This window comes from Schistocerca americana, chromosome 8 (genome assembly GCF_021461395.2).
Source record: "Schistocerca americana isolate TAMUIC-IGC-003095 chromosome 8, iqSchAmer2.1, whole genome shotgun sequence".
Classification (NCBI taxonomy): Eukaryota; Metazoa; Arthropoda; class Insecta; order Orthoptera; family Acrididae; genus Schistocerca; species Schistocerca americana.
The window spans coordinates 282,614,823-282,903,180 of NC_060126.1; the positions used below are offsets into that span (position 1 = coordinate 282,614,823).

Sequence of the window (288,358 nt, forward strand, 5' to 3'; positions counted from 1 at the left end):
TATCTAGGTGGTTTCCAAAAGAAAGATTTCGCAATTAGAGGAGAATACTGGTGATTGAGATTTTATGAGAAGACCCCTTGCAACGAAAAAAAACTTTTTTTCTGATGCGGATCCCACACCGCACAGCAGTACTCGAGAATAGGGCGGACACGCGTAGTGTAAGCAGTCTCTTTGGTAGACCTGTTGCACCTTCTAAGTGTTCTGCCAATGAATCGCAGTCTTTGGTTTGCTCTACCCACTGTATTATCTATGTGATCGTTCTTGGTTGAAATGGCTCTGAGCACTATGGGACTTAACGTCTCAGGTCATCAGTCCCCTAGAACTTAGAACTACTTAAACCTAACTAACCTAAAGACACCACACACATCCATGCCCGAGGCAGGATTCGAACCTGCGACCGTAGCGGTCGCGTGGTTCCAGACTGAAGCGCCTAGAACCGCACGGCCACACCGCCCGGTTGTGATCGTTTTAATTTAGGTTATTTGTAATTGTAATCCCTATGAATTTAGTTGAATTTACAGCCCTGAGATTTGTGTGGCTTATCGCGTAATTGACATGTAGCTGCTTTCTTTTAGTACTCATGTGAATAACTTCGAACTTTTCTTTATTCATGGTCAATTGCCACTTCTCGCACCGTACAGATTGAATCATTTTGCAAGTCGTTTTGATCATCTGATGACTTAACAAGACGGTAAATGACAGCATCATCTGCAGACAATCTAAGACGGCTACTCAGATTGTCTCCCATGTCGTTAATATACACTCCTGGAAATTGAAATAAGAACACCGTGAATTCATTGTCCCAGGAAGGGGAAACTTTATTGACACGTTCCTGGGGTCAGATACATCACATGATCACACTGACAGAACCACAGGCACATAGACACAGGCAACAGAGCATGCACAATGTCGGCACTAGTACAGTGTATATCCACCTTTCGCAGCAATGCAGGCTGCTATTCTCCCATGGAGACGATCGTAGAGATGCTGGATGTAGTCCTGTGGAACGGCTTGCCATGCCATTTCCACCTGGCGCCTCAGTTGGACCAGCGTTCGTGCTGGACGTGCAGACCGCGTGAGACGACGCTTCATCCAGTCCCAAACATGCTCAATGGGGGACAGATCCGGAGATCTTGCTGGCCAGGGTAGTTGACTTACACCTTCTAGAGCACGTTGGGTGGCACGGGATACATGCGGACGTGCATTGTCCTGTTGGAACAGCAAGTTCCCTTGCCGGTCTAGGAATGGTAGAACGATGGTTTCGATGACGGTTTGGATGTACCGTGCACTATTCAGTGTCCCCTCGACGATCACCAGTGGTGTACGGCCAGTGTAGGAGATCGCTCCCCACACCATGATGCCGGGTGTTGGCCCTGTGTGCCTCGGTCGTATGCAGTCCTGATTGTGGCGCTCACCTGCGCGGCGCCAAACACGCATACGACCACCATTGGCACCAAGGCAGAAGCGACTCTCATCGCTGAAGACGACACGTCTCCATTCGTCCCTCCATTCACGCCTGTCGCGGCACCACTGGAGGCGGGCTGCACGATGTTGGGGCGTGAGCGGAAGACGGCCTTACGGTGTGCGGGACCGTAGCCCAGCTTCATGGAGACGGTTGCGAATGGTCCTCGCCGATACCCCAGGAGCAACAGTGTCCCTAATTTGCTGGGAAGTGGCGGTGCGGTCCCCTACAGCACTGCGTAGGATCCTACGGTCTTGGCGTGCATCCGTGCGTCGCTGCGGTCCGGTCCCAGGTCGACGGGCACGTGCACCTTCCGCCGACCACTGGCGACAACATCGGTGTACTGTGGAGACCTCACGCCCCACGTGTTGAGCAATTCGGCGGTACGTCCACCCGGCCTCCCGCATGCCCACTATACGCCCTCGCTCAAAGTCCATCAACTGCACATACGGTTCACGTCCACGCTGTCGCGGCATGCTACCAGTGTTAAAGACTGCGATGGAGCTCCGTATGCCACGGCAAACTGGCTGACACTGACGGCGGCGGTGCACAAATGCTGCGCAGCTAGCGCCATTCGACGGCCAACACCGCGGTTCCTGGTGTGTCCACTGTGCCGTGCGTGTGATCATTGCTTTTACAGCCCTCTCGCAGTGTCCGGAGCAAGTATGGTGGGTCTGACACACCGGTGTCAATGTGTTTTTTATTCCATTTCCAGGAGTGTAGATCAGGAACAATACAGGGCCTATAACACTTCCTTGGGGAACGCCGGATATTACTTCGGTTTTGCTCGATGACTTTCCGTCTATTACTATGAACTGTGACCTTTGAAACACGTATGTAACGCAGCAGCGATGGCGAGGCATTGTAGCATCTGTGACCAGAGAGTATGCGCTTGACCGCGCGAGTGTTGCGAGCGGTTCTCAGTCAGTAGTAGTCTTTGCGAGTTAGTTGTCGCTATGCAGAGTAGCAGTCAGTCAGTCGTTGCGAGTCTGTAGCTCTGTCTAGTTGAGAGCAGTACTCAGTCTGTAGTCGTCATGCAGAGCGGTCGGTCAGTAGTAGCAGCCCAGTGCGGTTGTGTGATGTAGGCGGTCGGCAACAATGGTCAAGATGAGGAATAAGGTATACTGTTAATTAATATAATCATTAGATAATGAAAAATTTTATTTATTGTAATTATTCTCCAACAAGTCTCCCAATAATAATTTTTTATTTCAAAAGCATTTTCTCAAAAGTTTAATTTTTTTGAACTAAAGATATCGTTGCACTTCCCATTTCATTCCACTTCTTTTTGAAGAAAAATTTCACTAGAATTACAAAAAAAAAGGAGAATATTATTATTTGCAATGTAGTTCCTCCAAGTGGTGCGCAACAACAAGAGCAGATATGTGACATCCATTTATTCTGAGGTAAGACTTTAATTCTGATTGTTTTTACACAGGGCCCAAAAACCGATATTTCGGTTTAATTGAATTTTCTTGTCACTGAATGGACTTTAATTTTTTGAAGGATTTATAATTGAGTCAGATTGCGAATTTCACATTTGTTGCGATTGTCAGTACATTTGATTGTAGGCAGGTTACGCATAGAGCCATGTCCATCAGCATTTCTAATTAGTATCGTTATTTTCTTTTAAAATTTTTGTGGGGAGGTTACACTTGGCGACACCCAGTCCAGGATCGTATTTCGTTGAGAGTCTTTTGAGCGACAGTCAGATATCTGCTCTTATTTGCTTAGATAATTAGGATTTGGCGCAACGCTTTTAATAATATTGTGACTTTCTTTCTACAGGTCAACGGCAATTTGCTGCTTTGTTGTATTTGTGTGTTGCTTTTGCATTGTGCTTATTTGCTTTGTGAAAAATTTTGACTATTGTAAAAATGCCGCGAAAGACTGTGAATAGTGTATCGCGAAGTATTGTGAATGAAATTACCGACTTAAACAACGTGACCGATAGTAATTGTGATACGCAACGTAATGATGACAATCCTGCGTTCACTAACAATCAGTGCATTCCAACCACTAATGATGACTTTCACCTTAATGATGAACAAACGAACTCAATTGTCTCGTCTGTTAACTTGACGACAATTGATGACGCAGAATGCTCTATGGTAATGTGCGCTGTAAAGCTTAACACACCCGATTTGGAAAACCCAAGTAACGAACAGACAAATTTGTCTAATGAATATGAACAGATCACACAAAGTAGGACGGATTTATTTAATTCCGAAATAGTGAGTGACAGTGTACATCGGACTGATAATCCTTTTTGTAAGTTGCAAAATGACCAAATGGTCACACAAAGTGCGACAACTGCAGGTACATCATTAAACAGTACTGAGAATAGAAATGCTAATTTTGGTTCGGATCAAATTATGACACTATTGCTGCAACGAATTAACCAAATAATGGAAAACCAAGACAACAGTAGTAAAGATATCAAACAACAGAGTGAAAATTTCAAACAACTTAGGAAAGATAACAGACAGCTTAGTGAACAAATTAGAGACGTTGCCGCGCAGTGCCATGACACTAAGGAACAGTTGCGCGTGGAAATTGAGGCTTGTTCACAAAAAAATAGCGAAGAAATAAAGTCGATTGCGCAAGAATTAAGGGAAATGCAAACAGCCGCAACAAATACACTCAGAGACGAAATTAGCGGCGTCGCTAAACAATGCTCTGAAAAAGCTGCACAATTACGGGACGAGTTTAAAGCAATGACGGTAGAACTTTCGCGCACTATGGACGCAAAGATAGACGCGAAATTCGAACAGCAGAACACTCAGATTAACGAGCGCTTTAGTCAGCACATACAGAACAGTGATACGCGTTTCCGCAGATTTATTCAAGATCAAAACAAAGTAAAACGACAAGTCATGGAAACAATCACTGCACAGAGACAAGAGGACAAACGTAAAATATTCGCGAAAGCGAAGACGTATGTAGACAATAATATTACTACAGTGTCCGACAAAATTAATACCATAGAACAATTGAACGCGGAATTACGGGATGAAATTTCTGATCTTAAAGCAAAAACGGATACACACACAGTAAATATTCAAACAGTGACAGATAGATTCGAACAACTAGATCTAACACAGGATTGCGATGTCATCAAAGCTGATGTTAAAAAACTGAGCGAAACTACGCGCAAGTTGCAAAAACAGATTAATGCGTCTGATTCTAAAACCGATGATCAGGTTAAAATACTGACTGAAAAATGTGATGAATTGGCCAGTCGTATTGATGTTATCGAAAATACTAATGACAATAAATCAGATGATACTACACCGGTTTCTTTTATCCAAACACCTGAATTTCAAAATTTACAGCTGACAATTAATGAAATCGATTCATCTAACAACACGTTACGTCGGAAGTTATCAAATTTACAACAAGAAGTAACAGAGATGAAAAACATGTCAGTTAATAACATACCACAACAGACGCCACTTTATGAACATGTGTCAGACTCACGCAGCGTGTATAATGTGAGCAATTTACAGCAACTACGCGACTTAAAATCCGAAAAGCCACGCGAATTAAAATCTGAAAAGCTACGCAACTTGAAAACCGAAATGACAGAGACGAACAGATTCACACACAAACCCGAACGTGTTCTCAAATTCAGTGACGAGAACGTTGATAATAAGCAGTTTGCATTTGTAAGAAAATGTAAGGAATTTAATAATGGCAGAACACAGATACACGATTTGCACTGTATACGACAATTTATTTTTGTACTTTCACCGCTATTATCTGTAATGGAGAAACTAGCTTTGAACCTGAAGCGACAAATTGCTATTGTATTTTCATCAGCATTGCCTGTAATGAGGAAACTAGAATTAACATGGATACAACTATTTGCTTTTGAATTTTTACCGCTATTGCGTGCAACGCAAAAGCTAAAATTTATTTGCAGTGCGTAATGGACCTCAGGGGATTCATTACGCTTTAATGAATATGTGCCGTAGCGAGCATAGGGCCCCGAGCTGTAGTAGTGCTGTTTCATCTTTAGTTTTCTGCACTGCTGCCTTTTCTTCTACTATCCTTTATATCTATCCAAACTGCTCTTTAACTATTGCTCTACCTAGTATTAAGAAACGTATGTAATGAAAACCGGATACGACAAATCTTTTACCGAATGTGACAATTTTCAGTAGGCACTCCAGTACCGCCGTAATTTTAATTACAGATAAAATCGTAATCATCAGTATGTATAAAATTTTGAGCAGTCGGAACCATATTTTTGTAACAATAGATGTTTTTCATCACAATAGCATGAAAGTCAGCCGCTTAGCATACCTAACCAACAATGCAGTCTACAAGGTGAACCAAACTTTAATGTTTCGCCGCGTGCACGTATAGTCCCAGCCCCAACAAATAGTAACGCATGGCAGCAAAGAAATAACTACGTACAGACAACACACTATTTCAACTCGCATCGCTATGCGCCGTATAGAAATTACTATCATGACAGACGTAAAAATGATGAGCACAATTTTCAGCGTACATTTAATAACAGTCGATCTTTTCAGCAGCAAGAACATTAGCAACAACACATTATCATGAATGATCCAGACAATAGGTGTCATCCATAGCGTAACACGTCAGTATGAAATAACAGAACAGTTCATACAGTGGATATGCCACAACATTCTCCCGTAAATAATAACACGTACGATAGAATTTAACCAGATACAGCACAGATTGCATACTACAGTAACGCAAACATTACTTTTGACAAGCAGAATTTTGCTCACGAGAATGTTATTTGAAGCATGCTTTGTTGAATGCTCCACTATTATCGCACCCAGATCTTACTAGAAATTTTTCCATTGCCACCGACAGTTCTAACACCGCTTTAGGCGTACACATTTTCCAGGAAATTGAAGAAGATGGTTCAATAGTAATCAAAAACATCGCATTTGCAAGCCGCATTCTGTCACCTGCTGAGCGAAATTACTCTGTTACAGAATTGGAAACATTATGCGTTGTCTGGGCTTTTACGAGATTTCGGCACTTTCTTTATGGCAGACATACCACCGTTTACACAGACCATAGAGCTATACAATTTTTGCTTTCAGCTAAATTTACTCACGACAGATTAAGTAGATGGAAACTATATTTACAAGAATTTAATTTTACGATTGTTCATATTCCCGGCACACAAAATGTTATAGCAGACGCACTATCGCGTTCTCTCGGCAACAATCAGCAAGACATCGCAACCAACTTCTGCAAAGCAAATTTCAGCGTCATGTACATTCAACAAGTTGCATTTGAAAATTTTATTTCATCGTCATTACAGGACATAGCACAAGAACAAAATAAGGACAATGTGTGGAAAGAAATTAAACACCTTTGGCAAGATAGGAAAAATGTTACGATTAGGAACCACTACACTGTACGCAATGACATTCTGTTTCGCCGCTCTCATCCTGACAGCAACATTTGGTTATTATGCATTCCTGACGAACTGGTTAACAAACTAATTTGGTACACTCATTTAAGTTACGCACATTACGGAGCACGAAAATGTTTTCTTATACTGAGACAGAACTGTTATTTTACCAACATGGAAAAACGTATACGACGAGTTTTAGCGTCTTGTAAAATTTGCCAGAAAGCTAAATCAGACACCACTTCACATATTCCTCCTTTATATCCCATTATACCTGTGAAATTAAGACACATGGCCGCAGTAGATATTTTTGGTCCGATTCCGAGAACTAACAGAGGTTTTTGCTACATTTTTGTCGCTGTTGAGCTCACTTCAAAATTTGTTACTTTCACTCCGTTACGCAAAGCTACTGCTAAAACTGTTTCGAAAGCATTTGTAAAACATTTTCTATTTCATGTAGGGCATGTAATGAAAGTAATTTCTGATAATGGATCTCAATTTCGTAGTAGTGTATGGACACGCATGTTACGAGCTAGAAACATTTCTCCGATCTATATATCCAAGTACCACGCTTCTTCGAACCCTTGTGAAAGATTAATGAAGGAAATTGGTAAGCTGTGCAGAATATACTGCCACAAAAGACATATTGATTGGGATACACACATACTTTCATTCCAAGATGTAATTAATTCCATTCCAAATGAATCCACTATGCTATCTCCGACTGTTATACTGAAAAACGTTGAACCACCGAACAAAATTAAAGAATTAATAGAATTCCCCAAAAATCGTCGCCTACGACACCACGAAATAATTGACATTGCGCTGAACAACATCAAACGTGCCGCAGAGCGCCGGAGAAGACAGCAAAAACAGGTTTGTACACGCCGCGACTTTCACGTTGGACAGAAGATATTAGTACGTACACACTATTTATCCAGCAAATTAAAAGGTAAGTGCAGTAAATTTGAACTTCTATACGCAGGTCCGTATCGGATTCACAGTATCCCTCACCCCAATGTTGTACACGTCGAAACTTTGAGAACCAGAAAATCGAAAGGCAATCACCATATCTCAAACATTAAACCGTTTATTGAGTGAAACCACTGTATGATTCAACACACTATGATGCCATTTACTAATGCAATTAATTCACCTGACTACTTATTGATGATTATCGTATTTTTTTCTTGGCAAGTGCCCGGCAAGGTAAGGTTAGCAGGTCGCTTTTCTTGTCGTTACACATCAGACCGTGCATATTTTTCCAGATGAATTTACACATTTACGACTATTTCTGCAATTATATTTATGTGACTACTTATTGATGATTATCGTATTTTTTTTTCTTGGCAAGTGCCCGGCAAGGTAAGGTTAGCAGGTCGCTTTTCTTGTCGTTACACATCAGACCGTGCACATTTTCCATTTTTTTGTGTATATGACTGTACTCCAGTTTTGTTTGTATGCACTATGAAATAGTTAAGATATAACACACACCAGTCGACTTTGACATTTTTTTTTACATCTCAACATCGTGACTGTTTCACATTTTTTTTGCTACTGCATTGTATTATTCTGTGTACATTTTTTCGCATCCGCACACTGTCAATGTCTTGGACATATTACGTTTTCTGTCATGTTATGCTGTATGGTTAATTGTGTCACCATAAACCAGTCATTATTTAGTGGGTATAGGATTTAAATGCAAGACATTAATCTTTGTTCATCAATTTCAGAAAGGAATGATGATTCTAAGAAATAAATTTAACATAAATGGGAATTTCACCTACGGAATAAACGAAAGGAGATGCAATAACTTTATGAGGAAGAGTAAAGGGATCAGGATTAACAAGCATTAACAAGACTATACTATACTCATCACAGAATAGCAGTCTTAACTAATTTTTTCTTTCAGAATACAAGGTGATTGATGCAGGCTGTCAGAGAGAACTACACATCTTATTTTTAGTGATGAAATATGCTAGAGATAAGGAATAGTTAGGTAATGAGTAATGAAGTGATTTTTTTGCAGATGATAGTGAATACTGATGAATAATGATGAAGGATATGCTGTTATGAATAATGAAGTTTTTCTTTACAGGTGGTGATAATAATGAAGTTATGATAATATGGATAATGAAGTGATGGATAATGAAGTTTTTTCTTTACAGATGAGGATAATGTTGAAGTTATGTATTTATGCTACGTAGTTATTTAAGTATTTGTTGCAGTTTGCTTTGACAGCAGGTGTTACATTGCATAGTAGGATGACGGAAAGTTTTGGAAAGGACAGCTATGGAACACATTTTATACACATTTCACTACTTGTTAATTCGAAGTTCACTACTTTTCAGCATAGTGTGCGTTTCTTCTTTCAGGTCAATAATCCGTTTTTGTATTTTTTCCAGGAGAAGTTTTTCATGACACTTACTAAACCTGTTACTTATTATACCTGTTCTAGTACTTGCATTTTTATATTTTTTACCCATTTGTGTTTATCATTTATAAATGTGATCACATGTACTGCCTTGTTACATAATCTTGCTACAGCTGACTCATGACGAATGACGTTACCTATCCTCATTTGCAGCAATAGGTCAAAAGCAAAAAGTATTATGCCTCAGCAATTAATTATCGATCCCAACGCAATGCATTGCTACCAAAAAAATGTATTACCAGTCCCACATAATGTCACTAGTTTATGATAATTCTGAATAATACTGATCAACTCTGAATACCATGTCACTCGAGTAATGACCTCTTAATGAGACTATATTCAAAATAATGCTTTGTCACTAGCTAATAACTGCCACTGTTTATTGTAATGCCTGTGATTACTAATGATTTGACTGTAATTAACTGATTTTTAATAATGACTTTGTAATGATCTGAATAATACTGAATGATGAACTATGTTTTATTCTATTCAATACTTGATGGCCACTGAGTGCCAATAATTAATGTCAATCAACGAAATTGTTATTAATTATGCCATTAATTAACTCTTGTTTTCAATGTTCATACTTTGTAATTGGAAATAAATGTGATTGTTTAATAATGCTTTGTAATTAGAAGAAGGCTAATGATTCTTAATAGATTGGAATGACAAATGATTAATTAACTGTAATTAGGAGAAGGTTAATGATTCTTAATTATACTCTGTAACTGAAAAGAATGCGATTATTTCATAATATTTTGTAACCAGGAAAAGAAGGCTACTGATTCTATGTAAAACAATTAATGAACATTTTTCTGTAATACTACATACTTGGTACAGAAATGTTCAATAACTGGGCTATGAATGCCACGAACTATCAATGAAGACTGTAATTGTCAATATTATGTGACTTGATGTCCTTCACCTCATAAGCTGACTACCCTGAATTACTGCAATGTCCATTTGTCCTGTTTATCCCAGTGATCATGGAGCACTATATTTGGTTTTGCACTAATTCTACGTTGGTGTGCCTTGTAAGAGTGTGGTGTTGACACGACATGCTGTCCACCACCATGAGCGATGAAGACATTATTATGGTCCCACTGTTTGGTGTACCTAATGTACTGCCAAAATGAAAACATGGAACATTACTACGACAGTTCAGTGTCTTGGCTACACTGATAAATTCTGATGGGAAAAGAACTTCAAGTTGTGTCACTTGGTGTTGTACTACTGTGGAAAGATATGGACTTTCAGAGCAGCTGTGTGCAATCTAAAGTGCTACAACCATGATGCAATCCTTCCCTTTCCTATCCTGATTCTTGTCACATAAAGAAAATTTTTTTTTTTTGGTAACATCATTTATGTTCATAGGTTATACATTTTTCGATTCGCTAAACTCCAGTGTGAGTACACTTATGTCACTGGTCGACATGATGTTTGCCATTATGTTTATTTGTTGTGAAAATACTAAAGACATTTTTCAGTGCATGTGCACTTTGGACATGAATTTTTTTTTTTGCCATTATGTTTATTTGTTGTGAAAATGCTAAAGACATTTTTCAGTGCATGTACACTTGTCAACATAATATTTTTTGCCAGTCTGTTTATTTGTTCTGAATATGCTAAAGAATTTTTTCAGTGCCTGTGCACTTTGTTATCTGTCAAATAATTTGTATATACTTTTCTGATTTGCTACTATGTTTTGTACTCACATTTTGTCTTTGTCTGATATATTTTGTACTTAGTGCGTGTGCACAACATTTACTTTATGTACTACATCTAATTATTCTTGCCAGTCTGTTTATTTGTTCTGCATATGCTAAAGAATTTTTTCCGTGCCTGTGCACTTTATCTGTCAAATAATTTGTATATACTTTTCTGATTTGCTACTATGTTTTGTACTCACATTTTGTCTTTGTCTGATATATTTTGTACTTAGTGCGTGTGCACAACATTTACTTTATGTACTACATCTAATTATTCTTGCCAGTCTGTTTATTTGTTCTGCATATGTTAAAGAATTTTTTCAGTGCCTGTGCACTTTGTTATCTGTCAAATAATTTGTATATACTTTTCTGATTTGCTACTATGTTTAGTATTCACATTTTGTCCTTGTCTGATATATTTTGTACTTAGTGCGTGTGCACAACATTTAAATATTCTGTAAGTTGTAGGATTTTGTTAATTAAAGAAAAATTTTGCCGCGCTTGGCAAGTCCAAATGACTCACCATCGCTGCCAAATTTTTGCCCCCCGAGTGGAGGGTTATGAAACACGTATGTAACGCAGCAGCGATGGCGAGGCATTGTAGCATCTGTGACCAGAGAGTATGCGCTTGACCGCGCGAGTGTTGCGAGCGGTTCTCAGTCAGTAGTAGTCTTTGCGAGTTAGTTGTCGCTATGCAGAGTAGCAGTCAGTCAGTCGTTGCGAGTCTGTAGCTCTGTCTAGTTGAGAGCAGTACTCAGTCTGTAGTCGTCATGCAGAGCGGTCGGTCAGTAGTAGCAGCCCAGTGCGGTTGTGTGATGTAGGCGGTCGGCAACAATGGTCAAGATGAGGAATAAGGTATACTGTTAATTAATATAATCATTAGATAATGAAAAATTTTATTTATTGTAATTATTCTCCAACAAGTCTCCCAATAATAATTTTTTATTTCAAAAGCATTTTCTCAAAAGTTTAATTTTTTTGAACTAAAGATATCGTTGCACTTCCCATTTCATTCCACTTCTTTTTGAAGAAAAATTTCACTAGAATTACAAAAAAAAAAAGGAGAATATTATTATTTGCAATGTAGTTCCTCCAAGTGGTGCGCAACAACAAGAGCAGATATGTGACATCCATTTATTCTGAGGTAAGACTTTAATTCTGATTGTTTTTACACAGGGCCCAAAAACCGATATTTCGGTTTAATTGAATTTTCTTGTCACTGAATGGACTTTAATTTTTTGAAGGATTTATAATTGAGTCAGATTGCGAATTTCACATTTGTTGCGATTGTCAGTACATTTGATTGTAGGCAGGTTACGCATAGAGCCATGTCCATCAGCATTTCTAATTAGTATCGTTATTTTCTTTTAAAATTTTTGTGGGGAGGTTACACTTGGCCCCCATTTCTATTAAGTATTGCTATATTTTCTTTTAAAAAAATTGCGGTGGGGAGGTTACACCTTTCTGACAGGAAATCACGAATTCAGTCCCACAACTGAGGCGAATCCAGTTGCACAACTGAGGCGATACTCCGTAGGCACGCTGTTTGATTAGATGACGCTTAGAGGAACGGTGTCGAAAGCCTTCTGGAAATCTAAAAATATGGACTCAATTTGACGTCATTCCATTTTATACTCATACAAAGTGTTACAACAGGTATTTGTAGAATTGGCCGATTCCAGCAGTGACTGATTGATATTATAGTCATAAGCTAATTTTTTTTTCAAAATTTTACATTTATGAACATTTAAAGCAAGTTACGAATCTATGCATCGCTCTCAAATCTTATCAAGATCTGACTGAATATTTAGCATTTAATTTCAGATAGTATTTCACTATACATAACTCCATCATCCCCAAAATGCCTTATTTTACTATTAATATTGTCTGCATCGTCATTAATATACCACATTAACAGCAAGGGTCCCAAGACACTTGTCCGGCCGAAGTGGCCGTGCGGTTAAAGACGCTCCAGTCTGGAACCACAAGACCGCTACGGTCGCAGGTTCGAATCCTGCCACGGGCATGGATGTTTGTGATGTCCTTAGGTTAGTTAGGTTTAACTAGTTCTAAGTTCTAGGGTACTAATGACCTCAGCAATTGAGTCCCATAGTGCTCAGAGCCATTTGAACCCAAGACACTTGTACATCTGAAAATGACTCTTAACCCAAGATAACATGCTGCATCCTCCCCACCAAAAAGTCCTCAATCCAGTCTTAAATTTCACGTGATACCCCATGTGTTCGTACTTTGGACAATAAGCTTAGGTGTGGAATTTAGTCAAATGCTTTTTCTAAAAACAAGAAATACGCATCTACCTGATTGCCATGATCCCCATGTGATAAGGGTGGGAGCTAGGCTTCTTTTCTCTCACACGACCACAAACTCACACTGTGCTTCCCAGTTTTGTATTCTTTTGCAGTTCGTTGGAAATGAGTGGGATACTCTCAGTGAGAAGTACGCAACATTCCAGAAGCATTGGAATCTAACAACTGTCTTCATCGTAATGCGAATTAGTTTCATGAGCACTAAAAGCTGTCTTTATAGCTGAACTAAAGAGGCTAGCGATTGTGAAGGCTTTAGATGGTAAAAACTACCGTCACAAATAGCTGTTTACGCATTTGTACAACGACCCTTAAGCTAATTATTACGGAAGCGCCTCTAAACAACATTATTTTTTCAGGAGAGATCCTAAATTGTTCAAATTAATAGTGAAACCTTCAGCTGTCCTTTTTATTTCACAGTTCGCTACTATTTTGGGTCACTGGTCATTATCAAGCTTAAATTGTTCAAACTAAGGTATAACGTTCCCGCCGTTTATGCCAGCTAAGCTTGATAATGGTAATTGATGGAAACTAGTAGCGAACTGTGCAAAATAAAGGACAGCTGAAGGTTTAGCTATGAATTTTATCAATTATTTGGCGGCTGAATATCCCCGTCATCTCGTACACAAAAATACTAAATATTTTAAAAATGCCAAGTATAGACCGCTTTAGAACTGTTCAAATAAAATATTCCATAGAAAATATGTTAAATATTCATTTGTTGCAGAGAGACAGCTGTTAGAACGTAACTCATACCATAAATTCCATCTTTGACTTCGATGCAGATTCCAATTCTCTTGAGAACACCATCTGCTGGTACCTCTTGTTTGGACGATGTCTTGGCGTTCTTTTATAGAGGCTGAACTTTTGGGGGAAAGGTACTGTTTATAATTCGATCACTTAGTCTTCTGACTTAACCTTTTTACTTTTTTTGCACACCTCGCCTTGCAACCATCCCCACAGAGAAAAATTTAAAGTGTTAACGTCTGGGGACCTTGATGGACAAGAAACGTGATCAATTCTGATGAGAAATGTTCGGTTTAGCAGATGTCTCACCTGACGACTCAAACCTGCAGGATCACCGATGTACTGGAGAAACGTACTCATCCTTGCAGTCAAAGGGACGTCTCCGAGTATTGCTGGTCACTGTTTTTCAAGAAAGTCTAGATGACAATGGGGTAACACAACATGCCCAATCAACTGTCTCTCATACGACACCACACATTCACAGACAAGCATTCTTGAACAGTTGTCCCCACAAGGCATTCGAGTTCGCGTCGTGCCATCGACTTGAGTTACGAATGTTGTTGATGCTGCCACGAATGACATGGCCTCATCATTGCACATCATTAGCCAAATCCCATAAAATGACCAGATGTATTCATATTAAGTTGTTATGGCATTTAAATCATTTGATGAAATCAACTCTCAAATGCGCGCTTCGCAATACGAACGCACGGAGATCATTTTGTAGCTAATAGGTGGCACTTTGCGTACCTGTATTCTAGAACGAAGGGCAGGCTGTGTATAGTACGTGGAAGCTGGTCTGACTAAACAACCATCATAGCGAAGAGAGTATTCGTGGTGATTATGAGGAAGATGCACAGTTACCTGAGCCTTCGCAAATGCAAATAGCCCAAACTGAGAAGAAAAAGAATGTTACAAAAATTCGTGTTGTTTGTTACTCAGTAGGAAAAAGAAACGAAAACGCGTAGACTGTTTCGACGTCAACCAAACCAAACAGCCTTATCAGGTGATACGTAAGTCAGCTGTATGGCTGATACATATTTAATATGATTTGACAGCAACCAGTGCGATCTTTACATCTGATGTCATTGGATTAATGGGAGTACCTGGCGATTTTCTACCGCCCAACGACGAAACTCCAGTCGTATGCCTTCAGCTCCTCCGCTAAACTGTTGAATCCGATGTAAATGCTATGAATGAAGGTCGTTCTTAAGTAATCGTGCCATATTTTTGTATGTTGCGAACTGAGACGTGTAGAAATTCTTTGCCATTGTATCACTCCCACGCTCTGTAGTGAAATCAGGAGTAAACATTGCTACCCGAGGGGACCGAGCGGTTCCAGGCGCTTCAGTCTGGAACCGCGTGTCTGCTACGGCCGCAGGTTCGAATCCTGCCTCCGGCATCAATGTGTGTTATGTCCTTAGGTTAGTTAGGTTTAAGTAGTTCTAAAGTTCTAGGGGACTGATGACCTCAGATGTTAAGTCCCATAGTGCTCAGAGCCATTTAGAGTAAACATTCTTGAATTTTCTACGCTGCGGTTAGAAAGTCGTCCACCATACTAAAATGGTCACTGTACCTCCGGAAGCACGCTGCGTAGTTATCCTGCTGGAAAAGGAGGATCAGATTTTTGTGGACGTCCATCTTATTGCACTGACGTGGGACTTCAGCTGCTTGTATATGAGAAAAAGTACCACTACTGCTGCAATTGGAGAATGTCTTTATTCTACCACACGACTAGTTTCGGCGGCACATTACTATCATCTTCAGGCCCAACCACTGCCAAAAGAGCATTTGATTTCTTTGACGCGGTTACTGTGGGTTCCTTACTACTAGCACACGTCGACTATTCTTCACCAGGAATCTATACTCGACGAAAGTCGGTAGACACGTGATGAAAGCTAGCCCGCGATCATTTCCCAAAATTTCGAAACAGTTTTGAGTGACTTCCTTCAAACTTTTACGCGATGCTCTATTAAAAATTCATGGCATAGGCCACAAATATTTTTAAACTACTTCATATTAAATAACATGTAAAGTAGACCGAATACTAGCTAATATCTCTAGTTTTTCATTACTTTCTGTTAATGATCCACATAATTTTACACCACGTAGTACATAGATTTACAACATATAAAGTGGACACGTTATTGCCAAAAATCTCTAATTCTTCATTGATTCCCGTTACTTATATACACAATGCGATTGGTTTCCTGTTAAAATAGACTGCGAGAAAGAAAGTGATTTGGTGTGCTGTGAAAATATGCAGTTTCCTTTTCTTTCTCGCAGTTAAATAAATGGTTCAAATGGCTCTGAGCACTATGGGACTTAACAGCTGTGGTCATCAGTCCCCTAGAACTTAGAGCTACTTAAACCTAATTAACCTAAGGACATCACACACATCCAAGCCCGAGGCAGGATTCGAACCTGCGACCGTAGCGGCCGCGCGGTTCCAGACTGTAGCGCCTAGAACCGCTCGGCCACTCCGGCCGGCCTCTCGCAGTCAGGTTTAACTACTGTAACTATTAAAATCGTTACAGAAACTCAGTCTATACATGTCTGTAAGTACAACATCCCCGTGTATGTCATTTTAAACAAAGCTTGTTCTCAACGTTGTGCTGCTTTACTTTCTTACTCGTAGTTTGTTCTAACAAAAATCATGTTACATGTATCGATTATCGCCGTATGCTTAAAAAGATTACTACTTATAATCGTTCGACACTTCGTAAAGGGCCGTTCGCACAGCAAAATCAATGTGCAATAATGTCACGGCAGCCACTCTCCTCACACATGCTGCAGCCGGAGAGGTCGCTCTCATATCCCGTAGTCCAGTGAACGCAACTGATTTACCCATTCAGTTCAAGCGGGTCAGGGTCTTGTTTTCAGCAACAATAAATAAGATTCAGGATCGTAACTTGAAGACCGACTTACGATCAGAGTACTTTTAGCAGTTCATTATTTCTTTCCACACAGTATCCCAAAACATTATACTGTATACTGTTAGGGCACAAAGGAATTAATGACGTTAGCTGCTGTGGGCATTGATTTTGATTAGAGGGGGAAAGTTGAAAAACTTGTACCAGACCAGGACTAGAAACCGGGTCAGCTACTTACTAGGGCTAGAATTGCGCGCCTCCCAGCCGACCCAAATTCTCAACTTAGCCACACATTACTGATGTAGTACCCCTTGCCCCGTATCCTCATTACTCGCTGCATTTCAACGATTCCTGTAAGAGTTCGAGCGTAGTGCGCATCGACACTGAAGTGATCATCGGCCGTTCTCGCATTAATTATGTGTGTGTTGTTTGCTGTTTCGGACGCGTTGGAATGCACGTTGTTTGAATTTACTGTAAATGAAAGATATCTTCGAGTTTATTTACAACCATAACCTCAAGATAAAATAAAAAATAAATAACAAAAAGAGGAATCGGTAAGTTTTGCACTTTCATAGAAATTTCGGTTTGGATATAAACTGTCTCTGTTCTTAAAGAGAAACAGTAATGATTTTAGGTTGACAGATTCAGAAATGAAAGGAGAATCTGCAAGCTTATATGCAAATAATTTGTTTATAGTTCTGTAAGATACTGCACCAGCCCCAACTCTCGCCCACTGGGAATGTTGTTCTCGAGCACGGGATGAGTTACCAAGCGGCAGGCAGCTACTGCAAATACGAAGGGCCATCGACGTTTGTGTATCAGATTTGCCAGACGCGCCTCAAGTAATGCCTTCTCGTGGCAATCATATCTCCTCTACAGGACTGTAAGTGGCGTGTCAGTGGTAGGTCTAGGCACCCTGTAAAGGGAAGTGAGGGACAAAAAAGCTCGTGATGTTGTCTTCCACTTAAACAGAAACTGAGCGAATAGGACTCACTTGACCTCTTGGGAATCCAACCTGTTGTATCCCCTGTCAAATGAAGCCAGTTCAAACGTACTACAAATAATGAATGATTCTCATAAGAGAAATGACGAGAAGGCTCTCTCAGTAGGGATTCCTGGAAGAGTGATTCAACATGCTGAACAGCTTATTTTGGAGCCGATATGGGAATAATGGTGCAACCAACCGCAGATTCTGGAAAAACTGATGCCTGTTACCTCAGCTTCGAGATCATACTTGAGTCGCTCCAGAAGCTGACAGAAAAGGTTGAGAAGGTCATCCTTGCTCACGATTTCACCAAAGCTTACAATTTACAGCGATGTACACAGATTTTTTCCTGGTGCTCTAGCTGGTTTAGGACATCCTAGAGTTTTGTCAGAGCTGGGAGCTGTAGAGATCCATAAAGGCGTCAGGTACGCACATCAGAGACTGGAGAGCTGGCCAAGTAGCCCTGTGTGCAAGATGCAAGCAAAGGTTTTTGAGATTGGGCGACTCTCCACTCAGTCCAGATGACGGAAATTTAGGAAGATAGTCCAGACTGCGATAGCTGCGGGAAACCTGGAGATACAAGCTGGAGATCCATGGAAATGTAGTATTAGGAAACGTAGTGTTATCGAAATGTAGTAGTAGGATTAAAATACCAGGCATCCGGCCTCTCCGAAAAAAGTGCAAAAAGATGGTTAAAACCTAAAATTGATATGAGATTTTTGTAGACAACTTAAATCTGTATCAAAAGAATAGGCTAATGGGAAATAAGGGTAGTGAATTGGTCTTATTGGTCAAGGAATACAAATTCCTCACGATACAAATTGAAACTACATGCCATATTGTTAGAGCTAGACTTAATATCTAGGGTGACCTTCCAACTCGATCCTTGTTGTAACGACTCCCAGATTTAACTCCAGAAGCAACGGAAAACTCATTCCTCTGGTACGTAAGTTCGCTGACCATACCGTCATCACCGGGAGGGGTTTCAAGGACCAAAAAATTCGATGTGAAAAATTAAAGTTTTGAGAGTGCTGGGTGTGACAAGACGTCCTGCGAACCATAATAAAATGAGTTCTCTGTAAGTACCTAGAACGAATTGTTGGGAACTTTAAACGTTTACCTGTGGTGAGAAACATGTAGAACTATGGTTCAAGTGAGAAAGAATACATGACAATGTACCTGATAGATATGTACCGATAGAACAGTTTGTGACGGAACGGACACACCGCGGTATAGAGTCACTGAAAATAAAACTCCAAAGAAACAGGGACTACAGCATAATACTTCCCAAAGCAAGTCGTCAACCGGGAGTTTGTTTTCGGAGTTGTTATTCTATTTACACTATCTGTTCCCACATCTTATTAATGCCATCTACAGACCCCTCTGAAATCCACGTACACACGGAGTGCATAGGGGATTGAAGACGACTTTAATGAGATCCCGAAACTGGTCATGCAAATAAAATAACAACCCCCGAAAACATAATGCTCTTTGGTCATTTTTCTTTGGTAAATATCCGACCGGCCGCTATCCCCTATCCGCGAGTGAGCATTAGAGTCACTGCATTGTAGGTCTAGCACGAAGCTTACGTTTGCAGATAGAGTTATGCTTAATGAATAGCGTTTAGCTGTCGAAAGAAAAGTATATGAAACCTTCAGCGCCTACCGCTGCGCAATATTATCGAAAAATGTCTCACAAAATCAAATAACTTCTTGTCTGTTTAAAGCTTGATATTAACACTAAAGTTACTGTCCAGATGTGTGTGGATGGGACAACAACTGAAACTGAAGGTAACGAAGAAAAGCAGAGATACTGAACTCCATTTTCAGATGTTCCTCTATAAAGTAAAATACGCGAATACTGCCCTGAATTAATTCTCGCACCACTGTAATGATGACTGATATAGACTAGTGACGTTAAGAAACAACTGAAATCAAACTGAACAAAGCTCCAGGGCCCGATGGAATCCCTGTCACGTCGTATACCGAATTTTCTACCATAATCTAGCGTCGATCACTCAATGAAAAACTGTTTCTAGTAGTTGAAAGAAGTTTTTGAGAAAGCTTATTTGCGCTGTCAGCTGTACAATTGTATATTTATTCTCTACAGGTTTCAATCATAACAACCATCTTGACTTGCTAAAAACAATATACATAAAGTACCACACAATCAAGTGGAAGAAAGATGGTTTCCATACCGTTCACAAGTCGGGATATTTAAGCATGTATCAATCGATCCGAACACATTAGGCAGTCCTGTCTGGAGAAGATAAGCATTTAAGCTCTTAGCAAATGTTTTCTCGAAATAACTTTCTAGAGCTACTTTGGCATTTATTTGGTCATTACCAGTTCCAAAGCCTAAACCTTTATTATAAAGCCGCCATGATGATTAATACCTGATAAGCTGTCAGCGTTCTGCCTGGCATACAACTGAGGCAGATCACACAGCAGATTTATATCCCCACTGGCCAACTGTCGGACAAAGGTATTTAAGCCACATACCCGAAATAAAATTCTCTTGTGTAAACAAAGAAAAAGTTATGTCCGAAGTACAACTCGCGCTATCTCGTCGTCCATAGTAACTAGTAACGATGGTGACCTTACATATTCATTAATAGAAAAAAATTATTATTCTTTATGTGTCTTTATTTGTGACTGAAAGATGTTGAGGCTCTTTGGTTTGAACACTTCAGAGTTGGATATTAAATAGATCGACATACATGATTTGGTTATTGATGGATTTATAACATAACTTACGAGTTCTTAAAATAGGAAAACTACAACTAGGAATTTCGATAGTTCAATTATAACTAATAATAGAGTAAAATATCATAGAATAACTGATCGAAACCGAATCATAAGTCTGGTTCTCAGTTTAATTATTGCTAACGATAAGATAGATAACTGCACTCTCATTGTACAATTTGTCAGCCAAACATAATTTGGATGTGTGTCCTGTAGGAAAAATAGTTCTTTCGCACAAATGACTGCTATTTTGCTATATTAAATAAATCGTTGCCTCAGTGCTGTTGTACATCCAGCCTTCAGGATCAACATGAATTGTGCTAATGTCGTCGTAAGTCATCTTACGATCAAGAACTACAAGTCCAGTATAAAACAATGAAATCCCTGTTTCATTTTATAACGTTTTGTTTTTGGTATTAAAACTGGAACTTTTCATTTCATTTTCTGCATATGAAGACAACGCGAGCTCTTCGCTATTAGGTCCATTGAATAGTCCCGAAACTTTCAAGATGAGCTGCTAGTATAACTCTTTAAGTGACAACAGGTAATATATATACCACTGATCTTAAATTTTCTTTATTGCTTTATGTACTAGAAAAACCGATTTTATTGGTATTAATATAATGACAATAGTTTCTCTGATTGGTATATACCATTTTTAATTCTCTAAGTCTTCAGGCTCGAGATATCAGTGAACAAGTGAGTAATGGTATGAACATTTACCGATGCTCCTTGAAGCACTCTTCATCGGAGCTCGTCTTTTTTAGCTTGCTGTTAGCGCGTTTGGATTTACCCTCATGATATCTTCTGATACGATAGACGAAGTTCAGTTCACAATAGCATTTCCTTCATTGTAAAGTATGAAATATTAACGAGAATCTTTCGTACGCAGGAAAACTATAAATAGTTAAAATTAAGCATATTTACAGCTAAATTCCTTCCACGCCGTACAACAAATATATTGCCGAGAACTCATTTCCGAGATACATCCATTTTTAATGATTATACCCTGCGAAATGCTCCTTCTAATGAAGAAAGAAGATTGCAGGTAATATTGTTTCACAAATTATCTCGAAAATATTGGACAGAAGAGAGCATAACTTATTCCTGTCGGCGCTGCGCATATAGTATGAATACTTCAAATACGCAACAAGACTAAAGCAGATTATTTACGCACTTGAATGTAATGGGCATATTATTTCCTCATTTCTGGTTGATTTTTTTTTATGGCTGCAGCGATAATATTGGCATATTTGAATATTTCTTTTACATCTGTAAGAAAGACTACATAGAGGAGGCATAGTTCCACGGCAGATGATCATGTAACGAACTGCTTGGATGAGGTTAGAGAGGAGCACGCAGAAGATTCAGAATTTGGAGAAAACTCTGATACAGATGATGTTGCTACTATTTCTACAGTTTCAAAATTTACCACAGCAACTGATGGTAGTATGGCGAACACCGTGTCAATTCGACCAGTGGGTGAAGAAACTAGTACAGATTTAGAAGGGAGGGTAGACTGTTTGCCTGTACTTTGAGGAAGCATTTCATTAAAGTCGTGAAACTGTGGCACTGAGATGGTTGTTAACAAGAATTTATTTGCATGATCTAAAACTGTTTGTGAACCTCAAACCAGTAGTAATTATCCAGATTTTAACATTCTACTTCACACTAGCTGTGATCTATTGTTGCCAATTATATCCTCATGGCTGTAACCCAATTTGCGTTCAGTGGTTGGCCTTGGATTTTTCCAAGTAAATTGCGAAGTGTTTCGGTCTTTTCTGTGTCGTTTACTGTGATGTGTTCGTCGATTTGTGCACCAGGTTCGCTGATGATTTGGCCCACTGTTCGCTTCAGTTTTTCCCAAAAAGTGAGTAGGGTTGCATGAGCCAAGACCTGGTTACCCCAGTCCTTGTTCTGCATTTGCAGATTCTAGATCTAGCTTGGTTGCTGAGAGGATTCCAATCCGTTTTAGCCAATTCATTGGGTTGTCGTTTAATTTGTCTGTTTAATTTCTCTTTTCTTTCACTAAGTTGAAAATGTATGTAGCATTCTGCCTCTGTGTTCTACATAGGCCTGGGTAAACGGTTACTCCAGTTCGAACGGGCTCGAGATTTCCGGATACGCCGCAGTGTTCGGTACAGTATCGAGCTAGTTCGAACAATTACTTGACGGGAGTCAACACATAGGGGCTTCCGAAAGAAACTACTAACTATCTCAACAATAAGCTACGGCTCTGGATAAATTTCGTGAAACAGTGGAGGAAATAGTATAAAATCCTACCACTGCACAAACTCCTACTGTGTTTGAACAAATCTAAAATACTAGGTTTCATACAATATGTAGAATATGTAAACATTTACGACGATTTTTAAGTAAAGATAACAAAGACGCCGGCCGGAGTGGCCGAGCGGTTCTAGGCGCTACAGTCTGGAATCGCGAGACCACTACGGTCGCAGGTTGGAATCCTGCCTCGGGCATGGATGTGTGTGATGTTCTTAGGTTAGTTAGGTTTAAGTAGTTCTAAGTTCTAGGGGACTAATGACCTCAGAAGTTAAGTCCCACAGTGATCAAAGCCATTTGAACCATAACAAAGACGAAAATGTTGTCCTCTAAAACATACTGCTTGACTGAGCCTAGTATATTATCCTATTTGATTATCAGAGGCGGTAATGATTGACCACGTAGGCCAGGAAATGAGCTGTTCACATATTTGAACGACAGGTAAAAACTTTAGTAGATTTTAATCAGTTTGAAAACAGCACGGCAACATTCAGATGAAACAATCAAGGCAACTAACAAAAAATTAAATACCGAACAAGCGAAACTGATCGTAATGATGTGAATGTTTAACTCGGGAATAAATTACAACGGACTGACCCGTCTTCCAGATAAGAACCATCAGACCACACCAAATTGTGGGACGACCGAAAGCTCGAGAATTACAAAGGATCATGATTGCAATCTTTTATTTATTTATTAGTTGCCATTGCTAGACACGCCCTATTGTTAAACTCCACAGTGCATTAAACACGTTAAGGTAAGTTCGGATAGTGTCAACAAGAGGCACTATACCGTAGGCGAATCAAACGATCGAGCAGAACCCTAGGTTCCAGAACTGCGACGTAAACTGTTCAAGTCGTGTACAAGCACAGCCTTACTTCCACGTTTGATAACGCTTATTGTTATTGACGGTAGTCTGTTATAGTTAGACAAGTATATAATTAGTCTTCAACATTACCTAGCGTATGCATGTATATATCATATGCCACTTAATCTAGAAATGAACTATAACCGTCAATGACACCCGATACATGCAAGACGTTTCCTGAATTAAATACACTAGTATCTTTGGAGCGCTGTAGAAAGGATAGCACATGGTCGTGTGATCCTCCTGAGCTTGCGTTAGACATGGCATTGACCTGGTCTAAATGTACCAGTCGGCTGTGTGGAATCATAATCGCAGGAAGGGGCTATTGTGTTTAGATAACTTGAACGATGATTCAGGACTTCTTGGTGTGTCAACATGGACTGACCAACGTGTCTGCCAATCGCTGTCATTTGATGTGGTGTAACTAATTATAGATTCAACTTTGAATACTAAAACAATTTTTTATTTATTTGCGTTTTTTAGCTCATTCGAATATATATGAAATAGTCTCTCCTAAATTTTATTCTGTTAACATTATCCACTCTCAAAAAAAGTTTTTCATCACATCGATTACGAGAGTTCCGGAACCTGTACACAAAATTGGAATAGAGATCAGCATAAACATGATTTCCGCCCTTTTTATTTCTCATGAAAACCACACATTACATGTTGTACCACCATACAGCGAGACCTTCAGAGGCGGTGGTGCAGACTGCTGTACACACCGGCTTTTCCAATACCCAGTAACAAGTCCCCTTGTACCGATGTATGCCCGTATTCTTTGCGGATTACTATCCATCAGTTCATCAAGGCACTGTTGGTTAAGATTGTCCCACTCCTCAACGGCGTTTCGGCGTAGATCCCTCAGAGTGTTTGGTGGGTCACGTCGTCCATAAACAGCCCTTTTCAATCTACCCCCGGCATGTTCGATAGGGTTCATATCTGAAGAACATGCTGCCCACTCTAGTCGAGCGATGTCATTATCCTGAAGGAAGTCATTCACAAGACGTGCACGATGGGGGCGCGAACTGTCGTCCATGAAGATGAATGCCTCGCCATTACGCTGCCGGTATGGTTGCACTATCGGTCGGAGGATAGCATTCACGTATCGTATAGCCGTTACGGCGCCTTCCATAACCACCAACGGCGTACGTCGGCCCCACATAATGCCACCTCAAAACATCAGGGAACCTCCACCTTGCTGAACTCGCTGGACAGTGTGTCTAAGGCGTTCAGCCGGACTGGGATGCCTGCAAACACGTCTCCGACGATGGCCTGGTTGAAAGCATATGCGACACTCATTGGTGAAGAGAAGGTGGTGCCAATCCTGAGTGGTCCAAATCTTCAAATGTTTATATGTGTGGGGATTTCTAAGGTACCAAACTGCTTAGGTCATCCGTCCGTAGACTTGCACACTATTTAAGCTAAAGCTAAACCATGCCCGAGGGAGGCTTCGAACCTCCGGCGGGAGGAGCCGCGCAGTGCGTGATATGACGCCTCAAACCGAGCGGCCGCTCCGCGCGGCCCTGAGCGGTCCATTCGGCAAGTGGTTGGGCCCATCTGTACCGCGCTGCATGGTGTCGTGGTTGCAAAGGTTGACCTCGCTTTGGACGTCGGGATTGAAGCTGCGCATCATGCAGCCTATTGTGCACAGTTTGACTCGTAACACGACGTCCTGTGAATGCACGAAAAGCATTATTCAGTAAGTTGGCGTTGCTGTCAGGGCTCCTACGAGCCATAATCCGTAGGTAGCGGTCATCCACTGCGGTATTAGCCCTGAGCGACGCATGTCATAGGCAGTTCCTGCCTCTCTGTATTTCTTCCACGTCAGAACAACATCGCTTTGGCTCAATCCGAGCCTGGATACTTTCCTTTTTGAGAGCACTTACTGGCACAAATTAACAATGCGGACGCGACCGAACCGCGGTATTGACCGTCTAGGCATGGTTGAACTGCAGATAACACGAGCCGTGTACCTGCTTCTTGGTGGAATGACGAACTGGTGGGCTGTCGGACCCTCTCCGTCTAATACGCGCTGTTGAAGCATGGTTGTTTACATCTTTGGGCGGATTTAGTGATATCTGTGAACACTCAAAGGGACTGTGTCTGTGATACAATATCCACAATCAACTTCTGTCTACAAGAGTCCAGGGAACCATGAGAAACTTCTTTTGATGTTTGTGTATTTTCTTTTGGTCGTCAGTCTTCTGACTGGTTTGATGCGGCCCACCACGAATTCCTCTCATGTGTTAACGTCGTCATCTCAGAGTAGCACTTGCAACCTTCAACTCAGTTATTTGCTGGATATGTTCCAATCTCTGTCTTCCTCTACAGTTTTCGCCATCTGTACCTCCCTCTAGTACCATGGAAGTCATTCCATCATGTCTTAAAAGGTCCTATCATCAAGCCTTTTCTACGTATCAGTGTTTTCCACTTACTTATTTCCTCTCCGATTCTCCTAATAACCTCCGCGTTCCTTTCCTTATCAGTCCACCTAATTTTCAACATATGTCTGTATTATCACATCTCAAATGCTTCGATTCTCTTCTGTTCCGGTTTTCTCGTAGTCCAAGTTTCACTACCATACAATGCTGTACGCATGACGTACATTCTCAGAAATTTCTTCCTCAAATTAAGGCCTGTATTTGATATTAGTAGACTTCTTTTGGCCAGGAAAGCCATTTTTGCCATTGCTAGCCTGCTTTTGATGTCCTCCTTGCTCCATCAGTCATTGGTTATTTTACTGCCTAGTTAGCCGAAATCTTTAACTTCATCTACATCGTCACCATCAGTCCTGCTGTTAGCTTTCCCGCTGTTCTCACTTCTACTACTTCTCATTACCTTCGTCTCTCTACGATTTTGTCTCAGTCCATACTGTGTAATCATTAGACTATTCATGCCGATTAGCAGATCAAGTAATTCTTCTTCACTTTCAATCAGGATAGCAATGTCATCAGCCAATTGTATCAGTGATATCCTTTCACCTTGAATTTTAATTCCACTCCTGAACCTTTCTTTTATTTCCACCATTGCTTTTTCGACGTACGGATTTTACAGTAGGGGCGAAAGGATACGTTCCGTCTTACAACCCTTTTAATTCGAACACTTCGTTCTAGGTCGTCCTGTCTTGTTATTCCGCTCTGGACTCTTGTACATACTGTATATTATCCGTCTCCCCTTACAGCGTACTCCTAATTTCCTCAGAATTTCACTCATCTTCCACCATTTTACACGGTCGAACGCTCTGTTCAGATCCTACGAACGTGTCTTGAGTTTTCTTTAGTCTTCCCCTATTATTAACCGCAACGCCAGAATTGCCTCTCTCGTGTCTTTACTTTTCCTAAAGCCAAACTGATCTTCATCTAGCGCATCCTCTGTCTTCTTTTCCTTTCTTCTGTGTATTATTCCTGTAAGCAACTTGGATGCATGAGCTGTTAAGCTGATTTTGCTATAAATCTCGCACTTGTCAGCTCTTGGAGTGTGGATGATGGATGATGCTTTTCTGAAAGTCAGATGGTATGTCGCCAGACTCATACATTCTACACACCAACGTAAATAGTCGTTTTGCTGCCACTTCCCCGCTAAGATTTTAGAAATTCTGATGGAATGTTATCCATCTCATCTGACTTATTTGACCTTAAGTGCTCCAAAGCTCTTTGATTGTAACACTGGATCCCTTGTCTCTTCTAAACTGTTACTTCTTCTATCACATCAGACAAATTTTCCCCCTCATAGAGGCTTTCAGTGTATCCTTTCCATCTATCCACTCTCTCCTCTGCATTTAACAGTGGAATTCGCTTTGGATTCTTAATGTTACCACCCTTCCTTTTTTAATGTCACCGAAGGTTGTTTTGACTTTTCTGTATGCTGTGTCTGTCCTACCAACCATCATTTCTTTTTCGATGTCTTCACATTTTTCCTGCCGCTATTTCGTCTTAGCTTCCCTGCACTTCCTATTTATTTCATTCCTCAGCGATCTGTATTTCTGTACTCCTGGGTTCCCCGAAACATTTTTGTACTTCCTCCTTTTATCAATTAATTGAAGTATTTCTTCTGCTACCCATGGTTTCCTGCAAGTTACCTTCGTTGTACTATATTTTCCTTCCCAACTTGTGATGATCCTTTTTAGAGATATCCATTCCTCTACAACTGTACTGCCTATTGAGCTATTCCGTATTGCTGTATCTATAGTCTTAGAGGACTTCAAGCGTAACTCGTCATTCCCTAGTACTTTCGTGTACCACTTCTTTGCATATTGATGATTTCTGACTAATGTCTTAAACTTCAGCCTGCTCTTCATCACTACGATATTGTGATCTGAGTCTATATCTGCTCCTGGGTACTCCTCACAATCCAGTATCTTATTTCGGAATCTCTGTCTGACCATGATATAATCTAATTGAAATCTTCCGGTATCACCCGGCCTTTTCCAAGTATACCTGCTCCTCTTGTGATTCTTGAACATGGTATTCACTATTACTAGCTGAAACTTGTGTATTACACGTCATTAATACTACTTGGTCGTGGTCCTAGGGCGAAATGTACGTTATCGGTTGCAGAATCGTCCGCAGTCAGCTTCAGAGGCCGGTTCTCTAAATTTTCTGCACAGTATTCCCCGAAAAGAAAGTCGCTTTCCCGCAGGGATTCCTATTTGGATTCGTGAAGCATTTCCGTAATATTTGCGTTTTAGTTAAACTTAGTGGTAACATAGCTAGCACCTCGCCAGTAAACTGTTTCGATGTCTTCCTTTCATCCGAGCTGGTGCGAATCCCAAACATTTGAGAAATATTCAGGAATAGGTCACATTAGTTTACTTTATGCAGTCACCTTTACTGATGAACCATACTGTCCTAAAATTCCCCCAGTTCACCGAAGACGAACATTACCTATTGTAATCCTTACATTGTAGTTCCATTTCATATCGCATTGCAACGTTACGCCTATATACTGATCGATGTGTGTCAAGCAGCACAGTACTAACACTGTATTAGACGTTTGTTTTTCCTGTTAATCTGCCTTAACTTACATTTTCATACGTTTAGAGCTAGCTGCCATTAATCATATCAATTATAAATGTTGTCTGCGTCATCCTGTACCTTCCCACAGTCACTCAACGACGACACTTTCTCATACAGCGCAGCATCGTCAGAAAACAGCTGCAGATTGCTAACAACCCTGTCCGCCTGACCATTTATGTATATAGAAAACAGCAGAAGTCCCATCACAATTCCTTGGGGCACTCCTGACGATACCCTTGTCTCAGGACACTCATCGTTGAGGGCAACGTACTGGGTTTTGTTACTTAAAAAATCTTCGAGCCATTCACGTATCCGGCAAGCTACTCCATATGCTCATACCGTCGTTAACACAGTGCACGACCGTGTCCAAGGTTTCGCCGAAATCTCGAAGTATGGAATCCATCTGTTGCCCTTCAACCATAATTCGCGGAACAGGACTTGAGGAATGGGGAAGTTGAGTTTAGCTGATTTGTGGGCAGCGGCTTTTCCCTCTCAAGGAAAATGTTGGATCTAAAAGAAAGTCCAAAAACTGTGCAGTGAACCCTTTTTAAAGGTAGAGGTCTATTATCTTTGGTGCTCTGTTCTTTTATTCTTCTATAAAGGAGTCACCTGATATTTTTTGAGTCGCTTGGGACGAAGCGCTGGACTAGAGATTCGGGATAAATGCTAGCTAAGTGGGGGCCATTGCCACTGAGTACTCTCTGAAGAACTGAATTTGGAATTCCTCAGGATCATCCTCCAAACTGTCCCAGTTTGGCTCTATCTGATTTTCATCTTTGCCAAAATTTAAAGAACCCCTCCGAAGATTTCACATTGATAATGATCAAGCGGTGCAGGAAGGTCGGGGCTGTGCCTCCGGCAACAAAGTCAAATATTCTACAGTTATCAACAAACTGTTCTCTCAATCTGAGAAATATGTTCGTCGTTATATGTTGAAGAATAATGATGTAGAATGTTAGTAAAGTTTATTTTATTTAAAATGCTTTAATATTATCCACAAAAATATTCAGAGGCATTGCTATTCAGCAAGCTCCATTATTTACAGGGTGATTATAATTAGAGTTAAAATTTCAAAACGCTTTAGAAATAGCACCACTGGTCAGAATGACGTCAAATTGGAACGGAATATTATGGGAGAAGGGGGAAGATATATCGCAAAAGAAAAAAAAAAATACTGTGAAAATTGATCGATAGACGGCGCTCTTTTGGCGTGCAACCTGGAAGCAGTGGCCACAGCAATGCAGGAGGAGACGAGCGGTGGCGTGCAAACGTGTAGTGCACTGAGAATTACCCGAACATTGCACATACCCGTGAGCACGGTACGTAAAATCCTACGAAACATCCTTCTTTACCGGCCATTCAAAATTACCTAGGTCCACGATTTGCTTCCTGTTGACCTGCCAACAAGAGAGCCCTCTGCTTTAGAATTTCTTGTTCTCATGGAAGTGAACGATGATTGGCCTTGGAAGATTTTGTTGATAGACGAAGCCCACTTCCATCTGACAGGATATGTCAGTACACAGAATTGTCGAATATGGGCAACGGAAAATTCACACGCAAATCAACCTGTACCACTTTGTCCTGAAAAGGTCAGTGTGTGGTGCGGTTTAGCGACATCATGTATCAGAAGGCCATATTTTTTCGAAGAGACATGTGCTTCCGGTCCTGTTACCTGTACGTCAGTCGTAAGCGCTCTCCAACAGCGTGGATATGTGGAGGGGATCATTTGTATGAAAGATTGCGTACCTCCTCACATTGCAAATACAGTTAAGCAGCTTCTGAAATGTCATTTCGGAGGTGCTAGAAATATCAGCCGCCATTTCCCTACAGCCTGGAAGTCCCGATCACCTGACCTTAATTCGTGTGTTCAGTGTTCCTATTGCAAACTTAGATCAGTTGTGGAACATTCTGTTTCTCTATTTCAACTTGTTGCAGAAACGCAGAAAGCATATTGAAAATGTTTTGCGCCAGTCACAGGCAAATTAATAATCCGATTTGATTTTTATTGATGCTTTTAATGCGGTTTTTGGCTTCAGGACAGTTAAAACCCGGTGTGATTGACGCTTTTCATGCGGTTTTTGATCTCAGGACAATTAGAAACCGATTTTTCTCATCCGATGTGATATGACCTTGCCGCGGTGAATGGGCTTACGTAACTAACAGTATCACACTTGTGCACCTACGCACACTGAGTAGTACAACTGGTTTACATCAAACGTACACCTTAGACATTGTGGTATGATTCATCTGTCATCTGACACTATTAAATTATGATGCTTACAGCGCCATCTATTGCTACATTTTGTAACTGTTTAGTTTTCTTCTGCCACACGTTTTCTCCCTTCTCCGATAATATTCCGTTGCAATTTGACGTCATTCTGACCAGTGTGTTATTTCTACAGCGGTTTGAAAGTTTAACTTTACTTGCAATCATCCTGTATATTCAATAACTCAAGCAGCACTGAACAAGTATGGTAGTTCACTAGTACTCCAGTACTACTCCTTTTCGGATGATAAGTCGCAGAGTGTGCAGCAACGGCCCATTAATGCCTTTAACCAGCAATACTTGCAGCATGCTTTTAAGACCAGAGATAGTTTTTTATATTACGGTATTTTTTGTAGAGTGACTTGGGCTCATTCATTCAGGTTATCGTGAACTTGATCTGAGCTGTTTATTTCCATATTCTAGGTAATCAAGTGTTTTCTTATTTGTGATGAGTACGCTGTGAACGGTCCTGTCATTCAAACCGAGCACAAAAAAATGGTTCAAATGGCTCTGAGCACTATGGGACTTAACTTCTGTGGTCATCAGTCCCCTAGAACTTAGAACTACTTAAACCTAACTAACCTAAGGACATCACACACAGCCATGCTTGAGGCAGGACTCGAACCTGCGACCGTAGCGGTCGCGCGGTTCCAGACTGTAGCGCCTAGACCCGCTCGGCCACTCTGGCCGGTTAAACCGAGCACAGCCGTGTCGACTGGGCTGGAAGCATACGTGCCTGGTCTGACGAACTCAAAAGGCATTCTGTTGCACCTCAACTGTCCAGCTAAATCACCCCATTATAATCCCATAATACGTTTGGTACCATTTGGAACAGTAAGTGAACGTAGAAATCGACACCCTTGCAATTTCTAACTTCTGCGGGACCTAAACATTACTGAGTCGTGTTTGCTAGGTACGACATACTATACCTATATGCCGAAATGATATCATTATCGAGCGTGGAGGCAGTATTACAAACCAGTAACATATTGCCTGTTGGGAGCGACTATGTCTGGCATGCTTACATGGCAGCATTTTTGACTTTGCTGTGGATGGGTGAAATGTTTTTAGTTTGATACTTTAATTACGCTATAGTATGGAAATCTTTCCTATGATTTGTTGTTAGGCGATTTAAATGTTTCACTTATCTTTTGCATGAAGTTCTGGCGGATACTGGTTAGCTACGTTCGAGCTTAAAAAATGGTTCAAATGGCTCTGAGCACTGTGGGACGTAACTTCTCAGGTCATCAGTCCCCTAGAACCCAGAACTATTTAAACCTGACTAACCTAAGGACATCGCACACATCCATACCTGAGGCAGGATTCGAACCTGCGACTGTAGCAGCAGCGCGGTTCCGGACTGAAGCAGCTAGAACCGCTCGGCCACAACGACTGGCTCGAACTTAAATTCAAATAATTTTATATGTTGGCGCAGGACCGCTTTCAAGTAACTACATGTCATAATCGAGAAAGAAGGTGAATATGAGTCGCCATTAATGTATTTTTAAGGCAATGACTTACAAAATCTGTCTTATTACATCTTTTATTGTTAATACTATAGGCCTACAGCATTCACAGTGTCATGCCAATATTTGTTTCTATATACGTACAATTAAAAATTTACGTATATTACACTGCACGTCCTTTTGTAAATTTCCTCATTGCGTAATTATTTATACTGAAAAACAAACGAAATTATGACAGATTTAATGGACTAACGAACGGTGTAAGTACGTGCTATAATCCGTTTGTAGTAATAAGTATGTCACATAGATATGTGTGCTGTGAATCTGTAAACGGCTAATACCCTGAGATATGTCTGGTGTGGAAAATGCCCATAGCCTACTTTTACTCGAAGAGATGTCAATATGATTGTACATATGTGGAATTGCTTATTGACGATGCTGCAGGCACGGGTAAAAACTTTCCATGTCTGCACACCTACGCCGGCCGTTGTGGCAGTCCGGAACCACGATGCTGCTACGGTCACAGGTTCGAATCCTGCCTCGGCCATGGATGTGTGTGATATCCTTAGATTAGTTAGGTACAAGTAGTTCTAAGTCTAGGGGAGTGATGATCTCAGATGTTAAGTCCAATAGTGCTCAGAGCCATTTGAACCATTTATTTGCCCAGCTACGGTAACATGTGGGAAAACATAGTATACCTCTTATAGTCAACACTCAGTTTTGTCGGATGAACACTGAGTAACGCCGTAAACATCAGAACTGAGAATATACACTACTGGTCATAAAAGTTGCTACACCACGAAGATGGCGTGTTACAGACGCTAAATTTAACCGACAGGAAGAAGATGCTGTGATATACAAATGATCAGCTTTCCAGAGCATTCACACAAGGTTGGCGCCGGTGGCGACACCTACAACGCGCTGACATGAGGAAAGTTTCCAACCGATTTCTCATACACAAACAGCAGTTGACCGGCGTTGCCTGGTGAAACGTTGTTGTGATGCCTCGAGTAAGGAGGAGAAATGCGTACCATCACGTTTCCGACTTTGAGAAAGGTCGGATTGTAGCCTATCGCGATTGCGGTTTATCGTATCGCGGCATTGCTGCTCGCGCTGGTCGAGATCCAGTGACTGTTAGCGGATATGGAATGGGTGGGTTCAGGAGGGTAATACGGAACGCAGTTCTGGATCCCAACGGCATCGAAACACTGGCAGTCGAGATGACAGGCACCTTATCCGCATGGCTGTAACGCATCGCCCAGCCACGTCTTGATCCCTGAGTCAACTGATGGAGACGTTTGCAAGACAACAACCATCTGCACGAACAGTTCGATGTCGTTAGCAGCAGCTTGGACTATCAGCTTGGAGACCATGGCTGCGGTTACCCTTGGCGCTGCATCACCGACAGGAGCGCCTGCGATGGTGTACTCAATGACGAACCTGGGTGCACGAATGGCAAAACGTCATTTTTTCGGATGAATCCAGGTTCTGTTTACAGCATCATGATGGTGGCCTCCCTGTTTGGCGACATCGCAGTGAATGCACATTGGAAGCGTGTATTCATCATCGCCATACTGGCTTATCACCCGGCGTGATGGTATGGGGTGCCATTGGTTACACGTCTCGGTCACCTCTTGTTCGCATTGATGGCACTGTGAACAATGGACGTTACATTTCAGAAGCGTTGCGACCCGTGGCTCTACCCTTCATTCGATCCCTGCGAAACCATACATTTCAGCAGGATAATGCACGACCGCATGTTGCATGCCCTGTACGGGCCTTTCTGGATACAGAAAATGTTCGACTGCTGTCCTGGACAGCACATTCTCTAGGTCTCTCACCAATTGAAAACGTACGGTCAATGGTGGCCGAGCAACTGGCTCGTCACAATACGCCAGTCACTACGCTTGATGAACTGTGGTATCGTGTTGAAGCTGCATGGGCAGCTGTACCTGTACACGCCATCCAAGCTCTGTTTGACTCAGCGCCCAGGCGTATCAAGGCCGTTATTACGGCCAGAGGCGGTTGTTCTGGGTACTCATTTTTCAGGATCTATTCCCCCAAATTGCGTGAAAATGTAATCACATGTCAGTTCTAGTATAAAATATTTGTCCAATGAATACCCGTTTATCATCTGCATTTCTTCGTGGTGTAGCAATTTTAATGGCTAGTAATGTAGTCCTTTAATTGACCATTACGTGTGTTTTTGTCCATATCGAACATTTGATCCAGAACGAGAATCTGTTCCTCTATCCTGAGTAATATTCAGAATCATGATCCTTTCTTGTTTCAGTATTTAAGCCCCTGAAGAATTGGTCAAAAGCCCATTCACAAAATTACTGGCTTAAAATTAAATATAATAGTATACTACATTGAAAATGGCAGCTTGCACGTTATTGAACCAAAACATTACGATCATCTGTTTAATAGCTTGTTGCTCCTTTTTGGAACGAAATACATAAATGATTCTGCGCATCAGGGAGCCGACAGTGTGTTCATAGGTTTGTGTAGGTATGTCGCATTAAATGTCCATACACTGTTCATGAAATTTGCATAAATAGCAAGCTGCTGATCTGTATAAACGTCTATGGTGCCCGACAGCGACGCAGATGGGTTCCATGGTACTTACAACAAGCGAATTTGGTCACCGAGACTTTAATGTGAGTTCACTACAATGCTCCTCAAGCCACTATAGCACGGTTGTGGTTTCGAGACACGGAGAATTATACTGCTGAAAGATGACATCGTCATCGGTCAAGACATCAAGTATGAAGCGGTGCAGATGGTTCGCAGTTGTTAGCGTCTCTTCGATTTCTACCACAGGTCCCGTGCAAGCACAGGAGAATGTCTTCCTCAGCATAACACTGCGCCCACCAGTCTGCGCTCATGGCGCGCTGGTATTACGAGACGCCGTTCACTTCGATGTCTGTGTTTGTAGAGGGCGATGACCATCGCCCTAGTGTAGAAAAAGTTTGATTCACCCGAAGATCCTACACGTTTCCATTGATCGACGGTTGAATCCCGACTTTCCCGTGCCCACTGTAGTCGTAACTGACGGTGTCGTTGCGTCACCATGTGAACACGTGGGGGTGATGTGCTGCGGAGCTCCATGTTCAACAATGTACGATGAATGATGTACTCCGAAACACTTGAGCGTGCACCAGCGTTGTTCTCGTTCGGGAGAGATTTCACAGATCACCATCCATGTTATTTTACAGAGCAAACAAGTCTCAGAAACCCACTCTCTGTCCAGAGTCGTGGACGTCCAACCACTTACACCTAGTAGCAGTTTCGCTGTCCTTCCACCTCTTTCGCTAGATACGACAGTAGCACGTGAACATTCGACCAGCTTCTCCGTTTTCGAGACACTCTTTCACAAGTTCTGCGTAATAATAATCTAACCTTTATGGAAGTCGGTTATCTCAGTGGATTTCCCCATTTGTAGCCCATGTCTTCGCCTGTGTGATCCCCCGCCCGTGACTCCCGCGCTTACACACTTCGCTTGCACACTTTTTTTGTTACCACTTTGTATGCAACGCCACCAGGCGGCATCAGACGTCGCGGTGGACGGTGATGTTTTCATAGTGTTTTGGCTTATCACTGTCTAGCGAAATAAGATACGCGGTGTGGTCGTGGGAATATGAATATAATGTGACATTCCTAACACGAACGTGAAAGGGAACGTGTTTCTGTTCTTTGCTCTTGTATTGTTCACTAGTGAGGAAATTTGCGTTGCAAAGACTTGTGCAGACTTAACTTACATTTTATGAATAGTGTTTCACAAAATTTGTTTGCTTTGTTTTTGTATGTTCTTTGTTCACTAGTTTGGATGGGATAGTTTTATACGATTTTTGTTTCATGTTGTGTGATTATTTGAACATGAGAGCCAGGGCCCTAGCCGGTTCAGATAATAGCTTGACTGCGAACAAAAATTACTTCTCTGCGAGAGAAATAGCGTATAATGTGTGTCTCTTCACTGCAACAACTGAAATTTTCGACACATGTAGTGGAAACAGCTCATGATATTTAACTTTTGAGGCAGTTTAGTGTTAATTTAACGTGATGTTTCTTTTGTTGCTTCAAGTTAATGCATTTTTCGATAGGAATTCCTAAATTAGATTGTCTAATACTTTATACATTGTTTAGAGCTGTTTCGCTGTACGTTCTCAAACATGCACCAATAATTTGAGAAATGCTATGAACATAAGTGACGTAAACGAAATATAACAAGAAATATTACAATAAGCTATCGAATCAGGGCATGAAGGCTGACAGCAGTTAAGACACAAGGCAATCTGTCAATCGAATAGCTAAAAGATCAATTACGAAATACTTCTCGAAGCTCAAAAGAGAAAGCCAAACTAATAAAAGAAGAAGTAATACGAAAAAAAGGCTACTCAGCACTGTGAGACGACATGAATGGAGCTTCAGTCACAGCCTCTGTATTTTGAAAACAGTTCTGTACAAATCGTTTCAAATATTCCACAGATGTACAACGTTCTCTTTGAAAACTCCTCCTCAATTTACCTAAACCGACACAAAGATTCGTGCCACAGAAACCTCAAGAAAAGAACTATATTTCTGTTTAGAAGATATCTTATTAGCCATTGACTGTAAAAATTATTTGTTTTTAGTATTTCATGCAGCTCGTTGAATGTATCTATATCCTTACAGTTCAAATTCTCAGATACCACGACGACATGTGTACATATATGAGGATTTTTAGTGTCTGACATTTGCTAAAGCACAGCCCTTTGGTGTGTACCACTTGATTCACTGGAATAGTGAAAATAAGTAATTTCTTCGGCCATGTCTTCCAAAAACCTTAGCCTGCTTGTGAACCATTAAAAGTGATCAAACTCTAATTCATTACCACCCGTCAAACATGGAACCATCAAACAGTGCAAGAGCGTAAGATACCTACTTGAAGACATTGTTACGGGAATGGTAGTGGAAGTAGATGAGGATGAGATCAGAGTTACGATACTGTTAGAATAATTTGCCACACCACCGAAGGCATATGTCGAAACAAATCAAGTGGATCGACGGCATTAAAGTTTTCACATAGAAAATTTCGTCACTATATATTCTGGCAGAGCACAATATCGACATGAGTCAAAAAATGGGGAAAATTTATTTTTCAGCTCATCGTGGGACCTTATTTCTCACTTTTAATCAGATATTTTCAGAACATGAAACCGTTTCAATTACTAAAAAAGACGACAACAAATATACAGTGAAGCACCAAAGAAAGTGGAATAGGCACGGGTATTGAAACACAGAGATATGTAAAGAGTCAGATTACGGCGCTGCGCGGTTACTGCTGCTACAGTGGCAGGTTATCAAGAATTAAGTGAGTCTGGATTTCGTGTTATAGACGGCGCATGAGCGTTGGGACACAACATCTAGCTATGAAGTGGAGATTTTCCGTGCGGCCATCTCACGAGCATACCATGAATATCAGAAATCCGGTGAAACACCGACACCGATGTGGGCGGAAAAAGATCCTGCAAGAACGGGAAATTGGAAATTTGTGGTATGTTCTATGGGACCAAACTGCTGAGGTCATCGGTCCCTAGGCTTACACACTACTTAAACTAACTGAAACTAATTTACGCTAAGGACAACACACACACACCAATGCCCAAGGGAGTACTCGAACCTTTAACGGGGGGAGCCGCGCGAACCGTGGCAAGGTGCCTAAGACCACACGGCTACACGCGAGGCACCAAGACAGGACCAACGACGACTGAAGAGAATCGTTAACCGCGAAAAAAGTGCAACCCTCCCTTAAATTGCTGCAGATTTCAATGCTGGCCATTAAAAAGTGCCAGTTGCGAACCATTCAACGAAACATTATCTATATGGGCTTTCGGAGCCGAAGGCCCACTCTTACGCCTGGTATGGGCCCGTCAACACCGACACTCGACTGTTGATGAATGGAAACATGTAGCTTTGTCGGACGAGTCTGGTTTCACATTATATCCAGTGGATGAACGTGTACGGGTATGGAGACAACCTCATGAATCCATAGACTCTGCCAGCAGAGGACTGTTCTAGATGGGGGTGGCTCTGTAATGGTATGGGGCGTGTGCAGCTGGAGTAATACGGGACCCCTGATACTTCCAGATACGACTCTCACAGATGACACGTACGCAAGCATCCTGTCTGACCACCTGCCTCCATCCATGTCTACTACTGTGCATTCCGACGGACTTTGGAAATTCCAGCAAGTCTATCCCAACACGTCCAGAATTGCTACGGAGTGGTTCCAGGAACACTCTTCTGAGTTTAAACACTTCAAGAATGGTTCAAATGGCTCTGAGCACTATGGGATTTAACATCTGAGGTCATCAGTCTCCTAGACTTAGTACTACTTTAAACCTAAGTAACCTAGGGACATCACATACATCCATGCCCAAGGCAGAATTCGAACCTACAACCGTAGCAGCAGCGCGGTTCCGGACTGAAGCGCCTAGAAACGCTCGGCCACAACGACCTGCTTAAACAGTTCAGGTAGCCACCATACTCAACAGGCAAGAACATTATTGATTATGTGTGGGATGCCTTGCAACATGGTGTTCAAAAGACATCTCCAACCCCTCGTACTCTCACGAATTCATGGACAGCCCTGCAGGATTGTTGGTGTCAATTTCCTCCAGCACTACTTCAGACATTACTCGAGGTCGTGTTTCGGCACTTCTGCGCACTCATGAGGCTATACGCGATACTAGGCATATGTACCAGTTTCTTTGGCTCTTTATGGTAAGATCCAAAGAAACACACGGGACGAATTTCACACCCTTTGTCTGTCAAATATGGGGTAAAACAGCAAGGTGGGCTTTGTCCATTTCTGTTCAACTGCGTGCGTGTGGAAGTAATTTCCAAATTGTCGCTAGTATGTTTATATCCTTAAAGTTAACTGTATAGTCTGATTAACCTGTTGGAACTTTTAAAAATATAGGTCAAAGCATGTAAATTTGTAGATTTTGTTATAAAGATAGGATATTACTGCAAGAAAACAGCACAAAATACATTCAGAAAATATAATTAATTTAAATAACTAAAGAAAATGTAACTGGAAAGAAAGACAATTAAATTTTATGTAAAACAAATGATAAAAAGACATAATCACTCTCAGAATAGGAGAAATACATCTCCAACTAATTCCTTACAAATTATAAAAGGACTATGTGACTCAAAAACACTAATTTAGAACGGGAAAGCAGATATCGAAAATACTGAAAACAGAAAACACAGATATATTTGAAATATACTCGGACCAATTTGTATAGGCTTTTATTTCAGGCTAGGAAGCAACCAATAAATCAAACAGTAGAGAGACATTCCCAGATTGAAATTTTATGAATGAAAGAGTAAAGCAAAAGCAAAGACCATAAAAATGATCGGGTAAACTTAAAAAAGGAAAACTGGCCAAAATTGGCAGTTATCCGGAAGAGGTAAAATTTTCGGGGTAAGGTTCAACAGTGATTAATTGTTGACCTGCAGAAAAAAGCTAAAGAGTCTGATAAACTTGGTCTGAAGCAAGGAAAGACGCTCACAACAAAATAATGAAAGAAATATGAACACAAACAAAGTCCAACGCGTACAAGAACTTTTATCGATCGCTAATGATCTCACTGGCATAAGAAAATAATAAGAGCAAATTTCATAATTGTTTTTACGTTGCCATTTGAATTCTGGAATTTAGTTGTTAAGCGTAGAACTCCGTGATTCTTTTGTTTATGCAGGTCCATTATTAGATGCAATTTGTCCAACTTCTAGCGATTGGCCCAGCGTTTGCACATTAAAATAAAATGAAATACGCATCTGAATAATAAATCTGTGTTGAAACAGCTAGTACTGTCTTGCTCTCTCTCCTGTATTCTAGTAGCAGGCTTAAGTGTTGCTTCATTCGCCACTTTCAGTGTGTACTGAAGATGCTTCAACCGGTTTCCCTAGCCGGCAATAAACATGTTGCGACGGGTGCAGGCGGCTTGTAGTCCACAGCAGGTGTGCTGAACCACATGTACTGTGGCAACAGCATGTAATTCTGAACACTGAAAGTTCCCCCCCCCCCCCCGTCCCTCTGTCTCTCTCACTCCCTCCCTCTTTCTCTCTCTATCTCTCTTTAATATGCCCCAAATGACTGGCTGCACACCTGAGTACTGTAATCGTTGACAGTACTGCTCCCTTCATTTAGTACTCACTCTATGTAATATTCTCACTTTCTGTGGGAAATAAATTGCTATCTCTGTACCTTCCTTGCTGTGTGTGATTTATGTGACTCTTAGTGACCTGGTATCAACTCCAGTGTGACGTTGAGCCAGCCTATGGCAGATGACTGCTATGTTGGTAAAGTTTCGTCACTATCCATAGGAGATTGCGGAGTTTCAAAGAAGAGCAGTTATGAGTAATTTATTTGGTACTGGGGTTTACGTTTCCACGAACGATCAGTCAGACTAATTCTACACCTAAATCTACATACACACTCCGTGGGCCATCTTACGGTACGTCGAACCACTACTGGTCATTTCCTGTCCTGTTTCACTCGCAAATATACGGAGAGAAAAGCAATTATCCCTACACCTCCTACGAGCTCTAATTCTCTTGTCTCTTCTTCGTGGTCCTTACGCTACATGTACGTAGCCGCACTTCTTCAGTCAGCTACAAATACCGATTCTCTAGAGATTCAGAATAGTTTATTGTTGACACGGTCAATCAGGGGGTATCTGCAATATGTGATAACCGAAGAGACCGTCACAATCCAAGATCACTAAAAAGGCATTTTATTGGCTTACCGGTCTCGACGGAGCTGTGCTTTCATAAGCATAAGATTCGATGATGACAGCATAGCACTGTCGAAACTGGTCATACAATAAAATGACTTTTAAGTGCTCTTGGATTGTGTAGTTTTCTTCTGTTATCATTTCTCAAAGCTGTTCCTCGAGAAGAATCACCTTGCTTCCAGAAATTTCCATTTGAGCTCCCGAAGCATTATCGCAATACTTGGATTTTGTCCGAACCTAAAGGTAACAAATCCGCCTGCCGCTGAATGCCTTCGATATCTTCCATTAATCTGACCTCCTACGGATCCCAAATGCTCCATCATTTCTCAATAACAGATAGCGCTGGTGCCCTATGTGCGGTCTCCTTTACATGTGAACTACACATTCCTAAAATTCTCCCAATGAACGGGGGTCGCCCATTCACGTTCCCTACTACGACCCTTATCCTCGCATGCTCGTTCCATTTCTTATCGCTTTGTAGTGTTACACTTTGATATTTAATTGACGTTATTGTGTGAAGCAGCACACCGCTAATGCTGTACTCGAACATTACGGGTTTATTTTATCTACTCATCCGCAGTAACTTACATTTTTCAACATTTAGAGCTACCAGCAATTCATCACAGCAACTAGCAATTCCTTCTAAGTGATCTTGTATCCTCCTACAGTCACTCAACTACGACGCCTCCCCGTACACCATAGCATCATCACAAATAACCAGATCATTTATGTACAAGAATTGTAGGTGTAGAATTCTAGCCAATAAAGTGTTTAGCCATATTCTTACAGTTGATGTGACTAAATATTAATGTAAAGCTGTAGGGATAATAAGGCTAATTGTAACGAAGACAAATGCGCCAATAAGAATCGCATTTATAGAAAATACAGAGAGATTGACTGATTTTCTGTCCACTAGTCTACAATATTGTGAGATATTTTCTGTATACCATCTGGTGTAAATTTTTCACCAGGATGATAGTTCACAGATAGTAAGCAATACGTTCAACGTCAGCGAAATGGAACGGAAGAGTGATCAGTGTAAATATCTGTCCAAGTCGTCAGTTCTCCGCCACTTCAGTCTGTATCACCAACATTCTCGCATTCTCTAATATTTGTACCAATTGTTGACTCCCACTTCCAAAGGTTCATTTAGGAGTTATTGTTATAGAAATAACTTGAAAATATATCCAGCACTTAGGCTCCGATGTCACTTTTAAGCACGCTTTTTCTTGGTAGCGTAGCTAAGTCTGGAACTTACAAACTCACACGCATTCATAACTGGGAACACCAAAGGGCACCTAAAATATGAAATTAATAAATTTGAATATGCTATTGTACGACGGCATCTAGGGTTAATTAGCATGGTGCTATAAGATGTGGGGGACAATAGTAGAACCAGCAGACTAAGACAAGAATATCAAAACAGATTGCAGAAACTGTAGAATGTTTTGTAGTGATGAAAAGATTAGCAGAAGATCCGGAAAGATGATGGACAAATTTAAATTAAAAAAAACATTATTCCGGTCTTACTTCCTGGTACGGAATGAAACAAGGAACGGGGCCTGGGTGACAGGAACATACATGTCGAAATATGTACTGACACAACACTTTATGGTGACATATTTCTGTCTGAGATAGTGCCGTCGTACGAATATGCAACAATAATTCCAGCCAGCCAATTTCCGGCTAACGATTTTGAAAGGCTTTCCTTGTTCGTAATCCTAAAAGCAGAACTATATGTCCTCTATCAGAAATTCACAGCTTGGACACGTTCCTCTACCAAATCGATGTCTGCAGTTGACCAAGATCTAAAATTTGGCGTCCTCATAACTTTTCCACGCAACAAAAAGTGCACAAAATGGTTTTGAAACACTTGAGATTTAGTCCAGCAAGTTATTATGTACAGAGTAGTTCACGCACACTAAAGACTTGCGGAAAGGAACAGAACTGTCTCAAGCGTCCCATTTTGTTATAATTCTCTCCACTTACAGTCAAAGTTTTCAATAAATGTGAACTGATTTTAAGGCAATGTATGGAATTAGGAATCCTTCTCAAATTGATCCCTTTTGGAACTATTTGTTCCCGCCCTGCTCACTGTGTGCTGTTTGAGTGGCTACGGGCTCTACGATGAGCTGAGATCTGATAAAAATTGGGAATGGAATGAAATAATTAAAATTTAGTATCTTAGTGTCTTTTCTCTACGTATGATTTAATAGCTGCCCTCATACACTCGCATGACAGCATTAATCTTTTTGAGTACAAAGTAAGTATTAATTCTCAAGTAATTTACCAGTCCCTCTTTACACAGGTTACAAAGCAAATGCAAACTTCGTATGTTGGTGATTATATTAAGAGACCTGCATCAAACGTATAAGAAAATTTTGAGCTGGGTTTATAGATAGAGAACCGTTTCCCGAATGTGCTTTACTCCTAATCTTGCATTATTCTTTACATCACAGTTTTGTCATATCCCAATTGTGTCTTCCTTTACGCGTATCTACATTCACGTCGATCGTCGTCACTGGCTTTGATCAGCAACATACCTGACATCATCGTCACAACTTTCATTCAACTTAAAATTGTGTTCTAACGTTAAAAAAAAATAGTCGAAATGTTTCGGTTTGTCAGTTGGATAAGGTAGTCGGGCTAGTTATTTTACTGACTTTAAGTGTTGAATAGGACTTCGTATTGCACATACTATCTTTGAAAGGTCGTACTTAATGGGCAATAGTCTGAAAATTGTTTATGTAACTGAACTCAAGTAATGGCTCAAATGGCTCTGAGCACTATGGGACTTAACGTCTGAGGTCATCAGTCCCCTAGAACTTAGAACTACTTAAACCTAACTAACCGAAGGACATCATGCACATTAATGCCCGAGGTAGGATTCGAATCTGCGACCGTAGCAGTCGCGCGGTTCCAGACTGTAGCGCCTAGAACCGCTCGGCCACCGCGGCCGGCAACTGAACTGAGAGCGAGATCTCAGCAGTATTTCTGCTGCACCGAACGAAGTAACATACGAGAGTAGTACACTGTAGGGTCGGGGCTCAAATCACAGTAAGATCATCTTGTTTACCGGGGTTTCCTTTAATGGATTAACGCGAATGCCGAGATGGTTTCTTCGAAGACGTTTCACTTTGCAAACATTACGGCCAGATGTTGTTTGTCGAGGAGGAGGACGAGTAGATTAAATAACGTCCCGTCTACATAGAGGTCAATAGAGACAGAGCAGCAGCGCGGATTAGGGAAGGATAGGGGAGGAACTCGGCCGCGCCCTTTCACAGGAACTATCCCTGCATTGGCCTGAAGCGATTTAGGGAAATCACGGAACACCTGAATGTGGATGGTCGGACGCAGTGTTGAACCGTCGTCCTCCCGAAAGCACGTCCATTGTGCTAACCACTGCGCCACCTCGGTCGGTAGGTGTTATTCGTGCTGCTGCTGGTGGACGCATAGCACTTGCAATAGCTTTGCTAGAAATTTAAGATTTTGTGAGTAATTTGCGAATCATTCCAGGTTAGTTTGTTTTTATCAATATATAATGAGTTTCAAAATAAGGTCATTCTCTTTGAAACGATCCATATTTCTTTACATGTACCTGGTGAGCAAAAAGTCAGTATGAATTTGAAAACTAAATAAACCACTGAATAATGTAGATAGAGAGGTAAAAATTGACACACATGCTTCGATTGACATGGGGTTTTATTAGGAAAAAGAAAATACCCCATGTTGCTAGACGCGTGAAAGATCTCTTGCGCGCGTCGTTTGATGATGATAGTGTGCTCAGCAGCCACTTTCGTCATGCTTGGCCTCCCAGGTCCCCAGACCTCAGTCCGTGCGATTATTGGCTTTGGGGTTACCTGAAGTCGCAAGTGTATCGTGATCGATCGACAGCTCTAGGGACGCTGAAAGACAACATCCGACGCCAATCCCTCACCATAGCTCCGGACATGCTTTACAGTGCTTTTCACAACATTATTCCTCGACTACAGCTATTGTTGAGGAATCATGGTGGACATGTTGAGCGTTTCCTGTAAAGAACACCATCTTTGCTTTGTCTTACTTTGTTATGCTAATTAACGCTGTTCTGATCAGATGAAGCACCATCTATCGGACATTTTTTGAACGTTTGTATTTTTTTGGTTCTAATAAATGCCCATATCATTCCAAGCATGTGTGTCAATTTGTACCCCTCTATCTACATTATTCCGTAATTTATTCAGTTTTCAAATTTATACTGACTTTTTGATCACCTGGTATATAAAACAGTTCAGAGTGTGCAGACACATCAAGGAGAATGTGAATTTTAGCGTAGAAGCTGCAACAGAGTGATTATCCTTATTGAAGACATATTGTTGTTACGTGCAAGTCTGCTGCGAGATTGTGATCTACTTGCTCTCAAGCCAAGAGGTGCAACGAAAGCAGTGTGAAGTGGGTCAGGTAAGCTATTGCCGTGCTCTTCACGCGGTCTCATTCCGAGCGGGCATTCCTGATACAATCCAGGTTACGCGCACACGTCGAAGACGCAACTAGGCGACAATGACTGCTGATAGGCTGTGCCAACACCGCACCGCCCGAGGTGTGAAAAGTGACATCTGGGAAGAGCCCGCCTGGGGGCGGCACGGCGGGGGCGGCGCTGTCGCAACGGCGCCAACGGCCAGCCGGGAAATGTCAGCCGGGATGGGACGCGGCGGCCTGGCGGGCTGGCCTTTGGCGGCGCTCCCTCACACTTATGCAAATGCTGGCGACCGGCGCGTGTCGTCAGCGTCGCCTCCGCCCGTCTGCTGCACCTCCACTCGTCTCGTCTCGTGTCGCGTCTGCACTCTCACACTCTCCTCTCCACGCTACTCCCCAGCCTACCCTCACTGCCTCGGCAAAAAGTGAGTAATGCGAGACCACATATCTTCGAGCCATCCCACACAAGATGATGCACATTTCATTAAACTACGTTTGTACTCGTTCCCTTGCAACTGCACAACAAAACAGGCACAAGACGTATTCACAAACAGCTTGTTGACAGGTACAATACCTCAATGCTGCCACATAATACAATGTACCCAATCTGTAATAAATCAGATGTCGGAAAAACCCCTAATGAGATAGACAGAGGTGAATCTTTCGGTCCATATTGTGCAACAGCTAGATTCGTTCGAGAGTTGCTGATACAACAGCGCCATACTTATCAGGCGTGTATATAACTGATCACTCGACAAAGCATCCATAAATAAAGACTGGAAAATTGCACAGCTTACACCACTAAGAAGAAAGGAAAAATGAGTAACCTGCTGAATTACAGAACCATATCACTTAGTAACGCCCTTAGATTGTTTGCAGATAATGCTGCCATTTATCAGAAGTCAACAGAATATCGCCGGCCGGGTTGGCCGAGCGGCTCGAGGCGCTACAGTTTGGACTGTGCAACCACAGCGGTTGCAGGTTCTAATCCTGCCTCGGGCATGGATGTGTGTGATGTCGTTAGGTTAGTTAGGTTTAAGTAGCTCTAAGTTCTAGGGAACTGATGACTTAAGAAATTAAGTCCCATGGTGCTCATAGCCATTTGAACCAACATAATATCAAAGCCAAAAGAAAAATTACTTAGACGTCATATCGGTATCTTGCGAAAAGTGGCAATTGACTCTAAATAATGAACGGTGTAATGCATTTCACACCAGTTGTAAAAGAAATTCGTAACATTTCAGTTACATTATTTAATGACTACCAAATCAACTAAATACGTAGAGACTACTATTGCGAAAATCTTAAATTTGAACGATCACATAAATAATGTTGTGGGGAAGGCGAACCAAACACTACGTTATACTGGCAAAACAATCGCAAGTTGCTACAGCTCCACTAAAAAGATTGCCTGCACTACTACCGTTCTCTGTTAGAATACTGGTGTACATTATGGGAATAAAAAAGAATTACAGGAAGTTTTTAATGGAATGAACAGTCTAATGGGTACAGAATATGGATTGAGAGTAAACCAGAGAAAGACAAAACTAATGAGATGTACCAAAAATAAGATTAGCGAGAAACTCAAATCAAATTTGGTTCAAATGGTTCAAATAGCTGTGAGCACTATGGGACTTAACTGCTGTGGTCATCAGTCACCTAGAACTTATAACTACTTAAACCTAACTAACCTAAGGACATCACACACACATCCATGCGCGAGGCAGGATTCGAACATGCGACTGTAGCGGTCGCGTGGTTCCAGACTATAGCGCCTAGAACCGCTCAGCCACTCCGGCCGGCCCAAATTTGGTGATTATGAAGCAGAACAATGTAAAGAATTACGCAAACTATGAACCTTCCTGTCAGATTAAAACTGTGAGCCGGACCGAGACTCGAACTTGGGACCTTTGCCTTTCGCGGGCAGTGCTCTACAATCTTCTTTTATTTATTTTTTATTTTTTATTATGTATTTGTGTTTTTCTTCATGATTCTGCGTCTCATCCTTGCGCAGTGGCCACCATAATCTTCTCTGTATCGTTTTAATTTTAGTATATGTACCGCCGAAGTAAGTACAGACCATTTGAGCTACCCATGCACGACTCGCGTCCCATCCTCACAGCTTTACTTCAGCAAGTACCTCGTCTCCTCCTATCCAAACCCCACAGAAGCTCTCCTGCGAACATTGCAGAACTAGCACTCCTGGAAGAAAGGATATTGCGGAGACATGGCTTTGCCACAGCCTGGGGGATGTTTTGAGTATGAGATTTTCACTCTACAGCGGAGTGTGCGCCGACACGAAACTTCCTGGCAGATTAAAACTGGCGGAAGTAAAGCTGTGAGGAAGGGGCGTGAGTGGGGCTTGGATAGCTCAGATGGTAGAGCACTTGCCCCAAGTTCGAGTCTCGGTCCGGCACACAGTTTTAATCTCCAGGACGTTTTATGTCAGAGCACACTCCGCTGCAGAGTGAAAATCTCATTCTGGAAATATGCAAACTATGATAAGGAATAATGCAACCTCAGAAGCAATATTACTGTTAACGGGCAAAGAGAGTATTCTTGGCCAAGAGAAGTCTGCTAGTATCAAACATAGACCTTATTTCGAAGAATAAATTTCTGAGAATGTACTTTTGGAGCACAGTAGTGTATGGTAGTGAAGCATGGACAATAACAGAATCGGAACACAAGAGAATCGCATTGTTCTCGATGGTGAGTGTTCATCAAAGGTGACGGTATTATCTGGAGTGCCCCAGGGAAGTGTGGTAGGTCCGCTGTTGTTTTCTATCTACATAAATGATCTTTTGGATAGGGTGGATAGCAATGTGCGGCTGTTTGCTGATGACGCTGTGGTGTACGGGAAGGTGTCGTCGTTGAGTGACTGTAGGAGGATACAACATGACTTGGACAGGATTTGTGACCGGTGTAAAGAATGGCAGCTAACTCTAAATATAGATAAATGTAAATTAATGATGATGAATAGGAAAAAGAATCCCATAATGTTTGAATACTGCATTAGTAGTGTAGCGTTTGACACAGTCACGTCGATTAAACATTTGAGCGTAACATTGCAGAGCGATATGAAGTGGTAGCATGTAATGGCAGTTGTGGGGAAGGCGGATAGCCGTCTTCGGTTCATTGGTAGTTTTCTGGGAAGATGTGGTTCATCTGTAAAGGAGACCGCTTATAAAACATTAATATGACCTATTCTTGAGTACTGCTCGAGCGTTTGGAATCCCTATCAGGTCGGATTGAGGGAGGACAGAAGCAATTCAGAGGCGGGCTGCTAGATTTGTTATTGGTAGGTTTGATCATCACGCGAGTGTTACGGAAATGCTTCAGGAACTCGGGTGGGAGTCTCTGGAGGAAAGGAGGCGTTCTTTTCATGAATCTCTACTGAGGAAATTTAGAGAACCAGCATTTGAGGCTGACTGCAGTACAATTTTACTGCCGCCGACTTATATTTCGCCGAAAGACCACAAAGATAAGATAAGAGAGATTAAGGCTCGTACAGTGGCATGTAGGCAGTAATTTTTCCCTCGTTCTGTTTGGCAGTGGAACAGGGAGGGAATATGCTAGTTGTGGTACGAGGTACCCTCCGCCACGCACCGTATGGTGGATTGCGGAGTATGCATGTAGATGTAGATGTAGATGTAGGTGCAGATGTAGATGTAGAAGCATTTGAGATACGTTGCTACAGAAGAACGTTGGAATTAGGTCTACTGATAAAATAAAAAATGAGGAAGTTCTATGTTAGAACGTGTATTAAGCCATCGGGGAATAATGTCCATGGTACTAGAGGGAGCTCAAGAGGGCAAAAACTGGACGGAAGACAGAGAACTGAATACGTTCAACAAATAATTGAGGACGTAGGGTGCAAGTGCGACTCTGAGATGAAGGGGTTAGAGCAGAACATGAATGCCGCGCGGGATTAGACGAGCGGTCTGGGTCGCTGCAGTTATGGACTGTGCGGCAGGTCCCGGCGGAGGTTCGAGTCCTCCCTCGGGCGTGTGTGTGTGTGTGTTTGTCCTTAGGTTAATTTAGGTTAAGTAGTGTGTAAGCTTAGACACTGTTGACTTTAGCAGTTAAGTCCCATAAGAATTTACACGCATTTGAATATTTTAGAACAGGAATGCGTGCCGGGCAACATCAAACCAGTCAGAAGCCTAATGATTAAAGAAAATGGGATTCTTACAAGAGAGGATTAACGGAGGACATCGAGAAAGTCCATATAAGATGATGACGATGTTGGTTTGTGGGGTGCTCAACATCGTGGTCATCAGCGCCCGTACAAGTTCCAAATCCTTCTATTTCCAGTCTCGGTACTACCAGAATGATGATGAGATGATAAGGAGAACACAAACACCCAGTCCCCGGGCGGAGAAAATCCCCGACCCGGTCGGAAGTCGAACTCGGGACCCCGTGACCCAGAGGCATCAACGCTAGCAGCTAGACCACGAGTTGTGGACGGTCCAAATAAGGACAGCTTGTTTGTACTATCGCGAAACAGGGGACTGAGAGCTACGGATGTGATAGGCAAATTGGGTTGGCAATCATTAAAGCACAAAAATTTTTCGTGGCTGCACGATCTTTCCACGAAATTTCAGTCTCCCAGTTTTCTCCTTCACGCGTGACAATATTTTGTTAATGCCCACTGACATAGAAATGTTCATCGCAAAAAAAATAAGACCAGAGTTCGTACTGAAGAATTTAAATGTTCGTTTTTCCCACTCGCTATAGGACAGTTGAACAGTAGAAAAATATTATGAAGGTTGTAGCATGAACATCCCGCCACGCACTTACGTGTGAATTACAGAGTAATCATGTAGATGTGATTGTAGATGAAACATTATGATCATGGCTCACGGTCAGGTTGAATTCGGCCTGCCGGTGTTGCGGGAGCGCGAAGCGGTAAGGGAAATATACTAACTGCTTGATGATTCACTCTATTGACTATAAGAGGCGCAGTATGGGGAAATACACTTTGACAAAACCAGTGTCTCGGAATCGGCAAAGCTGTTCTGCTGTTGACGTGCTACGTCGTGAGCATCTCTTAAAAATGTCTTAGGGACGGTGAAACGACGAAAATGTGACCATGTGATAGATATCTATGGCTAGTCACAGAACGTAGACCAATCTGTCATAACAAAAGAACTGCAAGTAATTTTAAAAAGCATGAAAAACAGGAAATCATCTGAACCCGACGGTATTCGTATGGAACTTTTAAAATACGCTGGTCGATTTCGTGATTTTAGATTATTACATTTATGTAATGAATGCGGGCGCTGCTACAAAATTTCAAAACTCACAGGAAAAGATCAAAGAAAGAACTACGAAAATTGTAGAGGAGTCAGGTTGCTAACCTCGCGGTCTATAACACATCTGCTGAAATAATTAATCACCGTATAAGAATCGTAACAGAGACTTTCCTGTTAGAAGAATAGACAGGATTCCGGAAATGTCGTTCACGGAATGACGATATAAGTTATGCATGCCCAGCTAAGGTGGAGACGTGCACCCTAGCTGCGCAGTGTATAATTCCTGTAGGTGGTTTACCAGGAGATGGTGTGGTGGCACTCCCAGTTGCAATTCGTTCGCCCAGAAGAGGGTTATATTTAACACATTTATCGCAAGATGGAAGAGGTGTACAGAGAGCAGTGTCCTGCACGGTGCACGATGTTCCGGTTGTAAGAGTCACGAAGCGTTATTTGAAGCCAAGAAGGCAGTCGAGCTCCTTCAAAAATTTCGATTGAAGTTATGGAATGTCTTCCTTACAGCCCCGATATCTCCCCATGTGACTCGTATATCTTCGGCCCCTTGAAACAATTTCTGAGAGGTCGACGTTCACCTGCGCGGGGCACTGTGGGAAACTAGGTTCATCAGCAAGGCAGAAGCTTCTATAGCAGGGGTAGCCAACTTTTCGGCATACCTGGGCCACATTAAAGGAAGTCGAATATTTTTGGGCCGCACATAATATACCGAACACCTAGAGCTACCGCTGAAAAACTCGGAGGTATGTAGTTAACATAGCTATGTAATTTAGAATTTATGGTTCTTTAATCTAAAAAATCAAGACTGAATTAATTTAACATTTTGTCTATGAGGTGTCGTCAATAATTCTGTAATTACGTAATCACAAGTCATACAATTAATATGAAATTTTACTCTGAATTTGGGAAACTAATGTATCAGTATCAAGTTCGATCGAAGTGGTTGATATTCTCATGATCTTCCCAAGGTGCTCATCTTAGATTTTATTTCTATTTTTACTCTTTGTGCAATTTACTCTTGAAAATGTTTGTTCACGAACGTACTTGTTACCAAACAAAGATGGCATATACGAGGGTTTGAACGTTAATAGTGACAACTATTTACTTACAGCTCTCACAAAATACATACGCGTTTCAAAGTTTTACTGACCTTCAAAGTAGTCACCAGCATTCTGCATAACCCGTTGCCGGCGATGTGGAAGTTGTAGGATACTCTCAGCAGTGCCAGTTGTGTTGACAGTTAGAGCGGCGCGGTCTATTTCCCGACTAATTGGTAGCAGTTCTGAAGCGAATGCCGTAAAGTGTTTCCTTCAGTTTAGAAATTGAGTTGAACTTACGAGGGCTCAAATCAGGGGTGTGCAGTAGGTGATATAGCACTTACAAGCCCAGTCAGTCAAACAAATCAGTAACAGCTTGCACTGTACTTGCTTGAGCACTGTCCTGCAAAATGATGGTCAGGTCCTACAGAAAGTGTCATCACTTCTGTCACTATGCTTTTCAGTTTTGGGACACGACCTACGACCGTATAAGGCATGACTTTGCAGCAAAGAATATTTATCACAGGGCAGATGTAATTTATAAACGTCAATAAAGATCAGTTCATTTTAATTTTTTAAAATTTTGCTTTTATTGGATGAAAGACTGCAACTGTTTGCATTCCATCTGAAAATTTTCTGGCAACGTATCTACATTGTTTGTAGAAGGTGTCACATAAAGACAAGAATTTTTATTGTTTTTTCGAAAATCGTGAAATCGATTTTCACATTCTTGGGTCATACCGCAAAAAATGCCGGCATGTTTCATCCCATCTTTAGGTTTATGTTTGGCAAATATATTGAAATGAATAGATTTGTTCCCACTTACTTGTGCTTGCCGTAATTTCAGTTCCAGTTCAAACCAGTTCATTGGTTTCTACCTTTAAGACGCTTTCTTAAGTCACCTAAGTGAGCAGTCAAAGCTATCAAAAATGCTCCGTCTGCCTCCCAGATCGCATCCTCATGTTCTGGCACAGAGTTTGGTTTTCATATGGCGAACGATTTGTCTTCGTTAATTAAGCTATAAAATCTTTTTATCATCTGGCCACGACAAAGTCAACTGACTTTTGTAAAATGTTCGAAATCACCACACTCAGCATCCAAACTCCTGGAACTGGCGATGATTCATTCTCAAAATTGTACAGAATTAACACAGAGTTTCCTTGTATTTCCTTAAATTAATTTCTAAATCTCTAGTTTCACAGTTACAGCCGAAGTAGATGTTAGGTAGCAGACCAGCGCGTCTGACGGAATGCTTGGTTGTAAAAACAATATTCTTGAGATACAGCACAGACGGCATTGTTAAGAACGGGACAGACTAACGAGGGAATACTAACGAGAGAATACCATTGTGTGGTGGGAGTTTCAAATTGATAATATTCACTTTATCATAACTTCACATAAAGGGAAGTTTACGATCTTTTTTTACCGATCGTGCAGTAGATGCTCACCTCTTGGGTCGCGCTGATACTGATATTGGTCTGCATGTGGCCCGCGGGTCGCGGGCTGGACACTCCTGTTCTACAATGAAGCCATCCACTGCCGTCCAACGTGCTGGGATCGGTGTTTCAGTGCCAACGGCATTTACGTGTAGTTGCACTGTTCCGCATGAACTATAATTATAATATTGTTATTAAAATTTCTGCAGATGTAACTGTAGTCTCTTTTTCGTTTGGGTGCACCTTCCATATTTACATGAAGAGAACTTTAGTGAAAGGACGAGAAGCCAATTTAAAGACACATATAGGTTTTAGTGGTTTCGAAAAAGCTTTTAGCAGCCTGAAAAAAAAAGAAACTATGTGAAACAATGACTAAAACTGGCATCCAAGACGTCTTATCAAAACGTATTGTAAGAGTGGATGTATGAATGTACGTAAGTGAGTTCCATATTTTCCCCTAACCACCTTGATTGATTTCAGCCAGACCTGGTACACATATCAATTAACGTCTGAAAGATCCACTGTCTCACTATCAAAGACCTCCTTTTCGAACGGGTGGGAATGGTTTTGAAAAATATCGTAGCTCACGATGCGCAGATAGCCATATTATATTTAACCAGTACCTAGCGACTGGAAGAAAGCGCAGGTCGTTCCCATTTTCAAGAAGGGTCATAAATCAGATGCGAATAATTATAGGCCTATTTCGCTTACGTCAATCTGTTGTAGAATAGTGGGACATGTTTTGTGTTCTCGTATTATGACGTTCTTAGATAATACAAATCTCCTTCATCATAACCAACATGGATTCCGCAAACAGAGATCATGTGAAACTCAGCTCGCCCTATTTGCCCAAGAAATTCACAGTGCCGTAGACACTGGCGAGCAGATTGATGCCGTATTCCTGGACTTCAGGAAGGCATTTGATACGGTTCCGCACTTACGTTTAGTGAAACAAATACGAGCTTACGGAATATCGGACCAGGTTTGTGATTGGATTCAGGATTTCCTAGAAGAAAGAACACAACATGTCATTCTTAACGGTTCAAAATCTGCAGATGTAGAGGTAATTTCGGGAGTACCGCAGGGAAGCGTGATAGGACCTTTATTGTTTACAATATACATAAATGACTTAGTTGACAACATCGGTAGCTCCGTGAGGCTATTTGCAGATGACACGGTTGTCTACAAGAAAGTAGCAACATCAGAAGACTCGTACGTACTCCAGGAGGACCTGCAGAGGATTAATGCATGGTGCGACAGCTGGCAGCTTTCCCTAAACGTAGATAAATGTAATATAATGCGCATACATAGGGGCAGAAATCCATTCCAGTACGATTATGCCATAGGTGGTAAATCATTGGAAGCGGTAACGACCGTAAAATACTTAGGAGTTACTATCCGGAGCGATCTGAAGTGGAATGATCACATAAAACAAATAGTGGGAAAAGCAGGCGCCAGGTTGAGATTCATAGGAAGAATTCTAAGAAAATGTGACTCATCGACGAAAGAAGTAGCTTACAAAACGCTTGTTCGTCCGATTCTTGAGTATTGCTCATCAGTATGGGACCCTTACCAGGTTGGATTAATAGAAGAGATAGACATGATCCAGCGAAAAGCAGCGCGATTCGTCATGGGGACATTTAGTCAGCGCGAGAGCGTTACGGAGATGCTGAACAAGCTCCAGTGGCGGACACTTCAAGAAAGGCGTTACGCAATACGGAGAGGTTTATTATCGAAATTACGAGAGAGCACATTCCGGGAAGAGATGGGCAACATATTACTACCGCCCACATATATCTCGCGTAATGATCACAACGAAAAGATCCGAGAAATTAGAGCAAATACGGAGACTTACAAGCAGTCGTTCTTCCCACGCACAATTCGTGAATGGAACAGGGAAGGGGGGATCAGATAGTGGTACAATAAGTACCCTCCGCCACACACCGTAAGGTGGCTCGCGGAGTATAGATGTAGATGTAGATGTAGGTGTAGATGAGAATGAGAGAGAGCACTTAACAAACCTTATAGAAAATTTCCAACTATTAACAGGCTTTTCATCGCTGACACACACCACCAACTGATGAAAGGAAAAAAGTTTATCCCCTACAACATTTTTGCTATCCATGCAGTAAATCTGCCGCATCAGTCATGACGTTTTAATTTATTTCTTGTTTACAACAAAATCTATTCGTAACAAATGTTAAGATAGTATTATGATATATCGCTGAATGTACCTGCAAAAATATATCACTGGACGACACGTACTTCACAAGATATGATGTCATAATCACTGAGATGCATGAGGAATTTCCGCGTTATGCAGGACGCATGAAATTGTTATTTCTTTACCACATGTCTGCTACCAACACATTCCACAGACAGTACACCCACCTATTCCACTGAATGTACCTGCAAAATTATATCATTTTACAACACATAGTTCAGTAGGTATGAAGTCAAAAGCATTGAGCTGCTTCAAAACAATACTGCAAAGCGAAATTTACTAGAGACACAGCTGCAATACGTGTAGAAATATAAGTGAAATATGTAAATATATGTGAAATATACATGACAAGTGCGTACGTGGATAAAGCTGTGGATAAAAGGCTTCTTCTAAGCCAAGCAGGAACCAGTAACATTCAATTGGGTTGGAGGTGGTAAAGTGGTGAGAGAACGGGAGGAAGAGATGCCAGAGAGGGAGAAGGCGGAGATGGACGCGTAGGGGGCCTCCTTCCTCCCACTTAGCCTATGATGGCACAGACAATCCCAACCGCCCTTCCTTCATCCCTTCCCCTGCCGACTCTTACTGTTGTGATCAAGTGAGTGCACTCAATATCGCTGTGGAGGAAGTTGAGTGAGAGTTAAATTTCAAACCTGAGTCCCAAATCCGAAAAGCCCTTCGATTTCACCACAGTTCTGGTCCTACATTTCTCATTTATGTCTTTTCCAAAGATCCCTCAGCCACAGGTCATCTCCTTCTGATTACAGACTTCATGTATCACCGCAAACACGAAGTTGAGCCTTCCCAATCCGAAGCCCAAACCTGCTATTATCACAAAGTCATCATCTACAATTATCACTTGTCTTCTGACTGCAAAATGCCTTCTTTCTGCCTCTGCTGGAAAGCCTACGATTATCGCCAACTATTTGCATCTCTTGCAACCAGTCCCATCCACTTACTCCTATAAGCGTGCAGCCAAACCTCCTCCCACCAAAGCTGAACTGATCGTTCCAATATGTCCTATTGACACACCACTCCACCCAAACAACCGTATGTTCTACTCCCACTGGTGAAGCCATCATCCGCTTCATAAGCACTGTCCTTCAAAGGATCCACCCATTTCATCATTCACATGTCCTGTATCAGGTCACCTTGGCAGCCTGTTCTCTGTTGCTTCCACATATTCCCAAAACTACTCTCACTTCCTCTTTTCCCGATTAGACACCATTGTCTAACACATTCCATCCCAACCTTGAGCAGACCCTTCAGCATTCTACATCCCTTTCATCACCACTTGCCTCACAATCATACCAACACCCTTTCATCCTTCTCCACACCTTTAATGCCTGCTCTCTATCTTCATTTTTTGTTTCACGCTCCACTATGCTGCCACATTCTTTTCCAGTTACCATTCACCCGAAGCTGGTCTTCAAGCGGAAGCCACATCAACATCATCTCTTACAATTTTCGCCTCCGAGCAGATCACCATAAAACACGAACTCCAACACATGAACATCACCGGGACATTTTCAATACTCATAACTTGTTCCCCTTTCTATGTTTTAATACAACTATTACGTTCAAAACTGTGGGCTGAAGAGCAGCTACATTGCTGATGTCAGCCCACCAATACGTAAGGGAATGAAATGACAATAAAGAAACAACAATACGAATGTGACTGGTCAGCCAGTCCTTAAACGAGAGTTTGGATGTCAATAATGCAAACATAAAAAACTCATTCTGGAATGCAAACATAGTTGAAAAATTTTTCGGCACTTCACATACTTCCTCGCATTTGGCTGCAGAGTGGGGGCACTTGATGGATTAGAATTCCTGTAATGGCCTTGGAGGTAAGGAAGTGCTGATGTTGCTTGTCAGCTAAATTAATGACATGCGCAGTTGCATGAAATTTCCGTGAATGACCTCTCGTTGGGTTCAAGGTTATCTCGTTACTACGGTCTTGGCTCTTAAAGTATACTCTACTGTACTAAAACAGATGGACGCAAGTCATGGTGGTCCTAATTTCTATGAATTTGATCTTTCATCCTTTAAGTAATCGAAAGTGAACAGTGCTCTTTTCCGTTCAAGCAGGACTACTAGTTTTGAGAGGGATTCTCCATAAACATGAGCTAGGAATGGGACTGAATTTGCATCGCTAACAATGTAAAACTCCATTAGGTTCTTATACTTTGAACTGTCTTAACTGACATTCAATACCGTTGGTACAAATCTGTCACACTCGTGAATGTCTAGCTATGATACACTGGCCTTATAGCACCCTCGTGTGAGAAAGAATTTTTAAAGTAGTGTTTTCTAAATTCAGTTTCCTGTCTGCTGACGTTTCAAAACGAGACTTACCCACGAGAGATCAAACGGAAAGTTAGGTTCCCCTTATTGTCTCTACATTGCAGTCTAACACAATTACCATTGGCGAGATTCAATGTATTGTTTCCAGTTATGGAAAAAAGGACGTTCAGGATTTAAAGCGCGGTCGTTAACGAGGTCATTAGAGGCGAAGTTTTGCTAAGGATGGGAATGAAGTCTGCAGTGACCTTTTCACGCAAACTACTCTCACATTTCTGTTAATCTATTAGAAGTAACCAAGTAAAACCTATTCTAGGACGGTCGGAGCGGAATTTGAATGGCTATCCCACTGACTGCAAGCCCGAAGTTTTACCGTTACGCCACCTCGTTCGGTAGGTTCCAGCTAGAAGATGGGATAGAGGTGGGGTCATCACATCTGACTACTCTTGGTAGCTACGGCTGCTTGCGTAAGACATGTGAGTAATATTCGGTTGTTTCATCGGGTCAGTACTTTCTACACGCAATTAGGCTTCCTGCACTCAATGCAACAGAACAGACGACGTAATTTTCAAACAAGCTCCGTTCACTTCATCGGTTTGTTACTCTGCATTCAAGAGGACAGTAAAGCTTTGTCTTTTACCATTGGTGTAGCTTCGCTCTCTGAATATACAAAATGTTTTCCTTCTGCCCAAAAGAGGACCAATTTCTTTGTCACACTGTAAACTTTCCACACAATTCTCATCTCTTCCTATTTCTGTGTCTTTCCTTCCATCCATGTACTCCACTAATCTTAGATTAATATTTCTCCCTCTTCCTCCGACCAGTCAACTTCTTCGCCATATTGATTATTTCTGTATAGTTTTCAGACAATTATATTAGATATTATTACTCACATTTGATAACAATAAAAAACCAGTAAGACTGGAATTTTTTGAATTGAATATGTTGATTTGTATACTGGGCGATTATAACTAAACTTTCCCTATTTAACACGTTGTAACACGAAAATTAATCATCGTACGAGTATCAAACTTGGTAGCATTAACGTGGGGAAGAAAAATAATGTAGAATCAATTCAGTTGAAACCATTTTTATGTTCTGGTACGGTACATCACTCCATTACAAAAAAATGGCTCTGAGCACTATGGGACTCAACTGCTGTGGTCATCAGTCCCCTAGAACTTAGAACTACTTAAACCTACCTAACCTAAGGACATCACACACATCCATGCCCGAGGCAGGATTCGAACCTGCGACCGTAGCAGCAGCGCGGCTCCGGACTGGAGCGCTTAGAACCGCACGGCCACAGCGGCCGGCTCACTCCATTACATACCGGTATCATTACTGCTACGAAAAGTTGACAATATGGCGCCCACCAGTGTCCAGAAGAGTCTGAAAGTGCAAGATTGCATTCTGCACAGCAGAACGAAACATGTCCGTGGGTATGCTGGCAACCTCTCTTGATACGCCGCACTTCAGATCAGCCCTTTCGAATGTTCCCCAGGTAATCCCTGTCCTTCAGGTAGCCCCACAACTATAAATCACAGGGAGTGAGATGTGCCTGCCAAGCATTCGGACACGATCAGTTGATAATTCGTTCCTTTCCAAATGTGTTTTCGGAGAAGCAGGTGAAATTCACGAGCGATGTGCGCTGGGGCCTCATCTTGCATGAAAATTGTAGAGTTCAATGCGTCTCTCTCCTGTAGGGCGGGTATGACGTGCCGGCGAAGCATACCGCAGTAACGCTGGTCAGTCACATTGGACATGTTTGGTCCTTGAGCGCCAACCAGTACAAAAAAGAATGGGCCAATATTGAACGTAGCCGTGAAACCACACCATACGGTGACACGTTCACCATACAGAGGAACTTCATGCACAATAAATGGAGGTGAAGTTCCCCACAGTCGGAACTCTGTGTCTTCACCTCACCCATCAGAGAAATATGAGCTTTGTGTGTCCATAGGATGGTTCAAGGCCAGCCCTCGTTAACTCCAGTCCTTGCGAGAACTTGGAGAGCGAAGTCAACACGTCGTTGTGCGTCCTATGGTGTGACCTACTGTACACTGTGCAACTTGTACGGATACCATTTGAGAATGGTTAGAAGTACCTTCCGTACAGTGGACCACAGGATGTTCAACTGTCGTGACACGGCACGCGCACTGCCTGACGATCGGTAATTGCGTGCAGCGTTGTCTGCCATAGCAACAGCGATATCATCAACCAGCTGTGGTGAAATCGGTCGTCGGGCTCTTCTGGCACAGCAGGGGGGGAAAAAGAACCCTTCCGTAATCCTTTTAGCCGGCGATATTCTCGAAGTGCAACTGCGGCATTACTGTTGTTTTGATAATAGAGCTTCAACAATAATGCTCTGTTCCTTTCGTCCAAGCGCATATTGACACGTGAACAAGTGCACTGAGACTGACTAAGTGCCTAAGTGTATGAGACTATGAATCATGATGACTTAATACGGTACCAGGTGGCCATAGTCGCAATTGAAAATCATGAGACTGGAAATCATGCACCCCATACTCTGGACATCAATGCTACCATGTTTGGTACTCGTACAGTAATTAGTTTCTGTGCTATAACGTGTTAAATAGGGAAAGTTTAATAACAACCTCCCGTTATGGCACTGCCTGACGAAAAAGTGAAGCACATTAAGAAAATGACAGAATGCAATTGTAACTTCATTCATGTACACACTATCGGTAGGTATGTAAATATTTAGAGTAGTAATTCCCTGTGACATGTAGAATGGCCACCAGAGTGCACTAGTGTTCTTCGTGTTTAGTGTTATTATCAGGCCTGGTAGGGTATATGCTGAGTGATAACAATGAAGGACACGGAGAGTACGCATACTCGTCTGAGACCGCGTTATCAGTATCTGACAGAGTTTGAAAGAGGCCTCATGGTAGGTTTCCATTTGGACTGCTGTTCGAATCGTGCAATATCCAGATTTATAGGGAATTCAGATGTGACAGTTTTCCGATGTTGAACTGAATGGAAACTTGAGCCAATCATCCTGTCGACCACGTCTTTTCACCACAAGGGATGACTGCTATATTCCGCAGCAGGCACGTCGCAGTACCTTCTCACCTGCACCTGCCACTACATTGCTACTTGAAACATTCCGAGTCATCTCGCACCATTAGTCGGAAAGTAGCAGCAGCCGGAACAGCTCTCTTTGACGCCACGATTGAAACGGCTGCGTTTAGAGTGGCGCTCTGACTGGGAAATACGGACTGCCGGTGAATACCATCATGTTTTGTTCAGCGATAAACTGCGGTTCTGCACTACCACGGATGACTATCGTCGATCAGTATTGCTGTGACCTAGGTAGAAATCTAACTATCACTGCGTTTTGGAGAGGTACAACGGTAGTAATCCTGGCATTGCAGTGTGGGGATTCATCGGCTGTCACTACAGTTCACGGCTGGTAGTGATTCAGAGAACTCTGACGGTGCAACGGTACGTCACGCATGTGTTCATTGCCGGCGAGTATGGCGACGACTTGGGGACTGGTCCTGTCCTTCTAGAGCTTTGGAGAGCTGCACCAGTGTTATTGCTAGCATCGTGGTCTGGGAGCCATTGGGCATGAGCACAGTTCATGGCTGCTAGTGACTGACGGAACTCTGACAGTAAAGGAGTTCGTCACGGACATCCTGAGTCCTCATATGCTCTCACGGGACGGCATCGTGAAACCACTTTTCAGCAGGGAAATTCTCATCCGTACATATAACACATGCCCCCATAACTTTTGATGTACTCTAGTGGGAAGCATGATCGGCAGATATGCCCCGATAGATAATGTGTGGGACCAGCGCCAGTATCGAGGATATGAGGGACCAGTTGACAACATTTGTGGACCAGCTTGCCCCATGAGAAGATACAACTGGCTTGATGACACACTTCCCATTCGAATCACTGCGTTTATCCATTTCATAAACTGCTTGTCATAGCGCCCAGTTATTCATAAATCTGTTCCGATTTTGAGCGTACTGAGGGATACCTCATCAACCAGAAAAGTTTCATTTTCTCCCCCTCTGTTTGCTTTACTTTTTTCGTTCAGAAAATATCATTTTCATTATTACTGTGGTAAATCTTGTTATCATGATTAGTATTTATATTTATTTCCCATGTCATGTACAAATTATAGTGATAACCCAATATGGATGTCGCATTAGATGTCAGAAAAGGCCTGAAGGCTTCAATCTCGCGGGGTTAAATTAATGCATAAATGCATAAACATATTGTTAGGATAATTCGAGAATAGATTTCCATCTGGAACATTTACCTTAAAACCAGTGAAAACCCTGAATTACTTTGTCGGAATCTGATACGCACTCAGCAGTAATACTGTTCCAGTAGAAAAAAAAAACTTCCGTTTGCGCACGTAATGTGTTTCTACCTTCAATACGTGAAGTATGGGGACTTGTTCGACGCATTACGTACTGTACCTGCCTGCCGAAGCAGTATCTTCGAAACTAGATGTACGGGTGTGTATGTGTGTTTAACTGTTTTAATACGATCAGCGTCCTCGTGTTCACCTGCGGGCAGAATTAAAATATCTACACCTCCACTAGAACGAAACTGATCCGGCTGGTATCTGTCAGAACGCTGAAAATCATGATCCATTACCTGGACCAGATGATAAACACTTCTTATCCTCCCTTCATAACCATCCATTGGTCCTAGCTAATGACCTTGGAAGATAAAAATCCCTGGTCGGAAGTGCACTTTCTGTAGGCAGCCGTTGTCAATCTTCATAGAAGATGTTTATTCGTGTAGAGGCGGCCAGTAGTAGCCTCCTATGAATAAATCAAATTCCTTGAAGGTCACTCGACCTGTAAATTATCATTAAAATGAACTGAACTGTAACTGTAGAATTTGATAAGGTAGAATAAGCCGTACAAAAACCAGGGATGTCGATATCCACATATAGAGATGCCGGTAGTATCGCGTATATAACGCATAAAAGCACAGTGTACGGAGGGAGTAATTTACACTCCTTGATTCATATGAAAAGGTTACAGACGTGATTATGACCATACGGAGTGAATTAACAGACTTTTAACGCGGAGTGGTAGTTCCACTTCGGAAATCATTAGGGACTTCAATATCTCAAGATGCACAGTGTCAATATTGTGCCGACAATACCAAATTTCAGGCATTACCCCTCACTATGGACAACACTGTTGCTGACAGCCTTCACTTAACAAACGAGAGCTGCGGCGTTTGTATGGAGTTGCCGGTGCTAACAGACAGGCAACACTGCGTAGGATAACTGCAGAAATCAGTGTGGGTTACACAGCGAACGTATACGTCAGGACAGTTCGACGAAATACGGCGTTAATGTACTATGGCTGCAGACGACCGACGCGAGTGCCTTTGCTAGCAGCACCACATCACCTGTAGCGCCACACCTGGGGTCGTGACGATATCGGTTGAATCCCAGACCACTACAGAACCGTGGCGTGGTCAGATGAGTCCCAGTTTCAGTCGATAAGGGCTGATGGTAGGTTTCGGGTGTTTCACTGAGCACACAAAGCCACGGATCCAGGTTGTCAACAACCTGTGCAAGCTGGTGGTGGGCTTTGTTTACATGGAGTGGATTGGGTCTTCTGGTCCATCAGCTTCTTGGAGACCATTTTCACCCACTCATGGACATCGTGTTCCCAAACAACGACGGAACTTTTATGAATGACGATAAGCCATATCGCCAGGCCACAATTGTATGTGACTGGTATGAAGAACATCCTAGACAATTTGAGTGAGTGATTTGGTCATCCAGATCGTCCGACATGAATCCCATCGAGCATTTATTAGATATAACCGAGATATCAGTTCGTACTCATCGTCATGCACCGGCAACGTTTTCGCAGTTCTGAATGGCTGTAGAGGCAGCATGACTCAGTATTTCTGCAGTGGACTTCCAAAGATTTATTGAGTCTTCTCCACGTCAAGTTGCTACATATTCCGGGCAAAATTAGGTCAGGTATGATATTAGAGTCTAGCCCATGACTTTTGTCACTACGGGGTATATTCGCTATAGCTACGAAATGATTGCCTGCTGTAAACGTAGGCTTCCGCAGCAGTTGCCACAGTCAGTAAAATCATTCTGGGTTTCTAACAATGCGGTCACAAATCCAGAAGAATTTTATTGACTCCGATTAGCTACTGTTCCTCGAGTTAGACGGAGGAAGGAACATAAAAGGTCGTAAAACTACACTTGGTGCAGCATCCTGCAACAAAAGTCTGGTTATTACTCTTAGCATGACAACAAACTTGTGACGAATACGTCCACTGTCTAAAGTTGCGTCTAGGACATTCTCGACAACTCCACCCATAAATTTGTTACATTTATTCTCCTTCTGATTCCTCGAAGCTGTTTTGTATTAGTAAGCAGTCTTATTGATAGCAGCATTTGTGTAACACACTTCCTGTGCTTGTCCCACGCGTTCTAAATGGCGCTCTGATCGAGGAGATACACAGAGGACATCCCTAGTGCAACATAAGTTCCCGCAGTGAGGCTGATTGAGTGATAAAGGCAAGTTTTTCTCGATCTCATCATAACATCGAGTATTCAGCTTTGCTAGACACGACAAACTGACATTCATCGGTAAACATCAACATGGCCCAATGATTCGCTCTGATGTTCAGTAGACGATTAACTACTGAAATGATTCTGTGCTGCCGAAAAGGTTCTGAGGTGCCCGAAAGATCAATAACTTGAAAAATGATTAGTGCCATAGCACCAGTCTACTTATTTTCATAAGAGAAGGAACACTGTATCGTCCATTTGGCATTTCCAGTACTCACACACACAGCTCTTCTCCTGGTAGGGCAACTTTTTAAGTAATGAGTTAAGCTCAAAATCAATTAAGTTAGAGATATCTATCGAACAGAAAAAGACTACAATGCATTTAGGCATATGTTCGACATGCACTGACATCTTTGAGACGCCATCTTGGTCCATGATCATTCACTCACACAGCCGTCCAACTAACGGAGTTGTCCGATCCGTGTTACAGGTGGATACAACTCGCCCAAACAATGAACGAAGAAGAGACTTCAAAGCATAATACAGAATAAACGTGTTAAACCCGTTTCATTTCTTCCTACCGCCCTACCCCCCCCCCCCCTCCCCCGCACTCTCTTTTCTTCCCTCCCTTTCTGTCTCTTTCTCTCTCTCTGCTTCCCTCCCTCCCTCCCAAACACACACGAATACGCTCACACACACACACACAATTCCCTAGAGAGTCTCATTTGTCAGTTCCAAGATTATGAAATTATGACAGCGAAAGCAGTTAGAAGATTCAAATATCTAAAATGCAATGTATCATGTGAAGCAAGCTGAATATTTGTATCAGACTTGGAATCCACTTACCCTAGTGAAAGTGTGTATCGCTTTATGTTGTTGAACGCTTTTATGGTGCCCCGAAGTGTATCGAGGTGATGGAGAATTCTCGAACAACTACTACATTGTACTCATAATTACAGACGTGATGTTTGATACGGTGGACTCCTGTGAGCCGCCTACACTTCTTATTTCGACGAACTGTCCTCCCATGCTATCTTGATACTGATGTCTACCTTTTCTGTTAGGTATGTAATCATAGCCAAGTCTTGTTCACGAATCTAACGTATGTGCTTTCACTTCCCTTTTAAGGTCAACCTGCAGATGATTTAAAGTGGAAACTAGCCTAACTGTGCAATAATGATTAATATAAAAGAGTTTTGGTTTTGAGATGTCTGTTCTGAATAGTTTAAGACCTTTGGAGCATAGTTTGCAGCAAGTTTTTTTAGCATAAAATCCTAATGCAACATTATAACGCATTCCATACATTCTGAGTCGTAATTTATTCATCTGATTGTCAGTATAACTAAATTTCTCTTCGCACTTTTGTACGGAAATTATATTTTCGTGCTGTACAGCACATGTACTTCTTTTCATATAACTTTTGGGAAACATATAAAAAAAAACTGTTTTGTTGTTGTGATCTTCAGTCCAGAGAATGGTTTGATGCAACTCTCCATGCTATTCTATTATGCGCAAGCTTCTTCATCTCAAAGTAACTGCTGCAACCTACACCCTTCTGAATCTGCTTAGTGTATTCAACTCTTCGCCTCCTTCTACGATTTTTACCCTCCACGCTGCCCTACAATACTAAATTGGTGATCCATTGATGCCTCAGAACATGTCCTACCAACCGATCCCTTCTTCTAGTCAGGTTGTGCCACAAATTCCTCTTCTAGCTAATTCTATTCAGCACCTCCTCGTTAGTTACGTGATCTACCCATCTAATCTTCAGCATTCTTCTGTAGCACCACATTTCGAAAGCTCCAATTCTCTTCTTGTGTAAACTTGTTATAGTCCATGTTTCACTTCCATACATGGCTACACTCCATACAAATACTTTCAGAAATGACTTTATGCCATTTAAATCTTTACTCGACATTATTTATCTTCTTCTGAAACGATTTCCTTGCCATTGGCAGTCTACTTTTTATATCATCTCTACATCGACCATCATCAGTTATTTTGCTCCCCAAATAGCAAAACTCCTTGACTACTTTAAGTGTCTCATTTCATAATCTAATTCCTTCAGCATCACCTGACTTAATTCGGCTACATTCCATTATCCTCGTTTTGATTTTGTTGATGTTCATCTTATGTCCTCCTTTCAAGACACTGTCCATTCCGTTCAACTGCTCTTCCAGGTCCTTTGCTGTTTCTGACAGATTTACAATGTCATCGACAAACCGCAAAATTTTATTTCTTCTCCATGGGTTTTAATTTTTACTCCAAATTTCCCTTTTGTTTCCTTGCTCAATATCAGAGTGAATAACATCGGGGATAGGCCACAGGCCTGTCTCACTCCCTTCCCAACCACTGCTTCTCTTTCCTGCCCCTCAACTCTTATCACTGCCATCTGGTTTGTGTATAAGTTGTAAATAGCCTTTCGCTCCCGGAATTTGACTCCTGCCAACTTCAGAATTTGAAAGAGAGTATTCCAGTTAACATTGTCAAAAGCTTTCTGTAAGTCTACAAATGCTAGAAACGTAGGTTTGCCTTTCCATTAATCTACCTTCTAAGATAAGCCGTAGGGTCAGTGTTGCCTCACACGTTTCTGCATTTCTATGGAAACCTAACTGATCCTCCCCAAGGTCGGCTTCTAGCAGTTTTTTCATAAAACAGTATTGTTCATTAATTTTCTCGCCCTTGATTGTACCATTCGTTTCATTTAATTTTCTCCAACTCATGGGATACTTTTTCACTGAATGCAGAGTTCATATTGTGTGTGCGCGCAATATCTCTGTTACTAGTAATGACGATTTTTCATGCTTCACAGGAAAACTTAAATATTTTCACTTCGACCCCTGACCTATCCTGTAGGTGTATTAGTACGCAGCAATGTGAAGTTTTGCGTTGATAGTATTAAAGTACTAGTTACTTTGCGGAACAGCACAAAAGTCTATAGCATGTAAACAATTAATCTCTAATATACACCCTAATTATAGTTATTTCTCACGTTTCTCTGGGTCATTTGTTGTCGCCATTAACGTGCACGAAAACGAACCACGAATACGAACGTAACGACGGATACGTTTATTCTTAGATAAAAATATTTTACTTACTTTAATAAATGTAACTCATATTGACGAATGTTTAGACCGTACCACGTGATACACCAGATATACTGAAAAGTAGGTAGTTCCTATTTTTCGTCGGACTTCTTTTTTAATTCCTACTTTCTTTCGTTGAGTCACATCTTGCGGCCAAGTCTAACGTACTTCAAGATAATATCATCGTGATAATCTAAGGTGGTACCCTTTCCAATTGGATTCACTAAGTATGGAAACAGTTCATTATAAAAATGATGGCTCTCATCAATACTGAAGATATATTCTCGTATCGTTATCTCATTCCTCTCAGTCTTTGCACACAAGAAAGGCATAAATACTTGAAGCTGACAAGTAATTTAGGTACGAATATTCAACGCATCATAGCTAATGAACACATCATTTTAATCTTTTTGGCATGTCTCTGTACTTAAACATGTTATAAGGGAACATGTTCCGGAGTAGCAATACTTAACACAGTCATTATTCTGAAATGAAATCCTACTGCGTATCTCTTCTGATTATTACAATGGAGGCTATATTTGTTACGGCCGTTCCATTAAGGATGATGATCCCTAAAAAGAGTAATAACGCAGCGTTCTCCAAGAAGAATGACGCAGAGTCATAACAGCGAAATTACTACTTGATTGTTTGTACGTGAAGCAGTACGTAATTCCTTAATGCCAAGTAATCATATTTTTCGTGTAGAGAAGGAGAATAAGATAAAATCTTTCTAAGGGACTGACTACTAGAAGTCTTGTTAGAAAGGAAGAACGCTTCCAAATGAAGTCCATAATGTACTTTAATATTTGTGACTTCCGTGAAAAAAAAAAAGAAAAAGACGGTACGGAAACGGGTATTTGTTTTTCACACAGGTAGTACGCCTGAGGATTAGAAGTGTTTTATAATGACATGTATAGAACACATCTGAAAACAAGTCGTAGTAAAACTGTTCTGTGGCTCCTCACATCAAATACTCTTGTCTTAGATTGCCGCGTGGAGTGGCCGCGTGGTTTGAGGCGCCATGTCACGGATTGCGCGGCCCCTTCCACCGTAGGTTCGTGTCCTCCCTCGGGCATGAGTGGGTGTGTTGTTCTTCGCATAAGTTACTGAAGTTAGTTTAAGTAGTGTGTAAGCCTAGGGAGCGATGACCTCAGCAGTTTGGTCCCTTAGGAATCCACACACATTTGAACATTCTTGATTTAGATTACTGAAGGTAAAAAAGATAAACAATAGTAGAAATACCTAGCACCTGAACTGTTTAATGTGGCATTAATTATCACAGGATTTACAGCCTTAGAAAACTTCAAAAGAACATCTCCTTTCCACAGAACTTCATTATGTCGTTTCTTTTCAGAAAGCGTCTTCCTGATAATTCTCTTAAATTACAGGCTACTCATCACCTCAATCATCTGAGTCCGTAACTGCTCTAGGGTATGCTTTACGACTCACATCTAATTTAGAATCATATCTAATTTAGAGCCATGAAGTAACCCAGATGTAATTTTCCCTTGCCTGCACGCCTTTTCCAAACATACGTCTCCTTCTGATTACTGAAGAGTGTAATCGCTTTTACTGGGTGAAATTTGCTTCACAACTGAGCCTTTCTCATCTCTGCTACCTAGCTCACGTCTCCCTATCTGCACCCACTGTTCGATGCCATTATACACCCAGCGTCTTCTCCTTGTGATGCAGACATGTAACCTGAGCTACTGTTTCTGGCGTTGGATTGTTGTCAGTTATGATGAAAATAATCCTATCAGTGAACTGTCCACTATAACTCACTCTTTGCCCAATCTACCTGTTCCCATATTATCATTTTCTGATTCCCCTTGCTTTTGCCAAATATTCATAAGAGGACACTAAATCCTTGTCTTCTTTCCATTTCAGTTCACTGATAAACACTACACCTAGACTTATCTGGATTTGTTTTCTCAGATTTTTCTTGCTTCCCTACCACATTCAGATTTATGGCTCTCCGGAACATAGAATGTTGCGCAAACGTTTTCTCATAGACATCCTTTCATTGGTAGTTCCTTCCCACAGATCCGAATAGAGAGCTATTCGAAAGTCTTCTGCCAATGAAAAGATCGTCATTATACATCATTTAACCATAATTTATTGCTTATGAACTGCAGATGGAAACTGGAGAATTTACAAAGTTGTAGGGAATTAAAGGGATGGGACCTGGATACACTGAAAAAATCTGGGACTGGTGAGAGTATCAAAGAGAATAACAGGAAATAATTCAGAAACAAGAGAGACGAACACAAGAGAAGATAAATGTGTACATTTAACAGATCAAATATTGAGGACACCAGAAGATCAAATATATAAAATGACAAAGTTCAGTATAAATCCATGGGTACTGCAAGGGATGTCTTTAATAAGTGGCACAGATGGTTACTGTGTTTTAAGATCTGGAGATATGTCTGTTTGCCGCTAGGGAGCCACAGTAATCACTGTACTTTACAGAAACAGTGGAAGAAAATAACCATTCAGAAAGCTATCATACACGGCAAAAAATTCATCAACGATCAAGCAATATCTGCAACCAAAGAGTATACACATACTGAGCGAGCTACCAAATACCACAATAAGATTCGCGCTAAACACACACATATACTAACAAACAAACGAAACTCACCAGACGGTATTTCAAACTTCGAGGCCGCCAATCGGAAACAAAACAGTGAAACAAACTTCTTTCAAGAGCGTATCTAAACCAAACGTGCAGTGAAAAGTGTGTTAAAGGTACAGCAACATATTATCGTCCAGAATACGACAACGAACGCTGTTAAATGCAAGTTAACTCTGTGGAAAGTCCACAACATAACAAACCACACCCAATATACTGATCAGCCAGAATATGACCACCTAACTAATAACCGGTATGTCCATCTTTGGCATGGGTGACAGCGGCGACGCGTTGTAACCTGGGAGCAGTGAGGTCTTGGTAAGTTGCTGGAGGGAGTCGGCAATACATCTGCAGACACAAGTCACCTAATTATCATAAATTTAAGGGAGAGGGACGAAGAGCACTGACGCCACCACAATCACATCCTACATGTATTGGATCGGGTTCAGAACTGGCGAACTGAAGGGCTAGCACATCAACTGCAACTCGTCACTGTTTTCTTCGAACCATTCCATCATACTCGTGGCCTCTGAAACGGCACATAATCGTGTTGAATATGGCATTGCCGTCGGGAAAAATTATCGTGATGAAGGACACATGGTCTGGAACCAATTTATGATACTCCTTGGTCGTCATGATGTCTTACACGAGCTCCACTGGACCCGTGGAGGCACATGTGAATGTTCCCCAGAGCGTAATGGAATCTCCGCCAGCCTGTCTCCATCCCGCAGTTCAGGTGTCTAGGAGCTGTGCCCCTGGAAGACGAAGGATTCTCGCTCTCCCGTCTCCATGATGAATGAGGTATCGGGATTCATCAGACGATGCGACGCTCTGCCACTGCCCCAACGCCCAATGCCGATGGTCAATTGCTCGGTTCAGTCGTAGTTGCTGATATCGTGGTGTTAACATTGGCACATGATTGGTCGTCGGTTGCGGAAACCCATTGTTAATAGTGTTCAGTGCATTGCGCGTTCAAACACACTTTGTCCAGCATTGATGTCCGATGTTAGTTCTGCCACCATTCGCCGCCTGTCCTGTTTCACCAATCTGCCCAGCCTACGACGTCCGACATCTGTAACGAGGCGTGGCCCCTCAATCCCACGACGTTTGGACGTTGTTTCACCTGGGTTTCGCTACGTGTTGAAGCACTCACCACAACATCCCACGAACTCCCGACAAGTTATACACTTAGTGAAATGCTTGTGCTGAGCTTCCGGGCTTTCACGTTCTGCCCTCGGTCAAACTCAGATAGATGGCGCGTCTTCTACACCCGAACAGCACACGCACTGATATTACATGCACCGTGAATGTGTCTGACTAGCAGTCATTCCTCGCCGGGTGACGCTGGAGGCGTTTATGTCGATAGTAAGTCGGCGATCATAATGTTCTGACTGAACATTGTAGATTGCAAACCAAAATGTCTCGAAATTTTGCTGCTCGCCACATGACGTTCTAAATATAAAAGAAGTGAGAATACCATATTTTCCAGCGAAATAAAAATCAAGTACAGCTCAGGACAGGTCAACCATAGTAATGGCAAGCGTAAGAAATGGGTATATGTCATTATCTTACCGAGTTATGTAGTTTTAATGTTACAGTACAAATAAAAATCCAGTTAAGATGTTGTCCTAGCATTCCTGCGTAGGAATGCCGTATTAATCTAGACTTGTGGGTGATTTCTGTTGGCAGCCACAGTGCACACAAAGTATAAAAAATGTTAAAGAAGTAAATATGCATATGCAATTTAAACGACAATGATGTCAGTACATTCTAAACCTACATAAAGTTTGAATGTACATACTTCAGAAACCATAAAACAAAACCTGACTGAGGATGACACAATTTCAGCTGAACAAAACAAAAGTAGTTTTCGTTTGACAAGGGGGACCCTCTTCCATTAATTCGTATTGAGCTATCTGGGGGTGCAAATAATACTGATTTCTCAGAGAACGTTTGTTACTCTCGTACTGCCTTGAACTCATTCTGATAAGTGGAGTTCTTTACAATCAAGAATATCATTGGTAATGCCGAAATTTTCATAAATCATAATGCAGTACAAAGAGGTTAAAATTGTGCTGTTCAGAAATCATACATTGGCTTCATGTTAGGAAATGTATGAAACGAAGGAAAACAAAGTTTTTTCGTTGAGGCACCTGGGCGTATAATTATAGAACACTTTTCGGAACTACGCATTCCCGCCGAACGGTCGTGTGGCGTAGGCGACAGAATAAAAATGTGCAAGAAAGTAATAACTATGAAAAAAGGTTATCAGAATATCTCAGATGCTGTGCTACAGGATGCAATTTAAAAAAATACGCTGATAAAGTGGAAAGATAAGTAGACTGAGTAAGTAATGAAAACGGTATGGGGAATTCGGTTACCGGAATGGTATGGTATTGTTACGTCTATGCGAGATTGCTACTCGGACCAGTGTAACACAGCAATAAGAGACACCGTACGCAAGAAGTAATGAGACGTAATAGACTCGAATAAGTGGTGTAGTTTATTGAGAATGTTGAGTATAGTATTGAATGTCGTAACTGAAAAGAGTGAGTAGTTCACGAAGGACAAGAAATAAAGTACGAAATCAATATTAGTGTGAAGAAACGGAATTCTCATTCTACTCTTGAGCTCATATTGTGACGTCCTTAATCAGATGCCAAGAGAAATGGTAATTAGACGAACGAGGATGAAACTGTCATTTCTGATTGGCAGCATCTAATTTTGTCACGAAATTAACAGCGGATACATACAATTTCTATACGAAATACTTTTTTTGTGTGTGATGCTGGTTCTCCACTTCTTAGAACCGACCGTAAATTCTGTATCTGAAATCGAATGGTGTGACTGAACGAGAGTAAGTTTAGCGACACACGTTGTCCAGATAAATCAGCGAAATTCGGTCTTTAGTAACAGTTTATATGTCGTCACAGTTGCGTGCAAATCATAAAGCTTCCGATTTGACCTGTGTGAAAATGTCTAGATGTCTGGTCATGACAAAGTGAGTCATGTATGGAAAATAGTGCGCGTTTGGTTTACTTCTAAGATGCTGAATAATGTGTGATCACTACAGGTAAGAATATTGTTGTACTACCGAAAAGAATTATCTTGTAATTGACGTGCAACCATGATGACATTTAAACTGTTTTCCAGATAATGCTTCTCTTCACCGTTTGGCTGTAAAATGAGAAAGGCGATTCTTAAGGTCCACATCAACATACAGACTTTTGGAGACAGATTAAGTGGATGGTTTCTAGAATGAAATTTTCACTCTACAGCGGAGTGTGCGCTGATATGAAACTTCCTGGCAGATTAAAACTGTGTGCCGGACCAAGACTCAAACTTGCCCGCGATAGGCAATGGTCCCGAGTTCGACTCTCAGTCCGGCACACAGTTTTAATCTGCCAGGGAGTTTCAGATAAAGTGGAAGTTTCACAAGTATAACATATATTTATCTAGAAGGTAAATTTAAAAAATTAAATATCTGGACCCGATTTAGCTAGCAGTCACGTTCAGATCGTAAAATTATCGTTACAGAATGTAACACGTCAGATTTTCTACAATCTTGTACTGCGTTTTGGAGGTCTTGGTAGCTCAGTAGTTGTTTGTACAACATGTGACGTGTTACACTGTGTATCGGTAATTTTATGATCAGAAAACGATTGCTAGTTCAATCTAAACAGGTCATATCAATTTATAAACTTGATAAAAGTAATATTGAAATTTGGGCTAGCTTTTCTACGGTTTTGACCTTATGAAGAATTACGGGCCATCCTCTTAAGAATGACAAGTACGACGAGCTGAAGGATTAACAGTAACATCTGTTCATCAATGAAAGAGAAATGTCACTTTGACATTGAGTCACTGAAAGTGTCAGACGTCCTTGTCCGGTATGTGCGAGTGACGGATTCATTGAACTGGTAATGGTCCCGTCTGGCGGAGAATGTGATGTCCACAAGCGTAGCCGACGGCGCGTCTTCAGCCGTTAATCCAAGGATGTCGAGTAGTGAGCAGGAAGCGCATAGCCAGGACTTGAGCACGCAAAGTGCCCCTAATGACAGCCCAGGACCTCGCTGCCGGCGCTCCGCACCTATCCACACGCTGCTGCGTCACCAGAGATGATGCCTGTTGCCTCACTTAGTAACTGCTGATTCGGGATGTCAGCAGCTAGGCAAAGGAACGACGCAACAGGATCTTGAGTTAACCCGCTCAGTATTTCTCTCTCTACCGCTCAGTGAAAATGCAGTGCTGGCATGACAATTGCAAGAACAGGGGGAACAGGGATGTTGGCAAATAACTAAATTTCATTTATTGTGCTTGTAAGGTATCGTAGAACTACTGTAAGACAAAAATTTTAGGTGAATTCGGGGTATGTAGAATGGGATATTTACAGGTTTGTCACAACTTCGTTGCATGACAACTGCAACGTTATTCCATCCGGTTTCATTCTCATGCCAGAGCTCATCAACGGTAGTGGCAACCCGTGACCCTTGTGGGTGAGAGGTCTGGAGAACGTGAAAGCAAGAGTGACAACACCCTCTGTCTCTATGTCAGGGATATACCGAGGTCATGGCGAGATAGACTTCCCAGGTCAAGGCCAAAAACGGAGGAGGGGCGAAAAACTCTGATAAAAATGGCGAATTTGGAGCAACCGAGAGATGTGCGTAAGTTTTTACACATGCTACTCTTTTGTCACAGTCGTTTCGTCCATGGGGCATCGTAAAGAAACGATTGCTACCGCAGAAGCATGACGTGGTTTGTATGTCAACAGTGCTGCCACAGTGGAGGTTTTACTACTACGCCACTACGGTAGTGATGGCTCTGAGCACTATGGGACTAAACTGCTGTGGTCATCAGTCCCCTAGAACTTAGAACTACTTAAACCTAACTAACCTAAGGACATCACACACATCCATGCCCGAGGCAGGATTCGAACCTGCGACCGTAGCAGTCGCGCGGTTCCGGACTGAGCGCCTTAACCGCGAGACCACCGCGGCCACCACTACGGTAGTGCAGGATCTCAAAGGTAGGCCAACGGGTGCAATAGAAAATATGTTGTATAACCGAAGGCTCCCGATTTTTGCAAATTTCTGACAAATGGGGACTGAAGTGAAACTGTTTAAGCTGCACTGCTATGATCGAATAATAACTGAAATGGAAAACAGGTCTCGCATGTTCCACACCATTTCTTCTCAGTTTAACTTCTTGTCACGAACGCCTTCAACGAGAGCTCTATGTCATATTTTGAAAGATATGCAACAGATTTTGGTGTGAAGCATAGCAAAAACATGCATACAACTAAATTTTTTAAGGAAATAGAGGTTTTCTAACTCCAGTAAAAAGAGCTGATGAAGAACAGAAAGACAGCTTTCCATTTCAATATTTTAATTTTTTAAATTTCTATTTATTTTTTATTTTTATTTATTTTTTGCCAATGTATGCGTTACGATATGCCTGTCCGAACATTTAAATAGCTTTAAGATCCAGTGACTGTAGCATCTTTTCAACGCAGTTTCCTCACATTGAAGATGACAAAAAACTATTTAATGCCGAATACAAGTGAAGAAAACTGCCAAATTCATCTGTCTCGTCGGGAGAAGGCGACACAACTGCTAAATGTGACTACGATTCTCCGCTCAAAGCAATGAAATGGAAAGGAAAATTACAGTAAAAGGCATTTCTAGGAAGGAAATAGTTTATGCATATTAATAATTTATAAGGATAAAATAAAATGTGTTCTTTATTGTACATCTCTCTATTGTACATCGTAGTGAAATCCATGTATAGCGGGTTTCATTCACACTCAGATTTTTAGAAAGTTTATACAGTTAGCAGTATATTTGCTACAATGGTACATTTAACTTGTGGTTTGCAATATCTTTCGTCTATATAGTTCGATTAAATAATAATTTTCACTAAACGTTCATTTTTATTAATCACACGTTCCAAATTACAAAATTTTCAGAATCTGCGAAGATAGTTTTCCAGGGATGGTGGGGGGGGGGGGGGGGGGGGCTCCAGCTTTGAACTTTCTGCCATGAACGCAGTATCTGCTCTCTTCTAGGTAGCAAGGGTAAGAGGCGATTTTGCTTTATCTTATTCAGTTGAAACGCCACAGAACTCACGAAGATAGGACACGGCCACATTCCTCTATCCGTCATAACCTGCTGTACGAATCTGAGGTAATCGTGATGTGTACGCAGTAGCACCCTATACCACCATTCCAGATGCTGTGCTCGTATGACGATCACGAATGCAAACAGGCAACGTCGTTCTCCAAGGAGGCTCCATACACAGATATGTCCATCATGTTGACGGACATCTGAAAAGAAGTCTGTACCCAGTGCCGTCGTTTCGCGCACCAGTGCCTCCTCCCTTGCCGCCTTGTCAACATGTTAAGGCGAGCCTCAACAATAGTCACAGTGATGACATTTGTGGAACTGCAGGTGCCGTCTTACGGTCCGTCTGGAGCAGGCTTCTGCACGGCGGAGGGAACAATACTGTAAAGTTCTTAGACCAACCTCTAAATACTTCTGCTAGCCACTTGTCAGTTTAGCCACTAATAGTACAGTTGTTTTCTAGTTACACACCAAATTTTTCATTAACATCTTTTTTTTATTTCAGATATTGGAGTTTGAAGTTTCCGAGGTGCAAACATTTTGAAAAATGGATTAAGAGAGCAGTCGTGCGGTCATCCAGTACCTGCTGAAAAAGCGCAAGAGTGCAGAGGAAATCCCTAATTAAATTATGGAAACGTTACGGGAGGATTCCCTTCTTGTTCCACTGAGAAATGGTGGGTGGCGGAATTCAAGCGCAGCAACGTCGATGTACAATATACACCTTGCAGTGGACGGCTAGTAACGGCCATCACGGAGGAAAACGTCACTGCAGTCCAGGATATCATCGTGGCAGACCGGCGTATGACACATCGCTACATTGTTGAAAGAGAGTGCATATCTCAGGAACGTGTTGGACACGTCATTAAGAGTTGTACTTGAGATACACAAGGTTTCATGTCGAAAAGCCGCAAGAACGTCGACAGCACGAGAGAAACGCCAGCGACACGTCATGTTCACAGAGATCGTAACCGTTTTGAGACAGATCCTGTGACATTTCTCAAACGTTTGGTGACAATGTATGAATCACGGGTTCTCAACTTTCAATGCGAATCCTAAATTCAATCGATACAGTGGAAATATATCCCTCCGCACCCCCCCCCCCCCCCCCATTACTCCCCCGCTACCTCCCACCGTCCCAGGAAGTTCAAGTTCAAGTCATTCACATCAGCTGGAAAGGTGATGATCTCTGCGATTAATCGGTGCTATCAAGGCTGAATGTCTGAGAAATAATAGAACAGTCAACGGAACACATTTGCTGCTCAAGTAACGCCTTTGAGGGAGACCTTCAAAGTGAAATGGTCGGGATTTTGACGAAAGGAGTACTCTTTGAGCAGGATATTGCGCCCGCACACACACCCATCATCGTAATGGCTGCCATCGAGTCCTGCGGCTTGGAACTGCTTCCACACTCGCCTCAATCACGCGATTTGGCCCCCTATGACTTTCAAGTCTTCCATAAGATCAAGAAACATCAAGATAGTATCCATTTTCGATCAGATCAGATGATGTCATGGCTGCGGTGGAGGCAGTTTTTGCAAATGATGAAGGCACATTTCACAAGGAGGGTGTAATGGGCCTGCAGCACCGGTGGCAAAAGTGTGTGGTCCTAGAAGGGGAAACATTGACAAATTGCCATAAATATTTGGACTACTTAGAACCTTCATTGGGTGGGTCGGGAACTTTCCAGAAACGGTCGCAGGTTCGAATCCTGCCTCGAGTATGGATGTTTGTAAAGTCCTTAGGTTAGTTAGGTTTAAGTAGTTATAAGTTCAAGGGGACTGATGACCAGGTCCCCTAGTATGGCATTAAGCATCGCCTTCCTGAAACCATCGACTCCCAATTAGTACGAACTCTGTGTGCTGGCTCCCCACAAACACAATGTGAATCACCGTGAAGTAATGTGCTAGATATACTGCAGTCTCGATGCACCACGATCCTGCAAATCTTTAGTTCCTACTCTAGATGGTAAACATATCTACTTCTTCCACCAGGCAAAGCTCGCTTTTCTTGCAAACAACCGTCGCTCTACTGTGATTTCCGTATGAAACACTCACCGCGTAATCTTTACTTACATACAGAATTAAGGTGGCATTATTCCTGCCTACTTTATTCCTCTGTGCTGAAATGGTAACAGCTTGCACGTACAAGCATACATTACACCTCTTGCCAATTTGTCTTCCGTTGCATGCCGCTCTCGCTGAAATTTTAATTTTCAGTACTGTAATCATCGTCAGAAAAGATGAGATGACAACAGACGCCTCGCTCTACGACTCACCGTGCTTCTGTTCACTGGAAGGTCTCCGTAGACATTCTGCCAGTGCCTATGAACATATTCGATGCTTGGGATGTCCGCTTCGAACGCACCTCCGTTATAGACGCCCTTTGGAAGACTACGAATAGAGCAGCCACATATCGGAACTTTATGAAACTATAGGGGTTGAGGCGCAAATATTCCACGATGTCCCACAACAGATTCTGTATTTTTTCAACAGAAACTGGAGAGAAAGAAAGTGGTACATTACTGCATATTCATGTTCCACATCTTCTCCGGAACCACTGAACCGATTTCAACCAAACTTGGTACACATAGCACTTACTTGTCTTACCCCTGTGGGGCTTAGTACCACCTACCAGTAAAGGAGTCTGAGTATGGGGTTGAATAAGAAATGCAAGTTACGACGAAAGAATATCGAGATTTTATGCATACAGCATTTGAGAAAGAGAACGCTCAGTGATTTGCTACGGACTTTACACATACTACAAACCCTTACGAAACTTTTCCTCTCTTACAACTCCCATGAAATGATAAACGGAAAGAAAGTTTATCACTTATTGTATCTTCATTGTCCATGCCTTAGAAATGGTTCACCCGGCATGATGTCAAGATGTTTAAATTTATTACTTGCCTACTAGTAACTGCATTCGCAACGTATTTATATATGTCCCTATTCAATTATGTCATTGTACCACTCGGGGAGAGGGAGAGAATGCGACGCAGAGAGTGTAAGTAGCCTGTTTGTATGTTGGCAGCACTATAGACTGTGTTAATATCGCTGACAGTGCTCTGCGCCCTCGGCAAGAGATTCTGTGGTTGGACGGACTAGCAGTTAGCGAGTGGATAGGGAAGTGTAGGGACATGATATTCTTAGTGGTGATTCTGTGTTGGTAGGACATGAATTTGAAAGTGAGATGAATTGATGCGTTTAAAAGAAAATGCGTAGGAAAATGTGTGATGATGGATGTTTGGTTGATAATGTTTGGGCAGTGGAATTATTGAAAAGTATATACTTTTTTCAAATGGATGTCACATGAATAAGGTAAAATTTTCTAAACACATTGAATGCCCTTCAACAAGATCTTCCTTTCAGTAACCGTATGCCTCCTAGTAGTTACAGTCTATATAAGCTAGAATGTTTTAATTTAGCTGGGTGGAGTTGCTACTAGCTGTAACTGCTCTGAGATAAGTGACTTATAAAAAAGAATGGGGTTTGCACTGTTGGGATTCGTGACTGAAATGAATTTAGCCAATTAATAAAGTTGTAGGTGGTTTCATATTTCCTTAATTTCATATTTTTTGGATTTGTATTATTGTTAGGATTTCTAGGAATTCAGGGATATTCTTTTGTGTTGGTTATAGGATGTCTTGTTAAGTAAATAGGTTAAGTTTGGGTTATCTTTGTCATGGAAAATTCTGTAGGTCAGTGTTTAATAAAAAATAATTAAGGAAGTAGTTCCAAGGGATAGGAAAGAGGAGGAGACGGACAGGGAGAGGGGGGGATGGAAAGAGGAGGTGGACATAGGAAGGAGAGAGGGACGGCGATAGCGGAAGAAGGAGCTAGACAAAGAGAGGAGTTAACAAGAGAAAGGAGATGGACCTCCATAGTTAAAGTAAATAAATACCCGGGCAACGCCAGGTGCTCAGCAAGTCACCAAAAAATTTCGTCTCCTGTGAGAATAAGTGAATTCATACCAACACTGAAAATGGTCAGCCCGCATCTCGTGGTCGTGCGGTAGCGTTCTCCCTTCCCACGCCCGGGTTCCCGGGTTCGATTCCCGGCGGGGTCAGGGATTTTCTCTGCCTCGTGATGGCTGGGTGTTGTGTGCTGTCCTTAGGTTAGTTAGGTTTAAGTAATTCTAAGTTCTAGGGGACTTATGACCACAGCAGTTGAGTCCCATAGTGCTCAGAGCCATTTGAAAATGGTCAGATAATGCTGTACACAGCTGTATTATGATTAACTTATGTCAATAATAAATTAAACAAAATAAACCAGACGAAGAAATTATTTGAAAAAAAAGACGTTTATTAATACCAATCATGAAAAAATGAGTCATGATCAGTATCTGGCAAAGTTTTTGCAAGAGTGACTAAGAGATTCAACTGTTGCGATTATGAAAGATATTACGGATTAGTTCTGTAGTAGTACTAATCTTAACTTAATTCAGTGCTAGAAAGATGTCATGGGGTATATGCCAAAGCACGAATTCATAAATTGACGATTCTGTCTATCGCACGGAGAAGATATCTTGGATACTCTATGTATTGTTTGGCAAAGTATTCTACTGTTGAAATACGCGTACAATGAAGGATAGATAGTACTTTTGAACCGACAACTATCCTAACTGAAAAATTTTCTTCAATGGCTATCCACGCCTAAGAGCTATAATAGGTTACCTAAATAAATCAGTCTAGTTGTTATCATCTGTAATTTTTATGGTTATTAGCCGTAGTTTCAATCGAAACGTAAGTGCCTCCAGGACCGGAAATGTTCGGTCTTGGTGACCTTGTTTCGACTTAGGGGTTGGTCGGCCAGTCGTGGAGTGCCAGCATCGCTCCAGCACCTGCAAAGCTCTCACTTCGTCTCTGAGATGCGGATGTGGTCAGCGTCGCGTTTACGACTAGGGCGGTTTTGCTACGTTTTACGACTCTCACTCACGCGTACGTTACCGCAGTAGTTTTGCATACGTTTTGCAGAATGACGGTGAAGCACGGGGAAGAAAGCCGACTGCACCAGCAGTTTTCATACGCCATTCTCGGCATAAGCGTCAACAATGGTCACTCAAGTGACGAAATTCCCGAAAAGTCGCACCTCTTTTTTATCAAAAAGTGATTGACCACATCCACAGGGGAAAGACGTCTAAATTGTGCCACTTTTGTGGTCTCATGTATTATGAAAGAGTAAGCTACAAAATTATTTAAACAGTGCCATACTCAACTGTAAGACCTTGTTCTTAGTATTTGACATTAAAAATTAAAAAAAAAAAAACACACTACACTTAATTTTCTAAATATCTGTAACTGGAACAAATCAGGAATCGGTCTAAGTTTAAGCAAGTGTTCCATATTTTTATTCTTACATCATTATTTTCAGGCACCGGAATATAACTTTTTCAATCATCTTGTTTGTTTGTACACTTTGAATGAAACCACATTTTGCATTTCATGCATCAGATCATTTCTTCCATCTTTCAGGCACAATTCGTTATACCCACACAGAGTAACAAAAACACTTCCTTTTCACGGGTGGAGCTGTAATTATGGGTATCTTTGTTTCGATTCGATTGTTTTGCGTGGGCTCTTCTTCAGCTCACATGATCCTTGGCTAAGTCTTGAAACGGGGCTCGGAGATTTCATCATTTCCCTCAGATTCTGCGACGTTCCTGTGATGGATACCTTCAGACTACTTTTTGCCTGTCATGGCTTCTTCTGCATTGAAACTATGAGACATTCTCTTTCGTTCTGCAATCTAGAACGCAAGTTTCCTTACGTCCGACATGCTTAAACCCAACATCGTCTCTTCAAATGTAAGACCTGTCCATTTTCAGCTTCTTTGGGAAACACTTTATTGCTGCCAAAAACTTTTATATTGCAATTCTATTTTCGTTTTTATTTTATTTTCACTTCGGTACATTGCATACATGTACATATCTATTTAATCAGTGATCCGGATTTTGGTATATTATTAGAGCTTCACTTAACGCCTTTCTGTCCTCAACTGCAATAATAAATAATTATTTAATTAATAACTTAAGATAGAGAAAGCATTAGAAGATTCACCATATAATTTTTAAACTTTATCTTTCTTCAATAATCCTGACTGTGTTTTTAAAACCCACTGGACTAACTAATTTCCTAGATTTTACCAGTGTAATATCGAAAATTTGTAGCGTTACATTACAGGTAACGTCACCATTTAGTATCTGTCAGTTTCCTAAAGACGAACTAGAATGAATAACAACTTCATGACTGCCTCAACAATAAATTTAGTTCGTGTACGTTCATCTAAAAATAAAGCATTATGTTGCCATTTTCCTTAGAAGAGCAGTTCTCTTCGATGCGTACACGAAAAGTTAGACGAAAATTCGTATAATAACAAGAACGCTGCCTTCAGACGATCTGCTGCTCAACATACCAAACCCATAACTAATAATATGGCTCCAACAAGCACGCATAAGTTATTAACAAAAAATGCTTTCGTAAGCTCTCATTTATAGACTGCAAAATCCCGTCAGCATAGACTTTCGTATAATAACAAGAACGCTGCCTTCAGACGATCTGCTGCTCAACATACCAAACCCATAACTAATAATATGGCTCCAACAAGCACGCATAAGTTATTAACAAAAAATGCTTTCGTAAGCTCTCATTTATAGACTGCAAAATCCCGTCAGCATAGACTTGGTACGCAAAAGTGAAAGTTCACGTACAAAAATAAAATGTACGCTTCATTAATAGTAAAGCGTAACAGCATGAAGCACAAGTGAAAAATTTATTAAACTTTGTAGAGATGTTTGTCGCATAACGACTATTAAACGACTAAATTGTCGTGTAGTATGTAACCGATCTCCATCGTCAACAACAATATGAGGTGTCATACCAAGGGAATAAACAAACACTTGGATTAATTCTGGAATCAAAGAAAACTGCCCCCAGATTTCATGTTGAGAAATTTCTTTCTGTGTCCGAAACACACGCTGGTATTAAAGTATATGTTATCCCATCGCATCTCCGACATGCTTTATTAGCGACGAATAAGGAGACTGCGCTGTGCAGGCAAGAATCCATCCATTCCTCAAGTCGTTTGTGCTGTACACCGCTGTGTAGGGTAATGCATTATGTGGCTGGATTATGCCAATTGATGCAAAGCAGCCACTAGTTGACCCTGATGGTGAACTGGTCGAGGTGGGTATCAAACGTACATTGCGACCGTTAAAGGGTAGGATAAAGGGCCAGGAAGGAAAGGTCATCAGAAAATTGGAGGAGGTGATCCGGTGGGGGAGGTTTGGGCATATCTGCAGTATACAGGAGACAGAGGAGAGGGGGAAAAGATGGTGCCTTGGGGCACGCTGGCGCTGGGAAAGGAAGTACAGTAATGTGGACAGTGATATCGGAGGGACTACGGGAGAGAATAAAAGCAACGAGATGGAAGAAATTGACGGGAGAGCGTAGGTCTGGAGTTTAGAGAGGAGCCCAGGATGCCAGACATGGGAGAAGGAGTTCTGCAGGTCTAGGGAAACAAAGATAGTGGAGTGACGGGAGTTAAGTTGGAGGGAAAGAAGATTGGTAAGGTTAAGGAGCAGGTCGTCTGCTGAAAAGTAGGCTGGAAGCCATGTTGGGTAAGGGGAAGGAGGTTTTGCTGGTTAAGATGGTGATGAATGCGGCGGGAGAGGATCGACTCAGAGACGATTCTGAGCACAGAGGTGAGGCAGATGGGACAGTAGGGAGAGGGGTCAGAGGGGGTTTGTCAGGTTTAGGGAACAGTAGGACACAGGAAGTCTTTCATGGGTCAGGGTAAAAGCCAGTGCAGAGGAAGATAAGATAGAGGTTAGCAAAGGTCTAACACTCTGCGTGGTGTCTGTGTTCTATGTCGTGTCTCCCTACCACTTTCGGGCAACGACGCTCTGAGTGCTTTTTTTTTTTTTTTTTTTTTTTTTTTTTTTTAGGGATTTGACTAGTTTGAACCTGGCACCTGTTGCTGGTAAGGAGACGCCAGACCACACATGACATGTAGAGTTCAGAAGAGTTCACTAAGACTAGCGATGATATAACCAAATACTTAATGATTTCAGTGTCAGCTCCACTGCACTCCCTGTAAAAGAATCTTAATACTAACTAAATTTAGTGGAAGAGGTTCAAGGCTTTCCTATTTTTAGTTAGCAGGTAAAATAACGTCGAAAAAGCAGTTAAGTTTACCAGTGGAAATTTTATTCTACTCACAAAACATTGTTTATAAATTGCACTATTGATAAAAGGAAATGTTTTAATACAGGATGATAAAAACCAAATGCGTTCAACAAAAATGTGAGCGAATATTCCCTGAACGGGTTTCCAAGTTCTACAATGGATCGAAGGATGATCTATGCCATATCACATCTATAATCTAGGTTTAAATTAAGTTTCACAAAAGAGAAAACTATCAAAATGGTCTACAGTGGCCCTCAATTATCTTTAATTACTTATCTAACTTGTCGTAAATTACAGTGGCTGATGTGGCTTCTCAATAATTATATAACAGAAAATTCATCGCGTTTCAGATTTTAACTTACGTAGCAAATGTGAATACCATGAGCATTAATTGACGATCGACACTAGTATTACGCAAAACGGTGGTGTAACAGATGAGACTTCTGCAGTTCTGAGTGAAGCTTCATGCGCTGTTACGTGGCATCGCGTGCGTTTATTACCTTGTCATTGGTTAGGCAGTATCAGGGGGCGTCGGTCGGCACAGCTCCACGCACCTCGCCGACTCGGAAGCAACTCTCTCCTAACTTCTCCTTACTACAATTTACCGAAGTTGGTTTAAAAAAAAAACTATCTGGCTGTGTTTTCATCTGACCAGTCAGGGTCTCAATATTAGCATTAAGCTCCGCCTACAAAAATTCTGTCAATCCAATGAGAAACGTTATACTTTTCGTGGTGGGGCAATGTTTTTAACGTTTGCGACATAACAGAGACGCAAAAAAGTCTCACGCTAAAACTTGCGGATGGTGTGGCCCTTTTAGTGTTATCGTAAGATCTATTTTGTTCTTCTGGAGGGCTGTATCTTTTAACATGGGCTGGGGGGTTGTCCTGGTGGTTAGCTGGCGACGTGGGTGTCCGTCCCTTATCGTAGGGCCTTCTAGCTCAACACGGTTCTGCTCTCGGCTTCTGTTCTCGTTTCTCCCCTCTGAACTGCGTCTGTCTCACGGTGGGAAGGTATGATATGCATTTAGGCATTCTTGTGTTAGTCTGTGGTATTCCATTTGCTCACTCGTTACTTGTATTACTTCGGTTAATATAATGTCATGATTTATTCGGAGCTATGTGACATACTACTGGATTTGCTTATCTTGTCAGGGTTTTCGTATGAGGTGTTGGATTTGCCTGACACCTTACATATCACCACCCTTCGAACTTAATTTATGCACTGAAGTTAGGCAATGATTGAATCGTTGTCTAAGTCAGTCAAAAATTATTCTTTTATCTAAATTTTGTTGCCTACTGTTCAGCCACTATATTCTAGTTCTATGCTAGTGTGTATTACTAATTTATATTTTTATATTCTTCCACATTATTCTCAAAAATATGTTTATATTGACAAGAGAAGAATATTTTTATGATATTGTTACTATTATTAATTATAAATTATTTTCTTTCTTTATTTAAGTGTGAAATTTGCTTTTTTAGAAGTTTGTTATCGAAATTGAGGAGTCTTTCACATCGATTTTCTTAGAAATATATTTTTTACAAATGTAGTAATTAAGTAAAATCTATTCCTAACACATTTTCTAAATATCATGTACAAGTAAAATGTTTTTGTTTCTAGACGCTCATTTCAACATTGTTATACTAACAAATAAGAATTATTTCCAAGAATTGCTTTGACAAAGAAATATACATACACAAGTATTGAGATATTATCCTAACAAATGGTACAAATGTTAAAAAAAAGGGAAAACATCCAACAAGATAATGTTTTATCCTTTCTTTTTATAAGGAGAAAATAAGTGAAATATAGTTATTGTTTTATTTTTATGAGAAGAAAATAAGTGGCATGTAGTTTTAGTGTTTATTATGCCTTACTTTTGTTCTTTATGTACTGTCCATTTCAGAACTAATGACTTATTTTCATCGATAGTCTATTTTTTACTTAAGTCCTTAGTCAATGACTGTTACTTTGTAGTTTATTAGCTGTCTGGTGCGGTTAACTTATTTAGTTTTTGCATGTTTCTTTTGCACAATTCCTACATCACATAATTTGATTTCACACATTCACACAATCCTGTGAATGTTTAAGTATGAGGTTGGCGAATGTTTTTGCATGAAGGTGATGGACTTGAGCGAGATGGATGTGGGCAAGTATTTGATGCACAGCTTTGTTCGTCATTCCTTGTTGGCTTTGCAAGAGTGTGTTGCTGTTGTGGAGGTCCCATAATGGAATGGAGCAGTGACTGCAGAATCTCGTGGTTTACTGACTTTGTATGCATGAAAGTCATCGTTATGTGTCGCTGAAAGCGGTCGTTTTTCGTTGTAATACTTTGCAGACGACTAGTTTACAATAGGATTGGGATTTGGGAAGGTATGTCGTCTATTCTTCACCCACCTTCTTTCCTGGTCTCAGTCTTGCGAATCTTCAACTTCTGTTCTTCCTGCTTTTTCTCTGCTTCTTACTTGCTCCTTGGTTCTTCTCTGGGCAGGATATGGATATATTTATTGATAACTAGTCGCTTTGAAGTTCTCCTCTTAGTAACAGTTTGATAAATTGTTTGGGCGTGTCATTTTTACTTTGTGGAAGTTTTCTTCAGCTTCATGCATCAGCGTGCTGTTTAATAGCAGTAGTGTGACTTTTACACGCTTTTTTCTTTTTTTGCCAGTGGTGGCTTGCCCAAGCGGTCTTCTCGTTGGGCCGTTTTTTGCTCGTACCACTGAGTCGGGGCGTTCCAATACCCTCTTGGCCTTCCGCATTCCGCCACTCTGTGGTTCCATGTCCTGTCCCAGCAGGGTTCCACTCTGCGGTTCAGCAGATTTACTGCCCACTTCAGCTACAAGGGCCCTCTGTTGGTCTCGCTGTCCTTTCCCTTGTCTCAATGCTTCTGCCTTGTAGGAATCGTGTCTTGCTAATTACGTCCTTTTCTTTCTTGATACTTCTTGCGTTGCAACTTGTGGGTCGTTGCATCTGGTCTTTGCTGGAGTTTATACAATGGTTCTTACAAAAAGTTTTACTTATAATCATCTAACATATGTCTAGTACCTACATTGTTTTACGCCTTTTTAAAAAGCTTTACAAATTTTGGCGCCCTCTCCATGTTACAATTCTAAGATATTTTGAGTCTTAACTTCTATAAGAATCCTCAAATTCGTTTTTTATTTTTGTGAAGTGTTATATAATCTATGCTTTATCCCTTCACCTTAATGTATGGTACTATTGGTGTTATTTTTGTTTTTGTTTTTATTGAAACTACTTTCTTTTTCCCACCTTCCTCTTTCTTCATTTTTCTTTCTCCTGACGATCTTATCTGTGACATAATCTTCAAATATTGTGCTGATTATTTACCAGTAATAAAATTAATCTTCGAACTTTTTGGTATGGCTCACATGGTGAAGTCCTAAGGTTTTGCCTGCTTTTGGGTTCATTAGTTCCACAGCATTAGCATGAGCTATTTGGCTAATTATGACAGGTCCTTGTATGCAGCGTAAAACTTATTTATTTTGTGTTTCTGTTTGCTGGAGAGATGATGTGTTTTTACAAATACTTTCTGGCCTACTGAGAATGTTCTTTTAATTGCTGTTCTATCTCCTCTTTCTTTTCTTATAATGGCTGCCTTTCTGATGTTGGAGAGTGCTGCTGCTATGACTTGTTTGTGCTGTCTACGTGGTACAATAGGAAATCTAACATTATCTCTGGTTATGTTTGGGGTTCAATATTTTTAAGTACAGTGACTGGAGGTAGTAGTGTAGTGTTATGTGGCATTTCATTTATTACTTCTTGAAAATCTTTAAGGTATATATCCCAAGTGTTGTGTCTTTTGCCTGCATATAATCGGCATAAAGTGCCTATGTCCTTCATGGATCGTTCAGCTGGATTTACACTAGGTTTGTACTTAGATATGTAGATGGGTTTTATTTTGTGTTGTTTTAACGTGTTCTGCCATTGCACTGATTTGTATTGTGGGCCATTATCCGAAATTATTCGTTCCACTCGACCTACTTGTCTGAGAAAATCTTGCCTAAATGCTTTACTTATAGTAAGACCTGTTGCCCGTTTTAATGGTGTCAGGGTAACATATTTAGAAGTAAGTTCCAAAACGACAAATATGAAAATATATCCATTTTTTGTGCGTGGGAGGGACCCCATCAAATCTGTTGCAGCTATTTGTTTTAATTTTTTAGGGATTATTGGAAACATAGGTGGTTTGGTTTGGAAAGTAACGTGTTTAGCCCTCATACATTTTTTGCATTTGAGTAATACTGTTCTAATTCGTCTTTCCATATTAGGAAAATGGCTTGTTTGTTTTATTTTTAAAATGCATTTCTTTGGTCCAAAGTGGCCATTACCTAAATGTGTATACCATATGTGCTAATTAACTAGTTCATATGGGATATAAAGTAACCATTCATTTGTTGCAACATTTTGTCTAAAAAATAAAACATTGTTTTTTACGAGATAGTGCTGTCGAATGTCTGGAAAATCCTTATTTCTCCACTTGTGTTTGATTCCTAGTATTTCGGGATCCTTGTCCTGTTCTTTGCCTATGTTTTTCAATGCTGTCGTAATGTAGTTTTCGAAAGGTACTTGTTTCATATAGTACATTGAAAACTGGTCTTCTGCTGCTTCCAAACCTATGTTATTGGATGCACCCTGTGGACATCGTGATAAAGCATCAGCTGATACATTCGCCAGTCCTGGTATGTGTGTAATAGTGAAGTCAAATTCTTGTAGTATTAACATCCATCTGGCTAACCTCCTATTAGTTAGTTTGGAGGATAACAGAAGTTTTAATGCTTTGTGGTCAGTGCATACTTTTGTTTTTCTTCCGAATAGGAAGCCCCATACAACGGCCAATGCGTCCAGCTCCGTGACTGAATTGTTTCTCTCACTTTTTGTGAGTACACGACTGGCAAATGCAATTGTTCTATTTGATCTTAGCTCTGCCTGTTCGTATTCTTGGAATAAAACAACTCCTAAACCTGTTTTAACGCTATCAGTGCCATTTAAAAATTTTGTGCTAGATCAGGATGTGCTAAAATCGGTGCTGTTGTTAGTGCGTTTTTCACTTTTAAAAATTCTTCATTGGCTTGTTGATCCCATATCCATGGCGTGTTTTTTTCCAGTCAACGCACATAGGCGTGGTGTTGCGAGAGAGTCGATCCGAATAAATTTTTTATAGAATCCGGTGAGACCTAGAAATCCTCTGAGAGTTTTCTTATTACATGGAGTACAGAACTCTTTCATTGCCGTTAGTTTTTCTGGGTCGGGCATGACCATTTCTCTGAAATTATGTGTCCTAGAAATTTGACCTCTCGCCTTCCTAATTTGGATTTTGTTATATTTACTGGGACCCCATGCTCATTCATGACCTGTAAAATCTGATTTAATGTGTCTTTGTGATGTTCCCAAGAGGGTTCTGCTGTAATCACATCATCAACATAACAAGTAATTTTTTGTAAAATTTCAGGACTGAGTATAGTATTAAATTCCCTAATTAACGCTGCTAATGATATGTTTAAACCAAATGGCAATCGTTTAATCTGGTAGCATCTACCGAATACGATAAATGCTGTAAATTTTCTACATTCTGTGGCCAATTCTGTTTGCCAGAAACTACTCCATAAATCAATTGATGAAAATATCTTAGCACCGTGGAAGTTTTGTACCAATTTCTCTAATTTTTCTGGGCGATCTGTCTCAGTGATTATGATTGTGTTGCTCTGTCTGGAATCAAGCACTAACCTGATGCTCCCATCTCGTTTTTGTACAATATGGAGTGGGCTGTTATATGTGGAGGTAGCTGGTTCAATAATATCATCATCTAACATTTTAGATATCTCCTGGAATACTTTATTCCTGTAGCTTAATGGGATTGTATAGGGTGGCACTCTAAATGGTTTGTGCTGTTTTACTTCAAACTTGTACTGAAAGTGTTTAATACTGCCCGTCTTAGGTAAAAATACCTCTGCTTTATCTCGTAAAATACCCTCTAATTCTCTTTTACTGTGTTCCAAAATACCTTGAATTTCTTGCAATTTTTCGTCGATTTCTTTATGGACTTCTAACATGAGTTGAGGCGATTACCCCTTTTGTGCATACCATTCTAATTCTTCATCCTCCTTATCTCGCGTCATTCTTAATTGTTTGTTTATAACTGGTATTTCCTCTAATTTTAGCTTTTGCTCAAAGGGATGTGTGACATTTCCGAATGTTACGCTACCTTTCCCCATATCTATTATCGCTCATCTCTCATTTAAAATATCTGCACCTATAATCTAATCTACAGTTAGTTTAGGTATAATCACGAAGTTGGCTTCGATCTTTTGACCTTAACACGAAAGAGTTAACCTTGTTTGTCTCGTAACTCCCGCAGCATTGTTTCTAATAGGAACTCTTACTTTAATCTTACGTGTTTTCAGAACTGGCAATTCCTCATTGGCATTACACTGCATGAATAAATTTTCTGAGATCGCGGTCAGTTCACTTCCGCTATCAATTAAAATATTGACTGAAATATGCTTTACCATGGCCTTCAAAATTGGTTGAATTTTAAAGGAATGGTCCTGTTCTTCTTTTTCTTGCATCAACGAATCCTCCACTGAATCATACATGAGTCTTTTCAGGACTTTCCCCTGTGAATTCGAACTTTCTGTAGGATAAGCTTCGACTGCTACTTCTCTCTCTTTTATTTCCTCTTCTCTACTTCTTCCTTCATTTACGCTTTCTTCAACATCCTCTACTTTTTCCTCATCCTCGTCTATCTTCTCCTTCTTCGTCGCTACTTCTACATAATCGCATTTAAAGGCTCTAATTACCGCTTCATAACTTACTTCATTATATACGTTGGGTTGTGTGCCCACTAGTAACTTATTTTTAACTTCTGTCGACTGCGCATTATCCTCATTGAATTCGCTTCCCTGGTTTCCATCTCGAATAGCTCTGCAATACTCATTACTTCATCCTTTCCTCCTACATTCGTTGTGCATGCCTCTGGTAATTCATCTTCCTCGTCAGTATTCTCCCAATTAACTTCGTTCCAACACGATATTGTTATTTTCCTGTCTTCGTTTTCATCTGGTCTTTGCGGATTTGTTTCTTCCTTCTTCTCTTCTCGTGATAAGGTATTTACTTCTCTGATCAAGATGCTGCAATTGTCCTGGGTCGGTGCGTCATTCCATTTGGCATGGGCGCTTAGCTGTCAATTCGAAAGTTTTTCGGGGTTTGGTGGTCTTACCTCCACCTCATCTATCTAAATTCTCTTTTCTTGCTCCGCTTGTTGATATTGGTTTCTTTGTTGATAATTTGTCGGTCTATTGGCGCTCCAATACCCGTTCCAGTTGTCGTTATTCCCTCTGTAATAGTTGTTGCCGTTCCTGGGTGAATTATAGTTATTGGCATATTCTCTTCTAAAACCATAACCGGTTCTTTGTTGAAATTTATTGTCGTTTCTTGGTGCGAAGTTATCACGTGGTTCGTAATTATTGTTTCTTCGTACTGTTTTAGTGCATTCCACTGCTTTTTGCTTTCGTTTTCACGTGCTCTTCGTCTTTTTCTAGCGTCATCTTCCGAAAATATGAACTCTAGTTCCCTTAGAATACCTTTAAATGCTTCGACGTCATTGCCTCCGCGACCTACTAATGATTGCTGATATTTCAATGGTAGCTTCATCGCGCATAATTTAATCAACTCTCCATCACTGTATGGTACATCTAAGCATTGATTTTTCTTTGCCATTAATTCGAAAAATTTCACGGGACTCTTCTCTCCTGAATTTTCAAAATATGAGTTCTGTAATAATTCGTACTTCACTCTGTTCTGTGCTTCGCTGGACCAATGTCGTGAGAGAAACTTCTCTCTGAAATCTTCGTACGATCGGCATGTCGCTGCAGCATTTTGCGTGGTTTCTGCGATTGTTCCTGACATGCGTGCACATAAAAAGTCTAATTTGTGTGCTAGCGTCCAGTGTTCTGGTAATCCTACTCGGAATTGATCAATAAAAGTTCGTGGATGTAATGAGTTTCCTTCTCGAAAGTGTTGAAATTTTCTGACTGTGGGGAAATGATCGTTGTCGTACTTCGTCATAGTTCCATATGAAATTCGCGATTCTTCACCACTTTTGTTTCTGATCATTTCTCCCGTCGTTTTTTCCGGTTGTGGTAGATCCATTGGATATTGTCCACTGTAACTTTCGCCTACCGTTGCGTAGTATCGTTGGAGTAGTACGCAATAATTTTCTTCCATCGGTTGTGAACGTGTAGCTGAATGCATTGCACTGTACTCTTCGCGACCTGGCTTTCCATTGTCAGGTATTGGTTCGGTATCTTGTCTGGCTAACTTTGCCGCTTCATTGCACGACCCAAACTGTCTTGAAACACACATTTGTGGTTCTGCATGTGTTTATGGTGCCGTTTGTTCATCAAGAGTTTCGAAACATGTTTGTTGCGGTGCAGGCTGTCTGATTTCACGTATGTTATTTTCCGCCTGTGATTGGAATCGAAAATGCATGATATCTTCGTTAATTGCTTGTTTTCCCGGTGCTGTTACAGATACGGATGTGGTGGCAGACTCAGTGCTTGTTCGATCCTGTTCACTACGCTCTTCAATAGTTTGCAACAATTCTGTTCGCAATTTCTGAAATTGTTGCTTCGTTTGCGCTACTATTTTGACTATGCGGTTATCATATCTTTCCAGCACTGCTTTTGTGATACGTTTGCGTAACACACTGTTTTCAACAATTTCACGCGCTGTACCTGCTGCTTGTCTAGTAATTACGTTTATCCATTTCTTTAGTTTCTTGACTTCTCCCTGGTTGTTGTTACGTAATGTCTTGATCTCGTCCTGAGTGTCATTACGCAATGTGTGTACGTCCGCTTGTACCTTGTCAACGTCTGTTCTCAATTGATTGTGACCTGTTATTAAGTTTCCTACCACTTCTCGAGATTCTTTTGCCTTGTCTTCAATATGACTTAGGTGTAACTGATTTTTTTTTTTGTTTTGTTCTTTAATCTCACGCATTTGTCTCGTGGTTTCTGCAATTTGTTTCGTCGTTTCTACATTCCGAATTTTAATTTGGTTCGCAATTTCTTTTTTTTATCTTGTCATGGTTTTCGTCATTAATTGTAATAATTCTGCCAGATTGGTGGGTCCTATTGCGTTTCCTTCCGACGTCCTACGCTCTGTGTTTTCGCCCAAGAGTTGGTTCGCAGCCGATTGCATTGAACTGTGCGGTGACACGTTTCTGCTCGAATTCCTTTTACTCTGTGCTGAGGGAGCTCTGATTACTTGTTCTATGGGTTCTACGTATTCAAGACGCAAGTTAGAATCTTCATCGGCTGTCTCTCTACTTTCCTGCTCCTCTGTCGTATGCTGACCTAGGTTTTCTGTGCCTTGGCGTACATTATCCTCGTTATGGTGCGTTATCTGTCCTATTTCTCGCGATACTGCATCGTCTGATGTACTGTCCTCTATTCTCTGTCCATCCTCATGTTGGGTCAACATGCGCTCATACGATCTCCCATTCACTTACTTGTTGGGTCAGAACCAACTTGTCAACGATGTTCCGCCACCTGTGCGCCTGCAATGGAGAGAAAACTTAATTCTAACAATATTAAAATTCATAACTTAATTAAGCTATTGTCTGTGCTAGAATGTCTCACGTTCTATTGAATACTTTCTTACTATCTATCGTTGCAGCCACTGTTTTCGACTATTTATAACTGTAGGATTTTTTTTTTTTTACGGAAGTTTTTCAACAGGATATTTTTCTGACCTAGTTAGGCATGTGGTCGACCTTCAATCATGGTATTTTACCATCCTGGCAGGGTCGCCATTCTCTAACTTTCTGCATGGTGTCTGTTGTTCTATGTCGTGTCTTTCGGGCAACGACGCTGAGACTAGTGATGATATAACCAAATACTTAAAGATTTCAACGTCAGCTCCATTGCACTCCCTGTAAAAGAAACTTAATACTAACTAAATTTAATGGAAGGGGTTCAAGGCTTTCCTAGTTTTAGTTAGCAGGTAAAATAACGTCGAAAAAGCAGTTAAGTTTACCATTGGAAATTTTATTCTACTCACAAAACATTGTTTATAAATTGCACTATTGATAAAAGGAAATGTTTTAATACGGGATGATGAAAACCAACTGCGTTCAACAAAAATGTGAGCGAATATTCCCTGAACGGGTTTCCAAGTTCTACAATGGATCGAAGGATGATCTATGCCATATCACATCTATAATCTAGTTTTAAATTAAGTTTTGCAAAAGAGAAAACTATCAAAATGGTCTACAGTTACCCTCAATTATCTTTAATTACTTATCTAACTTGTCGTAAATTACAATGGCTGATGTGGCTTTTCAATAATTATATAACAGAAAAATCATCGCATTTCAGATTTTAACTTATGTAGCCAATGTTAATAAAATGAGCTTTAAATGGCGATCGACACTAGTATTACGCAAAACGGGGGTGTAACAGATGAGACTTCTGCAGTTCTGAGTGAAGCTTTATGCGCTGTTATGCAGCATCGCGTGCGTTCATTACCTTAGTTAGGCAGTGTCAGGGGGCGTCGGTCGGCACAGCTCCACGCACCTCGCCGACTCGGAAGCAACTCTCCCCTAACATCTCCTTACTACAATTTACCGAAGTTGGTTTAAAAAAAAACTATCTGGCTGTGTTTTCATCTGACCAATCAGGGTCTCAATGTTAACCTTAAGTTCCGCCTACAAAAATTCTGTCAATCCAATGAGATACGTTATACTTTCCGTGGTGGGGCAATGTTTTTTAAAGTTTGCAACGTAACAGAGACGTGAAAAAGTCTCACGCTAAAACTTGCAGCTGGTATGGCCCTTTTAGTGTATCGTAAGATCTATACTGTTCTTCTGGAGGGCTCTATCTTTTAACATGGGCTGGGGGGTGGTCCTGGCGGCTACTTTTCGTGGTGGGGCAATGTTTTTAACGTTTGCAACGTAACAGGGACGCGAAAAAGTCTCACGCTAAACTTGCGGCTGGTGTGGCCCTTTTAGTGTGATCATAAGATCTATACTGTCCTTCTGGAGGGCTCTAGCTTTTAACATGGGCTGGGGATGGTCCTGGTGGTTAGCTGGCAACGTAGGTGTCTGTCCCTTATCGTAGGGCCTTCTGGCTTAACACGGTTCTGCTCTCGGCTTCTGTTCTCGTTTCTCCCCTCGGAACTGCGTCTGTCTCACGGTGGGAAGGTATGACATGGATTTAGGCATTCTTGTGTTAGTCTGTGGTATTCCATTTGCTCACTCGTTACTCCTATTACTTTGGTTAATTTAATGTCACGATTTATTCGGATCTATGTGACGTACCACCGGATTTGCTTATCATGTAAGGTTTTCATGGAAGGTGTTGGATTTGCCTGACACCTTACAAAGGTAGACAGCAAATAGCGGCCAGGGGGGAGGGGGGGATTCCATGAGGCAGTTATAAGTGACACCATCATGACCAGGGACGGTGTTGGGGTTTACTGGGGTTGTCAGGAAAGGAGCGGTTGTCGTGGAGAAGAGGGTAATGCGGGACAGGGTGGCTACAAGTAAGGTGGTGGAAAGCAGAACAGTACCTGGAGAAGTTCACAGGGAGCTAGGAGTTGCGGTGTGTAAATATCTGGCACCAGTCTCAGTTTCTTTGCTGTGGGCAGGTTTCCGATATGGCCGTTGTAACTGCCGGTGGTGGAGGGGTGTATCCTGGAAACTGGTGCGTAGGAAGGAATGGTAGAGCCGGTAGGATTCAGTAAATGATTGTAGTTCAACATTTAATGAAAATAATTTGGCTTACTATTCCTTATAACATTAATCGTCTTACAACCTGATCCCACAGAAACACACATTTCAGAAGATCAAGTTTCCATCTTCAGACACAGACCAACACAAGAATCAAAATATGTCAAAGAATAACAGTAGAAATCGGTTCAAAAACATTGTCAAAATTTTCGAAAGATGAGAACTTGCACTGAAAGTTATAATTCATTAAGTAAAGCAATAACCACCATTACCATTACTCGTGATCCTGAACCGTAACAAATATTCTGCTGAAGTTCATTACAGTCACAAGTTTCCTTCTTGGTATTCCTGTATTTACAAATAGTATTCGTAAAATGATCGGCACTTTTGTCGTAAAGACAAGGTATCAATGTCCATATTTTGGTGATGGTGCAGAGATTGTATCAAGTATTTAACACAGAAACTGAGATTATATCTGTCCCAGAGGTTCACGCTACAGCGGTGTCGGGGTTCACTCACTGATTCAGGCAACCATGAGCCAAAGATTCTGTTGACGATGGAAGCAATGAGCTATAGATCTATAAAGCTACGTAAAGTGACTGATTAGCGTCGTAGAAGTAGATGATTAAAAGAAGCCATGTAAATAATGAAACGTCCCCTTAGAAAAATTAATGAATGACTGTGCTGGTAAACCCCTTACGTTATTTGATTTTCAAACAGCTGAGCAGAACTGAACGTCTCTTTACTTATTCTGATAAACACTAAACTGACACACAATATTTTACTAGCGCAACGCAGTCTGAGTTTCAATAATCCGTACATAAGATTGGCCCTGACTAACATTAACCTATACCTTTCATGTATCACTTACCTCACAAAAATCTTCGTTACTCGAACTACTGCAATACAGCGAGCGCCACTACTGCCAGCTAAATAAAAGAATCTAACTACTGAAGGCACTAACTGCTGATAGGCATAGTTAGCAAATGAAAGATTTCGATAGAAACAAACAATGTATTTACCTTAATAGTGTTCAAAAGTCACAATATATATATCAGTTCATGACATCCAGTCTTACAAATTTACTGTCTCTGATGGACATACGTCCAGATCATCCGCTCTCAAAACTTCGCCATCTCTCTCCCCACATCCACCACTGCTGGCGGCTCATCTCCAACTGCGCAACGCTACAATATCCACTATTGCAACAATGCCGACCAGCCTCAGACTGCCCACAGCACAGCCAGTGATTTCATACAGAGTGCTACGTGACGTTACCAACATAAAAACCTAAACAGCCTACTTACAATGAGTATGTTTATGGAAGGACATTTTCTTTGGGCTAGGCAGGTCATGTGTTATCATCATTGTGGGTAGTGGGAAGAAGGACAAATGTGAGCTCACATGTGTGGCAGCTACTGTCATGAGGAACCATTGCGTGTGCGTAATGTTATGATGGTGAATGCCGATGTTTGGACTGTCGAATGGGGAAAATTAATCGCTAGATTTTTCCACGAAATGCTCTGTACCTCAGGAACTATTGTTACTTCGGGACCATTTCACAATAACCTATATGTACGGGAAGTTGATGCCTGAAAGCTGGTGCACTGTTCTCCCTTGACCTCCGACTAGCTCACAGCTCTGGTATTTGGTTATGTAGTTACGTTGATCTTAATAGATATTCCGTCTGAAATAGTAAGTTACATACACCCAGTAAATGATACAGGTGAGGGGATAGTAAAGTTAGTTTTACATAAAGCCATAGCAAAAGAGATATACACTCCTGGAAATGGAAAAAAGAACACATTGACACCGGTGTGTCAGACCCACCATACTTGCTCCGGACACTGCGAGAGGGCTGTACAAGCAATGATCACACGCACGGCACAGCGGACACACCAGGAACCGCGGTGTTCGCCGTCGAATGGCGCTAGCTGCGCAGCATTTGTGCACCGCCGCCGTCAGTGTCAGCCAGTTTGTCGTGGCATACGGAGCTCCATCGCAGTCTTTAACACTGGTAGCATGCCGCGACAGCGTGGACGTGAACCGTATGTGCAGTTGACGGACTTTGAGCGAGGGCGTATAGTGGGCATGCGGGAGGCCGGGTGGACGTACCGCCGAATTGCTCAACACGTGGGGCGTGAGGTCTCCACAGTACATCGATGTTGTCGCCAGTGGTCGGCGGAAGGTGCACGTGCCCGTCGACCTGGGACCGGACCGCAGCGACGCACGGATGCACGCCAAGACCGTAGGATCCTACGCAGTGCCGTATGGGACCGCACCGCCACTTCCCAGTAAATTAGGGACACTGTTGCTCCTGGGGTATCGGCGAGGACCATTCGCCACCGTCTCCATGAAGCTGGGCTACGGTCCCGCACACCGTTAGGCCGTCTTCCGCTCACGCCCCAACATCGTGCAGCCCGCCTCCAGTGGTGTCGCGACAGGCGTGAATGGAGGGACGTATGGAGACGTGTCGTCTTCAGCGATGAGAGTCGCTTCTGCCTTGGTGCCAATGATGGTCGTATGCGTGTTTGGCGCCGTGCAGGTGAGCGCCACAATCAGGACTGCATACGACCGAGGCACAGAGGGCCAACACCCGGCATCATGGTGTGGGGAGCGATCTCCTACACTGGCCGTACACCACTGGTGATCGTCGAGGGGACACTGAATAGTGCACGGTACATCCAAACCGTCATCGAACCCATCGTTCTACCATTCCTAGACCGGCAAGGGAACTTGCTGTTCCAACAGGACAATGCACGTCCGCATGTATCCCGTGCCACCCAACGCGCTCTAGAAGGTGTAAGTCAACTACCCTGGCCAGCAAGATCTCCGGATCTGTCCCCCATTGAGCATGTTTGGGACTGGATGAAGCGTCGTCGCACGCGGTCTGCACGTCCAGCACGAACGCTGGTCCAACTGAGGCGCCAGGTGGAAATGGCATGGCAAGCCGTTCCACAGGACTACATCCAGCATCTCTACGATCGTCTCCATGGGAGAATAGCAGCCTGCATTGCTGCGAAAGGTGGATATACACTGTACTAGTGCCAACATTGTGCATGATCTGTTGCCTGTGTCTATGTGCTTGTGGTTCTGTCAGTGTGATCGTGTGATGTATCTGACCCAAGGAATGTGTCAATAAAGTTTCCCCTTCCTGGGACAATGAATTCACGGTGTTCTTATTTCAATTTCCAGGAGTGTAAAAGGGTCTCACAAACAATCATGGAATATCTTCGACAGTTGAACAGAGAGTAATATACATAGTACACGTAAGTTATCCTATAAAATCACTCAAGCAGAAATGAAAAGGATGTGGGAAGAACTGGAGTAACAGGAAAAGATTCCTGGTTAAAGCATAATATTGATATGAAAGAAGAATTAGATCAAAAACTAGAGTCCAAAACAGCATTTAGAAACAGCTCTAACCTAAACGTAAAATAAAAAAAGAGCTAGCTAAGTGCAACGAAACATTGAAAGACAGGTAAGAGGACAGGACTTTTGTAGACATTCTCAAGATGGTGGGCTGCTGTTATATAGGAGACTATGACATAGTACTAACCTCTGATGGTAAACAGGTAGAATAACAGGTAAACAGAAAACTACAAAGGTAATTTCGCTGCTTAAGAAACACAGCACATTTAAAGAACTGCAGAGAGCACAGTGTTTCTCAATTCAGTAGACAAACTTCATTCTACAAGAAAGTAGTAATTAAAATACTAAAGGCCACAGTGGCTAGTTTGTTTAGTTTTTGAATAAATTCTGGGGCAATACTGTGAGTGTAACAAACAATAAAAAGTCCGTGCGAAACGGTAAAAAAAAGACAAATTTATTAACAAATTTCCAAAGGAATATTGATAAAGAAGGATTGCGAAAAGACTGTTCTGTGTCACCAAACTCTCCTTTAATGTTTAATAATTACATTCACAGCGGGAAATAAAATTTTGACCAGGGTAAAAAATTAACAGAAGATAAAAGTAATAAACATTTACGAAGATAGGGTTATAAGATTTCACAAAAGTGACTCAAATCAGAAAAATATGGTACAATATGTCTGTTACCGGAACGAAGGTAATAGTATTGTGTGGAAAAATTTTTATTACACAACAGCTCCGCGATTGTACCAATGATGCAAAAGAAACTTAGGGACACAAAAGTCCTTAGTGAACAACGGCCATATCAAAAAGTGTATCATACGAAATTAGCATTATAACAACTGATACAACGCTATCTGCATCCCACATCGGCTGTGGTATCACTGATAATAATCAATGACACACAGTTCCACGACACACAGCTCCTCACCAGCAACGGACATCACTGGCCAACCACTAGCCCCCTTCCCAGCTTCCAAGTGCCACTAGAGCCACTACAGCAGCAGACAAAAAGTTCTACGTTAACTTTGTTCAAAACATTTATTTTCAAGAAAAAGTTTTCTATATGCACAAACGAATAAAGAGAGGCAGAACGTGCTAGACAGCCGTAGCATTATGTTAAATTAAACAGAAAACGAATAAAAGTGACATAGACATCGTCTTTCCATTACTCAGCATACTAAATTTGTATAACTCAGCATATGAAATTAGTAATGGCATTAACAGTCGGAATTCTAAACAACATGTACAATCATACATTACTAACACAAGACCGGAGCAAGCTACTACAGAAAACAATGACTACACATCAACAGGCCGTTAAAGGCAAATTAATTATCATTGAATTTTGACAAAACATAATACATACAGTTTAGTAGTTCTCAAAAAACTTTACAAGCTACAAATAATTCTCTCTGAAACAATGAGATACAAGATATAGAAAGTGTTAAGTTTTTGAGCCTAAATATAGAGCACAACTTTAACTGGAAAACAAGATGCTGAAACTTCATGTAGTGCCTCAGTTGAGCTACGTTGGCAGTAAGCAAGATTACTGAAGATTTATGTTGGGATACTCCTTCTACCCCATTCAAGAGTGTCCCATAAATTTAACGCACTTGCTTATTTTGTAATTAGAATTAGCTCTGTAGTATATTAATTTAATGTCATTTCAGCATACCACATTTAGATTATATGTTCATATTTGACTTGTTTCCGCATTCTGGAAGAGGAGAGGGAGTGACCGGGGGGGGGGGGGGGGAGAAATCCATGAAACACCACTAATTTAACGGAATGTTATGTAAAATACGGGTATTTGTTGTTGTGCATTGTGATGACAAACACATTGTTTTCGACTTTTTGGCCCTGTGGCTACGTAAGACGAGGGAATATCCTATCGATGATTGTGTAAAGGCTCAAGTCCGGAGCGGGTAATGAAACGGAATTAAATCAATCGTGCTTTTTTCCAAGGCAACCACCTCTGCATACACGTTTAACAATCTGGGGAAATCGAAGGTCTGGAAGGCACCTGAACTACAGAACAGAATGTTATCTCTTTTTAATCATCATGGAGTAACTGTTTGGCCATTGTCCTCAATTATTTTGTGTTAGTATTCCAACCTGTCAGATTTTACAGTTTTTACTTTCTTAGGTTCCCTGTAGTAGTTTCACTTGTTCTGTTATCCTGTCCCTTGTCAGTACTTTCAACATCTTTCTCTTTTCCGCGACTGAGACGAACCTTCTCAATCCTTAGCTTATTAGTCCATGTAATTTTCAACATACTTCCACAGCCACATACTTCCAGTGAGTCGACACTCTTCATGATTCACTTCCATTTAATGACGTACTCTAGACATACATTGTCACCATTTTCTTCCTCAAATTAAACCGGATATTTGCTGTTAATAATGTCCTTTCTCCAAGACCTTCCTTAACTGCGCTTTTTATGACCGACCTACTTGGTTCGTCCATCGTGTGTTATTTTGGCTCCAAGCTAGCACAATTCCTTTTCATTGTCTACTTTATAGTCCCCAGTGTTAATGTTTTGCTTGTCGGTTATCCCATTTCCTCCACTTCCACAAGAGTATTGAACTCAATTTGCCTTCTGCGCTCCCTGATCCGTCAGTCGAAGAAATTTCGAGATTGGATTAATAAGAAAGTGAAGATTTTCAAGATGATGGTTTTAATACCTCGCACTGGATTACAACGCACAGAATGTCCATACAACCATAAGAAAATTCGCGCTTCACATTGGCTTCAACGTCAGTTACGTCATCAAAACATTGAACTTTCATGTGAATTTCTGTACTTTGTCGCTTTGTTCTAGGTTCGCACTCTTAACACCAAGTTGGTTTTTTCGGGATCAAGGACTGCGGGACATACTTCGTACACACTTTTCTCTTCTTCAAAAGTGTTGAACACTTGATGTAGAATTGTTGCTCCATTGCTATTAGTTACAGAACTACGCTGCCACACCATGGCCGCACGTCCAGATCTTAACACTGCCTGCTCACAACTGACTGGTCGAATGCACATTTGTTGTTCAGAACTATTAGTTCAAGCTGTCACCGGAATTACTGCGCTGATGTCGCTCATGCGCCAGGATATAATCACTCTCGGATTTTTGGCCGAACGGGTTATCACTGAGTGAGTGTTACTGCTGTGAAATACACTCCTGGAAATGGAAAAAAGAACACATTGACACCGGTGTGTCAGACCCACCATACTTGCCCCGGACACTGCGAGAGGGCTGTACAAGCAATGATCACACGCACGGCACAGCGGACACACCAGGAACCGCGGTGTTGGCCGTCGAATGGCGCTAGCTGCGCAGCATTTGTGCACCGCCGCCGTCAGTGTCAGCCAGTTTGCCGTGGCATACGGAGCTCCATCGCAGTCTTTAACACTGGTAGCATGCCGCGACAGCGTGGACGTGAACCGTATGTGCAGTTGACGGACTTTGAGCGAGGGCGTATAGTGGGCATGCGGGAGGCCGGGTGGACGTACCGCCGAATTGCTCAACACGTGGGGCGTGAGGTCTCCACAGTATATCGATGTTGTCGCCAGTGGTCGGCGGAAGGTGCACGTGCCCGTCGACCTGGGACCGGACCGCAGCGACGTACGGATGCACGCCAAGACCGTAGGATCCTACGCAGTGCCGTAAGGGACCGCACCGCCACTTCCCAGCAAATTAGGGACACTGTTGCTCCTGGGGTATCGGCGAAGACCATTCGCAACCGTCTCCATGAAGCTGGGCTACGGTCCCGCACACCGTTAGGCCGTCTTCCGCTCACGCCCCAACATCGTGCAGCCCGCCTCCAGTGGTGTCGCGACAGGCGTGAATGGAGGGACGAATGGAGACGTGTCGTCTTCAGCGATGAGAGTCGCTTCTGCCTTGGTGCCAATGATGGTCATATGCGTGTTTGGCGCCGTGCAGGTGAGCGCCACAATCAGGACTGCATACGACCGAGGCACACAGGGCCAACACCCGGCATCATGGTGTGGGAAGCGATCTCCTACACTGGCCGTACACCACTGGTGATCGTCGAGGGGACACTGAATAGTGCACGGTACATCCAAACCGTCATCGAACCCATCGTTCTACCATTCCTAGACCGGCAAGGGAACTTGCTGTTCCAACAGGACAATGCACGTCCGCATGTATCCCGTGCCACCCAACGTGCTCTAGAAGGCGTAAGTCAACTACCCTGGCCAGCAAGATCTCTGGATCTGTCCCCCATTGAGCATGTTTGGGACTGGATGAAGCGTCGTCTCACGCGGTCTGCACGTCCAGCACGAATGCTGGTCCAACTGAGGCGCCAGGTGGAAATGGCATGGCAAGCCGTTCCACAGGACTACATCCAGCATCTCTACGGTCGTCTCCATGGGAGAATAGCAGCCTGCATTGCTGCGAAAGGTGGATATACACTGTACTAGTGCCGACATTGTGCATGCTCTGTTGCCTGTGTCTAAGTGCCTGTGGTTCTGTCAGTGTGATCATGTGATGTATCTGACCCCAGTAATGTGTCAATAAAGTTTCCCCTTCCTGGCACAATGAATTCACGGTGTTCTTATTTCAATTTCCAGGAGTGTATTTGCCCCATTTTCGGTGAATACTTTCAATGGCGCTGATCGTTGATAGATAGACGCGTTAAGTCCTTGTTTCGTGCACCATTTACCCGCGCCTCGGTGCCCTTCAATTGTAAGCGAAACAGTCACTGATTGAGAAGAACGGTGGAAAATCGGATATTGCGCCGAATTCCACAAAGAAAGCGTGACTTGTGATGGAAAGCAAGGTCAGGCCCTGGCACGGGCTGACGTGAGGTGATGGAGCTGTGCTGTGGTTCACAGTGCGACCCCAGCTCTGCCCCGCTCCGAATGTGGGTCGCGCTGGGGCGGCCACTTCCCAGAAGCACCCACGCATTGTCTGACGCGCCGGTGACGCAACAAGCGGTGCGGCGAGATGCGAGGTCCGGAAGTTGCGCTTAACGGAAACGAGACGTGAGCTTTTAACTAGCGTATTCACCAATTAAATATTGTAAATGCCCTGGCATAAACAATTTTCAATTGTGTCCACAAGTAATTGTAAACATTTATTAGTAATTCGTTTTTATGTTCTCATACATTCATTCAAATATTTGTTCACATGTAAATGCTCATATCAGTAGGCGGCTACTGTTTGTGAAGCGCCGGCGGGGTTTGCCGAACAGCACTAGGGCACTACAGTCTGGAACAGCGCGACCGCTACGGTCGCAAGTTCGAATCCTGCCTCGGGCCTGGATGTGTGTGATGTCTTAGGCTACTTAGGTTTAAGTAGTTCAGAGTTCTAGGGGACTGATGACCTTAGAAATTAAGTCCCATAATGCTCAGAGCCATTTTTTTTTTTTTTTTTTCAGAATGAGATTTTCACTCTGCAGCGGAGTGTGCGCTGATGTGAAACTTCCTGGCAGATTAAAACTGTGTGTCGGACCGAGACTCGAACTTGGGATCTTTGCCTTTCGAGCGCTACCATCTGAGCCCGCGAAAGGCAAAGGTCCCGAGTTCTAGTCTCGATCCGGCACACAGCTTTAATCTACCAGGAAGTTTTTTTTTTTTTTAAGCGTGTTCAGAAAGTTGCTGTGCAGTTACAACATATGTTGGATATGAGGTCCACAGAAGGCTATAAAAGTACGAACCTGCTTAATTTTATTGGAAATCACTTTTTGCAGGTCTGGTAGTAATAGACTTCTCTCATACGCAGTTATTTAGTTCTTAAGTCATAAAGCACTCTTGAGCAATTGCGATAGACTACAGATATTGCTTCTCCTGAAGTGAAAATGTTTAGTGAAGTAAGGTCCGGCAAGCAAACGGTATTTCGAGTAGACAAATTCCCCAAAAAACTGTTGCAGAAGTCGCATTGCGTTGTTATACCTGTGTTCAGTAGCGCCATCTTGTTGAAACATACGTAAATGGAATCGTGGATCACTAAACAGTAACATTCACTGTTCGTGGTTTCTTTAAAATATAAAGATGCAGTAATGCGTCTTCTGGAACTTGCTACCTGCACTCCAGTTTTTTGATCCAGCAATGGGGTTTTAAGCAAAGCACCAGGATTCCCCGTTGACCCAAATGACGCGTTCTGTGTGTCGACTTGACCCAGAGAGGTGAAATCAGATGTCATCTGTATAGTAGGTGACACCAATAATGCCAGTGGTACTAATTTCTATAAGACAGAAACCCTTTACGGTAACCGATTCGCTTTTCATGATCCGCATCTTTCAATTCGAGCACTGCTGTCACTTAATCCTTTCACGGTTAAAACTTATTTTACATCTACTTGCAAAATAAAAGGTCAGGAACTGTCTTTTGCTATGACCAAATAATACCCTTTCAATACAAAAATTATTTTAAGTGGACCGATTTTAAAAATATGCGCTGTGGGCCACCTGTGTCGTGCGAATCTAACAGATTACACGTTTTCATGAGAATTTAAGATATGAAAATATAATTTTTTATTTGTAGAGGTGTTTTATCAGTGCTAAAAAATGGTAAAAGTATGACAAAACAGTACCAATATAAATTTATTCACGTGACTAGAAGAGCGTGAAGCATTGGAATGTCAACAAAAAATTTCAAGATGGCTTTGACGTATCACGTTTCCACGTTTTCTCCGTTCATGCCAGCCGCTGTGGCTTAGCGGTTCTAGGCGCTTCAGTCGGGAACCGCGCTGCTGCTGCTACGGTCGCAGGTTCGAATCCTGCTCGGCATGGATGTGTGTGATGTCCTTAGGTTAGTTAGGTTTAAGTAGTTCTAAGTCTAGGGGACTGATGACATCAGATGTTAAGTCCCATAATACTTAGGAGCCATTTGAACCATTCTAAGCTCTTCAAAGTTCACTGGGGTATATATATATATATATATATATATATATATATATATATATATATATATATATATCACTGAATACAAATTGTGTACAGGCCAACAGACTTAATGAGGAGTGTAGTAATACAGGGTGGGGCAAATAAAAGTGGCCGGTCGAGTGGGTACGATTGGACGTGAATGTATGCATATAACGACACCCCTTGACGTGCACACCACGATTACGCCTGCCACATGATCCACACAAATCCATCGGAGGACATTTATACAGTCTTCATGCCTGCCAGAGTTGTCAGCAGAGGTCAGTGCGGTCGGGGCCCTAGCTCATCAGCCAGGTCTCACCATCTCTCAGTGTGCGATTAATATGTGCTGGAAGCCCTCAAGTGTAAAGCGTATCGCAACCCTAGTATTCCTCAAGAACTGTAGCAGAATATTTTGGATGAGTCTGCAGCAATTCAAGCAGTCTAGATTCGATCTATCTTCGACAACTTGCTGACCAGGGCCCAAAAGTGCCAAGACATAAATAGTGGTCACACCAACTCCTGCTATAGTTAGTACTGTATTTCTTTTCTTCTGCTGTGTTTCTTTGTGTTCCCTAGAACTCTATGATATAAGAAGCAGAGTCCCTCTACGTCCACACCGGCACAACGGGCAACACGAGAGGTCTACTGCCAACTCTGGATAGGGGCCAGTTTTCACTAAAGTGAGGTCTCATATACGTCTGGTTAAGGTTAAGCATTCATACACAATCATCTGAAGACAGATTCGGTCTTAAATTGAACGAAGGGTATGGTTTGAAGGGCAGAGGGAAAAAAGTGCCAAGTCAAGAGCGAAGGGTAAAAACCGCTGCGAGAGTTGGGTCGAGTTGTAAGAGCAGTAGCGGTTTTCTAGCTGCTTGCGACGGGCCACGCAAGGGTAGGCTTTGTTAGTAGTGGGTTTCATGCAGGTCGTTATCTTTGACGTTGTGCGGTGCTGTCATTCGGCGGCTGTTGCTGGGTACCGGTGTTGGCTTCTCGGTCAGCGTCAGCATACCTGTAACAGGTTCATCATCGTTTTGTGTCCGATAGGTCATATATCGGATTCACAGTATAGAGTAGTGTTGGCGGTTAGTTTGTCCATTAGTGTGAGAGTTTGTCGCTTTCCCTGCTGCAGCCAGTTGGTCGGCTTTAACAGCAACTGGCATATTCAACGTTAGAACTCTGTTCGCCGGCCATTTTTATTTGCCCCACCCTATATTTTAAAACAATGTCTATGATTTATCAAAAAACACAATGAAAAGGATGCCCCTAGCTGCATAAATCTACGGGGACAGTAGAGAATGTGTGCCCCGACCGGGACTCGAACCCGGGGTCTCCTGCTTACATGACAGACACTCTATCCATCTGAACCACCGAGGACACAGAGAATAGTGGAACTGCGGGAACTTATCTCTGGCACGCCTCTCGTGAGACCCACATTCCCAACTTATTGTCCCGCACTATTTTCATAGTGCCCCTACCACATACTCATTACTCGCGGCTTTTTGCCGATTCCCGTGAGAGTTCGGGCACTGTTTGTGCATCCGCGCAGAACAAGATGCTCAAATGGCCGGTGAGGTTTCACTATATATATATATATATATATATATATATATATATATATATATATATATATATATATATATATATAAGATTGTATCTGTTCTTTCGGACATATCCGAAAAAACAGATACCTTCTTCATATTTATATACTTCAGACGTTGCTGAAATGGATATTATGTTGATTTTCTCTAATTTTTGTGAACGAGACACACTGTGCCAGCTATAAATACAAGCCGCCCCATTTGATCGACAACAGTCTTCTACACGTCCACCCCAAAGTCCGTAATATTTCTTTTACAAAATTCTAAAGCTTCTCGCTTGATGATAGCACTAGATAGACATGGAATATACATGTCCAAACACTCCAAACTGCGTATTGCTTTAGTGAAACGTAGGTGACCCTATCAACCATGAAAGGGTTAAAAAGGGAACTGGTTTAAGCGAAGTTACAAGACGGATGTCTTTTTCTTATGCCAGCTTGCACAATGATTTAGTAGTGTTCTGCAAGATAGAGTGAGAAATATCCAAAAACGTCTGTTTGTTTAGTTTAGGAGCCACTCCAGTTCATTCGACGTGTAGCACTGAGCTTTTCTTTCGAAATTTTTCAATAAATCAACGAACTGTTTTACGATGTTTGCGGGAATTTTTCGATAAATGCTTCCCAGATATGTATTTATCGCCTTGTCTAAACACATGTTGAACAAGAAAAAGACGTTCTTCACTTAAAAGCACCGTAAATTAAAAATCAACTGAAAACGTAAACACTACAATCTCATTTAACAGCTGTCATCAACGAACCGAACAGTTAAACGTTACGCAACATAGAACGAATTCAAAGCAATCGTATATCTACGAAAAAACAGTTATGCCAAGTTTGTATTTGACTTCCAGCGTAATCTACATCCGTAGCCCAGTACACGCCACTTTCTGAATGCATTGTAGGTCGGAATCTCCATCCCTTACTAGATTATATCGTTTGTGACAGGGTTCAGTTATGCACTGGAGTGAAATTCGAAGATCAATATCTCCAGTTTGTGGACACTGGTCTCTCAATGGAGTGTTTCTGTTGTTCTAATTTATAGTTGGGTTCTAACGTTTCAATTACCGTAGACGCGACGTTGTCGCCACAATTACTGTGTGCATGTAGATACCACAGTGCTCGGCCTTAAAGCCCCTTTCCCACAAATATTGCTTATAACATAATAGGTGAGAACTTTAAACATGATATGGTCGAGGGCAGACTAACGAGATCAGTGGAAGCTTGTTTCGATGACATCACATTAAAACCATAGTTGCAACGTTTTAATAGAAGTTGTGTAGATTGTGGAGTTACAAGGATTTCTTGTGTGTATTACAGCAATGATGGCTCCATTATTTCCGTCGCAAACTGCCACACAGACTTCCAGAGTGCGAATAATTATGGCTCTAAATTAACTTTTCATAACTGGGATTCACAGTCATGTAAAATAATTCGAAAGACCTCATGTTTACGCCATTGACTGTTAAACTTTTTATTCCCACTGTTGCAACTGAAAATGGCGTAAGGCCGAAATTGCCGAAGCGGAAATAAAAACTTTAACAGTCACTGGCGCAAACATTATGTCTTTAAAAAAATTATGGCTCTGCCACAAGGCAGCTGGTGGCTTTGGAAAATTGTACGAGGGAGGATCCAAAAATAATATATCCTTTATCACAAAACGTAACAGCGGAATTAGCACAGGCAGTAGTTGAACCGTCGTCTACGCTACACCACCGTTCGATACAGTCACCGTGCATTTGCATACATCGTTGAACCCAGGCATCAGCACCAGTTTGGAAAATTTCAGGCTTTTGATTCTTGGGTCACGATTGTGAAGCTGGGTATTGAAACGCTGTAACGGATGTGAGGAATGTGTGGCGCTGGGTGAGGAAGTTTGCTAGCAGAGATAAAGACATTGCAGATAGACCGACTATATCTGTCACAGATGCCGATCGAGGACTTAGTGATGAAATGACTCGAGGATACATACGCGTTGGAGTTCACACTCAGCAGCAAAACCTAGGTAATCACGCTTAAGATATTTAAGAAGGTAGTAATGCACATCTCCCACAACTCATTTTGACGACCACATAGATCGCAAAATGGACTTATGAGTGGCGCCTCATGCTTTCTACAGCAGCCTGACATCCACCTATCTGGGTCTACGAAAGACGACCTACGTGGTTAAGGATTTAACTACCTGGATGATGTTAAAACATGTAAATCATCCGTCGAGAAGCAAAATCCTTTTTTCCAAACTGGTTTTGATTCCTGGGTTTAACGACAGCACAAATTTGTACAGCAGCATCGGGACTACGTTGAACGGTAATGTTACGTGGAGAATAGTTCACCGTATAACCTGTAAAGATTCCGCTGCTCTGTGTTCATTATTTAAATCTTTTAGGGCACAGGAGACATTACTTTTGGATATATCTTCGTAAAAAACATTAACTATTGGAAAAGGGGATCTCCACTAGAGAAGGGATGGGAAGAAACTACCGCTGATCTTCATGTGAAAGTCTGACCAGTAAGGCTGCACTTCTGATAGAGTACTGTGATGATGATTGCACCGTGAGAAACAGCAGACATTTATCACTAAACAAAATACTTATTTGTTCCCTTAAAAGCACAGAACACAAAAGAAAGTCCCCTGCTACGGCTATCCTGTTACCTTCACACCCACAAGCTACTACAGTAATTAAGTACGGTATCTGTACTGACCAAATATCCGATAAATAATTCACATTCTAAAGAATAAATATATGCAGGGGGTTCCAGGAGGAATGGTCAATATTCAAGGATGTGACAGGAACTACCGTTCGAAACAAAGCCGTATAGTAAACACGGGATCTCGTTCGAAACGTCCACCACAAGTTTTGTGGTGGGAGGAAGTGCCCATAGTAGTAGAGACAGATTCCCAACAACGTTCCTGTGGCATACTAGACGGACTACGGCCCCGGTCACAGACCAAATCTCTCTGGTCCATGTGCTCGCCACATACGAAGTGAGGATGATAGTACGCTCCCACAGGCCTACTAACTCTGGATATACTGGAGGCAGCTGCAAAATACATTCTCGCGTTCACTCACACACATCTATAGGGTAAAGCGGGAATTAAGATGTGCTATGTAGAGATGTCATTAATTGCTCCTTCCTCTCCCAGAGGCCATGTGCCGCCACAACTGTGTGTAATGTCAAGCGGAATCAACTCTGCCAGTATTCCAAGATGCCAGATGCGCCGAACATTCATGAAGCGGATTCAAAGAAGCGCTTCAACTTCTTATGTGAAGTTGTTATATTGTTATAAACAGGAGATAATGAACAGGTCGAAGCAAAATGATAAGATATGTAGATTTGTACTGCTCCTTGAAGCTAACATTCCCTAATTGGGTGTGGGAAGTCATTCGACTGAACAGAATCCAACTGATAAATAAACCGAGACCAATGCTGCTGTTTTAAACATTTTTGCCTCTGGTCCTCTGAAAAATATAGTTTAAGGGGAGCTGGAGGGCACTATTCCGGCAATAAAATATTTAGTGACTTGGTTTCCCAGTATTTCAGGAACCACTGTAGCCACTGACATGAAACTTTTACAGGACATTAAACTGTATGTTCTGAATATACTGAACTACAATAATTGCATTTCACACACTGATTTCGGAAATGCAAGTTTTTAATTACACAGTTAAAATTTTGTCTACTTTTTGTACGTTATCCTAAATAATTTTAATTGTACATAACACTATGTTCTTCTTTTAGTTTAGTAGACTCAGGATATGTATCTTATTATTCCATGAAAATATGAATACTCTACTCGAAGTGGCTTTTGAGATTTAGGAAGAAATGCAACAGAAAATGTAAATTTTCAGGAACGGCTTCTAAAGATTCAAAAGACTGAAACTCACTTAATATATGCTTAATTTATTTTATATTTGGGCACTCAGAAGCACCCTGCAACATGCTGTATATGATCCTCTTCATCATTTTCCAAGTTTTCTCTTCTTTTCTTCTTTCTGGACTCCCTAGTGGCCAACTCTGTTGTATACTCTGCTGCGAACCTTGTCCATCCTTTCAAGTTCTCTGATGCAGTTTGCTCCAGCAATAATTCCCATAGGCTGCAGCACTCTCAGACTACCAATGCTGCCATCATTAAAAGCAATAACAGCATCACTGAACCCCCACTTTAGTCTCTTCATTCCAATAAAAACATTTTTTGGTAAGCGAGTCCATATAAGACTATTGAATGAGTCATTGGGATTTTGCGTCAGACCATGCAGACACGTCTTCATTCATTCAGGATTTGACAGGATTCTGTATATGGGTTTTATGATATCCATGACTGCTGCTAGGGTGGAATGTTTATAGCTGTATAAACTGTTTGAGTACTGGGCATTGCAGTAATTGCACCATGAATCAGGTCCAGGACGGCAAAGGTGGTGAACTGGTTTTTCATCAGTTGACAGTCTGTGGAAGGAGGTAGCCCATACTGCCTGCTTCATTTTCAACAAGTCCTCAGTATTATTTCTAATGGCTGCCCATAACACTGCTGTAGTTCATCAATCATTTTGTCTGCCAGCCTACTTCTTATGGTTTTATCATCAGAAGGTTTCTCATCTCTCAAACATTGTTTCAACTTCCTCAGCCTGGTGCCCGTCCTCTTCTGGACATGATCAACCTTTAACTTTTATAACACAGCAATCCGTAGCCTTCTGTACAAAAAAATCACAGCTTTTATTAAATCTTGAAGTAATGCACGTAAAAATTTTAACATTTTCAACCGGTGTAGACCATATTTAAAAAAACAAAATAAAGTACTTTCTAAATCCGAAAATGTGAAAGAAAATTTCCGTTCTAACTCCCCTTAAGATAAATAGTTGCTATTTCCACTTCTCCAGATGTGTTCTGCAAACACTGTCTGTAGGTAAATGATGTCACATAATGTAATATTGGTGGAAATTATTATAAAATAAAGGATCTCCAGGTGACCCTTCGTTTAGCGATACTGCCATACGACGCCTTATAGAAAAACTGAAAACCTCCAGAAGAATATTTTTGTCAAGTCTACTTTTTCTGTACTTTTTGATGGCCGACGTTTTATCGCAGCGAGGAAATTTGCTAATAAATAATTACATTAGTGAGAGCTATGTAAGCTACATAATCGTATGTGGGATACATTCAGTGTACACTTTGCACAGTGGTGCGAGAGTGTTCCTAGCCGGCCGAAGTGGCCGTCCGGTTAAAGGCGCTGCAGTCTGGAACCGCAAGACCGCTACGGTCGCAGGTTCGAATCCTGCCTCGGGCATGGATGTTTGTGATGTCCTTAGGTTAGTTAGGTTTAACTACTTCTAAGTTCTAGGGGACTAATGACCTCAGCAGTTGAGTCCCGTAGTGCTCAGAGCCATTTGAACCAGCCAGTTGAGAGTGTTCCTCCTAGTGTGTGACGCTTTTGAGATCTGCATAATGTGAGACTCACAAAGTAATAACAAATAAACTGTAAAGTAACCCTGAGATAATTATTAAAACAATAACCATGTGGAAACTTCCCGGAAGATTAAATCTATGTGTCGGACCGAGACTCGAACTCGGGACCTTTGCCTTTCGCGTGCAAGTGCTCTACCGAGTGTCAGTCGGGTACACGGCTTTAATCTACCAGGAAGTTTCATATCAGCGCCCATTCCGCTGCAGAGTGAAAATTTCATTCTGGTATAACCATGTTCTTGGGTATTTTAGACCTAATGTGCAATAAAAATTTTCTTATCATTTGTTGTGAAAAAAGTATTTGCATTTAATATAGTTGTGGTCCAAAAGAGACAGTTTTGTGAAACTAAAAGTTACTGTAATATATTTAAACGACCGGCCTGCGCCATACGAACATATTTTGTTAGATTTCATTACGAGTACAGGAACCATGTGCCAATTTTTACAGTTTACATTTCTAATCATTTAAATTACCTTACCAAGTCGACTAATTACAACATTAGGAGATCTGGTTCAATAAATAAAGAAAGGAATGGACGCCCCACTAAAATCTGAAGTATGCCTCAGTTTAAAAGCAATTAAGCATTATATCTCCGAGACAAGGGGGAGACGACTGGCTTGCGTTGGGGGATTTGGCGATCAGCTTTTAGCTTAATTCGAAATCGTGCTGCTGAGTATAACATTGATGCTTGGCCACTGAAAAACGCGGCACAGGACTTAACTCTTGACAACATCGTGATAGATGACGGACATGCCCCAGGGACTGTACAACAATTTCTGAATAATATCATATACGCAAGTGTGGTGGTACACTACCTTAGTATCTAGGCTTAACTAAATAGTGTCCCAGAAGGAATGGTTGTTCTTCAGGGATATGACAGGAAATATCATTCGAAGCAAAAAAATTCTGGTAAACATGGGTTCCAAAACGCATACCATATGAGCTATGAGTCCTTTTTCAGTACAAGAGACGTGTTTCAAAGTAGCAAAGATAAACAAGTGCTGAAAGCCTCTAATGGTGGAAGTAAACCAAAAAGAAATAGATTCTGGGGTAGATATTCATGACATTGAATCTTCTACAAATGTTACTGACGGTGTGTGTCTGTAGATGGGACCTGGATGAAAAGGGGTCACACATCTCTGTAAGGTGTTGCGTCTGTTATTAGTGTTGACGCAGGTAAAGTTTTTGCGGATGATGCTGTGGTGTATCGAGAGGTTGTAACAATGGAAAATTGTACTGAAATGCTGGAGGATCTGCAGCGAATTGACGCATGGTGCAGGGAATGGCAATTGAATCTCAATGTAGACAAGTGTAATGTGCTGCGAATACACAGAAAGATAGATCCTTTATCATTTAGCTACAAAATAGCAGGTCAGCAACTGGAAGCAGTTAATACCATAAATTATCTGGGAGTACGCATTAGGAGTGATTTAAAATGGAATGATCATATAATGTTGATCGTCGGTAAAGCAGATGCCAGACTGAGATTCATTGGAAGAATCCTAAGGAAATGCAATCCGAAAACAAAGGAAGTAGGTTACAGTACGCTTGTTCGCCCACTGCTTGAATACTGCTCAGCAGTGTGGGATCCGTACCAGATAGGGCTGATAGAAGATATAGAGAAGATCCAACGGAGAGCAGCGCGCTTTGTTACAGGATCATTTAGTAATCGCGAAAGCGTTACGGAGATGATAGATAAACTCCAGTGGAAGACTCTGCAGGAGAGACGCTCAGTAGCTCGGTACGGGCTTTTGTCAAAGTTTCGAGAACATACCTTCACCGAAGAGTCAAGCAGTATATTGCTCCCTCCTACGTATATCTCGCGAAGAGACCATGAGGATAAAATCAGAGAGATTAGAGCCCACACAGAGGCATACCGACAATTCTTCTTTCCACGAACAATACGAGAATGGAATAGAAGGGAGAACCGATAGAGGTACTCAAGGTACCCTCCGCCACACACCGTCAGGTGGCTTGCGGAGTATGGATGTAGATGTAGATGTAAAGTTTTAGATGTAGAAATTGTGGCTAAATATTGCCACCAGTGTGCGATAAATAAGGCCGACAATGAAGACAAAGAGAAACTGTGGCAAGAAAAGCATGCAATAGCATGATCTAAAAATTATAGTGGCTCAAGTGGGTGCATGGAGGCTGCTGCAGTTGTGAGGAATCCCTTCGTTCAAAGCTGTGGCAAATAAAAATCCGTACAATACAACAATAGAAAAGTTGGAATGTGTTCGCCACATCCAACAGAGGTTTGGTGGTAGGCTTTGTCGCTTGCTGACAGACAAGAAAGTACTTGATGATGGAAAACCACTAGGAGGAAAAGGCAGGTTTACTCTGAAAAGAACTAATTCTCTTCAGTTATTTTATGGGTGAGCAATCAGGAGAAACACATATGATTTAGAGGCCATGAGGCGTGCTGTGTTTGCGGTTTTTTCCACAAACAATCCACTGATAATCCTGACTGCGCTCTCATCACCAGAAGGATAGAAAACGATAGATGTAAAAGCTGTTGAGTACCCGTATGCAAGCGGTGTTCTCCACTCCCCTTGCCATACTGTTCCTCACTGTCTGGAACCAGGCTGGGTTCAATTATTTTTACTAGTACGTTTGCTGACTTTTTTGTCTAATTGTGTATTATTGAGCCGCTTAAGGAACAGTTTGTCGTAAATTTTAAGTCTTGTTGAACTGTGTACCCTCCTTGCTCTTGTAAGTGCATGATGATCAGTAGAGAGGTGTCCTTTGAGAGTATATTGATACAAGTAGTTATTGTTGCTTAATAAATTTTCATTACGATTAATAGCTCTCATTGTACACTCTAAGACAGAAAAACGAGGGATTACGATGAAATTATCTGAATGGGACGAGAAATGGTAGATGTTACGTGCATGTACAGGCAAACAGATGATTACAACTCCAGAAAAATTGGTTGATTTATTCAACAGAAACAGCTTCAGAATTTGAACAAATCAGTAACACGTTGATCCAACTGCGGATGGGCATTACCTTAGTGAAATTTAAGTACAGGATGGCTTGCCATGACGGGCAACAAATTGAGGCGTAGTATATCGTCCACGTACTTATGTGCTGTAAGCTACATATCCTCTCTTAAATGCTGATGTATGCGTGTACTGCTCAAGCAACTGTCTGTGAGGCACTATTACGTTCAAACGGAGTACACGGAACGTAATTCTCAAAAACATTATGCCTAGGTATCGACATCTCAACTGTTAAATGTCCTTGCCAACTGCATGGTCAGATAGCGCTGCAGCGTCAGACATTCACCCTTCAGACCCATAATTCACAGTTTTGCATTTTCCTTCTACACCTGCATGAAAATCAATTTGTGACCAGTTTACATAAATATTTCGTATGAATTGATTTTATTGCGTTCGAGTCTACTTTCTCCCACATATGCGTACCACAGAATAATTAAATTTCATCAGAGTTATCTATTTCGCATAAAAATAAGAAAAGTTACTTTAATTGCCGGACAGTTTCTGTACTATGAGCCTAATTGGTGCGATAGGCCTAATGAGCTATGAATATCACGTGCACGAACGTAAATGCTATTCCAGACGATGATAAAGGACAGAGAAAAGATAAATAACCACCACCGGGAAATTGTAAATGTCCTCTTCTCACGTGGTCGATCAGGCTCAGCATACTTCTTACTGTGAAAGTTTTCTGAGAAGTTTATAGATGACAGTATGTCTGATAAAACATTCCTCAATTTCAAGAGTGACACATTTCCTCGTGTTGTCGATCAACGTTAGTAAATGTCGTTCATTTTTGTCTTTATGAAGAGCATAGTTGAATGTGTAGATTGCACTTTTGGAGGATCCGTTTAGTTGTATATCCATAACGAGATCATTGGTGTGCACGTAAAAATCATATAGGCGTTCTTGTCTAATAAATGAATAGAAAAGTGTTGCAGAGTTACGAGTTGTGCTGTACTGAGTAGCTTTAATTAGATTAGAAAGGGATGAATGTGACTACATGGCGAAAATCGAGGACTGGAACAGTTGTGAGTGATACACGCGATGGTCTGACTTTGAGGTACAGGGAAATGGTGTCATTACGTCCAACCCGGAAGAGATTGAGCTGTCATAAGAAGAAACATAGAATCATCGTAACATAGGGAATGGTGTGAACGATTTGAGAAACAGAGAGATTAAAGCGAACCTTGGTGAAACAGATTCATTTCTGCGTTCTGAACCTATGGCTATGGTCTCAGAATCAGTATCAGATGTTGTGGGAGAAACACCGCCGTCTATGGACATAAGCGATTAAGTGAGGCCAGTCCTCTTTTCCTTGATGTTAATATGCTTTGGCATCTATCACAAGATCAGTTTCAGGAACAGAATGAAAAACGGAAATAGGAGCTTCACGAACAGAGGAAACAGAGTGAAACAGTTCAAGGAATTAAGAAGAAGAGTGATGATTGTGGATCTCGGCTGGATTCCATATTTATGGAAAGCCACAGTGATGTGGAATCACTTCACCAAGAGACTGCCGAGTTCAGATTAGAGGTAGAGATTGCAAGCAGGTGGAGGAAGGAATTTTTAAGTAAGGTTGAGGAAGTGCACGAGAGTCAGAGGGAAAGACAAGGTAATGGTGATCTGACTCACTGCTCTGAAGGGGTGATTGCTGATGGAACAATAACTAAGAAATTTTTGGTGACATGAATGTACAACGGAGAAAGACTTTCGAACACGTGTGTAAATTAATATTGCTGGTATACGTGTCATTTCAGGGGTGAGAGGAAGAGAACCTTATAGTAACTGAGAGACTGGAAGCCCTTATGACGGGTGTCGAGCAACTACACTATTTGATCAAAATTGACCAGACGCCCCCAAAAACTTTCGTTTCTCATATTGTGCTACCACCTACTGCCTGGTATTCCATATCAGCGACCTCAGTAGTCACTAAACATCGAGAGACAGCAGAATGGGGCCCTCCGTGGAACTCAGGGACTTCGAACATGGTCATGTGACTGGGTGTCACTTGTGTGGTACGTCTGTACGCGAGATTTCCACGCTCCTAAACATCCCTAGGACCACTGTTTCCGATGTGGTAGTGAAGTGGAAACGTGAAGGGACACGTACAGCACAAAAGTGTAGAAGCCGACCCCGTCTGTTGACTGACAGAGACCCTGGCTATGTACAGTGATAATTCCAGCACTAAACAATGAAGCACAGAAGATGAAGAATTAAGTGAGCTGAATGACAGGCCACGTAACGTTTGGGGACCCTTGGCACATACAGTGCCTGACGCCAGGAAGAGTTCTCAAGAAATTTGGCACAGACATTGTCTAACGGGAGGAGGGGTTCTCATGAAATGGATGATGATGTCTCTTCCAAAGCTATATTGGTTTTGCAGATCCCATAATAAGCAGCATTCATGTACATGGATCAAACAGTTTGAACATGTTTCATCCATCTCGTGAGGACCCATACTGAAAAAGCAATCTGTATGCAGTAAATTACGCAAAGAGGCTGCAGCACAGATGAGAATAACTGTGCTTCAATTTCGCCACCCATTCTTAGTTGGGTTTGGCCCTAAAGCACACAAAATCAGACTCAGTATATAAATAACGTCGAATTAGAGGAGATTGACTACAGTGATACCATCATGTTCTTCAAGGATATGGTGAAAAGATGCACCCTGTGACCTTCTGCAATTAATGAAACTAAGGAAACTGCCAAACAAGTTGAGCTATGAAATTATGGTTACATAATGGCATAGGCAGAAACAAAATCATTTCCTTTTGATCTCGTTATGACGGAAATATATAAGACAATACCCGTGGAGGGCAGAAAATAGCAGGTGCCCCGCAAAATGATTGTAGTTGCAAACAGGTTTACTTGGGTCTGTAATACCCACGTAATTAATGGAATCGACGATGGGAGTGAAGCCATGGGTGTGGCACATGGAATCTGTGTCCAAGTTACAGTAACTGAAACATGTTGGCTGATAATTTTTGACCTTCCAATGATGATGCGAGACGATAACTGACCACTGACCATTATTAGCCTCCTTTTCATTATGAGTTACTGGCCATCATTAACCAATAAACGACGTTGGCCACTGGCCATCATTAGTCACTGGCAATCTTCTGCCACTGGGCACATTGGCCACTGATCGTTATTGGCCAGTGACCATTTCCTGCCTCCGACCATAAATGGCAACTGACAACCATTACCCTCACCCAGTAATGTGTGTGTGTGTGTAGGTGTGTGTGTGTGTGTGTGTGTGTGTGTGTGTGTGTGTTCAGAGAAAAACATCTCAGGCCAGTTTACACAAAGAGCAATTACAATATTTTGCTGATTAATACAATCATATTTATGTGTAAGCAAATATGTTTAGCACAGAAATTATTCAGTGATGCATATCTTTGACTGTGGCAGAAATAAGTCGCCATATTTTAATACACACATAAATAAGTGTAGGTAAATATTTTTCACTTTAATGAAAATAATGAATATCTTACACATTCAAGTGAAGGGTACATAATGTTTAATTCATATCTTCAAAAATTGCTTCATTTTTGAGTTCGATATTGTGGTGCAATTGGCTTGAGAGGTGGGGGAGGAAGAGGCACAACTGAGCTAGTTGGACTTTTTAAATTTATTTTATTTATTAACTGAAACTAAATTCTGATTGGCTACCACCTTTTAGTACTACCCTACGATTGGCCTGAGGATTGAGGGGGGAGCAGAGGAGTTACAAATCACCGATTGGTAAGACCCATTTCTTGGATTTTTTAATTTTCTTCTAGCACAGTTACACTAGTTCCGTCATCTTGGATTTTTATTGGCTGGAAGTAGGTGAGAGAAGGAGGGGGAGGAGAAGGGGAGGAACCTTGTCACATTATACATAACGATGTGTGACGTGAGATAGCTGATTGGGGACGTGGCTTATCACGTGACAGCTAATGGGATATGGATCCCGCCATCTTGGATTGTGAAGTCATTGACATGGTTCATGTGACTGAAACAAACTGAAAATTTTTGACTTGTAAAAAAACTGCGTCACAATCAGCGTAGCTATACTACTAAACCAGAAAGGCTTCTCAGTACATCTGATAATGAATCGAAGTTCTAGTCAAGTTGAGAATTACATGTTTCCTAAACAATTCTTCCTGTAGGGCATTGATTTAGCCAAAGAGAAAAAGAGGATAATTCATAGGATTGTGTAAGTACAGCCCTGCCCCATAATCATCTGCCAGATTACAAAAAAAGAGTGATCTCTGAGGCTCTGTAATTCTTCATGCCCGGATGCAAAATCACGTTACAATTCATTACAAGTAGACACACATGGAATAGTTGCAATGTAACTGTGCAGACATTCATTTCACAGTACTAAACGAACTAATCATTGCCTGTTAACAACCAAGCGAAAGTCACTGAAGTAGCCTCACCAAAATCTCCAGAATTGCTGCCGTCACGGTGAGAAATTTTATATCTTTCGGCCACACGTCCCAGTCGACAACGGGTGTCCCCATAATTGGCTGAAGTCTGAGTGGGGCAACCACGCTACAGCAATGCCGCAAAGAGAGAACCCAAAAAGTGTGGACGACTAAGCCATAGTGAGTGATGAATGCCTTTTCTAAACATTGTAAAGATTGTTCTGTCATGTAGTCGTTTACACTATGTGGCAGAGCGTAAGAAAAGCTTTGTACAGAGTGTTAAATATGCACTATACTTTTGGTGTGGAAATTTCTTTCAAATAAATGTTAGGAGCCCAGTGGATAGGTATCCAAAATAGTGAAAGCAGAGATCTTCTGTTTAGTTACACTGTGTCATGATATGTTTTTTTCTAGAGAAGGTTGTTAGCCTTTATATGGGACAAGAGTTCTGTTTTCACCCGTATTTACCCCTATTTACAGTATGATACGGATGTTCAGAGCTATTCCACTGGCGAAGCCAAATATTTAGACAATACTAGTTGCTCATGAGACATCATCTGCTACGCATTTTCACGTTTCCCAGTATAACGTAAGTAACACACTAATAATGACATTCATTTAGTATCTAATATGGAAGAGCTTTAAGTCTCTTTACTGACAGTTTGGATTGTGGTGTTCGCAAAATATTGACACTTTTTCGACATACTGACTATCATCTGATCTCGTTTTTCATTGCCCAACGCGTACAGTCACAAATCTTTGTAAGCCGAGTGATAACTCAGTACAGAGCAAGAGAAACTGTTTATTTGGCAAGGACGTAGGTATCCTATAATGAATAAATAACTGTAGTAACATATCTTTGTGCCATAGGAAAGAAGAGAACTATATGTGGCACGTGTTTCCGGACTGGGTTACCCATATATTATTAAAAATATGAAGCTTTCTTTAGTGTCGATAAATGAATGCAAGTGAAAATATCACTGACACTCAGTGCAGCGTTAAGTCTGCACTTGAAAAATTTCGTCGTCGTTTTACATGCACCTGTACGTTTACAGTTGGTAATATTTTAAGATGAGCCTAACATTTTCCATTAGCTTCGCTTGTAATGAACCCAGAGCCTTCAACGTAAATTACGAAAATGATCGAAATTTCACGCAGCGTAATACTGCATAACTGCGCCTTCTGTAGAAAACGAATGAAGAAGGCGCAGTTTATAAGTGGTCTATGAAGTTTAAAGCTATTTCGCAGTCAAAATTAAGCATTTAGTGGGTCAACAGTGAAGGACAGCCACTTAATTGCTTCCGTGGAAGACAGAGTCAAGTTGTTTATTAATTGAAATTATCGGTAAAGCAAGAATTTTCGAGAAATTCGTTGGAAATATCAGGTATCTGGGACCGAAACAAAGTGAAAATTACTTTAGCAACGAAGTAATTCCGAGGAATGGTTGTGCAATGACCTTACCTATTTATTGATGTATAAATAACGGGAAGTGTTGAGAAAGTACGCGAAATGCATAGTTTACTAGTTATAAAAGCGAGTATGATTAATACGTCGCAAATCTGTTAACGATAAAATTAATTGTTTACAATCAGAAACCTATGTGTTGTTGATATTTCATTACGCTCGCTAACTGCGAAATATAGTATTTGTTCCGAAGGGAGAAAAATCGCAGTTGTGCGACATAGTTTCTACACCTGACAGGTGACGCCTATTTAAATTCCGCGTCAATCGCATAAGAGTGGCGCAAGTAATGCCACTACGAGGATGCAAATCAGGGTTGTCCTAAACAGACATCGTAACCATCGTGAGCGTTAATTACGTTTGAATTTGGACGTAGTGAGATGACGTTAAACAGGAATGCCTTTAAGGCGACGAAGACACCATTATCAGCACCTCATTGTGTTAGAACGAATCGCGTAATAAGACTGTGAGAAGCTGGATGTTCCTTGTGCGATACTGCAGAAAGACTTGGCAGGAATGTAGCCACTGTACATGATTGCTGCCAACGGTGATCACGAAACTGTAAAGTTGGAAGAAGATCAGCGTCCGGTCGGCCATGTGGCACTACCGAGAAGGAAGATTGTAGTGCACATGGCTCTGGCGCATCGTACTGCATCTGCAGCAGCAATTTGATAACCACTTGGCACCCCCGGGACACAATGAACCGTTACAAATCGGTTACTTCAGAAAAAACTCAGAGACAGGCATTCCACTGACCCGAAACCACCGCCATTTACAATTTCAGTGGTGTTAAGCAAGAGTTCATTGGAGGGCAGAGTGGAGGTCTGTTGTGTTTTATGATGTAAGCTGCTTCTGCCTCGGTGCCAGTGATGGCGGTGTGTTGGTTAGAAGGCCAGTGAGGGCTTGCAACCAGCCCATTTGCAACCTAGACACAATGGACCTACACTTGGAGTGTCGGTCTGGGGTGCTATTTCATTTGAGAGCGAGAGTATTCTAGTGGTTATCTCAGACACCGTGACAGCAAATTTGTACGTCAATGCGGTAATTCGACCTGTCGTGCTGCCATTCAGAACAGCATTCTGGGAGTGTTTTGAAGCTGGATAATGCTCACCACATACCGTTGATGTAACGAACTTGCTTTGCATTGAGTGTCGACACACCACCTCGGCCTTCTGTATCAACAAATCTGGCTCCAATCGACCACACATGGGGCATCGTCAGACAACAACTCCAGACTCGTCCACAAACACAATTAACTGTCCCTGTACTGACCGACCAAGTGCAATGGGCATGCAGCTCCTTCCAGCAAACTGACATCCAGCACTTGTACAACTCAATGCATGCACATTTCGTGCTTTGTTTCAACAGCCTGGCGGTTGCACCGGTTATTAATGTAGCAGCATATCACATTTGCTGTGGCTTGCATAAACCTGAGATATTGCATTTCAATCACATCAGTAACGTACCTCAACAAATTTCAGTATTTTACATTAATTACTTCTGTTTTGATGTTGCGATTTTTTGCAGTCATTGTGTTATGGACTAATATATATGGCTGGAGGAAATGCCGCATGCCTTGTGAAGTAGTAGCTACGGTCGACGGCTGGATTACCGTGGGTAATGGCCGGCCCGGCTGGCCGCGCGGTCTAACGCGCTGCCTCCCGAGCGACAAGGCGTACCGGTCGCCGGCACCAATCCGCCCGGAGGATTAGTGTCAAGGTCCGGTGTGCCGGCTAGCCTGTGGATGGTTTTTAAGGCGATTTTCCATCTGCCTCGGTGAATGATGGCTGGTTCTCCTCATTCCACCTCAGTCACACTATACCGGCAACTGCTGCGTAAAAACTGTCTTCATGTACGCGTACTACATAATTACTCTACCGCGCAAACACTGGGGTTACACTCGTCTGGTATGAGACGTTCCTAGGAGTAGGGGCTCCACTGGGGGGCCGAACCGCACCATAACCCTGGGTCCAGTGTGGGGCGGCGGTGAGGTTGGTGGACTGCTGTAGCCTGCTGTGGTGCTGTGAACCACTGAGGGCTACGCCGGGACGAAGCCTCTCCGTCGTTTCTGGAGCTCTGATTCAATACACAATACACACACATTGTGGGTAATAAAATTCATACGCGGCCGACCGGTGTGGCCGTGCGGTTCTAGGCGCTTCAGTCTGGAACCGCGTGACCGCTACGGTCGCAGGTTCGAATCCTGCCTCGGGCATAGGTGTGTGTGATGTCCTTAGGTTAGTTAGGTTTAAGTAGTTCTAACCACAGATGTTAAGTCCCATAGCGCTCAGAGCCATTTGAACCATTTTTTTTTAATTCATATGCAGTCACCAACAACTATTTGTTAGGGTTAGTAGTTCCTGAAAAACTCTAGAACTTTTTTATGTTTTTAGGAGCTAAGTTCTGTTCTGCTTCTACGCTGGTGTCAGTAATAAATGTGCAGTATCATGCGATGAACGTCACTGACGACCCCGCTTTCGGATTTGGACTTGATTGCGGCCACGTGTTGTTGTGTGGGGGAGACGCTGGGTAGTTTAGAACACCTAAATCACAGATCAGACGATGTAAAATCCATCGTCTACATGCACAGGAACCGGAATGCAAGCAGTACATCGTTCCGAAGGTCGGTATATTCAGGAAGCCTTTGAATACAACATATATCCATCAGTGTTTTCCAGAGGCGCTGGTCAGGATCGGAGGGACTGGCTTAAAGAATTCGAGCAGGTGGGAAGACATGATGCATCTGGCAAATGTATACATTTACTTGGATGGCAGGGCCCGGCAGTCAACAACGAAGAGAAGTTCGATAGCGGAGGAATCATTTCCAAATCGAACTGAAGAAAACATTGATAACCGTCACCTACAGCTCTGGTTAACAGTGGGATTTAGGAATAGGGCCCAACGTCGTGGGCAAACGACACAGTCCTACATACAGAATGTTTTGGCACTATGTCGCATTGCGAGTCCGAATATGACAGAAGCAGAGAAAATGCTGCAGTTGATGAACAGAGTCGCAGAAAATATGCACCAAGCTCTTCTGGTAGAGGAAGCCACAACAACAGAGGAGTTCATCAATTATTGGTAACCGTGATAGCGTTACGGAGATGTTTAGCAAACTCAAGTGGCAGACTCTGCAAGAGAGGCGCTTTGCATCGCGGTGTAGTTTGCTCGCCAGGTTTCGAGAGGGTGCGTTTCTGGATGAGGTATCGAATATATTGCTTCCCCCTACTCATACCTTCCAAAGAAATCACGAATGTAAAATTAGAGAGATTCGAGCGCGCACGGAGGCTTTCCGGCAGTCGTTCTTCCCGCGAACCATACGCGACTGGAACATAAAATGGAGGTACTGACAGTGGCACGTAAAGTGCCCTCCGCCACATACCGTTGGGTCGCTTTCGGAATACAAATGTAGATGTAGATGCAGATGTGGTGCCAGGACACAAAAAGAAAAGCCGGATGAAAGGCGTATGATCGACGCACGACTCACTACGGCCTTTTTGTACGACCACGACGATCCCGCCTCTTTCATACTCCAGGTTCTAAAAGATGTGATCCTGAAATGTTGAACCACGTAGAGAAGAGACAGGGGAAGTTACGAAGGAAGTTACAGAGAACGTTGAAGCAGAAGCATCTCGATCTTTAACGCCAGTCTCCGCCTCCCTTCGAGCGCGGCATGAATACTGGTCTCCACCAACAGCCCAGCATCCGCCAACTCAGGTACACCCAACTTCTTCGGCAAGCATAACGACAGGGAGATGAATAGACAGTTCCATGAGGGGAGACGCCCTGGAAACTTTGTACGCTATTGCATATATAAAAGAGACGACTGTTCGACGACAAAAATGTCAACAGCCGTCAAACATCACAACAGTCCTGTTCACACCAATCGACGGCACACGATTATTGTGGAACTGTGAGACGTATCCCAACGCGTTACCTAAACGAGATCGCTCCCTTACCGCCGTGGCCGTTCCCCGTCATCTTCGAGAGGCACCAAAGACTCGCCTACCCACCGAATTCAAGAAAACTGTGCGAGGCGGCCATCTATAGTGTGGCAGTCGCAGCTCAAAATCCTCGTATGAGGACAGTTACCAAGAGATGAGGAAATCTCATCGACTTCAAGATCAACGGAAAAACAGGTCGAGATACCTAACTATGGGGCTTTTTTCCTTAACGCCAAATGCTTATCTTCACCAGATAAACAGGACAAATTCCATTGTAGAAAAGTCGTAAATGGGAAATATGTTCAGCTGACATGAACATGTACTGCCGGACTACCAGTGACAGAACATAACCCTTCAAATCTCTCATTGAAACTGAAAACAGTCCTAATGCTATTCTCGGACGGTATTTCTTGCAAATATCGCAACAAATCGTAATTGTGGAAGCTCAGAGCTCCACATTGACGAAGCTATTGAACAAAGATTGTCTAAGCGGTATTTCCGTTTGAAGACGTTGTTATACCGCCGTCGTCAAGAAGACTATATCCAGTCGTCAACGAAGATGCCCGGACTTTGAATCTACTGTTCATTGCAAGAAGCAACTCAGGTTCTCAAAAGAAATCGACAAGCCAGCGGCGATCATAGGTACTACACGATTGACACGACTATTTTTTAATGTAATCCAGAACTACATTAGAAGTTCTTCCACATTTTGAGTTTCGCTGTAGCTGAGAATGCCATTTAAGAGCGTGTGAATCAACAAAGTGTAAAAGAATATAGCTGTATGCCAAGCGAACTGAATAAAGACAAGTCGTGTCAATATTATCTCAATGACAAAATATGCAGTATGAAGATGGTACAAACAATTATTCCATCCCAGGATAAATCACACTAATTCCGTGTACCACCGCTTATAATCTAGAAAATTAGGCTCAATTCGGTGACGACCACGCGTTTATTCAGGTATGTCACATCCTGTAGAAGTCACTTAGTGGTGATTAGATTACATGTACCATACGGAGGGACTGTTCATTGCCCTGTTTTACCCACTTTTCAAAATAGCCACAGATATATTCTGTAGCATTGGATGATTTAGCTGGCCTATCACTGTGCAATAAGGTGATAAATTAAACGTCAAACTAGATGTAGACGAAAGGCAACAGTTAGGTCAACGAGGGTGTTGAAAACCGAGTGACTGGGACCAAGTCATGACACGAATAACATACCCAAAGCATAACATCATTACCCTGTGCCTTGAAAAGAGGGCAAATCACGAGTTGTAGAACCACACTATACTTCACGGTGTGTTACTGCCTAAGTTTTACGTTGTTTTGGCCTGTGTAGACTCGATACTTTATGTGTCGCTGTGACAAATGGCCTTTTGCGACGTACCTGACTCCAAGTGTCCTTGCTTACAGTTTCCTGCACTCGTTATATACACACGACTGTCACATAAACATCCGTGATTTGTTCAGCGTCTGCGGTTCACGTTACCTGCTGTCGTCAGTTATAAACCATCTACAACGTTCCAAAGCGGTTCTCTTTTAAAGACTCCTCTAGCGTTCTGTCCGGTAATCTTACATGCTACAGTGAAATTGGCTATTGAAAATATAACTTTGTGACAGTTCTTGTAACTATATTCACCAACTGTCGTGTCCCGCTACAAGCCCATGCTATCGATACAGAATTTGTGTGGTCAGAGTGGCGCAATCAGGGCGTTGTCAGCAACACCGTTTCGTTGTGATTTCCCCTGATTAAGGTTTCTAACGAAGTCGGAAGTGACTACAGCCGTCTTGGTTGCTTAGGGCTGCGAACGCAGAAGGATCTTTGATAGGCATGGTGATCTGCCAAAGGTAGTAAGACATTATGTATTATTTAAGTAAGTTTACTTACCATTAGACATATTTATATACATATTGTCTGACCAATAAATCCCTTAATAATAATAATGAGCGTATGGCATTGGTGGCCGGGAGACCCCCCTAGGGGCGGTTCGGCCGCCGCTCCACAAGTTCTTTAACGCCACTACGGCGACTTGCGAGTGAATGATTATTAAAGACACACAACACCCAGTCATCTCGAGGCAGAGAAAATCCATGACCCCGCCGGGAATCGAACCCGGGACCCCGTGTGTGGGAAGCGAGAACCTTACGTCAAGACCACGAGCAGCGGACAATAAATGCCTTAAAACATACATATCAGCCACACCTTATATGAAAATTTTACTGTGGAAACACATTTAACTATGATTCCTCCAATTACACATTAGCTTTCCGCTTTCAAGAGACAAGAGCCACCTGCCTTCTAGTTCATATCACTGCTAAATGCACTACCTGTGGCGCGTAGCTCAGACACAAGTGCAACAACTGCCACTTGTTCTGCCGTCTACTGAATCGGTGTACACATGACTGAATTATTACATCACCGGTTCCTTGGCATAATCAACAGGAGACAAGTACCGTTCATCTATTTGTTCCTACTAGCAAATGAAATCCGCTACTCTGATATTAGAGACTGTCAATGAAACATTCGGGAGGCTTTCAGTAAGAAATGCAACTTTTTTTTCCGAAAGCAGGTTTTTTTCATTCAGTATTTCGATACATCATGTTAGTCCCACTCTTTTGGCTGCTAAACCCATTTCTTCAATGTAATCTCCGTTCATTGCGATGACCTTACACGACCTTACTGGATGGGCCTAAATCTCCGCATGGTATCACTCCACTGGCCGACGTCGGGGCCAACGTCTTGCCGCATCAGTAACCTCCCCATCAAGCAATTAGTTTCCTGCTGGAGTGGATCACTCATTGCGCCAAATAGATGGAAGTCGGTAGGGTGGACGAGGAAGTTTTCTACAGACCCCTCGCCCAACGACTCACTCTGCTTTTGTTCACTGCCAGGTTTCCTTAGACATTTTACAAGTGCCTGTAATTATATGCGATGCTCTGGTTTTTCGTCAAAAGAAACTCGATGACCGCTCTCTGCTAAGAACGCACCTCCGATGCAGACGCCATTTTGAAGGCTACGTATAGCGGTTGATGCCTCTGAGCACTATGGGACTTAACTTCTGAGGTCATCAGTCCCCTAGAACTTAAAACTACTTAAACCTAACTAACCTTAGGACATCACATACATCCATGCCCGAGGCAGGATTCGAACCTGCGACCGTAGCGGTCACGCGGAGTATAGCGGTGTCACCTATCTTAACATCATGAAAGTATAGGGGCTGTGGCGGAAATATTCCAGGCTATCCCACAACAAATTCCGCGTTTTTCCACAGAAAATGACTGAGATAAAATTGTGTTGGTTTATCAATTACAGATCATCACCAAACGTTTGAGTCCCCTGCAAATTCCAGATTGCTCATGAAACTATCAGGTGTACCATGAAGTGGCGAGAGAGCGGACGTCTACAGTAATCGCACACACTAATTCTGCTGTATACGCGGCTCAATAGGTAGCAAACTTGTAAGTATCTGAGATACGAGGAGCGTTCGATAAGTAACGCAACACAATTTTATCTCAGTCATTTTCTGTGGAAAAACGCGGAATTTGTTGTGGGATATCCTGGAATATATCCGCCACAGCCCCTATACTCATCCGACCATGGAACATGTTTTCAGTCATTAACAGTCCAACGTCGGTGTTGACGGGTCCAGGCGAGGCGTAAAGCTTTGTGTCGTGCAGTCATCAAGGGTAGACGAGTTGACCTTGGGCTCCGAAAGTCCACATCGGTGGTGTTTCGTTGAATGGTTCGCACGCTGACACTTGTTGGCCCAACATTGAAATCTGCAGCAATTTGCGGAAGTGCTAGACTTCTATCACATTGAAAGATTCTCTTCGCCGGCCGCGGTGGTCCAGCGGTTCTAGGCGCGCAGTCCGGAACCGCGCGACTGCTACGGTCGCAGGTTCGAATCCTGCCTCGGGCATGGATGTGTGTGATGTCCTTAGGTTAGTTAGGTTTAAGCAGTTCTAAGTTCTGGGGGACTGATGACCACAGTAGTTAAGTCCCATAGTGCTCAGAACCATTTGAACCATTTGAAAGATTCTCTTCAGTCGTCGTTGGTCCCGTTCTTGCAGAATCTTTCTCCTGCAGAAGCGAAATCGGAAATTTGATGTTTTACCTGGTTCCTGATATTCGTGGTACACTCGTGAAATGTTCGTACTGGGAAGTTTCCACTTCATCGCTGCCTCGGAGATGTTTCCCATCGCTCGTGCGCTGACTGTAACACCATCCTCAAACTCACTTAAATTTTGATAACCTGCCATTGTTGCAGCAGTAAGCGATCTAACTGCGCCAGACTCTTATTGTCTTATATAGGCGTTGACGAACGCAGTGCCGTATTCTGCCTGTTTACATATGTCTGCATTTCAATACACATGCCTACACCAGTTTCCTTGGCACTTCAGTGTATATGGGTCTATAATTCGACACTGGATCTAACAAGAGTGGGAAGGCAGAGAATGTTGCGGAGTGAAAGAATAGACGCAGTACAACAAGAGACTGCAGGCACAATTCGGACACAAAAGAAGTGGATAATTACTATGCAAACAGAACAAGAAGGTTTTATGCAGCAAGCAAATAATAAAAAACACCAGAGAAGAAATGGATACGTTTTCGAATCCCAGTCGAGCACCGAGACTTCCCGCGTGTAATTAACGCTTAAGAGTGCCATGTCCGCAGCATTACGTTGCTGTCGACGGTGCGAAGAATGCCGCGCCCGTAATATTACAGGCGGCCCTCATAATTCATCTCCTACCTCCTATGCGCAATATTACTGGTCAGGCAGTTCTCAGAAAAGAGACAAACACATGTAGTATATGTTTCTGCCACTTGACGCGCCATAAATCTTTTGGCTTTGCGAAACAAGCGTAGGCGACAGTTGATTGAGACGCCAGTGCGAGTGTATTCTTATTCGAAGCAACATGTCAAGCAGTTGCCCACTTAGTCAAGCTGAGGTTCTCAAATGTTTCAAATGGCTCTGAGCATTATGGGACTTAACTTCTCAGGTCATCAGTCGCCTAGAACTTAGAACTACTTAAACCTAACTAACCTAAGGACATCACACACATCCATGCCCGAAGCAGGATTCGAACCTGCGACCGTAGCGGTCGCGCGGTTCCAGACTGTAGCGCCTAGAACCGCTCGGCCACTCCGGCCGGCTAGCTGAGGTTCTACGCATTCTAGAATATTCAGAAGATAATCTGAATGATATTTGTGACAGCCATGACATGGATGAAGATACATCTTACGCTGAATCGGATCAGGTAAGATAACTGGTGTAGTGCTTTTGATACTTGTCACATACCTTTCCTGCACAAGTTCTCAGATGAAATAATATATTTTCGTATTTCCTACTCTTATTTCTACTCACTTACGCTTAATGACGTTCACATTCGTTCAACATATACACACTATTTCAGAATCGAGCGCGACAGCTAAGGCACGATGCCAGCTGGTGCTGTGGGGCCCTCAGAATCTCTGAAGAGTTTGCAGGTGTCAAGTGGAAGCGGGAGAAAACGTGCGAGACGGTCCTGATCTCTGTATATAAATACATAATGTCTGCCATATATATAAACAAATAGTCTATAATATGCAAAAACAATTTTTCCTACCCGAAAGTAATTCTTTACTTTTCATATTGGTGATGAAAGGTTACAAATCTTGGCACTGTAAGTGACATGTATTTGAAGAGGAAATAATAAGCTTTATTCCTGTCTAAGTAAAACATACTTACGGTTATTACTGGATGTGTGCCAGAGCGAGAATTAATTGCAAAAAATGGCCGGCACTGAGTGAAGGAGACAGTAAATGGGATGGCACTGGCGTACATAAATTTGCATATATGGCTGACACTCAAAGTGTTAATGTAGCATGCATTCAACAAGAATAAGAGAAAGAACAAAATTGGTATCGAGAGGATGGACGTATACGGTATGGACACGACCCCTTCAATCCATTGACCCAGCATGTCAGCAGGGGACTGTTAAAGCTGGTGGAGGCTCTGTAATAGTGTGGAGCGTCTGCAATTGGAGTGATGTGGATCCCCTGATACGCCTAGATGCGACTCTGACAGGTTTGCACGTAAGCATCCTATCTGATCACCTGCATACATTCATGTCCATTGTGCATACCGAACAATTTGGGCAATTCCAGCAGGACAATGCGATACCTCACACGTCCAGAATATCCACAGAGAGGCTCTGTGAGCACTTGTCTGTGTTTAAACACTTCCGCTAGTCATCACGCTCCCCAGATATGAACATTACTGAGCACATCTGGGATGCCTTGCAACGTGCTGTTCAGGAGTTTTCTCCAGCATCTCGAACTCGTATTGATTTATGGGCAGCCCTGCAGGGTTCATGGTGTCAGTTCCCTCCAGTACTACTTCAGACAATAGTCGAGTCCATGCCAGGCCGTGAAGAGGCACTTCTGACTCTAGAGGACCTACACGATATTAGACAGGTGTATAAGTTTGTTTGGCCATTCAGTGTAGATGGCGGAGCGTCTATATGTGGGAGATTTCCGTACAAGTATGCTCTTACATTGTTCTTCAGACTTATTCCAATATGCTTCCCTGTTTACTAAAAATTTACAAACGTTGCATGGTATAAGATTTCATATTCTTTATGTATCTATTATGACGATTTTTCTAGGGTGCTCCTTGGATAATGCCATGTCAGTATTTAACATAAGATCTTTTTTTAAAGAAAATTATTTAAGGAGGTGCGAGCTTACTTTCCGTCTTAATCCATCTACCCATTTTCTGGAAGTGTGCGTCATGTTCTTCTGACTTTTGTTTGTCATTGATACATAATCCGTGTCAAAGCGATTTATAAGTTGCCAGTTGTTTTTGTACTAGTACACACGCATTAAATACATGAAAGTGAGCTGCTTGAAGTACAGATTATACTTCTTTAGATATGTTGAAACATCACCGACGTTACATTGAGCCCTAACCTTTATCTTAGGTGAATCAATGACGCCAGTAATAGGCAATGTGTAACCCTCACGAAAACAAACTACTAAATTATGAAAATCTAAGCCCGAGCGCGCAAATTTAGATCATTTATTTCATCACAGACCTGATTTGTGCGTTACTGACGTAGACATATACTGATGTAAATGACTGAGTGAAGCAACAAAAATATTTTCCGAGAGACTTTCACAGATACAGAATACTCTTCTTATCATCAACTCGCACGAGGCGGCAAAAGAAATGCAATATGTTCATTATTGTTCAAATTGAAGGTCACAAAGTACAGCCTTAGGTGGCTATAATTATTGTCTAAGTATTTGTATAGTGTCTTTTACATTTCGATAAAAATATGCTTCTGGGAATGTACTACGGTAAAATAATATCTTAAACTCGATGAAGCTAGTTGGAAAATAAATGCCATTCAATGATCCGCTAGTCAGCACTCCCCGCCTACCTGGATAGGAGCATCACACCCATGACTGAAGAAGAAAACTTGTGTAGTACACCGACGATGTCCTTCAACTGATTTCGGCATACGTGCAACGAATGGTTAACTGCCATGTTAGCTAGCGCCGGTAACTTTTTCATCTCACGCCTCTTAGACTTTTTCCTCTCCTGACGCTCCGTGCATAGGTAACTGCTCATAACGATAAGCGTTCATTACTTGGTACGCACACTGTCACGCTATTACACTATCTCTTGCGGAATAGCTTCTTCCAACGTCACATTCCTTTGCGTTTTAATTTACCGCTTCACTGTAGGCGCCCTTTCATATCAAGTTGCCCATCGGACGAGATGACGCGCTTTGTACCCAAGGTATACCACTACGATACATCTCCAGTTCCCCGCATGGTTATTCCACAACCAGCGCTACGGCTATCACTTCGTGCAGTAAGTTCCTAGCTTGACAATGTATGCTGTGGTCGAGCAGATGCGCAAAACTATAGACCTATATCTCTGACATAGATCTGTTGTAGAATTTTAGAACATGTTTTTTGCTCGCGTATCATGTCATTTCTGGAAACCCAGAATATACTGTGTGGGAATCAACATGGATTCCGGAAACAGCGATCGTGTGAGACCCAACTCGCTTTATTTGTTCATGAGACCGAGAAAATATTAGATACTGGGTCCCAGGTAGATGCCATTTTCCTTGACTTCCGGAAGGCGTTCGATACATTTCCGCACTGTCGCCTGATAAACAAAGTAAGAGCCTACGGAATATGAGACCAACTATGTGGCTGGATTGAAGAGTTTTTAGCAAACAGAACACAGATGTTGTTCTCAATGCAGAGACGTCTACAGACGTTAAAGTAACCTCTGGCGTGCCACAGGGGAGTGTTATGGGACCATTGCTTTTCACAGTATATATAAATGACCTAGTAGATAGTGTCGGAAGTTCCATGCGGCTTTTCGCGGATGATGCTGTAGTATACAGAGAAGTTGCAGCATTAGAAAATTGCAGCGAAATGCAGGAAGATCTGCAGCGGATAGGCACTTGGTGCTGGGAGTAGCAACTGGCCCGTAACATAGACAAATGTAATGTATTGCGAATACATAGAAAGAAGGATCCCTTACTGTATGATTATATGATAGCGGAACAAACACTGGTAGCAGTTACTTCTGTAAAATATCTGGGAGTATGCGTGCGGAACGATTTGAAGTGGAATGATCATATAAAATTAATTGTTGGTAAGGCGGGTACCAGGTTGAGATTCATTGGGAGAGTCCTTAGAAAATGTGGTCCATTAACAAAGGAGGTGGTTTACAAAACACTCGTTCGATCTATACTTGATTATTGCTCATTAGTGTGGGATCCGTACCAGATCGGGTTGACGGAGGAGATAAGGAAGATCCAAAGAAGAGCGGCGCGTTTCGTCACAGGGTTATTTGGTAAGTGTGATAGCGTTACGGAGATGCTTAGCAAACTCAAGTGGCAGACTGCAAGAGAGGCGCTCTGCATCGCGGTGTAGCTTGCTGTCCAGGTTTCGAGAGGGTGCGTTTCTGGATGAGGAATATATTGCTTCCCCCTACTTATACCTTCCGAGGAGATCACGAACGTAAAATTAGAGAGATTCGAGCGCGCACGGAGGCTTTCCGGCAGTCGATCTTCCCGCGAACCACACGCGACTGGAGCAGGAAAGGGAGGTAATGACAGTGGCAGGGAGTGGCTCATAAGTGCCCTCCGCCATACACCGCTGGGTGGCTTGCGGAGTATAAATGTAGATGTAGATATTGAACGATAACTGATGTCAATTAGACATCGTCCTCACATGAATATGTATGTTTATATGTGTCAGGTACATCTGACGATGAGGCTAAAATCCTCAAAGAAAATTGAGTATATAATAAATGAAGACGATCTATTTGCAGTCAATTAATACACTGCTGGAAAAAATTAGTGCAGCCATTCAGAGGTTTACAGTTCACGTTCACCATAGATTTATTTTTGTAATAGTGCCTATGGAGTACATAAATTGATTACATTTATAGATCATTAGGACAAGCCATTCTGTCGTATCATGTACGCACATATGCTGAAACATCCATATTAGTACGTTGTGTAATCTCGACGGGTGAGAATGCAGGCGCTGACTCTGGCACTCAGTCGATCGTACAGATGGCGAATACTGTCCTGGGATACTTTATACCAGCCGCACTACCTGTCCACTTAAATCTGTAAGAGTTGTTGGTTCGAGTCGCACGAGTCACTTCTCGTCCCATCATGTCCCACACATGCTCAGTAGGAGTTAAGTCCTGAGACAGTGCTGACCTGGGAAGTTGTTGCATGTCTTGCAGAGCACGTGCAGTTTCACGGGCAGTGTGTGGGCGAGCATTGTTCTTTTGGGAAACACATGACCTTCTGAACGGCAAAAGAATGGGTGCAACGAAGTTCTTCACGTACCGACTGATGGTTAGCGTCCCCTTCAGAAACAACAAAGATGAACGAGAGTTGTGACTTATCATACCGCAGGCCTCTGATGGGGCCAGTACGTCTTAGACGAATGCACTTTACGAGACAGCACTCTCCAAGTCGGCGTCGTATTCGTAAACAACCGTCACTTGCGTGCGGGCAGAATCTGCCTTCATAGCTGAAGATCACGACGCGCCATTCCAAGAGATCCGAGCTGAGCACGTCGATGCTGTGCCGTGGGTGGAAGACGGGCAAGAGATGTGCTCGTCCGTAGTCACAATGCTAATAACCGGTTCGTAACAGTTCGTCTTGACATGTCTGGGCTCATAAGCCCTCTTATCTGTGCAGCAGTAGCTGTACGATCTGCCCCAGCTGCCCTTACAATACGACGATCGTGGCGGGCGTCTGTGCTGCGTGGACGTCCAGGATCTCGTCTACGAGTGTGAGAATGTTCACGTGACCACCGATACCAGTATCATTGTATAACAGGCTCAACTCCTCCAATCAGGACGACCACCCCGTCACTAGAAACGTCACAATTTGATCCCTTTCAAACTTACTGAGTTGTGTGCAGCAAGCACGACTGCATCTCCGTGGCATGGCTGTCTGTTTGTTTCACATCTTTGCACCACACTGAGCCTTTTGTTGAACAGTAGATACAGATGGCGCTACGATCACGGGGTCCCGGGTTCGATTCCAGGCCGGGTTGGGGACTTTCTCTGTCTGGGGACTGGGTGTTTGTGTTGTCCTCATTATTTCATCATCATAATCATCATCATCATTTCTGTGTAAAAACTTGGAATGCGTAAATATTGGGAATTTGTACGGGCGCTGATGACCGCGCAATTAAGCGCCCCCCAAACCAAAACATCAACAGGTGGCGCTCTGGTAGATACACCACTAGGCTCTCTGTTGGCGGACGACGTTGAAACCATTATCAGTACCTCTGCTATCATCCAGGTGGCATTTGATGTCGATGGCTCAAAATATCTGCATTTTCAATAGACCTATCGACGATGGAATGTCTTTATATCTGTCAATACGCTTTATCCAATAGCATCCCGCGGACATTACTGCATTTCTGTAGTTTACCTCTGAACAGCTACAATCACTCCTATGTTGGACGAAACATGTAGACCAGTGCGAAGGATTATCTTGAAGCGTGAACGAGACAAAGCTGAGAAATGGGGCGTATGTTCCTACACTTCATATCTTATTGCAGATTTTTCCATTTTTTCAATTGCCAAGGCAAGTTTGGGGGCAGGCACGTTGACTGGATGAAAGATTTCTTTTTCTAATCTGCAAACCTGCTCTCTTTTCACTGCTATTTGCAGCAATATTAGTTCGAATAGCATTCTTTGCTTAATTTCTAACCTTTTTTGAAGGGAGTCAGTTAACAAAATATCTTTTGCCACACCAAACCCTGATGACATCGTCTTCGTCTTCGTTGCATTTGAAGAATCTAAATCTGTCCACTGTTTCGACTGATGAATTTGTTCTGTAGTGTATTAGTGAATCTGTGTTCCACCATTGTCACATACCGGCTCTGTTTTCTCCCGAAACGTCTGAGGCCCTAACGATAAATCATCCATACTACGATTGTTGGCTGAGCTCCGTGGCTGCGGTTTAAATTTACCTGAAGAAACTCATCAAATACCCACACTTTCTTGTATAGCTGTATTTTACAAGAGGACTCGTTCTGGGGTTCCACCCATCATCAATATAACACTTTTCTTGATTGTATTTTGAATAATGCATCTCCCCTACCCAGAATAACATTTTGCTTAGTTGCCAGGCTTTATTTTTGTCGAGTTGTCTATTTACGTTTAGTTAGCAGGAAAAAGCAGTTACTTTTGTTTTGTAGTCAAAATCAAAAATGGCTCTGAGCACTATGGGACTTAACTTCTGAGGTCATCAGTCCCCTAGAACTTAGAACTACTTAAACCTAACTAGCCTAAGGACATCACACACATCCATGCCCGAGGCAAGATTCGAACCTGCGACCGTAGCGGTCGCTCGGCTCCAGACTGTAGCGCCTAGAACCGCACGGCCACTCCAGCTGGCGTTTTGTAGTTAGTGCTTTCTTTTTCAGCCTTCATAGTTGCTGCTTGAACGCTTTTATGTTCACAGATGTAATGATTCAACCCGTCAGGTTAGCCGAGAGCGCTAATGCGCTGCTTCCTGGACGCTGGTAGGTGCACCGGCCCCATATCGACCCGCCTGGCGGATTACCGACTGCGGCCGGTGTGCCGGCCAACCTGGATGTGGTTTTAGGCGGTTTTCCACATCCCGCTGAGTGAATATCGGGCTGGTCCCCACGTTCAGCCTCAGTTACGCGACTCACAGATATCTGCACACGTTCGCACTTTTCGATGGATTACACTAGACGCAGACAGCTGGGGTACACTAATTCCGTCCCCAGCATCTGGCCACCCCTCAAAATTAACCTTGGCAAATCGGATCCTAACCGAGTCGACCCTGCAACACCGCGGAACAAAGGCAGCAGCAAAAGAAGAAGAAGATGTAATGATGCAGAGCAGCAATCACCATACGACCAACCAATTGATTGCAGTACGTTCACTGCGTACTGTGTGGTGTCCCGCTAGTTGTTCTTTTACATTTTAATTCGTTGTAATATAAAAAATTTATAAAGCACACTGGATGTTGAAAAATTTTACCAAGTGCATGACCAGTAATTGTTTTTTCCAATGAATAAGCTGCAGCACCGTTCTTAGTTGATTTTCGTTCCATGTGAGCATAGCTATACAATATTACTCTCATGCAGCAACATAGGTCGTCTGTGTCATTGGACACTGCAAAGAAAAATCTGTTGCAATATACTTAAACAGAAAATCGGTTAGCAACACTAAATTCGAACTAATAAACGATCAATAACACTATTAATTTATCCGGTTTATGTAGAAATATTTTTCGTCGTACAGTGATGCAAATATCAAGCCGAGTCAGCAGCCAATCAATAGAATTGCACGTCCAGACAAGAGAACGTTAGTTGCGAAAATCTGTTGATAAAACAAGGGGTGGGAGGCATATTTGCTCCAGTGATTTAATATCTTCGTGTACGAGGATTGTATTCATTAAAAAAGGGAAGAAGTAAACGAGGATAAATACGTAAATTTACTACTAGTGTGCAAGTTACTTAACCACACACGGGATTATGTAGATTGTAGGACAGTTCCATTTAAATCTATAAAAACAGCAGACTTCAGAAGTAGTTTTAAAATGTAAAAGAAGACTGTAACATGACTTTAGCTTTAAATTCTGGTACAAACAAACGCGTTAAATGGGCATATGTTTAATATTACGCTGAATTAGTGCAATCATGAACGTCAAAGTATTTAACCTATGAATAACGGCGGAAAAGGAAACAGCTATTTGCAGAACAAAACTAAATGTATCTATCTAATAAGGAAATGTAAAGAGGAAACTCGGAAGAAGCAGTAGCTGAACGAACTGTTATTTTACACAGGACAGTAGCAGCATTAAAAATGCAGTAAAAAAAAGTGTTATAATGATTAAGATCTTAATGTGTTACGCAAGTTGAAGATGGACGAAAGCTAGAAACGCTTCCCTGCATAAAATAATGCATTGCTGTATTTCTTCAAGTATGGGCCAAAAGCTGTTCGGGAATCACTGTGCGAATCAGTTCCTTATCTGTCGTAAGCAGGCGAGACACCGATCTCGCATACAGCTGTCTCATGTGCATGCTTCATGCAATATGTAAGCGACACATTCTTTTGAAAAAACTATAACCTTGGCAGTTTAACTCGACTTCGTGCACAATCTTCCAAGACCGTTCCGAGTACTTTTCATACCATATCTGGTGTCGTTGGACTATTCAGACTATGTTCAGAGCCTCCATTACGCTAAGCAGCACATTCTCCTCGGAAGAAGAGTCAGCACACACATTTCTGAGCCTCGGATGAACTTCCTCTGTCGTCACACGTTATTTTACACTAAAATTTCACCACCTTATGATACTGGAATTCCTCCACTTCCAGTAATTCAGACACTGCGCCTTGTTCGCACAGCTACTCTCAGCCAACTGCGGGACTGGTGGTATGGCAGTTTTACACATAGCCTGTTAAACGTGTGCAAGCCTCTGGCTAAAACGCCATACACCAAGTCCACAGATGAATGGGCAAAGCCGGGTATATTTCAGACCACCTTTGTAACTGTTCCTTATCTTCAGTAATCAGCGATCACTGTGTCCAGTGAACGGAAACACAAACACTATCCGCAGACCCAGTTGAAAATGTCAATAAAATCGGTTTGACCGTGACCTAATAAGTCTATAACTTTGTTAGTATCGTAATTAGTAATTTTAATAACAATAATTTCGTGTACCTCTGCCGTCGGGTGCAAGGCTTTCAATTGGACGCCACTTCAACGGCTTGTGAACGTAACCTATCCAGTTATCCAACTGGGGGAAAAGATACCTACTGTTAAGTATGGAACCTAAACAACATGACAATCTGGTGACTCCCCACTTCATTGAGACGCCGAGGTTAGATTAAATGTAAACTGAAAATTTAAGTGGTCAGACTGGGATTCGATCCCATGACCTCTCGGTTTCCAGGCAGGCACTTAGACCACCATTTCCCACAAACCGTTTAACGATATCTGTTAAAATATTTAAATTTGCCAACACGTGTTTCAAATATAATACTGCATATGAAAATATGTTGTAGTGACATGGGAATATTTTAGCTACATGTCACATAATAACGAACAAAGATTCAATGTGAAGTTTTTGGCAGCTATGCCAGAAGGCTCGACTTAACCCTAGGCGGGTGGACCTATATGCGCAGCTAGGCGATATAGCGGTGGGTTGGATATTTGGAAGAGTTAAAGCTTGTGAGCATAGTTAAAACTTGAACGTCAGTCAAGGTCCTACCACTTGTCAGAACGTCAAGTAGGCAAAGGTTCGAGGCCGCACCCATGGCGGGGAAAACACGACTAAAATTCCTGGTTATTAGATGTAAATTAAGACGATCACATGCAGACGGAGTGCTCCAACAGGACTAAAAGATAATAATGAGTGTCTTGTGCAACAAGACCCGAGTGGAAATAAGCCTTAATAAACCTTCAAAAGGACAGCCGTAGCCAGTATCAAATCCGTGGCAGAATATCGCAGTAACAGAAAGAGGCAGAGTGAGTGTGACAGTGTTAGCAGAAGGCCGGCCGAAGTGGCCGTGCGGTTAAAGGCGCTGCAGTCTGGAATCGCAAGACCGCTACGGTCGCAGGTTCGAATCCTGCCTCGCGCATGGATGTTTGTGATGTCCTTAGGTTAGTTAGGTTTAACTAGTTCTAAGTTCTAGGGGACTAATGACCTCAGCAGTTGAGTCCCATAGTGCTCAGAGCCATTTGAACCATTTTTTGTTAGCAGAGGAGCCAGCTCCTTTGATGGCAGCAGGTGAAAATGGAATAGCAGTACTTCATCAACGAGAAACAGTATTACTCTGCAAAAAGTTTCAACCAGTTTTAGGTAAAATGTATACTCGTTTGCTTCAAACTCATCCTTTTTGACGAAGGCGTAGGCTGTTGAAAATGGGGCAGAGCGATAAACTGTTTAGAGTCCTGACGGTAATTTATTTAATATAACAGGTTCAAACCACACTTTCGTTAATTGTGCAACCAACATTTTTTTCTAAAGTTATTCGCAAAAAATTTTCATCAACAGAACATCATCAAATATTTGACTTCTGTGAAAATACCGAATACTTCATAAAACTTTCAAGTCCACCAAGGAATGGGGGTAGAATGGACGTCTACAGTATTTGCACACACTACTTCTATTGTGTACGCGGGTCAATAGCTACACAATTCCGCGGTACGCCTGCACTACGCATGAAAACATCCCGAAGAATTCGCTGACACGAGGATATATTCCAAGTGCATTTTGTGCACTGTGAACGCTTCAGTACGGAGTTACGCCTGGTTCCTGACGTCAACACCCTTCGATGAATATGAGTGTTACTAGAATTTCATTAGAACTTAAGATCACAGGACTCATTAATTATGACACGCTGACTGTTTTCAAGATAAAGTTGGACAGATAGGGACTGTACTCAAGGAGTAAATTATTCATCTTATATTAAGATATTAAGATAGACCTGCGATACTACACATTAGACGGATTTCCGAAAGAAGAAATGGGAAGATTTGTCTTATAGACTATTGCCAGTATATCGAGAACAAGGAAAATATATGAGGTGCTGAAAGTGATAGTTTGCGCTCCGAGCAAGATGCAACTCCTATATGGATTAAAGAGAATGATACCCTCCTGGAAATTGAAATAAGAACACCGTGAATTCATTGTCCCAGGAAGGGGAAACTTTATTGACACAATCCTGAGGTCAGATACATCACATGATCACACTGACAGAACCACAGGCACATAGACACAGGCAACAGAGCATGCACAATGTCGGCACTAGTACAGTGTATATCCACCTTTCGCAGCAATGCAGGCTGCTATTCTCCCATGGAGACGATCGTAGAGATGCTGGATGTAGTCCTGTGGAACGGCTTGCCATGCCATTTCCACCTGGCGCCTCAGTTGGACCAGCGTTCGTGCTGGACGTGCAGACCGCGTGAGACGACGCTTCATCCAGTCCCAAACATGCTCAATGGGGGACAGATCCGGAGATCTTGCTGGCCAGGGTAGTTGACTTACACCTTCTGGAGCACGTTGGGTGGCACGGGATACAAGCGGACGTGCATTGTCCTGTTGGAACAGCAAGTTCCCTTGCCGGTCTAGGAATGGTAGAACGATGGGTTCGATGACGGTTTGGATGTACCGTGCACTATTCAGTGTCCCCTCGACGATCACCAGTGGTGTACGGCCAGTGTAGGAGATCGCTCCCCACACCATGATGCCGGATGTTGGCCCTGTGTGCCTCGGTCGTATGCAGTCCTGATTGTGGCGCCCGCCTGCACGGCGCCAAACACGCATACGACCATCATTGGCACCAAGGCAGAAGCGACTCTCATCGCTGAAGACGACACGTCTCCATTCGTCCCTCCATTCACGCCTGTCGCGACACCACTGGAGGCGGGCTGCACGATGTTGGGGCATGAGCGGAAGACGGCCTAACGTTGTGCGGGACCGTAGCCCAGCTTCATGGAGACGGTTGCGAATGGTCCTCGCCGATACCCCAGGAGCAACAGTGTCCCTAATTTGCTGGGAAGTGGCGGTGCGGTCCCCTACGGCACTGCGTAGGATCCTACGGTCTTCGCGTGCATCCGTGCGTCGCTGCGGTCCGGTCCCAGGTCGACGGGCACGTGCACCTTCCGCCGACCACTGGCGACAACATCGATGTACTGTGGAGACCTCACGCCCCACGTGTTGAGCAATTCGGCGGTACGTCCACCCGGCCTCCCGCATGCCCACTATACGCCCTCGCTCAAAGCCCGTCAACTGCACGTACGGTTCACGTCCACGCTGTCGCGGCGTGCTACCAGTGTTAAAGACTGCGATGGAGCTCCGTATGCCATGGCAAACTGGCTGACACTGACGGCGGCGGTGCACAAATGCTGCGCAGCTAGCGCCATTCGACGGGCAACACCGCGGTTCCTGGTGTGTCCGCTGTGCCGTGCGTGTGATCATTGCTTGTACAGCCCTCTCGCAGTGTCCGGAGCAAGTATGGTGGGTCTGACACACCGGTGTCAATGTGTTCTTTTTTCCATTTCCAGAAGTGTATACGTTTGCGAAAGGTGGAAAGCTATACGATTTAATAATAGTGGTTGTAACATCCCAATTACAGAAATCCTAATAAACAAACCGTTGTTGTAAAAGGAGTAGGAAATTTAGTCACACTGCCAGTGACGGCAGATACTGACGCCAAAATTTACATCTGTGACAATTTGATCAACAGGAATGTCATGTGAATAATAATATTTTTCATGAAGTAGAGACTGAATGAGAGAGTATGATAGGAGACGCAACAAAAACATCGAAGAAAGAATTGTAAACTAATTAATAACGAAGGTTAAAACCCAGACGGTAAACTGGCCAAAGATAACAGTTACCGTAGAAGAGAGTTGTAGCCGTATCGAAAAGGAAGTTCAGTGTGACTACAATGTAACTCGGAAATAGAAATGTTAGCTTCAGTTGCTATCTAGTCGCTGCGATAGTAACATGCACGTAAGCGCTACTAGATTGTTTTTTTGCTTAAAGGAAGTTTGAAAGTTTTGCAGTGTAGACTGAAGTACTATTCAGAAGTCATACTAAAGCAAAGTCATCTTTACCGTTAGCAAGATAACAGTATACGGAGATTCGCGCCGAAATTAGATCGTGTGAAATTTGTGATGGGACTTAGCCTTCGTGATACTGAATAAGCACGAACATTGAAGGACATTGAAAAAGAAAGATCGCCGCCAGAAAAACAATCATTAGTCTCGAGTAGGTAACAGACAGACGCAAACACGAAGAACGTACAATTGCGCCGAGTTGCCGGAAATTGTCGTCAACGACAGGATTACTGATGCAAACGGAAGAAATTCCCTGTGTGAGAAATTGATGTGCGTGCTCAGCGTAGGCACAATTAATTACATGGAACAATAAAATTAGATTCAAACTATAATTCTTCGTGTCACCTACATAACTGAATAGACATTATCATGTGTATTAGTAAGAATCAATTGACTATTAGACTATTATGAAGTGAAAAGTGAATTCATGTTTATCTAACAGTGAACAGTCATCGATTTGTCCCAAGATTACGAAGCATTCTCAACATTGATTAAGTATATGTTATCTCTGGAATTACGTCGTGCAGTTATTGAACACGCGACGTAGCGTCGTCTTGACGACGGAATAACAATTTATCAACTTAACATCCTCGCTATCCCATAATGTGGCCAAGACTTCGGTGATGGGTTGAAGATTAAAGACTTTATATTATTAATATTAAACATCCATTATCTAACCGGGCATAACGAAAAAGAAAAACTACAGTTCGCGAAAGCTGAAAAGTCTGTCGTGGACTCACAACAAAAGAAAACTGGTGGTGATGATTTCAGGTCAAGAGAGTCATCGCGTCATCGAGTGGTGCAACTGCCGCGTTTATCAGTGAAGAAGCAGGAGCGGCTTACACATTCTGACGCGCTGCTCTATGGAAATATTGACACTAATTACGAAAGACGGTATCTGAAATACGACCAAAACCCTCGAGCAGTTTGTGTTTTTCTACTAGTTGCAGGGTGGCGTTGTCGTGAGCGACGGACGCCGTTCCAAGTTATACCCACTGGAACAACCATCACTGCTGAATCGTGTCAACTTCAAGGAGACGTAGACGCCACATGGTGGAAAAATATGTTGGAAACGAATTCCATAAAAGTGTTGTAAGAAATATATCTGTGGAAAATCGTACGCATTTTACAGCCGGCCGGTGTGGCCGTGCGGTTAAAGGCGCTTCAGTCTGGAACCGCGTGACCGCTACGGTCGCAGGTTCGAATCCTGCCTCGGGCATGGATGTGTGTGATGTCTTTAGGTTAGTTAGGTTTAATTAGTTCTAAGTTCTAGGCGACTGATGACCTCAGAAGTTAAGTCGCATAGTGCTCAGAGCCATTTTACAAAGTTGGGTGCTTCTGATACGAATGAGCACCCCACTCCCCCCCCCCCCCTACCCTCCCCCCCCCCCCCCCCCCGTCTCTCCAACCACGCTTCTGCGGCCACACTTTGCATTTTGAGTTTTTTTTCTTTGCAATGGCTATTCTGTGGATATGGCGTCACATCACTTTTTGAATTTGTGATTAAGGAAACAGCGGAAATACGCTTAGAAGGTAACCTGATCAACTTACGCGAAAGATTCAATTTAGACAAAAACTCCCATTGTTTCACATCAGAATATACTTCTACATCTGTAGTCCGCAAGTCACCTAATGTCCGTTACGGAGGGTACTTTCTGAAACCCGATCATTTCCTCTGTTTCTTATTGCAGTTGCGGACCTGCGCGAGAAGAACACGAGGTAGACGTAGTATGAAGCAGTAATTGGTTGACACTTCTAGGAATGTACGCTGTCGGAATTTTGACAGTGACACGTACTTTGATGCAAAACGCCTCTCTTGTACTGCCTGCCACTGGAATTAGAAGAGCATCTCCGCGAAGGTTTCTAGCGTACTAAATGAAGCTGTGACGAAATGTGCTACTCTTCTTGGGACCACCTCTAGTCCTCAGTCAATCCTACTTGGTACGGGTCTCACACTGTTGAGAAATACTAAAGTATCGCTCAAAACGAGGTGTTGTAATCTAATTACTTCGTAGGTGGATTTCACATCCTGAATATTCTTCCAGTGAAAGTCTGACAGCTGCTTCTCCCACGATGAGGCTTACGAGGTCGTTACGCTTTAGACTACAACGTACACGTGGTTCCTCAAATACAATGGATGTGACAGCCTTTATCTGTTGTTCACAGCCGGCCGGAGTGGCTGAGCGGTTCTAGGAACTACAGTCTGGAACCGCGCATCCGCTACCGTCGCAGGTTCGAATCCTGCCTCGGGCATGGATGTGTGTGATGTCCTTAGGTTAGTTAGGTTTAAGTAGTTCTAAGTTCTAGGGGACGGATGACCTGAGAAGTTAAGTCCCATAGTGCTCAGAGCCATTTGAACCATTTACCATTTGTTGTTCATAGAGCGCGGAACCGTACAATAACGCCGATTTCGCTTATTTCTGTGTAATACCCTTCATTTATTTATGATATGCTCGTATTGCAGTTGACAGTCCCTGCATTCAGCGTTGATTCTGTTCATGTCGTCTGCATTTCGCTACAATTATCTATCTAAAGGTGTTGGACAAAAATATGAAAACATCCAGACAAATCCGTGTTTGAACTTAAATAGAGACGGTACCCAAGCCTGCTGATGGCTCTGTTGTATTTGACAGGAACGGCACCTGTGCAGTATGTTGCAACTGTCACTCGCGGTCAGATAAGTGCCCGGTGTACTTGTGAGTTCACTGCATCGGAGCTGAATGGATTCGAACATCGATGCTGCCATAACCAAGACAGCTGTAGTGTTTGTCATTTCAAGACGCACCGTATCGGAGATTTACACAGATAAGCCAAAATATTATGACCACTACCCATCGTGAGGTTCTATGTCGCCTGGTGGCGATGCGCCAACGTGACACGGTCAGGAGAATTGGTGAGTGGGTCAAAGACGGATGTGGTATCTTTCTAGCGACAACACAGGCAGTAAATGGATAAATCTATTGACATAAGCGACATTGACAAAGCCAGTGAACGAGTATCTCGATAACGCCGTAGCTGGTCGAATGTTCATCTGCTGCTGTAGTCCACATCTATGGAAAGTGATAGAACGACAGTGAAATTACTGTCGTTGGACGTCAACGACTCTTCACAGAATGTGGGATTTGGAGGCTTCCCTGCTCCGTAAAGCAGGACAGATGCCTAAACTGCCGAAAGAGCACAACGCTGGTGAACACGTAACTGTTTCGCAGCACACTGTTCATCGTACGTTGTTGAACAATGGGCTCTACAGCAGACGACACCTACGTGTCCACATCTTGGCCCAACGACATTGTCTATTATGATTTCAATAGCCACGGGCTCGTCGAAATTGGGCACTGCTACATATGGTCGAAGGTCGTCTCCCCAATGCCCGTCATAAACGCGAACGGTGGTTCGAAATGTGCATCACGCTAAGGACGCAGGGTGTTGGGAGCAGTATTATGCTAAGGGAGGCATTCTGTAGCGCTCGCGTGGGACTTGTGAAAGTAATCGAAGACACGCTGACAGCTGTGGTCCACCTGCACCCCTTCACGCTTGAAGTCTTCCCCGCTGGCGATGTCATCTTCCAGCAGGATAATTGTTCTCGTCTCAAAGACAGAACTGTGCTGCAGTGGTTTGAGGCGCATGATTGTGTACTCACGTTGATGTCTTGGCCACGACGCTCGCTTGATGTAATCCGATGAAACCATCTGCGTTGCTATCAAGCGCCATCATCGCATACACAAATCAGCAGCCCACTGTTTAAGGAAATTACATGACTTACATGTGGACATCTGGTGCGACATACCTCCATAAACCTACCAGGGAACTGTCGAATCCATGATACACAGAACCGGTGACGTACTGCACTCCAAAGATGCACCAACATGTTATTATTTTGGCTCAACAGTGTATATCGCAGCGGAAAAGCATCACCAGCTAACTCGCAAATCGGAAGGAAGTGTGTGTTGACAGAACGCGACAAACGGTCTGGTTCAGTACATGATGGTTAATAGGGATTTATTTCACAACCGCTCTTGGTGTTTGTGAAATATTGCGTGTTTCTTACGCTGCTGAAAGGCCCCCGAAACTCTGATAATCGCGATTTTTGTCACAGGTTGCAGATGCCTACACAACGCGCGTGCAACATCTATATATTTAACCTCTCTAAGTAGATATTTATACAGGATGTTGCAGGACATCAGCTGTCCATTATAATAGGCCAATTAAAAACTCCTTCAGATGCCTGTATTTCCTGTTTTATTTCATTTTATTTTCGTGACCAGTTTCGGCGTTTCACTACACCGTCTTCTGGACCCTTGACCGGCGTATAGGAAGAATCCAAACTTACGTGCAAACTTTTTTAACAACGTGATCCCTTCACGCAGTCTGTGGATATCAGTGACTGTACCCTGGCCCCTGTTTCGTCTATACATGAGTTTAGATTCTTTCTTCACTTCGGTCAAAGGGCCTCAAGATGGCGTAGTGAAACTCCAAAACTGGTCGTCAAAATAAAATAAAACCGAAAATATATGATATGAGGTTTTATATGCTTAGGAAGTTAAAATCTATTTCTTTGACCTATCAGTACACATATTCTTATTATCAATGATTGCCGTCGACTGTTTGCCATCAGCAGATCACAAAAATCGAAGAAGATCACTAGGACTCTATGGAAAAGTTCCGAGATTTGAACTGTGTATTGCGCTCACGCATACAAGGCATGTAACTAACTTCTATAATTCCAGCAATCTGATACATGCAAGCAACGTATGAATGGGAAGACAGCTGGTCAAGTTTGGATAATGACAGTTGTTAGAAAATTCTAATTTACATTTCCGTAGTAATCAGTTTAAATGATTCTCAATTGTAGTAACCTCAGCAGGACCGTTGTGATTTCTTATCCTTCTTAATTCAACTAAATTGAAGTTCCTTTTCTAATGACAGAAGGGTTGATAGGATGTTAAGTCCTAACAATTCCACAGGAATCGTGCAGTTCTCTTCTTCTCTCTCGTAGGAAGCGCTTTAGTACTACATTTATTCGAAAAACTGGAGATGCTTGAAGCAGCCCAATCTGTCGTCGTCTTGAAGAGTTCTGGTTTCCAGTATTGTGCATTTGGGATGTTTTGTCTAACTGCTAATGCCGTGTTTCTTAGACTGGGAAATGAGAAGGAAAGCCAAAACTCTCTTAACTGTTTTACGCTTGTCGAACGTTCGGAAAGATAGGCAGACTCCCATGGAAACATCAGTCCAAACAAAGGCGAGTGTATACCTCTTTCAGTGCGAATGTGACATGTCGTACGAGGTACAGACTAGGTGAATATTCGAGAAGCTCATTGGACACTTGAGCGTTTCACGGAATCGGGTTGCTGGCTCTGAAGGAACAAGTACCTAACTGATGTAGCGGGCACCGTGAATCGAACTTGGCTGTAAGTAGTTCTCAGTCTGATTGGAGTCCACGCATCGAGCGCGTATAACACCGTTAACAGCGCCTAAGGAGGACGACTGGTTCCTCAGTCGAAATCTCGTGCAGTAAAATAGAATTTTGGAGTCGAAAGAAAGTTCGAAAGCACGTCTTTAATTAACAATACTAAAAAGAAACTTTCCGTATCATAACTCAACGCTAGACGTATTTGAACTCAGGCAACCAGAAAATATCTGAACATTAGCTTTGACAGCAAGTGAATAGGTACAACAGGAACACTATAGACTCGCACGGTCGGCAGGCTTAAATCTGTTAGGCTGTTATTTCTAGTACCGTTGAACAGTAACTTCTTATTGACAACGAAATCTGGCTGTTAGCAACTCCGACAGACATGTGCTACTCCGAAATGTGTTACAGCTCAGATCGGCCCAAGCAATGTCGTATGAAACTACACAAAACTAAATGACGAAAGTAGTTTTTACGTGATATATCACTTGCATAGCTCAGTGAAACATGGACCATACGTGGAAAGAGCCGTTACAGTACAGTACAGTACAGAAGATAAAGAAAAGAAGCTGAAACTTCCTGGCAGATTAAAACTGTGTGCCGGACGGAGACTCTAGCTCGGGACCTTTGTCTTTCGCGGGATAGTGTTCTACCAACTGAGCTACGCAAGCACGGCTCACAACCCGTCCTCATAGCAAAGGTCCCGCGTTCGAGTATAGGTCCGGCACACAGTTTTAATCTGCCAGGAAGTTTCATATCAGCGTACACTCCGCTGCAGAGTGAAAATCTCTTTCAGAAAATAAGTTACTGAAGTCACCGCGATTGATGATGGTGCCCTGGAAATTAGAAACGGCGCGACATAATTCTTAATAGAGTGTGTGTACACCACAGATGGCAATGCACGCTCCATAAAGTGCTGCCATGGTGGACACAGACTGCTAAGGAGATCTTGTGGTAGGGCTCTGCATTTCTCCACCACCGTGGTTTACAACTGCTATATGGCCGTTGGTGTATGTGGATGTTTTGCAATAGGTCTACCCAACTCATCCCACACGTGCTCGGTGGGATTTAAATAACGGGCTGGCCAGTCCATTCAGCGAATATCCTTCCGTTCCAAGAGCTCCTTCACCTGCTTTGCCGATACGGCCGCGAATAGTCATCAATAAAGCTGCGGTCAGGGCCGAATGCATCTCTGAAAAGACGCACGTCACAATAACGTTGACCATTGAGTGTACCGTGTTCAAAGATGAAGAGGTCAGCACGCACATGCAACATTACGTGCGCCGCATCATAACATGTGAGCATCCAAACCGACCATATTCGACTGTTCTTACATATTCCCATTTTTCGCTATATAAGATTATGTTTTTTGCTGTTGTTAACTAGCCTGCCCGTTCCTCCGACTTAAATCCTATCGAGCACGTGTGGGATGAATTGGGTGGACGTACTGCAGCATGTCCACACAGACCAGCGACTATATAGCAGTTGTCTCGAATGAGAAACAGCCCACAGTTCCACTAAATTACGTTTATTTTAAACCTTGACCATGGTTTCTGCTACAATAATGTAACCTTATACTGGGTGCACGGTTGTCAAATGTGCTGCACCCCGCCCACCATAGGTGGCACTCAGCACAGTGAGATATGTCGCACCCTTTATCAGGCAACTAGTGAATATGTACTAAAATAAATTAATAACAAGCCTACATGGACAAATGACGGACCGTATACTTTAATACGAATGTCCAACAGATGAAATATTACAGTAGAAACTATGGTCAAGGCTTAAATTAAACATAATTTAATGCAACTGTGGGCTGTTTTTCATTCGAGACCATTTCGTAACGGTTGCTGTTGTCGCTGACATGATGAAAATAATGATATATAGCAGTTGTCAACGCCGCTGGTGGAGAAGTGGAACGCCCTACCACAAGAACTCCTAACCAACCAATGCCCACCACGGGGGAGTGTTGCAGAGCATGGACTGGCATCTGTGGTGTACACACGCCCTGTTAAGAACTATTTCCTGCAGTTTGTAATTGCCAGTTGCCCGCCATGAATCATGGTGACTTCAGTGTAATCATTGTGTTTGAATATAACTGTCATTCCTGTTCGTCTCACTGAGTATTCCTTTCCGTTACGTTCCGTACAGTACGGAAGCAATTCTTTTTATGTGTGGTCCACTTTTTGTCGAGGTTTATTGCTTGGCAACGCAAGTTACTTGCGCCCATAAGCTTTGTGCATCAGTGCACCACAGTAGCTTAGAACAAACAAGAGACACAGACTTTATCCAGCAAGCTCACATTGCTCTGCAGAATGTTTGGTTTAGCATTAAAAAGAGCTATACTGCGACTAAGCCATTGCTACGGCAATCCAGTGCAACCCACCTAATAAGAGCACTAGTGCAGAAAGGGATGCAGGAGAGCTTCCTGTAATTTGACAGGCAGAAGTGAGATGTTAGCAGAATTGACGCTGTGAAATAGGTCCTGACTTTTTACTGATTAGTTAGCTAACTTACTTAGAGAAATGTAGCAGAAGGGCGCCTTTCGAGATTAGACGCCCGATAACGTTAGTAGCTTTGCGTGATGGGAAAGTTTCGAACGGGTCGTTAGCTGGTCTGATTCCTATTTAAAAATCCTCACTTTACTTTTAATTTTAAGCTTAAATTTGTAGTTATCCAGTACAATGGTATGTTGAAGAGAAATTCTTCCAATTTTTTATTTGAAATTGCTTAAAGTTTTTAATATAAAACAAACGTTATTAACGTTTTACTCCTTTAATTTTTCTTGTGTACATATTTGCATCCTTCTGTCCCTAGAGGGCTCCAAATTGTAACGTGTAACATGACAGTGTGTAAAGTAACTACGTCGGTGCATGAAATACAGCATGCTGTAATTCACGCTCGCTCACACGCCGAGAACCCTCTCCTTCATAATTACAATGCCACACCTCAGACGATCGCTGCGACATCTGCAATAGTCTGACGTCTTGGTTTCGCTGTCATCGATCAACCTCCATACAGTCCCAACTAGGCCCAATCCGGTATTCATTGGCTTCCTAAACATAAAGAACATCTCTGTGCACTTCACTTGGATAGTGATGAAGCGATGCAAGCAGAGGTGAGGTTGAGGCTCCATCAACACAGTCAAACATTCTACAGTGAGTGAATCAACAAATAGGTCTCTAGTTACTTTGAGAATTAAATATGTACACATTAAGAATGGAAACGTAGAAAGTTAATAACATTTCTCTTATTTAAGAAGCTATAAAGCTTTTCAACACGCCCTCGTATGATTCATTGTGGCCATGTCTCATGTAGCAACACCGCTCCAGTAGCGGTAGTTTTCTCCTGTGGAATGTCACGTGTTGTCTGGAGCTTCGGTTCCACGCTAGAGTCTCTCTCTCGCACTGGCTCCCGGCTTTCAATGATCTAAATATTTTCCTACACCTTTTTCGGACTTATTTCCGGCACAAAATTAACTTTATGCTGCCGATTCCAAGACCGGCTAATAACCTCATAGGCCGACTTGTGTGCGCCCGTCTGCATTCCGTACGTCGAAAATACATTGTTTTAATTTTTAATCACTTGTTTCACTTTTAAAAATCACTTCAGACATCCGCGTCTACGAAGACCTGGCAAGGTCCTCCCGATGTAACGTTTTATCCACTTGGAGCAACTTATACGTAACAACCACGGCCACAGTATAACTGTGAAGGTTCATATGATGTGGAACTCGGTACTAATATGCATTTTTCAATACGTTTTATAAATCGTCTTGAGTATAATAAATAATCTGAAAACGAAAAATGTTACGATGGTCTTCAAAAAGCAAGTCACACATTATTTTGGCAGCAAAGTAACATTTATTGAATACTGCAGTACACTTCAGAGTGAGACGTATGGGCCTAAAAAGCACTATTTTCGAACATAGTCACAAGATATCTATAAGCAACAGATGAAACGTTCTTTCAGCTGTTTGATTATTCCTTGAAGATACAAATCCGCTCCTTGGACACGGAGCCATTCTAGAATCACTGTGTGAACATATTCATTATCATAAAATTGCGACTGTGGCGAATCAGTTCCTCTGTTGTACGGAGATTGTCGGTTGTGGTCGATTTCGATGAACTGCCTCCCCGGTCAGCATCAACCAAGTCCGTGCGGCTTTCGCCTGGTTGTTGGCACCATTTCACTACCGATACTGCATTTGGTTCATATACCAACAGAATTTCACCGTGGATCTATGTGACGTTTGGACGTTTAGCAGATAAGAATCGCACCACCCCACGTACTTCAGCTTTGTAATGCGATTGCAGTTGCCGCACTATTTGATTCCCACACTGTCATACACCTGCTGCTCGTACCACAGCAGAAGTTCGTCTGAAGCAAAGACAGAAAAACTACTCTTTTCCCACATTTCGGCACTCTTGCTGCGTGATGGTTTATCGTGGGACAATATACGTAAGATATGTTTTGAAGTCCCGTCGTAGTACAAACATATAGTCTTTTATGGAAGCCCTTGGTTGGCATTTCACACAGGTGTAAAGGATATCGTCTTAGTTCTTTCACAGCCCATCGAAGGAAAATTTTATCCACCACGCAGTTTCCACAAAGCATTAATTCACTTTGCCGCGCGGGATTAGCCGACCGGTCTAGGGCGCTGCAGTCATGGACTGTGCGGCTGGTCCTGGCGGAGGTTCGGGTCCTCCCTCGGACATGGGTATGTGTGATTGTCCTTAGGATATTTTAGGTTAAGTTGTGTGTAAGCTTAGGGACTGATGACCTTAGGAGTTAAGTCCCATAAGATTTCACACACATTTAAATTTACATTACTTTACTTTGAATTCTGAAGTGAGACACACAATAGTGCAACTTACGCGTCACGTTTTGAGCCTGTGTTTTTCCGCAGCCACTCCAAAGCTCCGAAAACGAGTCATGCTGCAGCGTCTAAATGTATGGGGAAATCAAAGCCATTTGCACAAAAATGGGTGACACGTTATAAATTGGCTATAAAACTGGATGACTTTGACAATGCGCTGCTGTCATATCTCTTCTTGTGTGTCTCAGTCAAGAACTCAAAGTAATCTAATTCTTTGTGGACTTTTAACGAAGGAGAAAGGTTGCCTCTATGGGGCTGTGAAAGAACTAAGAGAATATCATTTACCATCAGCGTGCAATGTCGGCCACGCTCTTATGTAACAGACGGTACAAGTATTTGCTTCAAAATGTCCTATCCACTGTCGAAACAGGACCACCACAAAACATTACACTACTGGGCATTAAAATTGCTACACCAAGAAGAAATGCAGATGATAAACAGGTATTCATTGGACAACTATATCATACTAGAACTGACATGTGATTACATTTTCACGCAATTTGGGTGCATAGATCCTGAGAAATCAATACCCAGAAGAAACACCTCTGGCCGTAATAACGGCCTTGAAACGCCTGGGCATTGGGTCAACAGAGCTTGGATGGCTTGTACATGTACAGCTGCCCATACAGCTTCAACACGATACCACAGATCATCAAGAGTAGTGACTGGCGTATTCTGACGAGCCAGTTGCTCGGCCACCATTGACCAGACGTTTTCAACTGGTTAGAAATCTGGAGAATGTGCTGGCCAGGGCAGCAGTCGAACATTTTCCGTATCCAGAAAGGCCCGTACAGGACCTGCAACATGCGGTCGTGCATTATCCTGCTGAAATGTAGGGTTTCGCAGGGATCGAATGAAGGGTAGAGCCACGGGTCGTAACACATCTGAAATGTAACGTCTACTGTTCAAAGTGCCGTCAAAGTGAACAAGAGGTGACCGGGACATGTGAGCAATGGCACCCCATACCATCACGCCGGGTGATACGCCAGTACGGCGATGACGAATACACGTTTCCAATGTGCGTTCACCGCGATGTCGCCAAACACGGATGCGACCATCATGATGCTGTAAACAGAACCTGGATTCATCCGCAAAAATGACGTTTTGCCATTCGTGCACCCAGGTTCGTCGTTTAGTATACCATCACAGGCGCTCCTGTCAGTGACGGAGCGTCAAGGATAACCGCAGCCATGGGCTCAGAGCTGATAGTCCATGCTGCTGCAAACATCGTCGAACTGTTCGTGCAGATGGTTCTTGTCTTGCAAACGTCCCCATCTGTTGACTCAGGGATCGAGACGTGGCTGCACGATCCGTTACAGCCATGCGGATAAGATGCCTGTCATTTCGACTGCTAGTGATACGAGGGCGTTGCGATCCAGCACGGCATTCCGTATTACCCTCCTGAACCCACCGATTCCATATTCGGCTAACATTCATTGGATGTCGACCAACGCAAGCAGCAATGTCGTGATACGATAAATCGCAATCGCGATAGGCTACAATTTGACCTTTACCAAAGTCGGAAACGCGATGGTACGCATTTCTCCTCCTTACACAAGGCATCACAACAACGTTTCACTGGGCAACTCCGGCCAACTGCTATTTGTGTATGAGAAATCGGTTGGAAACTTTCCTCATTTCAGCACGTTTTAGGTGTTGCGACCAGCGCCAACCTTGTGTGAATGCTCTGAAAAGCTAATCATTTGCATATCACAGCATCTTCTTCCTCTCGATTAAATTTCGCGTCTGTAGCACGTCATCTTCGCGGTGTAGAAAATTTAATAGCCAGTAGTGTATTTCATAGTGATTTTACACAGTCCTCAAAACCGAATATCAGCACAATTATAATTCTGTGACGGAGTGAATATTTGTCTCACAACATTTTCAGACAGAACCCAAGTTAGTTAAGTAAGACACTCACCTTCCCTCCGAGGTCCACATGAATAGTGCGCCATAGAAATGCGTGTTTGCGGCACACTCTTCGATAACTTAGTTCATTTGAGGTGTTAGTCACGACAAACATTTACCTGCGCTGTTTATTTCCTGTAGCTATTGCCCTTTCACATCGGTTTGTGTCAATTGGCTGATATGATGAAGGAGTCGCGGAAACACGTCTCGTAACTACTTACGTGAAACCTGTTCGTGTAGTCTGGATATTAATAATGTCACTGGAGAGCTTCTTCAGCTAATACCATCTTCGTGCAGGATACTAATTAAAAAGAAGTGTGTTGGCTATTACATAATGGCAGTGTGACCCCTGTCTGGTATATGCATATGCAAATACGGCAGTTCCTAATACCGTTACAATATTGCCCAACTGGCTTAAAGCTGGCCAGTGGTCACCATGAAAGTATTTTCGTTTGCCGCTGGAGGACAGCTGTCAGCAACACGGCTGCCTGTATTTATGTTCACCTGGAATTTAGATGCCGTGTTTCAGATGGCGGAGCTGTTATTTTCCTCACCAAGATAAGACGACTAAAGTGAGTTCTCGAAGCGCTGGACCGCTCAGTAGAAGTGTAAACCAACCATTGGTGGAACTTAGTTCTGTGTGTAAGGCCTGAGGTCTCACATACATTCCACACAATCTCCAGGGTGTTAATCCACAGTATCCATTACGGATATTTTGGGACCAGTGACTGTTAATGGACTGTAAATGCATAAAACTGCTACTAGTCAGTTTTTAAAATAGTTACTTATTATTCCACGAACCGGTTATCGAACTTTTCCAGGTTTATCTTCAGATGGCTTTACGGAAGTTACTTATCTATTTCTAGCATAATGCTGCGTGCTGGCTTGCGGCTGTATGAGCGGCTTTTTTTCGGTTAGTGTCCATCTGTCTGCTTTCATTGTGATGGCCAGTTGCTACATCACTTCACACACTTTTACGTGAAGTGTCGAAAGTCAGCACCCAGCATTACGCTAGATATAGGTATGTAACTTCCGTAAAATCCTCTGAAGATGAACTTGAAAAGATCCGGAAACCGATTCACAGAATAATAAATAACAATTCAAAAAAGGGACTGGTTTCGTTTTATGTATTTGCAAACAAAACAGTTTCTCATAATTAGAATTCAGTAAAGCATGAGTATCCAAAGGTAAAATTGCTTTCTTTCGCAACGAAACATGAATTTTTACCATCTGATAATGTAATCTCAATCTGCATTTGATTATAGAATAAAGAAGAGAGACATTGATGCAGATTTCACTTTAACCTATAGTAGCCATTCCAATACTGAATAGTCATGAGCTTACATGCATGCGGACGCTAATCTGAAGTTTTCTATTCCTGAAGGAGACCGATTATGATTAAAGCTGGAGGCTAACTCAGTGATTCATGTTACTTGCATTTCTCTTCAGATTTTCAGTAATTGAGCAATGCGTGAGTTTTGTGTCCTTGAGTTCACTAAACATAAATTTTGACGATTCAGCGACGATTTCGTTTCAAATAGCCGGCAAAATCTCCAACAGATGCAACATTCCGTGGTTGGCGCAGCACATTCCGTCAGACTGCAAGCTTATGTAGTGCCAAGAAACATGCCGGCTAGGACGGTGAGCAGAGAAGATTGACCGTGTGCGGAATCATTCATCAGGACTCCTCATAAATCGACTATCTGTGCCCTCAGAGAACTGTAGATACCGTAGTCAACCGTGAGTCTCAGTCTGAGCAAACGCCTGCGCCTTAAACCACACCTGCTGCAGTTGTTGCCGTTCGCAAAAACTTGCAGCGGCTACTGGAAGAAGATGATTTTTCTTAAGAGCTGGTATCCAGTGACGAAGTCACGTTTCATGTGTCTGGGAACGTGAAGCGTCATAGGGTGCGCGTTTGGGACACGGAACATCCACACGAGATTATGAAATGTCCTCTTCCAAAATTTTAAGGGACTATTCTTCTTTGCCGCAAGACCTGTGTTTTCGTGTACCTGGACACGCTGCAGCAATGGATTATCCCATAATTACAGCCAGACAATGGAAATCTCACTTTGCAACAAGACTGTACTCTACCTCACTTTCTTTGAAACGTTCGCAGTTATCTCAACACAGAAATGCCTCAGCGCTGTATGCTTGGCAAGAAGACTTTGTCTTCTTCAGTGCCTCCGACAGTTCCTCGTGATTTCTATATAATTTCTTTTTACGGAGTTAGGCAACGATGCTCTGTTTCTGCATCCATTTCCACTTAATATGAAGAGTTAGCATGAAGGGAAATTAATGCGCTCTCTGCTATCGACCGTGACATGTTGGGACATATATGACTACTGTATTCTCGTTACGTCATTAACGATGTCCACATTGAGCACCTGTAATAGGCTTTCAAAACTTGGAGAAATTCTCTGTCAGTTACGTTTATGTATTGGCTGACGAAAAAAGCACCTAGAGACAAGGTCGAAGGTTGATATGATATCGTACACATACATGTCATTGGGTGTATTTAAATGACCGGATTTTCAGTTCTCTGTGAGAGGTAAACAACCACCACATAGCACTGGTTTTGATTGTGTTTATTGAGGCTGTTATTACGTCTGGTACAGTATATAAGGGGCGTGAACAACGTTAGGTGTTGAGTGATCGCTGTGGAGGACACGGAGACACCGCGTAATCGTGTAAGAGCGTTATCAGCACCTGAAACAGTTTGAAAGGTGCGTCATTATGGATTTCCATTTGGCCAGCAGGTCGAACCACGCAATTCCACATTTTTGCATGTCTGTTTTGAGGAAACTGCTGCTGTGTATACATATGATGTCACATTCGTAGTGATTTGTAAGAGTGGTCTTAATTCTGACACGTTTATTGACAAAAGTTTATTCGCAGAATACTAGGTAGGCTGATGATTCCCGAAAAGTGTGAAAATGGTTTCTAAATAATCATTATTTGTAACCAAGACTGTTTTCACTCTGCCGTAACGGTTGCTGTACCAGCCATCCAATGGCGTGGAAAAGACTTTAGTAAGCAAATATATGTGTGATCCGCACTTTCAAAATACCAATGGAGACAATAGCATCATCGAGTCATCCAACATCTCTCAAGAGGCTGACCAGGGTCTGATGAAACGATGCAATCGCCATCTCCGAATTGCTCTTCAACAGTGGGAAGCAAGAAGGTGCTTAAAATATTAATGTAGGCCTCTGCTGTGATACTGAAACGCAAAACAACTAGGGGGGCAACCCCCCCCCCCCGTCCCCCCCATGAAAAACACGACCACACCATAACACCACCGCCTTCGAATTTTACTGCTGGCGCTACACATACTGGCAGATGACGTTCACTGGGCATTCGTCATACCCGTGCTCTGCCATCGGATCGCCACATTGTGTCACTCCAAACAACGTTTTTCCACTGTTCAATTGTCCAATGTTTACGCTCCTTACACCAAGCGAGGCATCGTTTGGCATTTACAGGCATGATATGTGGCTTGTGAGCAGCCGCTCGATCATGAAAATCCAAGTTTCATCATCTCCCGCCTAACTGCCACAGTACTTACAGTGGATCCTGATGCAGTTTGGAATTCCTATGTGATGGTGTGGATAGATGTCTGCCTATTACACATTACGACCATCTTCAACTGTCGGCGACCTCAGTCAGTCAACAGACGAGTTCGGACTGTACCCTTTTATGCTGTATATGTCCCTTCACGTTTCCATTTCACTATCACATCGTAAACAGTTGACCAACGGATGTTTAGGAGTGTGGAAATCTCGCGTGCAGGACGTATGACACAAGTGATACCCTATCACCTGAACACGTTCAAAGTCCGTGAGTTCCAAGGAGCGCCCCATTCTGCTCTCTCACGATGTCTAATGACTACTGAGGTCGGTGATATAGAGTAACTGGCACTAGGTGACAGACAATGCACCTAATATGAAAAACGTATATTTTTGGGGTTGTTCGGATACGTTTCATCACGTAGTGTAGTAAAACAGCATTCTTGGCTGATTTATTTGCTGTTTCGTTTCCCTGAGTTCCCATGTGCTGGTACCCAGCTGAACATTTTCATGCCCTGTCTCTTTAGGTTGAAAAGGGAGTCATGGATCACATGGATTCGTTTTTCTGATGATTATGTGTGATGGACAGCCTGATCGCCACTTAGGTAGCTGGTGTATATGAGGAATTTGCTAGCATTAAATGAAAACATTGGCGCATCTTGAGGGCATTTTCAGGAAATAACACGGCGTAGCCAATAGAATTCCCCGCCAATTTAAACTATAACACAGTTTCAGTGCTAAGATAATATTCTGTACACATGGATTTAAAAACATAGTCTTTGGTAGAATTATTTATGCGCCCTGATGGATACAAAATTTTTCATATGTTAAAAAGTGTGCGAATTCCTAAGGGACCAAACTGCTTAGGTCATCGGTCCCTAGACATACCCATGACTTAAACTAACTTAAACTATGAACAGCACACACACACCCATGCCCGAGAGAGGACTCGAACCTCCGGTGGGAAGGGCCAAAATTATTATGGGTCTCTTTATTAACCAGGTCGGTTAACGACTAAACATTCGATGAAGCATAGCAATTGGTACGCATCATGTGCCACTGGGTCCTGTTCCGCGCAAATCCCGAACGACGTCGTTGCTCTTGGTGAAATTCTGAATATTCGCTCTATTGGCAGGCGAGCTACCGTGTAGAATGACGGTGACTGCACACATGTCTCATCATGAACATCTATCACTGAATGACAAGCGGTGGCTCTCCAGCCTCAACACGAAGGATGAGACTGGTATTATAAGTCCCTATTGCCAGCCTGGCCCCTCAAGATGAACAGCATCGATAATGGCCCAGGTGAGACGTAAACGAGTTATGTGGCAGAGTAATGTTTCTTTTATAAGAAATGAATACTGTAAAGATTGTTGTAATCGTTAAAAGGCAGTTTCATAATACAGTTTTTTTTACATTCTAGTCTCTTCTACGACTTTCAGTTGGTTCAATTTCTTTCACCGGCCTCTTATTCAAGTTTTATTTTGTAATCAAGTGTCAGCGCTCTGCTCCTAGTGGAGACGTGTTACTGAAAGCTTAAGTTATATTTTGCTTAGCATTGCACTAGGGAAAAGTCTTCTTTAGCTGGTTTTCTGCTGCAATGGTTTCCCACATGCAGCTCTTTCGAGCATTACCAAGTTACCGCTGCCACAAGGTCAGTCGGGAAAACTTGTTAGGGCATTTTAACAGCATTGTTAGGACACAGTAACATTGTTTACGGTCAGGCATTGCATTACAAATTATCATTAGCGTCAGTGCCTTTAACATTTTCTTGATATCTCATTTCTTTTTAATTTTTATTCTTACGGCGCTGTGTCACATGTCCGCATGTGTGTCATTCAGTGATGAGAATTCTAGGAACTGGGTTTAGATAGAGTATTTAAATTTGGAGGACTTTTAACCGAAGCACTTTGGTCGCTTATTCTCTCACAGTTTACTTTGTAATTTTATGCAGGATTTTTACTTTGTTAATTTTGTGTGTTAGAATTGCAACATGTATACTGTGACATTACGCACTGTAACACTGTTCAGTACATTGTCTAGTACACAATTTCTCATGGTGCCTTCTGTAGTACACAGTTTTGGGATATTTCAATTATTTAATTTGAATACAGGTTCACAATTTCAGATGGATTTGGCGACTCCATCCTTCAGATAGCGTTTAGCAAGCATACCACATGCATTGTTCGGTTGGGAGAACGTTCACATTTCAATACATACAGACACGGTAATTAAGAATGGGAAACCTTCATAAAATCAAAACAAATAAAACAGTTACAGGGGCATCAGCGAATCGATTTCTAAGAAACCACTAGAAAACAAAAGATCTTACAATATGGGCTGACGTCCTCGGAACCCCCATTTTTCGAACTAACCAAGGATGTTACGGTTCGAAGTACAGTACTGCGATAGGCTCTTTCAAGATTGAAGAACGTACCTGTTACGTGTTGTCCGTGTAAGGGAGCGTGTGGTTGTCGAGGGTTTAGAAACACCTCCTACATCCACGATTAGTACTTACTATGGCACGAGGTCCCTGTTCAGAGATCTCTATGATTTTAGAAGATGACTACGTTAAAACTACAAGACATAAATTATACAGAGTGCCCTCCGACTCATGTTGCATGTGTTCTGTATGGGCGCCGTTCGTGAAGCAGTAAACGTCAAAGCGTCCGTACGTGATTGCAATTCACTGAAGTCAGAGCCCGCTTTGGTAATCTGTTCAGTGAGTTGGCTACCTTCCGGCGCGAACTAATACGTGCGGCGATACAGAGCGGATGGTTTCTCTACAACCGCTGATACACCTGGCCCCTAGAAGTGTGGTGAGCAGCTACGCCAAGGCGTGTATTAGGAACTGAAACCTGCAGAGATGCTCTGTCTACTGATATATGTCACTTTTCTGTATGTCTTGTAGTTTCCACTTCATCGTGTTCTGAAACCTCAGATGCATAACCCTGTATATTTCATAATGTAATTTTGTAAGCAATGCGCACTTTTATAGCAACTGCCTGAATAAATGTTCTGAGAGACATTGGACGGTAAGTGTCACTGCCAGAAATGATCACGTTTAGCCGTGGCCATATTGAGCACAAGGGGTCAGTACTTGTAGAGTTTCCCGAAGAAACGTACACAGCGGTCTTTACTGTGTGAACAAACTCCATCTAAAACCAATTACGTTCTTCTGTAATACAGGAGCCAGTTATCAGTGAAGTTTTTGTCTTTCCCTTTCTCTTCAGGTCATATGAGAAATGACTCTAGGAGAGAAAAATGTACACGGCTTGAGGGTTAATTTAGGCTGATATCAATGTGCATCCCCCATAGTTTTTGTTCATCTTGTTGTCTGCTTGTTTCGATTACAACTTCCTGATGTTATTCCATGCCTTAGAATTCTCCTTCGCCTTTAATGTTACCGAATAAGGCCGAGGCAAATTGGTTTTCAACAGTTTTCCTCCCAAGCGGTGTCTATTTCGCATGCTGAAGCTTTGCTTACCATTGCGACCGGTTTGGTGGCATCAGCAGTCTCGTCCAAAACGACGTACACTTGTAAGAGCACTTTTCTGTGTTAAATCGATTGGTGATGTCTGAGTTGAAGCAACTGATTCTTAATTTTTTATGAGTAGTGCAGCAAACGACGTTGCAAAGCTTGGGGCGGGGGGGGGGGGGGGGGGGGGGAGGGTGAAGAGATCTGTACAGCTTCTTCACCTGAGCGTGCGGTATGCGCTTCGTCAGCATTAACTTCAAGGTTCTGTCTTTTTCTTTGCACAACGTACACTCTGTGTTCCACGCTGAACGTGGACGTGCGAAACTGATATGGAAGTCGAGGAAATCACATGCAGTTCGTTCCTCATGGGTGACCACAGCACACGTCTGACACGTAGCCTGACGTTTGCACCCTACAGTTGCGAGCCCGAACTGCAAACACCTCATAGATTCTGGGACTTACAGTTATACTTTCAGTCTTATAAGCCGAACGTTAGCATAATTTGACCAAAATGGGGAACAAAAAGCCAATGTAAGTCATTCTCTATTCAGACGACGCACTACATTTCGCACTTCGTTGACGCCTTCGGTAATACACTGTTCTTTACGATCGATGCGGTCTATATGTTTGATTTCGCTGCTTGTTATTACCGCTCGTCTGTAGTGAAGCATGCGGAGCAGATTAACTATTAAGGTTTCCTCACTCAAACCTTTTGATTTCGGGTGGCTGGTGGCTTGCTGTCAAGCTACGCAGCCTCTTAATAGATTTTAGGGTGCACGCTAAACCTTTGAGACCCCTTATTTTCTTTTAATCACAATAAAGGGGTCTTGACATACAGGGTGCGCTGTGTTACAGAAAAATGCTTGTAAGGTGCCTGCTAAGAGGCACTTCCCTCCTGTGCTCTCTTTCTTAGCAGTTTTTTTTTTCTGCTGCCAATTGTCTAGGGATGATTTTCAGAAAGTTATGGTGAAACACATATGTATTCATTACCAGCGATGGCGAGGCATGACAGAATCTCTGACCAGAGAGTTATTTATCGTTGCTAGTCTGCGCTTGACCGCCGAGACGACAGTACCATGTAGCGAGTCGGCAGGAACAGTTGTAGCATGTAGCGAGTCGGCAGGAACAATTGTACTCTGTCTGTAGTAGTAGTCAGTCGACAGTAGTAGCGAGTGGGGGGTTGTACCGAGCAGAAGTCGGCATGCGTCGGCCGCGTGCTCTTCTCGAAACTCTGGTCACGATTCGGGACGATGAGTATTGTTGTAGAAGGTAATGAAGCAGCATTGCACACATCTAATAATGTATGTTAATTGTAGTTTAATTTGTTCAAAAAAATGCCCCAATAATAATTGTTTTTGTAAAGTAAATCTTTTAAAGAAAAGCATTCATTTCCATTTAAAGAATTTTTCCACTTTTTTGAAGAAAAAGCATTCATTTCAATTTAAAGTATTTCCTATGCATTTCCTCCAAGAATCAAAATTAAATATACGCCAGTATTGCACAAAGCTGTGACGATAAATAAGAGCAGATATAGTTGCAGTTTATTGAGGTAAGAATTTTGCTTTTGTTACTCAGAATACAGGGCCGAAGGTCAGCGCTGCTGTCCTTATAAAATTTATCAGGTTTAATTATTTCTGTTCAGATGGTACATTCGGTTCATGGTTCATTATCTAATTAATAATATTGTTATTCGTTTTTGGTCGATTTTCATTCTTTGATTTCTGTGAGGAGGTTATATTTGGCACCATTTTTCCTGTTTTTCATTTTAAACATTTCTGCGGGGAGGTTACAATTGTAGTCATGGAGTTTCCATTAGCAGCTATGGATTTACATATCCACGGTTTTCAAGGTTCGAAGTTGTCCTCTAGTGAACGTTTCACTTCAACAGACATTCATCTCATCAGGTGGCAGCATTCCGTGATGCTTTTCGTATACATGGCTTACAGTTCCCGCCATACGGCTTGTTGAGCCGTGGCCTGCGTCTTACGTGATACACAACGATCAGCTGTCGCTTCGCTGGGCGGTCTCTGAAGTATGATCAGGGCTTACGGTTACAGAGGGCTAGCCGCACTTAACAGCCAACAGCGCGGTAAAGTAACGATATTTGGGATCATCTGACATTAAATCATTATTCGCTATAAGTTTTCACTTTTAACAAATCCAGTAAAACATGGTACAGTTCCACTCAAATACATGACGAAGAAATAAACACCAAGGAGCAGTGAAACATTGTGTACAGTGATGACGTCTCACTTTCAATATGACAAGTTTATCTTGTAGCTATCCCGCGTACATGACGGATGAACACTGTTAATATTACAAATAAGTGTCTTCAGATGAACTAAGCATAGTGCTTTGCACCTGTGGTGAAGGGGTTACGCCTCTGATCAGTAATCAAAGCGGTCTCTGTCCAGGGTTCGACCCCGCCACTGCTTGAATTCTGAATCAAAATCATCAGCAACAGAGTCAGGAGACTTTCGGTATAAGAGGTCACAGTTCATACGCAAACGGTGTTATCAAAGAGGCCGGAGGAGCGGACAGAGGCTCAGGGCACTCCCTTGCATTCTTTTGGGTGGGGGGGGGGGGAGGAAGGGGGAGCGAAATAGTCTCAAAAAGGCGGAAGAACCAGCAATGATCAACGGCATGAGAATGCAGAGGATACCACTCAACTGGAGACACATAATGTATATTCACAGGACATGTGACCTGTAATTGAGAAAGCGTCATGATGATCTCCCCATAGGCAAAAGATTCCGGATTGGTCCCCATTTCGGATCTCACGGAGCGAACTGACATGGGCGAGGTGGACAAAACAACAGGGGGATAACGTTCCTCGAGTCGAAGCATGGAATGTCAGAAGTATGGACATGGTACGGAAGCCACACAATCTGTAACGGAAAATGCCAAGACTCAATCTACAAAACAGTAAACTGAAATGCCATAAAGACAAGGATACCTGGTCAGACGAGTATAGGGTAATATAAGTAGGAACAGAAGACGTTATAAGAGGAGTAGGATTCGTTTTGAACAGGAAGGTAAGGCAGAGAGTGAGTTAATGCGAGCAGTACAATGATAGGGTTGATCTCATCAGAATCGACGGGAATCAAACACCGACAACAATAGTTCAAATAAAATGGCCGACGTCGCAAGCAAAAGATGAAGAGACAGAGAAAGAATACGAGGACATTGAAAGTCTAATTCAGTACGCAAAAGGAGAGAAAGATCTAATAGTCACGGGAGATTCGTATCCGATTGAGGGGGAGGAGTAGAAGAAAGGGTTACGGCAGAATGTGGACTTGGTACTAGTAATGAGAGAGGAGGCAGAGTAATTGAGTTCTGCAGTGAGTTTCAGCTAGTAATAACGAGTATTCTGTTCAACAATCACAAGAGGAGGAGGTATACTTCGTAAAAGCCGGGAGATACGGGGAGAATTCAGTTAGATTACATCATGGTTAGGCGGCGATTCTGAACCCATATACTGAATTTTAAGGCATACCCAGGAGCAGATATATACCCATAACATCATTTAGTAATGATGAAGAGTATGCTGAAGTTTAAGAGACAAGTCCGGAAAAACCAACGCGTAAAGAAAAAGCATACGGAAATACTAAGGAAATCAAGACACGTTTATGGGATTTGTCGACATGGAAAATGCGTTCGACATTGTAAAATAGTGCAAGATATTCAAAATTCTGGGAGACGTTGTAGGGAAAGCTTGGTAATACACAATATGTATACTAACCAAGAGGAAAAAAATGAGGGTTGGTAACCACAATGAAGTCCTCGGATTAGAAAAGGTGTATGATAGGGGTGTAGGCTTTCGCACCCATTGTTCAATCTATACATCGCAGAAGCAGTGACGTAGATGAAGGAAAGGTTCAAAAACGCGATGAAAATTCAAGGTGAAACGGTATCAATGATAAAATTAACTGATGAGATTGCTATCAGTGAAAGTGAAGACGAACTGCAGGATGCATAGACTGGAATGAACGATCCCATGATTAGAAATATGAATTGAGAGAAAATCGGAGAAAGACGAAAGTAATGAGAAGTAGCAGAAATGAGAACAATGAGAAACTCAACATCAGGCTTGATGATCTCGAAGTGGATGAAGTTAAGGAATTTTGCTACCTAGGCAGCAAAATAACTCACTATGGTTGGAGCAAGGAGGACTTAAAAAGTAGTACAGAACTGGAAAATAGGTCTTAATCTGCGGAAGAAATTCCTGAGAATGTAAGGAGTACAGCATTGTATCGTGTTGAAACATGGACTGTGGGAAAACTGGAACAGACAAGAATCGAAGCATTGTAAGTGTGGTGTTACTGAAGAAAGTTGAAATTTCGGAGGACTGGTGAGGTAAGGAATGAGTAGATTCTCCGCAGAATCCGTGAGGAAAGTAACATATGGAAAAGAACGACAAGAAGAAGGGACTGGAATATAGGACTTCTGTTAAGATGTCAGGCAATAACCTTAATGGTTAATCGAGGGAGCTGCAGAGGGTAACCTTTAGAGGAAGAAAGAGATTGGAAAACATCCAACAAACAATTGAAGAGATAGGTTGTACGTGCCATTCTGAGACGAAAGGGTTGTCAGAGGAAAGAAACTCGTGGCGGACCGTGTTAAACCAGACGGATGACTGATGACTTAAAAAATTTAAAAAAGGCGCTTAGTGTTTATTGTTACAGAATATGCTTTCGTCTTAAAATTTTTATTCACTCGCTGACTCTAAACCAATGAGTTTTTGAGGGCAGTTTCGTAACAATCTATTTATTGAGAGTTAAGTAAGACGGAAGGGAGATTGTCGCCTACCGTCTCATCGAGGTCATTGAAGATGCATGCCCTGTCAAAGGAAACAGTCTGGTATCTTCGTGTAGCGATTTAGAGAAATGAAGGAAAGCCTAAATTCAGATAACTAAATGCAGGTTTGGGCCGTCGTCTTCGTGAATGCGAGTCCAGTGTGCAAACCACTGCGCCACCTCGTTCGGGGAAGAATGGTTTCTATATAATGCTGGCATGAAGTGTTGTTATCACCTACTTGCCCGTAGCTACCATACGGAAGACGATAAGTCAAATAGTTAAGAATATACCTCCTGAAGTGCTTAGCTGAAAGTAACAGGCTTGGAAAACATATAAAAAAAACAAAAAAAAGAACAAACAAACAAACAAAACAACGTTATGAAGCTTATGTTCCGTCGATAACTTACTTACATCAAACCTAAACTGTCGGGGCAAATGTTTTTTAAACTGTAGGTGAGTAGGTGCTGTGTAGTATAGATCGAATTAATTCCAGTCTTTTTCTTAACTGCTACGGGACCATGTGGTCCAAAACTGCTTAGTCACGGAACGGGTCAGTTCATTGTTTACAGAAAGCAGACTAGATAATCTATAAGGAAATTAATTAATGAAATTGTAGTAGTAGGGGCAAAAAAGAGGAAGTAAAGTGCAGGGCCGAAATTACACTACACAGTTTTCTTAAAATAATTATTTACAAAGAAATTCGAAATTCAATATTAAAACCCAACAGACTTTTTTTATTTTCACAGGATTAGTAACACATGTTGTGTAATCCATATCACAACTTATGATGACCTAGTGCTATAAAACATAACAGTTTAACAGTGTGATAGTGATTCACTTAAAGCCAAGCTGAAACTACACATTTTACATGCTAACTATAGCTCAGGAAGGTGAGGTTTGAAAACTGACACAAATTTCATAGATCTTAGATAACAACTATACAAGTTGAAGTATGAGTTAGTTAACTTCGCTACGTTTTCACGAATTCGGCTTCATTTAATTCGAGAAGAATAAATTAGCAATTACCACCACTCGACTTGGCCACGTTTAGGAGGCTTGCAATGTCTGTGGTGGATTTTTTGCTCAGGTGACATGCAATATCTAGCTCACTTTGGGAAGTCACTGAGCTCTCCTGAAAGACTCATAATGCATTTACTGCTCCTCTGATGACAACATAATACTCCACGCCTCCTTTTATACTGACGGGTCCACCTCCCGTAATCCCGGATTACATAGGGGTGTCCTGGGTGTCCAGATATTTTTGATCAGTTAGTGTCCTTTGACGTTGTAATTAAGGTGTTCGTCTGCTAGGTACGTAAAAGGATTCATGGTCACATGGTACCGAAATATAGAGGATGCAAATAACAAAACGCAATGCTATTTACGCATCAGAAATGATAAAATACAAAAATGTAGACGCGTATGGAATACGATTGGGAGAGATGGGATAAGGAACTGTGAACTATACAAGCAGACACTAGGGCCACATCTATGGAGTAAGTGTGTAAGAAACCTGCTTATAACAATTTACCTTCACCTGTTTAAACAATTACCGGACCAGTTTCAGGCAATACCGACCGTCAGCCGCAGCTATAGAATATGTAATCACTAGGTGCTAAAATAGATCTCCTATAAAGTTTTAAAAGTACACTCCCGTATAAAATTTTTTCTTTGCTAATATAGCTAATTGTATCCTATACCAACGTACAACAATCCGTGAAAAAAATAAAAATAAATGACCGCAAAAGTGATGGATTTTACCACCCGTTGACTATACATGTTCTAAACGGCATATGATGCGATGAAAAAAAGGGTTTGAAAAAAATCAACAAAGAGTAATACCAGCAGCTGATGCCGGCACTTACAGGTCCAAAATGACTTTCACACCAAACTTTCTAGAACTACATCCACATGATTACTCTACAAAGAACACTTAAGTGTTTTGGAGAGGATGCATAGAGCCAATTTCAGAATATATGTCTACCGTTCTACTCTAGAAACACACTTGCGATAATGGAGACTTACATCTTCCTGTGCGAACTTCTGGTTATGACAAAATGATATTTTCTACCTATACTACGTGACCAAAAGTATCCAGACCCCTGGCTGAAAATGACTTACAAGTTCGTGGCACCCTCCATCCGTAATGTTGGAATTCAGTATGGTGTTGGCCCACCCTTAGCCTTGATGACAGCTTCCACTCTCGCAGGCATACGTCCAATCCGGTACTGGAAGGTTTCTTCGGGAATGGCAGCCTATTGTTCACGGAGTGCTGCACTGAGGAGAGGTATCGATGTCGGTCGGTGAGGTCTGGCACGAATTCGGCGATCCAAAACATCGCAAAGGTGTTCTGCAAGATTGAGGTCAGGACTCTGTGCAGACCAGTCGATTACAGGGGTGTTATTGTCGTGTAACCACTCCACCACAGGTTGTGCATTATGAACACCTGCTCGATCGTGTTGAAAGATGCAATCGCCATCTCCGAAATGGTCTTCAACAGTGGGAAGCAAGATGGTGCTTAAAACATCAATGTAGGCCTGTGCTATGCTAGTGCCACCCAAAACAACAAGGGGTCCAAGCCCCTCTCCATGAAAAACACGAGCACACCATAACACCACCGCCTCCGAATTTTACTGTTGGCAATACACACGCTGGCAGATGACGTTCACTTGGCATTCGCCATACCCACCCCCGCCATCGGGTCACTACATTGTGTACCGTGATTCGTCACTCCACACAACATTTTTCCACTGTTCAGTCGCCCAATGTTTACGCTCCTTAGACCAAGCGAGGCATCGTTTCACATTTACCGGGATGATGTGTGGCTTATGAGCAGCCGCTCGACCATGAAAATCCAAGTATTCCCACCTCCCGCCTAACTGTCACAGTACAGCCTATTACACATTACGACCCTCTTCAAGTGTCGGCGGTGTCTGTCAGTCAACAGACGAGTTCGACCTGTACGTTTTTGTGCTGTATATGTCTCTTCACGTTTCCATGTCGCCATCACATGCTAAACAGTTGACCTACGGATGTTTAGGAGTGTAGAATACGTCACACACTTACGACACAAGTGACACCCAGTCACCTGACCACGTTCGAAGTCCGTGGGTTCCGCTGAGCTCTCCATTGTGCTTTCTCAGGATGTCTAATGACTACTGAGGTCGCTGATATGGAGTACGTGGCAGTAGGTGGCAGCACAATGCACCTATTATGGAAAGCGAATGTTTGCGATTTGACTACAAGCCGCGTATGAGGATCGGCACCAAAACTGTTCTCAATATCAATAAATAAGGACTCAGCATGAGAAGCGCTGTCGATATCACGTCGGGTGAATAAAAAGGGAGCTGTGTTTCACAGGAACGAAGTTTGAAACCTTCCCGCCTTCTCTGTATGTCTCTTTTGATACGCAACCTTCCCTTCTACAATAACCTATGAAACCTTCCCTTACGATTTCTATCACTTGCTTATTAATAACAAATGAAATCTTCCCTTTGAAACTAATTCTCTTTCTCAATAATAATAAGCGCAATCTTCGCATACAAATTTAAAAGGCTGCTTATTAAAAGTGATTTGCTAATTATTTCGACGAAACATAGAATGTTGGTAATGAAATGATTTTACAAACGTTCAAATTGGACTTACTTTTTACAATAATCTTACAACTGGCATTGCGCAAACATACCTTCAGTAGTCTTGAGTTTCTCAAAAAAAATAATTCAATAATATTAGTTCCTCTGATGATAATAGTTAGCCGATGTCTCTGTACACCCGTTTATAATCTATTGTAAATCATAGCTGGCAAATACACCGCTCCTCTCAACCTTTCGCTTCAGACCTGCTACCGACTCGCTTCACATCTCGCTTACTACTGACTTCCTACGAACGTTAAAGTGCGGTCTCTGCCGCCAACAATGCTTTGTGGGCAGACAATCCCTACTACCATTACAAAATGTATCAATGCGCGGTCTTTCCCGCTCTTTTCTTAAAATGTGTCTATGCGCGGTCTCTCCCGCCCTTTTTAAAATGATATCAAGTGGTTCAAATGGCTCTGAGCACTATGGGACTTAACTGCTGAGGTCATCAGTCCCCTAGAACTTAGAACTACTTAAACCTAACTAGCCTAAGGACAACACACACATCCATGCCCGAGGCAGGATTCGAACCTGCGACCGTAGCGGTCGCGCGGCTCCGGACTGTAGCGCCTAGAACCGCTCGGCCACTACGGCCGTCTAAAATTATATCAATGTGCGGTCTCTCCCGCCAACAATACTTCGGTGCAGACATTCCCTGCTACCACAATTATTTCCACAATGACAAATATTAATTATTCCTACTTAATCCTATTAATAAAATATAAATATCTCTCATAAATTGTGGTTTGACAACAGACAATAGAAATACACGCGTCTTACAAGTTCTCTGAATGCGTAGCGATTAGGAGTCGATAGAACTATTTCATAACGTAGAAACACAGTAATCGTTCCTAACGAAGGGCCGTCAGAGATGGTGAAGACGACGTAGCAAGAGCTATACCACGCTGACGTCAAAGGGCGCAACAGCAACAAAAACCTAACTTTGAAATGGACAGAAAGTCCGCTATCAAGAAATGAATTTGTAACATAATTATGCTTCGGACTGCTCTGGGCATGCTTCTCAGACGATGTGCGAATGATTTGCAACAGCGATAATCACATATGGAGAGTACCGAATCGTACAAGGTGACTGAAGTACAAGACGTCCATCCAGTAGGCAGTACGAATGTAGCGATACTATGCAAGACTTTGGCAGTCTCCTATCCCCAGGTTTTAGGCCCATGGACCAATGCATCAGGGAGCGTTTGAGAATTAAACACGTCAATTCCAGCCGCAGCATAGTTCATTTCTTAACCAGTCGCGGGCTATCCCCACGCATTTGTTGCATGTAAACCTCGAGTATTAGGCCGATTGAGCCCGCGGAGAGAGAGGGACGCCAGAACACATACTCGTAAACTGTGACGCTTGGTCGCAAGGAAGGCGACTAACACACTCACACGATGACATAACACATTCACTTAGAGAGCAGACCCTCTGGAGCGGTCTGAACGACGGGGCACACGTATCAACAGCATATATGCACAAAGAGCACTTGCAGAAACGAGAGTACAGGCCGCAAGGATACAGTGTATTTTCTGTCCCCATTAAACTGAAGCTAAGTTATAAAATGACTAAATGATATCTGGTGACTTGAATGGAAACTTTTGGGTGATACACGTTGCTTCCCCAATATGTTTAACACAAATATATCCCACACTTAAAGGTATTAATTTAATTCCTGCTTCAATTCTCAAGCCTACATATCAAAATGACTAATGGTATGTAGAGGGCAGTTTAAATTCGTAATCATACTCTGTCTGCCTCTAGATGTCGAAGTCAGCACCAGGAATAAAATTTCTGTGGCTCTGCAGAATTCCGGCGATCGTCGACCCTGATAATTCTTAAAATAGTCAGAGGTACAATCGGCCGCCTTGGGGATGCTGCCTTGGGTGCTATGACGTACTCAGTCTGTGGCATGGGAATCAATGCCCAAGTTGTGTATTAAGTTCGATAAAAGTACAGAAATTAATCGTACAAAATAGCGCATAAACGAATGTGGTGCATGCTTTACTGATTTCCCAGGATGCAAAGTTCCCTGCAAATGAAGGTACATCACATAATGTTCCGAGACACAGAAAAGGGAGAAGGAGAACAAGTGACAGCAAAAAAGTGATACTAGAACGAGCAACAGATCAATCCACCACACGTAGAAACTGATCACTATACAATAAGGAGCAAGTATAAGTACTAACATTGGCTTGGTTAAACACTAAAATTGCTAGCTAATAACCAAATACAGTTCTATAAGAATTAAACAATACTGACCACTTCATTATATTAGATACAGCGTTTATGTACGTATATTTTCCATTCATGATATTATATTTTTTCATAAATGATCTTCATAGCTACATTTCAGGATGCATCATCCTCTGCTATTAGATGGAATGTTATCGTAATTAATCATATTACATTCGGTATTCAGAAAGGCAGCTTTCAACAGTGCCGCTAATTACAGTTGAGCTGAAATCATACTATCCTATACCTGTCCGAAATTGCTAAATCAGCAGTAAGTAAGTTCATAGTTCACGTAATGTTCCATATATATCGCTCTCTCTCAGGCGTAATGAGTCTTTGATGCCATTTGCAAAGTAACGCGTAGGCATTTACGTTAAAGGAGAACAAGTGACAGCAAATAAGTGATACTAGAACGAGCAACGGATCAATCCACCACACGCAAAAACTGATCACTATACAATAAGGAGCAAGTATAAGTACTAACATAGGCTTAGTTAAACACTATAATTGCTAGCTAATAACCCAGTATAGTTCTATAAGAATGAAACAGTACTGACCGCTTCATTATATTAGACACAACATGTATGTAGAAACATTGTAGGGGTCTAAAGAAGCATAACTACTAAAACTATATCTAGTGATATAAATAAACGTGATTTCTGATAGTTACCGGAGCGTCACGGAAACAAATCCGTGTTGGACATTAATATTAAACTGTACGGCAGATGCAGAAACAGAGGACAATAGACGCTGGCCCGAGGAGTAGAGGAAAAGGAGTAGATGAGAAATAGAACCTAACCTCGATGTATGGATTACGTCTTCTGAGAGCGAGTGGTTCAAAGTATTGCTGAGGTCTGCGCTGTCGGATGGCGAGTAGTAGCAGTGGATGACGTGGTGCCTGCTCAGGAGTGAGGGGCTCAGTGTCTTTCGGAAACGCTTCTTTCTCGACACATCAGTGATGGCATTCTATAAATCTAAACTCTTCACTATATACCTATGTTTCATACATTCTTCGTAAACAAATTGGTAATATTAAGCATTTCTAAGTTTTAAGATACGAAGGTGTAATTCCGTTAAAATTTTGTTAAAGGGCTGAGTAACCAAATAAGCTTCGTTTTAAGTGCATGGCCTATATTTTCAGTTGCTTCTTGCGGGGGAACAATTACAATAGGAATGGAAAACATAATACCTATCCAGAATACAAACAGACTGCTACAGAAAAAAATGCCCAATCTATAGAAAAGTAAGTGTAATAGAGTCAGTCTCTAGGCTATATCGGAAAATTATATAAGAACAGAACGTGTTCCATAAGATCACGCACAGACCCTACGTTTTCCCTAAAGCAGCTCGTGGAGAAAACGCTGACCAAGAATTTAGAGATCCATATGATTTTCGTTCATCTTAAGAAAGTCTGTGGTAGCAGTCCCCTCCGTAAATAGTGGAGAATTGCATGAGTTGTTTATATGTTCATACAATTACGGTTTTGTATAATGCCAAAGTTTGGAGAATTGATGTAGGTACAAACATATGGAGAGATTCCAATTACCATAGGTTTAAGTCAAGCATGCACGATAGCACCTACATATTTAAAACGTATTTGAATTCCGCCTTAATTTTATGGTTGTGTCTGTAAATGATATCTTCTTCACTTTTCAGTCTGCTAATGACCAGGTCATTATTGCAGAGGAAGAGTATGACCGAAGTACATGGTTAGAAAGTTACACAGAGAGTATAAAAGATAAGTATCAACTGTTAATTTAGGGAAAAAAATAGTTACTGGAGGAGTGAACTACGACCTGATTTTAGATTTTGAAGTCGTAGGGTTTGTAGATTCTTACAAATTAACGAAGACGGATACATTGTAAAAGCGAAACTGAGACCAGAATTCGCGAGGTGGACAAGTAACCAAACAATTAAAACCGAGATTTGCGGAACACACGTATTATATCAGAAACGAAGACTGAGATATTAGAAAATTATTATAAATACTATATCTACATCTACCTCTACATCCATACTCCGCAAGCCACCTGACGGTGTGTGGCGGAGGGTATTTTGAGTACCTCTATCGGTTCCCTTCTGTTCCAGTCTCGTATTGTTCGTGGAAAGAAAGATTGTCAGTATTCCACTGTGTGGGCTCTAATCCCTTTTCGCGAGATATACGTAGGAGGGAGCAATATACTGCTTGACTCCTCGGTGAAGGTATGTTCTCGAAACTTCAACAAAAGCCGGTACCGAGCTACTGAGCGTCTCTCCTGCAGAGTCTTCCACTGGAGTTTATATATCATCTCCGCAACGCTTTCGTGATTACTAAATGATCCTGTAATGAAGCGCGCTGCTCTCCGTTGGATCTTCTCTATCGCTTCTATCGACCCTGTCTGGTACTGATCCCACACCGGTGAGCAGTATTCAAGCAGTGGGCGAACAAGTGTACTGTAACCTACTTCCTTTGTTTTCGGATTGCTTTTCCTTAGGATTCTTCCAATGAATCTCAGTCTGGCATCTGCTTTACCGACGATCAACTTTATATGATCATACCATTTTAAATCACTCCTAATGCCTACTTCCAGATGATTTACGGAATTAACTGCTTCCAGTTGTTGACCTGCTATATTGTAGCTACATGATAAAGGATCTTTCTTTCAGTGTATTCGTAGCACATTACAGTTGTCTACATTGAGATTCAATTGCCATTACCTGCACCATGCGTCAATTCGTTGCAGATGCTCCTGCATTTCAGTACAATTTTCCATTGTTACAACCTCTCGATATACTACATCATTATCCACAAAAAGCAATAGTGAACTTCCGATGCTTTCCACAAGGTCATTTATGTATATTGTGAATAGAAACGGTCCTACGACACTCCCCTGCCGCACACCTGAAATCACTCTTACTTCGGAAGACTTCTCTCCATTGAGAATGACATGCTGTGTTCTGTTATCTAGGAATTATAGTAACGTATGGAGTAGAAACAAGGGAAATTACAGCAAGAATTAAGAGGAACTTAACAGCAGCGGAGATGGGATTTTGGAGGTGTTGCTATGGTTTGACACCATCGGATAAAATCAAAAATGAAGACGTACGTTACAGAATGAACATGGATACCATTGTAATGGATCCAATCGAAGCAGAACAACTGTGATGGTTTGTACATGAATGCCGTTTGGGTGAGGACAAATGACCTAAGAATATGATGCAATTGATTTCATCTAATAAAGAAAGAGGTCGCTCTAATACAAGATGGGAAGATGAAGTCAGAAGAGTTATGTGACACAGGAACATGCAGTCGGAAGGTGTGCTGAATACACTTTATAAGGCTGCGAGAAGCAACTGTAATTTATCAAATCTCAGTCATCATCATCATCATCATCATCATTTAAGACTGATTATGCCTTTCAGCGCTCAGTGTGGAGCATAGTCCCCCTTATAAAATTCCGCCATGATCCCCTATTCAGTGCTAACATTGGTGCCTCTTTTGATGTTAAACCTATTACTTCAAAATCATTCTTTACCGAATCCAGGTACCTTCTCCTTGGCCTTCCCCGAATCCTCCTACCCTCTACTGCTGAATCCATGAGTCTCTTGGGTAACCTTGCTTCTCCCATGCGTGTAACATGACCCTACCATCTAGGCCTGTTCGTCCTGACTGCTACATCTATAGAGTTCATTCCCAGTTTTTCTTTGATTTCCTCATTGTGGACACCCTCCTGCCATTGTTCCCATCTACTAGTACCTGCAATCATCCTAGCCACTTTCATATCCGTAACCTCAACCTTATTGGTAAGTTAACCTGAATCCACCCAGCTTTCGCTCCCATACAACAAAGTTGGTCGAAAGATTGAACGATGCACAGATAACTTAGTCTTGGTACTGACTTCCTTCTTGCAGAAGAGAGTAGATCGTACCTGAGCGCCCACTGCATTAGCTTTGCTACACCTCGCTTCCAGTTCTTTCACTATGTTGCCATCCTGTGAGATTACGCATCCTACGTACTTGAAACCGTCCATCTCTTCTAACTTTGTTCCTCCTATTTGGCTCTCAATCCGTTTATATCTCTTTCTCACTGACATTACTTTCGTTTTGGAAATGCTAATCTTCATACCATAGTCCTAACATTTCTGATCTAGCTCTGAAATATTACTTTGCAAACTTTCAATCGAATCTGCCATCACAACTAAGTCACCCGCATATGCGAGACTGCTTATTTTGTGTTCACGTGTCTTAATCTCACCCAGTTAAAATAAAAAATCATTTAGTATTTCGGAAAGGCAAGGTGTCTTAGTCACTAGGTGACAGGTCAAACGCAAAGGGTAGCAAATAAAATAATGAAGTCGTAAGTCTCCCTGTTTCTAAAGTGGGAAAGGAGTTCGGTAGGTCGGGTGTGAGCACAGCAGGCGACGCGTGCTATCGGACGGGTTGCCCATCGGCCGCCGGCCTGAGAAATGCCAGCAGCAGAGGCGGGGACGGCGGCGGCACGCGGCCCTATCGCAACCTTTGGCGGCCGACCTCAGCTCGGCTGGGCGCCTTTCCTGGGAGCACATGCGCTCTTCTTCTCTCCCCCCTCCCCTGGCGCCTCTCCGTCCACCGGACGACAACGCAGCAGCTCTCGCCCCCGTATAAATAGGGCCCGCGGCCCGTGGTCGGTACATCAGTCCTTCCAGGTCTGCAGAGCACAAGAGACACTCTCAGCTTCTCCACCACCACCACCACTACCACCGCCATGTTCTTCAAGCTGGTAAGTCGGAGGCTGCACGTGGCGACGGGTGTTCCAATGCGTTGGACCACTCCTCTCGTTCACTCTCTCTCCCTCCCTCCGTCTGTTTGACTTCGCATTTCGAGCCGCGAAAGCTGTCAGTCCGGGCGGCGTCTGCACTCCGGCGCACCGGTGCACTGCAGGGCGCATACTCAGAGGCGCGGCCGGCGTCCGCTTTCTACTCGCTATCGCTCTCCCATTGTCTGCCACCCCGTGGGTAGGCCGCTTCTCAGAAGCTGCAAACGCCCACGGAAGTGCTGACCCACGCTCTCCCACGTCTCGTTCCCACTGCTGCGTCTGGCTTCCACTTGCTCTTTGCAATCACCATCCAAAGGCGTTTAGTAGGACAGAGAAAGACTTTCACAAGTCTAGAGAAGAAAAGCAAGTTAGTCCTGTCACGGTCGCCAAAATATTTACTAGCCTCACAGCAAGGTTTTTAGTGAAAGCTTCAGGTTCTAATAATTTCGTAATCCAGAAGTACGTTGCATCTCATCCTGTAACCTGGTTGAAGGATGAAGTTTGCACCAGCGTATTTATGGCAGAACAGAATGCACTAGTACTATCAGTGGGATGTGAGCTGAAGCAGTTCAGTTCTTGTCACTCAATGCATAGACCAGAAAAATTAAAACAAAAAAAGCTAGAGAAAATTCTTTCACACGTCCACAAATGACCAAGTTGGTCCAGTCTAGTCAAAAAAATTTATTCAACAGTTTGACAGCAGTTTCTATAGAAACGTTAGGTTCTTAACAATTTCATAGTTCTTACATACTATGCACCTCATGCAAACTGAAGAGTGCCCACAGTGACAGTGATATTACCTGCGTATCGCAGAAAAATCATCAATGTTGAGACTGTCTGTGGAATGAAAACTGAATTAGTCAGCTGCAAGAATAATGTTTTTTCTCTCTCTCCATTCTTTGTCCGGAGAAATAGACTGGGCTAGAGGAAATAGTTCCATACGTATAAACGTCACATAGAAGGTCTTGTCACGTTCACCAAAATACATTCATTAGCTTCAAAACAAGGCTTTATATGAGAAAAGTAATGTTCCAATAATCCTGAAACACTAGTAAACGCAAGCTGAAAAATGTAGACTTCTCCTATGATTTCACACGTGTTGTGTAGACCAGCATAAATTTTGAGAACATCTTTCTCAGTATGTGTACTATGATGACAGTACTAGCCAATTTGAAAAATCCTTTTATTGTCCGACTTTTGTAAATAAAAATTCCGAAATCTGCTTTTCAGTAGGCGTCGGACCAGTCAGATTAATTACTAAATACTACCTACAGTTTAATCACCAGCATCAACAGGAGGTTTTTACGGCTGGTGTATTTCACACGACAATCCTGTCTTTTGTGCTAGTCAGCATGTCCAGTTATACTATCATTCCGTTCTGTAAAGCTGACACAAAGTGAGATAATTGTGTCTCAAGTTTCACCGCTTGGTGACGATTTCCCTGTTTTATATTTGCAACATCGTCTATGCTCCTACATTTATGGAACTGACACGCATATTTCGTACATTACTGAATCTAGGAGGCGCATATAACGCACAGCTGCACTGAGGGCTCAACGCGTATTTCACCTCTGGCTTTGCTCCGTTGATGTAGAAAAATGAAGTTGCTCTGCAGTTTGAACTGCAGGTTAAACTGTAATTTTCCCTGCAAGCAATGAGTTGTCTCCTAGACTGGACGAAAGCAAATACACACCACATCGATTACGGCAAATCCTAGTACAGTACTAAGTTTTTCTAAACCGGAAGAGAACACCTTTATATGCCTGATGAAGACAGCGTCATTTACATGCGAAAGCCTTAGCTTCGTCTTCCGTTTTGTACGGGCACTTTCGCCTTAAGTTTTCTTTGTGAAACTCAAGTACAACACATAAGTGAACGATCCCGCGTTCAAGCAGAATACGCGCGCATTTCATGGGAAAGATCCATTAAAATTTAAACGCGAATATCCCTCTCTGAGGAACGACATGTCTGTCGAAGTCGTATTCAGTCCACATATGATCGTTTAACGTCATTTCACTTTCAGCTGCATCATCATCAGTCATGTCTTGCCTAGGAGTCAGCAGAGTTAAGTACGTATACGAAGGCGACATAAGCTACACAAATTTTGCCCTAGTTTCATAGCTTCAAGCTGACTTACAATAATTATAACAGCAATACCAGCCGAGAGCTTACATTTCTGGAACGAAAATGCAGTTTTAACGAATTTTTTGAAAGGTGTGAAACGTTTAAAAAGCGCAGTAGCGTTGATAACAGTGTTCCGATGTTATTTTCTGTCGTCCATACCTTTTAAAATGGCGGTGGAAGGGAAATAGCATTCTTCATCTCATCCGATTATTTAGCTTGTAGCTTTAAGTGAAAGTGAGGCATACACTACAATTTTAATATGGGTAATACCGTAAAAGTATTTGCCACATACGACGTTTCCCCGATATTGCATTTACTGGAGTCCTTCCCTGCCAGGGATAAGCGTTTGGTGAAAGCAGTCCGCCTGTCATGGAAACGGGTAGTGTAGCCACGAAGACATCACAGCGTGTCGCAACAGGTTTGAACGATGGACGGTTACGGGTGCAAGTAAATTTCCCGCCGTGTTAAGTGGAAGCGTGGATCGTCTGGTGACCTATCGAAAGAAGGACCCATCCCAATTAAGATGCTGGAAAGCGAACGCAGCGGCCGGAGCTCCCAGCAAGCTGGACAGCCTATCGGGCACGGTGACAGAGCACCTTTCTCGCCGCTGAGTGACGCTGGAGAGGACGCCATTGCGCAACGGGAGACTCTCGAAGGACCGTCCGGAAACGGGGGCAGCGCGCCGACGTAACGTCCGCCGGGCTATGAAACGAGGTCACCGCAGTGGGTCCTTGTGCTCGCCTCTACACACGGTCGTCTTCTCACGGTGTCGGCGCACCCACTGTTCACAATGTTCGGGTTTCTCTCAGTTAGATGGTCTTCGCGCACTCGAGACTCAATATTTTTATCTAACGAAAGGATATGTGGAATTTTGCATTATTTGCTTCACGTAAGACAGCGATTTCGAGGCATTAGTGATTTACGTAGAACGCTCCTTGGTGTCAACACAGTCCTTGTGGGCAGAAATGTTTTCGACTGAGGAGAGAGCAGTAAGAAATTGTGTTTCAAGACGGCGGAAATGTATAATGACTTTCCAAAAATGTGCTCCTATGAGGGAGAACTGACTCTTAAATGTACAACTCTAGTATAAACACATTTTCCGGAAAAGCACGGAATATCTGTTGCCTATTCTAACGAGGTTTCAATGTCTGCTGTCGAAAAATGGTTGTGACGAGGCTCACTGTTTCAGTGGGTATGTGACACACAGCAAATCACACGATGAGGACTCGATCCACGGTCAGACTTTCTAATGGAAAAATGCTAAATTTCGCCGTGATTTGGAGTACACGTAAAAGTATAGGTCCAGATGTAACTTTCTGGGTAAGACAGTTCAAGAGTCTTGACGAATGCAAGAGTCTAGAGCCTCTAACAAGACCATGGCTGTTAAATCACAACAGCAAATCTTAGGGTTGAATACCGATTTCTTTCACCGATTAAAGCTGCAAAAAGCAGTGATACTATACAGAGACGATATCGAGAAGAGCGGGGTAGAAATTTGGGGCAATAAGAATTTTGTATTTCAGCTGCGTTCCAAATGCATTTCAGACGAAAGTGTGAAGCGCTCAAGAGAGTGAACCCATTGAAGCGCAGCAGAACTATAAAGTCTTTCGACTGTTTCTCATACACGTTTTTCAAGTCTTCCCTACATCACTTGGGCCTTATCGGAATGGTTCCTTCGACAGACTCACCCATCCCTTCCTAGTTCTTTATGCTGTTTCCAAACTACTCTTCGGATTAGTAGATCTTTTTTGCTGTAGATTTCGACTTTTATCGACTTCATTGGTTATAACGGATTTCGATTAAGTTCATGTTTCCCTCAGTTGTACTGCTGAAGTACATACGTTCATCTTCTTTCGTAGAGTACATACTAGAAGTTGAAGAAATGGCAGCGAAATGTGCAGGGCGGGAATGTACAGCTAATGGTTACGTTGAATGCGTGTACTGTACAGTGTGGAGTGTCGCCACCTCGCACGCAGCTTCCTGGTGAGAGATGCGTGACACCGACGTCTTGGCAGTGAGGGCGGCAGCGCCTTTTGCGAGCGAGAGATGCCATCGGAAGACGTCCACTTGTTGCGCATCTGCCGACCTTGCCCTCTGCCCGTATCTGCGCTATCCCCGGTAGGAGGGGCCGAGCACGAAGTTCTTACGACAGGCGTCCACAGAATGTCAGGGACTCCCGGCATGCAAACCGCAAGAGCCTCGCCAGTGCGTTTGCTCTTCACGATATCGCGTGCCTTCTCACAGCGATGGCCGATGCGAGTTTCAGTATGTCGATAAATGGGGAGACGGAGTGGCGAGAGGGGGAATATCTGCGAGGACACTTCAGAAAACGTCAAAGAATAGTACAATTGTTGACGAAATGTGCGCATGGGTTTCATATCTCCTGGAAGTTGAATTAATATTTCCTTTGCAAAATTTCGGTACAAAGTGATAGTCTCCGATTAATATTTGACTTTGTTCAGGCCTGGTCTCTAGATAACGACATTACAAGAGACGAGTTCAGGTGAGAAATCCGGCAACAAGAAATGAGATGCCCACATTATCGACCGACCGATAAGCAATTTGCCCGAAGTGGTACTCAAGAAAATCTACCGTCAAATTTCTTCTGCAGTCATCACGATTGAAGTTCCCCCCGGTTTACCTAGACGGCCATTTATTTCTTGTATTCTCTGAGCGAACAACTGCAATCTATTATTATGTCGACTGGATGTTCAACCTTTATCATCCATTCCTCTTCGACTGTTCTGATCAGAATATCAGTCTCTCGCCCCAAGGCCGATACTGTACTCATTATCAGAAAAACATTTCATTCACCATTCGTACTTCTCACTAAAGCGAAAGTGTATCCGTATGTCAACACTTCTTTATTTCATGAATGAAACCGACGTTTAGAGAAAAATAATCCCACATACACCGATGATTGGTTCGGAACTGAAATGATAAAAATATGTGATCAACAAGTGATACTGTGATGGAGTCAATGAAGCTACGTCTTTCTCTAAATCACACTTGTAATCGGCTCAATATTTTTTTCCCAAAAGTATCAGTTCTGTAACCTGGAAAAGCAGGAGCGTATATTGCGACAACAAGTTGAAAGTATGATTCCGAATGGCGTTTGCAGTCATTCGCCTTTCACTTGCAGAGCAATTCCGCGTGAGCCACGCGTGAGGACCTCACTCTCTGACTCAAGCAGATGACGCCAATGAATCGTGACGTCAGTATTATCCTACAAACCACGAGTGAATACATCCCGGAATGGTTCATAACTGAAGCTTGCCAATGGTTGCCCTCCATTTTCTTTACCAAACACAGACTTTCTGGGATACTGCACGAGCGCATCAAATGAGTCTCGACGTTAGCGAGATTCAAGTCTCTGGACGACTAAGGACAGCTACGGTACAATGAGTGCATCGTTTACGATGACTGCTAATCTATCACCACATATGAGCAGCGTATTTTTGATTGAAGTCTTGTACAGTTCTGTTCTCTTCTTCTTACATCCTCTTCATCTCTCTCCTTCTCTCCCTCCTTCTTCTTCTCATCCACTTGCTTTCTTCTTCCTCCTCCATATCCCTCACCTCCGCCTCATCTTCTTTCTCCTACTTCCTCTTCTCATCCTTTTCTTCTCCTACTCCTCTTTCTCCTCCTCATTCTACTTCTTCCTCTTCTTCCCATTCTCTTCTTCTTAGTCCTCTTCCTCCTCCATCTCTTACTTCTTCTCTTCCTCTTCCTGCTCTTCCTCCCTTGCCTTCTTCTTCACTGTTACAAATACCATTGAAAACAGTATTTCTGACGAACACTGCTTATTTACTTCCCCAAAACCACCCCTGTACTGACCCTTGTGCTTCAATTGTCTGCCGCAGGTAACCGTGCTGTGCCTGGCCGCCGCCGCCATGGCCCTGCCCCAGAGGCCTGTCGCTGGAGGACGAGGCAAGGACGCCGTCATTGTCTCTGCCACCAACGATGTCAACTTTGATGGCTCCTACCGTTACAGGTGAGATGTTCGAGAAATCAGGCATAGTTAGGAACGTACAACTCAACATGCTTAAAGAGTAGTATCGAAGCTGTTTCGGTACTTCTTTAAGCTTTTCAATGCTCTCAAAGAAGCGTACGTCGATAAGGAATTAAATTCCAGAATGCTTGTCTTATTCTGCAGAGGTGTACGCTGTTTTGAAACTTCCTGGGAAATTAAAAATGTGTGCCGTTTCAGAACTCGGAACCGGAACTTTGAATTTCGTGGGAAATGTAATGAAAGAGCAAGGCTCGGTTTGCCTGTGAAAGAGGATGTTCCCAGTTCGGTTGCCAGTCTGGTACACAACTTTAGTCCCGCCAGGAAATTTCAAAGGAGGAATTCATTTATAAATGCGCTTCCAGGCCTGAATGGGACTTCATGTAGTTTCAAATACCGTGAAAAATCGATAGTCAGCAAGTAATGCAGTCCATTGCTAATTTCACACCCAAAATCGTTCGGTACCTATTTTACGTACGAGTACATACATTGACTTTTGTCTTCTTTTCACTCGGTTGCACAAGCCACGTTAACCTTGCAGGAACCGCTAATATCACAAATGTGTCCCTTTTTCTGGAAGTGACTTTCATTAACTTCTTTCTTCGCCTGTTATTTCTAGTCACTGTTCATTTCATAAATCTTCAACTATCATGACAACAAACTGAAAGTTATTCCATTCTTTTATGATACAGCATTCATATTGTTCACGTCTGTTCCATTTAACGCACTACGCCAACTAAACTCCCAGAAACCTAGCTCTGTACATAATAAGAGTAATTCATCGTATGGTACGATTTTTCTGAAAAAATGCTTTGTTGTTCTACAACGGTTATTGATATTACCTTGCATGACACACCTCACTTCCTTTTTTATCCTATTTATAAGTACTACTTCTTCCACTGTATATTCGGGAAAGATCTCAAAATGGTTCAAATGGCTCTGAGCACTATGGGACTTAACTGCTGATGTCATCAGTCCTCTAGAACTTAGAACTACTTAAACCTAACTAACCTAAGGACATCACACACACTCATGCCCGAGGCAGGATTCGAACCTGCGACTTTAGCGGTCGCGCGGTTCCAGACTGTAGCGCCTAGAACCGCTCGGCCACCTCGGTCGGTGGAAAGGTCTCAAAGTTACCTTTCTTCTCGTCTCTGTTACTCATGATACTTTGTTTTAGTTTTGTTGAAACGTGACCTAAATTTAGTACTAAATAGCCCGTAGTTTTCTTTAAACTTTTCGTCTGACTAAAGTACAGTATACAAAAAAAATTGTTATAATACTTAGTAAAAGCCGCTAAGGTCCTTGAACTCTTCATTTAATCAATACCTCCTAAGAAATCAGAAATCTCAGATTCGACACGGCGAAATCAGCGGCACGTGTGACGCAACTAGCTAGTTGCTCTTTCGATGCATCAGTGCTATGCCAGCTAGCGAAGAGCCTACCGCATGGGCTGCGTCTTCAGTTCAGAATTTATGGCACTTAACGGTACAGCCTTGACAGACAGTCATTTCCCGTCACACTAAGTCTTTACAGTGGAAGGCCCATTACCTTTGCGGTGAAGACTGATATACTGCCTGACCTTTAACCTCTGCGTAGGAGGCTGCTAGCCGGAGGTGCTGGGGTGATGGTCGACAGTCAGTGTTATATAATCGCGTGGATCAAGGTGAGGCGGTCCGTTTGATGCAGCCAGGCTGCCATCCACCTCACACACAGACTTGTGTCCCACGTGACTTGTTCCAAGTTTTCGCTTCTTCATAAAAGCACCTGAAGCAATACAGGAAGTGAGTGCGTGCACGTTTGTGTGTTCAGTATGAAGTCACGTGATACGTGATGCACTATTACAACAGAAATTGTAGGAGAAATATTTTTATTAATATTCCGATAACCTGCCTACATCAGCTATTCTGTGTGTTGTGGAAGACTGTTAACGCCACCTCGGCATTTCTCCCACAGCTTCGAGACGTCCGACGGCCAGCGCGCTTCGCAGGAGGGCGCCCTGAAGCAGGTGTCTGCCCCCGGCCCCGACGGTGACGGCCTGGGTGAAGCCGTGCGCGGCGACTTCTCCTACACCGACGACGCCGGCAACCAGTTCGCCATCCAGTACACCGCCGACGAGAACGGCTACGTGCCACAGGGCGCGCACCTGCCCACCCCTCCCCCAATCCCAGAGGCCATCCAGAAGGCGCTCGCCTACATCGCCAGCCAGCCGCAGGCCCGGTCTTAAGCGTCGCCACACCACCTCATGGACACCGCTCCTCTCGCTCTTCTTCTCCTCCGTCTTTTGTACAAACGCGCAACTCGTGACCAATAAAGTTTCGTACATTTAAAAAGAATGTCTCTTATTTGTCACCTTCATTCCACAAATCCTTTGACCAACCAGTGGATCCGCTAACCAAACATTTCAAACTGTGTGCCGGATCGGGACTCAAACCTGGAACCACATCATTCGCATTCAACGCTGTTGCCAAATGAGCTACCTAAGAGTAACTCACAATACGCAATGAAGACTTTACCTCTGCCAGTACCTTCACCCTATCTTCCAAATTTCACCGTAGCTTTCTTGGTTACGAAGCTGTCCTGGAAGAAAACAGTACGAAGAAATGGTTGTTGGACTGATTAGAATTTCCAATTCATGGCAGAAAAACGAGCTCAAACAAAATGTGCAAAAGAAGCACTAGTGCTAGGCCAGCCCATATAACTCCAATTTGCCCTTTCTTACTTCTACAAAACTGTATTACGCAATTACTTGCGACCTGGAATGAAAACTGCCAAATCGAAAAAGGCAATATAATACACTACTGGCCATTAAAATTGCTACACCACGAAGAAACGCAGATCATAAACGAGTATTCATTGGACAAATATATTATACTAGAACTGACATGTGATTACATCTTCATGCAATTTGGGTGTATAGATACTGAGAAATCAGTACCCAGAACAACCACCTCTGGCCGTAATAACGGCCTGAGCATTGAGTCAAACAGAGCTTGGATGGCGTGTACAGGTACAGCTGCCCATGCAGCTTCAACACGATATCACAGTTCATCAAGAGTAGTGACTGGCGTATCGTGACGATCCAGTTGCTCGGCTACCATTGATAAGACGTTTTCAATTGGTGAGAGATATGGAGAATGTGCTGGTCAGGGCAGCAGTCCAACATTTTCTGTATCCAGAAAATCCCGTTCAGGACCTGCAACTGCGGTCGTGCATTATCCTGCTGAAATGTAGGGTTTCCCCGGGATCGAATGAAGGGTAGAGTCACGGGTCGTAACACATCTGAAACCTAACGTCCACTGTTCAAAGTGCCGCCACGGCGATTAAGAGGTGACCGAGACGTGTACCCAATGGCACCCCATACCATCACGCCGGGTGACACGCCAGTATGGCGATGATGAATACACGCTTCCAACGTGCGTTCACCGCGATGTCGCCAAACACGAAGGCGACCATCATGATGCTGTAAACAGAACCTAGATTCATCTGAAAAAATGACGTTTTGCCATTCGTGCACCCAGGTTCGTCGTTGAGTACACCATCGCAGTCGCTCCTGTCTGTGATGCAGCGTCAAGGGTAACCGCAGCCATGGTCTCCGAGCTGATAGTCTATGCTGCTGCAAACGTCAACGAACTGTTCATGCAGATGGTTATTGTCTTGCAAACGTCCCGATCTGTTGACTCAGGGATCGAGACGTGGCTGCACGATCCGTTACAGCCATGCGGATAAGATCCCTGTCATCTAAACTGCTAGTGATACGAGGCCGTTGGCATCCAGCACGGCATTCCCTATTACCCTCCTGAAGCCACCGATTCCATATTCTGCTAACAGTAATTGGATCTCGACCAACTCGAGCAGCAATGTCGCGATACGATAAACCGCAATCACGATAGGCTACAATCCGACTTTTATCAAAGTCGGAATCGTGATGGTACGCATTTCTCCTCGTGCATGCCTCGTGTACGAGGCATGACAACAAAGTTTCACCAGGCAACGCCGGTCAACTGCTGTTTGTGTATGAGAAATCGGTTGGAGCTTTCCTCATGTCAGCACGTTGTAGGTGTCGCCACCGGCTCCAACCTTGTGTGAATGCTCTGAAAAGCTAATCATTTGCATATCACAGCATCTTCTTCCTGTCGGTTAAATTTCACGTCTGTAGCACGTCATCTTCGAGGTGTAGCAATTTTAATGGCCAGTAGTGTCATTAAGGGAACTATACATATAGACTCTCAAACCACAAAACTTTGCTGTTGTCGTGATCTTCAGCTAGAAGACTGGTTTGCTGCAGTTCTTCACACTACTTTATTCAGTACAGCAATCTACTTACATTTGACACTGCACAATCTATTCATCTTGTAGTCTCCGTCTACCATTTTTACCCCTCACACTTCCCTCCGTTACTAAACTGACGATCCCTTGATATCTCAAACCGTCTCCTATCAAACAACTCCTTCTTTTCGTCCTGTATTGTCACAAATTCCATATCTCCCAAATTCTGTTCTGTACCCCTCCTTAGCTACGAGATCTACCCATCTAACCTTCAGCATTCTTCTGCAACACTACATTTCAAAAGCTTCTATTCTCTTCTTGTCTTAGATGTTTATCATCCACATCTCGCTTTTGTACGAACTTACACTTCACACAAACAATTTCACAAAAGAATCGTAACATTTAAAACTATATTCGATGTCAACAAACTTTTCTTCATGAACGTATTTCTTGCCAGTACCCCTCTACATCTTATATCCTCAATATTCCGATCATCATTAGTTATTTTACTGCTAAAATGGCAGAACTCGTTTACTACTTTAAGTGTCTCATTTCCTAATCTAATTCCCTCGGCATCGTCTGATAAAATTCAACCACATTCCACTACCCTTATTTTCGATTTCGGCAATGTGCATATTACATCCGCCATTCAATGCACTGTCCGTTTAATTCAACTGCTCCTCCAAATTCTTTATTGTCTGTTACAGAATTATAACGTTACCGGAATAGCTCAGACTTTTTCTTTCTTCTGCTGAACTTTAATTTCGTCTCCAAATTTTTCTTTGGTTTTCTTTACTGCTTGACCATGGTACATCTACATCTACAGCTACGTGATTACTCTGTTATTCACAATAAAGTGCCTGGCAGAGGGTTCAATGAACCACCTTCATGTTGTCTCTCTACCGTTCCACTCTCGAACGGCACGCGGGAAAAACGAGCACTTAAATTTTTCCGTGCGAGCCCTAATTTCTCTTATTTTATTGTGATGATCATTTCTCCCTATGTAGGTGGGTGCCAGCAGAATGTTTTCGCAATCGGAGGAGAAAACTGGTGATTGAAATTTTATGAGAAGATCCTATCGCAACGAAGAACGCCTTTGTTTTAATGATTGCCACTCCAATTCACATATCATGTCTGTGACACTATCTCCCCTATTTCGCGATAATACAAAACGAGCTGCCCTTCTTTGTATTTCTTCGATGTCATCCGTCAGTCCCACATGATGCGGATCCCACACCGCGCAGCAGTACTCTAGAATAGGGCGGGCAGGCGTAGTGTAAGCAGTCTCTTTGGTAGACCTGTTGCAGCTTCTAAGTGTTCTGCCAATGAATCACAGTCTTTTGTTTGCTCTACCCATAATATTATCTAAGTGATCGTTCCAATTTAGGTTATTTGTAATTTTAATCCGTAAGTATTTAATTGAATTTACAGCCCTCAGATTTGTGTGAGTTATCGCGTAATCGAAATTTAGCGGATTGCTTCTAGTACTCATGAATAGCTTCGCCCTTTTCTTTGTTCAGGGTCAACTGCCACTTTTCGCAGCATACAGATATCTTATGTAAATCATTTTGCAAGTCGTTTTGATCATCTGGTGACTTTACAAGTCATACTGAATAACTTCGGGAATACATTACAATACTGCCTAACTCCCTTCTCAACCAGTGCTTAATTGTATGCCCCTCGACTCTTGTAATTGTCCTTTGCTTTCTATAAGAGTTGTCAGTACCCTTTCGCTACCGATACTTTATCCCTGCTAGCTTCAGTATTTGAAAGAGCGTAGTCCACTCAGTACTGTCAAAAGCTATTTGCAGGTCTACTTTCCTTAACCTGTATTCTAAGATAAGTTTTAGGGTCAGTACTGCCTCGCGATTTCCATTGTTTCCCCGGAATCCAAACTGATCCTTCCCGAGGTCGGTTTGTACCAGCTTTTCCATTCTTTTGTAAGGAATTCGTGCTAGTATTTTGCAACAAAGAATCATTAAAATGATGGTTCGATAGTATTCACACCTGTCAGCACCTGCTTTCTTGGGAATTGGAGTTACTACATTGTTCTTGAAGTCTGAGAGAATTTCGTCCGCCTCATACATCTTCATCACCAGATGCAAGAATTTTGTCATGGCGGTTTTCCCACGGCTGTCGGTGGTTCTGACGAAATGTCGTCTACTTCTGGAGCCTTGTTTCGACTTGGATAATTCAGTGCTGTGTCAAGTTCTTCTCACAGTATCGTGTCTCCTAAGTCATTCTCATTTACGTCCTGGCTGTGTCTGAGGCCTTTATCAGTACGTGCGTAGTTTTTGATGGGTCTTCCAATGTCACAATGTAACATGTGGATTTTTCTAAAGCCTCGTTATTGTTTAATAATGAGGCCTGGAGTTAAACCAGATGTCATCGAAGCCGTTTCCGTGTGAACCAATGCAGTTGGTAGGTCCTAGGTACCTGTCACCTGCACATGTTCAGTGAACATAACCGAAATTAAAGTATTTCTTAACAGTGGCTGAGGTGATATTTTATACCTTAAAACACTAAATCCCTGCCAGCCGCGGTGGCTGAATGGTTGTAGGCGCTTCAGTCCGGAACCGTGCTACTGCTACGGTCGTAGGTTCGAATCCTGCCTTGGGCATGTATGTGTGTGATGTCCTTAGGTTAGTTAGGTTTACGTAGTCCTACGTTCTAGGGGACTGATGACCTCAGATGTTAAGTCCCATAGTGCTCATATCCATTTGAACTAAATCCCTTGTATTCGACCTCAAAGCAAGTGTATCAACAACGGTTTTGTCTTTCCCAAACCTTGTACATCCCGTACACTCCTAATCCGCCTTTGAACTCCTCCTACTATCTCCACCAATACGCCTGCGATACCGCCTTACTAGCTTCATATCCCACCCTCTAGGAATCCCAGCGAACCCTTCAGTTTCATACCGGCCAACTGACTCTTACTATTAAGAGATTCCACGAAATCAGTTCTTCCATGACAAAGGGAATTAGTATGACAAGTTACCTACAGCTACCGCCCGCAAGACGTCGAAACCATATGTTACAATCATCCTACATAACATAAACATTAAAACACCTCGGACTAACCCGGACCTGGTAACGATGCAACGAAAAGTCTGCAGTGCACTAAAAGCAGCCTGAGAAGAGTGTGTCGGAACCCCTCCGTCATATGCCATTTTTTCGGGGCACTGTATGACTTAAAGTTATCACGTTCGATAGCGATAAATCGCTATGATACATTCAGTAATATCATAAAATTTAAGTCGTAATAGTGATAATGTAATAATAATATATAATAAAGATTTCTCCGTATTGTGTCATCACCAAGAGTTCATATTAATAAAACCAGAGGATATGTTTGATGGTGTTAATCATGCTACATGTGAGGTAATAAGTTACAACTCCTCACAAATCCTTGTACGTCGTGCATTTTCACTCTCCTTTCGTATCCGTCTATACTGATGTACGAACCCATTTAATTTCTTGTTTCTCTAAGCAGACTGAACACCATATTTCTTATATTTGCTTCAACTTGACACTAATCACCGTACGGTTTTTGCCTTGATTATTAATGCTAGATCTGTTTCAGAAATATATCAGCACATCCATTCCCTAATTCTCAGATGTGCGCATTTCTCCACATCTATTTGCAACAAAACATTTACTGGCTCCTCCAACGTGGCAACCAACTCTTCCCAGCTATCCAACCATCCTCCTGACATTGACTGAACACTACTGTTTCTCTGCATGCTCAGGCTCCTTTTAGCCCCATTTCACTCTCCTCCCTTCCCTTTCCTAATGGTGGATTGTGGTCCTTCTACACGACTCTTACAAACTGTAGCTAACCAGCAACCCTCCTCCCCTGCTGCTCATTCGCTGTTAACATGAAGTTTCGGGACTGCAGTCGGATGACGTCGACTTCTTGCCACGACGTTTCGGCTGACAGCCATTCAGCCATCTGCATATGAGTGGTTTGCTCTGGGGATTGCTAGTTCACATCGCTAACTTAACACCGAAAACTGGGGAGGAGACACATGCGCAAAGGTAATAATCATATATTTGTATATTTCAGTAATGTCCTCAGCTGAAGAGTGACAATGCAAAAGAAAAAGAGCCATTGCGTAGTTTTTAATTCGAAGAATGACCTCTGCCACCTACAAATAATAATTTCAGTAAATTTCAGAGGGAGAAATACTTATATTTTTATACTTGAGTGCCATATATTATGTGTAGCTCTAACATGTACAGATGACGTCATTCTACTAAGAAATGCGGTATACATGGGGTGTAACGGGTATTACTTCAGATGTTTTTATTGGTAACTGAGAACAGAGTACTGCACAAAATTACTTTAGTATTTACTTTATTTGAAGACTTATAATTTTATCAATTAGGAGTAGTAAGTTCTTAGGTTGGTTAGTACCTCTAAGTGCAAGTGGCAATAGCAAACCATTAATGTTTATTTTACCCTGGGAAGCACGCCAGATGTTGAAATATGGACGCAAAATGGTGTGTCTATACTGCAGGCGAAGCCCATTTAATCTTAATTGAGCAGTTACGACCGCGCATTAAACATCAGACAGTAAATTTCGTTACTTTTTTGCAAGAAGACTGTTTGATGGAGAGAAATACAACCAACACATTAGTGTGTGTACATATTAAAGTAACAAATATAAAAGTATCGTGGCCGAGCGGTTCTAGGCGCTTCACTCCGGCACCGAGCTGTTGCTACGGTCGCAGGTTCGAATCCTGTCTCGGGCGTGGATGTGTGTGATGTCCTTAGGTTAGTCAGGTTTAAGTAGTTCTAAGTGTAGGGGACTGATGACCTCATATGTTAAGTCCCATAGTGCTTAGAGCCATTTGAACCATAAAAGTTACTGCATTTCAAACGGTTACATCATGTGCATACAAAATCACCTTGCACATCTAGCCATGGATTAGTGCGTGTAATAAGAACATATAACACAGTTTTAAAACCATATGTTACGGCATATGGAGCAACACAGAACGGAAACAACTTGAATGACAAGCACACCTGGCGAATATACTGGAGCATCTATAATTTACTGGCAGCTGTAGTCCAAGAAACACTGTTTCCTACTTCCACAACAGCACTCACTGAGTATCTCCTTTCAGAGATTAATGTGCTACATAAATTTCTACACAGAGCCAGTATTCCAGATCACTGACCTCTGTCGGTATCAAACCAAATACTGACAAAAATGCTGATATAAATGTCTCCATAATAGCCAGCACGGGATGAGAACATTTCATGTGGTCTAATCCACGTAATACGACGAGCAGTGTGTCCGTTACATAGAAATTAATCAAAGAACAGGAAGTTTGGTTTAGTATTATACAGTTGTCAAAATGCTACTTGGCCGCTAGATCAGATAGGTACGAAAGAGTTGAGGAGAGCTCTGTGTTGCAGTAGAAAGCTTCAGGTGGCACGGAGAACAGGGGGACGCTGGGAGGAAGCCGACTGGATTTCCCGCGATGGCAAAAGTAAGCTGTGCAATCCCGTGGTTATGGACGTTGAGCAGTATGGCGAGGTTCTGACTGTACTAGAGCTGACAAGCTGAAGAAAATCTGATGACAGCACTGGAGCCATAATAAAGAGATGGACTCAGTCAAATTATTACCATATTCGTGAAGTAAATATTAATAAACTTACTAACATTATGGGTAAAAGAGTTTACACAAAAGTAAAAAGCTATAGACACGCTGCATGTGCGTATTACAAACTGTTTGATTCATTTTCAATAAACTAATTGTTTTAAAGAGAAGGATATCGTCGATGGTGCCGTAGGAAATGTGATAGGACCGCTCTTAATTCTCTATACACATAAACCAGCTTAGCGCCCGCTGTTTCGCCCATATAGATTGTATAATCTGCACAGATTTCTTTTGTCTTTCTTTAATCGAAATTTTTTTTCACAAATTGCAACGCCCTTTAAACTTTTTATGCTAATTAGAGCCATGGAAGCATGGTTTTTTCCGGATGTACTTCTGACCAAAAACCGATTCTTGTATCTGACGTCCAAGGTTTCTGTTAATCATGCCTTTTGTGTTCTTGCGGAGATATTGCCACAGAAACTTTCATCCCCTAACACATATTTCTTTGTGTCTAACCGAGAAGTGAAATACCAATTATCTTAGATTTAGCTTTAAAAATATTTAATATAAGGAAACATTGTCTTTAAAATTTTCGTCCCCTATTTCCAAAAAACAGTGAAACAAGATTTTTTTAAATTTCTAATGGAGAAACCAAGTACATATATTCATAGATGTAGCTTTGAAAATGGTCGCATAAGGAAACAATTTCATAAACTTTTAGTCCCCTATTTATTAATTTCTGACCGAGAAACCGAATACAAGTTTTCCTAGGCCTATCTACATAGAGTATAGCCATGGATGGAAGTGAAACATGGACCATGAACAGTTTAGAGGAGAAGAGAATAGAGCCTTTTGAAATATGGTGCTACAAAAGAATGCTGAAGTTTAGATGGGAAGATCATGTAACTAACGAGGAGTTATTGAACAGAATTGAGGTGAAGAGAAATTTGTACCATAAACAGACTAGAAGAGGGCATCAGCTGGTAGAACAAATTCTGAAGAATCAAGGAGTCACCAATTTAGTACCGAAGGGAATCGTGGTGAGTAAAAAATCATAGCGGGACAACAAGAAATTGAATACGGTAAACAGATTCAGAAGGATGTAGGTTGCAGAAGTTACTCGGAGATGAAGAGACTTGCACAGGATAGAGTAATATGGAGAGCTGCATCAAACCAGTCTTTGGACTGGAGACCACTACAACATTGGCCGGCCGCTGTGGCCGAGCGGCTCTAGGCGCGTCAGTCCGGAACCACGCCGCTGCTACGGTCACAGGTTCGAATCCTACTACGGGCATGGATGTGTGTGATGTCCATACGCTGGCCCCTATGTCTAGGGGACTGATGACCTCAGCTGTTAAGTGCCATAGTGCTCATAGCCATCTGACCATTTGAACAACATCTTCAAAATTTTCTTCATAGTGAATCATTTACAAAATCATCTTTCATCCCCCATTTCACCGCCCTAGGGTGTAATTTCGAAAAATCTCATCTTAAACTAAACCTGCATTATAACATCAACACCCTCACCCAATTTCAAATGTTTCTCCTTAGATGTTTGGGCTGAGCGATGATGAGTGAGTCATGACATTGTCATTTATATATGTAGACGGTAATATAACATACAGGATGAGCAGCAATTTGCGCCTGTTTGCTGATGACGCTGTAGTGTCCGGGAAAGTGTCTGTTGAGTTACTGAAGGAGGATACAAAATGGTGTGGACAAAATTCCTGGTTTGTTTAATGAGTGGCAGCTACATCTAAATGTAGAAAAATGTAAATTAAGACAGGTGAGTAGGAAAAGCCATCTCTTAATGTTCTAGTACAACATTAGTAGTGTGCTGCCTGACACATACACGTCGATTAATTATCTAGGCGTAACGTGCAAAGTGATATGACATGGGACGATCTCATCAGTGCGGTAGTAGGGAAGGCGAACGCTAGACTTGGTCTCATTGGATGACGTTTAGATAACTGTGATTCACCTGTGAAGGAGACCCAACTGCGAGACACTCTTCGAGTATTTCGGGTCCCCATCAGGTCGCATTAAAGGACGACACCGAAGTAATTCAGAGGCGGACCTCTAGATTTGCTGTCGATAGTTTCGATCAACACGCTAGTCTTACACAGATGCTTCTGGAACACAAATGCCAATCACTGGATGGAAGGCGACGTTATTTTCAAGCAACAAAATCGAAAAAAGTTTGACAATTGCCGCTTGAAGCTGATTCCCGAACGATTCTACTGTATTTGAAGTTGACTGCAGAAATATCCTACTGCCGCAAACGTACATTTCGGTTAAGGACCACGAATATCAGATAAGAAAGTCGTTTTCCCCTCGATTTGAGGGGAAAACATGAAAGAAAATTATAGTAGTAGTCGTCCACGTTACGGTCGTGATAAAGAGGCAAGCAGAGCATGTTTCGTGGTCTTTTGAAGTTTGAATTTGGTTGCGGACAAAGACTCCAAGTGCTACTCTAGGATGAAGTTTGGCGCGGGAGAGAAATTGGTGGCGAGCCGCATCAAATCAGTCAGAAGACTGATGACTCAAAAAAAAAAAAAAAATCTGGTTGTGTACAGTTCTCGGTGTGACAGAGGTTCAAGAGTGTTCAGTGAATTATTTTTATGTGCGCATATTTGGGAGGTAGTAATTTTTCGAGCTTAACAATTTGGGAATTAGAGGATATTTGAGCAGTTAATGCAACTGTTAGCTGTCACTGACAGAATTTTGCTATATTGAATTGCTTATTGCATATAGAACGAGGACCAGCTTGTTGAACTTTAGGTATTTATTCGGTTTAGTTGATATTGGTGCACTGCACAATGCCTGTGCTTGCTCTGCTAGATCAGTCCATATCTATTTGTTTCGCTGAATAGAATGTATTGGTCTGTGTAAGGTCAGCATTCAAAGTAAATTAAGTCTGATCTGGATAAAGGGATAGTGATCTCTGATCAGAATGAAGCAAGTACCGCCGGCCGGGTCGGCCGAGAGGTTCTACGCGCTTCACCCTGGAACCGTGCAAATGCTACGGTCGTAGGTTCGAATCCTGTCTCGGGCGTGGATGTGTGTGTTGTCGTTAGGTTAGTGAGTTTTAAGTAGTTCTAAGTTCTAGGGGACTGATGACCTCAGAAGTTGAGTCCCATAGTGCTCAGAGCCATTTGAATCAATTTTGAAGCAAGTACCATAAAACTTTAGAGTTGTTTCTTGGGTACATGAACTGTACTGTTGTATCCATTTTTTCCCGTTTCTTGTACCATATTGTGCAGCGAAACTATATGACCAAGGAATTTTATTTCATCCCGTCCGAACTCATCTATCTGTAAGTTGGCGGTTGCGCCTGCATCCGAAAATTTAGTCAACACTTTGTCAATCAAGTCTAAGCATTTCTGCAAAGTGGCAGCCGCAGTAGGCAAATTGTAGACATAATCTGTTACAATATCTAACAGTTCAGGTCCAAGTACTGTATCGAGCATGGTGATAAACACATCTGTGCTTATGTTCAAACCAAAGGGCAGATCTGGTAACTTCTCCTAGTGAATAACAATGCAGTGTATTTCGGTTTGCTCATTTGGACAGCTCGATATGCCAGTACGATTATTGTCAATCGATCGAAGTAATGTACCTGGTTCCGAAGAATTTCTGGATCTGTTCTTCCAGGTTTTTGGGTCTTGTCCTGATGGGCACTATGCTTTTATTGATGTCACACTCATCCAGCACAAAGGTAATCGTACCGTCAGTCTTAGCTACAGCTAACAGAGGGCTGCTGTAGGGTGAGAAAGAAGTCTCGATCATACCCCAGTCGAGCATTTTTCGTAGCTCCTTCATCAACGTCTCTTTCGGAGACCATGGCACAGAATATGCGACACGACACTAGGTCTGATGTTCGTACACTTGTTTGTGATACGTGTGTCTTCGTATCACCATTCGTTTTTACGAGAATACTTGTTTGTAATGGTGAAATAAGCTTACTTGCTCAGGCTGTTGTTCGCCGCTTACGTAATTATATTCTGCTCCTTCTTCCTAGTTAAGTTATCCTTATTATGTGCTTCTTCGTGGTGGGCAACATTCATATCACAATAATCTTCCTCTGGTTCGTTGTTGCATGAAAGCAAAACATTCGGTCGTACGCAATTCACCTTGACACCATGGCAGTCCATGAATGTCAACTGTTTCTAAAGATCCAGTACAGTCTCTCGATGGACTACTATTCAAACAAACCGGCGTAAGACGTTATCTGTGCGTCCATCTCGAGCATAAAGTCCCATTCCAGGATCACAGGAACCGATAAATTTCTTACGAATAGAAAAGTGCAACAAATAGGCCCTTTTCCGAGAACGACGTCAGACCGGACTCCTTGTTTAATGACTTCGCTTTTAGCACTAATAGTTCCCTCAACCTTACAATTTTTTAAAGGAAATATATGCAAACGCTTGACTTGATTGACGTGATTGAAGATTCTGTAATCCATAACTGAAATAGACCCTCCTGTGTGTGTGACTAATTGCACATCAACACTGTTGGTCGAACCGCTATCAGTGGCTTGTACCACTTCCACATCTTCTTTCGTACTTTCCTGATACAACTCCTGCCTCAGGTGATCCCCATCATTGTATCGCATCGTAGCCAAGTGTCATTGCGTTCTACATTCAATCTGTGCCTCTACCGACTGACGAAGGCCTACAGGGTTCGCGCAGATGTGTATTGTCTGGCATCGGTATCGCCGACATCTGGGTAATGTGCGCGTTTTGTGACTGCTGTGGTGACGACTCTGTATTTTGCGTCCAGCCAATGATTCCAGGATTCTGCCAGGATCCGTTTGCAGTCTTCATGTTTTTACTACGGTTCTCGTTATGAAAACCGTTATTATTTCGTCTTTCTGTATTGTAGTTGTTGTTGCTACCGTTCTGGTAGTTTCGATTGTTGCTATTGGCAACTTGGTAGTTATTAGCATTGTCACTAGACTATGGCCTACCGTTATTGTTCTGATCGTTGTTTCCCGTGTTATCTGGCCTGAAACCGCCGTTTCTGAGCTTACCATCACTACGGTGCTTCTTGTTGTTGCAGTTGTTCGATTTCTTGGCGTCCTCCTGTATGTGGTCCTAGGAATAGATTACTGACAGGAAATTCCGCAGACCAGTATCAGGAACACTGACTAATTTCTCTCGTATATCTATGGGCAGACGAGCATTTAATCTTCTGAGAACGTCTCTATGAGAAATCGGTTCATCCCATCTCGTCATGTTAATACATTTCTCGAAGTATTTTCTGAGATTTCCCGCTTGGGGACTGAGTAATCGTAATTCTGGGCCGTATACAAGTTCCCTAAGACGTTCCTTCACACATGTTGAATAGAACGGATCTAAAAAGCATTTCTCAAAATCCAGAAATGTGTTGCATGTCTCTGAAACTTGGAGTGCCCTCAGTGATGCCTCTCCAGTGTGTGAGATGCAATGCCTACACAGAGAAATAAGCCGTGCTTACTGTCTTTGTCATTTTCACTCGATGCAATTCTCGTGAAAAAATGTCAGTGTTTTTCACATATTATGCAAAAATATTCAGTTTTTTCTTCTCTTTTCTCCAAATATATTGACAGGAAACAATACGCCAGGAGACGGCGCAGCGAAAATGATTGCATGCATGCATTCAACATTCTGGCAGCTACACCAGCGTTTCACATTTTCAATGGCTTATCTCGCGCTTACATTAACCAGTGACATTACAGTGTTAGCAGCTTAATGACGTTACGTGGACAAATGTATTGCCGATATTTCACTACTCTACATGATTAGGTTTTGGTATCACCATTTTTTCCATCAGTGTCTATGTGGAACGTATGTGACACACGCGACGAAGGGTGAGCCCGGGCGTAAAACGCTCCTCCTACGCTCCTGGATCGATTTCACCCCAACTTGGTACTCTCATCGCTTACTACCATCTGGAAAGGAAAACTGGAAATAAGAACGACCAAACTCCTGTTGGGGTGGGGATGATGGACTGAAAAGAGTGGGGGTGAAGGATTTTGAGAGACAGAGAGGGGAAATAAGGAGATTTGCACAAAGGGTGGGGAGGAGAAGATTGACAAAGGGAGGGGGAGGAGGTTGTCAACCCGCAGTGGTATTGCAGTCGGCCGCCGCCTTCCTGCTTGGCGCGCTACCTGCCACAGCAGGAACACATCGCCAGCTCTAGCGCTAAGCATACAGCGGCGTGCGACTTCAGCTGCGCCGTGAGCCGGTAAATGACGGCACAATGGATTCCTTCAGTTCTGCTGTAACTCTGAACTAATTACAACGAATATGATGCGCAAGAATTACAAGTGGAGAAATCTTTCGAAAAAGCCTGGGAGGAACGAGACGATACCACATGGATGGTGAAATAGAGATTCTGAAATCAGATAATGGATTGTAAAATGTACTCAGCACGATATATAAAGGCAGACCACAATTTAAAAATGATTAAGAGAATGGTGAGCAAAATCAGTGGGTAAAATAGCGGGATACTGACGTATTGTGTGCAGCTGTTGAGACTGTTGAAAATGCGATGATCAGTAATATGTAGACATTTCAGTTGAAGACCTACAGACATTCCTTAAAAGAACTGTCACAGGCTTTGCAAATATAAAACTACAATAAAAATAGCGTTGGAGAAACTCTGAGTACCAGATAGAATTAATTTGATTGACGAAAGTAGGAAATACAAAAATGATCAGTAAAATACAGATTTAAATCAATAAAGAACACTTTGCAACGATTCAGTACCAAGAGCAGGGCGAAAGTGTAATGGTGGCTTGGGAACAGTGAAGTGATTGAACATGTGCAGCAGTTTGTTTGGCTACACCTCCCAATCTGTTATCAGTTCCTTCACCGAAACAATGCACCATGCCATAGTTGTGCCACCATTGGTTGGAGTACACTTCACGGACATGAGGACGTAACCGTGGCTCTCCATCTGACCTAAGCACATTCGTACTAAATACCGGGTAATCAAAAAGTCAGTATAAATTTTAAAACTTAATAGACCACGGAATAATGTAGATAGAGACTTAAAAATTGACACACATGCTTGGAATGACATGGGGTTTTATTAGAACCAGAAAATTGCTAGACGCGTGAAAGATCTCTTGCGCACGTCGTTTGGTGATGATCGTGTGCTCAGCCACCACTTTCGTCATGCTTGGCCTCCCAGGTCCCCAGACATCAGTCGGTGCGATTATTGGCATTGGGGTTATCTGAAGTCGCAAGTGTATCGCGATCGACCGACATCTCTAGGGATGCTGAAAGACAACATCCTATGCCAATGCCTCACCATAACTCCGGACATGCTTAACAGTGCTGTTCACAACATTATTCCTCGACTACATACATGGTTGAGGAATGATGGTGGACATATTGAGCATTTCCTCTAAAGAACATCATCTTTGCTTTGTCTTACTTTGTTATGCTAATTAATGCTATTCTGATTAGATGAAGCGCCATCTGTCCGGCATTTTTTGAACTTTTGTATTTTTTTGGTTCTAATAAAACCCCATGTCATTCCAAGCATGTGTGTCAATTTGTACCTCTCTATCTACATTATTCCGTGATTTATTCAGTTTTCAAATTTATACCGACCTTTTGATCACGCCAGAGACGCCACTGAACAAAAGTGCACACCTTGGAGTCAGATGGGAGGAACCTCCGAGTGTCATGGGTTAGGCAGTCTATAGTATGTTTCGATTTCTCGTAAAGATCACAACACGACCCGCCGTTGCCGCCATCATGTGAAACTGATACGTTTATTCAGTTGTACTGGTTCTGACTATACTATGTGACTACTAATTGAGGTACTTGTCATAAACCAGCCGGTGTGGTCGAGCGGTTCTAGGCGCTACAGTCTGGAACCGCGCGTCCGCTACGGTTGCAGGTTCGAATCCTGCCTCGGGCATGGATGTGTGTGACGTCCTTAGGTTAGTTAGGTTTAAGTAGTTCTAAGTTTTAGGGGACTGATGACCTGAGAAGTCCCATAGTTCTCAGAACCATTTGAACAATTTGAACTTGTCATAAGCGTTTTAATAGTAGAAGATCATGGGATGTACCTATAATGATATCCTTTTGACTATCGCGGACGTTGTTTGGGAGTAGCAACAGCGTTGGAGGTTTATGGTACTAAGTAAATAGTGTATGATCAGTCGTCAGTTGAAATCATTTTATTGATACCTAACCATCAGAGGGCGAGTGCAAAACCAGAGATCAGTTTTAGCACATTTTCTGAGTTAGCGGTTCAGCTGTACACTGTTTAGTTGTGAAACATCGATTAATAATGAAGTATACAAAAACTTGTAAATAAGTGAAAATTATAAAATACAGACCGCAAAGGAATCATCCTTCAGGATAATGGCTTGGCCTAACAACAGGATTGGAGATCACTATCCCTTTATCCAGATCAGACTTAATTTACTTTGAATGCTGACCTTACACAGAATAATACACTCTATTCAGCGAAACAAATAGATATGGACTCACTGATCTAGCAGAGCAAGCACAGGCATTGTGCAGTCAACCAATATCAACTAAACCGAATAAATACCTAAAGTTCAACAAGCTGGTCCTCGTTCTCAATGCAATAAGCAAAATACAGTCAGTGAAAGCTAACAGTTGCATTAACTGCTCAAATATCCTCTAATTCCCACATTGTTAAGCTGGAAAAATTACTACCTCCCAAATATGCGCACATAGAAACAATTCTCTGAACACTGTTGAACCTCTGTCCCACCGAGAACCGTACACAACCAGATTTTTTTTTTTTTTTTGAGTCATCAGTCTTTTCACTTATTTTATGAGACCGGCCACGAATATCTCTCGTGTGCCAAACTCTTCATCTTAATGTAGCACTTGCAGTCTACGTCCTCAACCAAATACGAACTTCAAAAGACCACGAAACATGCTCTGCTTGCCTCTTTATCACAACCGTGACGTGAGCGATTACTACTATAATTTTCTTTCACGTTTCCCCCTCAAATCGAGGGAAAACGACTCTCTTATCTGATATTCGTGGTCCTTAACCGAAATGTAAGTTTGCGGCAGTAGGATATTTCTGCAGTCAACTTCAAATACAGTAGAATCGATCGGGAATCAGCTTCAAACGGCAATTCTCTAAATTTTTTCGATATTGTTGCTTGAAAATAACGTCGCCTTCCATCCAGTGATAGGCATTTGTGTTCCAGAAGCATCTGTGTAAGACTAGCGTGTTGATCGAAACTATCGACAGCAAATCTAGCAGTCCGCCTCTGAATTACTTCAGTGTCGTCCTTTAATGCGACCTGATGGGGACCCGAAATACTCGAGCAGTACTGAAGAGTGGGTCGCAGTTGGGTCTCCTTCACAGATGAATCACAGTTATCTGAACTTCATCCAATGAAACCAAGTCTAGCGTTCGCCTTCCCTACTACCACACCGATGAGATCGTCCCATGTCATATCACCTCGCACGTTACGCCTAGATAATTAATCGACATGTATGTGTCAGGCAGCACACTACTAATGTTGTACTCGAACATTAAGAGATGGCTTTTCCTACTCATCTGTCTTAATTTACATTTTTCTACATTAGATGTAGCTGCCACTCATTAAACAAACCAGGAGTTTTGTCCACACCATTTTGTATCCTCCTTCAGTAACTCATCAGACATTTTCCCGGACACCACAGTCTCATCAGCAAACAGGCGCAAATTGCTGCTCATCCTGTATGTTATATTACCGTCTACATATATAAATGACAATGTCATGACTCACTAATCATCGCTCAGACCAAACATCCAAAGAGAAACTTGAAATTGGGAGAGGGTGTCGAAATTATATTGCAGGTTAAGTTTAAGATGAGATTTTTCGAAATTACACACTAGGGCGATGAAATGGGGGATGAAAGATGTTTTGTAAATGTTTCACTATGAAGAAAATTTTGAAGATGTTGTTGTTCAAATGGTTCAGATGGGTCTGAGCACTATGGGACTTAACAGCTGAGGTCATCAGTCCCCTAGACATAGAACTACTTGAACCTAACAAACCTAAAGACATCACACACATCCATGCCCGAGGGAGCATTCGAACCTGTGACCGTAGCAGCAGCGTGGTTCCGGACTGAAGCGCCTAGAACCGCTTGGCCACAGCAGCCGGCCAATTTTGTTGTTGTGGTCTTCAGTCCAAAGACTGGTTTGATGCAGCTCTCCATGCTGCTATATTCTGTGCAAGTCTCTTCATCTCCGATTAACTACTGCAACCTACATCCTTCTGAATCTATTTACTGTTTTCAATTTCTTGTTCTCCCACTATGATTTTTTACTCACCACGATTCCCGCCAGTACTAAACTGGTGATTCCTTAATGTTTCAGAATTTGTTCTACCAACTGAACCCGTCTTCTAGTCAGTTTATGGTACAAGTTTCTCTTTTCCTCAATTCGGTTCAATACCTCCTCGTTAGTTACGTAATCTACCCATCTAAACTTCAGCATTCTTCCTTAGCATCATATTTCAAAAGCTTCTATTGTCTTCTCCTCTAAACTGTTCATGGTCCAAGCTTCACTTCCATCCATGGCTATACTCCATGTAGATAGGCCTAAGAAAATTTGTATTCGGTTTCTCGGTCAGAAATAAAGAAGTAGGGGACGAAAAGTTTATGAAATTATTTCGTAATGCGACCATTTTCAAAGCTACGTCTATGAAAATATGTACTTGGTTTCTCAATTAGAAATTTAAAAAAATCGTGTTTCACTGTTTTTTGGAAATAGGGGACGAAAATTTTTAAGACAATGTTTCCTTATATTAAATATTTTTAAAGCTAAATCTACGATAATTGGACACAAAGAAATATGTGTTAGGGGATGAAAGTTTCTGTGGCAATATCTCCGCAAGAACACAAAAGGCAGGATTAACAGAAACCTTAGACGTCTGCTACAAGAATCACTTTTTGGTTAGAAGTACATCCGGAAAAGACCATGCTTCCATGGCTCTAATTAGCATAAAAAGTTGAAAAGGCGTTGCAATTTATGAGCAACAAAAAATTTGATTAAAGAAAGACAAAAGAAATCTCTGCAGATTATACAGTCTATGTGAGGGAAACAGCAGGCGCTAAGCTGGTTGATGTGTATATAGAATTAAGAGCTGTCCTATCACATTTCCTACGGCACCATCGACGATATCCTTCTCTTTAAAACAATTACTTCATTTCTTGAGGTTTAACGTAAATACGTTCATTTAACAGCTATCTGCAAAATGAATCAAACAGTTTGTAGTACCCACGTGCAGCGTGTCTGCAGGTTTTTACCGTCGTGTAAACACTTTTACACATAATGAAAATAAATTGTTAATATTTGTTTCACGAATATGGTAATAATTCGACTGAGTCCATCTCTTTATTAGGTTTCCGGTGCTGTCATCAGACTTTCTTCAGCTTGTCAGCTCTATCACAGTCAGAACCTCGCCATACTGCTCAGCGTCCATAACCACGGGGTTACACAGCTTACTTTTGCCATCGCGGGAAATCCAGTCGGCTTCCTCCCAGCGTCCCGCTGTTCTCCGTGCCACCTGAAGCTTTCTACTGCAACACAGAGCTCTCCTCAACTCTTTCGTACCTATCTGATCTAGCGGTCACGTACCATTTTGACAACTGTATAATACTAAACCAAACTTCCTGTTCTTTGATTAATGTGTGCGTAACGGATACACAGCTAAACGCGCAGTCTAAGGCGCTGCTTCCCGGCGGATTAGTGTCGAGGTCTGGTGTGCCAGCCAGCCTGAGGATGGTTTTTAAGTCGGTTTTTTATCTGCCTCGGTAAATGTGAGCTGGTTCCCCTTATGCCGCCTCTGGTACGCTATGTCGGCGATTGTGGTGCAAACACTTTCTCGACGTACGCGTAAACCATGCTTACTCTACCACGCAAACATTGGGGTTACACTCGTCTGGAATGAGACGTTCCCAAGAGGGTTCACTGGGGGTTGAACCCACCATAAGGTTCGGTGTGGGGCGGCGGTGGGGTGAGTAGACTGCTATAGTCTATTGTGGGGTTGTGAACCACTGAGGGCTACGGCAGGGATGAAGCCTCTCCGTCGTTTTGGATTCCTAGTTAAATATATAAATACATACATGTCTTTCTAACTCTGAAACTCTAAACATGCTTGTTCACCCTGTGAAGTCTCCTAGCAAGACATTTGTAAAATCTGTGTAATATATGAAAAAACCATTTATCTGTGTTCTTAAATTTCATTTCTGTTACCGATTATGTGGATTCTGTATAAAAGAAATAACCATTTTGTATTTTTGTGTTTGTATAATGCTATGCATGTCAATTTTGCAAGTAACGTCTGTGGTCGGCGAATGTGGGAACCGATGCAGACAATGATAATTAAAAATATAACGAAGATTTATAGTAGCATATTAAGTTGCTTATAAATAATGGAGGCTTAGACATTACTGTCTCTGTCTTCTCATAGTGGCGAATGTTGTAAGAGCCTGCGACTCTGTCTCGAACGCTTAGTTCTTTTCATTTGTTTTTTAATCGAGAAAGGCGCCATTGGGCCCTGACGTATAAAAAATGTGTGTACTTTGCGTTTTATGTTACTTATGAATACAGAAATCGTTGAAAATACCTATAATAATTCGTTGCTCGTTTGCCCATTATTTCATCCCACATTTCAGCCCTTTCCAGCGAACTGAGCTTTTTTTGTGACGCAGTGCTGCGCCACAGTCGCGGGAGCGGGTGCTGCGGCTATTCCAACTATAATTGAATGAAAGCCGTTTTCCCGCAACTAAGCGGGCAAGTAACTGTACATTAAAATTATATCTTTCAGCTTCCCGATGACCACAGAGGAGAACTGCAGATTTAATTATGTCATTTTTATACGGACATGGGCAACTGCTAGTACAATATTAGTGACGGAAATAATTTACGTAAATCAGTGAGTTAAAACTTTACTTGTGTGAGATTAAAGACTGCTGTGTGAAAATCTGGTCTGGCAAATAATAGTTTTCAGTTTCACGCTCTCGTGTTAGCCGTGGCAATCAATAGTGTTCAAATATTAATAAATCCAGTACAGCGTTTATGTCTGGCAAGTACTGCATACTGTAACTTTTGTGCGTATAATAAGAGTAATTTTCAGTGCATTTCAGAGACTAAAGTAGAGGAAGACATGTTTAATTTCGTAATCAGTTACAATAATGATACAGTATTTCATTGCTAACAATCCAGATCAGAAGCATGAGATCATAGTTTAGCAAATTAGCGATCATACATTCACAGCAGGAAATCTTTCGGTGTTGGGCGTATCCCCACATAATAGGTCAGCGTGCACAAAGTTAAATTTTCAACTACAGAAACCAGTAATGGGAATTGCATTTTGTCTTTGCAACGATAGTCAACATTTGGTTTTCTTAAACTGTTATGAAATGTAAACGGTAAAATACCCAGAGATCATAAAATTTCAATCCATGGTTTTATTACTACCAAGCAAACGAATAACATTCTTTTACATTCAACCTAACCGTATATAAAATCAAAGTGCACTGGGATACAACCCCAGTGTCATATGCTGTGTTTTCCATAATGAACATAATTTAGGAGTGACAAGAAATTTCATACTTAAAAAACCGACGACAAAAATTTGTTAAACCAAGGATACACGGAATTTGAAGTTTTGTAGTAGGAGAAGGGGGGGGGGGAGGTTGCCCTAATTGCTTCAAGTTTCTCTGAGTCTGGTTCCATACCTCCTGATGAACAAGAAATTTTACTCTTGTTTTTCCAACCTCTGATTTTTCTAAGTTGACAGTGATTCCGGAATCTTCAAAAATGTGGAACAAGCCTCTCAAAATACGATTATGTTGTGACCAAGATTTTTCAGCTATCGCACCAACAGAGGATGTTATGTGTCTTTTCAAGTAGTTAGGTAAAACAGTGTTCAGACCTCGAATAAAGGCAACTGACGAGATGTTGAGGCCGAAATATGATTTACGAAAATGGTAACACAGACCAAAACATAAGAAAGCAGTATGTTTTCTACAATCTGGTTGCAGAACTACTTGCCAAAAACTTACGCGGAGGTCTGCAAAAGGCCAAATTAGCACATCATAGAAATTTTGCAAGAGTTCTAATAATGTATGGATCTATCTTTTTCAGTCGAAATAATAGTGTTAATCTAATAAAGTCTAGTCGAACCATCTTTTTTCTTCCCAGTATGTATGTAATTGGCTGTTATATGAACGGACTGCAGATTCTATGATTCCCTGTTGTAGCATGGACTGAATTTTTCCTTCACTTTTTCTCTGTAGCAAGCTGGAATGAAGTATGGTTTAACGCAAAACCTATCGTGCTCTGACCCTTAACAGCTCCTACACGATGTGTAGAAACAACAGAATGTGTGCGCAAAATGTCAAGAAGATCCCTTCTGTCAGTTTCTGCACATTTCTCTACTCTATCCACCTTTTCCTAAATGGTAGTGTGTATATCAATTTCCCGATCCTTTTCATAGTAAAAGGTATGTGCACAGCTTGTGTCATTACGAAAGTACTCGGATGGAGTTTGCAGTTCTTTAGAAAATATACTCCTGATATTATTTCAGTGGACAAGAGAGAAACGATGAAGAACTTAACAGAAAATTTATAACCTTGACACAAAAAGTCTAAATAGGTTTTATCCTTCACGTTAACACTTCTTCCAGATATCGCTCCTTGTTTTTTGATCTTCCGTAAATGTAAAGTCGGGCAATCTGTTATTTCCATAAACTTGTGGAATGCAGTGTCACTGACAGCACAAATAGAGGTACAAGAATCAAGGACAGCGGGAAGTGAAGTGTTGGCTACTGAAATGGTTATTATTAAATGTACTACAGAGTTTTGTTTGTAATCAGTCTCTTTCAGTAAAATGTCTCTAATATCTTGAAAACGGGCGAAGTTTAAAGTTTCGGCAACGGTGTATTTTGTGTGATCTACACTATTTCTTGCTGCCGGACTTGCGAGTGATTGTCTTGTACTGCTTCTTCGTCATTGATTATCTCATGGATTGGGTGGTCTTACTTCTACTATTTCTATATGTAGATCTGCGCTTGAGCCTCCAGAATTTTGCCACTGTGAATTACGATGTTAATTAAAGTGAATGTGTGCTGTTGACTGTGTTGGTTGCTATTTGCACAGCTGTTGTGTCATGTTTTTTGCGGATTCAACTTATCTGAATTATACCCACGAAAAATTGATGTTTTTGGGAGTCTGGTGGAGAATATTGTCTGCGAGTAATAACTATAGTACCTACAGGGTGTTTCAAAAATGACCGGTATATTTGAAATGGCAATAAAAACTAAACGAGCAGCGATAGAAATACACCGTTTGTTGCAATATGCTTGGGACAACAGTACATTTTCAGGCAGACAAACTTTCGAAATTACAGTAGTTACAATTTTCAGCAACACATGGCGCTGCGGTCTGGGAAACACTATAGTACGATATTTTCCACATATCCACCATGCGTAGCAATAATATGGCGTAGTCTCTGAATGAAATTACCCGAAACCTTTGACAACGTGTCTGGCGGAATGGCTTCACATGCAGATGAGATGTACTGCTTCAGCTGTTCAATTGTTTCTGGATTCTGGCGGTACATCTGGTCTTTCAAGTGTCTCCACAGAAAGAAGTCACAGGGGTTCATGTCTGGCGAATAGGGAGGCCAATCCACGCCGCCTCCTGTATGTTTCGGATAGCCCAAAGCAATCACACGATCATCGAAATATTCATTCAGGAAATTAAAGACGTCGGCCGTGCGATGTGGCCGGGCACCATCTTGCATAAACCACGAGGTGTTCGTAGTGTCATCTAAGGCAGTTTGTATCGCCACAAATTCACGAAGAATGTCCAGATAGCGTGATGCAGTAATCGTTTCGGATCTGAAAAATGGGCTAATGATTCCTTTGGAAGAAATGGCGGTCCAGACCAGTACTTTTTGAGGATGCAGGGACGATAGGACTGCAACATGGGGCTTTTCGGTTCCCCATACGCGCCAGTTCTGTTTATTGACGAAGCCGTCCAGGTAAAAATAAGCTTCGTCAGTAAACCAAATACTTCCCACATGCATATCGCCGCCATCAATCCTGTGCACTATATCGTTAGCGAATGTCTCTCGTGCAGCAATGGTAGCGGCGCTGAGGGGTTGCCATGTTTGAATTTTGTATGGATAGAGGTGTAAACTCTGGCGCATGAGACGATACGTGGACGTTGGCGTCATTTGGACCGCAGCTGCAACACGGCGAACGGAAACCCGAGGCCGCTGTTGGATCACCTGCTGCACTAGCTGCACGTTGCCCTCTGTGGTTGCCGTACGCGGTCGCCCTACCTTTCCAGCACATTCATCCGTCACGTTCCCAGTCCGTTGAAATTTTTCTAACATCCTTTATTGTATCGCTTTTCGGTCCTCTGGTTACATTAAACCTCCGTTGAAAACTTCGTCTTGTTGCAACAACACTGTGTTCTAGGCGGTGGAATTCCAACACCAGAAAAATCCTCTGTTCTAAGGAATAAACCATGTTGTCTACAGCACACTTGCACGTTGTGAACAGCACACGCTTACAGCAGAAAGACGACGTACAGAATGGCGCACCCACAGACAACGTTGTCATCTATATCTTTCACATCACTTGCAGCGCCATCTCTGTTGAAAATTGTAACTACTGTAATTTCGAAAGTTTGTCCGCCTGGAAATGTGCTGTTGTCCCAAGCATATTGCAACGAACGGTGTATTTCTATCGCTGCTCGTTTAGTTTTTATTGCCGTTTCAAATATACCGGTCATTTTTGAAACACCCTGTATGTTTAATGTTCTGTTACTCATTTAATAATCTCAGGAACTTACTCGAATTATTTCTGTGATGGTTCATGCTTTTCCCCTTTTAAAGCTCCGGAACTTATTTCTATCACAATAATCATTACCCAACTGCGAGAATTGTATGTCGTACGGACTATTAGGCTTATCCCGTCTGTAATCGTTGCTGTAGTTGTGTTTGTTCTGCGAGTGAACCATAGTTTTTGTTTTCATGCGCGCCATAATTCCTGTTGTGTTCGTTATTGTGTCTCTTAGTTAAACCGTTGTCATTGTCTTATTCCAGTTCCTGGTGTAATTTTTGAAATGCTTCATGTCATCTTTGCATCTACCGAACAAAATTACTTATCTCAAATGTGTAGGTAACTTTGCTGTCCTCGTGAAGGCATACCGTTCAAAGTTCCGTAAAATTATAATGCTATGCTGTAATCAATGTCGTGTGGCCAGCGACCAGTAGGCTGACAAAAATGCTCGATAGGAATCACTTACCCTCACAATGGCAATCTCTCACTATTGGGTGCATTCTTGCCGCAGGCTCATTTTCCAAATAACCGCAGAGAAATTCTAATTTGTGTTCAAGTTGCCAATTTATTGGTAAAGAACATAAAAACTGATCAATCCAAGCTTGGTGGTGAATTTCGCTACCGTGATTCCTGAAAACTTTGAATTTACGTACTGTCAAAAAGTGTTTGTAAACGACATTACCGTTTCTGCGTGAACCAGGTCGTTCTCTATTGCACAACATCGGCGATTCATCGTCGCTTCTGCGTGTGTTGCACTGTTCTCGTGGGAAATCGGCTAAATGCAATAAATTCGTATGGTCATCAAAATATACGTATTATGAATGTACACGGTCAAAATCGTCTTTCCCATTGTCGCGCTTAAGCTTTCTTTCAAACGTCCACTCAACCTTAGCATTCATGTTGTTCCTGTAATGCTTATTTTCTCGGTTGATTTCCTCTTGGTTTTCTTCAAATTTTACCAACGACTGATATTTTGCTGTGTGTGAAAATTGTACTGGCACTGTCTCATCTGAATCTCTATCTGCACTGGTTGACAAATTTGCCGTTTGCGTTGTCAAGTTATCAACTTTTTCTTTAATTACGCTTAGTTGTTACGTTTGTTCTTCAGAATTTAGAGTCAAACTTTCCACTTGTTCGTTAATTTCCTTTATAGTTGTGTTAATTTCTTCGTACTTTTCTTACATCTCTGTAACTATCGCACTCTGAACTACAGTGTTGATTTTAGGTAACAGTTCGTCATTGTCCTTAAGCTTATTAGTTTTCGAGTTTTCGTATTCTGTTTGGATGTCACATAATATAATTGCGCGACTGCCGATCACTGGTTGAGGGTAATTTTTAGTTTCTTCCCTGATCTCAACTGATAAATTTTGTATTTTCAATAATATTTCTTTCTGTGACTTTTTTTTTATTTCTTCGCTATGTGATTCACTATTTTCTACCTACAGTTTCTATTTTTACCTTGTGTTTCTTTAAACATTTGATGAATTAAATCTAGAAAATTTGTCGGATTGGCGTACTGTGGTTCTATGTATTTGTTCACTGATGTTTATCGTGTTCGTTCAAAAGATACCGACGCAAAACCTGATTCTGATGAGTCTATTACCAGCTGTAAAGTTTCGCCGCGGCTATGGCGACTTTAGCACGCATTCTCTAGATTGTGGCGATTTATTGTCGACCGACTCAGCTTCAGAATTTGCGTGTTCATTACCCATCGTTTGTCGAGTTTCATTATTGTTGTCTAAATTGGTTAATAATTTGGATCCGCGCCATTTCCTGTAATCTCATGTAAACTATTGGTATTTGTTAATTGCTCAAGATGATGTCATCCTGTACCGACTCGTTATTCTGCAACGCCCTGTGTTGTCTTGTGCTACGACGCACTTTCATCTTGATTTCTGTTGTATCAGACATGATGAAACACTATTTCTTGCAGAAACAAAATTGCTACGATGAGCAAAGGAACAAGAACAGAACTGTACTTTTTCGCAAGCATATACTCAACAATGAAAGAAATCTACACGGACCCGTACTATTATGCCAATTTCTTACGCAACTAACTATTGTATAATCGTCACACGATACAAAATTTCACAAATTGAGCATAAAATTTTAACCGAATTGTGTGAAAGATGAGTGTAACATTAGTAGAATTAGCGCAGTGGTATTTTTACTTTCGAGAAATCCAACACTATGTGATTACGTATTACCAAAAGAACCAAGGAAGTGTCCTGGGAGAAACGTCGACATATGAAACCTTCCCATTATGTTTCTATCTGAAATTTAGCCCAACTTCAGCTGCCACTCTACGAAAGTCTACATATTACCGAAACTACGTCCCGGTGTAATGTGAGCTGGTGTACCTGGAAGTCCCTCAACAGATTACGAACTGGCGTTTGGCGGTCTAAAGAAGCTCTTGAAAAATGGGAATACGCTAAGGATCCTCAACTTGTGAGTGTAGAGATGAGCAGACGATGTCTCACCTGCGCAACTGCCATCTGTGCCCGTCATCATGCACAGAAGAAGAGTTGATGCTGGACAGTTCTAACGCCATGGACGTTCCCCGTTTCTGGGCGAAGACAATTTAATTCAATACCTGTTAGTCTATACTTAAATGTATTTATGAATGTTCATTTATGTACAGTTACTTCGAACTAATGAACACGTCCATCACCTACCACACTTCAGCTCAGAATGTTTCAGACTGCGCACAGGACAAGAATGTACTATGACAAGACCGAAGATTGTTCCTTGCTCTCTGACGTGGACATCGATGACATTCAGGAATGAAAATCACATGGCCACCCTACAATTTAAAACACACACTGAGCAGCCAGAACATTATGACAACATTCCTAATAGCCGGTACGTCCACCTATGGTGAGGGTAACAGCGGCAAAGGGTCGTGACGTGGAAGCGATGAAGCCTTGATTGGCCGCTGGAGGCAGCTGACCCCGCATCTATACAAACAAGTCACCTAATTCCGTACATTCCGAGGAATGGGGCAGTGGGCTCTGACGCCACGTTCAATCACATTCCCCCGGTGCATTATCTTACTGAAAAATTCCACTGCCGTTGGAGACACGATCGTCACAGAGAGGTGTACGTGGTCTGCAATTAGTTAACGATACTCCTTGGTCGTCATGGTGCCTTGCACGAGCTCCACTGGACCCATGGATGCCCACATGAATGTTCCCCAGAGCACAATGGCGCCCCTGCCTGCTTGGCTCTGTTCCGCAGAACAGGTGTCAAGGAGCTGTTCCCCCGCAAGAGGACGTATTCACCAATTCCCATCAGCAGGATGAAGGAGGTACCGAGATACATCAGACCATGCAATACTCTGACACTGCGCCAACGTCCAGTCCCGATTGTTACGTGTACATTTCAATCACAGTTACCGATGCCGCGGTGTTAACATTGGCGCTTGCATGGGTCATCTTCTGCTGAAGCCCATCGTTAGGAGTGTTCGATGCACTGTGAGTTCTGACACATTTGTACTCTGAAGATCATGAAAGTCTGATATTAGTTTCACCACATTTCACCGCATATCCTGTTTTACCAGCCTGCCCAGCCAACGGAAGTCCGACATCTGTAATGAGATTTGATCGCACAACCCAAAGACGTCTGGACGTGGTTTCGCCTTGATTTCGCCACTTGTTGAAGACGGTCACCACAGCACTCTACGAACACGCGAGAAGTTCCCGATAAGTTCGTGCCGAGTGTTCCGGCCTTCGTAATCTGCCCTCGGTGAAACTCAGATCGCGCGGCTTCTCCAATCTACACACGAACAGCACGATCTCTGATACTACATGCACATTGCGTGTGTCTGACGAGTAGTCATTCCATTCCACGTGACGCAGCTATCGTCTGGAACAGTTTATAGTAGATCAGTGCCCAGACTGTTCTGTCTGATCGGCGCATTTATACACATATGTTTAAATCTCTAGTGAACTTCACGCTGTTTTGCTTTCACGCATCCCAATATCCACGTCTACAGAACAATATGCCGTACAATGATATAATCTTCCAGGTACATTCAGCACTGTATGTAGATACTGTCTATGAAATGTGGCAGGAACAGAGTTTGTACTAAAGAAGTAATAAATAAAACATCAAGCATGAGGCGGCAGTTCTTCATGCAGTTCTGTGTTTATGACGTCATATCTCATGAACTATGTGTCGTACAATGAATAATTTTGGAGATACATCCAGTGGTATATGCTAATATGCTACGTGAGAATACTAGCTGCAAAATGAATAGGTAATACAGTTAGAGATAAAAGAGTAATAAACAAAAACGTCGTTTCTAACGCCGCAATACTATTGCATGAACAGCGAACACGTATGAAGCGATAAACTGTTTACTTTTCATGAATTTTGGGGGCTAGGAGCGAGAAAAAGGTCCGTAAAAGTTTGAAATTACGTGTAAAGTTTGATGTAAGTGAGTAAATGCTCTCGTTCTCAAATATTGTATGAATGAAATCTGAGTATTTGAGCGTCATGGACTACGGACCTTCTTCACCGCCTTCTTACCTCCTTTGAGAGGTAGGTAGTATTACCCCTACAGCGTTTCTCTCCAGACAGTAAGTGAAACGTGTACCAAGTATTGTTCAAATTTAATCTATAGTTTATAAGGAGATGTGGAACACCCATAGATTGTACATTGAAGAGCTCAAAAAACTGATACACCTGCCTAATATCGTGTAGTGTCCCCCATGAGCATTCAAAAGTGCCACAACACGACTTCGTATGGACCCAAACTAATGTCTGAAGTAGTGCTGGAGGAAACTGACACCATTAATCCTGCAGGACTATCCATAATCCGTAAGGTACGAGGAGTGGAGGTGTCTTTTGAACAGCACTTTGGGAGGCATGCCAGGTGTGTTCAATAATGTTCATGTCTGGGGAGTTTGGTGGCCAGCGGAATTGTATAAACTCAGAAGAGTGTTCCAGGAGCCACTCTGTAGCAATTCTGGACGTGTAGGATGTCGCATGGTTCTGCTGGAATTGCAAGTCCGTCGGAATGCACAATGGACATGAAGGAATGCAGGTGATCAGACAAAATGATTACGTACGTGTCACCTGTCAGAGTCGTATCTACACGCATCAGGGATTCCATCTCATTCCAACTGCACACGCTCCACGCCATCACAGAGACACCATTACAGAGCCTCCACCAGCTTCAACAGGCCCCTACTGGCATGCTGGGTCCATGGATCCATTAGGTTGTCTCCTTACCCGTAAACGTCCATTCGCTCGATACAATTTGAAACAAGACTCGTCTGACCAGGCGACATCTTTCCAATCATCAACAATTCAATATAGATCTTGACGGGCCCAGGCGAGACATAAAGCTCTGTGTCGAGCAATCATCAAGCCCATATCGATGACGTTTCGTTGAATGGTTGGTACGCTGACACTTGTTGATGACCCAGCATTGAAGTCTCCAGCAGTTTGCGGAATGGTTGCACTTCTATCACGCTGAATGATTCTCTTTAGTCGTCGTTGGTCCCATTCCTGCAGGATCTTTTTCCGGTCGCAGCGATGTCGGAGATTTGACGTTTTACCGGATCCTGATATTCACGGTACACTCGTGAAATGGTTGTCCGGGAAAATCTCCATTTCATCGGTACCTCGGAGATGCCGTGTCCCATCGCTCGTGCACCGACTGTAACACCATATTCAAACTCACATAAATCTTGATAATCTGGCATTGCAGCAGCAGTAACCGATCTAACAACTGCGCCGGACACTTGTCTTATACTCGTATAGGCGTTGCCGAACGCAGCGCAGTATTCTTCCTTTGTACGTATCTCTGTATTTGAATATCCATGCCTATACCAGTTTCTTTGGCGCTTCAGTGTATGGATTTTGCTTAGACATTGTGAATTGTAATTCTCAGCATTGATCTAGTTTAAATTAATTCTGTTGTTTGTAGTATTATTGGTATTCTTCTTTTGCACGCTAGGTAATGTTCTTTCAGAGTGAATTCTAAATTATTCAAGTAGGTGTTCTTGCTATTCTGCATTATGTGGAAAAAAATAAACAAGATTGAGTTTAATGTCCCGTCGAGTTCGAGTTCATTAGAGACGAAGCATAAGCTCGGGATTTTTCTGGGGTGGGGAAGGTAATCGAAAGTGCCCTTTAAAAGCAACCGTTCCGGCGGTTGCCTGAAGTGATGTAGGAAAATCGCGAAAAATTATAATCTGGATGACAGCACGAGGGTCTGGACCGCTGACTGCGAGTCCAATGTCCTAACCACTGCATCAGTTAGTTCGGTACATTATTTGGAAAGCCTTTAATGTTGTTCTCAAATCTATGACTTCAAATTTGCTATTCTTCTGTGTTAATATAATTTTTTTACAGGCTCTACACGGTGATTAAAATTAGTTATTTGTTACTTGAATGAGTGAAGACATTATTTTACCCTATCGGTACCAATCTTTATAGGAATGGTGTTCAGACTGTGCGTTGCAGCATTTGTGTTCTTAGTAGTTACAGCATCATGACCTGCCGTTGGGCGCCGGTACTGGTACGGCGACTTAGTGTTGATACATAAGCATCATGGAGCATTACAGATGCGGAAATCAACATGGGTCCGTATAAGGTGAATGGGGCAGCAGTAGAGCAATCTTTAGTCCTGTTCCAGCCAGCCGTGGAGGAAAATGTCCGTCACATTGAGCAACCTTTGTAGTCTGGAACGTAAAAATGGTTTCCAGTTAACAAATGTTACTCTCTCGTATAGAAATTAAAATGTCTTCTTTCAGTGGTTTATTCGCAATTTCTCTCCTGCATGTCCTCATGTCCTTCAATAAATCCACAAAGTGTCATGGCCCTACGATCAATCGTTTGTGAAGGGGTTCTCTCAAGTATCGAAAATTGATTTATAACTAACATAAATAGCCAACTATATCACTTGTAGCAGATTTCTCTGATGAGTCAATTATGGATAAGCCGGGTCATCTGACAAGAAAGATATACCACCAAATCGTTAGTTAATCCCAGTAGTCAACCTACTTTTCTGCTGCCCCTGTAGTACTACTATCTCATTCCTGCTATCGACTCTCTTACGGTCTTGCCTTTCATTGCTTCACCTGCTACACCGTTCCCGCCCCCCCCCCCCCCCCGCGCTAATTAGATTTCCATCTTCCTTCGCACGTTTAGTTACCCGATTGATACTCTCTTATGCTCTTTCTTTACATTTTCATCTTATGTCGTCAACATGCCTACGTGAATAATTCTTGTTGGTGTTAGTTTCGTAGTGATTGTGTTTACAGTAAATCAGATTCTCCTTACTTTCCAACTATTAGCGAAACCATAGCTCCGTTCTGCCACTTTCTCCTTCTGTTGACATTATCCTACATTCCTCTCATCAAAAATTCTTATATTATTTATGTTTAAATTCACGGGCTCCTACTATATCTAGGTTAACGTTTGCACTTGTGGTTCCGTAGCATATTTAGACCTCTGACATTCAACGCTCCGACTCATAGAATGTAACCTTTCCATTGGCCTTTTCAATCATTTTCTCGTGGTCATCTTCGCGCTGGAAGTCCTCTCCCCAAAACCCAAATGAGAAAAGAATCCCGTAACAATGGAGATATGGAATAACACTTTCGGAAAATATGCCACCTACGTATCCCCAAAGGTAGGACGGTAGATGAGAGCGAGAAATATGGCTCAACCAATTTAGCCGCTGACTCATCAAAGTTGGTGACAAGACACAGAAGCATTCAAAAGATAACTAAGGAAATGTCAGGCGACGATAAGGTTGGCTATAGGAAAGACAAAGACAGGGAACAGGCAGTTCTACCCAGAATGAAAGTTTCTGTCTGCAGCGGAGTGTGCTCTGATACGAAACTTCTGGCAGTTTATAACTGTGTGCCGGACCGAGACTCAAACTCGAGAGCTTTGCCTTTCGCGGGAAAGTGCTCTACCATCTGAGCTACCCAAGTACGACTCACGACCCGTTTTCAAAGCTTCAATTAAGCCAGTGCCTCGACTCCTACCTTCCATACTTCACAGAAGCTCTCCGGCGAACCTTCCAGAACTACCACTCCCGGAAGAAAGCATATTGCGGAGACATGGCTTAGCCATAGCCTGGAGGATGTTTCCAGAACTTGTAGAGCACTTACCCGGGAAAGGCAAAGGTCCCGAGTTCGAGTCTCGATCCGGCACACAGTTTTAATCTCCCAGGAAGTTTCAGGCTGTTATATCGTTGCGCTTGACATGGAAGTAACACCTGACAGAAATCATGACACTTACAAAAGAGACGTCGACACAGAAAATGTACTGGACTACGTTAAATCGTGTGAAATGTTTGAAATCGGTATAAGCTATTGGAAAGACGGATAATGTGCAAGTTTGCAAGCATCCAGAGGAAACTATAGAAATGAAAGAGCATGAGCGAACGGTTAAAAGGGCTGTGAGACGAGGATGCATTCTTTCACCCTACTGTTCAATCAATACATCGAAGAAATTAAGAAAATTTAAGAAAAAAAATACAGTGTGGAATTACCATTCAGGCTGGAAAGATATCAACATGAGATGTGCTAATGGCATTGCTAGTTTCAGAGAAAATGAGGAGGGATTATAGGACCTGTTGAGTCTAATGAACACTCCAGTGAGCACAGAATAGGATCTAAGAGTAAATCAAAGAAAGACGAAAGTAATGGGAATTGTTGAAATGTGATTAGCGATAAACGTCACATGGAGTATATCAGCTGAAGCAATTCTGAGGCCTTGGAAGCAAAATAACGCATAGTATATGAAGCGATGAAGATATTTGTAGCAGTCCAGTAAAAGTTGATATTCGTCGCGTTAGTCTGTCTTCTAGAATCAAATATAGGCCGTAATTTGAGCAAAAAATTGTTAATAATAAAGCACAGCATCGTATGGACTGTTGTGAAACCGTAATAGAAGATAAAAGCGTTTTAAGATGAGCTGTTACAGAACTAGTGGATTGATCAGATATGATGTTCTCCACCGGGTCGGTAAAGAAAGGAATATCTGGATAACATTGATTAAAATAAGGTACAGAATGATAAGATACGTTTTCAGTTATCAGGATATAATTTCCATGGTACTAGAGGGAGCTGCAGAGATAAATATGTGTGGGGTGGGAAAAAATGCAGTATATCCAACAAATAATCGAGGGGGTGAAGACGTTTGCACAGGAGAGCAATTCGTTCCTGGCCGCGTCAGACCAGTCAAAAAATTGATGACCCTCGAAAAGAAGGACCTACATGAGGAATCATCCAGCACATTTCTGGACAGTGTGTTGTTGGCAAGAGGGAAGCATAGCCTCATATGGTTTTACAAATACTGGTTCTAAACGGTCAGAGAATAGTAACGTTAACCCAACTAATTTCTGGAGATTTTTCGACGATCCTTTCAAAGCATGAGCTTAAAGTGATGTTGTTCGTACAGTATCTGAACATCATTCATAAGAATATCCCGTACAGCACAAAAATATTAAAATTGTTTTGGTCAGGGATAGTAACGACATCTCTCAGAAGCAAGTGTTTTATTGTTGGTTGACTAACTTATGACGGCAAAGTTTTTAATGGCCTATGAGAAACCACGAGCAAGCTCAAAACACTTTTGAATAGAGCTCGGGCGCCTAAATGCTGATTTAAGAGAAAACTGATATTGTATCCAAAAGATTAACAGGGTTTAGGAATTATGGCCGAATGTATGTTATTGGGTGCAGATGATAATATACCAGAATTCCTTTCACATATAGGCTATTTTTCGTCTGAACCAGAAATGTCAGAAAATTTCAAGTTGTTGCTTTCCAGCAGGCATCTGAGACGTTTGGGTTCAATGACTGATGATTAGCAATCACGGAAAACCGCAGTTTACAAAATTTCAAACTGATGTTATATGACTTATAGAGGGAGGACGGCGCTCGCAGTGGAATAACGCTTCCATTAACAGCAACGGCGCATCTCGCCGCGTGAAAAGGCGCGTGTCATAGCGATTGCGTAATTTAGTGTGGCCCACAAGTTAGGTACCCATTATCTTGCAGCATTCGAGTACGCTCATAGCTCAGTCTTGCTCATCGTGTCCATTTGTGCTCCGTTGGAATGGTGACAGCTAGTACAAGGTACAAGCACATCCCTGTCACAGGTCACGTCTTACTAGTCCCTTCGTTTTCGTGACAGGAACACCCTCTTCACGATAGAGCAGCTATGACTGAGTCAGTTGTTTACGAGTATACTTCGTTGTGGTTATCTAGACCGAATAGAACTTGTTGGGGACAATGCTCACAGTCAAAAATTACAAGGTTCCTCTTACATCCTCACTGGCTATCGTCAGGAAAACAACTATCTCTCAAAAAAAATTCTGAACTCCGTATATGAAAATGCACGGTGTTTTAAAAAGATTGAACTGGTTTCACAACACCAAATTTGTACGTGGACGAGTACTGAAAGTTGCAAAATTTGCGAAGAATTTCAGCTTACACTCCGTAACTAAAAGATGACCTTGGTGCCAATTGCCAGTTTCTGAATCATGTGCTTGCCGATAAGGGTCTCCTTGCTGCCGTTACCTCCCTCACTCCTGCATCATCCAATGTGTGTCGAGTGGAGATGGAAGTAACATAGGTACAGAACTTCTTTTGCATTCTCCTTTTCAACAGGTACAGTTCAATTTCAACTATGCGCTGAGATTTTTCTGTCTTCATTAGCTTGTTATGTCACCTAATCTCACGAGAAGTATCCTTTCCTTTCCTTCATTCCTGCCTTCTCTTCCTTTTCTTTCCTTTCCCCATTTTTTTCTTTTCCTTTTATTTTCCTTTCTTCTTTTCCTTTTCTTCTTTCCTCTTTCTGTTATTTTCCTTTACTCCTTCCTTCTGATACTATCCTTTTTCCTTTCTTCTTTTCCCTCCCTTCCATTTTTCCCTTTCTTCTTTTCCTTTTGTTTTCCTTCTCTTCCTTCCCTCTTTTCTTTCCTTTGTCCTTTTCTTTTTTTCTTTCCTGCTTTCCTTTTCCTTCTCGAACTTCCTTATTCTTTCTCCCTTCCTTCTTTTCCCTATCTCATTTCACCTTTTTTCATTTCCTTTCCTTTACATTTTTTCCCTTTTCTTTTGATTTTCTCCCTTTTTCCTTCCCTTTTCTCCTCATTTTCTTTCCCTTTCCATTCTATTCTTTTTTCTTTAGCTTTTCCATTTTTCCTTTCCTTTTCTCTTTTTTTCCTTTACTTATCTCCTTTCCTTTCCTACTTTCTACAGTTCCCTACCCAGTCAATGAAAACGGAAGCCGTTTTCCATAACTCTGTTGTCTATCTCTCTGACTGTTAAGGTTCCTTTTTCTCAAGGGTGGTTAGCAGTATCAAGTTCATAATTGTGTCTTTTTCTCATGAACGGGTTGACATATCAAGTTGAAATTTACTCCACCTTGGCGGTGTAAATAAGTTAAGCGTCGAAGTCAATGCAGTTAAAGGATACGACCTTATATGTCACAAATTCGGATACTCACAAACTCAAATATCACAGCCTATAGACGAACAATCTATATACATGTCAGATATGCTGGTCTAGCGGCAGTCCACCGTCGGCACTGGTAGTATGGAGATATATTGTCGTGGTCGCTCCACTCGTCGTTTCCTCTCCTTTTCTTCTTTTCACTTTTTTTCCGTTCTTTTAATACGTCCTATATGTGTCTTACGAACTAACAACTTTCGAATATTTGCGACGCTATATAGCAACAGCAGAGGATGCAGGAACCCAAGACATGTTTGAAAATGAGTGGGACAAGTATGACTATCGTTTGACTGCTTGTGTTGTTGGCGGCGAACATCGGTGAAAGGAAATTCGATTCCAAAAGTTTTCTTATAAATCATAGTTGTACGTGCATCCAAGTTGATGATATAAACTTCTAAAATCGGATAAGCCTGTGTAGTCTTGTGAGTAAGTGAAAATCCACCACAATCTCTCATCATTCCTGTAGAAGATACAATCTTTTAAAATCAGATTAATCTTATCGATACACACTGTGGGACAAGAGGTTATGCCTTTGTGTACACTGATACATCGTCAGAAGCGTGGCGCTTACCATCACAATGAGCAAGTGGCAGGTGCTGTGCACTAAAAACGATCTACTGAAATGTGTTGTCCAACAAAGCAATGATGTACAAGTTATGATCTATCGTGAATGTTGAAGTACCTATATTGAACTGAAAACGCATTCCGATCACACATGTTTAATGAAAGAGTCACAGCCATCTTCACACACGCTCTTAATAAAAGAGCATTATTAATGAAAAATAAGAGGTAATCACTCCTAAAAAATGTCCAAACGTCAGATAATGTGTACACTTCAGCCTATAGCGAAAAGTGGTGCAATAAGGCTGTGTCCTCCTAGCTGTAACGACGGAATTTAGACTCGAAAGAATCATTAGTCAGTTGCTTCACTAAAACAAATAGGTCGCTACGTAATCTGTGATTGAAATGTCCGATACTATAGGATACAAAGAGCGCCTCACTCTCTGTTCAAAGAAATATCTCACTGTTATACGAAAATAAACTGGGTTGTCTTCTGAAGTTATCAGCTTTGTAGCACGGCGTCCAGTTACCTACCTTTCTCCATCTGTAATTGGATTAATACAAAGAGCCTAATCCTAGTCATTAATGTGCCTGTGTACACTGGTGTCCAAAATTGAAGCAACAAACCGCTGTTTCCCCTCCCTGTGTCTAATTCACGATAAAATAATACAGACTGTCAACCAGACGTCCGTACGATCGTGTTCAGCACGGAAGATGGCATTCCGGTCAACGGACGACCGTGCCAACGATCACGTCTGGGCACATACGAAACGAGGTAGTGTTTGCTGGGTAGCCCCACATTCACGGTCGCTGTGTACACAATCTACGGTGCAGTATGGTACAGAGAAGATGCCTACAGACTCTCTGCGATGGAGGGCCACAGAAACAAAGGAAGCAGAAGAGTCACAAACTGTTTTGGACTGATGGCTTAATGTGAATCATTCTGTTGTTTCTCGGATGTGCCGACGGTTTATAGAAACGGAAATTGTAGCCCGAAGACCAGGCCAGATTGCCGACCACGTGTGACTTCAGACGAGCGGAGCGTTATTTGCCTGTAAGGGCACGACATTACCACCTCAGTACTGCACGGCAAACGGTATGTAGAAGGCTTCGGCAGAGTCATCTTTGTAGTCAGAGACATGCATTACATCTACCTGTGATCGTCTTCACAGAGGGCAACATCTGGGGTGGAGTGATCAATATGCGACATAGACAGTCGAAGAGTGGGCCAATGATGTTTTCACAGACGAGTCCAGATTTAATCTGGAGAGTAATTCTCAATGGATTCCCATCTTGAGGGAACGTGGAACACGTTATCGGGACCCAAACTTTATAGACAGAGACCGAGATCAAGGAGGGTCCCTAATGGTGTGTGCACGGATTATGTTTACCACTCGAACCCCTTTTCATGAAATCGTACGGCTAAAACGGCAAGGTTTAACCACTCTCAGGTATCGTGGCGAGATCCTGGGATCTCATCTGCGATTATGGGGAGGTGCTGTCGGCCCAGAGGCCGTACTGACGGACGGTAATCCTCCACGTCATCGAGCAGCGTGGTTGACGTTCTCCTGGGAACGGAACATATTGCACTCATGGCGTGACCTGCTCGCTCTCCTAATTTGGATCCCATAAAGCATGTCTTGGATCCACTGGTAAGACGGCTTGCATCACGTCACCATACATCAACCACTCTCCAAGACTGCAAGCCGCTCTTTAGGAAGAATGGGCGTTACTGCCTCAACGTAAGACTGATGACATCTTTCACGGCATGGCCCGTGGATGTCAGGCCTGTATTGTTGCCAGAGGAGATCACACCCAATACTGAGCACATTCATTAACCATTTGTCCGAATGCGTGTTGCGAACCAACATCCCAAAGATGTTCGGGCTCACATGCGGTTCCTCTTCGTCGAAATGTTTTGGCTGAAACTCGTCTAGGGGTTGAACCGCACATGTCGCATTACACGCCCTAAATTAGACACTTGTGACCCTTTGGTTAAATTGTCTGGCTGATGGCAGGATTGCGAAATTCAAAGTTAAAATAACGCATAACAACAGTAATAATAATATCGGGAACTAAATTAACGACCCGTAATTGATGTCGGCCACATAGTTGCAATTTGGTTAGAATAATGTTTATTCAAAAAGCAAACTAATAGCGAAAGTGGTCGTATTTAGATTTACTGTTACACTCGACCGCATATCCATTTGACATAGTTCGATCATTCCATTCTCATCGCGAAATACAAGTTATGTACGCGAAAAGTTAGAGTTTACTCCAGGCGCGAGGCTGTTCACCACTCAGACACTAAGTCCCGTGATACCACACAACGCGAAATTTTCAAAGTTGTTCCACTTCCTAGCTACCTAAAGACCGACCGTCAGCTTTCGCGTCTGCATCCGAACTGTACCCTTTGGTGTATCCAGTCGGACTGTTCGCTTTCGCGTCTGTACCCGCACTGTACCCTTTGGCGTCTAGACAAGAACTGTCCCTCTGCCTGTCTCCGGCCGCATCCCCCGCGTGCCGAACATCGTCGCTCAACTCACTAGTGCAATTCCCTTCCCTCAAACCGTCCATCTGAATGGCTACAGCTTATTCTACATTATTTTACATTTTAACATATTAAATAATCAAAGCTTGACCACTTCCACGTTCTAAATATAGTAACAATAGTATCCATTACATAATAAACGTTAAAATCTTTTACATAAACCCTATACAATTTCCTTCTTAACTTTGAATCTCACGGCCAGTAGCCTTGCAGCAATATGCTTTCTGATAAATAAAAGAACAAAAGTAACTATTATGCACACCTCCCCATGGCCACAAAAGGCTTCTACTGGGTTTCCCTCCGACGTGGATTCTCGTCTGTCCCACTCGCACACTACAGCGCTTAGGTCTCAACAGACAATAGACGCCTCTGAGTTTCCCCATCTCGTGGTGAATCTGCGCTCTTTGTGGCACGCGGTCCTGGACGACAGGGTTCGTTTCACAATTCCTGTAGGCTGACTCTTTCGGCCACATATTGAAATGAGATCGCAATGTTCGTTAACTCACAGTGTGCACATCTGTTAAGTTCGAAAAAACGAAGAACATTTTGGTCTACCGGTATGCACATTGCAGTAGTTCGCATTCTGCATTCTTCACATTGTTTATACTTTACGATCACCTGTTTGCACTGTCTTGTGGCCAAATAAACACAACCTTGGAAAATTTCCTTTTGTGGCTGTAATTTTGGACACCAGTCTAGAATTGAATCATTTAGCTAATTGTACCATGACCGATCATTAGTATGTCAAATACTACGACAGCAAGTTATTATGAGATGCTAGTACGGCTGCATGGAACTATTTTACGTGCGATAATAACTCAGACAAAATAATTCAGGAATAAAGTTATAAATGTACTGGTGACAAAAACTTAAGTGATAAAAGTAATTTTTGGTGACGTATCGCTGCTAGTTAACAGTAATCGATGGCACTTTGACCAAACAAAGAAAGACCTGATACAGTATATTACAGACAGTAGCTGAAAGAAATGTGCAATGAGACGACGAGAAATGACGCCTTCATGCTGAAACAATAACTGCACTGGACTGACCATGTTTCATGAGGGCTCCATGGAAATTACAAAATGCTGGACATGACTCCTGACAGGAGGTGTGATCACCAGGTGTGCCAATGGTAGCCACAAGGCTGGTGAGGAGTCTTTGTGGCAGGCCCTTCCATTCCTCCACCAGTGCGGTTGACAAGTGCTGGATGGTCGTTGGTCCAACAAAACGTGCCGCAATACGTCTGCCTCAACGCATCCCGTTCGTACTACACGGATTTTAGGTCGGGGGTACGGGAAGGCCGGTCCACTACTGAATATCCCTTCATTCCAAACCGGCTGGAGTGGCCGAGCGGTTCTAGGCGCTACAGTCTGGAGCTGCGCGACCGCTACGGTCGCCGGTCCTTAGGTTAGTTAGGTTGAAGTAGTTCTAAGCTCTAGGGGACTGATGACCTCCCATTGTGCTCAGAGCCATTTGAACCATTTGAACTTCATTCCAAAAGCTCTTTCAACTGAACTGTCAACCAAAAAACAAATGTAGTCACGGTTGAATGCATTGTTTCTGTGGTACGTTGCAACAGTTCTTTCTACACATGGTCCAAGTTCCGTCGAGCTATGACACTTCACGGGGACAAACCAAGTGAAAGTTGCTCTCACCCGTATATTTCGGACACCAGTGTAGTTTATACAGTGTTATGAAAAAAAAAGGAGACAGATCACAGATACCACATTGCTCCTCAAGGAATACAACGTGAAGTAATAATCTGAAAAAGATAGCGAAATTGCATGGTATGAAGGTACGACTTTCAGCAAGACAGTACACCATTTAGTATGTATGAGATGACGATAAACTTGAATACGTTTACAATCCAAAGGATGAAAGTGCCGTAGTCGGTCCTGTAATCGGCTTCCATTAGATGAAATGTAAGCGCTCCATGAGGTTCCATGTCGGCAAACGCTAGGATATCATTTCACGTTACAAATTGCTGCAAGTTCTGTACACAGATTAATCACCAGCTACATGTGCGAATATATAGAAAGCACGACAGAAATAATATGCACGTTGCTATTTTTCATCATCGCAAATAATTGTAAAGTTTTCACCCGGAAATTTCAGCATTCCAGCACTCCAAATCAGCTCTCGTCGACACCCGAACAAACTAAACAAGTGGACTCTAAAATATGGCCCGTGGACAGGATCCGACCGGCACGCGAAGGAAGTTAACCAGGCACGCTTTGAGCGAAATTTTTATAAAGAGCGTGCGATGCTTTTCACTCGTTTAACTCAATTGTTATCCGAAGTTAATCTTTTTTCGAATATGGGTAAGACATGTCACTTCAAACGCAAAAAAGGAAAGTTGACAGTGAGTGTAATGTCTGAAACTGAAAATGGGCCATGAAGTATTTCGTTATGGAGAAAGACAATAAACCAATGTGCATTACCTGTAACGAAGTTGTTGTTCTTAAGGAACAGTATATTTGTCGCCACTAAGAAAAAAGGCATGGTGCACATTTCTATAAAGAGGTGCACTTTCATTACAGCTCAGGAACTGTTTCCTCACAGAACCGAACAATGCTAATCAGTTACAGGCTCAGTTAAAAGAAATTGAATCCACGTTTGTTGGGTACTCAGTAGCCCTAGACGAATCTGTAGAACTGTGCGGCTAGTCCTGGCGGAGGTTCGAGTCTTCCCTCGGGCATGGGTTTGTGTGCTTGTGCTTAGGATAATTTAGGTTAAGTAGTGTGTAAGCTTAGGGACTGACGACCTTAGCAGTTAAGTCCCATAAGATTTTACACACTTTTTTCGAATCTGTAGACATCTTTGATTCTGCTAAGGTGGGGCTGCTTTTTAGAGGTATTAGTACAGACTTCGGCGTTAATGAATTACAGCAGACATGATTACAGGGCTCAGATGATGGGAGGAATACGTGACGCAAATATATTTCATTCGAGGACCAAATTCAGAATGTGAACCTAGTGATGTAACCAAACTTTTGAAAATACAATTCGTTGTTTACAAGGAAAGAACTTGAGCAAAGTTAGTGGATATATCCTCTGTGGTGAAACCTGTAATTTCCCCTGACAATTATCATTAGATGTCGTAGACACGAATAATGGCAACTCCAGTCTCTCTTAGAAGAGGTAGAGTGTTTGCCATACCACATGACCGTGAGGTGGTTAACCAGTGGCAAAATGTAGTCACGTTTCTTGTCTCTGAAAACAGAGATTGAAATATTTTGGAATCAAAAAAATAAGTCCTGTCGGGCAAAGAATGGCAATGGAAAATAGCTCTTTTATCTGAAGTTGCTCTCAGTTTCAATGAAATAAATAAAAAAGTTCAAAAGGAGTTGGCACCCTACAACGTAGGGCTCGAACAGAAGTTTGGTAGAGCAAGATTTGAAGCCGCTACGGGTATTGAGGTTCGCATATTAGGAAGAAGGACATCGTAGGCAGTTTGTTTCACAGGTCGCTGTTGAGTGCGAGAAACGCGGGTCTTTCCAACTGCTGAGGGAGACAGCCGGCAACCCAGAGGACGATACAGAGCGACCAATAGGCGACAGCGCTGGACTTCGAGCCTACGAGAGTGCAGCCAATCACAACGCAGCTGATATACGGAACCACGAGAGTACAGCCGACTGCTGTGTCACACTGCTCGTCTCTACGAGGGTCTACTACTGCTATTACTAAGTAAAATAATCGACCTCAGGTATTTAATTATTATTTTATCCAAGGAAATCTTGATATGGATTATTTCTTTGTATCACCTTTTGTAGTAGTGCTGTAGTGTAGGGAGTGAAGTATATGTTTTAAAAGAAGAGTGTGACGATTAATGTTGATTTTATAAATGGCTAGGAGACGTAGAAATAGAATGAATGATATGGAAGATTTACACTTAGGGGAACCTGATATACAGAGAAATGTGGTAGAGGGATTAGATCTTGTTGATTCACAAGTAAACGTTAGTGATTCAAATATTGCTCAGAATATGGAGACAACTACTGATGTTAATGTGAACTTGGTGGAAGCGCTGAATACGGGTACTGTGTTTGGTGATGGGAGTACATCTCAATCTAGTAATACCAATACTCTAGATGCTAATATGTTAATTAATATTCTTGCACAATTTAAAGAGGAATTGGCAAAAGATAGTAGATTAAAAGAAGCAGATCGTTCTGCAAAAGAAGCAGAACGTTTTGCTAAGTTGGAAGAAAAGATTGCTGTTAAATTGGAAGAAAACATTGCTGTAAAAGAAGCAGAGCGTTCTGCTAAAGAAGCAGAACGTTTTCCTAAATTAGAGGAAAATATTTTAAAAGAAAATAAAAAGTTATTCGATAAATTAGACAATGTAGAATAACATTGTAAGAATAGATTTGAAAAGGGTCAAAAAGACGTACAAGAGATTACTGAGAAGTACGATACCTTAAGTTACGCATTTAGAATCTAATCAAGATCAGATCTTAAATAATGTTAATAACTTGACTGATAGAGTGAATGAGTTAGAACTTAATACTAAAGAAGCCGTTGATAATTATTTAGAGGAACAATCGAAGGGTGCCGAGGAGTGACTATCCCAATGGTTCGAACAAAAATCCTCCAAAGTTCCTAATCAGGCCTCTGATATTGAAAGTGATATTCAAGTGATATTCATGTCGGGAAATTATTAATGGGTATAAGGAAGAATTTAAGATAACAAAAGAAAAAGCGTTAGTTTCAAAACAACAATTCAAATCACATTCTAAAACTTCTAGTAGTGAAATTCGTATCGAAGGGATGGACAGATTGGATAGCGGAGTGTGGACAGATTGGATAGTGGAGTGATGCAAACCGATATCCATCCTGATCATGATTTTAAATCAGACAGAATAAACGGGTAAAATTTGGCAGGGAATTTTATGAAAACGGCGAAATGTCTGGGATTCGAAACCACGTGTGCAGCAGGGATATTTGTCGAACTTGAGAATTGAAACCAGTATTTTTAAGAGTAGAGAATTCTCTACATTCTCAATCGAGAAAAATAGTGTTCATATACACACTAAAGTATCCATTAATAGTTTAAGCGAGTATTTCCTGAAGGTTGGACAGAAAAAGATGAAATACAATTTATTGTGTCTAAAATGGTAGGAGAAGCGGCGATATGGGCTAATGACGTAAGTGAACGATGCAGTTCATGTCAAGAATCTGAGAGACTTTTTCTAGCAAAATTCTGGTCGTATAGCAAACAAGACAGATAACGAAACAAGGTTTATAATACCGAGATGTTCAATCCAAAAAAAGGTACTCTTAGGAACTATTTTAAAAAATACAGAAATAAGACAAAACGTTGGTATAATCCTATTTCATATAGAGAAGTAATAAGGGTTTTAAGACCTAGATTACCGATTTACATTCGAGAACGACTAGTAACGGTGCCAGATGACGATCTTGATTATTTTTTGTCTATGGTAGATGACGTAGATATGTTATTAGAAGATGCTAGGCACCAGAATAATAACAGTAATTATTATCAATTTAAGCAGATGGTAGTAATGGTAACAATCACAACTACAACAATAACAACTTTGCTCATGGAAATGGAAATCGAAATGGTAACAATAATGACAATAGAAGACAAAATTCTAATTCTGGGTAGGTGAATATACATTCTTTTAGGATTATTAATCCAAATTTTGGTAATACCCAATATTATGGTTCTGATAATAATTATGGGAATAGGAATGGTAATAATACATTGTACAATGTCCAGAACAGAAAGCGTATATTTGTAGAAAATCAATCGCATAATTTTAATAGAGTAGACAATATTTCGGCACCAAGTACATCTTGGACGCGAAATCAAAATGTACGATGGGAAGAACCATATAGTAATAATAATTTAAGAACCAATATGAATAGTACAAAGGCACAACGTGTTAGGATACACGTACAGATAGAGATTATGATCCAAGATGATCGAGTAATATGCGGCTTCTTGGTTGTGGAGAAATTTTCAGTACCATGTATATGGGGATGGGATTTTCTACGAAATCACAGTGCAAACCTAGATACTAAGGAAGGTACGTGTAAGTCAGAAATAATTGATAAATTTGTTGAATTAAAGTTTATGAAAAGATTTCATATTCATGGAACATGCTGTAATAGCTTTAACATTGTCATTGTACTGCAAGGCTGTGATGATAATTGTGAGGATCAGATAAGTGAGGTAGTGAAAGAATTATTAACGATAAGGTATCTGAATCCGAATATCTCAAGGAAATTCAAAGGCAGGATTTATCTTCATTATTAAGGAAGTTCGGTCGAGACAACGTAGTAGCAGATGCGTTATCCCGACTGCCTAAAGGATTACAAGGAGATAATTATGACTTTAGAGATAACAATTTTAAATCACTTTTTATTAAATCAACGCCACAAAAAAAATAATTCGAAGAAATGTGTAATAAGATCTCTGAACTACACTATGCCGATAAGAAGTGGAGCAATATCATACGATCTTTGAAACAAGCGAAGCGTGAAAGCGTAAATAACGCTAAATATCAGCTGGTCGGCGAGACCTTATACTATCGTAAAAACAGAGATTCCAACTGGTTAATATGTATACCTACTGGGTGTTTAACCACTTTTATTTGGTATACTCATTTGGTTTGGGGACATGTGTGTGTGAAGAAATGTGTGCATAAATTATTAAAAATACTGTTTTTACCCGAACTTAAAGAAATATGTTATACAATTTTTATCTTGATATGTTCTATGTCAAAGGACCAAACCAGTTAATGTAAGTCATAAGGTAGAATTACATCCAGTTATTCCATCTAGACCATTAGAACTGGTTTCGTGTGATGTAATCGGACCGTGATCGATCGTCAAGGGAAATTTTCGATATGTAATAGGTTTCTATGACGTATTTTCAAAATATATTAAGTTGTATCCCTTAAGAACTACGAATATACGACCTATGTTGAAAATATTAGTGAATGAATATATTAATTGTATGGGAAAACCAGAGAGAATAGTTACCGATAATGCATCGTATTTTATTAGTAAACGTTGGAAGAAAGTAATGTCTGAACAGCAAATCCGACATACTTTTATCTCCAAACACAGAGCTCAAAGTAGCCCGATAGAGCGTGTGTTTAGGGAGTTGAATAGATTTATGAGGACACATATATCCAAGAACCATGTAAAATGGATTGAAATGTTTTTGGAAGGATACATAACGACCTACAACATCTCTCTACCAAATGTACGCCTAACGAAGTATTTTTAGGGAAACAGGACTCTGGAGAGTGGTTGTCAACTCTTCCAATAATGACTGAATCTCTGATGAAGAGAGAATATCTATTTGGTGTAGTCCACCAGTCATTACAGCATCAAGCTTGTATTAGCAAAAGACAATTTGACGAAACAGTGAAACCTATATCTTATTATAAGATTGGTGATTAGTCCGTAAATATCCGAAGTCGTCGATATGGAAGAAAATTAATAGGAAGTGGAAAAATTTGTTCGACAGACCATGTCAAATAATAGACAAACCTTTTCCATGTAGTTATGTATTAGCTGATGAAAAGAACCATGTGAAAAAGGGCAATCATCATCACGCGGATGTAAAGAGATTTATTTCAAAGTAATAATTTTCGGAATTTTTAGATTAATATTATTTTTGTTCTTGAATCTCAATTATGTTTGAAGAAGTTATTAGATGTGCCTGCAAGTTTATCCTACAAAGAAGATTTTAATTTTGAAAAATATTAGTTGTGTAGGTAGGCTTTACATCTATTATAGATACTAGTTTTTTTCTGAATATAGAAAGTAGATTTGTTTGAGGATTATCATTATTAGAGGCAAGATGGCTTCTCGCCTTTGCGGAAAAAAAACTTTTTTGAAGATTTGTGTGAAGTTTTCCTTGAGTATTATTAAGTATAGGAATGCTTCACGCCTTTAAGAAGAATTAGTTGAAAATTTATCTGAAGTTTTATTTGAAGGCTATTAAATCTAGGAAGGCTTCAGGCCTTTAATAAACTTTGTTCAAGCATTTGTTTGAAGGATATTAGGCGTAGGAAGGCTTCACGCCTTTAATAAAGTTGTTCAAGCATTTGTTTGAAAGATACTAGGTGTAGGAAGGCTTCACGCCTTTAATAAAGTTTGTTTAAGAATTTGTTTGAAAAATATTATCTGTAGGGAGGTTTCACGCCTTGGTTAAAGTTTGTTTGAGGATTTGAAGAACACTAGTTATAGGAAGGCTTTACTCCTTTGGAGAGACTTGTTTAAAAAGGATTGTTCAATAGGCTATTTTTCTTAAAAAGGCTTTACGTTTTCAATAAGAAGTGTCTAAGAGTTGTTTGAAGATTATGCAGTATAGATAGGTGTTAGGCTTGTAATAAAATTTATTTATTACTAAGTTAAGAAATGGTTTATGCCTATAGAAGATTTACCCTGGAAAAAAGGATAGGATTACGAGGTGTAGGCTGGCTTTACACCCGAATATAGGTAAAAATTAATAAGATTGAAGTCTTTAATTATTATTTTCAAATGTTTTAGTGAGAACAAGTATTAAAGTTTAATTTAACGAAAATTTCTGATCTTGTTTGCTGTGTTAAATTTTAATACTTAGATTATAATAAGTAAAGGTGACACAACGAAATATCTCAACAGTATTTCTGATGGGTCGGAAAGAGTGTTTTCGCAAGGTTGTCGACATCTCTCTCGTAGTCCATTAACAAGAATGGTTCAGTAAAATGGGAACTTTGTGTTTTGAAAAAAGTGTTGTGTGCTGCTAGGGATCTAAGATATTACAGACAGGTGTAGTAATTCTCCATATGAAAATGGTAAAAACTTCAAATGCAATTGCTTCATGAGTACAGTAACTTAAAACGATTTGGACTGAGGAGTTGGAATACATAGAAGGTACTGGATGTATATAGACAATTGTGTGATTAACTGATGGCCTCTGACACGTAGGTTGAAATGAACAGTGTTATAAACGTGGGAGGGGGGGGGGGGGGCGCAGTCAAACGAAGATATTATATAACAGAATGTGCATGAATTAACTTAAAGTCAATGGAATTCGTCGAGCCTACTGTTTCAATATAAAAACGAGCAGTAGTGATATTATGTTGGTACCCGTGGTCTAGGGGTAGCGTCTTTGATTCATAATCAAAACGTCTTCGGTCCCGGGTTCGATCCCTGCCACTGCCTAAATTTTGATAAATAATCAGCATTGGTGACCGAAGACTTCCGGCATAAGAAGTCAGCCTCATTCCGCCAACGGCCTTGTCAAAGAGGGCGGAGGAGCGGATAGAGGGGCAGGGCACTCTCTTGTCCTAGGGGTGGGAAATTGCCCCTAAAGGCGGACGAATCAGCAATGATCAACGACATGAGGATGCAGAAGGCAATGGAAACCACTGCATTAAAGACACGTAACGTGTATCCACAGGACATGTGGCCTGTAATTGAAGAAGTGTCATGATGATCTCTCCATTGGCAAAAGATTCCGGAATAGTCCCCCATTCGGATCTCCGGGAGGGGACTGCCAAGGGTGAGGTTACCATGAGAAAAAGATTGAATAATCTACGAAAGGATAAAGTTCTACGAGCCGGGGCGTGGAATGTCAGAAGCTTGAACGTGGTAGGGAAACTAGAAAATCAGAAAAGGGAAATGCAAAGGCTCAATCTAGATATAGTAGGGGTCAGTGAAGTGAAGTGGTAGGAAGACAAGGATTTCTGGTCAGATGAGTATTGGGTATATCAATAGCAGCAGTAAATGGTATAACAGGTGTAGGATTCGTTATGAATAGGAAGGTAGGGCAGAGGGTGTGTTACTGTGAACAGTTCAGTGACCGGGTTGTTCTAATCAGAATCGACAGCAGACCAAAACCGACAGCGATAGTTCAGGTATACATGCCGACGTCGCAAGCTGAAGATGAACAGATAAAGTGTATGAGGATATAGAAAGGGGAATGCAGTATGTAAAGGGGGACGAAAATCTAATAATCATGGGCGACTGGAATGCAGTTGTAGGGGAAGGAGTAGAAGAAAAGGTTACAGGAGAATATGGGCTTGGGACAAGGAATGAAAGAGGAGAAAGACTAATTGAGTTCAGTAATAAGTTTCAGCTAGTAATAGCGAATACCCTGTTCAAGAATCACAAGAGGAGGAGGTATACTTAGAAAAGGCCGGGAGATACGGGAAGATTTCAATTAGATTATATCATGGTCAGACAGAGATTCCGAAATCAGATACTGGATTGTAAGGCGTATCCAGGAGCAGATATAGACTCAGATCACAATATGGTAGTGATGAAGAGTAGGCTGAAGTTCAAGACATAAGTCAGGAAGAATCAATACGCAAAGAAGTGGGATACGGAAGTACTAAGGAATGACGAGATGCGTTTGAAGTTCTCTAACGTTATAGATACAGCAATAAGGAATAGCGCAGTAGGCAGTACAGTTGAAGAGGAATGGACATCTCTAAAAAGGGCCATCACAGAAGTTGGGAAGGAAAACATTGGTACATAGAAGATAGCTGCGAAGACACCATGGGTAACAGAAGAAATACTTCAGTTGATTGATGAAAGGAGGAAGTACAAACACGTTCCGGGAAAATCAGGAATACAGAAATACAAGTCGCTGAGGAATGAAATAAATAGGAAGTGCAGGGAAGCTAAGACGAAATAACTGCAGGAAAAATGTGAAGACATCGAAAAAGATATGATTGTCGGAAGGACAGACTCAGCATACAGGAAAGTCAAAACAACCTTTGGTGATATTAAAAGCAACGGTGGTAACATTAAGAGTGCAACGGGAATTCCACTGTTAAATGCAGACGAGAGAGCAGATAGGTGGAAAGAATACATTGAAAGCCTCTATGAGGGTGAAGATTTGTCTGATGTGATAGAAGAAGAAAGTGGAGTCGATTTAGAAGAGATAGCGGATCCAGTATTAGAATCGGAATTTAAAAGAGCTTTGGAGGACTTACGGTCTAATAAGGCTGAAGGGATACATAACATTCCATCAGAATTTCTAAAATCATTGGGGGAAGTGGCAACAAAACGACTGTTCACGTTGGTGTGTAGAATATATGAGTCTGGCGATATACGATCTGACTTTCGGAAAAGCATCATCCACACAATTCCGAAAACGGCAAGAGCTGACAAGTGCGAGAATTATCGCACAATCAGCTTAACAGCTCATGCATCGAAGCTGCTTACAAGAATAATGTACAGAAGAATGGAAATGAAAATTGAGAATGCGCTAGGTGACGATCAGTTTGGCTTTAGGAAAAGTAAAGGGACGAGAGAGGCAATTCTGACGTTACGGCTAATAATGGAAGCAAGGCTAAAGATAAATCAAGACACTTTCATAGGATTTGTCGACCTGGAAAAAGCGTTCTACAATATAAAATGGTGCAAGCTGTTCGAGATTCTGAAAAAAGTAGGGGTAAGCTATAGGGAGAGACGGGTCATATACAATATGTACAACAACCAAGAGGGAATAATAAGAGTGGACGATCAAGAACGAAGTGCTCGTATCAAGAAGGGTGTAAGACAAGGCTCTAGCCTTTCGCCTCTACTCTTCAATCTGTACATCGAGGAAGCAATGATGGAAATAAAAGAAAGGTTCAGGAGTGGAATTAAAATACATTGTGAAAGGATATCAATGATACGATTCGCTGATGACATTGCTATCCTGAGTGAAAGTGAAGAAGAATTAAATGATCTGCTGGACGGAATAAACAGTCTAATGAGTACACAGTATGGTTTGAGAGTAAATCGGAGAAAGACGAAGGTAAAGAGAAGTAGTAGAAATGAGAACAGCGAGAAACTTAACATCGGGATTGATGGTCACGAAGTCAATGAAGTTAAGGAATTCTGCTACCTAGGCAGTAAAATAACCAATGACGGACGGAGCAAGCTGGACATCAAAAGCAGACTCGCTATGGCATAAAAGGCATTTCTGGCCAAGAGAAGTCTACTAATATCAAATACTGGGTATTAATTTGACGAAGAAATTTCTGAGGATGTACGTCTGGAGTACAGCATTGTATGGTAGTGAAACATGGACTGTGGGAAAACCGGAACAGAAGAGAATCGAAGCATTTGAGATGTGGTGCTATAGACGAATGTTGAAAATTAGGTGGACTGATAAGGTAAAGAATGAGGAGGTTCTACGCAGAATCGGAGAGGAAAGGAATATGTGGAAAATACTGATAAGGAGAAGGGACAGGATGATATGACATCTGCTAAGACATGAGGGAATGGTACTAGAGGGAGCTGTAGAGGGCAAAAACTGTAGATGAAGACAGAGATTGGAATACGCCAAGCAAATAATTGAGGACGTAGGTTGCAAGTGCTACTCTGAGATGAAGAGGTTAGCACAGGAGAGGAATTCGTGTCGGGCCGCATCAAACCAGTCAGTAGACTGAATACAAAAAAAAAAAAAAAAAAAAAAAAAATAAATCAACGTCGAAGATGCAGTTTCAACGGCTGCATGCAGCAGAACGTCGGACTTGAGGATGTAAGTCTCGGTCGCAAGCTAAAAGAAGAGGCGGCCGAGTGAAGAACCAAATCGTACAACGCTTTTCGGTACGATTTGGTGCAGCAGTAGCTTCTCTTCGGCGTGTCTTGTCATCAGAAGAAGATTGAAGAAATTGTTGAAGATCAAGTCTTGTAAAATTGGTTTTGTATAGAGTCATGATATTTTTAAACAGAGCAGTGCGCTTTGGCTCTTTATAATATAAGTGATATATTTAAATTGTGGAAATGTGTAGTGGCAGGTCGGTTAGGCCAAAATTATTAATTTTATTATATAATATGTCTTGAGATATTTAGTGGAGAAACCTGTTAAGCCCGTCTAAATTTTAATGTTAGTCAAACATACTGTATCAAAATTTTGTATCATGTGCATTGAGTATGAATGTGGACAAACCTGTTAAGCCCGTCTAAATTTTAATGTTTGTCAAACATACTGTAACAAAATTTTGTATCATGAGCATTGAGTATGAATGAAAGAAATAAGAAAGGAAAAATCACACCCATTGCTAGGACAATGATAAGCGAAGGCAGTTTATGCTTATCATAGTCCTGGGGGGGGGGGGGGTGTGAGGTAACACCTACAGCGCCTCTCGGTGTTGAAAAAACAGAAATAGCTCCCAAATTAGCTCCCATGTCCTTAAAATATCAGTTCACAAAATGACCTATGTCCCTCCACAAGTAGTAATTACGAAAAATAAATAAAAAACAAATAGAGGGAAATATCTAGTATACAAAGCAAAAGAAAAGAAAAGGAAAATTTAATTATAAATTTTAGAAACATGGGCAGAGGGGAAAAACATTAAAATATTATTTATTCCAATACGCAAGAAAATCAATATTATAATCATAAAATGTAGGTTTGGGACACCAAAGATAGTGTTTATTAAAGTATACATAGCCATACGTTGTAATTATGATACTCCAGTCTCTAGCCTGTTCTAGTTCGGAAGTTATTTAGGACGTACAGCTTTAAGAGAACAACAATTGGGACTTTATTAAACGGGGATCAAGAATAGATCGTAACGAGATTGTTTTTGAGGACTGTCAATTCAAGACTTTAATTTGGACATTTATCAGATTAGATAAACGGGAAGGTGAATAGTAATCTCGTTGGCTTAAATGCCAATTCGTGTGAATATTTAAACGCTTTACTGAATTGAGAATTTTAACCGGATTCGGATTTTGAATTGTGATAGTGTGAAACTTTAACTTCACGCGACTAGTGATCATAGTTAATGACAGTTTGCGGATATTAGATAGAAATAACTTATTTACCGAAAGTGACTGGATGTTATCTAACATCTCTGATGCTAGCGGGAATCCTACTTAGACATCTAATTAAAGTACTTCTTTGAATGAGATGGTATGAGTGAACCTATTTATTAATAATTCTTGTCAATAAACTGACGTTGTTAATTTGAACCATAATACAAGTCTTGAACATTAATTTAACTTAGATTGATAAACGTTAAGGTTACGTGATCTATGCCATGACAAACTAGCGATTCGTAACTAAAGCAATTGAACGAAAGGTTAAAGTTTCGTAGTCTGTAAACATTGGCAGTAAAGCTAGTAAAGATTTTTTCTCTCTGAGTTAGGAAGACTATACGTGTAGTGACGCACGCTTAACTTTGGATTTTAAAAGTAATAAAACTGATACTTATCTGCAAAAATATTAAATAAGAGTAAAACCCTTCAACGACAGTTAATGCGTAAAAAATAAAATCAAACTTTCACCTATTAGACGAAAAAGAGAAAACAGAAAAAGGGCTGCTACAAGGAGGAAAATATCATTTTTGACCTTTACGAACCATTAAGGTTCGATTTAGTGAAACTAAGTCTTGTCGTAATTAATGTCATGACCTAACTTATAAATTTTGTAATTCTATCTGACTTCGATAATGATTAAGAAACTTAGGAGAGAAGCGCAAACATAGGTAAATCTTACTGGCGATGAACTTTTCAAACGTATGGAACAGGACCATCGTTCGTAAGATCCTGCCCTGATTACTAAGTGCAATAGTGACCACTTTACGGTTGATCACTGTACAGTGGGAATTGGTGCCCCTCTAACTGCGGTAGTCAGATATGAAGAGTGAACAGCTGCTGGCATTATACTCCACAATCATTTGAAAAAGGCGTAGTTAAAAGATTTGAAAATGCCCGAGTTATTAAATAACACTCACTGTAATTTAGTTCTAGCATTGTGAATACTGAACTTAATAGTCTCAACTACAACTTTTCTCTATTAATCTGTCGATGTTATGACCTACTTTCACGGCAGTAAAAGCGTTCAAATAACAAAATATTTATTACTATATTCAAGGAGATCCCATGTGAGAACTGAAATACTTCATGAGTTTTGCTAAGTGCAACTCTTAAACAGAGAAAGTTAGAAATTTCCACATGTGAATATGAAATACAGGGGGGCAGCCACACATCCAAATGTACATAAATCTTGAAAGATGCATGTTATCCATTGGGTGCGCAAATTATTCTTTCTTCTTTATCTGTTTCAGTCCTAATGGCCATAATCACAGGAAGTGGAAAGTCGTTACGACTGAAGCCAGTAAAGAATAAAGAATAATTCGTACAGCTCACGACTAAAATGTAGGTATTCGAGTTTCTGACAGCTGTAGCAAGTCACTTACTAAAATATTATTACGTAAATCTCTGTATATTACAAAAGTTCATGTATATAAGTTCGACCTCTCCTAAACCACTGCATCGATTTCAAACAAAGTTGGTATATGTCTCACTCGTAATCTAGAAAGAAGCGCTGTGGAGGCAAGAACAACCGTCTCCCATAGCGTTGGGATGAAATGTGGGTTGGCGGGCGGAGGGGTGGGGGGAGTGAAATAGTTTTTTCTTATTCTGAAGAAAAATATGTTGGGAAGATTTCATGAAAACCATAAAATAAGTTAAATTGATGGAGAGAGTGCTTGAGTAAACTGGATAATGTTAGGGTCTGAATGGTAAGAATCCGGTTCTCTTACCAGCTTCAGGCTCAACGAATTCAGAAAAGCACAGAAATTGTCTAACACTGTGCACATGGATAAATGCTCGCCTTCGCAATTCAGAGCTAAATTACCACACGGTATTAGTGAAAATTAAACTGCTAGACACGAACACCACACGGAACAGCTGATAGCTACATCTTCCCAATGAGCAACAACTTGAATAGACGCTAATAAACGCAGCGTTCTCACCAATAACTGCAATAACTGTAAGTCCTTTTCAATAACAGGAATGTAATGATCTCCCTCATTATATGAGAGAACTTAGTAACAGCTCCAGCTGCAAAAGACAGTTAACAACATTGTTTCTGAAGCAAGGTTATCTTCTACGTTTTTGTACGCACTTGTTACTCCATTACTTCCTTCTTTCCTTTCGCATCGTCTGTATTTCACAATACTCTCATTTAGTGTGGTCTGCTTAAATTTCTCTTCCTCAGAAATCGATATGTCAGAATATACCACTCCCTACATCTGTAATATTACTATCAATATTATAGTCATTATTATTAGTGGCAGTGGCAGCAGCAATAGCAGTAGTAATAGTATTATCGCTAGTATTAACGTTATTAGCTCTCTGTACTACTTAGACACGGCCTCTACATACGTTCATATCATTTGTAACCCTTTTAATACCATCCTATTACTGTTTGTCATATTAACGTTATTGTTATTTGTTAAAGAAATGTGTTGTAAAATAAAGTAGTGTAAAAACTTATGTAAGTCAGATTCAAGATGCGATCGTTGTTAAATACTTATATTCACCAGGAAACTATTAGCATTAGACCAAGGAGAACATCACTTTGGGTTCCAGTGAAATGTGGGAACATGCGAAACGATGACCCCAACACATTCCTTCTAAAACTGAAAACAGCAAACCCACATTTATAACTTTTGTAGCTTTAGAGATAGTTTTATACAATGTTGCATTCACTGCACACTTTCTCTATTATTAATCAATTAATTAATATTTGAATGTGATATTTAAGAATATTACTCTGGAGCATAGCCCATATCCAGACTACTTGGAGTTCGTTTTGGACTGGACCCTTACATTGGAAAACCGCTTAGAAAATAGATCGAAAAAAGCGAACACCAGAACTGACATCATTAGAAAAGTAGTTGGGTGAGATTGAGTCGAAAGACCGTTATTCTTGATAAGGCTACATTGGCGTTGATTTAGCTAGGGCACAGAACTGTGATACAGTAATGCAGTGATAAAACACAGTGGAAAAGTAATGCACATAATCTCAAAGGTGACGTTAAGCTAAATCAGGCAGTTCCATTTAATTGTGCTACTAAATCAACACCACTTCCATGATACACCATGTTGTGTAACATTACACCACAATAAGTTAAGCGTGAAGCGGCAGTTGATAGACAGTTCCAAAAGTGTGCTATTCATCATAACTCGCTTCTGTAAAACTAGACACAGAAAAACGAAGTATATGAGAATACTGGGCCGTTAATTAAGTACAAAAAGCGAGACGAATATCTTATAGTTACGAGCGACTAGAATGCGGTTGTTGCGGGAGGAGTAGAAGAAAGGGTTACGGGAGAATACGAGCTTGTCGCTATGTATTAGAGGGGAGAAAGATAAATTGAGTTCTGCAATAAATTTCAGCTCAAGAATCACAGGAGATGTAGTTGTACTTGGAAGAGCCAAGGAGATAGGCAAGATTTCAGTTTGTTTACATCATGGTCAGGTAGAGACTCCGAAATTAGATACTGGACTGTACGGAATACCCAGAAGAATATATAATATCAGATAACAACTTTGTAATGATGAAGAACAGGTTGAAGTTAAAGAAACTAGTCAGAAAGAATCAATGCGCAAAGAAGTGGAATAGGGAAGCACTAAGGAATGAAGAGATAGGCTATATATGCTGCTATAATAAATAGCTCATTAGGCAGTTCAGCTGAAAAGGAATGGATATCTCGAAAAAGTGTACTCACGGAAGCTAGGAAGAAAAATTTCGTTCAAAGAATGCAACTACGAAGAAACCATGGGTAACCAGCTGATCGATGAAAGTAGAAAGTACAAAAACGTTCACGGAAATTCAGGAATACAGATATACAGGTCAGTTATGAATGAAATAAATAGAAAGTGGAAGTAAGCTAAGAGAAATGGCTGCGTGAAAAAAGTGAAGAAATCGAAAAAGAAATGACTGTCGGAAGCACTGTCTCAGCATACAAAGAAGTCAAAATAATCTTAAAACCAAGAGAAATTGAAACAATGGGTTGTACTATTAAGAGTGCAAGGGGAATTCCACTGATAAATATTAAGGACAGAGCTGATGGGTGGTGAGAGTACACTGAAGGCCTCTATGAGGCGGCAGAGTTGTCTGATGATATGGTAGGAGTCTACATAGAAGAGATTGGAAATACAGAACCAGGATCTCATTTTAAAACGAATTTGCAAGATTTTAGATCGTCTAAGGCATAAGGGATAGATAAAACTTCATCATAATATCTAAAATTATTTGGGGAAGTGGCAACAAAACGACTATTCACGTTGCTGTGTGGAATGTAGGAGTCTACGATCCGTTTCGGAAAATGATCATGCACACAGTTCCGAAGATTTCAAAAACCGAAAAGTGCGAGAATCATAGCACATTCAGTCTAACAGCTCAGGTTTCGAAGTTGCTGACAAGAATAATGTACAGAGGAACGGAAAACCAAATTGATAATGTGTTAGATGACGATCAGTGTGCCTTTGGGAAAGGTAAACGAACAAGAGAGGCATATCTGAGGTCACTGTTAATGATGGAAGCCAGACTGAAAGATGTTCTAAATTATCAGAGAAACAGGGGTAAGACATAAGGAAAGACAATATATCCAGGAGCCAAGAGGAAACTATAAGAATGGAAGGCCAAGGACGAAGTGCACGGATTAAATGGATATAAGACAGGGATGCAATTTTTCGCCGCAACCTGTACACCGAAGAAGCAATGACGGAGATAAAAGCAAGTTTCAGGACCTGAATTATAACTTAGAGAGAAAGGAAGTCACAGATAAGATTCGCTGATGACATTAACAGTGAAAGTGAAGAAGAAACACTAAATCTGTAGAGTGGAATGAACAGTCTAATGAGAACAGAATATAGATTGGGAGTAAGTCGGAGAACTGAGAACAACGAGAAACTTAAGATCAAGATTGGCAACCATGAAGTAGATGAAGTTAAGAAATTCTGATACGTAGGCAGCAAAGTAACGCATGGCGAACGGAGCAGAAAGGACATAAAAAACAGACTACCACTGGTGGAAAGGACACTCTGGCACAGGGAAGTCTGCTAGTATCAAACATAGGCCTTAATTTGAGGGAGAAATTTCTGAGAATGTACGTTTGGAGAACAGCATTGTATGGTAGTGAAACATGGATTTTGTGAAAACAGGAACAGAAGAGAATCGAAGCATTTGAGATGTGGTGCTATAGACAAATGTAGAAAATTAGGTGGACTGATACGATAAAGAATGAGGAGATTATGCGCAGAATAGGAGAGGATAGGAATATGTGGAAAACACTGACAAGGAGAGGGATTGATTTCACGGTACTAGAGGGGGCTGTAGAGGGCAAAAACTGAAGAGGAAGAAAGAGACTGGGATACATCCAGCAAATAACGAGGACGTAGGTTGCAAGTGCTACTCTGAGGTGAAGAGATAGGCGCAGGAGAGGAATTCGTGGTGGGCCACATCTAACCAGACAGAAGACTAACGACTCAAGAAAGAAAAATAAGTAGGTAATGAGCTACAGAATTGATCTACAACCAGACGTAAATACAGAAAAACCAATCTGGCCAACGCAAGATGCGCCTCTTATGTATAATGGGTGGCAAACGAGGAAAGCGATGTGACAGAATTTTGCTCCCGAAAATTCGCTTTCGTTCCTCTTACTGCTCACTTACTGTACAGATTGCATAACACGACCGATTGGATACGTTTGTCTCATTCCCTTCTATAGTGTCTCCATTTCATGTCCAAGTCTTGCAACTTTAGTCTCGTTTCTGTACACAATGTAGGTAAAATTATGCTTATTATATTTTTTCTCCTGTTACTATCAGAATTTCTAGGAGTGTATTGATATTATAATTATCTTTCTTGTGGTTTACACGGTTATTTTACCTTCTTATGTAAATGGTTAAATATGCATAAAAATAAATTGTATAATGTTAAAAACAAACACTCTAAAATTTTATAACTGAATATTTATATTTCTTAACGAGGCCACAGATCCTGGAATCATCAAATGCAGTTAACTGAAAGTAAGACCAATGATTGTTACTAGTAGACTTCTCTTTTCCGGGAATACACTTTATGCCAGTGGTAGTCTGATTTTAATGTCCTCTTTACTCCGTTCATCATCGGTTATTTTGCTGCCTAGGTAACAGAATTCCTTAACTTTGTCTACTTTGTGATTACCAGTTTGTCTCCGTTCTCATTTCTGCCAATAGTCATTACCTTTGTCTTTCGTCGATGTAATCGCCAACCATGTTCTACACTCTTCAGACTGTTCATTCCATTCAACAGATCCTGCAATTCTTCTTCACTTTTACCGAGGATTGCAGTGTCAATAGCAAATTTTATCATCGATATCTTTCACTTTGAATATTAATCCCATTCTTGAAACTTTCTTTTATTTCCATCATTCTTCGACGTACAAATTGAACAGAAGAGGCAAAAGACCACATAACTTACTCCCTTTTTAATCCGTGCACTTCGTTCTCGATCTTCCACTTTTATTGTTCTCTCTTGGTTCTTGTACATATTGTATACTAGATGTCATTCCCTATAGCTTACCCCCATTTTTTTCAATATTTGGAATTACTTGCACCATTTTAAATTGTAGAACGGCTTTTCGTGATTCGAAAATCCTACGAACGCGTTTTGATTTTTCCTTAGTCTTGTTTATACTATCGAACGAAACATCAGAACTGCCTCTCTCGTGCCTCACCTTCCCTAAAGCCAAAATGACTTCCATCTAAAAGATCGTCAGTACTCCTTTCTATTATTGGCAGCAACTTGAGTACATGAGCTGTCAAGCTGATTGTGCGATAGTTATCGCACTTGTAGACTCTTACAATCTTGGGGACTGTGTGGTGGATGATGTTCAACTGAAAGACAGACATTATACACAAGAACGTGAATAGTCGTTTTGTGGCCACTTTCCACAATGATTATAGAAGTTCCGATGGAATGTTATCTATCCCTTCTTCCTTATTTGATTTAAGTCTTGCAAAGCTCTTCTAAATTCTGGTTCTAATACTACATGTCTTATATGTTCTTTCTCGACTCCAGTTTCTTGTTCTGTGCCTTCACCTTCTGTCCACCTACCCGCTCTCGCCTCTGCATTTAACAGTGGAATTCCCATTGCACTCTTAATGTTATCATCCTTTATTGTAATTTCACCGATGGCTGTATTGATTTTTCTGTATGCTGAGTCACGCTTCAATCATTTCTTTTTCGATTTCTTCGTATTTTTATGCAGCCATTTCGCCTTAGCTTCCCTGTACTTTATATTTATTTAACTCCTAAGTGAGTTGTATTTATGTATTCCTAAATTTTCCTGATCAAATCTGTACTTCCTTCTTTCGTAAATCAACTGAAGTATTTCTTCTGGTACCCATCTTTACCTTAGAGTTAGCCTCGTTGTACCTACGATTTCTCTCCAGCATCTGTGACTGCCATTTTTAGAGACGTCCATTTCACTCCAACTGAACTGCTCACCGACTTATTCGCTATCGCTGCATCTATAGCCTCAGAGAACTTCAAGAGTATCTCTTCATTCCTTTGTACTTCCGTATCACACTTCATTGCACACTGGTTCTTCCTGACAAGTTTCTTAAACTTCACCCGGCTCTTCAACATTACCAAATTGTAATCTGACATCGGAAGCTCTGCATGATCATGATATTGTCTAACTGAAATCTTTCTGTATCTCCCAGCCTTTACCAAATACACCTCCTCATTTTGTGGTTCTTCAACAGAGCATTCGCTATTAGAATCTAAAATTGATTGCACAACTCAATTAGTCTTCATTCTCTCTCACTCCTACTACCAAGCCCACGTTCGCCTGTAACCTTTTCTTGTTCTTCTTCCCCTGCAACCGCACTCCAGTCACCCATGACAGTTAAATTTACATCTTCCTTTAGGTATTGTATTGCCAAAGGCCTTGCCGCAGTGGTAACACAGGTTCCCGTCAGATCACTGAAGTTAAGCGCTGTCGGACTGGGCTAGCAATTGGATGGGTGACCGTCCGGTCTGTTGGCAAGCAAAGTGCACTCAGCCCTTGTGAGGCAAACTGAGGAGTTACTTGAGCGAGAAGTAGCCGCTCCGGTCTCGTAAACTGACATGCGGCCAGGAGAGCGATGTGCTGACCACATGACCCACCATATACGAATCCAGTGACGCCTGTGGGCTGGGGATGACACACCGGCCGGTCGGTGCTGTGGGGCCTTCATGGCCTTTTCGGGCAAAGTCCAGTTTATATTAGTTTTATGTATTGTATTATCCTTTAAATATCCTCATACCCTTTCACTGTCTCCACATCTACGAGGGGCGTTTGAAAAGTCCGTGCAAAGTCCGAGAGATGGTACCATCGGCGCCTATCGAGTGTATAAGTCTAAAAGGAGAAAAATAAAAAACGTTTACCCCAAACACGTAAGTAGTTTTTATTTGTGCATGGACTTTCCAAACCCACCTCGTACTTGCGACGCGAGCATGTGTACCTTAACTATTGTTGCCGTTTTAGTCTTGCAGTCTATTCTGTTGAGAACAACCCTATTACTGGACCGATCACAGAAACTCACCCTCCGTTCTACCTTCACATTCATAACGAATCCTAGTCCCATCATCTCATTTTCTGCTGCTGTTGATGTTACATTATACTCGTCTGACCAGAAAACCTTTTCTTCCTTTCATTTCACTTCACTGACACCCACACTCTCTAGCATATTCCAATTCACATTTTCTAGCTTCCTTAACATGTTCAAACCTCTGACATCCCACGCCCCAACTCGTATAACGTTGTCCTTTCGTTGGTTATTCAGTCTTTTTCTCATAGACGCCTCCCCTTTGGCAGTCCACTCGCAGAGATCCGAATGGAGGACTAGTCTGGAAACTTTCGACAATAATGAGATCAGAAAGACTTTTTTTCAATTACAGGCCACTCGTTCTTTGGGAACGTAATGTGTCTTTAATTCAGTGGTTTCCATTGCTGACTCTACATCCTTTTAAGAGCAGTCTTCCAGATCCAGAACAGGAGAGTACTCTGAACCACCCTCCTTGACAAGGCCGTTGGCAGAACGATGGTGACTTCTTACGCTGGAAAGCTTCAGCCGCCCAATTTATTCAAAATTATGGAGTGGCGGGATTCTAGACCACTTCTGTTCGTTTTTCCCGGTGTATCCACATCGGAGCGAAATTTTTTTATTTTTATTTTATTTTATTTTGTTTTTTACAGGCTTCCCGGACCTCCTGCTTACAAAGCGATGGTGGAGGAGTTATACTAGGATATGAGACACTAATAGCTGTGGGTGGGTTCTGCTATTTAGTCAGTAAAGTAACTGATTATGGTCGAAGTAGAGAGGGTATAAAATTTAGACTGACAAATGCAATGAAAGTGTTTTTGAAGAAGAGAAATTTGTTAACATCGAAGAATAGAGATATGGAGTGATAGGAAGTCTTTTCCGAAGGTAAGTCTCTTCAGTGTTATCTTATATGCACGTGAGACTTGAACGATGAACAGTTCGGACAAAACAAGAATAGAACCTTTTGACATGCGGTGTTACAGAAGGATGATGGAGCTGAATGGGTAGATCATGTACGAGGATTGCGCAGAAAGTAATCCACGGCATTTTCCTTCAACAGTTCTTTACTAAACATAATGAGAATTACACACACCAAAGAGTAGTCTTTTATCTACAAACCCTATTTTTCCACGTAATCTCCACGTAATCTATGGCCTTCCTCCAGCGCAAAATGAGGGCGTGTATGCCCAATCGGTACCAGTCCCTGTCTTGGTGACGGAGCCAGTGCTTTATTGCGTGAATAACCTCCTCATCGTCCTCAAAATGTCTTCCACGAATGGAATCCTTTAATGCCCCAAATAAGTGGAAATCCGAGGGGACTAGATGAGGGCTGTCAGGTGTGACAGCCGTGGATGGTCTGCCCGAGCGCAGCAAATCGTGAACCTCTGTCGAACCACCTTAAGATAACCTCACGCTCCGTGCCCGGCGACTAACTGTACTTCTATCGACAACAGATGCTCCATTGACTTTGCACAAGCGTTTGTGAATGTTACCCACAGTTTCTGTCTCTGCAGTGAGAAATTCAATGACGGCACGCCGCTTGTAAATTACATTACCTACAGACGCCATTTTGAAACTGTCCTGCAGCTACGTTATCTGTCGGAAGTGACGGAAATTTGGCGGGCTCACTCAGGAGGCTTCAAATAATACAAACGTAACGTTTCGCATTCGTAGCATTGTTTTCGTCTGAGAAAAAAAAAAGTGGTGTATTACTTTCTGGCAACCCTCGTAACCCATGGGGAGGTACTGTGTATAACTGGAGAAAAGAGGAATTTGTGACACAGTTTGACTAAAAGAAGGGATGAGTTGGTAGGACACATTCTGAGACATCACAGGATCACCAATTTAGTTTTACAGTGGGAAGGGAATGGGAGGGGGGGGGGGGGGGACGTTAAAAATTTGCTGTAGAAGACCAAGAGATGAATACAGTAAGCAGGTTCAGAAGCATGTAGATTGCTGTCGTCATTCCGAGATGAAGAGTCTTCCATAGTTTTAGTACCATGGAGAGCCACATCAAACCAGTCTTACGACTAAAGACCACAACAACAACAACAACGATTGGACCTGTGCGTAAGCACCACGGAGAATCGCTCCTCTACTGCGTTCCAAAGGTGGTGCAACAGGCTATTAAAGAGTTGGTGATAAAGCTTTGGCTCATCGGTGTAAACATTGTTTCGAAAAATGGAGAACAACCTACAGCGAGAACTCTGTCACAATTTTGTAGACTTCTGATGTCCACTACAAAGTGTTTGACATTAGAGATCTTGGCGCTCCACTCATAGCTAAATTTTTTACTAAGCAGTTCAACGGATTAAGCAATAAGCTTCTTGTTTACTGAGACCGACTGTGGGCGGACGAATGCCGTCACGTACGCGTCCAGGTCGCCGGCCACGACCCTAATGGCTGTGGTCCGTTGCTCATCCTTGAGCCGGTCTGGTGACATTAGCCGAGGATGCAGCCTGCGACAAGTTACCGAGGTTGTTCGTGTAGCGACAGAGATTCACACTGCCAAACATACAGCCTGTCTTTTGGTTCCCCAATCCGTTGTCTCACTTTAGCAGCGCATAACGCAATTTGTATTTTTAGAAGACCTCACCTGTATGCTAATACCGTATTTGAGTCTGCATCGGAATGTAACCTTAATTTAGGTACAAAACATCAGGACCCGAGTGCACGAAACGTAAGTCAACATGTATTTACACGATACGGTTGGCATTCACTTGAAGGATGTGATAAGTAAATTGGGATAGGTGACATGATGATTCCGTTAGATTTGTCTAAGGAAGCAGCAGTGTGCTGTGATCGAAGTTGTGAATTTCAGTGCGTGACGAAACAAATACTTTTCTGTGGAAGCAGGAGGAGGAGATGGGGGCGTGTGTATTTCACAGAATGTTGCATGAGGAGAGAAGAAGAGATGGAGAATTCATAGGATCGTTGCTTCAGCAGATTTGTGACTCGACTTGGAGGGGTAGGACAGCTATGGTAGTGGCTTACATAGGAAATATGGACTGATTTAGCTCGTGTTCAACAGTAGTGAATAAAGTACTTTTATTTAAGAAATACAACCCTAGTGCGCTGCGTTTTTGCAGTTGTTGCGTGCGTTTTAAACTCTATGCGAGAGCGCCAACCGTCGAGCACCCGCTAAGGCGGTAGACTATAAGTCTGTCCGAACCAAGTTCGAGTCTCGTTATTTTTTTTTTTTTTACTTTTGTAATCTTTCACTGCTGCAATGAATCATGTTTCTTTAGAAAATAATAATAATAATAATAATATATTAAGAATAACATTTCTAGAATGAGATTTTCACTGTGCAGCGGTCATGTGAGCTTCTGTGAAGTTTGGAAGGTGGGAGACAAGTTACAGGCAGAAGTAAAGCTGTGACGACGGAGTGTGAGTCGTGCTTGGGTAGCTCAGACGGTAGAGCACATGTTAGCGAAAGGCAAAGGACCCAAGTTCGAGTCTCGGCACACAGTTTTAATCTGCCAGGAAGTTTCATATCAGCGACACTCCGCTGCAAAGTGAAAATCTCAATCTGAAATCATCCCCCAGGCTGTGGCTAAGCCATGTGTTCGGAATATCCATTCTTCTACGAGTGCTAGCTCTGCTAGGTTCGCAGGAGGGTTCCTGAAGTTTGGATGGTAAGAGACGAGTTACAGGCAGAAGTAAAGCTGTTAGGACGGCGTATGAGTCTTGCTTGGGTAGCTCAGTCGCCGGCCGTTGTGGCCGAGCGGCTCTAGGCGCTTCAGTCCGCAACCGCGGTGCTGCTACGGTCTCAGGTTCGAATCCTGCGTCGGGCATGGATGTGCGTGATGTCCTTGTGTTAGTTAGGTTTAAGTAGCTCTAAGTTTATGGGACTGATGACCTCAGATGTTAAGCCCCACAGCGCTTACAGCCGTTCGAACCATTTGGTAGCTTAGTCGGTCTCCGGCACGGTAGCTCAGTTTGTTCGGTCAGAGGACGAGCAGCCCTCTGTAGTAAAAGAAATCTGAATAAAGGAATCAACGATCAACTTGAACTGATGTCTTGTGACATCCTCCCAGACCAAACGCAACGAACAAAACTGGAAAAAAAGGTCGTTACAGCACTTTTCCGCGAAAGGCAAAAGTCCCGAGATCGAGTCTCGGTCAGGCACACAGTTTTAACCTGTCAGTAAGTTTCAAGAATAACGTTAATATTAGTAATAAAAATAAGCCGTCATTGTTCTCATCCAGATTGTGTGGATAACGTTTTCCAGTCTCATAGATTCTAACACCAACCTGAGTAGTCTTATTCTTTTAACACTTTACTTCACAAGAAACATGAATTTTGAGTTTACCATGATTTCAGGATTTTCATAGAAAATGTTTAAATCAGTCACCAGAGTGGCCAAATAAAAAAAAATATTTAGTCGAAGAACAGTACTTTCTCAATCGATGCAGAACGCAAGAGCCACTACAAGAATAATATAATCCAAGATACGAAAAGAAGTCGGAAAAAATAAGGGCTAATAAGTATCATTTTAAAAATAAATAATTAACTCACACGGGGAAAAATCCCGGAGCAGAATATATTCCGAGACAATATATAAGATAAGAGCTCATTGCATATGGCAGCATACAGCTAAATAAAATCGGGCTACAAAATAGGCACAAAACGCAGATGAGAGTTTACACTAGTTAACAGTCCTCACATGTCCTGCCAAATTAAACAATGGCAAGAAATCAGAGTTATTAGTAAGTGTAATTTCTCCCATCACAATTTTATTAACCAAATCCATAGGCATAGCTAACCACAGATTGTTAGACTCAATACTGCTGCCTGAATTATTCATCTACATCATACTCTTACGTCGTACTCCACAACCAACCTAAGGGTGTGTGGTGGAGGGTACTTCTGAAACCACTAGCTAACCCCGCTCCACCTTCCCCCTCCCCCACCCCCAACCCTTCCCCTTTGCACTCGGGAATGGCCAGTGGGAAGAATGGCTGTCGGTAAGCCTCCGTATAAACTTTAATTGTTACTGGAATTTTCTGGTCGTGGTCATTTCCTAAGATGTATTTGGAAGGAAAATGTTCTCTCGAAATTTCGATACTGCACTTCTCCGTGTTGCACAACGCCTCTCTTGTAGCGTCTGTGACTGGAGCTTGTTGAGCATCTCTATAACGTTCTCGCGCCGACTGAACGATCCCACGAAGAAATGCGCCGCTGTTCGTTGGACCATCTCTCTCTCTCTCTCTCTCTCTCTCTCTCTCTCTCTCTCTCTCCCTCCTTCCTGTAAGTCCTACCTGGTAACGGCCCATACTTATGAACGATGCTCAAGAATCGATCCCACAAGAGCCTCGTAAGCCACTTCCTTCGTTACGTTTCCTTAAGAATATTCCTATAAATCTCATTCTGGCGTCTGCTTTTCCTACTATTTGTTTACACTTAAAATCTCTCTGGATAGTTACTCCTAGATATTTCACGGCAGATACTGTTTCCTGCGATCTGTAATCAATACTGTAGGTGTACAGAAGAGGATTTCTTTTCCTGTGTATGAGCAGTACGTTACATTTATTGGTCTTCAGGCTCAGCTGCCAGAGCCTGCGCCATTCATCAATGTTCTGCAGGTCGTTCTGCAAATCGATACTGTCTCCCGGCGTTGTTAATTTCTAATAGGTAATCGTATCAGTTGGGAACAGTATTGAGGAGCTTTCGAGGCCTTGTACTAGATAATTTAAATACGTTGTAAACAGTAACGGTCCTGTCACACTTCCTTGTAGTACTCTGGAAATTACCTTACATCTGTCGATTTTGTTCCGTTTACTTATTGTTATCGGAGTTTCTCTGCTGACAATTGTAACGTGAATAATCATATCATTCAACTGTTAAAGGTAACTCATAACGAATCCTCCTTTCGTCTATCCATAATGAATCCCACTTTCGTTATACCATTTTCTGCTGTATTCGTCTGATCAGAAATTCTTGTCTTCCGCCTGTTTCACATCACTGACTCCCACCATATCTAGACTGAGTCTTTGCATTTCCCATAGTCTAATATGCTGCAGATAATACTATAGAGAATTTTATAGGTTCCATTCAACAGCATAACAGTCAAAAACAGCCTCTCGAATGTGCTGCAGTAAACAGTTTGTGCAAACTGATGCTCATCGACAAAAAGAAAGTAGCTTAAAGAGTCTCCAGATCTTATATTTCACGGCAGCACAAAGATGACACTGAGAATAGGGTAAGCAGTTTCCTTTACGAGGGGCTTCCGGTTCATAGGAAGCTGGCACCAGCGAGTGACGAGCCGACGGTGTGTACTGGACAAACAAATTCTTGGTGGGAATCTTGAAAATTTTAGATCTCTAAGGTTGGAAAGAGAGAAAAGAATACTTTTTAAAAGCACCTACGTGAACGACCTTGGTTTCACTGATGACATTTCCGAGCGGTTTAGTTGAATTGACCACATTCATTAGTTTTAATACTATCTTTTATTTGAAATTTTCACATTCTATTAAATAGCTCACATGTTAGTCGTAGGGTCTAAGATTTCTTTTATTTTCCTAATTTAATATCAGCAACCCCTTTCGGTACTTTTTTACATTATTGCCCTTTTTGTGTCTCTCCATAACGACTGAGAGAAAGTGTAATACTTTTTTTTTCTAATTTACTGTTTGTACCCACAAGAACGGATCTCTGACCTTTTTAAATACTTACGATATGTCTGGCACCAAATTCACAAAATATATGAGGTAGAAAAATTTCATTTACTTCTCTACTACGTATAATAACTCTGAAAGCGACAGCGGGTATCAGTCATTTTAACTAATTCATACAACGGCCAGAATTCCGTGCTACAAGTCACTCGGAAGCGTAGATATTATGTAGTCTAAACATGGCATAAATCTGTCGATAAAAACTATACTGGAATGTCCCTCAGCGAACGCGAGACGTAACTGTATCCCAGCTCGCGACTGTTTGGGAACACAATTTACACCTGAGGCCGTTGGAGAAAGTTGCACCGGCGAAGATTTGCTAAGGGCGAGGGTGCCTGAGCGTCTGGAACAGCGAATCCGGTAGGACCTCAAATTTAAGTACAGTGGTAAACAGACCTTGAAAGGCCATTTTGCTTGCTGTATGAGCGTCCCTCTTGCGAGAATTACACCAAGAATTTGTTTGTCCTGTACACAACGTCGGCTCGTCACTCGCTGGTGCCAGCTTCCTATGAACCGGAAGCCCATCGTAAAGGAAACTGCTTACCCTATTCTCAGTGTCATCTTTGTGCAGCCGTGAAATATAAGATCTGGAGACTCTACAAGCTACTTTCTTTTTGTCGATGAGCATCAGTTTGCACAAATATAATAACATACTATGAGATTTTGGTGAAAACACAATAAAACCGTGAACAAAACAAAATAGAAATTTAGCAGTTCAGACACGAGATTGCATCAGTTAAAATGGACGGTTACGCAATAAACTGTAGGAGCTCTCATAGATTACCGTTAATGCTTCTGTAACATAATACAGATAATTGATAATGGAAACAGTATCAACGCGGGAAAAATGCTAGATGACGTTTATAAAGGCTTGGTCTTATAACGGAGGGGCATCTGGAGATAACGGAACTTGCAAAACTGTTCACAGTTTTATTACTGGAACAGTAGTATAATTGCCCTTCGAAGCAAGACAATAGACATACCAGATATAAAGAATCATGAACCCACCAATTGCAATCCAAAAAGGTAAGTAAAATTTTCACCAGTGTCATAAAAAACACATTAGATTTTCGTCAGGCAAAGTGACAAAATTGCTTTCTATGTGGATACGGTACAACGGTAGAGAAAGGTATTACAAATAAAAGAAGTGAGTACATAGTCTACTACAAGAAACATTTGACTCAGTTTCAACCCAATGCTTAGTTTCATGAAAAGTAAGGAACTGGTAAGACCCATGTTATTATTAAAAATGGTTCAAAGGGCTCTGAGCACTATGGGACTTAACTTCTGAGGTCATCAGTCCCCTAGAACTAAGAACTACTTAAACCTAAGTAACCTAAGTACATCGCACACATCCATGCCCGAGGCAGGATTCGAACCTGCGACCGTAGCGGTCACGCGGCTCCTGACTGTAGCGCCCAGAACCGCTTGGCCCGTGTTGTTATACTGATGAACTTATACGTCAATGTTCCAACTTTCATTTCACTTCATCAGTATTGTGAAATAATTATAGTTATAAGAATAAGGATTACAGAGGTCCCATATCATCAAAGATTTGCAGTGAATCTTGAAAATTTTAGATCTCCAAGGTTGGAAAGAGAGAAAAGAATACTTTTTAAAAGCACCTACGTGAACGACCTTGGTTTCACTGATGACAGTGTACGATTTGACTCTAGTACGTAGAAACAGTGACGAGAAGAGCATTCTAAGACAAAAATAAATTATAATATATATATATAGAAAGGTTTTGAGCAAATTAAGAACCAATCAATAGAACAGCTGAATATATGGAGCACCTAAGGCCAGCGTGGACAGAAAAAATAATTGTTGCTGGCAAACTAAATGGGATTTCCGGAACTAAGCCAAAAGAAAAAGACTGCAATGGCAGTGAGACCTGGACCTCTAGAATGATAATACGAAAGTCATTGAATACTGAGGCTTGCCCATTGACCAATGGAGAGATAGATGCTAGGAATTTGAAGAGGGACAGGAAAACGAACTGGAATGGAAGTCGAATTTCGTACTGAAATTGAAGTAAGATTAGCAGTGGATATTACTGGAGTGAAGTACGAAGGAAATAATCTGTTGAAGCTGAAGAGATAAGAAAATGACTAGAAGATGACGAAGAAAAGATGGACAGATACCTCTATAAGACCGTATAGCAACGTCAGTTGTACGTTTGATTGCAAACTGTAACGAATGGAACAATTTAAAGAAGGCCTACAGTGAATGAGACGTAGCTGATTATGACGGCGATCCGGTCAAGTTCTGTAACTTCGAGTCCACATACATATATTCGGTTACGCTGACATAATAAAGTGTCATATGATAGTTACGAGTACATGAGATACTTTTGATTTTCCTTTTTGTAATTCACATACCTTCCATTTACCTAGCGTATATTTTCTTTCTGAGCCCTTTCTTCACACTGCCATAGCATTAAACCAAATAACTACTGATGGATAATTGTTTAAGCACCCCGTCTCCACACTCGTTTCACTTATGATCATGTTCAAAGCTACAAAAGTACAACAGAAACAACATGTCTCAGAGAGCACCACAATTACAGTTTCTGTTTAGAAATTTGTAACCATCGAGATCAAAAACATTTAATTCCCAATAACCGAACTCTCATTTGTTCAGCAGATGATATTCAGACACACAGAGAAGTCAGGAAAGAAGAACAGCAGCCTTGACGATTGTGAATTTCTTAATTAGCTACGAAACTATATAAGCAACTTTCAAATTACCTATTAAATATAACGGAGCACATAAAATTATAAGAAAATGAATCGAAAAGAAAGAGAGTAAAAGTATTGAATAAAAGAGCGAAAGTGAACAACGATTATTACCGAAATGCGTGCTAAAATCAGCTCTCAACAACTTTAGCTACGTGAGTACTTAACCTAAAACACTAATCATCATCATCATCATCGTGAGTACTTAAGTGCATTTCAGTGTATGACTGGAACTCTGCCAGTAAACGACTCAGCTTTAGCTCGTTGCAGCGATATCTTTAGGCTTAGCTCAAAGTCATTTAAGCGAAAACTGCAAAATCCCGCCTCTGACTCTGTGAAACGTGTTTAAATGTTTTGAAAAGAGACACTACGTGGGTGCATAACGTAATATCTTGGTCTGTTCTTGGTGATTTCATACTCTAATGGGTAATAAATCGTACGAAAGACTTACCAAAGACCGGCGAATACTTTCACGCACGCACACACACAAACACACGCACGCAATCGCGCGCACACACACACACACACACACACACACACACACACACACACACACACACACGCGCGTATACGCACGTGTCCTCCCCCACAGAGAATATAAAATAGGAAAATGTGATGCTCAGGGTGGTTATTACATACTCAGCAGGGCAAACACGTAGTCATGTGACGTAATGGCTGAGGTACTGGTCGTCTGATCAGGGAGCACGATATTCATAACCTGTACAGCTATCGTCAAGTTCTCGTTGACTTCCCCGTATTATTTTACGTGAATTTCAGGCAGATGCCAATTAGTTGCGTTTCCGCTGCTAATGGACAACTGTTGAATAAGACTAGATATTAGTACCTGGCTCTACTACTTTCGAATGTTAATTTCAAATACTTACGACACTTCTGCGGGAATAATTTATACAACCTGTGATTTTTTCGTAATTGTTAATCACTGGCAATGCGGGGAGGTAGGAGATATTATAGTATACGTCACTGAGCGAGGAGGCGCTTTGATTAGACACTGCACTGGCATAGAGGAGGACGAGAGATCTCATCCCTGTCTATCCATGAACTACTCGATTTCCCTTGTTTCCCCCAGACTCCAACAATCCAAAGCATAATGTCACTCAAAAAGAATGTGCGCAGACAGTGCTCATTGGCCCATCCTGCTGTCTAGTAAACTCACAGCCTTACTTCAGTCAGTACAGCGTCTAATGACGGTTTTTCTCGTCCCTCATTCACAGGTTTTCATATTTCGTCATTCTTGAGCACTGTATTTTCGTTCCGTGAAGATATTTTGGCCGAAGGCTTGCTCGGGTCATCCACGAAAAGGCGTAGCTTGATTTACTATGCTGGATATTTATTTTACTAAATGAGTAACCCGGGACTCAACAATCCGCTGCCATTCGTAGGCTGACTATCTAACGGCGTCCAGAGGGTAACAAAAATGTTGTTTTCTGGTTTTCATAACATTAGTACGAGTGTTTAAAATGTTGTCGTTATCTACTCATTAAGAGTGTAATCACATGTTAGAGGTTTAACACAATGAGACAGATATTACACTTAGAAACTGTGTATTTATCCTGATGGAGCGTAACTCACGGCGCGCAAATACCCGAACTTTATTCATCCAGTATTTGAGATTCAGAGGACTTAGTGGCTTCCAACATACTCAAAATATAATTTCAAATCCTTGCGACACGTTTTATCTGTGACACCATCCACAAAAATAATGAAAGTAAATAGATTACCGCTTATCAAAGTTTCATGCTGCAAAACCTTAGTATTGGGTATGACGTTCTAATTTATTACATTCTTATATCCAAATTCGAAACACATTTTGCAGACAGCATCCACATACACCGATGAATGTACCTGCAAAATTGTAGCATTGTACGATTCATTGTTCAGGAGATAAAACGTCTTAAACATTCAGGTGCACGAAAAGCTAGCTTTCGCTTAAAACGGAGCGAAAATTACCCAGAAGCTGTCTACCCATCCACTGTTTAATTAAGAGAGCACCTAGCGACTTCCAGCTAACTACAAACATAATTTCAAACATTTTTCTGAACGTATCTCGCTAACACACTTAATGTTTAATATTTAGCACACTAACTCATTTGTAAGATAGAACCTTTAATATCATTTATCAGTGACAGATCGATTCCTTAACCCTCCTACTACCACACATTTTTGTTTCACTGAATGCCACTGGAGTAATACAGACCCCAAGTAAATTACACGGGTTATATTGGCAGCATTACAATGTGCTCACATAAAAACGTATATTATATCTCTCCAACACAACAGTTATCACTCACTTTTCCTGAGTGATACATTCAAGAAACAAAAATCAATTTGTATTGAGATCAAATTGATCCTAGGTGTACACAGTGCTAGGAAAAGGAATGAGCTTTAAGGCGTTGTAAACGTAAAACTGAACAAAACATTAGTGGTTACCATTAAATTAGGGGAGGAAGACATATATATTGAAAATAATGGCATTGAAAACATAGGAAGAAGGATTTCATTTAACGTCCCGTCGACATCTTGGTCATTACAGACGGAGCAGGAAGGGAATCGGCCGTGTCCTGTCAAAGTAAACATCCTGACATCTGCATGGAGCGATTTAGGGAAATCACGGAAGCACTATATCTGGATTGCCAGATACGGGTTTGACACGTTGTCATCCCGAATGCGAGTCCAGTGTGCTAACCACTGCAAGCTTTGAGATATATATTTCCAAAGTACTTATCGGGTCGTATGAGCCCAGTGGTACTAAAAACGATTCAACGACAGATGAGGCAAGAAACTCTAACAATGAGTACGAGAATATCATAAGTGGGAAATATTTTCACTGTGGAAACTCTAACAATGAGTACGAGAATACCATAAGTGCGAAATAACATTTTCGTTGTGGCATGTTTCGTCTATTAACCGTTACTCTATTTCCATAAATGTTACATTCAAGAAACAAACAAACAGCTTAAATTGGGTTCTTGCTGACCCTACTGGCTCTCAGTGCAAAAACCATGAATAAATTTTAATAATTTGAAAACATAAAAGTGAACAAAACATCGACGGCGTTGACAGCGTTAGCAGGCATGGCTAAAATACCACGCTGCGAGTTCGGTGGAGGACAAGTTGCACATCTGTCATAAATCACTGAAACTTTCCATCCTGAATGTAATTACAAAAAGGTATTCGAAAACTTTGTAAGAATGATTTGAAAGAATTGCACTTGAAAACTGGACTATTCCTTTCGAAAACACGCTTTGTAACATCACATGTATGTTGAAACGTACCCTAGGCTTCCATCTTCATTCGTGGTAGAAAGTATAGCCCTGTGAAACTAAATCTCCTGTCTTTTTAATTGGCAGAGTTCTCCCAGCGTTTACCGACATAAATTCAATAACCCATAAACGCTGCAGCTGTGTGTATACTCTCGCGCGTAATTCCCCTAAGAAAACAGTTCCAAGAACGCTTTTGCTAGTCTGATTCTAGCTGGCGAAGGTCGGCATGATGAGGCGGTTTCACGAGCGTGTAGCCTTGAATTTGCTCGGCTCACTAAACCGAAACGTCGATTCGCGCCTCCTCCGTTTAGTCTCATTGTTTCGGCATCTTTTGAAGTGTTTTTGGCCCTACGGATAGTGGCAGCTGAAGGGAGGTTGAAAAGTAAAAGGAATCACTAATACTGATCACTTTACGAAAGAAATTCAGCAGAGCCCACTGTGATAGTGATGTCTGTCGCCTGGTGCTGTGAGAATCTGTCGTAGACGCAGTCAGCGTGATACCACTTGCTACGACGATGTATTAGTTGATGACGGTTTTCAAGGTACTTCTTCATACAACTTCTGCCTAGAATAATGATCACCAGCGCCCTTTCAGATAACAATTCGACAACAGATTTAGATTATAACTAAACTAAGTTTGTGAGCTTTCACAGCCGGAATCAGTTTCCGTAAAATTTGTTTATCTTGTAAACCGCGAAATAATATGCAACGTAACAACGTTTCAGTCACCATCTCAAGACAGCGGAAAGTTGGTGCGTTTAACCACACTACCCAGAAGAACTTTGTGGAAACTAACTTCTCTGCATTCGGCAATCCTACACCCGATATATTCACTTCAAAACAAATCTGGCAGCGTTGCCTCCGCACATAAAGTTTATTTGAATGTTGTCTCTTACTAGTTGCACTATTTTAGAAGACAGTTCGTGTCAGATGTAGACAAATGTAGTGGCAGCATAAACCTCATGTGCACGTCTTGATACTCTATTATTATATAGTTTGATACTTCATATTTGATAATTTCAGGACATTTAACGGCATATACTAAGCTGGCGGAGCGGTCCAGTGGAATAAGAAATAAAAAGCAGCAATGTCTCGTCAACAGCCCATCAGCACTGTCAGATAGATACGAACAAATGACAGAAAATAATGGAGTGAAATAAGGACTTTTTCTTTCATCCACTATTTCTTATATCTACGTTAGAAATCTCCTTAAAACTGCTTATTGGACCGTAATCAAGAAATTTAATAAAATGCAATAGCCGGAATGCACTAATGTTTGCAGAGAATAAAAATGGTTCAAATGACTCTGAGCACTATGGGACTTAACATCTATGGTCATCAGTCCCCTAGAACTTAGAACTACTTAAACCTAACTAACCTAAGGACATCACACATCCATGCCGGAGGCAGGATTCGAACCTGCGACCGTAGCAGTCGCGCGGCTTCGGACTGAGCGCCTAGAACCGCTAGACCACCGCGGCCGGCTACAGAGAATAAAGTAATACCAGTAATCAATCATCCAACTGGCAGTGCATCGGCCAAAACAAACATGTATAAAACCAATCTTAAAATTTGATTACGTAATAAGACCAATGTTATATATATTCAAGTTAATTACCCAGTTTGGTCTACAATAGTAGACAGCCGCGGTGGCCGAGAGGTTCTAGGCGCTTCAGTCTGGAACCGCGCGACTGCTACGGTCGCAGGTTCGAGTCCTGCCTCGGGCATGGATGTGTGTGATGTCTTTAGGTTTAAGTAGTTCTAAGTTCTAAGGGACTGATGACCTCTGATGTTATGTCCCATAGTTCTCTGACCTGTTTGAACCATCTACAATGGTAACAACAAAATAACTGAAGAGGTGTCACATTTTAAGTATATGAGCTGCAGCATCAGCTATGATCGTGATAATGAAACAGATCGAAAGCTGCACAAATTACAAGTGACATGTGGATCCACAGAAGACAACACTTAACTAAAATTCCTGAAAGTAGAAAAATTAATTTTTTTAAAACGATGGAGATAAAAATACTCTTGTACTAAAACAAAAGTTGTGTAAAAGAAAGATAAAGGACAGCAAGGCGCAAGTAGCGGGGAAGAGATTCTTCAAGTGAGTGAGGGGCTGCACAAACACATATTTCATACAAAATGAAAACGTTAGAGATGAATAATAATAATAATAACGATAAGTATAATAACTTTATGTGGCTCAGCAATCTTGTGGAAGAGTTTAAATTGGACACCAGTTGCGACGACTTGTGTGTCCCTAACCTACACGTGAAAGGCTACTTGAAGAGTTGAACGTGGATCTTGTCATTTCTGGTGAATGCTTACGTCGTTGAAAGTGGAAGACTGGGTAAAAGATGGACTGAAAAACTTGGTCTGACCGGTAAGAAGTCCTTGGTCCAACCGGGATCCGAACCCATGCGTTTCTGGTTTCCAAGCACACACGTGGCAACTATATACCACGCACGTCAGAAATGAATAGAAAGTACATATTATTAACAGTAAATAAACGATTACAGAAGTAGTTGTAAATGTCACGTGTATAGAACGGAGGTGAGATACTATTCTAGAAAATTCTAAACTACAGTCCGGCAAGGAAGGAGAGAGAGAGAAGTCGACCAACAAACGAAGGGCGCGAGCTTTGAGAAGCCGGGAAGTGCAGATGCTTAATCGCTGCATATAAAATAACGATGATACTTCCAGTTGTGCACGATGAAGAGAAATGAAAAGAAGCAATGTTCTCGTCAGATGCGTTGTCTTTAGACACGGGATCTTCGGCTGAGGCAAGGCAGCTGCTGTATCCTTTTCAGAGGGACTGTCACGGAGTTCGTCGAGTGACATGGACAACCAACTGTACGTTAGGGCGGTCAGACGTACCACTGAATCCCGCTCCTCAGACTACCTCACTAATATTTCGAGACGCTAGCAACAACCCGCACATGTCGAGCCGTAGTTGTTTCCAGCAGACCTTGGCGGGTGGTACGATCACGTGCAGAATATAACAAACTCTTACCGCCGAGCTCCTAAAATTAGCTACGGCTCGGTGTAATACTTGCGCTGGCACCGAAATGAGCCGTTGTATTCGATAGAAAGAAAACCACAAAACTCGTGGGAGTGACGGGACCTATAATTTAGTCGACCTCTAACACTGCGCTGACCGTGATGCGGCCCGTCGCCTGGAAGTAAGGGTGACCCGGGGGGCCGCCATAACTCAGACTGGATGTTTCGCTTGGCTATGCCGTCATTCCGAGGCGGCTCCAGCGCTGGTCCTGCCCAGTCTGCAGCAAGTGTCTCGCGACGCTCCAGGGACCCCCCCAGCGCATCCCCTCCAGCGCTCGTAACGACCCGCCAAAAGGAAAAAAAAGGGGACAGTCTGATCCGAAGCCGAAAAACGAATGTCTACATTGGCGGACGGCGTAGGCGCCAAAGCCGTCATCTTTGGACCGCGTGGCAAAGGCCGTAGAGGGGAGAGGAGGGGAGTGGAGAGCGAAGTCGTACGCGTCCGACGAGGACCCACCTGTGTTTGCTGGACTGCTTCGTTGTTTGCCTTTTTTTTATTGCAGTAGAGGTGGACGATTCGGTGGCCCGGGTGGGTATAAATACGTTACACATCGCTACACTCCACCAGTCCGGCTCACGGTACGAACCTGGAAGCAACAACTACCAGCATAACCATGTACAAACTGGTAAGTGAAACCTGTAATTACAGTAACCGGCAACCTCAAGTTTATGATCTGATACAGAGTTTAAAAATATCTCGTTCATTTTGAGCGTATGAAATATTGTTCCCGCTTCAGCACTATATTACCTTTAACACTGAGATAGAAATTCTTATTCATCTCATTTATAGATAAACGAGGCGTTTATTACAACCATAGCTACTGTAGAGAACTGGATCAATTTTCACGAAATCGTTTTTGTTCGAATAGCTGTCAAATGTTTCACCTAATATGGTCGCACCCAGACAGCGCCAATTCTTACATCTCACTTCTTGTCGACCGTAAGCTTCGTTGGAGCATCTTCTCTAAGTAATTTCCTACAACCTTGCAACTCGTCAACTTCAGAAAGTACGAGATTATTTGTTTAATCGTTATTTTTAAAGAATTCTGCCATTCGTCTGACAGGATCAAGATATCATCACAGAAGTTTCATAAGAGCGCACACTCCGCTGCAGAGTGAAAATCTCATTCTGGAAACATCCCCCAGGCTGTGGCTAAGCCATGTCACAGCAGCATCCTTTCTTTCAGTAGTGCTAGTTCTGCCAAGGTTCGCAGGAGAGCTTCTGGAAAGTTTGGAAGGTAGGAGACGATTTACTGGCAGAAGTAAAGCTATGAGGACCGGCCGTGAGTCGTGCTTCGGTAGCTCAGATGGTAGAGCTCTTGCCCGCGAAAGGCATAGGCCCCGAGTTCGAGTCTCGGTTGTTGCACACAGTTTTAATCTGCCATTAAGTTTCATATCAGCGCACACTCCGCTGCAGAGTGAAAATCTCTTTCTCGATCATCAGAGATGTTTGCCGAGGTGACCTCCATTCTTATATATGTTACCCACGTTAATTGTGAGTGCTGTTACAGTAAGAATTACTATGTGCATGTGTTAGTGTCGTGTCCGGACCGATAATGTAGATTGATAGATGATCGTTTTAACTATAACCGATAACAGGCCCTTTAAACAAATGAGCTTGCAGAACAATAGGTCCGAAAGCTTTCTTTACTTTCAGGAAACATTTCTACAATTTATTGTCCAAAGGTATGGCTATCCCTGGACCCATGGTAGTGCACCTATCACAAAATTATTGCTGTGTGTCACAGCTCTAGATCTACATTTCTACCTTGACTTCGAAAGATACCTCAGTTACGTAGCATTATCTGTTTCAGGGGAATATTTCTAGAAATCTCCACGGAAATTCTCGTTATAAATGAACCGCCGGACCTATATATCATTTATAGTCCCCTCCATGTAACACAACTTATTTGTACATTAAATGTATTCGTGATTGCTAATATGGCCAACCATCAACTGTATAATGGAATGACGACAGTGAAAATTTGTGGTGGACCGGAACTCCATTGCAGATTTCCCGTTTATCGCGAGCAGTCGCCTTACCATTACGGTGCCCGATGACGACTCAAGGCCGCAACAAATTTCCAAATGCCGTCAAGCATACATCTACGTCACATGCATATAAGTCCAAAGAAACATTCCATCGTAATTCGTCATACGTCATATGTAGTAAGTGTTTAGAAACATCGCTGCTCCGGTCTACGTCACATGCATATACGTCCAAAGAAACATTCCATCGTAATGCGGAATAACACTACTACAATGTCGTATAACTAAAAAAAAAGGTTCAAATGGCTCTGAGCACTATGGGATTTGTACCTGCGACCGTAGTGGTCACGCGGTTCCAAACTGAAGCGCTTAGAACCGCACGGCCACACCGGCCGGCTCCGTATAACTCACTTGTTCTTTTGGAACATTATTCTACTATCATAGGAGACAATTAAGACTCAGGTCCCTCATAAAACTTCGTAGTGTGTCCTTAATACCACCACTTGATTACTTCTATTGTCAACGAACTTACGGAAATCCCCACCTATATATATACGCTGCCACAGGAAGCATCCCGTGTAGCTATACTAGATCCAATAAATTTCTATGCACGTTTCAGCCTAGACAGAACATAGATTAACATACATTTAAGATCTTCCTCTTCTATTATCTACATATTTATTTGATATGGACACATTAGATTTATTTTCGGAGGAACACGCAAATGTATCACATTCCTTTAGCCCAAAATGTGAACATCAGTAATTCTCTCTACGTAACCCGGAATGTTATTTGAAGTAAGGCCTGCGGCTGGAATAATTTTTCCTTACCCATTAGAAACTACAGAAGTCAAATTTTAATCATAAATTTCACCTACCGTGGAAGCAAGCTTAAAAGAAAATTCTTCTGTCAAGTTCGACTCGGTATCAAGGTCACAGAGGCAGAAAAATTAAATTGAGTGCCAGTGGTCTTCTGCTGTAGGATGATCACTCATGATGTCACGACAAGAAGCAACCACTCAAGGTCTTCTGTCTCCCCCACCAGCGCCCCACTTCTCACTCTGCGTAATGCAGACAGTGGGAGTTCCTTGGCGCCCGTAATAGGTGTCTGATGCTCGCTGGACTGACAAATATTCTAGCAAGTCACAGTGTTCGCATGATCCTCGTTTCGTGTGCACCGTATGGATTAATGGGCTTGACATTAGTTGTAAGGATATTCAGTTACCTTTCGGGAGCTACTCAGAAGTTACATAGGCATCAGTCGAGGAGAGTTGGTCATTAGGGAGATGTTGTGTGAAACAGCAGACCCTAACGTCGCTGTGTCATCTAGAAAGCGTTACTAATGGACCATTTACGTTCCTGATAGGTGGTAGCTGTTTAGAACTAGCAGTGATTCTGTGCTGCAATTTACTGCAAATGATTTAGAATGAAACATTTGGTCTGTTGAGACATCACAGCGTATTTCATATTGCATTCGGTCTTAAAAATTAAGTACTCTTTCCAATGAAAGACATAATGGACTCAAATAATAAAATCATTTTTATTAAACATGAATACATTTACTGGTGAAGAATATTGCTGTTGAAAGAGGTTTTTTTCTGGAAAGGTATGACGATAGGACTATTATTTCAGATGATTACTCAATTTCAGATTTAACTTTTAATTGCAGGGCTAAACTGAAACACATGGTAGGGCTACTTCGGTTCAAGTCGTCCCTGCTACTTCGTTTAGCGAAATGTTATGTGGAAAATTCATTCCACAGGAATATTATAGCGAAAGCTGATTTTCAGTTCTCACATCCGAGAATGATATTAGGAAACACTTATAGGTGTCCTTCAGTTTTGTCGAATGATGAGTTTTCGCACAGAGGCTGTGAATCAGTTGTAAGTGGCCTTCCGAGGTTGCTGCACCCAAGAGAGAGAAGGATAAAGCTCGTGAAGCTAGGCGCGTGGTCAAGGTCGATGACGCTATCCTAAATAAGGGACACCTTGCGGCCCGTCTCGTGTGGCAATAGGTTGCAGGCCGCAGGTGGCTTAATTGAGATACTCGTAGCAAAATAAATTTGTGAGAAGACCAACGGATAGCTACAGAATATTTTTTCTTAAATGTCACGGTTTCAGTGCTCGTTACCCCCTGAGGTAATTTTACACTCGTTACCTGCAGACTAGGTATTCACCTCGATAAACGACCTGAATGACTACAAAAATGACTCCAAATGCCTAACTAAAAGTCCTGAATGATTGATGACACAATATTAAAAACTATCATATGAGGCAATTATAACTTCCAACCGTTTTTCCCACATATAGAAATTGTGTTATTTCCAGCAGCCAACTGATATGGATCCACAAGTCCTTACTTCTGTATTTTTGTCCTACTGGTCGTATGAAACTGTTCCCGTTAGAATGATCAGAATAAACGCAAAATTTGAATCAGAGAGAAATATTATAAATGTGCCTCCTGCGAGGTATACGCCATAAGTATGACTGTAATAACGACAGAATGCAACGCCCGTTAATCTGGGACTTGACCCAAGTGGGGAAGTTTTGTGCAGCTATTAAAACGAAAGAACCAAATTCACTCGGATTATTGCATAAGCAAGTACGCCTAATACGTGACTGACAGGAAATGTCGCATATTTTTAATCCACAGTGTACGCTCCCTTAATGTTCGTAGTCCGATGAGAAGAGATATTGTTTCCTGACCCCAAATTGAAGGCACATAGGAATCTAACCAAATAGTAGAGCTCTGGTCGCTGTAGTTTCAGCTAACAGCCAACAAAACCTTAGGGAAACCAGTAAGTCGTGAGTTTAGTGCCTACTTTGGAGTACTTATTTATTACGTCCCTGTCATTTCATACATCCATTTCATATAAGTCATACTACAAAACTTTTCTTGCAGTTGGCGCTGTCTGCCCTCGTGGCCGTGGCGATGGGAGCTGTTGCGGAGATTGCCAAGGACGTCGTTCCCATCGTCAAGCAAGAAAACGTCATCAGCCCCGAAGGAAACTTCCACTACTCGTGAGTATATTGTCGATTTTGCTGTAGAACGGATGATCAGGAAATGAGTGTAATGATATTAGCTTCTGTCTGTGTTGTCAACCAAACTAATCAGAACGACGATATCAACGCTCGACGAATACTTTCATTCAACTACAGTTGTAGTATGCCGTAGCTGGGCCTGAGGATTAACAAAATTGGCTCTGTCAAAACAGTATCTCGTGCTGTATTGTGGAGAAAAGGATGGCATGCTGCTCAACTTCAGAACGGGGGAGACAAACGAAGCCTAATTTTTTTAGTCCTATCGGAAGACTAGGTACCCGATGAAATAAAAGTGATTTACTCCATTGAAGGCCGGTTGCCGACAGTATAAAGTTTAAATACATCTGGATACGAAATCATAACAACGCTAAATTTGAGAGGTACAACATTCAGTGATGTGCTGATCATCAAAAACAGACTATCAACGTGATAAATAGGAAAGATCAAAGAAAAATTGTTCACTGGCCGATCAGCAATATCAGGTACTAGCAGCCTAATTTGTCGAAACATCTGAGTATATAAGGTAATCAAGAAAGATTATACAGGGTGTTCGGAAATTCCTGTTACAAACTTCTAGGACTTTTAGACGGGACTAAGTGGATAATGTTCTGAACTGGAACTCCTGTCCGAAAACATACCGTTTACGTGATGCAACGATTGGGAAAGATGTTGGTAATTCGAATACTTTTACTAGTAATTTGGTAGGCGTGACCCAGTGTATCACTGGTTTTACAATTCCAATCATTAGTAACTAATGAAACAAAAAGGAAACGTGATACAGCACAGCATCATCAATTGGTGTGAGAGACGTCTCCTTGGAGCAGCACAGCCTGGTGATGGTGAAGGTACCTCTTCCTCGAAGGTGCTGCATAATTGTGGCAAAAGGGACTGCGATGGTGTGGGATGTTGTGGATAACGACCCTGATAAAGGTGACGAGCAGCTCTTCCATTACCGTGAGATTTGACGTATAGAAGGATCACGTCGCTGTATTCTGCAAGTATGTACTGAATTGTGTTGCTCTAACACTCAGGGACACAAGAATGAAGCTTGAACGAGTTCATAGAGGTAAGCTGGACGTCAAAGGACATCAGCCGATCCGGTGTAAGCAACCCCATCCCTACCATGACTACCCTGTTGCATACCTACCTAGCAAACATGTTTCCAAACGACTGTAACACAACTGGTTTGATGCGACCCGCCACGAATTCCTCTCCTGTGCTAACCTCTTCACCTCAGAGTAGCAGTTACAACCTACGACCCCAATCATCTGCTGGATATATTCCAATCTCTGTCTTCTTCTTTTGCCCTCTACAGCTCCCTCTAGTACCGTGGAAGTAATTTCCTCATGTCTCCACAAATGTATTATCCTGTCCCTTCTTACTATCAGTGTTTCCCACATATTTCTTCCATCTCCGATTCTGCGTAGAACCTGCTCATTCCTTACCTTATCAGTCCATCTGATTTTCAACATTTGTCCGTAGCACCACATCGCAAATGCTTCGATTCTCTTCTGTTCTGGATTTCCCACAGTGCATGTTTCACTACCATGCAATGCTGTACTCCAGACGTACATTCTTAGAAATTTCTTCTTCAAATTAAGGCCTATGCTTCGTACTCATAGACTTCTCTTGGTCAGGAATACCTCTTTTTGTCACTGCTAGTCTGATGTCGTCTTTGGTCCGTCTGTCATTGTTTACTTTATTGCCTAGGTAGCAGAATTCCTTAACTTCATCTACTTCGTGACCATCAGTTCGGTTTATCGCTATTCTGTTTTCTGTCTTTCTTCGATTTGTTGAAATGGCTCTGAGCACTATGGGACTTAACATCTATGGTCATCAGTCCCCTAGAACTTCGAACTACTTAAAGGTAACTAACCTAAGCACATCACACAACACCCAGTCATCACGAGGCAGAGAAAATCCTTGACCCCGCCGGGAATCGAACCCGGGAACCCGGGCGCAGGAAGCGAGAACGATACCGCACGACCACGAGCTGCGGACTTCGATTTATTCTCAGTCCACATTCTCTGTTCATTAGACTGTTAATTCCATTCAGCAGATCATGTAATTCTTCTTCACTTTCACTCAGCAATATCATCAGCGAATCGTATCGTTGATATCATTTCATCTTTAGTTTTAATTCGACTCCGGAACCTTTGTTTTAATTCCATCACTGCTTGTTCACCGTACAGATCGAACAGTAGTGGCGGAAGACTACATCCCTGTCTTACGCCCTTTTCAATCCGAGCATCTCGTTCTTGGTCGTCCACTCTTATGATTACCTCTTGGCTCTCGTATATACTGTATATTGCCCGTCACTGGCTATAGCTTATTCCTATTTTTCTCCTAATTTCGAACATCTTACACCATTTTACATTATTGATTGCTTTTTCCACGTCGACAAATCCTATGAACGTATCTTGATTTTTCTTTATTCTTGCTTCCATTATGAACCACGACAGAGTTGCTTCTCTCGTGCCTTTACCATCTCTAAGGCGAAACTGATCATCGTCTAGCACATCCTTAATTTTATTTTCCATTGTGTTGTATTTTATTCTTGTCCGCAACTTCGACACATGAGGTGTTAAGATGACATGGTGCGACTGCTGGCGCATCTGATTCTCTCTCTCATTACAGCTCCACTCCTTTTATACACGATTGTCATGCGCAGTCACTGACGTTTTGCTGTCCAGCACCATCTGTCGGACAGTTTGTGAACTTTGTTTTTTTTTTTTGGTTCTAATAAAACCCCATGTCGAGAACATACCTTCAGCGAGGAGTCAAGCAGTATATTGATTCCTCCTACGTATATCTCGCGAAGAGACCATGAGGATAAAATCAGAGGGATTAGAGCCCACACAGAGGCATACCGACAATCTTTCTTTCCACGAACAATACGAGACTGGAATAGAAGGGAGAAGCGATAGAGGTACTCAAGGTACCCTCCGCCACACACCGTCAGGTGGCTTGCGGAGTATGGATGTAGATGTAGATGTAGATGTAGACTGTGCGATAATACTCGCACTTGTCAGCTCTTGCTGTCTTCCGTAAGACCCTGTATTGCTAAGGACGAGGTAATCGGAACAGTTGTATGGCGTTTTGTGGGTGGACATTGGGCAGTCTGACAGAACAATTTGGGACAGTAGCCTTATTCGTCAGTCGAGTATCGGAACTGGATGCTCCAGCTCAAAAATTTGCGATTACGGCTCCGCCTTCGCACAGGGTACCCCCACGCCACGCACTGTGCGGTGGCTTGCGGAGTATTTCTATGGCGGAACTCAACCGGCTCGCCCTCCTCCTTGGCGCAGACAGTGGAACAAATGAAGACAGCGAAATCCTTTTCCGCAGGTTCGAGTCCGGCGATGGCACCCGCGCCGAGGAGGACGGCACGCTGGTGAAGTCGCAGGACCCCAAGGAGCCCGACACGATCGCGGTGCGCGGCAGCGTGTCGTACACGGCGCCCGACGGCACGCCCGTGCAGCTCACCTACACGGCCGACGAGAACGGCTTCCGGCCTGAGGGCGCCCACATCCCCGTGCCGCCGCCGGTGCCCGAGGCGATCGCGCGCGCCCTCCAGTACATCGCCGAGCACCCGCCCCCGCCAGAGGTGATCGCCGCCAAGAAGCAGTAAAAGACGTCGCTGATCCTCTGGCGGCACCGGCGCTCCTGGTCACGTCGGCCAGGATGGCGCCCGTCGCACGGTTCCCCTGAGCACTGCCCGACAGGGCAGCATCTCCGTCACCCCACTACTTCGACGACGACCCATCGCTCTGAACACTGTCCGCTGGCCGCCGTGCGGCCAGTCCCCCCCGTCTCTGTAACGTTTTCCCCGCCGCAGTCCCTCGTCTCCCCACAGTCCCCTTCCAAACTCTTCAGCAAGCTTTTATTGTAATTTTTGTATATCGCAACTGTATAATAAAAGCACATGTATATACATCAAAACATCTAGTTTACTTCTTTACTCACAATTACCAATACTTCCATCGAAAATCAGCGCAGTCAGTATATGAGGCCTATAACTACTGTGTGTGTTCATATGGAAACCCAGTTCTAAGCACAGAAGGGAAAGCAGAAAGGTGGAAGGAGTATATAGAGGGTGTATACAAGGGCGAGGTACTTGAGGGCACTATTATGAAAATGGAAGAGGATGTAGATGAAGATGAAATGGGACTGACAATTACCAATCCTTCCATCGAAATTAAGCGCAGTCAGTATATGAGGCCTATAACTACTGTGTGTTTTCAGATGGAAACCCTGTTCTAAGCAAAGAAGGGAAATCAGAAACGTGGAAGGAGTATATAGAGGGTCTATACAAGGGCGAGGTACTTGAGGGCAATATTATGGAAATGGAAGAGGATGTAGATGAAGATGAAATGGGAGATATGATACTGCGTGAAGAGTTTGACAGAGCACTGAAATACCTAAGTCGAAACACGGCCTCGGGAGTAGACAATATTCCATTAGATCTGCTGATAGCCTTGGGAGAGACAGCCCTGTCCATACCATCTGCTGAGAAAAATGTATGACACAGACGAAATACCCTCAGAGTTCAAGAAGACTACAATAATTCCAATCCCAAAGAAAGCAGATATTGACAGATGTGAAACTTACCGAACCATCAGTTTAATAAGTCACGGCTCCAAAATACGAACGCAAATTCTTTACAGGCGAATGGAAAAACAGGTAGAAGCCGACCTCGAGGAAGATCAGTTTGGATTTCGGTGAAATACTGACCATACGACTTATCTTAGAAGCTAGATTAAGAAAAGACAAACCTACGTTTCTAGCATTTGTAGACTTAGAGAAAGCTTTTGACAATGTTGACTGCAATACTCTCATTCAAATTCTGAAGGTGCCAGGGATAAAGTACAGGGAGAGAAAGGCTATTTACAATTTTTAAAGAAACCAGATGGCAGGTATAAGAATCGAGGGACATGAAAGGGAAGCAGTGGTTGGGAAGGGAGTGAGACCGGGTTGTAGCCTCTCCCCGATGTTATTCAATCTGTATATTGAGCAAGCAATAAAGGAAACAAAAGAAAAATTCTGAGTAGGTATTAAAATCCATCGAGAAGAAATAAAAACGTTAAGGTTCGCCGATGTCGGAGACAGTAAAGGACTTGGAACAGCAGTTGAAGGGAATGGACAGTGTCATGAAAGGAGGCTATAAGATGAACATCAACATAAGCAAAACGAGGATAATGGAATGTAGTCGAGTTTGGTGATGCAGAGGGAATTACATTAGGGAATGAGGTAAAGGAGTTTTGCTATTTCGGGAGCAAAATAACTGATGATGGTCGAAGGAGAGAGGATATAGAATGTAGACTGGCAATGGGAAGGGAAGCGTTTGTGAAGAAGAGAAATTTGTTAACATCGAGTATAGATTTAAGTGTCAGGCAGTCGTTTATGAGTGTATTTGTATGGAGTGTAGCCTTGTATGGAAGTGAAACATGACCGACAAATAGTTCGCACAAGAAGAGAATAAGATCTGTCGAAATGTGGTGCTACAGAAGAATGCTGAAGATTAGATGGGTAGATCACATAACTAATGAGGAGGTATTGAATAGAATTCGGGAGAAGAGGAGTTTGTGGCACAACTTGACTAGAAGAAGGGATCGGTTGGTAGGACATGTTCTGAGTCCTCAAGAGATCATCAATTTAGTATTGGAGGGCAGCGTGGAGGGTAAAAATCGTAGAGGGAGAACAAGAGTTGAATACACTAAGCAGATTCAGAAGGATGTCGGCTGCAGTACGTACTTGGTGATGATGCAGCTTGCACAGTATAGAGTAGCATGCAGAGCTGCATCAAACCAGTCTCAGGACTGAAGACCACAACAACAACCACTACTACTGTGTTTCAACTATTCATCTTACTGATCATAGCACTGCAATGGATCCACACGTTTAGTCAGTAACAATCGTCGTAATTATTATTCTCGTGTCAGAAACGTACAAAAAGAGAGTTTATACAATTATTGTCAGATCAACACATTTTATGTAGTCTTTGACCAAAATTTGGGCACTTCCACTACATATTCCGTTGTCAGGAAAGGTCATCTTCTGTGCAGGTGGCTGGGCACAGTCGACACTGGAGCGTATGTTAAACAGTCTGTTCTTCCCTGCAGTCACATTGGGTTTTGTTTTCTTCAGTGTATCCCCATTTTGCCAGTTTAGCTAGTGATCTGCCCACTCCTGATCTGAGCCTATCCAAGGACTTCCAGACTGGTCAATTCTCATCATGGCTAGGGGGTAAATATTTTGAAAATCTTTCCCAAGAACCAGGGTGGGATGTCTGAGCCCTCCATAGTAACAGTCTGGTTTCTTCGTCAGTCGTTGTTAGTTTCTCCGATGTCCCGAGGAAACTTTTCCTTCACCTTAGTCGACGTTGGTACGATTGTTGCCCATGCATGGGACGCGTTTCCACTTGCTTCCCATCGTTCTTTCCATTTTTGACGCTATTTCTCTTCGAACAGGAGGTGATGCAATTACTGCAAGGTGGTAGAGCCACTCGATTGGAGTCGAGTTTAAGAAACTACTTATTCTTTTTTCCAAAGTCGTAGCAAAAAATTTCACATTACACAGTTTTATGGCCCTAAGACTAGCAATGAAACATTCAATGACTCACGAATCATAATTTAGGTACTTCAGAGCCACCCCCCCGTACACACACAGACGTAGAACCATAGCATATTTTGCCTGCTTTAACTCACGTTGCATTAATTTTCTGACGGTGTTCTGATCCGTGAGTCATTGAAGGTTTCTTAAGGCCATGAAATTGTGTAATATGATACTTTTTGCTACGACTTTAAGAAAAGAATAAGTAGTTTCTTTGGCAAACGTTTTCTTGATCTAGCACTTTCAGTTCCAGCTCTCTCTCTCTCTCTCTGTGTGTGTGGGCCTATCCGAGTTCCACATGTCTTCACAATGTATGTGGGGGGGGGGGGGAGGGCGGGGGGGGGGGGTAAGGAACCAAATACCTGTTACCGTTTAAGAGATATGACGTCACATGCAATGAGATGCATGAAAAACTGGCACATAATGCACGACGTTTATATTTATTACTTCTGTGATTTCAATTCTAGTCGCAATAAATTGTCCAGACAGTAACGACAAACGCAGTTAAATGCACCTACAAATTTATATCATAATACCTCACATACCTCAAGAGATATGACGACATAACACTGAGATATGTCAAAACTGTCGCATAATGCATGACGTTTAAATTTCTTATTTTTTTGCTCCTAATTCTGTTCGCAACATATTTCACAGACAGTTCGTAGGGACGCTGAACATGCCTATCCAAATGTATAATTGTACCCGATACATATCTGAAGAGATAAGACGATATAAACACTTAAATGAGTGAAAAATGCCGTATAAGACACTCCTGCAGTCGAGTCAGATTAGGAAATCCCTGACACCTATCAGCACTTTTGTCAGCTTTCAACTGCGAAGCGCAAACGGCTGTAGGCGATGCCATAGCCATCTATTGAGCTACGAATAGGCTTTGCCTAGGACACTTGACGATATCGCTTTGTACAGGTAGACATGCGAACCAGCTGCACATGGAAACGTAAGAGGCCTGGAACGGCACTAGCGGTTAGTCTACTGCGCCCGAAACATCTCGAGGCCGATGTTGACTAATTCTCTCGCTCTGTCCATTTTCAACCTCCAAGGTATGGTAGAGTCTCACTGATAAAGTCCTTCAAGTAACCCAACACCACGACATGACACTGGTTCAAACGTTGTGGCTGGTCGCCACGCAGTTTGGAACAATCGGGCAATGATTCTGTTTTCTTCACTTATGTTACGGAGTAAGCCTATTGAGCAGTGTGAGGCACAACTCCTTCGTGCATAAAACAGCTGAGTCGAAAGCATCCCTCTCCCGCAGTCCAGGGATCACATTTTGGCGACGCAGATGACACGAATGTGTGCCGTTCACGCTGCATGTCCTTAGTCCTTGGGTTCCGACTTCCGTACCAGTACCGGCACCTGACCGGATGTCATGACACTAATGCTACTGACAACGCAAATTGCAGCACACACTCCGAAAAGCATTACTATAACGTATGGTAGCCATACGGTAAGTAGTTTTCCGAGTACACTGACTCAAACAGTGAAGGTTTAATTATATCCACCGAAGACTAACAGGAGATTGTTTGTGTCAGACTGCAAACAAACTACTCCTGCCAAACTTGCGGCACAGTTAAATGGCTGTATTATAATAGTCAATATACAATCTTATTAATACATGGCCATAAACAAGTTTACACAATAAGAATTTATCGAACAATGTCATGAACAACCCTATGAAATTTCAGAGCTCTGAATATAGTTTAAAAATGTAATAATTTGAAATACAAAATATAATAAACTATAAAAAACCGTGTACAAAATGAGGCTGTGGAACACAAGAATCTGAAGGCATATGTTCTGATAGCCTATTCACCAAATTAAATGTCCAAGAATACTAACTCGAATTCTTTACAGACGAATGGAAAAACTGGTAGTAGCCGACCTCGGGGAAGATCAGTTTGGATTCCGTAGAAATATCGGAACACGTGAGGCAATACTGACCTCACGACTTATCTTAGAAGAAAGATCAAGGAAAGGCAAACCTACGTTTCTAGCATTTGTAGACTTAGAGAAAGCTTTTGACAATGTTGACTGGAATACTCTCTTTCAAATTCTAAAGGTGACAGGGGTAAAACACAGGGAGATTGCAGTTGTAAGAGTCGAGGGGCAGGAAAGGGAAGCAGTGGGTGGGAAGGGAGTGAGAAAGGGTTGTAGCCTCTCCCCGATGTCATCAACATAAGCAAAACGAGGATAGTGGAATGTAGTCGAATTAAGTCGGGTGATGCTGAGGGAATTAGATTAGGAAATGAGACACGTAAAGTAATTAAGGAGTTTGCTATTTGGGGAGCAAAATAACTGATGATGGTCGAAGTAGAGAAGATATAAAATGTAGACTGGCAATGGTAAGGAAAGCGTTTCTGAAGAAGAGAAATTTGTTAACATCGAGTATAGATTTAAGTGTCAACAAGTCGTTTCTGAAAGTATTTGTATGGAGTGTAGCCATGTGTGGAATTGAAACATGGACGAAACAGTTTGGACAAGAAGAAAATAGAAGCTTTCGAAACGTGGTGCTACAGAAGAATGATGAAGATTATGATGGGTAGGTCACATAAATAATGAGGAGGTATTGAATAGAATTGGGGAGGAGTTTGTGCACAACTTGACAAGAAGAAGGGACCGGTTGGTAGGACATGTTCTGAGGCATCAAGGGATCACAAATTTTGCATTGGACGGCAGCGTGGAGGGTAAAAATCGTAGAGGGAGACCAAGAGATGAATACACTAAGAAGATTCAGAAGGATGTCGGCTGTAGTAAGTACTCGGAGATGAAGAAGCTTGCGCAGGATAGGGTAGCATGGAGAGCTGCATCAAACCAGTCTCAGGACTGAAGACCACAACAACAACAAATGTCCAAGGTGACCCGCTGGTCATGTGCAATGGATGAAGTCACCAACAGCTTTCTTAGAGCTATTCCCTGGAGCCTTCGGACTGCAACACGTCTCTCCAAACACAGCCCAGCGAGTGCGTCGCCTCCAGCGGGCCACTGTGAACAGATGAAGGACAACGCGGCTCACAAAACGCCCCTGCACTCGTCATCTACAGCACTAAAACTATAGGGAAAAATTACTCTCTACAAGCAGGCCGACGGAGCAAGATACCACATCACACTTTGCTAGGAGACGAAGTCAGAGATGAGACGCAAGGAAGCCTCTAACGACAGCAGGAAAAGCATGGCTCAGCATTATTTATACGAAGACTTTCAATAAAGTATAACATATGAAACTTCCTATCAGATTAAAACTATGTGCCGGACAGAGTCTCGAACTCGTGACCTTTGTCTTTCGCGGGCAAGTGCAAAGGTCCCGAGTTCGAGTCTCGGTAAGAGACACAGTTTTAATGTGACGGAAAGTATCAGCGCACAGTCCGCTGTAGAGTGAAAATTCCATTCTGGAAACATCCCCCGGGCTGTGGCTAAGCCCTCCGCGAAAGCCTTTCTTCCAGGAGAGCTAGTTCTGCAAGGTTCAAGGGAGAGCTTCCGTAACGTTGTGAATTTTGGAAGGTAGGAAGCGAGGAACTGGCGGTATTAAGGTTGTTAGGATATGTTGTGAGTCGTGTATGGGTAGCTCAGTCGGTAGAAGACTTGCCTACGAAAGACAAACGTCCCCAGTTTGTGTCCGGCACACAGTTTTAATCTGCCAGAACGTCTCGTATCAGCACACTCTTCGCTGCAGCGTGAAAATTTCGTTTTGGTGTAATATATTCCTGTAATACCGGTGACATATAGAAGAAGAGTTGCTTTAGATGCATGTCAGGACACCAATACCTGTAGAGACCTGGATTGTTTTGCTTGTGGTGGGTAATGTGTAGTATTTGGTGACAGATCATGTCAGGATTCTCAGGAGATTGCCGTAGTGAATTACTATCATACGCACATCTGGCAAGTGGAAATCCTCGAGCAATCATGGAGGTGAGCCATCAGGGTCGCTTCAGTACTAAATTATGACCAGATATTGTCACAGTCAGATTCATACGGCCGTACACTTTTCCAGACGGGTTACACGTAGGTGAGAGTGTTGTAGATTGTGACACTTTTCAGACTTTCACCTGGAGCCTTCCCTGTAAGAGAGGTTTCATGAATTTTCGTATACCATTTTTAAATCAAGGCATTTCCTTTTTATGTGCAGCAGTCTTTTTCTGAAATTACAAAAATTATTATGTGAAATTATGGTTTTTTCCGAATGCGAAAACATGTTCCATTGTTCAATACGGTCATGTACCTAGGAACAAATATTCTACCGATACTTAAAAGCGTTGCAATAGAGAAAATCTTGTCAGTATGTATTTAATTAGCTATGTACTGCACAGTAAGAATCAGTAAGTGAAATCAAACTAAGTAGAAGTTCATGAAAAACCAGTTACAAGCTAAATACATTTTGAAATAGAAGCAGTTTTAAACTAACGCAAATTTCCATTTTCAAGACATGAATGACAGTTTAGACAGTGCAGAAACTCAGTTCATTTGCTACTGTTGCATGTTACATAGTAAAAGACTTTCTGCTTCAAGTTACAATATCCCAATGGAAGAAGTATGGCTTAACTGTCCGCATGTTACATAAATAGCTTTAAAAGTACATAGAAATGTACCCACCAAAACATTTTGTTACTCTAAAATTAACAATATATACGAAATAGCTTTAATGTCTTAAACAGAAATTAAATGTGGAGAACAAGAAATATCTACGAATGCTGCACAAAGCGCATCTGAATGTCTCACACACCAAAAACTATAGAAAAAAATGGTTCAAATGGCTCTGAGCGCTATGGGACTTAGCATTGGAGGTCATCAGTCCCCTAGAACTTAGAACTACTTAAACCTAACTAACCTAAGGACATCACACACATCCATGCCCGAGGCAGCATTCGAATCTGCGACCGTAGCGATCGCGCGTTTCCAGACTGAAGCGCCTAGAACCGCTCGACCACAACGGCCGGAAAACTATAGAAATAGATGGAAACAACTCACAGATGTCTGTGTAATGAACATTTGTTGTCTCTAGTGCACAAATTCTTCATGTGATTCTAAAATCAATCACTTGCCTGAAGTACCGACCAAAAACCATAATATCTCTTTAGGTTCACTCTCTCCTACTATGTGCCACCGATATCTGTTCGATGAATTACTACTGGAGAAAGTTATCCTTGCAGAAACACAATGACTGTGGTCTATGTGCCACAGTTGATCAACCTGTATTCAACGGATCGAACGACAGTACCTTCTGACAAAGTTTCCTGGTCAATGGACTGGTTGAGGAGCCCCGGTGGCGTAGCCACCCCTTTACCCGGATCTGAATCCATTGGATTTCTGGCGATGGGGACATCTAAAGGTACTGGTGTATCCCCAGGCCTACGACAATGTGCTGAAATAATAAGAGCATTTGTTTAATATATATGAAGTCATACGAACGGAGGCAAGTGTGTTTGAATGATTAACTGCGAAGAAGGGTGAAGAATGTGTCAAACTGCTTGGTAAAAACGTTCAGAGCTGCCTATGGTGTCTCCTTGTAAGTAAAAGACAGATGGGTGTGGCAGGACAGACTAGAGCATATTTCCAGAGCATATTGGTTTCTGAACACATTAGAGGAACTTTTCTTCCACCTTTGTCCAGCACTAACTCCTGCTGGAATATGCGTCACTAAAACAAAAAAACAAAAAAAAAAAAAAAAAGAGAGAGAGAGAGAGAGAAGAAAAAATACTGCATGTGCCCTGTTAAAAGGCGAGTTTCTGACAATGAAAAATATAGGTCGAACATAACCGACCATTCTGAACAGGGTGTGTGAAACGAGTAACAAAAATTTCGAACAAATGTGTATTGCATAGAAAATAGTGAAAACAGAGTGGGGTTCCAAATACAGTGGCCAAATACTAAAAGCACACAATGCGTGACTACGTGTTGGTTGAAGTGTAACCCTTAGGAGCTCTTCTAGTAGTCGTAATTACAAAAAGGCACTGAAAAATACATTGAGAGAGGGTGAAAAAGGATACAATGGGAGATGCAAGAGCATCCTTGTAGGCCAGAATACTCGCCGAGTTATCTGTTGGTCATACGTGTTAAGGTTAGCAGAAACCCACTAATAGACAATCTGAGACCTTAATATGCCTGGTATATGACATTAATTTCGATGGATAACACAGATAACAGAAATGATTAAATTCCTTTCACGAACACGTCTGAAATGAAGGCTGTTAGCCACAGCATGCAGCGCAATCCTTGTGGAATACATCCACCCCGTCTCGTGGTCATCAATGAAGGACAGGCTGGTGCAGTTATACTTGTTTTTGTGCGCTAGCAGAAGTTTTCATCATAGTGTCTGACCTACGTACGAAAACAAAGCAACGGACATACATCTTGCTTTAGGAATATCGCCCCTGAATAGGTATTCGACATAACGTAAGCGAAAGAGCTGGCCCCGGTCCTAGTAGCAGGGTGCCGTAGGTTTCCGGAAGGGTGAAATATTGCTGACAATTGGAAAAACTAAAAGGTCATTCGCGTTTTCAAGAAGAGTTTTCGAACATACATACGAAGTAAGAGAGCTATATCTCTGACGACGGACTGTTGTGGAAGCTGGTACATGTTTTATGCTCACGTATTATGAAGCCTTTGGAGACAGGAAATCTGCTCTGTAGGAATCATCATGGATTCCGGAAACATAGATCTTGTGAAATCCATCTCGCTCTGTTCGTCTACGAAAACCGAAAAGGGGGCAGGTAGCGTCACCCAGGCAGATGCTGTGTTCCTCGACTTCCGTAAGGCAATCGACATAGATCCGCATTGTCCCCATATTGAACAAAATACCAACGTACGGAATATCTGACGAACTGTATAAATTGACTAAAGAGTTTCTATCGAACTGAACTCAGTATGTCATTTTCGATGGAGAGAAGTCTTTAGACGTAAAAGTAATTTCGGGCACATCCCAAGAGAATGTTAGAGTACCAGTACTTTGTACAGTATATATAAAAGACAGACAACTCATAGGAATTTCCATTAGGGTACTCACGGATGATGCTGTTTCATACTGAGACGTTGCTAGGTTAGAAAATCATAGGGAATTGCCGGAAGACATGCAGAGTACGTATACTTGGTGCTGAGAGTAACAATTGACGCTCAACGTAAACAAATGCAACATATTGCGCATACATAGACAGGAAGACACGAATGAAGAGCAATCACTAGAAGTAGGTACTTTCATAAAACTTCTCGGAGTATGCGTACGGAGCGATAGCGTAAAGTGGAACAAACACAACGAACTAATAGCAGGCTGGCACAGGCTAGACTAAGAATTATCGGAAGAGGTCTCATGAAACGTACTCCATCAACATAGTACGTGGCCTACAGAAACGTCATTCCACCAGTAGTCGAACACTGCTCGTCAGTACGGGAAGAAAACATTGAGTTTCGTTACAGGTTCGTTAATAAAGCACGAAAGTGTCAGGGAGGTGATCAACCTACACCAGTAGCAGACGCTGTAAGAGAGGCTTTCTGTGGTTTACCATTAAAGTTTCAAGAGTGTACTTTCCTAGAAGAGTCAACCAATATAATGTTTCGTGCTATATACACTCTCAAAAAGGAAACTAAAAATAAAAAGATGACGCAGAAGGAATTATCTAAATGGCACGGAAATCGGAAGATGTGATCTACTTTTACAGACAAACAAATGAGTACAGTTTCAGAAAAACTGGATGATATATTCAAGAGAAAAGGCTTCACAAAGTGAGAAAGTCAGCAACGTATCCGTCCACCCCTGACCCTTATGCAAGCGGTTATTTGGTCTGGCATCGACTGACAGAGTTGTATGATGTCCTGAGGGATATCGCGCAAAATCTGTCCAATTGAGGCATTAAATTGTCAAAATCCCTAGCTGGTTGGAGGAACCTGCCCAAAATACCCCAAACATTCTCAATTGGGGAGAGATCTGCCGACTTTGCTGGTACAGGCAGGGTTTGGCAAACACAAAGACAAGTTGTAGAAATTTTGGCCGTGTGCGAGCGGGCATTATATTGCTGAAATGTAAACCCAGGAAGGCTTGACCTGAAGGGCCACAAGCAGGGACGAAGAATATCATCTATGAACAGATGAGCTGTAATGGTGCCGCAGGTGACAACGAAACGGTTTCTGCTATGAAAAGAAAATGCGCCCAGAACAATCTCTCCTGGTTGCCGGGACGTATTGGCGATCGGCAGTTAGGTAAGTATCCCACCGCTGTCCAGGTCGACTCCAGACATATCTTCTGGCTGGAATCTCATTGACTGGAGAAGAATAGTCTTCAGTGATGAGTGACCCTTATAATTGAGCCCCTAATGACCAGTCAAGGCAACGCCCTTGCCGCAGTGGATACACCGGTTCCCGTCAGATCACCGAAGTTAAGCGTTGACGGGCGCGGCCGGCACTTGGATGGGTGACCATCCGGGCCGCCATGCACTGCTGCCATTTTTCGGGGTGCACTCAGCCTCGTGATGCCAATTGAGAAGCTACTCGACCGAATAGTAGCGGCTCCGGTCAAAGAAAACCATCAAAAAGACCGGGAGAGCGGTGTGCTGACCACACGCCCCTCCAATCCGCATCCTCAACAGAGGAAGACACGGCGGTCGGATGGTACCGGTGGACCACTTGTGGCCTGAAGACGGAGTGCTTATGACCAGTCAAGACGTGTCTGGAGACGCTGCAGACAGCGGTGGGGTCAGCGTATGCCACCAACGAAGGCAACATGTGTCGTATGCACATGGAACTGTAACTGGCAAGGCTCCTTTGTTTAACTGACGTGGAATATGTGGAGCGATTCTACGCACTGATGGGCAGCAAAACTCAATCTTCAATACGAATAATTTGTTGAATAAATTCTCAAAAAGGCATTTGTGCAAGCATAAGAGGCAGTCAAATGAAAACGAGGGAGATGAAATGAAAGGAAGAAATGTAATGTTATTTCTAAAGTAATCGTGAAAACTCTTATACAGGTATTTTTATCCCTCTGTGAAACAACTCGGTCAGAGCCTTCATGGATGCTGTTGCATACGGAACCATAATCGTGCTGAGGCATGCCCTCTTCGTCCGAAGCAAATCGACGGCCACGATGTCTCTCTTCAGGGCAGCAAAGATATGGGAATTGTATACATCTACATCTACATCTACGTGATTAAAGTGCCTGGCAGAGGGTTCAATGAACCAACTTCTAGTTATCTGTCTACAGTTCCATTCTCGAACAGTACGCGAGAAAAGCGAGCACTTAAATTTTTCTGTGTGAGCCCTGATTTCTCTCATTTTATCGTGATGATCATTTCTCACTATGTAGGTGGGTGGCAACAGAATGTTTCGCAATCGGAGGAGAAAACTGGTGATTGAAATTTTATGAGAAGATCCCGCCGCAACGAAAAACGCCTTTGTTTTAATGATTGCCACTCCAATTCACGTATCACGTCTGTGACACCATCTCCCCTATTTCGCAATAATAAAAAACTAGCTGCCCTTCTTTGTACTTTTTCGATGTCATCCGTCAGTCCCACTTGATGCGTATCCCACACCGCACAGGAATACTCCAGAATAGGGTGGACAAGCATGATGTAAGCAGTCTATTTAGTAGACCTGTTGCACCTTCTAAGTGTTCTGCCAATGAATCGTAGTCTTTGGTTTGCTCTACCCATAATATTATCTGTCATCATTCCACTATAGGTTATTTGTAACTGTAATTCCTAAGTATTTAGCTGCATTTACAGCCTTCAGATTTGTGTGACTTAGTGCGTAATCAAAATTTAGCTGATTTCTTTTAGTTCTCATGAGAATAACTTCACTCTTTTCTATAGTCAGGGTCAATTGCCACAGATATCTTATCTAAACCATTTTTCAAGTCGTTTTGATCATCTGATGACTACAAGACGGTAAATCACAGCATCATGTGCAAACAAACTAAGACGGCTACTCAGATTGTGTCCTATGTCGTTAATATAGATCAGGAACGATAGACGGCCAATAACACTTCCTTGGGGAACGCTGGATATTACTTCTGTTTCGCTAGATGACTTTCCGTCAGTTACTACTAACTGTGACCTTTCTGATAGGGAGAGATCTGGTCTATATGGAGGATGTGTAAGATCTTCCCAATGAAACTTCCGCAGCGTACTTGACATAAACTTGTCATTCTGTAGTTGACTTAGTAGCGAGTCAGAGTGTGCACCTGACTTACAAAGTGTTTTACCCTCTCTTGAAAAGTCTTCCACAGATAGGGACGAAACACTGAGTTTCAAAGAAATTCATCCAATGGCACAATAGCCCTGAAGATTTCAATACATAAATACTTATTGTAATGTAGAAGTGCATAGTTTCACGGAGATATGTACTAATAGAAGTTTCTCGGGCTACCAGCTGCGTGAAGTGGTTTAAAATGGATTTTAAACCACATGGTGCGGCTGGAAGCACGAGAAACGTACATTAAATACCTTCTCATTCACATATTTTCACACCTATTTCTTTAAGCTAGTATGAAATGCTGTAGTGCCTGGAACGTATCAGAATCGCTGTAACTTTAGTACTTCCCAAGTTGCTGCACTTAGAAAGCCTACTGACTGAGTAATACTGAGGGAGACCCGTGCGACTCTGTCAATACCGAGGCTGACGCAACGCGCTCTAATGGCCTGCACACACAGAAGGTGCGCATACAATACTGTAAGCAGGTTACGTCGTCCGCCCAGACACCCCGGTCTTTCGCCACAGAGAAAGCGCCGAATACTGGGAACTAATTGCCCCTTAATATTCACTCCCGTGTGCTCAATGAAGAGAGAGTCAGGTGACCTCTTGATAAGTTTCAGTGAAGACGATATTGTTTTCTCGACATCACTTATCATGATATCACTTTCTGTAAACAGCAAAGCCTTGCTAGCTATTACAGTTGGTGGGATAAAATGGAAATTCCTAGAAAACTTAGTAGCGAGAAAACACAGATATGTACAACTGATTTCGTAATATTAGTTTACTAAGAAAACAGTTTTCGACATATTAGGGGTACCATCAGGTAACATCCATCATCCACAAGACGCTATCATAAAAGTGATGGGAAGACTGTGGTGTCACCGCCAGACACCACACTTGCTAAGTGGTAGCCTTTAAATCGGCCGCGGTCCTTTAGTACACGTCGGACCCGCGTGTCGCCATTATCAGTGATTGCAGACCGAGCGCCGCCACACGGCAGGTCTAGAGAGACTTCCTAGCACTCGCCCCAGTTGTACAGCCGACTTTGCTAGCGATGGTTCACTGACAATTTACGCTCTCATTTGCCGAGACGATAGTTAGCACAGCCTTCAGCTACGTCATTTGCTACGACCTAGCAAGGTGCCATTATCATTTGCTATTTATCTTGTGATACATGTACCGTCAGACCGATGTTCACCATTTATGGATTAAGGTTAAGTATTCCAGAAGCTACGTACCTTTTTTGCTAGTCTCAATTCCTTGTCCTGTTCGAGACCTCACGCCAGCCTGGGTGAGCTTAAACGCGTGCATTTCGGCTTCCTCCTAGTGGATTGGCTGCCTTGCCAGTCCACAACAATGACTATGGCCGTAACAATGGACAGAGAAATACTTAGTCTGCATAACTGACCACTAGTCTCAGTTTCCACTGCGTTTCTATTACCAATGCGTTTTAGTTTCCACTATCATCGCATCTTTGAAGTACAACTCAAGGGCAATTACAATCAATCTTCAGATTCATCTTAAATTAATATTGTCAATCTCACCCATTCATAAATTCAACACGATTGCTGTAAATATTATCTGTA

The 288,358-nt window shown here is 42.0% G+C and overlaps 2 protein-coding genes and 1 non-coding gene across 3 annotated transcripts; 2 read left to right on the forward strand and 1 right to left on the reverse strand.

Moving 5' to 3' along the window:
• Positions 1-45,914: 45,914 nt before the first annotated feature.
• Positions 45,915-187,849, forward strand: LOC124545769 (larval cuticle protein LCP-17-like). The gene is made up of 4 exons (XM_047124715.1): positions 45,915-46,154; positions 179,237-179,347; positions 185,371-185,501; positions 187,473-187,849. The coding sequence occupies exons 1-4, from the start codon at positions 45,915-45,917 to the stop codon at positions 187,741-187,743; spliced, it is 753 nt and encodes a 250-aa protein (XP_046980671.1). The 3' UTR covers positions 187,744-187,849.
• LOC124546269 lies at positions 47,800-47,906 on the reverse strand. The gene has a single exon (XR_006967679.1). It is a non-coding gene; the product is annotated as a U6 spliceosomal RNA (small nuclear RNA).
• A 77,551-nt stretch (positions 187,850-265,400) lies between the features above and the next one.
• LOC124544948 (endocuticle structural glycoprotein ABD-4-like) lies at positions 265,401-273,902 on the forward strand. Its single transcript, XM_047123695.1, has 3 exons — positions 265,401-265,557; positions 269,821-269,939; positions 273,309-273,902. The coding sequence occupies exons 1-3, from the start codon at positions 265,546-265,548 to the stop codon at positions 273,589-273,591; spliced, it is 414 nt and encodes a 137-aa protein (XP_046979651.1). The 5' UTR covers positions 265,401-265,545; the 3' UTR covers positions 273,592-273,902.
• The last annotated feature ends 14,456 nt before the right edge of the window (positions 273,903-288,358 follow it).

Bases quoted from the DNA above. Each gene is read 5' to 3' on its own strand.
- LOC124544948 (XM_047123695.1), top strand. The intron at 269,940-273,308 runs GTGAGTATATTG...CCTTTTCCGCAG, and splicing joins GAAGGAAACTTCCACTACTC to GTTCGAGTCCGGCGATGGCA.
- LOC124545769 (XM_047124715.1), top strand. From the start codon at position 45,915: ATGACTGCTGATAGGCTGTGCCAACACCGCACCGCCCGAGGTGTGAAA. The intron at 46,155-179,236 runs GTCTGCTGCACC...CCGTATAAATAG, and splicing joins CGTCAGCGTCGCCTCCGCCC to GGCCCGCGGCCCGTGGTCGG. The intron at 179,348-185,370 runs GTAAGTCGGAGG...TGTCTGCCGCAG, and splicing joins CCGCCATGTTCTTCAAGCTG to GTAACCGTGCTGTGCCTGGC.